The 220520-nt window shown below is 41.9% G+C and overlaps 30 protein-coding genes and 1 long non-coding RNA gene across 59 annotated transcripts; 18 read left to right on the plus strand and 13 right to left on the minus strand.

Moving 5' to 3' along the window:
* The first annotated feature begins 454 nt into the window (after nucleotides 1-454).
* On the plus strand, nucleotides 455-27305 carry LOC128257628 (bicaudal D-related protein homolog). Of its 2 annotated transcripts, none has more exons than XM_052988709.1 (7): nucleotides 455-743; nucleotides 1979-2826; nucleotides 23695-23991; nucleotides 24378-24566; nucleotides 25060-25125; nucleotides 25368-25548; nucleotides 25807-27305. In XM_052988709.1, exons 2-7 carry the CDS (start codon nucleotides 2350-2352, stop codon nucleotides 26484-26486), a joined length of 1890 nt encoding a protein of 629 aa, XP_052844669.1. In that variant the 5' UTR covers nucleotides 455-743; nucleotides 1979-2349; the 3' UTR covers nucleotides 26487-27305. The 2 variants fall into 2 exon arrangements, with proteins under 2 accessions (XP_052844669.1, XP_052844670.1); XM_052988710.1 differs by having other exon boundaries at nucleotides 456-743; nucleotides 2642-2826.
* Nucleotides 27306-27331: 26 nt separating this feature from the next.
* On the minus strand, nucleotides 27332-29351 carry LOC128257165 (zinc finger protein 883; the record flags this gene model as incomplete). The annotated part of the gene is given in 2 exon segments (XM_052988034.1): nucleotides 27332-28783; nucleotides 28841-29351. Coding segments are annotated over 2 exon segments (1764 nt in total), but the record flags the coding sequence as incomplete, so codon positions are not given.
* A 533-nt stretch (nucleotides 29352-29884) lies between these two features.
* Nucleotides 29885-37958, plus strand: LOC128257626 (uncharacterized). Its single transcript, XM_052988706.1, has 6 exons — nucleotides 29885-30085; nucleotides 30172-30284; nucleotides 33367-33422; nucleotides 33485-35851; nucleotides 35913-36071; nucleotides 36251-37958. Exons 1-6 carry the CDS (start codon nucleotides 30039-30041, stop codon nucleotides 36479-36481), a joined length of 2973 nt encoding a protein of 990 aa, XP_052844666.1. The 5' UTR covers nucleotides 29885-30038; the 3' UTR covers nucleotides 36482-37958.
* Nucleotides 30291-33360, plus strand: LOC128257629 (nuclear RNA export factor 1). The gene has a single exon (XM_052988711.1). It carries the CDS (start codon nucleotides 31353-31355, stop codon nucleotides 33234-33236), a length of 1884 nt encoding a protein of 627 aa, XP_052844671.1. The 5' UTR covers nucleotides 30291-31352; the 3' UTR covers nucleotides 33237-33360.
* Nucleotides 37959-38292, minus strand: LOC128257635 (uncharacterized). Its single transcript, XM_052988727.1, has one exon. The coding sequence runs from the start codon at nucleotides 38265-38267 to the stop codon at nucleotides 37986-37988; it is 282 nt and encodes a 93-aa protein (XP_052844687.1). The 5' UTR covers nucleotides 38268-38292; the 3' UTR covers nucleotides 37959-37985.
* Nucleotides 38205-62994, minus strand: LOC128257630 (uncharacterized). Of its 7 annotated transcripts, XM_052988719.1 has the most exons (9): nucleotides 62419-62994; nucleotides 53075-54105; nucleotides 51065-51211; nucleotides 50839-51000; nucleotides 50033-50209; nucleotides 49277-49510; nucleotides 45735-46027; nucleotides 45071-45283; nucleotides 38205-38292 (listed from the first exon to the last, which is right to left on the minus strand). In XM_052988719.1, the coding sequence occupies exons 2-8, from the start codon at nucleotides 53523-53525 to the stop codon at nucleotides 45113-45115; spliced, it is 1635 nt and encodes a 544-aa protein (XP_052844679.1). In that variant the 5' UTR covers nucleotides 53526-54105; nucleotides 62419-62994; the 3' UTR covers nucleotides 38205-38292; nucleotides 45071-45112. The 7 variants fall into 7 exon arrangements, with proteins under 7 accessions (XP_052844679.1, XP_052844678.1, XP_052844675.1 ...); XM_052988718.1 differs by lacking the exon at nucleotides 38205-38292 and having other exon boundaries at nucleotides 43963-45283; XM_052988715.1 differs by lacking the exons at nucleotides 38205-38292; nucleotides 45071-45283 and having other exon boundaries at nucleotides 45870-46027; nucleotides 48618-49510; nucleotides 62439-62994.
* On the plus strand, nucleotides 39623-43611 carry LOC128257627 (heat shock 70 kDa protein cognate 1). 2 transcript variants are annotated; one of them, XM_052988708.1, is made up of 3 exons: nucleotides 39623-39976; nucleotides 40152-40361; nucleotides 41736-43611. In XM_052988708.1, exons 2-3 carry the CDS (start codon nucleotides 40157-40159, stop codon nucleotides 43457-43459), a joined length of 1929 nt encoding a protein of 642 aa, XP_052844668.1. In that variant the 5' UTR covers nucleotides 39623-39976; nucleotides 40152-40156; the 3' UTR covers nucleotides 43460-43611. The 2 variants fall into 2 exon arrangements, with proteins under 2 accessions (XP_052844668.1, XP_052844667.1); XM_052988707.1 differs by having other exon boundaries at nucleotides 39632-39976; nucleotides 40146-40361.
* Nucleotides 54741-55287, plus strand: LOC128257636 (uncharacterized). The gene has a single exon (XM_052988728.1). It carries the CDS (start codon nucleotides 54762-54764, stop codon nucleotides 55218-55220), a length of 459 nt encoding a protein of 152 aa, XP_052844688.1. The 5' UTR covers nucleotides 54741-54761; the 3' UTR covers nucleotides 55221-55287.
* On the plus strand, nucleotides 56122-56706 carry LOC128257166 (bifunctional lysine-specific demethylase and histidyl-hydroxylase NO66). Its single transcript, XM_052988035.1, has one exon. It carries the CDS (start codon nucleotides 56122-56124, stop codon nucleotides 56704-56706), a length of 585 nt encoding a protein of 194 aa, XP_052843995.1.
* A 563-nt stretch (nucleotides 62995-63557) lies between the features above and the next one.
* LOC128257632 (zinc finger protein 181-like) lies at nucleotides 63558-65893 on the plus strand. Of its 3 annotated transcripts, XM_052988723.1 has the most exons (3): nucleotides 63558-63623; nucleotides 63686-65120; nucleotides 65757-65893. In XM_052988723.1, the coding sequence occupies exons 1-2, from the start codon at nucleotides 63610-63612 to the stop codon at nucleotides 65100-65102; spliced, it is 1431 nt and encodes a 476-aa protein (XP_052844683.1). In that variant the 5' UTR covers nucleotides 63558-63609; the 3' UTR covers nucleotides 65103-65120; nucleotides 65757-65893. The 3 variants fall into 3 exon arrangements, with proteins under 3 accessions (XP_052844683.1, XP_052844682.1, XP_052844684.1); XM_052988722.1 differs by lacking the exon at nucleotides 65757-65893 and having other exon boundaries at nucleotides 63686-65542; XM_052988724.1 differs by lacking the exon at nucleotides 65757-65893 and having other exon boundaries at nucleotides 63589-63632; nucleotides 63686-65542.
* Nucleotides 65894-65982: 89 nt separating this feature from the next.
* LOC128257631 (digestive cysteine proteinase 1) lies at nucleotides 65983-68759 on the plus strand. Its single transcript, XM_052988720.1, has 3 exons — nucleotides 65983-66168; nucleotides 66731-67720; nucleotides 68050-68759. The coding sequence occupies exons 1-3, from the start codon at nucleotides 66120-66122 to the stop codon at nucleotides 68658-68660; spliced, it is 1650 nt and encodes a 549-aa protein (XP_052844680.1). The 5' UTR covers nucleotides 65983-66119; the 3' UTR covers nucleotides 68661-68759.
* Nucleotides 68760-69314: 555 nt separating this feature from the next.
* Nucleotides 69315-70560, plus strand: LOC128257634 (uncharacterized). The gene has a single exon (XM_052988726.1). It carries the CDS (start codon nucleotides 69405-69407, stop codon nucleotides 69978-69980), a length of 576 nt encoding a protein of 191 aa, XP_052844686.1. The 5' UTR covers nucleotides 69315-69404; the 3' UTR covers nucleotides 69981-70560.
* Nucleotides 70561-70691: 131 nt separating this feature from the next.
* On the minus strand, nucleotides 70692-72248 carry LOC128257633 (zinc finger protein 205). The gene has a single exon (XM_052988725.1). The coding sequence runs from the start codon at nucleotides 72171-72173 to the stop codon at nucleotides 71169-71171; it is 1005 nt and encodes a 334-aa protein (XP_052844685.1). The 5' UTR covers nucleotides 72174-72248; the 3' UTR covers nucleotides 70692-71168.
* A 427-nt stretch (nucleotides 72249-72675) lies between these two features.
* LOC128257861 (GATOR complex protein NPRL3) lies at nucleotides 72676-75041 on the minus strand. Its single transcript, XM_052989080.1, has 3 exons — nucleotides 74934-75041; nucleotides 74623-74794; nucleotides 72676-74565 (listed from the first exon to the last, which is right to left on the minus strand). Exons 2-3 carry the CDS (start codon nucleotides 74751-74753, stop codon nucleotides 72864-72866), a joined length of 1833 nt encoding a protein of 610 aa, XP_052845040.1. The 5' UTR covers nucleotides 74754-74794; nucleotides 74934-75041; the 3' UTR covers nucleotides 72676-72863.
* A 445-nt stretch (nucleotides 75042-75486) lies between these two features.
* Nucleotides 75487-94069, plus strand: LOC128257860 (uncharacterized). Of its 4 annotated transcripts, none has more exons than XM_052989079.1 (8): nucleotides 75487-75727; nucleotides 76556-76773; nucleotides 80742-83225; nucleotides 83793-84346; nucleotides 84524-84722; nucleotides 84839-91515; nucleotides 91574-91766; nucleotides 91826-94069. In XM_052989079.1, the coding sequence occupies exons 3-7, from the start codon at nucleotides 81346-81348 to the stop codon at nucleotides 91756-91758; spliced, it is 9495 nt and encodes a 3164-aa protein (XP_052845039.1). In that variant the 5' UTR covers nucleotides 75487-75727; nucleotides 76556-76773; nucleotides 80742-81345; the 3' UTR covers nucleotides 91759-91766; nucleotides 91826-94069. The 4 variants fall into 4 exon arrangements, with proteins under 4 accessions (XP_052845039.1, XP_052845035.1, XP_052845036.1 ...); XM_052989075.1 differs by having other exon boundaries at nucleotides 91574-91762; XM_052989076.1 differs by having other exon boundaries at nucleotides 75487-75650; nucleotides 91574-91762.
* A 191-nt stretch (nucleotides 94070-94260) lies between these two features.
* LOC128257125 (PAX-interacting protein 1) lies at nucleotides 94261-103422 on the minus strand. 5 transcript variants are annotated; one of them, XM_052987965.1, is made up of 7 exons: nucleotides 103074-103422; nucleotides 100163-102607; nucleotides 99480-100013; nucleotides 97826-99395; nucleotides 96343-97641; nucleotides 96048-96279; nucleotides 94261-95964 (listed from the first exon to the last, which is right to left on the minus strand). In XM_052987965.1, the coding sequence occupies exons 1-7, from the start codon at nucleotides 103146-103148 to the stop codon at nucleotides 95361-95363; spliced, it is 6759 nt and encodes a 2252-aa protein (XP_052843925.1). In that variant the 5' UTR covers nucleotides 103149-103422; the 3' UTR covers nucleotides 94261-95360. The 5 variants fall into 5 exon arrangements, with proteins under 5 accessions (XP_052843925.1, XP_052843924.1, XP_052843923.1 ...); XM_052987964.1 differs by having other exon boundaries at nucleotides 99480-100076; XM_052987963.1 differs by having other exon boundaries at nucleotides 99480-100088.
* Nucleotides 103423-104229: 807 nt separating this feature from the next.
* Nucleotides 104230-105997, minus strand: LOC128257126 (alpha-endosulfine). The gene is made up of 3 exons (XM_052987966.1): nucleotides 105682-105997; nucleotides 105132-105324; nucleotides 104230-104808 (listed from the first exon to the last, which is right to left on the minus strand). The coding sequence occupies exons 2-3, from the start codon at nucleotides 105312-105314 to the stop codon at nucleotides 104635-104637; spliced, it is 357 nt and encodes a 118-aa protein (XP_052843926.1). The 5' UTR covers nucleotides 105315-105324; nucleotides 105682-105997; the 3' UTR covers nucleotides 104230-104634.
* Nucleotides 105998-106373: 376 nt separating this feature from the next.
* On the plus strand, nucleotides 106374-109193 carry LOC128257430 (ADP-dependent glucokinase). Its single transcript, XM_052988443.1, has 5 exons — nucleotides 106374-106698; nucleotides 106757-106969; nucleotides 107131-107295; nucleotides 107352-108078; nucleotides 108229-109193. Exons 1-5 carry the CDS (start codon nucleotides 106556-106558, stop codon nucleotides 108478-108480), a joined length of 1500 nt encoding a protein of 499 aa, XP_052844403.1. The 5' UTR covers nucleotides 106374-106555; the 3' UTR covers nucleotides 108481-109193.
* Nucleotides 109194-109335: 142 nt separating this feature from the next.
* LOC128257429 (delta-1-pyrroline-5-carboxylate dehydrogenase, mitochondrial) lies at nucleotides 109336-111245 on the plus strand. The gene has a single exon (XM_052988442.1). The coding sequence runs from the start codon at nucleotides 109454-109456 to the stop codon at nucleotides 111197-111199; it is 1746 nt and encodes a 581-aa protein (XP_052844402.1). The 5' UTR covers nucleotides 109336-109453; the 3' UTR covers nucleotides 111200-111245.
* Nucleotides 111246-111745: 500 nt separating this feature from the next.
* LOC128257970 (heat shock 70 kDa protein 4) lies at nucleotides 111746-118190 on the plus strand. 5 transcript variants are annotated; one of them, XM_052989303.1, is made up of 7 exons: nucleotides 111746-111890; nucleotides 112214-112468; nucleotides 113541-114492; nucleotides 114558-115088; nucleotides 116039-116134; nucleotides 116768-116968; nucleotides 117068-118190. In XM_052989303.1, the coding sequence occupies exons 2-7, from the start codon at nucleotides 112362-112364 to the stop codon at nucleotides 117692-117694; spliced, it is 2514 nt and encodes an 837-aa protein (XP_052845263.1). In that variant the 5' UTR covers nucleotides 111746-111890; nucleotides 112214-112361; the 3' UTR covers nucleotides 117695-118190. The 5 variants fall into 5 exon arrangements, with proteins under 5 accessions (XP_052845263.1, XP_052845264.1, XP_052845266.1 ...); XM_052989304.1 differs by having other exon boundaries at nucleotides 111752-111865; XM_052989302.1 differs by having other exon boundaries at nucleotides 111792-111949.
* Nucleotides 118191-118587: 397 nt separating this feature from the next.
* Nucleotides 118588-125449, minus strand: LOC128257969 (neuralized-like protein 4). Its single transcript, XM_052989301.1, has 9 exons — nucleotides 124996-125449; nucleotides 124582-124941; nucleotides 123590-124524; nucleotides 123228-123404; nucleotides 122084-123168; nucleotides 120926-121750; nucleotides 120557-120866; nucleotides 120385-120495; nucleotides 118588-120146 (listed from the first exon to the last, which is right to left on the minus strand). Exons 1-9 carry the CDS (start codon nucleotides 125170-125172, stop codon nucleotides 118766-118768), a joined length of 5361 nt encoding a protein of 1786 aa, XP_052845261.1. The 5' UTR covers nucleotides 125173-125449; the 3' UTR covers nucleotides 118588-118765.
* Nucleotides 125450-125853: 404 nt separating this feature from the next.
* On the minus strand, nucleotides 125854-126814 carry LOC128257304 (uncharacterized). Its single transcript, XR_008267851.1, has 2 exons — nucleotides 126679-126814; nucleotides 125854-126624 (listed from the first exon to the last, which is right to left on the minus strand). It is a non-coding gene; the product is annotated as an uncharacterized LOC128257304 (long non-coding RNA).
* A 264-nt stretch (nucleotides 126815-127078) lies between these two features.
* LOC128258006 (RNA exonuclease 4) lies at nucleotides 127079-128200 on the plus strand. The gene has a single exon (XM_052989392.1). It carries the CDS (start codon nucleotides 127194-127196, stop codon nucleotides 128070-128072), a length of 879 nt encoding a protein of 292 aa, XP_052845352.1. The 5' UTR covers nucleotides 127079-127193; the 3' UTR covers nucleotides 128073-128200.
* Nucleotides 128201-128263: 63 nt separating this feature from the next.
* LOC128258007 (uncharacterized) lies at nucleotides 128264-129015 on the minus strand. The gene has a single exon (XM_052989393.1). The coding sequence runs from the start codon at nucleotides 128914-128916 to the stop codon at nucleotides 128446-128448; it is 471 nt and encodes a 156-aa protein (XP_052845353.1). The 5' UTR covers nucleotides 128917-129015; the 3' UTR covers nucleotides 128264-128445.
* A 613-nt stretch (nucleotides 129016-129628) lies between these two features.
* LOC128258004 (formin-like protein) lies at nucleotides 129629-147811 on the plus strand. Of its 7 annotated transcripts, none has more exons than XR_008267927.1 (10): nucleotides 129772-130178; nucleotides 137398-137481; nucleotides 141625-141711; nucleotides 142184-143887; nucleotides 143952-144165; nucleotides 144230-144522; nucleotides 145008-145562; nucleotides 145632-145751; nucleotides 145925-146250; nucleotides 146843-146972. XR_008267927.1 is itself a non-coding variant. In XM_052989390.1 (9 exons), the coding sequence occupies exons 1-9, from the start codon at nucleotides 129909-129911 to the stop codon at nucleotides 147053-147055; spliced, it is 3570 nt and encodes a 1189-aa protein (XP_052845350.1). In that variant the 5' UTR covers nucleotides 129629-129908; the 3' UTR covers nucleotides 147056-147811. The 7 variants fall into 7 exon arrangements, 4 of the variants coding, with proteins under 4 accessions (XP_052845350.1, XP_052845351.1, XP_052845348.1 ...); XR_008267926.1 differs by having other exon boundaries at nucleotides 146813-146951; XR_008267928.1 differs by having other exon boundaries at nucleotides 142211-143887; nucleotides 146813-146951.
* A 1163-nt stretch (nucleotides 147812-148974) lies between these two features.
* On the plus strand, nucleotides 148975-153814 carry LOC128257474 (uncharacterized). Its single transcript, XM_052988492.1, has 9 exons — nucleotides 148975-149165; nucleotides 149248-149374; nucleotides 149512-149615; nucleotides 150243-150357; nucleotides 150416-152002; nucleotides 152210-152406; nucleotides 152472-153095; nucleotides 153392-153495; nucleotides 153556-153814. The coding sequence occupies exons 1-9, from the start codon at nucleotides 149073-149075 to the stop codon at nucleotides 153623-153625; spliced, it is 3021 nt and encodes a 1006-aa protein (XP_052844452.1). The 5' UTR covers nucleotides 148975-149072; the 3' UTR covers nucleotides 153626-153814.
* Nucleotides 153815-154742: 928 nt separating this feature from the next.
* On the plus strand, nucleotides 154743-162207 carry LOC128257308 (fibroblast growth factor receptor homolog 2). Its single transcript, XM_052988267.1, has 4 exons — nucleotides 154743-155027; nucleotides 157842-160572; nucleotides 161203-161950; nucleotides 162011-162207. Exons 2-3 carry the CDS (start codon nucleotides 157996-157998, stop codon nucleotides 161782-161784), a joined length of 3159 nt encoding a protein of 1052 aa, XP_052844227.1. The 5' UTR covers nucleotides 154743-155027; nucleotides 157842-157995; the 3' UTR covers nucleotides 161785-161950; nucleotides 162011-162207.
* Nucleotides 162208-162580: 373 nt separating this feature from the next.
* LOC128257310 (fat-body protein 1) lies at nucleotides 162581-165318 on the plus strand. The gene is made up of 2 exons (XM_052988268.1): nucleotides 162581-162835; nucleotides 163245-165318. The coding sequence occupies exons 1-2, from the start codon at nucleotides 162581-162583 to the stop codon at nucleotides 164955-164957; spliced, it is 1968 nt and encodes a 655-aa protein (XP_052844228.1). The 3' UTR covers nucleotides 164958-165318.
* A 9973-nt stretch (nucleotides 165319-175291) lies between these two features.
* Nucleotides 175292-178800, minus strand: LOC128257386 (fat-body protein 1). The gene is made up of 2 exons (XM_052988383.1): nucleotides 178614-178800; nucleotides 175292-178558 (listed from the first exon to the last, which is right to left on the minus strand). The coding sequence occupies exons 1-2, from the start codon at nucleotides 178702-178704 to the stop codon at nucleotides 175503-175505; spliced, it is 3147 nt and encodes a 1048-aa protein (XP_052844343.1). The 5' UTR covers nucleotides 178705-178800; the 3' UTR covers nucleotides 175292-175502.
* Nucleotides 178801-186093: 7293 nt separating this feature from the next.
* Nucleotides 186094-190949, minus strand: LOC128257677 (transcription factor SOX-2). Its single transcript, XM_052988794.1, has 3 exons — nucleotides 190633-190949; nucleotides 189132-189760; nucleotides 186094-187312 (listed from the first exon to the last, which is right to left on the minus strand). The coding sequence occupies exons 2-3, from the start codon at nucleotides 189674-189676 to the stop codon at nucleotides 186685-186687; spliced, it is 1173 nt and encodes a 390-aa protein (XP_052844754.1). The 5' UTR covers nucleotides 189677-189760; nucleotides 190633-190949; the 3' UTR covers nucleotides 186094-186684.
* A 4648-nt stretch (nucleotides 190950-195597) lies between these two features.
* LOC128257426 (sex-determining region Y protein) lies at nucleotides 195598-218083 on the minus strand. Of its 2 annotated transcripts, XM_052988440.1 has the most exons (8): nucleotides 217716-218083; nucleotides 217297-217525; nucleotides 211461-212284; nucleotides 210588-210751; nucleotides 203143-203209; nucleotides 202957-203084; nucleotides 200094-200188; nucleotides 195598-196899 (listed from the first exon to the last, which is right to left on the minus strand). In XM_052988440.1, exons 3-8 carry the CDS (start codon nucleotides 212156-212158, stop codon nucleotides 196291-196293), a joined length of 1761 nt encoding a protein of 586 aa, XP_052844400.1. In that variant the 5' UTR covers nucleotides 212159-212284; nucleotides 217297-217525; nucleotides 217716-218083; the 3' UTR covers nucleotides 195598-196290. The 2 variants fall into 2 exon arrangements, with proteins under 2 accessions (XP_052844400.1, XP_052844399.1); XM_052988439.1 differs by having other exon boundaries at nucleotides 217297-218083.
* Nucleotides 218084-220520: the final 2437 nt, after the last annotated feature.

Here is a 220520-nt window from a genome sequence, read left to right on the forward strand (position 1 = left end):
TTTAAATAACTCAAATTTAATTTTAGATAAACAAAACATTATTAAAAGATTTTAAAGTAAAGTTAATGAATATAGTTGACGACAAAGCTTTACTAAAACACGACATTTTATTCGTTCAGACTTTGATTTCGTGAATAGAAAACTGGCACCTACAATGCGTGTTGACTTACGGAAGATAACTTAGGCCAAAATTAGTTATCGGTTGTCTGTACCCCCGCAGATTGCACTTTAATATCGCTATCACTGCTGCCTTGTAACCAATAATATTTCTCTACTGCAATAATCTTATCTACCAATACTGCGATTACTCGACTACTCTGCCGGGGTACTCAAGGTAACTCTCTTTTGGCCCGAAGTTTAAGAGAGCCACCGACGTTGTTGGTTGTTGTTGCCAAGATACGAGGCTTAGCCTCGTCGGCCGTCGCTTGGTTACTCATTTGTTTTGCCAATTTTCGTAGCACGGCACGGAACAGCGCAGCACAGCGCAGCACAGCGCTTCAGTTATTCAGTTAGTAACGAACGTTCGCGTAAGTCAGACGTATCCGCCACGCCCCCGCGCCGCACATCCCCCAGAAAAGCTGGGGAAAGCCAGAAAATCGTAACCGAAGCGAAGCGAGCGCGCGTTTAAACGGCATCGGCATTAGAGAATCGGAGAATCCGAGAAGCGGAGAATCGGAGAATCGGACATCGGACATCGGAAGTTCTGCTTTTGAGTGGAGTGGAGCAGCGTCGTCGTGACCGAGGTTTCTGCCCTCATACATATACGGATAACTATATATATTTAACACAAAAATATAGGGCCCAAACTTAAGCTCTACCGCGTTTTGCGAAAGTGGAAAGTATCTGATGGATACTTGGATACTTTCCGTTTGGGGAAATTAATTAGACCAATATCCCATGCAAGGCGCGCGTTTAGTTTTGTTGTTTTGTCAATAATAATGCCAAACTCTGCCCAAAAACCGACATATATAAAGCGGAAATGCAAAACAATAATACCAACAACTCGAACAAAAACGGCTTTCTGTGTGTTTGTGAACTGTGTCTGTGTTGCTTCCAAAAAAAAATCGAATAATATAAAAATAAATAAATAAATGTTGGCTAAAAGCTAAGCCCGAAGCGTATTATATATTATAACAACAGTCGCTGTTGCTACCAAATGCAGCTATGCGTGAAGAGCTTGCCAAATGAATTTTCTATATAAGAAGTGCGAAACTACTAAAAATGATATATAAAAATCAGTTAGAAATCAGCTAAAAAATTAAAACAAAATTTGTAGGCTTTCAGGGCTTAAAAACCCCATGGTTACGATTTATTGATGTTTGAAGTTGGCCAATAAAGCTTCAAGGAGCATTTCATTTATTATATATATATACTTGGGTAATACGAACCAAAAACGAAGCATAAACTAACCAAATTGGTCCATCCACATTTACTAAAACAACCGCTGTAAATTACCACTCAACCCATTGTAAATTGATTCGTTTACAATCTTTTGGTCTTAATCTTGGCTTATTTTAAAAATTCATTTAATCACATCAAAAATCATTACATTCTGATAATACACTACCCCTGAGCAGTGAAAATTCCCCAACTGTTTGTATATATTCACACATGTAAATACACCCCAAATCCCCGAGAAACTTAAGCCCTCTTTGATACTCAAACCGCATGGAGCTTAACTAAATACGAACTAAAGACGGGCTAAAGACAAATTCCGTTTATATTAACCCTCTTGCTTAACACTGTAGTTATATGTCATCCCCCCCTGCCCAAAAAGCACCCCCAACCCTACCAAAAAAAAAAAAAAAAACTAAAACGAAAAAACCCAAGAAACAAGTAACTGAAAACGTGCTGGCGAATGCTCAACGTGACCGTCGCTCCTTTTGGTTGAATGATTAGACCCGTCTTGTTGGGCCACATTATACCCCACATTTAATGCTAATTCTCATTACGGCTGTGTACTTACTATATTATATAGCTCAAAACATCAGTACCTTTAACCCCCTCGATTCGGGCTGCTCTTTTGAGGGCAGTAATACTGGTGCCCATGGAACTATGCTTTGGATATATCATCGTATCGCCGCGCCAGCTAAAGCTAATACTTCGACCTGAGCAGAGTCATCTGAACACCTAACCTCCGAAAATAACATAAACTGAAATCGAAATCGAAATCGAAATCGATACAAATTGCATCTAACTAACTAAATGTGTGTGTTATGTCTGTAAATTTGGTTCGTTGTTGTTGCCCATAATACCACACACCACCACATCCCGCCTGAAAAGCAAACAAAGCTAAAACCAAAACCAAAACCAAATCCAAACCAAATCCAAGCCTGCCCGCTAACGATCATGCATAAACCAAAGCTAGCGAATGCTATAACCGCTGCCGCCATTGCCTCATCCATATCCACCAACAATAAAAGTGGCAGCAGCAGCAGCAGCAGCAACAGCAGCAGCAGCAGCGGCAGCTCCATTGGCAACAAGTCGAAGCGAGCCCGTCAATTTGGCCAACACAACAGCTCTTTGGGAGCTGGGGGGCTAGGTCTGGGGCTGGGGCTGGGGCTCCTCCGGCCGGACGACTCCGGCTTCGACCACCTCGACCACGACCACTCGTCACTAATTGGGGATTCGATTGATTTAGAGCACTACATCAGCGCCATGGAGGCCCGTCGCCACGACCAGGAGCCGGATGTGTGGGCCCAGTTGCAGCAGAAGGAGTCGGACATCCTGCTCGCCGCCGAACTGGGCAAGGCACTGCTCGAGAAGAACGAGGAGCTGGTCAAGCAGCAGGAGAAGCTCATCGAGGACTATTCCACCAAAATTGAGGTGAGTCACCAGCACAAATCGTGCAATACCCAAAGTGCTAAAAAAGTTAACAGGTGGGATTCCCATTAAAAATGGTAGTCGATGAAAATTGTACCTATTTATGAAATGCAGCAGAAATATAGCTTAAGCTATATATAATTTATAAGTGGAAATTCACTTAATTGCCTGTAACATTAGTTAAGACCTAAAAAACCGGGCAATTTGGTAGGATTGCCATTAAAAATGGCAGTCCAAGAAAATTTGTGGAATTATCCAGGTATATAACTGAAGCTATAATATATAAGTGAAAATTCACTTATTGCATGTAAAATTAGTCAGTCATTCAAATACATCGATTTTTGACAATTCGAGCTTTAGTTATTTTAAATATTATTGTATAAGGCTGAATAGGGTCTAATAAAAGTACCCAATTCAAATAAAATGTTTTCTTTAAAGCTTTAATTATTTCTTTGGATCAGCTTAATAATATTAATATTGTATAGTTAGTTGTGGGCTCCATTAGTTTTAATTATTTATAAAAGGTGTTTATGGTCCAAGCAATCTATCCCATTAATTTTATCTTGTTAGCTAATGGAATATTTTCATGTTCCTTTACAATTCTTTACTATCTGATTTGGCAAAGTGTGCGCAATAAATAAAATAATTACTTTCCTGCTATCTATACAGCAGTTAATTTTTTTCCATTTTCAAAAAAAGATTTACAGTGCTTCTTTTATTCTTCGCTTATTTAAAAAGCTTAGGTAATTTGAGAAAGTTTTGTTACCATTTGAATTTATACTCGGAGTTTCTTAATATATATAATATTCCTCGACAAATTTATAGTTATCGTAAAGTGCTTTCGTACTTATCAAATGGACAACGCCAGTATCAGAATTTTGATTGACTCACCTGGCGATTTGCATTGATTATTGCGGACATGTGTCCGTACATATAGGAATATGTATCTAGTTTAATACGACCTCTCATTGACGCATTGCTCGCATTCCCAGGTCGGGAATTAAATAATACATATGGATATTGATTTTTTAGCTGAAACACGGCACCTGTCCGCATGTCCAATGCAGCTCTGTAAACTCAACTTCCACCCAACTGTCAACTGCAATTTAAGGGCAGAAGAGGGGAAAAAAAGGTGAGCGGGCACGTTAACTATTTAGACAAACGAAAATGGCTGGGACAACTATACCGGTCATGTCATTTTATGGACGGTGACAAAGTGTGCGCAGTAAACTACTGAACTATATAGTATAACACGTAAGGGTATCGATTTTTTTTTTGTCGGTGTCTACCACCATGACCCACGTTCTACAGTAAAAATTATGTATCTAAATGCTGCAGTCTCTCCAAAAATTATCTTTATCAGACACTTTCATGATAGCAAGGGGCAGCAAAGGTAAATTCTGTTCATAACACCTCCTAATGTTTCCAAAACTTCTGTCTGCCGCTCGACCTTGAACCGCTCGAAATGGGTGGCTTATGTGGGTGGGGTGCGGTTTGTTGGCCTGTCACCTGTTCATACACACAATAGTTTCAAGCAACTGACAATAGAAAGAATTTCCGATAGGCAAACACCCGTTCCAGTTATTCTCCCCGAAGTGAAGTTCAAGCCGCAGCTCAAGTTCGTGGCCGTTCATTAGCATTATTGCTAGCGACGACGACGACATTCCCTCAAACTTCCCTCGATTTCCTCGCTTTTCCAGCCCACAGAACCGATAGTTAGACTAATGTACCTTTGTTGACCGAACCACCGACACACAATGTATTCTTATCAATTACGCTCCCGCCGACCGATTAATGGCAATCCAATGCACGGAAATACCAGGAAGTGCTGGGATGGTTGGGTTTTGGGACCACCTGACGGTGTCAGTAACCCAAACAGAGGACACAGCAATGCGTTGAACTTGAATAATTTCGTTGGTACATTTTTTCCGTGGGCTTGGGCCATATTTACATAGTACGCTTACTCACTTTAACTGAATTTTTGTTTCTGCTCGTTTTGCTTTTATTTTTAAGCGTGTTGCTGTGTGACTTCATCTTCATTTGGAAATGAAAGTACGAAGGCCGCGTAATATCCTGGTATTACAGGTGATGTCATTGTGGGGAATCGATGTGATCATTTTGACTAGTTTTAAAATGAAAATATTCAAAGTTTTATTTGAAGAAGCACTGACAGTCTCTTAAAGCGCATGTTTATAAAACCATCATTACTTTAAACTTTAAATTTCATGCTTAAATATAGACACGATTTAAGAATTTTTAATAACCGCACTATTATTATTATGTCTTATAATGTTGTATTAACATAAGAAGTTTTATACTATTTTGTAAAAAAAATAAATTGTAAGAAACAATAATCAAATAAATTGATGGTGAAACATAACTGCATAAATTCTGCCCGAATTCAGCCATTTTCCAATAAAGAAAATAGTTGTCTTACTTCGTATATTTCAAACCAATTAACAATTAAAATGAAAATCATTTGCCACCTCAGAAGCCATTAACTTTATTACGGAGCGCGCTTCAATTAAAACCCCAAAAGCAACGAATTCCCATGTTCCATTTTCCATTAGCCATTAAATGGAAATCGCTTTGGCTTTATGAAATTGGAACCGACCAAAAAGGTCAACTCCTGCCAGTTGGCCAACGTCAATTGTCATTTTAATTATTTGTTTAGTTTTTTAGTCATGGTCATCGCTTAGGGAATTCTGCCATGGGGCTGCCACATAAATCTCTTGGATTTAGTCACCTTGACTCTACCTTTTTTGGTCTTTGTTTAGCAAGTGACGTGAGGCGTCTGCCAAAAGCCTTACATTTTCGTTAGATTCACTTTTATTCGCGTGCTTTTGGCAATATGCAAAATTGTTGTTCGCGTATCTAATTAATTTCTTCAACGTTTTGGAGCGCACAATGTCACTTCGTTGGCTGGATGAGCGGTCAGCTAGCTAAACCAGGCCCATCCCAACCGAATACTATATATGTAGTATATACAATATGTATACTTTGAGTCCCACTGACGTAATTAGACTGCTCTGTTGTAGGTGTTTGGTTTGGTTCTGGCCAAAATGGTTGTAGTTTTGGCCGACTTAGTTGTTAGCTCGCCCATTTTATTTTTTTTATTTCGCGGTCTGTTGAAGCGTGTGTGCCAATTTACGAGCATTGGCTTTTATTTTTAGCTCCGTTTTGTTTTTGCATTAACTTTTATATACGCCCTCATATAATATTGTTCTGTGCCCTATTCTGAAATGCTAATGAGTTTACAGGCCTTGGTCATTTTTGGGGCTTTTTTAGGATAGGGAAAAGGTGGGAAATAGTTCCTGGCTTACTAAATTCATGTATTTATTTCGTTGATATAACTGTTACCACCTTATAAACGGGGTCCCACACATTTCAACCTCTTCAATCTTAACTGAAACAGCTTTAAATATAAATAGCCGGCTGTGAATCCGGCTTTTATTCTCGAAATGTTCTCAGCCATATTTCATATCGCTAAACGCTTTTTTCCAAGCCCACTCCATATTATCTAGTTCACAGACAATCGACCAAATAGTTGACCATTGTCTGACTACCAAAACGTGTTTGCTTCGCCCAGGTTCGACTACAAGCCCAGTTTCCACTCTCGAGCCGAGGAGAACAATTGAGTGGAAATCAATTGGAATCTGACATCGCATTGTAGTTCGCTTTAAGTCGCTCGTTTATCACGATCTGCAGACAATTGTTGCTATTACTGGTTAGGAAATTTAAACCCAACTTGGAACGATGAAGTGTTGCAAATGGCAGCCGAAAGTAAAATATATAATTTGGAACGTAGGCGTCCGTTACGGTTAACCATTTAAATAATTCAAACTGCTTTCGGCTTAGCCCCTTTGGCCTTTTCGAAAGTCTACACCCCTGAATTTACGATCGAGTTTTATTGCTTTAATAACTTTTGTTGTTTGTTTTTTTTCTATTATTTATTTCTGACATTGGCCAACTGGTTTCAGTGATTTATTTAAGAGCTCTTAGTAGAACGGCAAGAGTCACAATCGATGGCAATTCGTTTCTCTGATCAATTACGATATTAAATTGAAACTTTCAGCCGTTTCCCCGATAAAAGAATGCTAATGAAAAGGTAATTCCATTTAAACGCTTTTTGATTAGCCTTGATGGTTCTAAGCTGAAGTCTTTCTGTAAACAGGATATGAATTATCATAGAAAATGGAAGTGAAGAACTATGGTTTGTGGTTAATGAAAGGAAATTCTGCGGTATCTAATAGATTGGGAATAACTAAAAATAATTTACATACCGTACGGTAGTTTCACTTAAAGAGGAAATTGTAAAAGAGCTTAGCCATTTAATAATCGAAACATTTCCTAAGGTTTCCTAAGGAAAGAAAACTATGCAAATGGAAAGCCAGTGAGGTGACTGAACAAATCAGTGAATCAAAAAGCCTTAAACGCCACTGTGTTATATAAAACTTGAAGAATTCAATTCAAGATATTGTTTTATGGTTTTCCTATAAAAATATCTTACTCATTTGCAGTCCGTGTAACGTTAATGTATATATAATTAAATCAAATGAATTCAAATAATAAAACAAAACGAATTTCCTAAAAATGAATTACCCTTTGTGTTATTTTAATAACCGACATCAATTAAAGTTATATTTATATTTATTTGTCTATCAATCCGCATGAATCATGCAAATGAGCGTATCTTCCGCCTTTCGATCGTGTCACACGCCCACAATGGCCACCGTCTCACTCAACTGACCATGCCAGGTGGGCGGACTTCTCGAGGTGCCCAAGAACACATCATACTCATAATGGTTAGCTCTCAATCGAAGCCGCCTTCTGGACGCCTACTTCATCTATGGTTAGATAACCAAACGCGTTCTACATGCGATTGCGAATAAAAATGCTCGACCAGGGGGCCCCCAAAAATTAAAAAAACTTAAGTGATAAAATATCAAAATAAAACTCTCCTCACGTTCGGGGAGCAACTTTTTTATTTTCGTTTGAGGTGAAGTCATCAACACATTGTCGACTGGCAAAAAAAATTTCAAAATCAACCAATTTGCATGCGAATAATACGGGTTTATATATATATATATATATATATATATATATATATATATATATATATATATATATATATATATATGGTACCGTGTCCATCTCATTTGCTGAAAACCAGTTTGATCGATCTTCAAAACAACAGCGAAATGTGTTTATTTTTTGTAATCTTCTTTGATGAGTCACAAAGCGAATTGGAGACTGAGTGGAGCTCATTTACCTGCTAAGCATTTCTTCGAGTACCTCCAAGCTAACACCCCGTCCAAAAGTTTCTGGCCCCATTCGCCGGACGAGTATGCAAATTCGTTCATTCATTTGCCTACGATTAATGTGGCAATGTGGTACCTTAATTTTTGGCCTGGCTTTCGGTTTTCAGAATCAAAGTGAACAAAATGCTGGGCCTTCCTTACAAATGGGGGGGGTGTATGATCTGGGGTTAGCCCCCATTTAGGTGGGAAATTGAGGTCGTTCGACATAGTGTGCCATGATTATTATTGGACATTAGTCGTCAACGTCACCCTATTCGCATTCGCATTGGCTCTTGGCCAGTAATAGCATTTCTTTGGCCATGTTGTGTGGATGGGTTCGCAAAATGTCATTGAGAGTGAGTGCTTTGTTTTCTTCCCCGACTTTTTGCCCAGGGAAATTACTTTCCTTATTGGTCAGCCTTTCGTTTGGTTTTTGTGTGTCATCAGGGAAACATGAGTTTTTAATGCGGATTTTCCGGGGGCATGCGCGGCTGTGTTTAGCCACTCCAGCTGGTAATGAGCTTTATGGAAAGTCTAAAGAACGAAACTGTAACAAGCAGGGTTTGAACTGTTCCGAAACAGAGTTTGCAAGAGTATTTTATTCGCTTTGAAAATTATTGTGCAAGCGATGTGTTGTTTCTTTTTTTTTTTTAATTTGATCAATTTTTAGCAAGTCTCAGTAAAGATCCAGTTGTTTAAAATTCCCTGTAAGTACTTTACAGTATTTTCTTATTTTGCCAACCAATTCAACTTAGTGTTGGTAAACGTGTTTAAGCAGTGATGAACTTACAAAACAATTTTATAAAATTTACACCGGCTCGAAACCAAGTCAGAATTATTTTATAGTTTTTTTTCTTCTTTTTTTTAAATGTGGGTGTGCAATAAGTTTTTTGTTGATTTTTAATATAGAAAGCAAGTTAAACTACTTTTTGATCCTACCTCATATTAGCATTTGGCGCTCACATTTTTCGGCGGCCCGTGGCGTAATCGTCTGGGCGGCCAGAAAAGTCCCTTCGCTTGCACATTTCGTGCAGGGGAGTGGTTCGATTACAGTCCCGGGCCCGCGGAACTTAATGAGAATTTTCTGGATTGGTTAGAGGAAAAATACTAGACTCGACTTAATCCATATGATTTTCAGTGCAAATAGAAATAAATGTTCAATCAATTTTCCTCATTTGTCAAGTAATTTGAGAAAAATTTAAAGATTTGGGAAAACTGTAACCAAACCAAAAACAGTAGCGTTAACAAAGATTTCTGGGAAAAATTAATGCGCATTGAATTTTGAATTAGTGTGCGAACCGTTTTTGCATATTTTTTGTGAACTTTACTTTAAAATATTTTATTTAAAAATGTAATTAATTAAAACTTAAAATGTCTTCGCCCAAAGAGGAGATGCTACAATTTCCAATTAGATTTTTTCTACCGCCAAGTATTAGGTCTGAGTAGTGTTGACTAATGGCCAAGGTAAATTGGATTTCCGTTTGCGTTCAGAGCCTAACCGGTGTTGGTTAACGTGCTTAAGCTTTCGCTTGCTTAAATTACGGGTCACTTTTGTGCAAAATATTTAGGTTCGATTCCTGGTCACGTAAATATTAACAATGTTTTTTTCTTTTTTTTTTCACTGATTAATTAATTTAGGCTTAGTTTAAATAGCTTGTGATATTCCTTAACTTAATTTTTAATACAAACAGCATCCAAACTTTGTTTGATTATTGTAACCTTATATTAGCATTTGACGCTGCCGTTTTTCGGCGGCCCGTGGCGTTAACGTCTGGGCGGCCAGAAATTTCCTTTCCTCTTGGTTGTGGTTGTTCGTCCAGTGCATGAGTAGGTTCGATCTCAGCCGCGAGCTTTCTTAACTTGCCACGAATTTTGGAGAGGACTAATGAGAATGCCTAGCAGCTAGCAGCTTATAAGCGGTAATTCCTACGGCAAGATGGACATATAAACGTAATTCCCAACACTGCTTCCTATTAACATATAAAAAAATACGAGCCAGTAAAATAAAAATATTGAAAAAAAAAACAGAAAAACTATGTAAAATAATAAAAAAAAAACAGAACAATATTTTTTTTTTAACCTGAATTAAACTTAGACTTTATTTTAGGTACCGTATTTTTTTTGAAAGGCAGAAAATATAATTTAATATCTAGGCTTAACGGGATGGTTCTTCTAAACAGTGAGTGGGATTGTAAACTTCAATCTAATTGTTACTTTTGGGCCTATAATAATTCTTCTTGGGAAGCGGGAGTTGAGGGGCGGTGGCCTTCAGGCTCTCATGATCAACTTAACTGTGGCAATCACAGTTTCATTTCCATGTTAGTTAATCGACCCGAAGAGCAGTTGGCAGGAAGCGAATCTAGCGCAAATTATGGTTGCTATTGATTCAGGCTTTACATAATAGCTTGATGGTTAAATGCGGCAAAGTCCGTGAGCAAACGGTACCGCCTCACTGTCAAAGTCTATTGATGTGCAAATTACGGCTAACAACTGAAAATTAATAACTGCAAGGAAATTAATTCGACTCGTAACGAGACTGACAGCTAAATTGCGGCGTTCCCCGACTTTGACTTTGAGCTCTTAAAGAGAGTCTGAGTTTTGAGTTTGAGTCTGAGTTTGAGACTACCGCAACAATGCGGCTATTTCCAGTAACCCATTGTTGCTGTCATACCTAAACCTTTGTACACACAAATGTACATACATTTGTTGCATGTGTATAATTTAATAAAATTTATTTCTTCCATCTTCTTGCCTACACACACTCACAGATGATTTTTAATGAATTGCAGAAGGTGAAAGCATTTTCACTTTCCAAAAGCAATTTTCGGTGTCAAAGCGATGCGATGCTTGGGAACAATAGAAGTCGACTCTTGGCAGTGTCGCCGGAATCTCAGTCTGAGCTGAATCGTAAACAAAATTAAATCAAAACTTCAGTCAACAGCGTTTGCTCATCGGACTGTGTTATTGAACTGCGAAAAACGTAGCAAAATTTACATATGCACTCCTATAACTGAAGATATTTTAATATATAAAAATTTCGTTAGAATCACATAAATAATTTAATATTAAGAAAATATAAAAATTTTATTATTAAAATTAAATATATATAATTTTTTATTAAACAAAGTATCTTCTACCTTGAAATTTCAAAAAATGTATATGTTATGCCAAATATTAAAGCATATATTTGTTTATTGAGAAATTATTCACCCACATGTACCACACAATTTAAACTTCGAAAATCAATTTTTTGATAAATATTTGATAGGTGAGGAAAACTACCACAGCTGGTGGGCTGAAACGGCACCCACCAAACTTGACCTTTTACTTGCCAGCTGACTCATTGACAATTAATTAACAATATCCCCAGGGCCTACTTGTGTACTCTCTCCCTGGCCCCTCATATCTCTGTCATATATAAATGTGTATATATATATATACTGTACATACGTACATTGATAATTGGGAAGCTTTCATTGCAATAATAAAAATATATACATATTCACTTTTTGTGTGACTAAGAGCCAGCCATCGAATCGGCCAATTGGCAAGTTTCAAAGGCCAATACAAATGCAAATAATATATAGAAAATATTCATATCTATATATATGGCCATCGAACGTTAGCATGATGACAATAATAGACGATTTCACAAAATACGACATGGCTCCGCACCACACCCCGCGAATAGGCCAAAAGTCGAGCCGCACAGGGCGAAAACTTTTTCAGAGGCTCACGCAAATCAGATAACAAATTCGAGTGTCGGGCCAAGTGGCATAAACAATGTGCCCATCGCAAATGGAGAAGCACTATGAAGTTGAGTGCTGGGTGCTGGAGGATGTGGTTTTCGGAGGAGCAGACTCCTGCCAATGACAGTAATTTATGCACCCAACTTTCGATTCAAATGACTAAAACATAACTGTGGCAGGGGGGTATCTGTTAATTGCAAAACTGTCCGATCGAATGTGCTATCGCCAATAGAAATTCGAGGCTTAATGGAACTGGAAAGGGAGTTGTGAAGAGAAATGCCAGTAAACCTACCAAATATGTAGGCCAATCTAAAATTGTTTCAGCAGAAAATTTAAAAGTGTGTTATTTGTTGCCGTAGCGAAAAAGAAATTTAAACTACTTAAATGATAACTAAATGACAAAGATTTGCAGTTAAGATCTCATCCTCAAATGTCTTAAAGTAGTTTTTCAATTAAAAGCGTGTTTTATTCAGCTTAACTACAATTTCTCACTTTAGCTAATGGCACAATTAAACTGCATATCTACCAACATCAATGACTGCAACAACAATTTCGGTTTAAGCTGATTGTAAACTCTTGTTTACAAGGTCAGCATTGACAGACACAATTAAAAGCCAATTTAATGGCCAATTATCATGTCATCAGTCAGAAAACCCAACCAAAAGATAGTTTAAGGTGAATCCTAAAATTTTTTTACACATTTTTGTGAGCATTTGCCTTGCACAATCGTGTTAAAATTTGTTGAGCATCCGCACAAAATCGAATTCGACTTATTTGGTGAGTGACTCAGTTGAGATTTAGACAGAGAGAGAAATACTGGAACGATCGCTCTACTGCGCATGCGCAACGACAATCAGATGGAGTGGGAAAGAGAGGGACTTAGAGCAATAGAAGTAGAAATGCTTTAAGCAGCAATCGAAACAGTTTTTGTATCTGATTGTCTAGAGGATTGTTTGTGTGTGTATTTGTGCCCAGGTGTTATGTAACGGCTCTTTCGGCTAAGCGGCATTATTTTGTGCGAATTTGTATCTTTTTTGGACTATCTTGCTATTTTGGTGTACATTGTGGGTACTCTGCTAAGCATTTAATCAAAAATAATTGGCAAACTTTATTACACTTACATATATCCGAATGTGCTAAGCCCAAGTAATGATTTTTTTAAACTCTTTCAATAAATTAGCTTAATTTAAATAGGTAAGCTTACTTACAAATTTTTGTAACATTCAAACCCAATCAAAAGTTTTTATTCATATGGGCAAATTTTTACAAGTTTAATGATAAATATATGATATGCAGAAATAGATTTTTCTATACATATATTAAATAAATTAATAAAACTTTGCTTTGAAGTCAAGGATTTTTTTTTTAAACGTTAGTTTTCTGTATCTATTTAACTTTTAACAATTTTTTTTGAGCACCAGTAAAATAAATACTGTGCCCAATTCGGATTTGGAATTTAGAGTCTGGAATTCCCTTAATATTTTAGTGCATCGCCTTCTCCCCTTTTTCCTTGCACCTTAGCCAGCTTTTGCAATTAGCGCTCGCTTCTTTTCGCCATTGTTTGCGTAAATGCTTCACCCACAAGCCTTTTGCCCAGGTGAATTTCTGCAGGTGTGCGGATGGTCCCAGGAAACCATTTAGCATTGCAGCCTGAGAACTAAGTCGACTGTCACTTTGTCTTGCTGCACTCCAATTTGGCTTCAACTGGACTGGGACTGGGTAAAAGGTGGCAGCTCTTGCTGTTATTGTCGCTTTTTCCGCTGCTGCTTCTGCAGTATTACGGGTATCATGTAAGCTCAACAGTTTGAATTATGGACAGATTGCCACATATGTTTCTTTAACTGTAAGTGGAGTCTTTCACTGTGATTTTTTGCAGGTGATGTCTTAAGGTGTTGGACGGGTCGAAAAAAAATTACACTATGTTGGCGTTTTAATGGGTATGCATAAACTCGGCGTTTATATTGTCTGAGAAAACTGTTACAAGCAACTAGTAAACCAGATGTATCATAACTATTTTGGTTTTAAGTAATTTTTATGTGAATGGAAAGGAAACAAACCACTGCTGTGTTATCCCTCGAAATTCCTTTACTTTCTATAAATTAATCAATATCGACTTCAAGTTCAACCCTCATAAACAAACTTAGCCTTAGCTACCACAAGAAATGTTTATTTATTTGTATTTATGACGAGCAAAACATAAACAAAGCCAAATACACAAAAAGAGCCATAAAACATGTCTTCCCCGTACATAATTGGGCCATAAATTTAAAGATTTTCCTTCAACTACAACCAAGGAATTATATGGAAATAATCTTTTGGCAAATTGTGGGGCCATTGTTCTTGGGCTGAGCTCATCATCAGCAGTGGCCGCCGAGGGGAGTCGTAATCTTAAATCTCCGACTAGTTACCCTCGCATCGGCGCTCATCATCAGCCATACATATACTATGTGTAGATAGTTTGAGACTGATGATTCTGTTTTTGAAGACTTTAAGTCACTTTGACTGGCCCTGGGATGACCGCTTCGCTGGCTAGCTGCTGCTTGGCTTAATGGCCCGAGTACATTTTCAGCATTTTCTGTGTCATAGTTTTATTTTCGTATGCTTCTGGCTTCTTAACCACTGCAAGATTAATGACATTTTCAAGAAGAAACATCTGTCGTACAACTAGGAAGTTGGCAGTGGCAGAAATATACTTTATTTTTAAACGTTTCATTTTTGGAATTTATCAACTCTCCCATTTATTGAGGTGGGAAAGTGAAATTTAGCTGAGGTGCTAATTTTGCCATCGGATTGGGGAGCGTCCATAAATGAGTGGTTAATTTACATCTCAATCGGAAGTTGTAAATATGTATACATATGAGCCCACATAAAATCAAAGAAAAAAGTGTGGAGAAAGACTAACTTTAGTAGTAGGAAGCACACGACAAGTAATAATTGTAATTTTAAAAAACGAATTATATTAATTAAATTCAAATAAATCAATTGATCGGCAGATTATGTTGAACTCGAACTGCTTTATGAGATTTTTCAACTTCACAGCATTTAAACTTTTTCTGCCCATTGAATAATCAACAATTTTTGCTTTATTTCTACAACTGTTTACACAAACTTCTCCTTTGTCTGGCCTGGAGTTCATTTACTCAAGTAAACTTGTGCCACAATGATAATTGTTTTTATATAGCCAAGTTTATTTTTTATATATTTTCTGTTAATAATACTTTTTTCGCAACCTCTTTTGGACGTTCGCGTCATTAGCGGAGGCAGCATAATTAAAAAACTCTTAGCCAGCAAGTCGATGATATTTTTGCGGGGGGATTTTTGGGGGGTGGAGACAAAAGAATTGTGGTCGAAAATAAAAACAAGAGACCTCAAATTGTGTAAACAACCTAGAGAACAACAAGTGAAAAACACAAGTTGTATTTGGAAATATTTAATGAGTTGGTGATGAATTAGAATGGCTGAAGCAATATAAATATTTTTATGGATTCTTTTTTGTGAGTAATGGGCTAGATATTAGGCTTAATTTGATTTGAAATTAAATTTATAAGCTTAAAGGGTGAAGTTTTTTTAAGAATAAGATTCTACTTTAAAAGGGCTAATGATTTTTATTTTATACAATTAAACACTAAGTTTTGTATAACCAAATGGCTTAAGTATTAGCGGTTAATTTGAAGGGGATGGAATTTTTTTGTAGTTTTGTATTCTTTTTCCCATACTTCTTTTAAAGATCTTGATTTTCCTGGCTTTGTAAGCTTTTTATGCGCAACGGTGACTAATTGTTAAGACCTCCTCTGAAAGTGCCTTTGCCTACAATTCCAGTTTCACCTTTTTATCAAAATTTGATGACTCTTCTTGGCAGCTTTTCGTTTTATTTTGTTAGTGTTTTGTTGACTTTACAAGAGTTTGGCCGAAAGTCATGAGAAGACCCACGCGCTGTCGCTCCCAAAAAAAAAAGAAAGAAATGGTGGTTCCAACGTAACCCAGGTCTTTCCCTTTTCCTGCCCCATTTCATCGTCTCAGGTGTGTGCGCATGCGCAGTGGGCGTAACATTTTGCCGTACGTATTTATGGCCTAATAATTTTTGGCCTGCGTTTGTGGCAGTAGCACAATCAGATCTAGAAGTGAGTTAATTTCGGTGCAGTTCTCTAACTGCTTACCTCATTTCGCCTGCACAACTGTTGTCATCATTCTGCCTGCCTACTATCAAAATAACTCTTATCGTTGAAAGTGCGATAAGTTTTCCACTTCATTTTGGCCATGTTTTGCGTGTGCCGGCGATAAGATAAAAACAAAAACCGAAAACGAAACAAGTGCAGCGATTTCATTTCTCCCATGAATCATCCAGTCTCTGGCTGGAAATCTTTATTAAATATTTCGTATGTAAACAAAAACACTCCCTCTTTATGTCTCACGAAGAGTCGCTAATTAATCATAATTATCGTTTCCGACATTTTTGTCACATTGGAGGAGACGCTGAAAATTGCGACACTTAAAGTTTTCGTCTCGCCGTCTTGCCAATCAAAACAGGCCCACAAAAATGGCAATCACCTGAGGCCAGCCCCCTCATCCCAAATACGGTTTAATTAACTGTCTCGCGGCTTTTGCGCTCTCGAAATCGTTTTCGTCTTGGTCAGAGATAAAAATAAAAATTTGCTTGCCCAATTCTTCGACGTTTTCACAATTTCCTTAACAATGGTTTTGGGGGAGGAGTGTCTGGAAATCGGCACACAAAATTGTCAATGCCAAACACTTGAAATTAAAGACGGTGAATGCCGATTTTACTGCATTTTTCTTTGTATTTCGAGGGCTTTTTTTCGGCATGAAATTGCAAAATTATAAAAAAAAATGGAGCAGAAAATAGGTAGCAAAATAATGCCGGCTTATCGGTACTTAATGTGGTTTTAAAAACGTTTTGGGACAAAAGTACACACTCCTCAATTTAATTGCACTTCATAGACAAGCTTCTGAAAATCAATGCAATCTTTAATTGTGTGACTTTGTAAAATAGCCAATATATTACCCAAAATATTTTAAGAAATCAAGACGATGATTCCCATTGATATTTAATTTAAGACCACATTTAATGGGAAGTTTGTTTTTGACCCACATGAATGTAAGCCTTATTGATATTATAACCAAAATAATTTATTTGCTCTGAATGAATATGTCGACTGCTTTTTCATCAGGGCAATGGCAATTGTGTGAAGTAATAATCTCCAAATAAATCGCCCAATTGTTGTCATCCCTCTGCAACTCACCATGACCAAGTTGGCAAAAGGTCTTGCATGGCTTACACTTCCACTCCCCCAAACCAAGGGCAACCGAAATTGCATTGCCCGCCGAGTAAAGGCAAACGCAAACGCAAACGCAAACCGAACCGAACCGAACCGAACAATGGCAAAGATCTGCCTTTTGCCTTATTGTGGCATTATTTTTATTATTATACTTATTAGCTGCCTCTTCTTTTTTTTTGTGGGGAGAGCTCTGAAAGTCGGACGGACAGACGGATGGCCAGTCAGTCAAGTGTGGCGAAGGCTCAAGGGGTGCCACGCCCACCGCTGACTGCGACATGACCTTAGGCGCATAAACAAACTTTTGGCACAAGCGCACAGCTCGCTTGTTTTTGGACTTGGTCTATAAGTTTTTTATGGCCTCAAAGCCCACAAACACATGGGTGAGGTGTTTTTTGGCCATAAAACGGGGTGAGGTGGGGTCAATGCTGCACTCTGGTGCATTGTCAATGGCTTCGGAGAATATAGTAGATACTTGTGTATTCCAGCAAGTTCCGGGTGACAATATTGGCTGTCAGCTAGATTTCATTAGCAGAATCTGTTGCACTGGAAACAAATATTTTTCTTAATGTAAAGTGTGTTTTATTCTTTAATATAATCAAACATGCAATATTATTTCTTAAAATAAGCCACTATCACAGCAATATACAATCAATTCTTGTCAAGATTTCGCTCTTATCTGAAATGCCACTTCGAACTTTTAAATTATCTTTAAAACATTTGGGCTGACTTAAATCAGTAACCATCTAGTTAACACTTATCATTGATAAGGTCATACATTAATAAATAAATTTGTTTATATTGTATGTATATATTTGAATACTTTAATACAGCGCTAGTAATATATTATCAAGCAATTTGGATTTGGGATTAGAATAGACAATTTTAAGAGTTCCCCTAAATATAAATTATATACTTTAATAGCAAAACTTACTAAGTTTAATAACTATGTGTATATCTACATTGTAATTAAAACAATATATTTAATATATTTGCATTAATTAAAGCTTATAAAATTATTGGCTTTTTTAAAGTATAATAAACTAAAGACCAAGCCATCGTAAATTAAACAATTCAATTTGTTTTAATTGCAGTTACTACCAGCATAATCAAATAATTGAAATTTTTTGTCGAAATTTCCTTTTTTGTTAGCGAAACTATTGGCTGCTTTCCAAGTTTTGGGTGTTGGCGACAATTCAATTGCTGTTTGGTCAACAGTGCTTGGCTTGGAGCCCGAATTGATTTATGTTCGATGTGCAATTTAACTGCAGTGTGGGCCAATCCTCGCTAATGGCTGTATTTTACACTACTCTCCAAATGGCTGCTCTCGCTTCTTGGCCAACTTGCAACCAAGCCAAGCTGCCACAATTAGCCGGGTGGAGAGACTTTTTCACAAGACTTCCCTCTTTGTTATCAGCGATCATTAATCGGTTTCCATTTAAATGCGCTGAAATGAAATTAGCCAAAATGCTTGCGGCTAAACGTGCAATTTGCATAATTTGTGCGCTACATTTCGTTTTGCATGCCAATAAAATGCATTATGGCATTTGCAATAATGTGCGAGTGCCGCTAATTAAAATTGTAATTGTGGAAAAGTCTTGTGAAAACGGAAAGTTACTAGTTTTCCTGGCGGCCGGCCCGCTTTCCACCCGCAACTGCGGTTGCCATCGCTTAATTTACTTTTGTGCAGCGAAGTGCAGATGATTTATCTATGAACTCAGGTTTTATTTTCAACGGTCAGACTAAATACGCACAATGATGAAAATTGCTTAAAAAAATGCTGTCTAGGCATGTGGAAAATGCATTTTGAAATGTTGCCGCTGCCCCGGGCCATTGACTCACCGCCGAAAAGATCCGGACTCAGCTGAGCTCACCCGCCTGAGTCATTGCTATTTGCAGTGTTTAGCAATTCAAATGCTAAGCCAGTCGAAGGTTTATTAATACACAGAGCACTTAATTTTAAAGTATATACCCACTCGATACTTTGCTTATCTGAAGAAATCTTTTTTTAAATAAAAATGTATTTATTCTTAAATACATTTTTAAGCGTATACAAAACAATCTTTAAAAAGCTATGGGATCGCACAAAAATCAAAATTAATATTCTTGAAGATGTACTCATAGTTATTAGCATATTTGTGCTCATTTTTATTAAAATATTTAGCAGTGTAACATTATTTTGGTAAAAAAAAGTATTACATATATATATAATTTTAAATAAATTAAAATTACTGATATGATCAAAGTTTGTAAGTAATGTTGCCGATTTCCATTTTCTTCAATGAATTAATTTATTGTAATATAGAAGGCTGTCTTTCCTTATATAAAAACTAAATTGGCTCATTTTAGTTATTTTTTACTGATTACAAATCTGTTTAGATTCCTAAAAACAATTTAATGGTAAACATATTATGCACCAAAATCTACTTAACTTTAGCTATATCTTTTTTCTCTGTGTAACCTATTGCTTCTGAGGTAATTCCCTTTCATTTGACATTCGAAACTGCAGTTTACCTGTTGCATCCGTCCTCAAGAAGTGAGCCTTGTCAACTCATCGCTCTGGCAAAGCGCATTCAAGCGAGTCATGAACAGCCCCGCCCACCTTGCTGCCGCCCCCTGATGGCACGATTCTAGCCCGGCCAACATGACTTGGCCTGGCAATTTAGTTAATTATTTTAAAGCAATTATCGAATGCATTTTGCAGCCATGGCGGCACGCCGCTTTCAACACCCAACTCATCAGTGGAGACATTCAAGCCGATGACTTCCACACTTCAGTCACTCGAAGGGAAGACAAAACATGTTTCTGCAATCCAAAAATTAATACCAACAAAATGTTTTTGTCATCTCAAGATTGATAAGCAAAAAAAGTAAAATACGGTACATTTTAAAGTAAAAATATTTTAGTTTTGAGTGAGACTTAACAAAAAAAATTATCTGAAAGCTTAGGCTGGAAAAATAAATGAGCAAATTATGAAAAACATTAAATAAACTTACAAATATATAGTTTAATATTTATGTGGATTTTTCTATTTGGTTAAATTGCTGAAATATTTTTAACTATTCCCAATGCAAATCACTAATTTATTCACCAAAGTGGTTTGGAGCTCCCCAAGCTTCTTCAGCGGTGAAGTGACAAAACAATCAAACCACCACATATTCCTTTATTTACCTGGCTCACTTAAGCCAGCATTAGAAAGGTATTTGCATAAGTGCACCTGAAAGCACTTGGCCCATTGATGAGTCATTTTGCGCACCTGTCGCCAACCTAGTCTCTAATATGCCGCTAAAAGCATGTCAACTACTTCGGCATTTCCTGCACAAAATTCGAAATTTCGCTGCACAAATATTTATAATTTTCATACCTCAAAAATGGCAACGAATAAATAACAATTGCCGCGGAGCGTTTAGTTGGAAAGTGGGTCGAGTTACGTCGCATTTGAATAAGACACAATAACAATCCCAATCCGAACACTGCAACATGTTGCCGGTTGAAATGGGCGGTTTGTTTACGGAGTTTGCTGCGATGTATCGTAAATACAAAGATACATACATATATCCCATTTCAGGTGATCATGCAATGCAATTAGCCGTGGATGAAAAAGAGATCCGAAATACAAATACGTAATAAAATTAACGCAAAAACAAAACAGGCTGTCCATCATGAAATTTGAGGCTGATTTTGTTTTGCTGTTGTTGCGTCTTCAGTTTTCCTACAATTAAAGTCTGCCACATGGTTTTGCTTTTGAATATGTGAACTTAATTTTTGTGGCGCAGTGGCTGCTGTGGTGGCGGCTAGTTGTTGCACAGAGGGAGAAAAAAAGAAAAAAAATTGTAAAACTTACAGTATTTTAATGTTTTGTGAGACTTAATATATTGGTTTTAAATTTTAATTTATTGAAATCAATTAGAGCACCAATATTACATAGTATCAATATTATTATTTTTTTTATGTTATTTGTGATATTTTAATAGTTTTGAAACTTGATAACGTATTACAGGTTCTTAATATTGTAAACTAAAAAGTATGTAGAAATTTGTTGTAAAGCTTGAACAACATTTGGACGTTTTTTTTTAACGATTTATGAATTTTTTTTCTGTAAGACTCCACAATGAATACTTTTTTATAAACAAGACGTTGTATTTCTAAATTTTAAAATTTTGGAACAATTTTTATTAACTGTTCTAACGTACATAATATTATCTCTAACTAGATATTGTACGGAGTATGTTTTCGAAATACTACTAAATCGCTTCCCCATGGTTTTAAATGTTTATGAAATAAAATATTGCTATACCCTTTATATTTAAACTATTTTTAAGATAGGAATTTAGTTAATTTTTCTAAGCCACCCTAAATGCAAGCAAAGGGCAATACCTACTATTTTATGATTTTTTCTCCGTGTGCTTGCTGATGGCAACTTCCGCTGTTGCTGTTGCTGTTGCTGTTGCTGTTGCTGCTGTTGCTGCTTTTGCTGTTGCTGCTGGCAGTTGTAGTGGTGCTGCTGCCATCATCAACACATTTCATTAAGCGTGAAATAGAAACAGAGAAAGTACAATATGTACAATAATTTTATTTTTGATTCGCTTTAGCTTTATCTCTAGCTGCGCAGTCTTCTCTGACTTTAAAAGTCCAACTCGGCGACTGCAATTGTGTTTTGTTATTAAAGTTTTCCATTGTTGCTGCAGTTTTCCTTTTGCTTTTGCTTTTGGGCCTGTGCAGCGACAACTACTTTGTGGTTTTTTCGGCATCGTTGGCGTCTTTTGCATTTTATGCAAATTGCCTGCAATTTTATTAAAGCTTTTCATTTACAGTTTTGTCGCTCCAATTTATTAGGTTGCTGTTTATTTTCTTGTGTTGTTTCTTTTTGATTTTCGAGTTGTTTCGCTGATAGGCCAAAACAATCGCGTTGACTTCTCAGATTTATTGCCAACTCGTGATTTTCCCCAGCTCAATACGTGGTTGCATTGGCTTTTCCGCCTTCCGATTGTTTTTTTTTTTTTTGTTCGCGGTTTGTGAATTAAAGAAGCTGCATTGGTTGCAAGGCTTAACGGGTTCTATCAGCGGCTTTATTTGCTTTTGTTTCTTTTTTTTTTTGTGCTCGCCTTTTGCCAGTGCTAGCCAGTGTTTGCCAATTGAAGGTCCAATTATCGATTAAACTTTGCATGCAATTTTCAATGTCTCCGCAAGCCTTGATCCAAAAAGGTCGGGTTATAAAAACACAAATAGCCCCCAGCAAACGCCGCTTACTCATAAGTATACCTTTTTTTTCTGGCGAAGACTGACACACGCCTGTCAATTATGCAAATTAGTTGCTGCCATGCTGGCATTCGAAAAGCTGACTTAGATCACTTTTGAATTATAATAAAAAAAAAAACTTTTAAAAAACTTCGAGAAACATTATTTACAGTATTTAATCTGTTTTAATTTTTCGGATATTATTACCACATTGTTTTTTAAACATTTAATTTTTATAGAAAGAACACCTTAAGTATTTCAACAAGGCAGCTATAATATCTTTAGAAATTTCCAAAGAGATTAGTATACTTTTTTGTCACGTTCTGGCTTTTTGCAGTGCTTTATGAATTGAAAGTTCTACTAAAATTATACATTTTTTCTTTTTAGTGCAATAAAATATTTGTCACTGACTTGTTCGATACAAACTTATAGATATAAATTAAATGACAATTGAACTTACTTAAAATCTACTAAATTCGAGTAAGCTAATACACTTCATTTCTTCACTGCTTTATGTGTAATAAATAATGAGCTAATTAAATATTTTTACTACCACAAATTCTGCAAGCCATTTTAATATTTTATGTTTCAGTCAATTTATAAATATAACTACAGTAAATACTTAATTTGCTAACTACTTTAAAAATGTATTAAAATAATGTCATCAAACATTTTTATTACCACAAATTCTGCAAGCCATTAAAATATTCAATATTTTACTGCCGGATTACGATCATCTTTAAAATCAAATGCTTCCCAAGTTGGCTTTCAAACGTTCGCTTGACTGATGCGCTTTTAATTTTTCACCAGCCATTTGTCTGCAAACCGCATCTCAGCAAAGCGGAGAAGTGAAAATTCAATTGCATTTTAATTTGAATAATGGGAATTTGTTTCTTTTGACGGCTGGCTTTTGCAGCCGTTGGTGTCAAAAGTCGTTGGCATTGTTTTGGGGCTTGGGAGTTTTTTGGCCGCCGGCACAGTGGAGCAAATCGGTGCAAAAGTCAAACTAAGTGAGAGGTGGTACTGGCAACTCATTTGTATTTCTTGCCTTTTTGCATCTTGGCCGGCCTGCAGCCAATTGAAAATGCAAATAACGAAACAATTAGTAGTCGAGTGCTGAGAGCTGAGTTAACCTTGCGGTTTTGCCTGGCGACGCGAACTGTGGCGGTACGTGCCCATTGTTTGGCTTTACTTTCATTGTCTTGGGTGCCATATAATTGACAACACGTCATAGAACCAACAATATACCGCCGCATGCACACACAATTAACTTTCATTTTTGCCTCTTTGCAGAAACTCGAGCAGGAGAAGCATGTGCTGCGCCAGAAACTGGCGATCGCCGAGGACGAGAGCGATCAGCGCGTCCTCGAGCTGCAGTCCGATCTCACCGAGCTGAAGGACAAGCTGCAGACCCAGGACACGGCCATCCGGCAGGCCGAGAAGGAGAAGACCATCCTGATCGACGAGCTGCAGCACCAGAACACACGCCTCACCGAACAGATCCAGGAGGCCCATGCCACCGAGCTCAAGCTCAGCGCACAGATCCAGGAGCTGAAGGACCAGTACCACTACAGGAACAGCAGCCTCCAGGTGGGTTCTATTTTTAAAGTTGCTTGGTAAAAAGAACACCTAAAATATAAAACTACTAAATTTATGGAATAATAAACTATAAGAGGAGCCATTTTTTCTTTTGAACCCTATATCTTTGTGATCATTATTTAAGGCGAATAAAAAATGCACAATAAATTAGAAAAAATTGTGTGCATCCGTAAAAGGGCATATTTCAATGGGCATATAATAATCAAGTTTAACTATATTCAAATGTAACCTAAATGACTTTCAAGTATGAGGATTTAAAAAAGATTGGAGAAAAGACAAGAAAGTGTTTTTGATCAGATTATATACAATAGAGTTTATAGTAATAGTAGAGTAAGTTTAATAAAATATTTTTAAATTAAAACCCAATCTCCCTGCAGGAACATGTCAACAGTCTGGAATCCATTAAGACAGAACTCAACCTCACCACGGGAAAACGGCAGGAGCTGGAGCGCCGCCTGCAGCACGCCCAGGAGGAGAAGGAGAACCTCACCTCGTCGCTGGAGGAGTCCTCCGACAGAATCCACATGCTGGAGCGCCATGCCCGCGAGCAGGAAACAAAACTAGAGGTAAGTCAGCTACAGTTTTTAAAGAGAAAAGCTGGCGGTGGAGGTAAATTAGAATTGGCTTTATCACGTCGCGTCAACGAAATCGTGATTTACCCACCAACTGGAGATTATTTATGGGCCAGTGGAGCCAACTGCGCAGTTTCTTGAGTACCTATTCCAGGTTTATCTCCCCGGCAACAACTTTCTTTTTTCTCTGTCATGGACAAAGATTGAACACCATTCTATAAATATTTTCTAACATGCTTTCATTAATAATGAAGACTTAAGCCAAGATATCTAATCAATTTTTGGCGACAAACAACATTTTGCCATGATTAAAAGATATTTGGAAATCAAAACAAATCATACTTTAGCTAACAGCAAGGGGGAGTACTTATAATTTAAAAATTCATAAAAAGAGTATTTAAAGTTGCCCACAATATTTGATATATTTATTTATTTTTTATATTTTACTAATATTTAAATGCATTCAATATCTTTTTTTTAATTACAGACCACCTTACAAGCATTGGAACGCTCCCAGCGCGAAAACAATGTACTCAGTGAACGTTTGGGTGCCGTAAGTTATACCTTTCTTGAATTCAAATAATCCTCATTTACTAACCAATCATTATGCGCTCCTCAAGGATTAAATAACTAACCCCCATCTAAATTATACAAGTTAGAAGGAAAATCACAATTCGAAAATTATCAACAAGCATTCTACCTTTACATCAATCGGTTTTGACCGAGAAACCCATTCCAAGTTCCAAACTCGACATTGACTTATCAACGAATTCTCTTTTAAATCCTCGCCTGCAGGATACCAACTCGAGCACGCCGGGCAGGAAGAGTCTGCAATTTGAGATGGAGTGCGACGAGGATGATGGCAGCTACACGGAAACGGGGAAGCCCAACCATATGTGGGTGGAGGCCCGATCTGTCTACATACAACTTAAGTCCCTTGTGGATTCCCTGAAAGTGAGCCATGACGATGACTCAGGTGCGTACTTAGATGTAAATTGTGGCAATTGATTTAATTGCATACAAAAAAGTTAAAGAATATAATTATCCTTAAAAAAAAAACAACAAAAAAATAAATTAAATAAAAAACTGAAAAATATGGCATGTTTATCTATAAAATATTTCAGATACATATTTTGTATCTGAAGGATATTTATTTTTAGTTTCGAAAACCCTTGTACTTATTGCCTACAAAGGTATAAGAAACCGCAAACTAAAATCTCATTCCTCTTTCCAGGTCTCAACTCGGACATATCGCTGGAGCTGGAGTCGTTGGACAACACCATCTCGAGCTCGGAGCGTCACGAGGATGGCCACCTGGCCATCGAGTTCCGCCAGGGAATGCTTTCGTCGATGTCCGACGAACTGACGCGGCTGCTGCTCAACCTGGACGCTGGCAACTTCAAGAAGATGCTGGACCAGACGCGCAACCTAGTGCTCGAGCAGGAGGACGAGATCAAGCGAAGCCACCAGCTCATCCAGCAGTTGGAGGCCAAGGTCACGGTGACGGATGTGGAGCTGCAGAATGTCAAGGAGGAGCGCGATCAGGCACGGGGAGATCTCGAGGACAACACGGATCGGGATGAGCTGCTGTCCAAGGCGCAGACGGAGCGGGATGCGGCCAACGACAGGCGGACCAAAGCGGAGGTGGAGCTGGCCAAGACGCGGGTGGAGCTGATGCAGGCCAACAGCCAGCTGCTGGAGTCGATTCAGCAGAAGGTTGAGCTGTCGCAGCAGCTGGAGCAGTGGCAGATGGACATGCACGAGCTGATCGACGAGCAGATGCGCTCCAAGCTGATCAACAATCGGCGGGCCATGGCCGCCGAATCATCCGCCCCATCGCCGCCCAGCAGTGCCGCCGCCAATTTGGCCAAGCGGGTGACCAGCTACAAACTGTGGAGCTTATTTCAGCGGTAATTGGACGAACCTCACGACCCGCTGGAAGGTCTACGCCACCCTCCTGTTCTTGATGTAGAACGGATCTATATATATTTTTAGTATTTATATTTAAACACAACCAACAACCACACACAAAGCGGAGAGCCTAGGCATAGGTATATTGTACTTAATTGTTATTTGTATACTGGAAGCATCGCCCTTCTTCTGTTCGTAGTGAAATCTATCTAATTACGCTTTATTAATTTTAAACACTTACCGCATATTCGATATGATTATTGTACCTATTGTAATTACTGTAATTGTAACCGTACTCGTACCTATGTTTAAACACAAATCGTCTAAGCAAACGTTTTGGCCCTCTATCTCTTTATTTTAGTTTGTCCAGAATTGTTCGTAAACACCTATATGGACCCCACAAGTAACCCTTAAACTGTTGAGAAACCCTACGCTTTTATAATAGACCCTTGGAGTTACTTGTTGGGTCCGTTTAGGTCTAAACTGTTAACTGATAATCAAAAAAAAAAAAAAATGGAAACATATCGCGCCTTTATGTTGGGGGCTTAAAAAGCCTCCTCTTCTCGGGAGAAACTGTTGCGATTCATCAAAATCAAAGTGAAATGAAAATCAAAATCAAAATCTGTACGTAAGCAAATATAATGTGTAAGCAAGGCATTTATGTTATAGCAAATAGAAATATTCATCATGCTGGCAATCGGAAGGGGCGCAGGAAATGTTGAAAACTGTGCAACAGACAAAACTTGCCTTAATGAACGGACAATGAAATTTTAGATTGTTTAAATAACATAACTTACCAATAAACTTACGATTATACCACAATCCGTGATTTTTAATAACAACAGTGATACTAAAATTATTAATATTTAATAATCAATTCAAACAGATTCTTAGGCGTATTTATAACAAATACTTTCTAAAACTTATAGTAAGTTAATGGTACAATTGCAATTTTTTCTATGAATTTAAGTTGCTTTGAACATGATAGGGTAGCATGATGATATTTTGAAGTTCGATTGCATGTGTGTGTGTTCCCAAAACACAAATTTAACTTTTATTTTTTTGGTTGTGCACTCTCGCGTGTCTTTTGTAGCTTTTTTGGGAGAAAAATCCTTCTGGACAATGCGGGCATTGGTGGGGCCGAATCTTGTGGCTACTAATATGCTTGTCCAGAGTCTTCTTTAGCGCAAAATTGACTTCGCAGTGCGGGCATTTGAGCAGCTCTGGCGGCTCTTTCGGCAACCTGTGCGCTTTGCCGTGGCCCCGTAAACTTTGCAGAGTGTCAAAAGCTTTGGGACACTGAGGGCATTTGAACGGGCGATCTTTGACTTCCACATGCCAAAGGATGTGCTTCGCCAGAGACTGATTCGCACAGAAACCCTTGCCGCACTGGTCGCACTTGTAGGGCTTCTCTCCGGTGTGGATGCGTAGGTGGCTCTTTAGGTGATGGTTGTGCGAGAAGGCGGCGCCGCACTCCTCGCATTTGAAAGGCTTCTCGCCCGAGTGCGTTCGGTGATGCTTCTTCATGTTGGATTTCTCGAAGAACGACTTGTCGCACTCGGGACACTTGAATTGGCGATCCTCGTTGTGGACCCGCAGGTGGGTGACCAGGTGCTGGCTCTGGACAAATCCCTTGCCGCAGAGCTCGCACTTGAAGGGCCGGTCCTCCTTGTGCAGCCGACTGTGCAACTTAAGGCCGGAGTTCTTGGTGAAGGACCGTGAACAAATTGTACACTTATATGGTCGCTCGCCCGTGTGCCACTGCTGATGGGCCCTCAGGTTTGAGCTCGTATAAAAGGTCTTATCGCACTGCGGGCACTTGAAAGCCTTGTTCTCGTCGTGGGTCAGCATGTGCGTCTTGAGAGTCGGCCCGTGGGTATAGGCCTTCGGGCAGAGGGGGCACTGAAAAGGACGATCTCCGGTGTGCCTGCGCCTGTGGACTGTCAACTGGGCGTTAGTTCGGAATCCCCTGCCGCAGAAGTCGCACAGGTGCAGCTTTTTTGGATCCTCCTGCTCCTTGTGCCGGGCAATGTGGCTCGCCAGTGACTTGTGCGTCTTGCAGGTCAGGCCACACTCGGTGCAAAGCAGGGATTGATTCCCTTTGGCAACCTTTTTGGAGTCCAAATCACCGGGTACCCAGGGTTCTTCTTGGTCGTCCGTCCAGCCACCTGACCATTCATCTGAATCGTCTTCACTTTCATTTATAACATCATCATCATCATCGTCTTGTTGAAAGGCATCCTCGAATGTCTCGCCGTTGGAGATCTCTTCCTCCGTTTTTATGTTTTCACTTAGTGTTACTGAAAGATGAGAGTATAAAATTACTTTTAAACTCAACACATTTCTAATAAGCATACTTTCAAAAACTTCTTGCAACGGTGGACTATCCGGTCCTTTATTTGGCAATCCCTCTGTCAACTCGGAATCGTAATCCGTTTTTACTTCAAGTCGATCCTGCTCCTTCCCTGAATCTGCCATTTCATTTGTGTCCAGTGGATCCTCACAGCCTACCATCTCGAAGGCTAGTGATCGACCCTTCTCCCCTCTCCTGCCACGAGTTTTTGAGCCGTATTTTTCCAGGAGGAGCAGGTGGGAAAAGTACTGGAAACTCTGCTCGCACTTGTGCTTGAAGTGGTAGGCGTTTTGGGCGGCCACAAGGCAGGAGGGGCAGATCTTCTGAGGCAGTGCATCCCGATTGACGCGGCAGTTCTCGGTCAGAATGGAGTTTAGCATATCCCAAATTGGGGGATCAGAGATCTCCGTTGAGAAGAGGTCCACCAGTATCGTCGAGTGTCCGGCGCAGGCGCGGCAGTTCTTTTCCATGTTGGCGTCCGCTGATCCATCCATATTTTATGGGGATATTCCAACCAATCAGGGCCGGAATTTCAAAAAGTCCCAGAAATGGTGGGTACTTTCCTGCCAAAAAGTAAATGTGAACGTATTCAAACAGGGTTGTCAAATGCTTGCACTTATTGGCCGATAGTTGACATCGCTATACATCGCATCTCTAGTCACAGCGTGAGAAAAACTGTGACTGTGAACAGTTCAGCGGCATCTAAAAACGTGATCCATTTTAATCTGAGGAGGTAATACTTTTTAAATAAATAAGAAGTTTAAGCAGTTTTAAACATATATGTATGCATGTATAATGGTGTACATGGTCTTATGTCGTTATTTCTCAGCCTACGGTTTTTTGAAAACGAAATATTAAAAAAAATACTTACAAAATTTCTTACCTAGCTAAATCCTACAAAACGAAAATTTAGTTAAATTCATTTTGCTTCGCACTATTCACCATCTGCAATTGCTTACTTTATTTTTTTTTTTTTGCTTTCATGGTCACGACAGTGACTCATAGCGTAAAAATAATCGTGACTCGTCACGAACTCGCGAAATCGCTCATCTCTATCAGCTTTGAGCAAAATTAGTATCTTGTACTGGTGGTCAAACAGACAAGCGAGCGAAGACCTTTTTGTTGTCGATTCTCGCAATGATTTAGGTCTTCATAAAGAGTATTAAGCTAAGCGTAAAGTTTCGCATCACCCATCGCTGGACATGGATATCCTGGACATCGATGAGGCACTTAAGGATGATTCATATATGTGAGTGATGCACTCCTGTTGTTCCTCTTGTTGTTGCTGTAACAGCGATGCTATAAATAATCATATTGCCTGGTATTCCCTGACAGATTTCTGGCGGATAAGACCCACGACGATGTGTCCAACATTTTGCAGCAGTGGAAGACGAACAATCAGCCGCCGTTGCCGCTGCAACAATTGCACTTGCAGTACAACAACGAGGGTAAGCCTTTCCACGCATACCGATGCACCCACCCCCACACTATCATACACACAAACACACTCATGCAGCAATGTGCATTCGCGCTTTCTAAAACAAATTTGGGTTAAACTGGCGGCTACGTTGACAAAGTTCGGGTCGCATGTGGGCAGTATTACTTGCCCAGTAAAATATACCGTTGACTTTCAAGTGGCCGTTTGCCATAATTGGCAGCAGCGCCAATGTTATTGTTACGGTAATTAATCAAGCCTTAAAGGCACACACACGCACACACTCACGCTCTCGTTTCAAACAGCTGTGCGTGGTATGAAAAAAACAGGCTATGCTAATATGGCAAGAATCTCGCATAATATGCCGACATTATATAAATTCAGTTTACTTCCTGCCCAGCCAGCGAAAGTCAATCAAGCGATACGCAAAACACTTTAAATACAACAATTATCGAATCGCCGACGAGGATCAAAAATCAATTCCGTGATTCAATGCGTGCGAAATGCTGTCATGCTGAGCTCTTTTTAATGATTTTTCGAAAAGGAATTGTTGTTACAACAGTAACCGAAATAAATACAAATCAATTGATGATGAATTTATATATCACCATGTTCATTTTATAAAAGTTGTCGTTTTTGTGTTTTTGAAAGGGAAAACAAACTCAGTTGTATCTAAAAGTTTAAAGCCAGCAAAATCTGGCACTTTTTGTGTTTTTAAAAGGGAAGACAAACTGATCGATAAAACTTAAATGCCCGCTTAATATTTTTGTTATTGCTAAATAGCTAATAGGTTAGTGCAACAATAAATGGCCAATAAATAAATTACCGTTGTCTATGAAATATCAGTATTTGAAATAATAACTTATGACTATAACTGGAAAATCACCGATGCTAAACGCACCCAGAGCTTTTAATTTAGCGGTGTCAGTGCTGAAAAACTCCACCTGCCAAAGCATCCTGCTGCCGCTTACCAACACCGGAAAAACGGTAAATTCCTTGACAATTCGTTGCAATTTTTCTACTGCGAAGTTTATTTTTGCAAAATAATTTCTGTTTCTGATAATTGAGTGAATCCACCGCTATGCGTATCCTGGGCAGCTCCAAATCCTGTGCAACGGGCAACCGACTAAGCGTGACCTTCAAGGCGCACCCCAATTCCCAACCGCAACTGAACGATCTGCGAAAGAACCTTAATGACAAAATCCGATTTCGCGAGTATGTGAAAAATATTATCGGAAACGAGGAACAAATGGGCTCCGTGCTGGACACGATCTCGTCCACACAAGAGGAGGAACGCCTGGCCACCGTCACCGGCTGGTCCACGGTGAACATCGCCAACTGCGCAGGCGTGTCCAACTCTTCAATTTATCTGGCGCTCAAGTGGGTGCTGATGCCCATAAAGGTGGAGATATTCAATTTCAAGCGCAGCGGACCGGAGGATAAGATGGCACGTGGTCAGTTCCTGGTGGACAACCTGTTGTGCGCCAATCGCCTAAAACGCCTGCAACAGGAAGTGGCCATTCTCTACACTTGCCAAAAGATCGAGGTGTCTGTCACACCTGGTCTGCCCAAATCCGTCATGAACGCGCAGATACTCGAGGGATTTTCGACTGCCGTGAAGACGGCTATCAAAGTGCGCTATGATCTGGCCACCCGTACTCTAGATCTCTCTCGATTCCACGCCTGTCCGGAACTGGGCAAGCTCTTCTGCCCACTGCATGTGGTCAATCTGTTGCAGAGCGTGCTTGCTCTTTCGAGCCAGTTATTTCCCCAAATGGCAGGGATCGTGCTGAGCAACAACTATTTGTGCTCGCTGAAGGCCTTTGCCGGAGTTTCGAATAGTCTTGCCAGCCTGGAGCGCTTGGATATAAGCGCGAATCGAATCAAGGATTTGGGCGAACTGAACTACCTGGGAAATTTGAAATTGAAGACCCTGTTCGTGGCTGGAAACGGTCTGGCCAAGCTAAAGCTGGGAGACATTCAAGAAGTGCTGCCACAGCTGCAGAATGTCCATGGCTGTGTGTACTCCGAGGAGAAGGAAGAGGTTATTGCTAATCTTCCTGTGTACCAACGACTTCAGGACAGTGGAACTAAGGGCATGCAGCTCTGCATTAACTTTATTAGTTCCTTCTACAATAGCTTTGACGAACCTGAAAAGCGCTCGCAACTTAAGGATTACTATCATGAACAGGCCATGTTTTCACTTAGCCTTCCCGTACAATTGGATCATGTATACGCCTACAAACTGTACAATAGAAACCAAAGGCGCCAGCAATCCTCCTTTGCGCACAATGCCAAACTACAGGTTGGCAGCGCTTCACTGCTCCTTGCCCTGAGTCGCTTGCCCCTGATGCAAACAGACCACCAGAACGCCGGTCTGGACATACACGTGTTCAACGCGAATTTGCGCATCTTCACCTTGTCTGGATACTTTAAGGAGATCACCTCCGACGGCTGGGAACGCAGACACTTTCAGCGCACCTTTGTCCTACGTCTGATTAATAGTCCAGGCTGGCTGATAACCAACGACATGCTGTGCATAACTTCTATTAAGTCCGAGCAAAGAGAACCCGTCAAATTTCAACCGAATACTGATACGTCGGTAAAGAAACCCGTATGCCGTCAACTAATTACCGATGCGTCGGTAACAAAAACCGTAAACCCAGTTAAGGGATTGGTCATCAAAACAAAGCCTCAAAAAAAAGACCCACCAGTTTTGCGCCATTCAGTAGAGGTGGATCCTCTAAACCAGGCTATTCAGAATATTAGCTTGATGGACGCCAAGATGGACCTTCTTCCCGATGAAAGTTTGGATGAAATGCCACCCCTAGTTGCCATCGGTCCATTAAATACCAATCAAGCCGATTTATTGGACCAGGTGATCGAGGATACTCTGATGTCTGATGAGGATGCCTTTGATCTGGTCATTGATGAGGATGTCCTTATCGGAGACGATGATCTATAAATAATTAAACCCAATAACCAAATAGCACTAAGAAATGATGCACAAATAGGTTAAGACATTATAAATTAATAAGTTGCTTGAGTACGAAACTCCAAATTCTAATTTCCATTCAACTTTTTCTTTACGAAAGCCTTCAAACACAATTCGAAGACCTTCACCCGCCCCAAGCGTCGGAATCTCGATTTCGTAAGTACAATTAAACAATTTAAAATAGTTAACCATTATAATCGACATCCAAACATTTACAGAGCCAAAATGGAGCAGCAAACGACAGTGCAGTCGGCACCGGAGCAGTATCGGGTACCCCGGCGATGCTCCAGCTGGAAATTGGCGGTCTGGTCACCACGAAAATGCACAACTCCTTCCTCCAGGACACCTCGCCGCCGTCTTCCATATGCTCCTCCATGAACACGGAACGGATGAACAACTCGTTGATAACCTCGGCGGACTTCACGAACTTAAACTTTCTTCAATCCACAATTGGCTTAGAGCAGGATCCGAGTCTAACCACCACGCTGACCAACCAAACGACGGACAACATGGGAATTGGCGGAGGATTGGGTGGCTATACGCTCAGCGATATGATCCGGGATCGCAAGGCGCTGGAGTCGCTGACCCTGTGCGAGGATGATGGCACTTTGATCAAAGACTCGCACATCGGTCAGATCGACGAGATATCGCTGACGCTCAGCAAAACCGCCTCCGGCTGCAGCACTATGGACAACAGCACAGACAGCATGTCCATACCTTTGGCCGCGGAGCGAACAGTGCCCGCAGTGATGCCCGTAGTTTGCCCTGCCCTGCAGCGAACCATGATTCTGGGCGAGGAGATGATTGGCGACACTACCTTTAACCTGGTGGATAGCCTAACAACCTCCGTCCTGCAATCAGAGTCCGAGTCCCTGCCGGTGGATGGAAACGCGACCTTTAAGAGGCCCAATGCGGGTATAGCTGCAGCGGATGAGACCCAGTTGGTGGCAGGTCGCCAGATGAACACCACCTTTACCGACACCGGCTGCAACACTCCAGAGGGCCGCTGCGAAACCCCCGAGAATATCGACCGAAAGCTGGCCTTGCTCACCATGGAATCTTCCACGCCACTGACCACAAACATTCGCTCACACTGCTATCACAACAATAACAATAATAATAATAACAAACAGGGATACACGCCCACACTGAAGGGACGTGGAGACATGAACCTGTCCCCGATTGTGGGCGCAACGCCGCAGAAACCAACTGGAGCAGCACCAGGACGACTGAACAACACCTTCGAGCCCGCGACCAAAACAGCTCCATTCAATGGGGAGAAGTTCGTGCTGGACACCATGGAGCTGTTGGAGCAGATCGAACAGCCGCTGGATGGCACCTACAGCCTTCAAATGTCCGAACAGCACAAGCAGATGCAGTGCGTCATGGACCTGGCCGAGGCGGAGGTGGAGATGTTGGCTCAGCAGGGCGACGAGGAGCAATTCGAGCATATGCTTGCCGAGCTGGGAAAGGTCAACACGCTGAACAAGGAGCAACTGAAGATGCAAAAGTCGCTGGAAACCATCAAGCGGCGTTTCCACAGGGATGAGCCGGAGCCCGAGGAGCGGGAAGAGGTGCAGCAAGCACAACAGCCTGCAACCGAAAAGGTGGATACTCCGGTGCTCAACCAGAGCCACTCCAGCAGCAACAGCAGCGGTGGTGGTGGCAGTGGCAGTGGCGAACGGCTGCTCAGTCGTCGGAGTCGTCTCTACGATGATGTCAACCTGAGCGCCATGCACGCCAGCAATGCCAGTTCGGCCAGCGCCAACTCGGCCTCGTTCATTGTCCAGCGAAGAGATGGGCACCAGGTGGAACAGTCGTTACCCGAACCGGATCCCGAACCAGCGGAGGAGCCTCCCAAGTCCCAGATGGCCGCAGAGACTGACCCGTCCAGCTACAAGCTGCCGGAGAGAAGGGAGCGGGATCGAGATCGTTTCAAGACCATTAAGATTTCGAAGGAGATGCGCCTGCAGCAGGAGATAATTGTGCCTTGTATAGACGATGAGCCGCAGCAGTTGGAGGAGGTGGTTCAGTTGGAGCAGGAGGAGGAGGAGCAGTCGCAGAGGCAGGGTTCCCCACCAGGTCGCCTATCTCGTCGAGATCAAAATACCGTATTTAACAACAACAAGGCAGAGAGTAGTGCAAGTAACTATTTGACCTACAAGAAGCCCAAGGAGAAGAGCCTCCTCCAACGGCGACCGCTGCAGCAGGAAGCTCCTCCGCCAGCAGAGCCCGCGCCCGCATCCACTCTTCCCCAGCCACGCTCCCTCTCCCGTCCTCGCTACATCAGTGGTCTGCAGAAGTTTACGACGGTGAGCAAGGCCACATCCGCCGGAGCCGGTCTGAATGCCACTCCAGCCGCCTCGGTGCCAGCCACTGTCACAATGCCAGCAACCGCAGGCGGCGAGCTGAAGAGTCCCATGGGCATCAAGTCCAAATCGTTCCACAATTTGTCCTCCACGATGAGTGGCATTGGTGCTGGAACCCTTCCAAGACCCAGCTTGGGGGGTGGTGGACTGCGTCGACCAGGCGCGCAACCAAGCAAGCTGATGGGCGGATTGCGGGAACCAACGCAAGCCCAGGAGGTGAGTTCTTATTAGATTACATATAACCCTCTCTAATTCTTAAATTTTTGTCCCTTTTTAGGATGACTCTGCTGTATTTAAAGTGCCCAAATTGGTCAGCGGACTGCGAGCACCTGGATTAGCTGGTGGGAAACGAGTTGGAACCAATGGACTTGCTCGTCCTTCATCTGGGTATTACAGCCTGAGTGTTAAAACTGCTACAGAGGCGGAAACTCCAGAGGTTGGTCACGAAAACTTCAATTATTTTATTAATTTATGTAAATCTAACTTAAAAACCAAAAACCATTTTGTTTAATCATTTTGATTTTGTAAATCTCAAATAATATAAGGTGTTATGAACTATGTTATCAGTAACCACTAAGCTTGAAATCCAGCTCATCACATCGTTATCTATTTTAGAGCCTCTCCTCAGCCTCCTCGCGTGGTAGCCTCTATGGCCACAAGGACTCCGGTAGGCCGGTAAATGGCGGCAATGTTCCTCAGCAGAGCTTCGACATGCAGGCGCTGACCTCGAAGCTGACCCAGGTGACCACGGGATCCACTGGCATTCCCAAGCCCTCGGGTTTGCGACCACCTTCGCAAATGAAGCGCAGCGGCCTTCCACGGCCGTCCAGCATTGTTAGGCGCTGATAGCCGATCACTTTCTCCGCCGCCGATTGCATATGTCACAGCCCCGCCTTGAACAGGATTTCCATGTTATCCCTAAAATAGTCTGTCCCATTTTTGTACTTTGTGTTTAGCTCTCTTTTGTGTTTACCATACCCGCAATCAAGCTCCACTTGCTTAGTGACTTGGCTACACTAGCAATTACGTTTATGAATTAATCTTACGAAAAATTATGCATTTAGTTGAACAATACGAAAACAAAGAACTTGGCGACTTGTAAAACAATTAGACACTCTTAGAAACCCCCTCTTGCAGTTATACATACATATATATATATATAGAACAAATACATAAACACGAACTTTGCCTTACGAATCATAATAGACCGAACGATTGAGGGTTGAGAAGAAAAGATATAAGCGAGAAATGATAATAGCTGTATATTTTTGTAAAAGCAATGCGAAAATTCTACGAACGTTATTTTTTGTGGATGCATAGAGTGCTGCGGCAAATCAAGCAAGCAATTCGAATAAATAATAATAATTAACAAAAACATACAATAAGATCTGCTCAGTGGCCACGAAACCACAAAAAAATAATAAAGAACGAAAGAAACCAAACTAAAATTGATAGTAACTAATAAGAGTATTGAGAAAAGTGTTAAAAATCGAACTTACAATATTATCTAATATTATCGCATATATATACAAATACAAAAACAAAACAAAAATAAACGATAGCAATATACATTGTCTCGTCAGAAACTTCTGACCGGTTTATTTTGTGCTATTACTAGCTCCGAATCGAAAACTATTATACTCGTAATTTTATAAGGTGCAGAGTATATTACTATTCCCTTTGTATCCTAAAAAAATATACCTACTTTTTCCCTACTTATGTGCTATATACATAATATATAAATTCTTCTAAAGCATCCGAAAACATTCTGTTTTTAGTTACTTTTGTGTTGCCAAATTGAAAAGTGAAACTAATCTTTTGTTAGTTACCAACGAACAATTTCTTAATAAAACTATGCCGCATTGTGCGAAAAGTGTATGAACCTAAAAATCTTCAATCAATTGAAGCTTCACATATGCATATCCTAAGTTAAGTTTAGTCCGCATTGTTTAACCCTAGCGTAGTATTAGTTTAATCTGTAAAGGCCCTCTTGCAGGGTCAAGTATTGTTCCATCCTCATCAACCGACTAATATTCATACAAGTAACCCAAACCAAGCCTCTACTTTGTATCCTAGCGCTAACCCATTAAGCTTTAACCCAATTAGGTGATGATTTGCATGAATCGAATTTAGTTAGCCACTAAGATTAGTATGGACTATTATTTTTGCTAACGCTTTCGTACGAGCCTTATAACGCAGCGGGTGAGATCCGTGTGGTTTTCCCCCCAAGTATCATGTTAAGAATGAAACCGTTCCAGCAAGTCTCTTTTTTTGACCAAGCCAGAGACATTCAAATAAAAGCCACGAGATTTGTGCTAAAAAATGCAAACTTTCTTTTTATTTGACTTTCCTATCCGTTGAACTTGCACAGGCCCCACTTGCAATTCCTCACGCTATTCGCATTGGAGCGACACCAGTTGTTCTTCCAGGAGCAGTAGACCACCTGGACGACGACAGGAGGTGCTGCTGTGGTGGTGGTTGATGACGAAACCGTGGTGGTGGTTGATGGCGAAACCGTGGTGGTAGATGCAGTGGTTGCTGGCACCACATAGATAACTCGCTTCACCTTAAATGCTGATGAAGCCTGGATGAGGACGAGAGCAGCTAGAGCACAGATCGCAAAGTATTTCATTGCTGCTTTGGTCTTGGTGGATCAACTGCAAAAGATTTAATGATTAAAACGGATTCGGTTGGGATATTTATATCATTCATGTAAGTTTTGACTTGCAGGCCAACAAACAGGGCTACAAAACATCTGCTTGCAAGGTCGAAACGCTTCTGGTGTATGGTTACTGATAAAGAATAATGATTACCATAAATTACAATTTCAGATTAGTTCTTAGATCAATGTAAAGCCGGTTTGGTTTACCTTACCTTGACATTGACTGGCATATATGCTATTTAAAGTTGATATTTAAGCAGATGTTTTGAAACCATATAAATTGGTTTCAAACAAGTTGGTTACATTTTTAAACCATTGCAGAGCGTATTATGATTTCAGTCAAAAGGCACCAGGCACCCTTTTGCCAGCCATGAAAACCCTCAGGTACATTTTTTATTCAATTTGCTATTACAGTCGAACTTGATAGCTTGATATCCTAAATCTCAAAAAAAGGTCTTTATTTGAAAAACAATTTTTGTTTATTTAGAATTTTTTTAATTTGGTGTAATTAGTGTAATTGGCTAGATTGTTAAAGTACTACAATTAGTTTAAGGAACAGCGTGATTTAAGGGAATAAACATTTTTAAAATTTCATTTCATGGCTTTAAGCCAAGTTGCTGACCGTTATGCTACGTTCAGTTGGTGGAGTCTTCTTGGGCAATCGTTGTTAAGAAGATTATTGACAAGGTGGTTGAATGGCTTAAGATTTTGCTGGTGTGTCTTTCACTTTATAGTTGTATTTTTAAACACTAATAGATGCAAATTATAAATAATACAATAGCGGGATTGTGATGAAAAATCCAGATCACTTTTATCCGACAAAAACAGCTTACTTGCGTTCACTTTAAGGAAAGCATATGTATGGTCACTACACAGAAAAAAAAGTTGCAGGTATCAATTTAATATTCAGAGGTCCCCAAACACGCATAATTTTTAGCAAATTATTTAAGTAATTTGCTTCACCTCTCTATTGAACATATCCCTATGGAATTTGTTCAAACGATTATCACTTTTCAACAATTTGTTTTTCTGTGTACGTGTACTACCATCGTCTTTGATTTTTATTTTTTGTTTTTCTGCTTAGCTATTTTCTTTGGTCTTGAGTACCATGGCTTAGGAGATTAATTTTGTATAATAAATCACTTTATTTTCGTTTGTGGGCTGTGACGTAGTTCATGACAACTACTCTCGCTATCAAAGATCAGGTTCTGTAATTGTTACTAGATGTAGTACAACAAACTGCCAGGTGAGTGATCTTAATCGATCCCCGAACCGTATAGTACATTCAATGAGCACCGATGTTATGTTGCCAGAGCATCGTCAATGATCGAACGATTTTGGCAAGGGATCGGTTGTCGCAACATTCGGCCTGCCAGTTGTCTGCTGGCAGTCGTGGCGCGTGCATCATCCTGCAATCTTCTGAAGCGATCGATATAGTTGGGTAACCATATAAGCCCAAGAAATCAGGGTCGAGGTCATAGTCGCAAATCGAGGACATATTGGTTTTCATCGTGGCAACGTGAGGACAAACGGAAGACGCTGTGGAGCTGCAAAAAGAGAAGGCGCTCGAATTCTTCCGAGTCCTGACCTTCGTGCTTCTGTTCCTGATCATCTCCCTCTATCTATATCGTTTCGCGTTCTAGAGGACCAGAGCTGACTGCCTGGGCACAGCGATTTGGGTGAGGATCCATTCCGTTGTGTAATCAACACAAAAAATGGGGAGACTATGATTTTAATTTCATTTTCGATTCCCATTCGTCTCGTCTCGCCTCGTTCTCGTTCTCGATCTCGATCTTTCTGTGTCTCATCTGTGGGACCTTGACGTGGTGGTGGGGTGTCTAATTAAAGCCGCAGCCAAGATGCCCAAATTACCAGCGGTTGGCATTGATCTTGGTACCACGTACTCGTGTGTCGGCGTCTTTCAGCATGGCAAGGTGGAGATCATAGCCAACGATCAGGGCAACCGGACCACGCCCAGCTATGTGGCGTTCACGGAGTCGGAGCGTCTGATCGGCGATGCGGCCAAGAACCAGGTGGCCATGAATCCCAACAACACGATCTTCGGTGAGTCTCTCTACTATCTACTTGTCTACTGTCCTTGCCACCCATAATCACAAGCGAAATCTTTGCCTGGGGGTTCGTGAAAAATCTAGTTTAATTACTGGCAACATTTTCATGAATGAACTATGGCGCACATTTTTTGTTTATTATCTCGCTTACGATTTATTTTAAGAAAATTCTCACTTTGCTGGCGCCAAAATGCAGTCACACATTTTCCTCCCAATGCGAGAGATTCTTCCCGCCCACTGCAGCCTCCATCCACATCCACGTCCACTCCTTCTGCATATTTTTCCCCACCCATTTGGTCTAGTGACACCTCCACTTGTTGTGTCAGTTCTTTCGGCCCGCTTTTCCGTGCCAACAAAAACTTTTCGCATGTTTATTGGCAACATTTGTGTTGGCCAAATAAATTGAAAATAAGTCTCAGTGCAAGTTGTTATGAATTGTCCGAAGCGTTTTCTTTCGCATAAATATTTATATATTGGCTGTGGAATGTCCCAAATATTTGTCGAGTTTGTTTTCTAAAAATCGAAGCTTCGAATGGAATAATACAACAATTTAGGGGAAAACCAAATAAGCAGTACTAATTTGCAAATATCTTTAGCATTTTGAATAAATCGTAGCTTTCCATTCGTGTATTTAAAGGAGTACAATGTAAAAGGAATGGTTTTTTAGAGAAAAGTTAAACAAATTTTTGGTTCGGAGTCACATGTTTTAGGGAGCTTTAAGTAATTAAATTAAACTATTTTGACTAATTCAGGTGTTTCACTTGATTTCCATTATATACACCGAAAAGTTAATCTTGGTTTTGCAAAAAATTTTTTCAGATGTAATTTAGATCCTTAAAACTCCTGAATACTTTAGAAAATTGGTGATACCTTTAAAAGTAATTTAGAAAACTTTGAGTTAACAAATTTCGAGTGATAAGAGTTTTTTGCTTTAAATTACTTTCATTGATTTTTGCTTAATGGGTTTTTTTTAATATCTACATATCATAAACAAATAAAAGTAAAAAACAGCAAAAAGTTAGGATCTCTGTAAATAGTCAATCAGCATCAGTCTTCAGTCCCTTCGTTTGAAATACATTTCCATGCCGCCATCCTAGAGATTTGCTGAGCAGATCTAATGCGAGTTCTCTTTCTTGTACTTTCATTTCAGTGTCAGGGTGCGCATAGAAATCCGCGTAGAAAGCCTAGTCCTGCCCAGACACATTGCAATTAAAGTCCAATAAACACCAGACTCGACACCACCACATGCCCTCTATACCACCACCACCCCCCTGAATGTTAGCTAATAAAGCGAATCTGTTGTCCAAGTGCGCTGATGTTGTTGTTTCATTGCATTCTGACCGAGTGTGATTCCGACTCTGACTTGCAGATGCCAAGCGGCTGATTGGCCGCCGTTTCGACGATGCCACCGTCCAGTCAGACATGAAGCACTGGCCCTTCGAGGTGGTCGCCGAGAACGGGAAGCCCCGCATCCGGGTGGAGTACAAGGGTGAACGGAAGAGCTTCTATCCGGAGGAGGTGTCCTCGATGGTGCTGACCAAAATGCGTGAGACGGCGGAGGCCTATTTGGGTGGCACTGTCACGGATGCGGTGGTCACGGTGCCGGCCTATTTCAATGACTCCCAGCGCCAGGCCACCAAGGATGCGGGCGCCATTGCGGGCTTGAATGTCCTGCGGATCATCAATGAGCCCACGGCGGCGGCCATTGCCTATGGATTGGACAAGCAGGGCACCAGCGAAAGGAATGTCCTGATCTTCGATCTCGGCGGTGGCACCTTTGACGTATCCGTGCTCACCATAGAGGATGGCATCTTTGAGGTAAAAGCCACCGCTGGAGATACCCATCTTGGTGGCGAGGACTTTGACAACCGACTGGTGAACCACTTTGTGCAGGAGTTCCAGCGCAAGCACAAGCGGGATCTGGGCCAAAATAAGCGGGCCTTGAGGCGTCTGCGTACCGCCTGTGAGCGGGCCAAGCGTACCCTCTCCTCCTCCACACAGGCCAGCATCGAGATCGATTCGCTGTTCGAGGGCGTGGACTTCTATACGGCAGTGACACGGGCCCGTTTCGAAGAGTTGAACGGGGATCTGTTTCGGGGCACCATGGAACCGGTGGCCAAGGCACTGCGCGATGCCAAGATGGACAAGGGCCAGATCCACGACATCGTGCTGGTGGGTGGCTCGACCAGGATACCCAAGGTGCAGCGTCTGCTGCAGGACTTCTTCAATGGCAAAGAGCTAAACAAGTCCATCAATCCCGATGAGGCGGTGGCCTACGGTGCCGCTGTGCAGGCGGCTATCCTTCATGGCGACAAGTCGGAGGCAGTGCAGGATCTCCTCCTGTTGGATGTGACTCCGCTCTCCCTGGGAATCGAGACGGCCGGTGGGGTGATGACCACGCTGATCAAGAGGAACACCACCATACCGACCAAGCAAACGCAGATCTTCACCACGTATGCCGATAACCAGCCGGGAGTGCTCATCCAAGTGTACGAGGGTGAACGGGCGATGACGCGGGATAACAACAGTCTGGGCAAATTCGAACTGTCGGCCATTCCGCCGGCTCCGCGTGGAGTGCCCCAGGTGGAGGTGACCTTCGACATCGACGCCAATGGCATACTCAATGTGACGGCGCTGGAGAAGTCGACGGGCAAGGAGAACCGCATCACCATCACCAACGACAAGGGACGTCTCTCCAAGGAGGACATCGAGCGGATGGTCAACGATGCGGAGGCGTACCGCCAGGCCGACGAGCAGCAGCGCGACCGCATCAATGCCAAGAACCAGCTGGAGTCCTACTGCTTCCACCTGCGATCCACCCTGGACGATGAGCAGCTCAGCAGCCGCTTCAGTCCCGCGGATCGGGAGACCATCCAGCAGCGATCCAGCGAGACCATCGCCTGGCTGGATGCCAATCAGCTGGCCGAGCGGCAGGAGTTCGAGCACAAGCAGCAGGAGCTGGAGAGGATCTGCAGCCCCATCATCACGAGGTTGTATCAGGGCGCAGGAATGGCACCCCCACCGCATCCTACCGGAAACTCCAGTTCGGGAGCTTCTGGTGGCTCTGGACCCACCATCGAGGAGGTGGACTAATGGCTTGGGAACGGAGTGGATCACTTTTTGTTCGGTTCCACTTCAAGTGATTTGAAAATTAATTGTTTATACTAGAAATTCAAAAACTATCCAATTTTTTAGAAATTTATTTTGAATCTTTTTTAGCTAAAATAAAATTTTCTTGTGAGATTCTCTTATGAGTCATTCACTTACAGCTGCGGTCATGAAAATAGTAGTTTTCAAAAAGAGCTTTGTAGCTATTTTTATTTTTTTTTTTATTTTCATGAAGAACATAAAGAACATAAAAACTTTACAAAATATCGAAAAAAAATTTCCATTTTCTTTATCAAAGCCAAAATTCCCCTGAATAATAAAAAATAAATATAATTTTCTATTAATATTATAAATTTACACTTTCGATTTTATTTCGTATGTTTCTATAAGCCAATGTTTGAAGTAAGTTTTATCTGAAATATGCATTAAGATCTGAAAGAATTAAAACTCCATGACTAGTTGAAAACACAAAATTGCATTTATTTCTATATACTCCCAACATCAACCAACACTGAACTCCAGATATGTGTCTACTCATCGTATGTATAGCATAGTTAAGTACAAATATGCATACACTTATGTATATGCTTGTATAGGTGTATATGTAACGATCTTTATAGCTGCTGTATTTCGTACTATTGAGAACGGATCTATAGATAGGATACAATAAATCATGGAACCAAACGATGTAGAGAACATCAACTACAGTCAACAACCTTGGTATCAAATATTAAATAATATAACCATCGATTAAGTAATGTACATTTGTTCTACACATTTTCGATTATTGTATTCACTTGAAACGCCTCTGTAGAAAAATTCGTAAGTCGTAAACTAAAATTGACTATGCACTTCCGACATTCGGAATATGCATTAGAGACTTCTATTCCTACAAAGAACAAAAATATCCCTAGTCTGCTCACTTACATTGTCTTACATTGATCTATTAACACTTTTGATTTATTTCGTGGCGATGGCTTAACATAATTATTGATTTAGCTAGAACAATCTGGCATATTCCGATACAGATATCATCGTGAGTACAATGTACAAGAAACTACTGTTGTATAAACCGATTTTGTATAAATTCATCTTGCGTATATTTTATCAGTACTATCTCACACTAACGATAAACACTAGACTAATTTATGCTAGTCAATTCATGTTGATCTAAATAAATGAAAGCCAAGTGGTACATATATCAATTCTTCAGCAGCAATTCTAACCGGGCTTTCTTCTCAATTCTCCCCCATCCACTTGGCCTGGCCTGCCTTTTCTCATTAGCTGGATTCTCGCTTGTATAACTTCTACAAAAATTGTATGACAATATACACACAAGTATAAAATGTTTCGATTATCTCCTACGTATTATGATACACACAAAGGCTGCCTAATTTGGGAACTCACTTATGGCCTATTATTATTATTATTAGTTCTAGGCTTAACCTAGCTGGTTTACTTACTATGTTACACATAATCTAAGCTGACTACAACACGTTTGACGTTCAATTTGAATTCAATTTAATTAGCAACGAGCTTTTAACGCAACTCCTTTGCCTACTACGCAAATTAGATGAGAAAACTTCGATTACTTACGAGCTAATTTACTAGTCGGGCCTACTTAAGCTGGAACTAATTTTAGAGCGCCTCAGTCGAGGAGCTGCACGGTCCATGGTATCCGTTCGAACTTTCCGGGGACGACTGGGAGGCAGCTGCTCTCAATGCGGCCCCAATTCCGGGGGAACCGCCTGCTCCTTTAACCTGAGGCTGTATAAGATGCTTGAACGTCGTTTCCAGCCTGGGAGGATACTGTGGATGGGTTAGATAATGTGGAATGAGACTCTATATTACTTTATAGTTAAAATGGGAATTAAATCTACTAGTAGTGCCCCTATTTATACCTTTCTTATAATAAACAAGGGAGTTAGTAGTCTAACTCCCTTGTAATCTGTGAAGCCATTTTAATACGGACATTTACATGCTTAAAAACAATTAATTTAAAACGCGAATTCTTCAGGACAACAGGAATATGCTTCAAGCATGGTCTCCACTTGCAAGCTTCTTCTTCTTATTTAAAGTCCGTGGAAGTCTGTTCCCTTAAGAATCACTATCATTTTTTTAATCGTCCATATACTTAAGACGCAAATTCTTCAGCAAATTGTTTTTAAGTGTATGTAAGCTACAAAGTCTTTTTTCCCAACATTTTGCAAGGTATGTATCATCATCATTAAATAGATCTTTGATCTAGATCGTAACTCACCTCCTGATTTTCATCCAGGGACGGCAGCAGTTCGTCCAGCGAATTGGGCGTAAGGGGACTGGGCGTGGCCATGGTGACGCGACTGAGGGCGCCATGCTGCATCAGGGCCTCGCCGATGACGATCTGTGGCTTGTTCTGCGTGAGGTGCTGCTGCTGTTGCAGACGGGCCAGTCGCAGCTTCATCTCCTGCCGGATCTCCTTCTGCTGCGTCTCCTTCTCGAAGCGCATCATGCTGTAGCTGCGCACCGAGGAACTGGTGCTGTGCACCGACGCTAGACTTGGTCTTCGAGAACCTACAAGCGAAGAGACCAAAATATACAGGTGTCAGCCAGGTGAATCGATGGGGGATTGTCGGATGGGGTTGCTGTATCAAAGCTGAGTGAGTATCGAAGCGTTTTGGTTAGAAGAGACGGCGTTTAAGAAAGAGATAGTAAGTTACATATGAGAAAGACAGGAGACAGAGATGCATAGCCACAGCGAAAGGTCATTCCGAAGCGATTGGAAAGCAAATTAAGCGAGTGCGATCAGCGGAAGACTCCTTGACAGCCAAATATTAGGTTCTTTGGGACTCTATCTCAGCCTCATAAAAACTCATTTAAAGGGGTATATACATGTAACCTAATTGTAGCCTTTACCTTAAGTAGTGTTCCAGTTTTGTAACTTTAATAATCAAAGAAGTCTTTAAAGGATTTATATAACCCACAAACTGCATTTAATATCGACAAAAATATAGTAGTAATTTTATAAAGATTATTTTAAACTGAAATGTAGAAGTATTTCCAAATAAGTAAATAAAAGTATTTTTAAGAAGCAAATTGTATTACAATTAAATATTTACATTAATAAACACTCAAGCACGGCCTACATGAGGTATACTTCACATTTGAAATGCTATAAATTTAAAAAAACCTAACTCAAAGAGTGTTACGTATACGCCATGTAGTACAAACTCTTGACCTTTTTCTTGTACTCACAATTCACTAAACTTTTCAAACATCCTGTAAGGATAAGAATAAAGATAAGGAGGAATTTCAAAGGGGCAAAGTTTGTTTGTTTCAAAACTGCAGTCATCTTTAGTTCAGAATGCATGGCGCAGAAGAAGAAAGTAGCTGATTTAGAAGAAGAGGAAGAAGCGGAGGACATTCACATATAAAGTTGCAGGATTAACATATATAGAAGAAAATTTTCATATCGTTTATCGATTTGTGTGTGTGTGTGTGGAAACTTTAGGAACTCAGCCGGCAAAAGGTCAGCCGGAGGTTGAGTGACGTGGCGAATCCTGGCGGCAGACAAGTGTTCTTCGCTGCCGACAGGATACATGCAATTGTGTGATGTGCGTGTATTGTGTATGCGAGTGTGTGACATAATTTTCTTAATTTGCAATAGTTGAATATATTAGCTATAGAAAATCGTGTACGGTTATGCAATATTGCTTTGTTTTTTTTTTGTGGAAGTTAGGGAAGATTGTCTATGAACATAGTCACCGCCATATTGCTTCAATATCATCTTGTCGAAATGTATATTTGATCATCCTCAGAATCTGTGGCTCTCATAAAATTATTCCTTATCAAATGGTGTCATTAAACCTGAGGCGAGTTTCTGTTGCATTCTCTTTCTTGTTGAGTTGGTTTAATTACATTATTCTCGATATTTATTTAGTGGCTTAGTGCGCGTGTGTGTATCGCAGTGTATGTGTATGTGTTTGTGTAATTTTTTTTTTTAGTAACGATAGAAAAATTATAACAATGTAACAACTTTGTATTTGGAAAAAGAGGGGCTCGGAAGCACATAAAACATCGATCATCAAGAGAACACAAAATTTGTTTGTAGTTTTTCGTTTTTAACTAGACAGTGTTGTCAATTTAAACACTAATTAGACAAGCAAGGGGAAAGGGGATAACCAACGCCAATGTACACAAATTAAATTTCCAACTGTAAATAAACTGAGCTGAATTAACGATACGTGATTGCATGAATAACCCAATTTGTGACTTTTAATTATGGCATGAGACATGATTTTAATACAATGTCTGTTAATTAAGCGAGAAAGGAATTCGATAGTACCTAAGTGAATGACGGAATTCGGAAACCAATCTGCGTTATAATAGAACTCTCTTAAACAATGTTATTTGATTCAGTTTTAATTTGATAAATAATTTCTTATTTTACGATTTGACTTTATTGGTTTTTCTTGCATTTGAACTGCAAGAACATCATTATGTTTTTCATTTGCATTAACTTTTCGCTTACCTACTACACCCAAAAAAAAACTGAAAGCTTAGTTTCAATAAGTGTGTCTTAAACAAAAAAATAAATAAATAAGACAGTATTAAAGAATTAGTATTAATTCAATACTAAATAGAGTTTAAAGCATTATTTGTATTTCGTGGAATAAATTTAAATCTCGTCATTAATATTAAGCAACTTTAGTTTAGTTTCTAGGACAACTTTTGTTGGGTGTAGCAGAAAAAGTTTAAAAATTTTCAAATGAGTTTAGATATTTATGGAAAGTTTGAACACAGAAAAACAGATGGTTAAAAAAAAGAGATGAATTATAATTTAGCCTTCTAGCTAATGAGCAAGTAAATGAATTCCTTTAAAATAAAATTAAAGTTAAATGACTGCGATGACAAGATCTTGAGAAGTACAATATAAACTAGGGGCTAGCACAGACTTTGAAGTATCTCTAAACGGAATGGGATGCAAAACGATGGAACAGATACGAATAGCACATAGATGACATTGTTTCTGTTTTGATGTGGCACTGTTTTGGTGGGACATGGACATGGACATGGCGATACGGAATGCGGATGGAGATGGAGATGAGCAGACCACACGATCGAACAATGAATGCTGGGATGACTGATGTTTGAGTTGATTTACCGCAAATCGGGGCGTTTCACTCGCCGGCGTGGGCAGTGCGCCAATTTGCAGGTGATGCAGCTCGGCGCCAGTGGCGAATCCGCCGCTGGAGTCGCCGCCATTGGTGTCGGCATCGCCGTAACCACCAATCACACCGTAACCGTAGCCGTAGCCGAAGCCACCACCACCACCACCACCACCACCACCACCAGGATCAAGATTAACCGGATCGCTGTCGTAGGCATGGTCATGGGCATGGGCATGTGCATGAGGGACTGTTGTGCTGGGATCTATGCTATGCGGACCGCACTCATCGTAATCCTCCTCCTGCTCATGCTCCTCCTTGCCCCCAAAATTGTCAATGCCATTCATGCCCAACAAAGTCCTAAATCTATCCTGATTCCGCGACCTCGCCGGCGACAGCTCGAAGCTGAGCAGATGCCGCTGGTGGTTCAGTTGCTTCTGCAGTTGGCGGTTCATCGAAATGGTGCTCTCGCAGCTGCGGCAACCACTCCCACTACCACCACCTCCACCGCCTCCACCGCCTTCATCAAGGTCATCTCGCGAATGCTGGCTGCAGCCCGCTCCGGATGTGTGCCGCGACGAGGCCCGCGAATTCTGTTTGGACACCGCCGCTATGTGACACGATATGAGCAATATGGCGGCCGATCTAGCCGCACCTGTTCGAGACGTCGACACCAGGATGCCCTTCGAGCCGCCGCTTCCCGACGCCGCGCCTCCTCCTCCTCCTCCTCCTCCTCCTCCTCCGCCTCCGCCACCGCCGCCAGCCACGCCTCCGCCGGCAGCAGTTCCGCCGGCCGAGGCGCGTCGGTTGCCAAAGGAGCCAATCGATCCCGTCGACCGGATACTGGAACGCGACGACGGACGCGCCGAGTGAACAGTGAGCGGTATCCCTGAAATCAAGTCAGTCGATCAATTTGTTAAATAAATAAAGCCGGAAAAATATTAGACTTAAAATAGTATGGTAAATAAAATGATTTACATTTGAATTAAATTATCAGGTTTTAAAATAGTCACGTGAACAATTTTTTTAAATTTAAATATTTTCATATTTAAAAAACTAAAACACGGCAATAGTTGAAAATCAAAGCGAAATTTTTGGATTTACTACCAGTGTACGAAACCTAAAGCTATTTGTTTAGAAAACAGTAAAAGTGGTATTAAAATGTTAAAATGTTGATACTAAGTGGAATAGTTTGTAGTAGTTCTTGGCTTTAAACTGTGACTGAAATAAGGGTTATTACAATAGGAAACAAAGTTTATGAAACTAATAATTTAAATGAAATTTAAAATAAACATACTAGGAAATATATATATGTTATATTTCTAATGTGTTAGTCACTAATAAATATTACGTATACTACATTCCCATCTAAACAATTTTCAAACAAAAACGGAGTTGTCCAACCACTCACCTGTGTCGCTGGAGTATAGAATGGGCGGCGGAATGCTGGCGTCTCCGTAGTTTCGATGCCGCGGATACTTCGTCTTGCTGAACAGATGCAGCACCATGCAGATGAGACCGGCCAGGACTGCGATGCCCGTGGAGACGCCCAGCAAAGTGGGCAAATCCGAACTCAGTTCGCTGAGATCTACAAAAAGATTGTCATATTAGGTCCTAGATTGTTCACTTTTTTATCTGACTTTCATGTAGGATAGAGGTCTTTGCTCAAAATATATATAACATTCTGAAGAAATACCACAATATTAACTAAATAAGAAGAAACTGTTTGGAAGCAATTGGGATTTCCAAAGAAATGTTGTATGTCTTTTTGCTTAAAATGTTTTCAGCATTTACCCTTTTCGGTCAACTATTACTTAGTTCCAATAGATATTAAATTTAACTTACAGACATCTCTCTACCAAGAACATAACTTTTTTTTAGAATTATCAAGGGCGCTTAAAAATATGCAATTAATTTTTAGGGCCATCAGAATCCTTTCGGTTTACTTAGAAAACAAAATTCCTTGATTTTAGAAAAAAAATCCTAAACATTGCATTAAACATATGGCCTTTTACATGGCCTTAAGTCATTTCTTAGGTCATGTTTCCCTAAATCTATACAGCTATCTCCATTTTGTATACCTTAAATTAAGGATTTTTAAATAAAATCAAGGATTTTGTTTTCCTGAGTGTGTGCCATAGAAATCTTTTTCATGCGAATTAATATTTAATGGCTCTCGTTTGAAAGAGATTCACGTTTAGCTTTCTGGATTAGTACCTGGAGTGCAAAAGATGCGACGCGTTGGCTTCACATAGCTCACGGAATGAAATCCGCTGGCACACTGGCACATCGCATTGTGCCGCACCTGAACACAAAGGGAGTTCTCGTCGTTGTAGATGCAAGTCTCGTCGTAGAAACACTGGTCGCCCAGTTTTTTAGCTACGAACGGAAGGATTGTGTAAATGTTGAGGGCAAAAAGTATTGTGGCATTGCAACTACTTACGCTTGGCGCAGCCCTTAATCAGTCCCAGCTGCACAGGATAATTGCGCTCGCAGCTGCAGGTCTGTGACTCCTTGTCGCAGGACACGTGCAGCAGCTTGACGTCACACTTCAGCTCGTTGCAAGGCGCTCCTATGTATTTCCCCTTAGCTGCAATGCGCAAAGCCAATTTGCATCAACAATTAGGCCTCTCAAAATGCAAATTAAATCAATGTAAGGCAATAAAAGTGTACAAAATGTAATATTTTTTGAGCCCGGCAAACAGATAATTCAATTAACAATGACAGAGATAGAGTACCCATCCTATTAAGTGTTTTTAAATATAATGGTAAATATGTATATTTTTTGTGGATTTATATAACAGCGTATTTGCTACTATAAACTTACTTATGTTTAAATAGTAGATAAACTTTCCAAATTCCTTTTAGGAATGACTTAATTAATCTGGTATATGTGTGTTTTACATTATTATTGCCCAAACTATATTAGCTATTATATCAAATATTTCTTAGCAAAATTGCAACATAACTTCCATAAAAAAAAATATTTTAAATTCAAAACTATCTACCATAATGTGGTGTTTAAAAACTGCTAGAGAAATGCGAATTTCCAAGAATATCACAAAAAGCTTTATGTCCTTGCATCATCATTAGGAAATTTCTTTTTAATTTTAAACAGAATATTCAATTCAATTCCATTAAAATCCCATAGTGATCTGTTCGCACAACCAAGGGCGTAACATCCAATGCCACCATCTCTTGCTGTGGTATTTTGTAATTCCCGCATCATGGCCAAAATAAAATGGATGAGTCGGTGAATCATGTTGCATGGACCTCCAGTCAAGAGGCGAATCCTGCAGCTGTTGCGGCAGATGCAGTGCCAGGTGGATGGAGACAGGGCGTGCCAAAAATAAAAGTTAAACAACAACGAAGGTGCAGCGTGGCGAGGGGATGTGTTGTGCAATTTATGGTCTCATGGTCTCTGGGGCATGGGCTCATGGGTTTGGGACTCCGCACTGACCAAAGGTCAATGCAAACTAGCGAAACGCAGCCACCGGCCAAGTGCATTATCAACACTATTTTCATTTATTTGTGTTTGCCACTGCAGCCACAAATATTCATTTACAAAATGGGATTATACAAAAGGAGTGCAGAGATAAGTTTTATTCAACAAATACTCGAATTTATGAAGTAAATGGAATAAATGGTATTTACTTTGACTGAAACTTTTGCTTAAATGCAACTAAATGGCAATAAATATGAGCAAATTCTTTTTGTTTACCGAGTGATGTTTACAGATTGTCCGGATTTAATTTAAATCATTGAAGTTCATTTTATTAAAATAAATAACAGTACATTTATAGTAATATTTGAAAATGTTTGTAATTAAATTTTTAAGAAGAGAGTATTTTTAGAACATATGTAAAAATTTTTTTTGATGAAGAATTAAAATATATTTTAAGTATTTTCCACAAACAATTAAAACACAGTTTAAAATTATCAAATTATTGTCATCTATCTATAGGTATATATATATAAATATATATAATATAAATAATATATGAATATGTTTTAAGATGCTTTTAGTTCGAATATTACAAACAACAATGCAATTGATGGTTAAAATTAAAGGTTTTATTTTTAATTTTAAGGTAGTCTTTTATTACAATGTGAACTTAATGCTTTTCAAAAAGATAGCCCTGTGAAATAATTAATTTGGTTTTTTTGAAACCTCATTAATGAAGCTGATTAATAATGGTGCGTTAATAATGAATGCAGTGAAATAATTAATTCGGCTTTTCTGAAACCTTAGTAAAGAAGCTTATTTAAATTAACCTATTGCTTTGGCTATAAAGGGATTCACTTAAACCAAATCATTTTTCTATATGCCAAATGACATACCAATTTATATTCCTGTTTTGGCTCAGCTGAATGGGCATTCAATTTAATGTAAAACTATTTGTTTTACTATAATCATTATTAAATATACCCTGCCATCGAGCTCAGCACTTACCTGACTTATTATTAAGCAAGGCCTCCAAATCGTCGACGTCGTCCGGATAACTGCCATATTCGTCATCTTCAGGCACATTGGCAGCATCGCGTTTCCGCGTGCGCTTCTCGAGTTGCTCATGCCGCGGCAGAGGTTCCGATCCCTCCGAGGCGTGCACGGCGGAGGAGAGATTCAGATTCACCAGGACCGGGATGGCGGTCGAGTCGGAGGACGAGGCCAGGACAGAGGCGGACACGGAGGCGTGGAGCAGCAGGAGGCAGCCGTAGAGGAGCATGGCCTGGCCCAGCTGCATGGCCATTAAGTGGCAGCCGTGTGGATGTTGTTGCTGCTGCTGTTGCTGTTGCTGATGATGTTGCTCCGGTTCCTGTTGTTGTGGCTGCAGTGGCAGTTGCAGTTGCAGCGCCACCAGCTGCAGTCGCCGCAGAAGACAAGGCAACGTTAACTTCGCCATTTTGTCATTTTCGGAACGGCGCACACGGTCTTCTTGTCTTCTCAACACATTCGCAATTGTTTAACAACTTTCGCCATTTGGCCGAGAAGTTTCGTTGATGTCGTTAACAGTTTTGTGTGTGTTTAGTTTGGATCGAGTTTCTGTTTTCGCTTTTGTTTTTATTTTCGTTTTTGTTTCCGTTTGGCTTAGTGGTTTTGTGTTTCCATGGACAAATTGACCAAAACCCTGGTGCACATTACGTATACGTCATGGCGCACATTACGTATACGTCGCCGGTCGCTGATGATGTTTAGCCAAGGCCCGCCTGCCGCTTTCGAGTGGCCAACTAGCAAACTGCCTGCGCTGCATGATAATTTTATATAATTTAACCCCAACACGAGTGGCTCCTGCTCCGGTTCTTGTTGTTCCGCCTTCGGTCAGCAGCGTCATCATCTTCGAGTGACCCAGTAATGTGTGTTGCATATACCGCCCCTCCCTTTAAGTTGGGCATTAATTCCATGCAAACTGCAGATTTATGGCACGAACTTTGCGAATCTGGGTTGGTCGTCTTCTTCTGCCTGCCCTGGCTCGTTATCCCAAGCTGAAATTGCACGGAAAAAGGTCAAACATATAAATTTGTGCGGCTTTTACAAAATAACCATAAATAATTTGAACAGTGCGTGCCTTCGCATCAAATAATCACCTATATTAACCGTTTAAAAATGTTTGCGTTTCACAAACCGTAGAAATGAACAAGGACCAACGCGCGAGTTTATTTATGCGATTTGTTTGAAAGTGTTCTCAAGCTTAAGTTGTTTGAGTATTATAAGTGAATAAGAACTGAGCGCATTATGTTATACAAGCAATAAAAAATACCCAAGGACCAATGCTCGAGTTTTTTATGCGGTTTCAATAAAATTGTACTTGAGTTATTTTAGTATTAAATGCGACTCAGAATAAGCAAAAAAAATATTTAAAAATCTGTTAGCCAAAGATATAAAAATTTAAATTGTATTAATTGGTAAACAAGTGGTTGGTTAATAATGTCATCCGTAAGCTCTAAAACAAAATGATAATCAAGAAAAGTCACACACAGCTGGCTCAAAAGCAAACTAACGAAATCATTGTCTTTTTATTCCTTTTATTTCGAACAAGCTATATTTACTCTTTGTTTAGGCGAAATACGATTTCTAGGGGTATAAAAAGGAATGGCTTTAGCTTTAATCGCTTAGATCATAAAATCTTCCGATTGCGAAAATGAAACTTCTACTGGTGTTGACATTGGCCGTATTCATCGCCCATGTGGCAGTGGCCCAAAGTCCCGATGCAGAGGATGATGACTATTACGGTTTCGTCGGAGATGAAGATGACAATGGAGATGATAACTCTGTGGACAATTTAGATGATAACTATGAAGACGATACTGTCGTCAATGGTGATAACGATCTTGGAAGCGATGGCGAAGGAAACTCAGATGGCGGTGATGACTCCTCCGATGATCAAGAAATTGCTCCTGCTCCGAAAGTAAAAAAAAATAATGCCAAAAAAAACGGAGCCCGTAAAAATAAGAGGAGCAACAAGAAGAATACAACTCCTAAACGTCGTAATGCCGCCGCTGCCAAGAAAACCCAAAGACAGACGGCTAAGAAGCAAGCACCTGTTGCCGCTAAAAAACGAACAAATGCTGTGGCCAACAAACGCAGGCGCTCTGGATAATTCCAGCTTAATCAAACATATTGCAAAATTATAACAAATTTATTGGTTTATTTAAAAGACCTTAAGAAATAAAATAAAAAACAATAAATTTCAGTCATTCGAAGTTCATACATTTTAATTCACAATTGATTAGGTTTAGTTTTATAAATTCATAATGGCAACCACTAAGTTATTAATGGAAATGAAATGTATGTTTATAAATAAGATAAAAAAGACTTATCAGGGGATTCTCAGAAAACTTTTTAAACAGACTGAAACACAAAATACATTCTAGAAATCATAGATAATAATCCAAAAGTGTTGCCAAGATAGAATAGATTTAAATGTTGTTTTTTTAATTTTTTGGTGTTTTAAAATTTAAATATACATTTGTTTGTCAAATGTTTTTTATTCTGATTTTTTTGTTTCACACACTCTTTTGTTGAATAGCAAAAAAGAGTTTAACTAAATCCAATATCTAAAATGGAAACACAATGGGAACTACCTTTCTTGTATAGCCTGCGAATTACTAGTCATTTGAAAGTTGCAACATTTTGCTGTTTTATTAATCAATTGGAGTCAATGAATTATATAAAATGTGCGCCTTCACCTTCACTTCTTTTGGATATTTTACTGTTTAACCCTTTTTTAATGCGTTATTTAATTTTTTTAAATCCAACTATTGGCAAGACGAATATTGTGTACAAAAAGATAGCATACACAGGTGTTCTAAGCCAACAAAATTGAAAAACATGTCTTGAAAAGCAAATATGTACATTGTACACAAATACCAAATGTAAAAACGCTTTATATATTTTCTTAATAGTTTTTCTGACAAGTGAAATTAATAAATACCCAGCTTTGAAGACTTTTAAGTTTAGAAGTGTAACGTTTACCTATCTGTTCGCTGGCTCAAATTAAAATGAGGCTGTTGCTGGTTTTAGGGCTGGCCATATTGGTTGCCTACGTAGCGGGTACTGAAGATGATTCTGTGGAAGATTATGACTATGACTATGACTATGACGATGACGATGATGACTCCCTGGCTGAGGAAGGAGAAGAAAGCGCTGATTTAGAAGATAAAAGCGATGAGTTAAAGGTAGAAAGCGATGAGGATTTAACAGACAGCTCAGGAAGTGGCATTTCAGCTACTTCGGGCAGTGATGGGGACGGTGCCGGAAGTAGTTCCGGAAGTAATGCCGAAGACAGTTCCGGGACTAGTGCCGAAGTCAGTTCCTCTGCTAACACCTCCAGTAAAGCGAAAACAACAAAAAAACCAAATGTCTCCAACGGAAATAGTGCAAAGAAACCCGCTGCTCGCAGGAACAGACGACGCAGGCAAACCACCGTAGCCCCACGACGACAAACCACTGCTGCCCCAAAACGCCAAGTAGCCGCTGCCACGCCCGCCAAAAGGCGAACACCAGTGGCCAATAAGAAGCAGACACCTGTGGCCGCCAGGAAGAAGACCAACGCTGTTGCCAACAAAAGCAAGCGCACAGGCTAAGACCTTTATAAACATTTAGAAAAATTAAAAAATATATGTTTAAAACAGCAAGTAAAGTGTAATAAAAACTAAAAAGTTCCCACCAACTAAATGTAATGGATTATACGATTTAAAACAACTTTCACAATTGTTTGTGAGCCAGGTAACCCAAAACAAACCTATAACTTTTTGATTATAAATCGATGCACTACAAAAAGAATAACATAAAAATATTAACTCAAGTCAAAGCAAACTTCATTTTTGACTTTATTAGTTTTATTTCACACTAATCAATGTACTATACATTTGAAACTACCTTCTGATAAATAAACATAAGCATTTATTTGTCAAAAATAACAAAAATTGTTGTGGAAAAGTTTGGAACTTTAGAGTACTCAACCTACAAAAATACCAATACCAAGCCCAAATTGTAAGCTCAAAGGTAATATTTTCAAACTATACTTTAGTTTATAAGCCAAAAACAAATGTTTTAGAAGCCACATGAAGAGGGTCGGCAACAATTCAAATATTTCTAAATTAAAAAGCCTGCCTTCTTTCAGAATATTTTTGTTGGTTCACATTTACATTTTAATGGGCTTGGCCCAATGTGTTTCTACATAAACGAAAGCCAATAGCATCTATAAATAGTAATTATGACCCAATACATGTACAAAGAAATGCACAGGGACACTTAATTACTGATGCGCACAGGCGACAATTGTTTAATGGTGAAAGGATAACAAAAAGGGAGGAGCAGACAGCATCATCGGCCGCTACAATAGGTCCTTTGTTTTCGATTTCAAAGCCCCGACATTCTGGCAGTGGCATTGCCAGCAGAAATCCCGTGTATCCAGTGCACTGCGACGCACATAAAAGCCACTCCGCATCCAAGTGTTTGTATACCCGGGAGAGAGATAGTATCCTGCAGCTCTATACCCCCATACGCCCACTCACGTATCCTTGTACGGCACCCGCTGCGGCAGCTTAGTGAGCCAAGTGTGGCAACAATCTGAACCATCGTTTTAGTTTCCCCCTAGCAAACCCATCCCAGATCAAGTGGGTATGCCGGGCTACTGGGTTCGTAGGGAATCGTAGTTCATCCATAGAGAAATTGGAATCTAACCAGGATGTGGGAGAAAGTTATGTCGATAAGTTCAAAGGTATGCTTAAACATATATTCTTACTAGATACCCTAAATAAAACCTTTTACCTATTTTGAACAATACGATAGACTCTTTAAAATTCAACAGAATTTTTTGTTTTCGTTCTGAATACGACATATTGTTAATTTTATTTTTTGTAGTACCACAATAACAACTTAGTATGATATATTAACAAATATTGAAAAACTATAACTATTTTTCATTACGGCTTATATGGAATAAATCGTTTTTATGTTTTTTTCGCAACACATTTCGGTTATTGTCATAATCCCTAATATTTTAAGAGGGATTTAAAGCGTATATTCCCGCGGTGGCCATGATATACCCTGCTAACACCATTTACAATTGCAGACGATGGACTGACAGGGAATCTGAGAGGGGAGGCGACGGAGGATATGGCTGCTGTAATATCTGTGGCTGATGCCTTAAGAGGAAAATGCGATAATGTGCGCTAAACAATGAACAATGCAGAAATGGCATAAAAATAGCCAGAAGTGGGATATGAAGTGGGACGCAACGGCGGGAATAATAATGGAATATGTGTTTGGCTCTGGCTAAGATAGCGGCCAGGATGATGGCGGTCGGTGTCGGTGTCGGCGTCGGTGGGTTGTGTTGGTCTTGTTAGCACTTACGATGATGATGATGGCAAGTGCCAGATGTATGCAGATTGAAGGTGTGGCTGCTGACGTTGATGGGCACGTTTTGAGTAGCAGAAGCAGAAGCAGAAGCAGAAGCGGATCGTCAGATTCGAGCTTCTGCTTTTGACATTTACATGTTTTGCAATGGAAGTTTCAAGGGGCAAGTCCTTGTGTTAAATGATTTAGACATCTGTGTTGGATTTCAAACGAGAGCCATTAAAAACGTTTTTATAATACGTTTTAATTAATAAACATTCTCCTGTTTGTTTTGCCCTTAACGAATAAATAATAACCAGCATAGATGCATATTTGAAATTTGACTTAGCAAACATGACGTATGAGCAATTTTTTCTTCGTTGGGCAACTGCTTTGATTTAAACTAAATTTCTATGATATTACATTTATCATTTTATGATTATTTCTGCATTAAACTATTTATTGTTTTTGTTTTGGGCTTTAGCTAAGCTCATAATAAATGTAAGCCAATATAAATAAAAACAAACTTATTTTTGTTATCTTATCTTCGTCAAATTTTCAATTAACAAAGTAACTTAATTGAAGTCTACAGCAATTTTTAGAACATCCATCAAACTATTTTAAAATTTGCCGTTGCTCACTTTTTGATAACAATCTTAAACGCCCAACAAAGACATAAACTTCCTGCTTGTGGATGTATAATTTGAAAAACAATTTGCATTTCCTTGAGGGCAATTTATTTTCCATTCCTACGGAGCGGCAGAAGGCAGGGAAACTAAAAGTTTCCGCACTTCCAAGAAATTTTCTCTAACAAGGCATTTAGTTGGCAAACAAAAATACGTGCATATTTCTAACCTGACGGTAGGCAAAATGTTTATGTAATTATGGACACGTTTAAAAGCCCTGTGTTTTTGTGGTAGAATGGGAATGGACTTGGAAATAAGTGAGCGAGTAACTGGCAAAGAGCGATATATTTTTATGTCTCGGCGAACCATTAAAATGTGCATAATGCCATTCCGCCCAGCACTTTGCATATAAATTTACACCGGCTGAGGGAAAAACCAGAATAGCGGAAATGCAAGTCCAATAAGAAGCGACGAGGATTACGAGGCGAGGACGAAAAAAATAGACAGGTGCTTAGTGGACATACCATACACTTAAAAAAAAAGTTCAGTTTAGAATTTTGATTGCACTCTGTAAATTTACTTGGCTAAGTATCCTTTCGCCACAAGTTTATTTTAATAAAATTATAATGCCTTTTTTTTGTTTTTAAATTAGGCATCAATACTTTACTTTATCTTAAAACTAGTTGTAGAAATGTAAGGACCTTCGAAGCAATACATACAGTGCTTTTTACTAAGTAAATATATTGTTGGTATCATTAAAAACAAGAAAGAAAGCAAACTTCGGCAAGCCGAAGTTCATATACCCTTGCAGCTATTGCAAGAATTAAACATTTTTGAAAACATTAAAATTATGATTTACTTTCGTATATGTTTAAAAACATTGAAGCTATGATGATTTGCAGCTCAATTATTTGATAGTTATTTTATATATTTTTATTATTTCTAAGGGAGCTATATGATATAGACGTCCGATTTTGATAAAATTTAAACCATAATTCTGAAATATTTAACCATTGCTATATGTCGAAGAACTAAACAAAAAATTAAAAAACAGAAAAGTTATAATTTTTTTCATTTATTTTTCCGATTGTTCCTATGAGAGCTATATGATATAGACGTCCGATTTTGATAAAATTTAAACCATAATTCTGAAATATTTAACCATTGCTATATGTCGAAGAACTAAACAAAAAAATAAAAAACAGAAAAGTTATAATTTTTTTTCATTTATTTTTCCGATTGTTCCTATGGGAGCTATATGCTATAGTCGTCCGATCCGGCTCGTTCCGACTTATATACTACCTGCAATAGAAAGACAACTTTTGGGAAAGTTTCATGCAGATAGCTTTAAAACTGAGAGACTAGTTTGCATATAAACGGACGGACAGACGGACAGACGGACATGGCTAGATCGACTCTACTAGTGATGCTGATCAAGAATATATATACTTTATAGGGTCGGAAACGTCTCCTTCACTGCGTTGCAAACTTCTGACTGAAATTATAATACCCTCTGCAAGGGTATAAAAATGTATTATTTTAATTATCTTCTTGATGTGAGCATTAAATTTTGATTACTTTTTTACATTACACAAAACTATATTCCCTTTTTAGATTAAGAATTCGGTGACCACTAAAGTTTTTTTAAACAGAAATATCCTTTTGAAGAGTGCACACTTGCACAGCGATGTGAATGAACGCACGTCCTGCCGCGCTTGTATGGGTGCAGGGATTTGCGGGGATGTAAGAGGGAGACGGGCAGTGTTACAGTAACGGTAACGGAAGCGACGAACGCAAACATCATCCTGCATTCTGCATCGTCGTAACTCGACGCTCTCAGAGAGAGTCTTTCTCAATAGAGAGAGAGCTAGAGCGAAAGAGAAAGAGCGCCTGCCCCCAGAGAATAGCGGTACATAAGGACTTTGAGAAAACTGCACTTGTGTGCGTGTGTGTGGGCTCCTACTTTTAGGCACTGATAAAAGCAAAATTTACATATGCCGAAATTCGTCCCTCCACCCCTTATTGCCCGCCCACTTGCTTTCGGCCACGGCTTTTGGCTTCTTATGTGTCGCCGTTGCCGTTTAAAATGTAGGTTACACACAGCTAAAAAAGGACCCGTAGACGCATACAAATAACACTCGCAGACACACACACAAACACAGAGAGAGCGGCTCGGGCTCACATGCACGTGCATTTGTGCAATATATTTCAGCACTTTTCGTTTTCCCCTTGGAGTGTGTCCTGCTCTAAGGTAATAAAAGTTTTACAATTTTTCGGTTACATATACACACATCCGTGTGTGTGTTTGTGTTTGGCTTTTGTCTTTTACTAGGGGCTCAAGTCAGCTGGGCCATACAGATTTTGATTCGCACAAAATCAAAGTTACGGCCTTTGTGACCCGTAAAAGTATGCTACCAAAAGTGAACTTTTCGAAATTTTCATAAAAGATGTAAAAAAAAAACATAACAATTTTTAAAAGCGAATTTTAAGAATAATAAATTAATTTTAAATTAAAAGATTTAGTGGTCAAACTTATTTAATATTATGTTTATTAATGATTTATGTAAAGTATACCTCTTCAATCGCAAAGGTAAAAAACCATTGCTATAAAAAATTTAAAGGGTCATACATTTTAGTGATTAAAAAAATGGTAAATTTGTATCCATAAAAGTATTTACCATTTTTACTATTAAATGAAAATATAATTTTGCCGATGGAGGGTCATTAAGTTTAGAGAAAATATTAGCTACTTACAAAAGTTAATTTAAAAATGTAGACAATCAAAAAATAGATAGTGTACCTATCATGTGTCGCACAGAAAAGAGATTCCTATTTCCGGAAAACTTAAGTTGTGCTCTGCAAGCATTCTCTTTCTAAAGGTAAGTTAGGTTTTCTCAGTTTAAAATTATCAAAGCCAAAGCCAAACAAATGCTTTAACCAAATAAGTTTACTTTAGATTTAAATTAATCATTTAGCATGTTTATTCAACAAAAAATTAATATTTTCATATAAATTACTGGCTTCTTTAAAATAATTATCCAATCAATAATTTCCTTACAATAAAAATTTAGCATCTTGGGCTTGTCTAAAATCAAATTGTCGTTCTATATTAATTTAAAATTTCACCCCATGTGGCATTCAAGGCCTCCTTGTATCCTGCTCCTTGAGCTTTTTCATAATTTAAATTGTTTTTGTTGACTTTTTGATGAGTGTCTGTGTGTGTTGGAGAGCAGAAGCATAGAGAAAACGTAACAACTGCGACAAGGGCAGGAAATGCTCCACTAGACCCATAATACTATACAGATTCGTATATAATACATATATACCTACAGCTATGTATTGTAGTGTACCTATGTGGAACACATACACACAAGTTCGTCTGGGACTTCTTGTTTTTGTGTGCGGAATCAAATGGCCTGCCAAACAGCCAAGCAGGAACCAATCAGCGATAAATCAAAGCTTGATTTGATTTTCAGCTCGTTTTCCGCCAATGGCAATTTCACCGGAACATTGTGTTCGCTACGAATTAAAACTTTCACATAATTCGCCAAACTTGGCGCTTTAATCATTTAACTTTTTCCAATTTGGCGCTGCCGCAACTTTCCGCATCACACAGACACACACACGCAATTCGTTTAAATTTTAATGCAATTTTAATGCAATTTTAATTGCGAACTTTGCAGCGAGCACTTGTATGGGTTTCGTTTTCGGGCTAGAATTAATCCACGTCTATAACACTAGCAGATATACATCATTGCATTGTCTAGTTCGCGTTGGTATGAAAAAAACCAAGCGGTTTGGTATTGGTTCTTATGCGAATGGCGAACTAATCGGAACTGAACCGAGCCCACAGCAGTAACGGTAAAGGACGATGCGTGGGCGGCCACGACGATGCTGCTCCTTCGGTAGTTGCTTGACATCTGTTCGAGGTCCTCGGTTCTGGTCGTTCGGTCCTGGGAGAAGAGTGGTCGCAATGCGGGAGAACTTGACGTAGGTTCGAATTCCGAAAAGGGGGATGAGAATCCGTATAGCTAACCAGAATTCAGAGCGAAAAGAGAGAACCGAGCGACTGGGGCACCACTTTAAAGTCAGCTGTTCGCCAAAAAATCCTTAGATTTTAAAAGAAAATCTAAAATTTAACAACATTACTAAAACCAGTTTTTAATCCAGCGTTTTATTTTAATCAAGATTTTTTGAATCCGAAATCTATTTTTGTGTTGTGAGGAGTTTTGTTAAACAAGATAATTGCTAAATAATGCTCTTTAAATAATAAGGCTTTGAGTAAACGGGATTCCGTTTAGACCCAGTTTTTGTATATTAAATATATTAATATTTTCAAGGTGTGTTGGTGTTCTACAATGCATAAATTCTGTTTAAAATATACTTTGTTTTTAAAAGTTTGGGACTGTGACAAATAAATAACGATTATATCTATGCCTTAAAGTGGTATTTTTTAACCCACTTGCTGCGGTCACACTAATCGTAGCGAGTTTCTGTAAAATAAAATAGGAAATGTGAGAAATGACAACAAAACAGTAAGAAATGTAATTAATAAATCCTTAAATATACTTATTATATATTCATAATCTATTTTCAGAGAAATGGAGAAAATATGCCGAGCTTGCCTGAAAAGAAATGGACAATTGTTGAATATATTCGATGTTTCCCAGACATCAGGAATTTCCATAGCGGATATGATATCTGAATGTACTGGGTTTCCAGTTCAGAGAGGGGATTCACTTCCCGAAGTGATTTGCCCTCCTTGTCTTCAGGATGCACAGAATTCCTTTGAGATTAAACAAACGTATGAAAGGAGCTACCAGCTTTTCTGCAAAGTGAAGAATGCATCTACCACAGAACAAATTTTGGAAGAAAATATTACCATAGACCGCGGCGAGATAGTGAAACAAGAAGACACTGAGGAGGAGTTTTTGGACGAAGACAATGGATTGCCCAGAAGTTCACATTTTAAGGGATTGGACTTCTGGGAAAAACCTGATTATCACCATGAACCATTGAGGGGTGAGGACTTTCACAATCTCCAGAAGAAAGACTTAGTCGAAACTTCCCATTGTAAGAGGCAGAGGTCGAATTATGTAGAGGAACACAATCATTTGGATGACCAAGTGCGGAAGCAAGCAATTGAGAAGGAGTTTGTGAACAAAATATTGTGTCAAGTGAAGGGAGAAACCATTGAGGAGGAGTTCCTGGACATAGACGAAGAATTGAGCCAAAGTTTTGATTCTGAAAGCCAGCGATTGACTGGTTACGATAATCAAGACCTCGAGAAACCACATTTGAGTAGGGGGAAAGCTGAAAAACATTTAGAAAGAATTAAGGAATCCATTAACGATAATATTCATGTAAGGACCGATCCCATTTATAATGGTTACTTGGAAGAAGATATTACAGATGATCAATTCACTTATCAAGCCAATACTAAAAGATCCAGAAGACGAGCCCCCTCTTACCCCTTCAAATGTTCGTACTGCCCCAAGACCTGCACCTACCTATCAAAATTTAGGATACACCTTCAAACTCATACAAAGGAACGGCCGAACCATTGTCCATATTGTCCAAAAACATTTGCTTCTCTATATAATCTTAACCAACACCTAAGAACTCATAATGGCGGTCTTTTCGAATGCCCGCATTGTTTTAAGCGCTATCCCCATAAGTCTACTCTGAAGATCCACATCCTAACTCACAACAAGGGAACACGAAAATACAAGTGCTTGTATTGCTCAAAAAGTTTCTCAATTTTAGAAAATTATGAATTGCACAATTTAATGCATACTGGCGAGCAACCGAAAAAGTGTCCCCATTGTCCAAAGGCTTTTAGTCGAAATTCTGTTCTTACAAAACATTTTCTTACTCACAGGCAAGAAAGCCCACACCAATGTTCCTTTTGCCAGTTGTACTTCAAAAATGGGAAATACCTTAGCAATCATATTAGAACCCATACCGGTAAACGGCCTTTTCAACTGTTTCTGTCTAAAGATCGTCAAAGTTAACCCAAATGCTTAAAAAATGTATAAAATTAAGTGAATCTGTATAGTTGTACGTTGAGGTGTTATACCTTTGCAGAGGGTATTAAAATTTTTGTCAGAAGTTTGCACCGCAGTGAATGAGACATTTCCGACCCTATAAAGTATACATTTTTTTTGATGCTGAGCATCCGCCATGTCCGTCAGTTTCTACGCAAACTAGTTTCTCCAACTTTCCAAAAGTTGTGCTTCTGTTTTTTTAATTTATTTTGTAGATCTTTGAGATATAGTCATGGTTTATTATTTCAGAATTACAGTTTAAATTTGGACCAAATCCGAATATTAAAAAAAACATTTCTTTTCTTAAATGTTGAGTTCTTTTTTTAAAATTTCTTTGGATACAGTAATGACTTAATTTAGCTGAAAATCATCATAGCTTCAATGTTTTTTTAACATATACGCATATAAAACGAAATTTAGATGTTTTAAAGACTAATTTATTTCGCTTTTTTTTGTTTATAATAGTATTAAATAAAATGATTTAATTTTGATTTATTTATTAAACATGTTTTTTTAGCACATTATATTAAGTTAAATAATAAAATAAAATTAAGATAACTTAAATTTTTGGTGTTTGGCTTCATTATCAGCTGTTATGGGTTTGTTTTTATTAACGGCAAGCACGAGTGGCCAATTGCTATCGATAGTTAAAAACAAGCTTAAATTTAAATGCAAAATATATATTCAATAATTCAAAAGTATAAATTACAACTTACCAGTATGAAAAACAAATAAAACATTTTAATAAATAAATATAAAACTGATAAACTGTGTTTACAATGAAAAAGCTTTTCAGACGATGAATACCGATGTTACTCACGACCTCGTTATCTCCTCACTCATAGAAAGTTGTTGTTATAGCAGTCGGCCCCTTGAGCCGGCAGAACAGTTTTATTCTTCGAAAAGATTGGAAGTAGATCTAGTAAAGTATAGCTGGATCGGATTGATTGGTATTCCAGGCAGTTTTCTAGTGTATTCCTAAGAATGCAAGTGTTTTTAGCTTTAGCCCTGCTCGCAGGCTTGGCTTTGTCGGGTGAGTTGTTAAAATTAGGTTGCAAAAAGTGTTTAGCCAAACAAAGAATAATCTATTTGCATGTGTGTGTTTAAACTAGTGCATAAAAACAACAAAGGAGGTTAATATATTAACATTGTTAAGTGTTTGAAAATTAATTGATTATTATAGCTAGGCAATTGATTGCTTAATTACTGCTTTAAAGTTATAAAGATTTTCACTTCGGATAAAAATTAGTTAAACACGTACACATATGCATACATATGTACATGTATTTCGTTTTTAAAAATTTCAATTTAATGACAGTATGCCAAAAACATTTTATTAACAAATGAAACATTTTGTATCGAGAATAACGAAACAAAGTTTATCCACATGCATAAATCAATTGTTTAAAAAAAATATATTTTTAAATACTTTTAACTTAACCACATCTGTACATATGTACATATGTATGTATATATGCATTTCAAATGTGGCGTGAGATTAAACCGCGATGGCTGCCCTTTACCGTTTGTTTTTTCTAAGCTCCCGCTTATTTTCACCTATTTTTATTTCTCCCCACTTTCGCCGAAAAATATAGTGCATGCCACGAATCCACCGCGATGGGATGCAAATTATATAGTCAAGGGCACGCTGTACATCCCGTATGCCGAGATTGCCGAGCCTTTCTACGCCTGGTATGACAAGAATACAAAGCGATCGCGCATCGACTACTACGGCGGAATGGTCAAGACCTACCAGCTGGCCGGCGAAGGGCAGTACGGAACCCTGCTGAAACTGGCACCGATCACCACCCAGACGGAGACCAACAAGTTGACCTGCCTGCAGGTTAATGGCACCGCCGATCAGGCCGTCGAGATCCAGAGTATCCTGCCCGATGCGAAACCCTTCAGCCTGGTAGCCACCGAAACCTTTCTGGGCTACACCTGCGACAAGTTCCGGCTGGAGACGAGCATTGGCCAGAAGAAGAACGTCTATACGTTGTGGGTGCGGTACAAGAAGTCACCGCACTATCCGGCCAGTCGGATGCCCATTCCCGTGCGCTACGAGATGAGGGGCTACAACACCCTGCTGGGCTCCCACTACGACCATTACTACCTGGACTACGACAGCTACGAGCACGATGATATACCCAACGAGGTGTTCGAGATCGACGACAGCCTGCAGTGCGTGGGATTCCCCGGACCCGGCACCGGTCACTATGCCACCTTCAATCCCATGCAGGAGTTTATAACTGGAACCGATGAGCATGTGGACAAGGCCTTCCACCACTTCAAGCACAAGCATGGCGTCTCCTATCGCACCGACTCGGAGCACGAGCATCGCAAGAACATCTTCCGTCAGAATCTGCGCTACATCCACTCGAAGAACCGGGCCAAGCTTACCTACACGCTGGCCGTGAATCACCTGGCCGATAAGACCGAGGAGGAGCTGAAGGCGCGTCGCGGTTACAAGTCGTCGGGCGGATACAACACCGGCAAGCCGTTCCCCTACGATGTGTCCAAGTACCAGGACGAGATTCCCGACCAGTACGATTGGAGGCTATACGGCGCCGTTACGCCCGTTAAAGGTGGGTAAAAACCTTACATTTCTTTACTTTTTCAAGATTCTATATTTTCTATATTTCGTTTATTTATTTAATAACACTCCTTGTCAATTTTTTTTGTAAATGTACTTCATTCTCTGTTTTTGTTTTATACAGCTTCATTTGTCATAAGATGTTTAAACTGAAAATCTATAGTTTTGTTGTATTAATCATTATTTATTATCAGCTATTTTTGAAAAACAGGCATAATTAGGTTTTAGAATTTCTCTGCATAGTGTTTGTGTCTATTATAAATTATATTTTATAATATAAAATACTAAAATCCTTATTTTATCACAATACTTGATACTCAGATCAATCGGTGTGCGGATCCTGCTGGTCGTTCGGCACCATTGGTCACCTGGAGGGCGCCTTCTTCCTGAAGAACGGCAACAATCTTGTCCGGCTATCGCAACAGGCTCTGATCGACTGCTCCTGGGCCTTTGGCAACAATGGCTGCGACGGTGGCGAGGACTTCCGCGTATACCAGTGGATGATGGAGTCCGGCGGAGTGCCCACGGAGGAGGAGTACGGCCCTTATTTGGGACAGGATGGCTACTGTCACCTTAACAACGTAACGCTGGTGGCACCAATCAAGGGATTCGTGAACGTGACCACCAATGACCCGAATGCCTTCAAGCTGGCGCTGCTCAAGCACGGTCCTTTATCGGTGGCAATTGACGCCTCGCCAAGGACATTCAGCTTCTACTCGCACGGCGTTTACTATGAACCCTCGTGCAAGAACGATGTGGATGGACTAGATCACGCTGTGCTGGCCGTGGGCTATGGCAGCATTAACGGAGAGGACTACTGGCTGGTGAAGAACTCGTGGTCCACGTACTGGGGCAACGATGGCTATATCCTGATGTCAGCACGAAAGAACAATTGCGGTGTGATGACCATGCCCACCTATGTAGAGATGTAGATGAACCCTGCACTCTAATCTTTTTATTTTGTGTAATCTTTTTATTTTGCCGCCCCGAGGGCGCTAAATATGCAATACATTTTATGAACTCTTTTGTAATCTACGTCTTTCGAGTCTTATCATTACTTTGGTTGGTCAAGGAAGGAGCTGAGTATGGCTTGAAGACCACTATCTTGGTATTCCATGATGTTGCTTAAGAGTATCTATAGGGCGATAAGCTTAGAAGACAATGACCACTGTCCAGTTGAACTTTGTGCGAGTTGATCAAGTTTTAATTGGCTGGGGTCTTTGCCATTTCTTGTGGGTTCTAAAAAAAATATAATTAAATTATTTCAAAATAAATAAAAATTTTAAAAACTTAAAAAAAAAAAATTCCATAAAGTATATTTTTGATGGTTCCTATCAAAACGAGATGTTCTGAGCTATTCAGCTTAAAGTTACCGGTATCAATTTAAAAAAATTAATATAAAATAAATATGAAAATATTTTTTTTTTACTCTATTAAAACTCGCTTTGTATTTTAGAAAGAGGATTTTATAATTACTCTACATTTGGGTTTCTTTTTTTTACAGTGTCGGTATGAGTACCAAATTCAAAAACAGTAACATGTATCTCTTTGTTGTTTCAAGATACTGCATCCCCTGGAATGGCGCCAATTAGTATTTTTCTGTTGTCGCATGACGGTCACACCGATCGGGGCATTAAATTTCATTTAAAACAGAAATTACTTGAGTTCAAATAAACATGGCTATGGAGGATCTGATGAAGATGTGCCGCGTGTGCATGGGCGAGGCGGAGGATCTGGTGGACATCAACGACAACAAGAGTATGGGGGACGGCTTGTCCGCCGATCTAAAGCTGGCCAAGGAGCCAGAACCCACGCCTGCAGATCTGCTGAAGAAGTGCTGCCCGTTTCCGATTTCCTCGGACGACGGCTTCCCCATGAAGGTCTGCGAACCGTGCCTAAAGAAAATGCGGGTGGCTCATCAATTTAGGAGGCGCTACGCGAAGAACATCGCCTACCTGGAACGCGTAAAGGAGGAGCAAAAGGACCAGGAGACATTGGATATGCTGGAGACCGAGGACTGGGGTCTGGTGGATCGCATCAAGAGCGAAGCCGAGGAGGAGGAGGACGAGTACGAGAACCTGGAGCCAAAGAAGAAGAAGCCCAAGCTGCAGGCCGAGAAACCACGACCCTTCAAGTGCCCCGACTGCCCCAAAAGTTTCACCGGCAAGGCCCAGTTGACCATGCACAGTCGCACCCACACCAAAGGATCCCGGAAGACGTCCACTCGCCCCAAACGACGGTCCATCAAATAGGATCCCCCGCCTGCGAATCGCGAGGCTTTAGGCTAGAAGCTTGGCAAGCCAAAAATGTATAATTTACAGACAAATAGTTGCTATACGCTCAACTGCATTTTTCGCCCAGTTAGGTTCAATCATCTTGTTAATAATACTTTTATGGAACAAAATCAGTTTTCCTTTAAACTATACTTAAAGTAGATAAAGAAGAACTTGTTTTAAAAAGAACTTCAAATATAGTTGCTACTGGTTTTTGTATCCCTTTTATAAAGAATTTACATCTCATGACATGCTTTTTAAATAAATAAGTTTCATTAAACCAACTCATTTTGTATCACTGAAGCTCATTAATTGAAAGTGAGTTAAGCTTTTTTAATACAGAAATTTAATGGTTTTTTAAGCCTTGCAGAGCATATTATTATTTCATTCAAAAGTTTATATTTTTGATCAGCATCACTAGAACCGTATCTAGGCAAACTAGTCTCTCAGTTTTAAAGCTATATGCATGAAACTTTCCAAAAGTTGTTATTAGTCGGAAAGAGCCTGATCGGAAGACTATATCATATAGCTCCTATAGGAACAATCAGTAAAGAAAAAATAAAAAATTATATTAACATTATACAGCTACATATTTTCAAAAACATTGTAATGGATAAAGGAGCCTTTTTCGAACTTGGATTGTCTCTACTGTTAATTCACATACACATAAATTATTTTTAGCTGAACAAGTTAGTGTTAATTCGATTCTATACTTTTCATTCAAACATTTTATTATTTCTTAAAATACTAGCCTTAAATAGTATCTGAGTTCTAATTGCTGCTAGAGCAACAGTTTCACACTAGTTTCAAAATTGTTGGTTTCAAGTCAGGTGAAATTTGCAATAACTTAAATTTTAACAAACGCCGTTAAACTAATTTTTGGAAATACATTTCGTAAAATATGATAATTATAGAGGAACACCACAAATAAAATTGCATTTGTCATCATACTTTCTAAAATTAAAGGATTCTTATTTAATGAAGTATTTTGTTATTCGATGATGATTAAAAAGAATTGGTTAAAATGCATCGTTTAAATGCTACATAACGAAGACTTTTTAAGAAAAGTTAGAGTGACAGTTGCACAGAACAGAAATCTTTATGTAGAATAATGTCAAAAAAGTGGTTGATATACAAATGATCGAGGATGATCTTAACTTGATGATCTTAAACTAAATTTTGTTTAATTTTTTGGTTGCTGGGCTCGTACTTTACTCCGGTATGCACGATCATATGCTTCTGCAGGTTAACCTTTTGTATGAAACAACTCCGGCAAATGTTGCACTTGTAAGGTTTTTCGCCGGTGTGAACCCGGGAATGGACGTTCAGCTGGCCAATTTGCCGGAAACGGGATCTGCAGCCTGGAAAAGGACACATGAAGGGTCGTTCGCCGGTGTGGCAGCGCGTGTGGGCCCCCAGGTTACCCTTTTGGGCGAAGGATCGTGGACATAGGGGGCACTTGAAGGGCCGTTCACCGGTGTGAGTGCGCATGTGGATGCTCAGGTGCGTGTTATGGGCAAAGGATTGATCGCATTGTCGGCACTGGAAGGCTCTCCGAACCTTCTTTCCCTTCCTCTTTCTCGAGGCTCTCCAGGGTTCATCCTCGTCATGGTTTTGGTCACTGCCTGGACTCCAGGATTCGGTACCCGAGCAGGATCTTGCCCTCTTGTTGACTGGCTGCATCAGTGAAGAGCTGTCCGGAGGAGTCGATGGTGGTGGAGCGCCCTTGGCACTGGGTTTCTCCCGGAATGTCCCCAACTTGTACTTCAGCTCAACGAGTTCCACGAAGAGTGGTTCCAGTGGTTGGGGCTCGGGTGCCTCTGCCATACTCGACTTCTGCTTGGCATTCTCCTCCTCCACTTTTAGGCCCGCTTCGATGCTGTCCAGCTCCTGGATCATAACACGCAGCTGATCAAAGTAGTTACGACTCTTTTGGCACTGGCGTCTCAGCCGGAAGGCGTTCCTCGTGGCCTCCGCGCACTCCACACAGACGAACTGCGGCATTCCGTCCGTCCTGGCCACGCTGCATCCGCTGCACTCGGCCAACATGGTGGCCAAATGCGGCTGCTGCTCTTGGTCCCAGCTGGAGGAGGCACAGGACGCGGCGAACAGGTCCACCAGGCAGTCGGACTCGTCCCTGCAAACACGGCACATTTGCGAGATGTCCAGCATGACCGAAATCCAGTTGTTGTCAGGAAGGATCGGAAGTAAACAATCTCAACAAAAAGCCAGCTGGGAAATAAAATACCAAACGCCACAGTATACCAAATATACCAAAACGGCACTATATGGCGGTGTTTTTAAAAAATCTGATTTGTTTCAGTTTTTTTTTTTATTCAGACTTAAAATCTGGGATGATTGTTATTTTATTTTAGAGAAAGCAATATGGATTTAAGTTTTTCATATTTACCACACGGTATAATGAAAAATAAAACAAAAAAAAAACAAACAAAACAAACACTTTGTTATAAATAAATCGAAAAAAAGTCCAAAAAATAAGCTAGATAATGTTGAAAAAAAGACAAAAATAAAAAAACTATAATTTTTTTTTAATATTGTTTTTTTTTTTTGGTCAAGTTTTTTAGGCACTTTATAGTTGAAGCTGCATTTTCCCTGTCCTCGCAAGCCATTTCTTTTAGTGTCCGGTATAAAACTGGAAACAAATTTAAAAAGGTCCTTTAGAAATAAACAACGATATATTTTTGACAAAAATAACAACCAAAAAATAATTTGGTTTGGTTACCAAGACTTTAGAAACTAGATACATATCTATTTGATAGATTATATATTCATTAGCTAAAAAAAAACTTTCAACATATATGTACATATTACTAGGAATGACAAAATTCGACCCAATCCACTCTACTTGGTATTGTACATGGAGGCGATCGCCGGATCCTCGGTCTCGTAGATGATGAGGACATCCCTGAACTTGTCCAGCAATTGCAGTAGCTGCGAGCGGCGCAGGTTCTCGAAATACATGATCTCCTCCAGGTGGTGCTCGCTCTTGAAGTAGCCCATCTGGTAGAGCTTCACCAGCAGCGATAGATCGTCGACATTGGCGGAGGCGGGAATGCGCCGGATGGCTGCACGATCCGCGTCGCTGAACACCTGAAGCAGCTCCTTCAACTTCTGTTCGTCCTCCATGGAATCGAGGCTGTCGCAGTTGTCAGTGCTCATCGAGGCGGTGATGCTGAAGTTGGACTTGTGGCTGGAGGACGGCTGCACGGCGATGTTGTCGGAGGCCAGTGACGAGTGATCCTCGGAGTTGTCGCGTCGATGGCCACCGACAGAGACCGCTGGCACGGGCAACGGTTGACTGGACATGCTCAGCATGGAGCCCCCATGCATTTCATCCGCATCCTGCTCCTGATCTCCCTCCTCGTCGCTGACAGCATCCCTCAGGTGATTACTGCAGGACGCAGAGTCCCCGAACTCATCCTCGCTGGGCATGAACTGCACATATGTGTGGAGTTGCATTAGCAGATGGTGTTGCAGCATCCAGATGACCATCTGTGCGAGGATACCCTGACGTGCCGGCTGCTGCAGGGGTGTGGTCAAGTGGCCAATAGACGTGGGCAGCGAGAAATCCGAGATCACCTCGAACAGCGACATACCCGCAAAGCGAGCGGAGAACTTCTCCACCAGGTGGGACTTCGTGTGCAGTGGTGCATCTGGCGCGATCACATAGACGTTCGTTTCACACAGCGGATATATAATGGTGGCCTTGGCCCAGTAGACCAAATGCGAGACCAGCTTGTACACATGCTCGATGCTCAAGTCCGCCTTGGAGGCCATGCTTTGGAGACTGATCAGCGGGTCGTAGGCGTCCACGAGTTGCCACAGCATGCGAGCCCCGGTCGGCGGGACGCAGTCCAGCAACTCGGCAAAGTCCACGAGCAGCAGCATGCCGTGATAGGGCTTCAGGGCACGGAGACACCGATCTATGGTCTCCGGATCCACCATGCTGCCCTTCTTGTGCAACTGGTGCGCCTTGGCCGGCAGACAAAAGCAGAGCGTTAGGTTGTGATTCAGCGAGGTGCTCAGCAGGCCGGTGGTGCACAGGTCGTGGAAGATGGAGCGCAGGGCTTGCGCCAAGCTACAGCGTTCGGCAATCAGCTCCAGCGTGCGTTCCAGCGGCTGTTGCTGCTGCTCGTCGTGGGTGCGGGCCATGTGGGCCGTCTGCTCGGTGAGATAGCCACTGCGCTGCTCCTCGAACTTCAGGGCCAGCCCCAGACGCTTGCTCAGTTCGTGGTAGCACTTCACAATCGAGTAGCTGGCCTGGGCGTGAAGCGCAAACACAATGTTGATCAGCATCTGCTGCTTGGCCATCGCCCCGCTCCTTTGCTCCTTGTGGGGAATCAATGTGGGATGGCTCACAAAGCGCACATCGTTCAGTTTGAGCTCAAACTTCTGATTGCAGAGCTGTGGTTTCACGGCAAACAGGGCGGATAGCACTTCGTCGGCGAATCCCTGCAACTGGCCTTGTCCCTTGGAAGCCCCCAAGTGCGTGGGCGTCTGCAGCAGGTCGTCCACATGGGCCACTGCATATGGATTGCGCTTCCTGTGGCCGAATATATAAGTTTAATTTTGTAACAAGCTTCTTAATTCAAACACCAACCTTGACTTTCGCTGCTCGTCGCTGGCCTCCGTTTGGCCAAGTGTTTGGTATGGATACCTGTACAATAGACGATCTCCCTTGCTGTCGAAGTAAACGAGGATTACGGCCAAGGGGTTCACATTCGTCTCCATGGCGGAAAGTCCTGACTTAAGGATGCCCTTTCTTTTTGAACCTTAAGGTGAACAATAAAAAGATTATTAGCCGAGGTTTAGGGTCAACAAAATATATACTTGTAGCCGTCTAGATGGACTTTCTAGATCGTCTTTTCCACCAAAAAAATTATGTGAAAATGATAAACAATCCCGCATATACCTTAAACTTGCAGCATAGACATTATCGTGCTAACAAATTAAATAAAATATTTTATTATTAATTAAGATTTTGCACCAGTGTGGCCTCTTCTACTTTCGCAAAAAATCTCACATTTGACGGTCAAATATAAAAAATAGTAAACTTTACGAAAAATAAATTTTACACTTGCATGGCATTAGCTGTTTCCGAAAAATTGCTACTCAAACAAAATAATAAATAAAATTTTAAAAACAAACGATGGACAGTCTTTTTGTATTATTCGACATGAGCGATACTACATATACATACTACATTCAAGTAAATAAAATAATATTTTAACTTTAGAAATTTCATAATTTTTTAGTTTTTATATTTAGGCATTTAGATTAGCTTCTAGCAGTGTTATAATCAAAATACGGGGTTAAAAGTGCGCGAGAACTGCAGTGGTGGTTTTTGGGGTGACCTTTTTTCAAAGATTAATTTTCAATTATCGTTACAGATCGAAACCCAACGATAGCGACCTGCCAAACATCGGTATCACCGATATTTTTAAAACATCGATGACAACGACGAAGCATCGATGTTTCGCCACCTCTATAATTTTTTAGAAGCGGAAAGTTGTGAGCAAAACGCGTGGAATTGTGCTCAAAACGTCAACAAAAAATTTGTGAAAATAAATGGGAGCATAGTATGCGAACGCGGCAATCGCAGAACTATGAAATTCCACCGTGAAACGTGTTAGTTTTGGCTGCAAAAGCACTTTTAACTTACGTTTTCTTATTAGCGTGTTGGAAAAGAGGAAAACACACACAATGTGAGAGGCAAAATACGTGCGGTGCGTAGGTGGGAGCGAGACGACGCTAAACGTGTACTAGCCGCGGTCTATATATACATATATATAATATTTGTGTGAGAGTAGGAGAAGTATAAAGAATTGTACAAAAAGTATAGTTTACTTGACTGTGCGCTCCGTTTCGGAAATAATTTCCTACTCTTCGGCCGAAAGGCTCCCAATAAGTTCATTTCGACTTATTGTCATTACTCTACAGCTTCATTTATTGGCCTTTGCCTACGTTTGTGTATCTGGCGTTTGCAATTTTATTTGCAAAAATTCATTTTGTTGTCTGTTTGGAAGTGTAAATACCTCGTAGCCGAATAGTTAATCACATTTAACTATTTTGCTTTTTGTGTATATGTGCGCCAATATCCGTGTGTATAGATTTTACACATACCTACGTAGAAAGGCATGCACAGATATACGTTTGTGTGAGTATCAACGAATAGGCGGAAAGGCGAAATCGAAATATGTACGTACAGCATTTCGGAATGGCCAGGCGCAGTAGTAATAGGCTAAAGCAGGGACATAGCGCAACACAAAAATGAAGAAGAAGAAACAGGGCAGCTCGGTGAACAAAATAAAATAGCCGATAATAGACAGTTGGCATGCCTGGGCCACAGGCTAGAACGGTCACACTAGATGTTCGCCTGGCCCAACAGACTACTCATCTCACTCCCACACACGCCTTTTGCCCCATTCGAATATGTGTTTTTCTTGCGCGTTTCATATTCTCTTTCTTGTGCCATACGGTATTAATAATAATAAAATTGATTAATCAAAGTAGAAACATTTTGATTTCTGCAGGTAGTAAACGTTCGAAACAAAGTCGCGTCGTTACTTGAATGCTACGAATCGACAATGTGCAACAGAACAAAAAAACAAGTGTCCAAGTGTATACGAATCCAATTGTATTGTAAAAATTGAATTAAAAAGTTCTGAAAAATAAAAACAACGTAGCTCGCCGTCAAATTAAACTGAGTTGTGCAAAATGAAGTGAAAATGCAAAATTAACATAGTAAACGGTGAGTATAACGAGTTTGTGTGTGAGTGCGCGCCCAAATCGTTAAGTTGTTCTTGAATCGTTTAACAATTCCACAAATAAGTTATGTAAATAAATCGGCTCCCAAGTGATTGTTTCTGAGTCAATGTTGTATCGAGCAAGTTAAATATTCCATTTGTTGATGCCTTCATTGTCTTGCTTTCCTTTTTTTTTTTTTTTTTTGTATATTGTGTACTGTGTGTCGCCATATTTGATTGCATATTTTTCTCCACACTGGCCGTCTATATAGCGTACTCGCTTGCACACATTCGCGGGTTCATTTGTTTTGCTTTCGATTCCGTTTTGTGCAACGTGAAGTTAGGTATGTGCGTAGTAATGAACCAGCACAGCGTTGCCAGCCCAAAGCAAATGTTTTGTTCAATTTAATTTTAGTTTGTTTTGCTCTAGCGGCTAAAGTTGTGAAATAATTGAGTTAGATATCAAATCGGCACACCCTTTCCGCATTTTCTTTCCATTGTGTATGCCGAGAATATTTGTTGTCTTCTCCAATGCTTTGACATGCGCATCAGCAGGTCAAGAAAATAGACAACAAATTAGCACTTAAATATTCGAAGTTCAGTATTCAGCGCCGACAAAGCCATATTGTTCCAATATGCAGAAATTATAAACAGAGCCATTTAAATTTCATTTTCTATTCTACCGTCTTGTTTTCGTCAAAATTTTTATTGAGTGTTCTCGTTGTTTCTACGCCTATACGCCATGAAGTTGGCCGCAGTTAACGGTGCGCGAGTGTGCGTTTGTAAGCGTTCAATATGTTTGTCCCGCTCTTGCCCACGGGCATTGCTCCAATGTTCCTGTTCTGCTCTTCGCGCATACGTGATTTTTGCAATTGTTATTTATGCCCTGCGCTCTCTACGCGCGAATTTTCGCCACAAAATGAAAGCAAAAGTTGATAGACAACTTTTTGCACTGCGTTCGTTTTAAGTTATTTTCTGCGCAGCGCAGACCATCGAACAAATGGAAATTCGCGAAAGCAAGAGGCATTGGATAATTACAAGGGTTGTCGCGGTTTCAAAACCAAACCCCCCCCCCTCAGGTTCTCGTGTAGGTGTAATTAAATGATGTCCATAGTCTTTGGATTAAATTTGGATTTATCCCCCATTGAAAACTCTGATCGATTTAAGCGCTGTAGCCGTGCAGAGACAGCAAATAAATAAAAATGAGACGCAATTAGTTGACACTGCAAACTATAACAAATAGGTAGTATGCAAAAGCTAAAGCCCATTTTCTGGCTGTAGTTTGTGTCAATGAAAGTACAGCCAAAGCATTGCCAATATTATTGTGCAGTCACGTAGTCCATTGGTCAACAAACTAATATGAGCAGCATTACTATTTTTAATTGTAGGTACAATTTTATTCGAAAGATCACAATAGAAGGCTTTCTCTTTTCCTCACATTCGGTTGTGTGTGTGTCGATAAGCTTTGTATTTGTTCTACTTCATCTAGCGATGCAACAAAAGCCATAGCAATAAAAACAACAACACGAAGGCAGGGGCGGATGTGTAGAGTTTACTATGAGGGGAGATTTTTAAATTATTTATTTTTATATATAGTATAGTGTTTTGTGTTGTTGTTAAAACTGGGGGTAACTATTGCTAAGGAGCCCTCTTAAATCCGCCTCTGTATAAAAGTTTTCATATGTGTTTGTGCGATAAGTTTTCAACGTGCATTTGCAGCACGATTTACGGAGATCTGCTGCTGTCTTGCTCACACCCACGACTCAATAATGGGCCCGAATGGGGCTTACTTTGTGAGCTTGTGTGAAATTTGTTTATGGCGCGCATTTTACTTGCTGCTTTTGTTGTTGTTTTTGTTGGGGTTGGGGTAGGATTGACTCTCGCACACGTGTGCATGTGTGTGTATTTACCTTTTTTCCGAGGATGAGAGAATCAAATTCTCCTCCGTCCCTCTTTCGCATGTGTATTTTTAACTAGAAGCGTTGTAAGATTCGTTGTAAATGTTCAGATAAAGCACCAATGCTAATGTGTGTGTGTAACCCAAATCAAATCTTACTGCAGCCCATTTGTACCGTTATCTGGTCGGCTTCTCTTTATTTCTCATTGAGAAATATGAAGTGAAACATTAAACGGATATGAGAAACGCTTACTACTACTATCGATAACGTTCTAAGCTTACCTTCCATGGTTATATAACACCCTTTGAATCTGCAAAATCCGTTTATCGATTAGTTTTGGCGGACTTTACATAATTGCATATAGTATGTACAGAAAATAAACAAAAGGTTACATAAACTTTTCCCAGATTCACTATTCAATTGGGGAATCAATTGGGTGCTCCCTATTCTCTGTTTCAATTAGAAATTGTATCTACAATAGGCGCAAATTGGCAACCAGCACAACCGCTATTACACACACACACAAACGCAGGTGGAATATATCCAAGTGCAAGTTGCCTGCCTGTGCAATGTGTAATAGATACAAGAAACCGAAAAGCCAGCGACAAAAGCAACGACAAAAAAAACCCAACAACAACTAGCGATGAATGCCGCGCCGGATGCCAAGGCGAAATTAGTGCATTCACTTTTCGCTCCGCTTTGCTTTGGCTCTCTGCTTTGCAATGCGAACGACTAGGCACGCAAAAAGGTGCAATAAATTAGAGAATTAGAGAAACTGTTGGCAAAACATGACAAAATATTGACGTCTTGAAGAAGACTTAACTATGAGGTTTTAGATTAGAAATGAATTGCATTAAACTTATAGATTAAAGTTTAGATGCAAAACCCAAAATAATTAAAAGGTAAATCAGTTTAAAAAAAATATAAAAACAATGCATCTCATTACATTTGACTCGAATTAATTCACTATTAGGTATCGTTTTTTAAACACTAAATTAATAGTTTTTCTAATCCTTATAAAAACATTTAAGATGCCAGGAACATGTAGATTTCTTAAACCTTTAATATTTTGAAAAGAACAATGTGAAAATGTCCACTATCTCAAGATGTTAAATGCTTTGAGGAATATTCAAACACTACATCTATAATTTGATATATTTGAGGGAGATGTTTGGATGGCTTGTATATTGAAAAAAAAGTGACGAATTATAGATAAATATAGAACCTTAAAGTTATTATAATTGAATGAAATAAATTAGATCTAATTAGTCATATTAGAACTCAATAATATGGGATGCATTTTACGGTAGAAAATTTCATTAGCAATGCGCATAGATAATGAAAAATAGAGAAAAACTGGTTTCCATAAAAGCCAAATGCACAAGTGCTAAACGTTGCTGCTGTTTTTTATTGGTCAAGGGGGGGTAACACTACGCACACACATAGAGAGTCGTACAGGCACACGCACACAAGTGTAATCAATGCACAATCCCTTGCTTGCTTTTCTTTGCCTATGGGCGCACCTTTCGCACTGCTTTGAGCTTTGCTGTTTCGTTGCTTTTCCGCTCCCTGATGCTGCGTTCAAGTTTACAGCAAGTGCAGCAGCCCCCACGAAGCAAATTCCGAAAGCGTAGACGAAAATACATACGAAGAATAAACGCGGATATTGATGTTTGAAGTGCGCATGCGCATTTTTGGCGCCCGTTGGCAGCGCTGTGCTTTTTATTTTATTACATAACGCCAATTCAAATTGCAGTTGGCAATACCACTCATGGACGATAGAGATGAGTGCCTGCCTCCCTTGAGTTTATCGATAATAACAGGTTGAGAATTTAGGATTAAGGGTATTTCCTTAATCTTGTAAATTCCGTTTCTTAAAAAACAAAACACATTTATTAATCAATTTTTTTAATATCAAAAATAATTAAAAGGGTTTCGTTATAGTTTTTTGTGCTTACTAAATTAAGTATGGCTAGAATTATATTTTTAATTTATTGTTAGTAACATAACTTTTATACAACTTTTGTTTGTCCAACTAGTTATTTAATTCCTCTCTTTGTTTTGGCTCATTTCAGAAACAACGAAAGATCGTTTATATGAGTACCGTATCCCCAAAATACAAGTTGCAACGTACAACGACGGACAACAACGCAAAATATATAGGGCGGGATTATCATCTATACAAGACAGGATCAGGTTCACGATAAGGGTCCAGGTTGCTAAGTAGAGGAAGCAGCAGCGAAGGATCTAGGAAGCAAGCAGAGGAAGTCGTCTAACCTTTCGCAGCGTTATGATTGTGATGGCTGACAATGTGATGTGGCACAGAGTTGGAAATCGTCTATGTAAATCGAGCGCGCACCACCGCCTACGCCTACAGTTGTTACCACAGGGAGTCTCAGCCTCCGTCCTCCGTGCCAGAGCCAGAGGTTATGCTTTGAGCCCCCAATGTTTTGGGGGCACGTCAACGAAGGACCAACATCGTCAGCAGGAACAGAAACTGCAGCAGCAGAACCGGCAGCAACATGACGGCTTTGCCTGTGAAGTAGTGTTGTGAAATAGAAACTAAAAACGAAACCGAACTCTACCAAGCGAGTGAACTCTCAAGCCGATTAAGGCCCCCTCCCACTAAACACACGTTTAATTTTAGTTCGCAGACCGATCTGCAGCACCAGCACCACCATGCCCATGTCCAGCCACGACACGGTCTTCGTGGAGCCCGCCGTCAGCAGCAGTGGCGGCGGAAGCACGAGCAGCATCAATCGCGTTGGAGTAGCCGGTGGCCCCCAGCCGCAGCCTCCACACATCGTCATCGATGGCAGCAGTCTGTCTACGCAGGCACAACTGCAGCGCATCATGCAGCGTCGCATGTCGATCAGTACGCGCCAGATCCTCACCGCCAGCCAGTCCCAGTCGATGAATCCAACGCAAAAGTATGCAGTGCGTACAGCAGCCGGAACCGGAGCACTGGCCGCAACGTCAGCAACCTCGACTAGTTCCGGCCAGGAGCTGATCAATCCCCAGATCTACAAGATTGTGACCACTGACGGTAGCACCAGCAACGTCATAATCGACGCCTCGGCTGCGGCGCCGCCGCACAACTCTAAACTCCTGCTCAGCAATCTCACGGTGCTCTCCAAGCAGGGGCCAGTCCAAGGAGGAGCCGCCCAGCAGCAGCAGCAGATCAACTATTTGGGTGCCAAGAGTCTGCCGTATGTGACGGCATCGACGGCAAAGCCGCAACAACAGACCCAGAAATTCGGGAGCATCAGCGCTTTTAAGGCGCAACAGCAGCAGCCACATCATCCGCATGCCACATTGCAGAAGGTGACTTTGGGCTCCCGCGTGGCCACCCGCCTGCAGTCTTATGTCCCGGCCACTCCGTCGCAGATAATGGTGCAGCCGGCACAGCCAAAGTTTGTAAACGCCACCGCTACAGCGTTGGGTGGGAATGCAGCTCTTCTAAAGAAGGCCAATCAAAAGATCACGGTGAAGAGCGTGAGCAACATGTCGCAGCAGCAGCAACAACAACAACAACAGCAGCAACAGCAACTACAAGCCCAGCAACTGAAAACCTTTATCACGCAGCAGCAGCAACAGCAGCAAACATACAAGGCGGGGGCCAAGGCAAAGTTTGTAAAACAGACGACTGCCCTGTCCATTGCTGCCTTGCCCCAACAGCAGCAGCAGACGGGTACCTTTACCAAACAGCCAATGGTGTCAACGCCCACTCCCGCCAAGGTCACCAAACTTAACAGCAAGTACGTGCAACAGCAGATCAGCCTGCCGCAGGGAACGCAACTGCAGCACAAGACGACGCCGAATGTTGCCGGAGGAGGATACCTGCTGCAGCAGACTCAGGCTGCTGGCGGAGGAACCATTAAGTTTGTCAACTCGCATGGCACCGTCATCCAGCAGCATCCCCAGGCGACGAAGCGCACCCACTACAACAGCAGTAGTAGCAGCGAAAACGAGCAGCATTCGGCGGCCAACTCCTCACTGATCACCGACGACGTGATGATCGTCAACGGCACTCAGATGACCGACGAGTTGTCTGCGCGGATCTTGCAGAGCATGGCCCAGAAGTCGTTTGGTCAACAGCAGCAGCGATTTCAGCCGGTGCCAGCCACGGGCAGCAGCAACATGCCGCCTCCCACCCAGATCATTTACAGCAACAGTAGCAGTAGCAATGGGGCAGCCGCCAGCAGTCCCGGCGGAAATCCTCCAGGAAATCTTCTGCTTGCCCACTACCAGGCAGCCGGTTCAAAGCCGGTCTCATCGGCTTCGTTCCTCACTGTTACGGGAACGCCTCCGGTTACGGTGGCCACCACGCCGTCAGTTAGCATCTCCTCGCATGGCTTTGCCAGCGGTAGCGCGGCCATCTCCTCCTACATGTCGTCAGCGACGGCGGCGCGTCGTCAATCGGTTAGCGCGCCCAGCAGTAGAGCAGTGTCCCTGGAACGGAAGCAGCACCAGCAACACCAAAACCAGCAGATGCAGCACGAGGTGATGAGTGGCGGACGCAAGGCCCCAACGGTCATCGAGTATTACAACAAGCTCGGGTATGTGTTCGCATGTCCATGCATTTAGGGATCTAATTAGTAACTCGTTTACTATACCATTTTGTAAAACCCAAATTAGTAAAGTGTTGCAGTAAGAGAACAATCATTTGGTTAGGTTATATTAGAGGTAATTGCGTATATTTTAAGGTAATAGTTTATTTAAAAATCAATTTATTAAATCAAATAGACATAGACAGACATTAACCTATCACTGAAAATCATATTAACTTTCGATTGTGTACAATCGAATAAACACAGGACAAAACCTGACATTTTCTTTATTTATGGCATTTATGGCATTAATGAGATTAGAGTTTAAAAATTTGCATTTTGCCTTTTGAGCTTTCAAATGTAAAAAATTTAGAATCGATTTGTCTGTCAAATGTGTCGATACTTAGGTAGATCGATTGCCAATTTTTTTACAAAGCATCGATAGTTGGCTTTCACTAGTGTCAAAATTCGTATTTACGCCTATCGGCTAACTGCTCAGTTGTCTTGTAGTAGGAGAGTAAGTCTCGTCAAGAAAGTCAGAATCGCAGTCACTAATAACCAATCTGTGAATTGCAGCGTCAACAGCATCGTCGGCAGCAGCAGTAGCCTCACCCAAAGTAACAGCATGAGTAATCTCGGAGCGCTGCGGAGCAATAGTGGCAGCGGATTCGCCACGACCACTCCAACGCCAGCAGCGCCTCTTCACCTGACGCAGGTAAACGTTCCAGTCCACGTGGATGCCGCACCGCCGTCGTCGCCAGCACTGGTCAAGATTGCGTCTCAGGCTTCGGCGCAGCCGCAACAGCAGTCCCATCCCTTGGGACACAACCAACCGAATACCAACGATGAGGAGCTGTACATCGAAGAGGTGCGTCCAGTGCCGGTGCTCACGCAGGATCTACGCCTGCAGCAGCTGCACGCCATCATGCAGGACCACACGTACGCCTCCCAACAACAACAACAGCAGCAACAGTCTCAGCAGACAGCGGGGGAAACCACGATCCTGGGAGCAGCACAGCAAGCTCAGCAGCCTCAGCAGTGGTCGCTGGGCGGAATCGGTGTCACGGTGGCCGGGGGTCAGACCACGCCCACAGCTGCAGGCGGATATGCCAGCTACTATGGCCAGCAAAGTAAGTATAGGTGGCAAACTGCACACTAAATTCAGAGCTAAAACGTGTCATTTTGATATGCTGAAGTTAAAAGACAACAACCAAATATATTAATCGAATTCTTTTTTATTAATATTTTTTTAATCCTCACTGATTTAACTATTGATACTAATCTTATTATGATTTTGTTTTATATAGTTCCTCGACATGTGGCAGATGATGATGCCCACTCTGCTATCAGCAGCAGCTCCCGCTTAGGACTGGCCAGTACAGACATTGATCCTGGCGAGGAGACTGAAACGGCACCCGAAGCGGAGGCCGAAGACGACTCCGTGACGCGTTGCATTTGCGAACTTACCCACGACGATGGGTATATGATTTGCTGCGACAAGTGCTCGTAAGTATCTTGGGAGTTCAAATTTTTTTATTTCACAAGATATTGGGAACATCCTTCCTTTTATTTAAAAAAAAATATATATTGAAAAACTAACCACATATGCATCTTTCCACTAGGGCCTGGCAACACGTCGACTGCATGGGCATCGACCGCCAAAACATCCCGGAGGAGTACATGTGCGAACTGTGTCAGCCGCGTGCGGTGGACAAAGCGAGAGCTCGAGCACTGCAGCGTCAAAAGCGAAAGGAGCACATGCTGCTGGTGGCCACGCAAGCGGCAAATGGAGCTGCCGCCGTGGCGGCAGGAACAACGCTCAGCGTTGGACTTGGTGGTGGATTGGCAATGTCTGAGGAACTGCAGCACAGGCTGGCATCGGGCCTGAATGGTGGATTCGCCACGGGCACCGGCATGTCCAAGAAGTCGAAGAAAACCAAAGAGAATGCGGTTAGCAATTCCGCCTTAAAGAAAACCAAGAAGAGCGGTGTGGGAATGGGCGAGAAGAGTGGCAGTGGAGGTGGTGCCACCTCCGGCAGTGGCGGCAAATCGAATAAGAAGAGCAGCAAACGCAAGAGCAAGTCCAGCGGGGATGGATCATGTGGCGGAGGCAGTAGTCCCGCTTTGACGGCCGCCGAAAAGCACGCCGCCAACCTACGCCAGTGGATCGAGCACTACGAATATGCAGTGACCAATCACTATTCGCCGGAACTTCGGGCGCGCCTCCATGCCATTCAAAAGCAACCCAGCTTGCTCCAAAGCATACAGAACACGGAGAACAAGGCGTTGCGGCAAATTCAGCAGCAACTGTCGACTGCCGGCAGTAGTGAGCAGCTGGAGCAACGCGCTCAGCTCATTCCGTATGCGGGCGCCAAAGTTCTCATCAGCAGCATGGAGTTGGCTCCACATGCCCCCATCCACGAGTTACGCGGCAAGTACATGCTGACCACCCAGTTTCGCACCCAGAATCCCACCGTCAACATGAACACGCCGCCGCCCAGCAACTACCTGAATAGCTTCAAGGCGCACAAGACGCCGGGTCAGTTTGTGTTCTTCTACCAACTGCCCGGCGTGGAGGCGCCCATGCAAACGTTGCGGCCGGATGGAAGTGTGCCGCAAGTGACGCAGCAACCACCCTCTTATCTCAAAGGTCCGGAAGTGTGTGTGGATACGCGGACGTATGGCAATGATGCCCGGTTCGTGCGTCGCTCCTGCCGGCCGAATGCCGAGTTGCAGCACTACTTCGAGAAGGGAACGCTGCACTTGTTTATAGTGGCACTGACGCACATACGTGCCCAGACGGAGATAACGGTGCGCCACGAACCGCACGACCTGGCCGCGGTGGAGCAGAAGAAGTCGCACGCTGCCGTCATTCAGCCCACGAGTACGCGATGCGCTTGCGACATGGGCAGCGACTGCCTCTTCGCCCTTCCGCTGGCCGTGCAGCAGCAGCTTCAGGCTCCGCCGACACAGCCCAGGAGCAGTCATCGGAACAAGGCGGCTGCAGTGGCGGCGGCCAACAGCGCGGCAGCCATACAGCTAACCATGGGATTGGGCGTGGGAGCGGCGGTGGCGGCTGGAGCGGGTGTTTTGCCCAATTCCAGGAATCGTTCCACCTCCTCCAGCGGCGAGAGCAGTCAGATGGGACTCAACAGTCCGCAACTTGGGCAGTTGAATCTGGGCTTCAAGCCCTCGCCGACGGCAGCATCGCTGACGGCTCCTGTTCCCGGGGTTCACTGCAACAACAGCGGCGGGAGCAGCAGCAGTAGCAGCAACAATTCCTGCTCGGTGTCCATGTCCAGTGTGCTGCATGACTCTGGCATCTGCACGTCCTCCTCGTCGCCCTCGGTGTCCATTCCCTCGCCCACGCCCACACAACTGCAGTCGCCGACATTGCAGCATCATTCGCACCAGGTGCCGCAGCAGCAATTATCGCTTTTGCAGCGGAGTCCCACTCAACAGCATCAGCAGCAGATCCTTGCTGCGTTGCCCACGCCTATGCTCACGCCAATGCTTTCACCGCAGTTGCCCAAACCGGCGCAGCAACAGCAGCCGCCGCATCAGCAGTCACATGTTGTGTTGCCGTTGCCGCAGCAATCTTCTTTGCTGCAGCAGCAGCAGCAACAACAACCCCAGCAAAATCAGGAGCCGTTGGCCGTAATTGCAGCCGCTGCCGCTGCCCAACAACCCATGGCCACATATTTCGTGCGACAACCCCAGCAACAACAATCGCCACAGCCGCAAGCAGTGGTGACCCAACAGCAACATGTTGTAGCCGCACAACAACAACAGCAACAGCAGCAACACTTTCTGCAACAGAAACAACAACAACAACAGCAGCAGCAGCAAATGGCAGATGAGGCTAGAATGGCAGTGAGTGCTTTGCAAACTCTGCATGCTGCCCCCACTTCGCATATAGTGACGCCCATCAAAGTGGCCGCAGTGCAGCAACAACAACCGCAGCCTCAACATCAGCAGCAAACTCACCAGCAGCAAGTACATCAACAGCAAATAGTTCAACAACAACAGCAACCACAACAGCTTCAACAACAATCGCCGCACCTGAACTACCCACAATCGCCGCAACGGCAGCAAAAACCTCAGTCCGTGCAACATCAGCCGCAGATAATCTTTTCAAGCGGAGCTCAGGCAATACCGGTGACCACGCCCACGAAATTAAGTTCACCCACAAAGAGTGTGGGGCCTGTGATGAACAACAACAACAACAACAGCAGCATAAGTATCGGTGCCCAAGCATCGGTGGTTGGTGGAAAGAAAACACCTGCCAAGCAGCAGCCACAGCAACCATTGACTCCGGTTTCTGGCGCTTCAATTCCAGCAGCAACTCCTTCGCCAGCCGAGTCCAAAGACGATGATGTGTCGTCCAGTGCCACTACGACACCAACCACTCGCACGCCGGCCAAGGATAAGCCGAAACAGTCGCGTGAGGATCGCAAGTTGGAAGCCATCCTGCGAGCGATTGAGAAAATGGAGAAGCAGGAAGCACGCGGCAAGAAGGAGACACGTCAGAGCAGCGGTGGCAAGCGGCAGGCAAGCAACTCGCCCGCCTCGCCCAACAAACGGGGCAGCTCCAATTCCATCAGTGAGGATGTGGACACGCCAACTAGTTCCGCCTCCTCGGCGGCTGCTGCCCAGCGAAGGAATAAGAAGAAGCGGAAAGTGAGTCGCAGCTACAACAACAATACGAACGGCATAGGCTCCGGCGGAGGCAGCAATAACAAGCGGAGGAAGAGCATCCTGGTGGAATCCGATGGTGAATCACATGCATTGACTAACTCGGAATCGGAGGATCAAGTGCAGCCACATCCACATCCGCAGCACAGCAGATCAGAGGATCAGGCGGCAGGTCTTCTCCTTGCATTGGCCCACAACAACAATGCCTCCCCCAATGAGTCATTCAAATCGCCCTCATCACAATCGCATTCCCTACCCGCAACTCCGGCCTCCGTGAGCAGCGCATGCCTGTTGATCGAAGCGGCCATGGGCCCGTTGGAACAGCAACCGGCGACAGCATCACCCTCCCTGGGCGAATTTAAGTTCCCGCCTGGCGGGGCCAAGACCAAGAAGACGCTTATGTCCAACTGGTTCCAGCAGGCGGAACAATGCGAGCAGCAACACGCCTCCGGATTGGACAGCCTGGTGCAGGCGGCCATGAGTGAGATCAACGGCGAACGCGAGCAGCTGCATCACCAGGCCCAAGGCCAGTCCAATCTACTCAAGGTGGAACAGTTCATCCATCAGGCGGAGTCGACCACTGCGGTCACTGCTCGCGAGCAACTGCATCTGCCACTGCAAAACAACTCGTCAGTGAAGAAGCGCTGGCTACGGCAGGCCATTAGCGAAGAGACCACTCCGGTTGACGAACTGCAGCAGCAGCAGCAAAATCAGTCTGCAGCTGCCATGCCCTCTCCTCAGCCGGTGCCCACGGTGTCGCCTCTGGCGAACGGATTCGGTACGCCTCTGAAGAAGCGGCGTCTGGTGGTGATCAGCAATGGATCGAATGTGGAAGCCGATGAGCCGCACATCGATGTTATCGGAGACCCCAAGGAGGAGGCAGAAGACAATGTCGTGATGCCTGCACTGAAGGTGGAAACAGAACACCAACACAACCAGGAGCAGGACGACGACGTGGACATCCTACGTTCGCCGAGCCCGGGAACTCATCAAATAGTGGCCGAGGATAATCTGGTTAAGATCGAACCTGAGGACACGAGTGCGGCCGCCGATGACGTAAAGATCGATATGGAACGCGAGGAGAGCCAGGCATGCGACAAATTCGAGGAGATGGTCAAGGTGAAGCGCGAAGAGGAAGAGCAACGTGAGCAGCAAAACCAGCAGCTGCAAGATCGCCAGGAGCCACAGCTTCAACAGCAACCCAAAGTTGAAATCTCTGCAGTGGAACCGAAAGTGGAAAACACCGTGGTCAAAGCGGCTCTCAAAGTGGAGGCAACACCACCAGAGCTAATGGCACCCAAAGTGGAAGCGGCGAAGGTGGAGCCCAAGCCGGGCGAATCCCTGTTGCGCCCAACAGCTATTTCAGCTGCAGCGGCCGCAGCAACAACCGCGGCAGCAACTCTGCTCGATGTAGGCAAAGTGGTTGTCAAGACTAAGCCACCACCACCGCCTCTTAAGCTGGAGGATGAGCCGCAGAAGAAGAAACCCAAATTGGAGGCAGCACTACCATCAACTACATCAACTACAATTGCAGCCCCTCCACTTTCTGGACTATCCATGCCAGCAGCAGCCACAGCGACGACGACAACAACCATGACTGCATCGGCAACTGGCGCTCCGAGTACCAAAAATCTCACCGAGCTCGATATACAAGAACGATTGCTCTCCTTCCATGCAGCCAACATTTCCTTCCTTCAGTCGAGAAACAAGAAGGCTACCACCGCAGTCTCGGCATCCGCTTCCTCGAGTCAGAAGAGCAATAGTAGTAGTGGCGGCAGTGGTGCAGAGTCAAAGAAATCTTCCAAGGATAAGGACGAGAAGCGCGACAAGGAGAAGCAGTTGAAAAAGTCCAAGAAGGACAAAAAGAAGTCCAAAGATAAGGAGAAGCAAAAGGCGGCTGCTAATGCAGCACCACAAATCGTTGAGACGAAGAAGAAGCCATTGTTGCCGGCAAAGCCCGAGAGCAAATCCTCTCCAGCGCCGAACTTAGTGCCACCTAGTGTACCAGCTGCTACGGCAAACGGAAAGACCAAGCACATGACGCACAACAATGTGGATCAGCAACAACAGCTGCAGCAGCAGCAAATGAGGCGTCGCACCATGTCCATGTGCATCACCCCAGTCACGCCCACTCCGATGCCCATGGCCGCAACACCGCTGGGCACGCCGCCAACAACTAAGAAGCGTCAGACCAACTTTGAGCAGGAGCTGACTAAGCCAAATAGCCAGATTCTGAGCAGCAGCATCCTTCTGAACAGCAGCAAAGGTTTGGGCCTGCCGCTGGCCACGCCCACAGTTGTGGGCATGCCCACGCCTATTCAACAGCAGCAGCACCGCAAGGAGAACAACCACCAGGAGGCGACACCCGCGATTGGCGGAGCCATGAGTCTGGCTGCTGCCATTGCTAGCGGCAAACTGACTGCCATCAGCCGGCGGCGGGAGTCCATGTGTGGCAGCCGGCAGCAGGCGCTCATTGCGGCCGCCTTGAAGAAGGAAAAGAAGGAGAAAAAGAAGAGCAAGAAAAAGGATCGCGAGAAGCAGAAGCACGAGAAGCAAAAGGGCAAGGACAAGGAAAGGGAAAAGGATGGCAAGCAGAAGACGAACCACATACAGAAGGCGGCTCTTTCGGCTTCAGTCACTCCCAGCCCGACACCAATTCCAACTCTGACACCAGTCACTCCAGTTGCAATTCCCACGCCCCTAGTGACGCCCAAGGCTGCCCCTATCCCCGTGTTGATAACCCAGCCCACGCCGACAGCAATCCATCCCGCTCAACCAATTGTCAACAATTGCTCCACTAAGGTGGCGCCGCTGCCCTTCTACAACACCATCTACGGCAAGTTGCAGGATCCGCCGGCACCAAGCAGCACCCCCAGTGCCGCCACCACCAACACTATGCCCAGTCTGGCCGAATATCTGGAGTCTACAAAAGCCTCCAAGGCTATACCGCCAGCATCGCCGGTAGCCAAAGCGGCCAGTGTGGCAGCAGCAGTTACGCCTGTTGCTGGCACCCCAGTTGCAGCCACACTTGCAGCTGCATCCGTTGAAATGCCCCCACCGGCAACCACACCACTTAAGTTGTATACACGGACCGCCAGCCATGATCCGCGCCTGAATCCCATGCTCACGGTTCCGGATCCCATGCCCATGCCGAAACGAAAGCTCTCCATCAGCGAGTACCGGATGCGCCATCGTCCCTCGGTAGACACGGCTCCGACCACGCCCACAACACCCACCACGCCGACAACACCCACCACGCCAACGGGAACTGGCAAGGATCGTTGCTTCGCCAAGCCGCAGACCATTAACAAGTGCTCACTGCAGTCGCCGGAGCGCTACCAGGCTGCGATTCGGGAGCGGCGTAACTCGATTAGCGCGCACCACCATCCACAGCAAAACGTTAGCCTAAATCTGAACAACAACAAGAGTAGTTGCATCAACAGCAAGGGCGGAACCAGCAGCGGTAATCATCTGCAGCAGGCGTTGGGCGTTAGGATGCCCATCAAGAATGCGATTATTGATCCGGCGGCCACCACCTTGAGCACGGTGAACAGCATCCTGAGCACGGCTCAGAAGCTGCACATGTTTGATGACAAACCAAAGGGTGAGTAAACTCTTGCTCCTGTTATGGACTAATTCTAAACATTCCCGCTCTTCTGCAGGTGGCCACTTCAATGCCGCACCCACACTACTCGAGCAGCAGCAGGAGAAGATGAGCGAGCGATCGCGGTGCTTGCAGCGGACCATTTCTTGTGACTCGCGGGTTATCGAGCGATTGGGCTCAGGCGCAGCTGCTAGTGCCTTGGAGAAAGTGACCACGGCAGCAACCAGGCGGGATGGCTTGTAAAATGGTACGTGAGCATGCAGAAATCTCCAAACGCTAAAGGCATTTCTAAACTAGTTTCTATTTGCAGTAAACCAAACAACAAACGGATGATAACCAAAAAAACTGTTAACCAGTTTTAAAACAACAATGCAATACTACATCAACGAAGGCCACTAAACAGCAGATAGATTCCAATTTTCTATATTAGATCATCGCGCTTTCCTTAACCAAACATCAAAAACTACCCGTTCTTTTACTTTAAACGCTAAATTATAAAGAAAAAATTACAACGCGCATATAGTATGGGCTGCATATCTGTATGTTTTGTCGATTGAGGTGAGAGCACGACAAGAAAAGACGACGCAATCAATGTACATTACAAAAAGGAAAAAAAAATTTGCATAGCAAAAAAAATGGGATTTCTTGAAGTGGATGATAAAAGTTCTACTAAACTACTTAGTTATTTAATAGTATCATTTTTGTCACACCAAACAAGCCGCTTAAATTACTTACAAGCTACAAAAATACCATATATATGCACATGTATATGCTAAACACCTATAAATAGAGCCTATTTAGCGCGATATAAGAATAAACTTACATAGCACATAGAGTACAGAATAGGCAGCCAAAATTGAAGTTATAAAGATGTTAGAAACTACTTTTGGACGGTTAAGTAATTGAATATGTATTTTTAGTTCTTAAGTTCATTCAATCCTAGAGAACAGTTTCGTTATAACAATTACAGAGGAGCCTAAAGTAGTTGCAGGGACTATCCATCTCTACATAATTTAATTTGTGTAACTTTCGTTTAAATTTGGAATTACTTGTAATCGTAGTAATAAAAGAAAAAAAACTATATTAAAACCAGTAAACTACAATATTAACCCAGAAAAAAATACAAATCAAAATACAAATACAAAAGTGCAAGCAATATTAAAAATCCAATAACTAGAGAAGGATCTTGGCAAATAATATAAAATAAAAACGCTATCAAGACCAAGAAGACAGAATCCGGGACTAAAATCAATGTAAATAATAGTTTTAAATATCCAAAAGCAACCAAAAGGAGAAAACAAAAAATACTTGTTATCGTGTTAGGCAAGTAATGTAAGTTAAAAAGAGTACAAAGCGAGGGTTAATTGAATGAAATTAAGCTAATCGAACGTTAAAATAGTGTAAATAGAGGCAAAAACAGCAAGTTTCCGAAGCCATTTTCGTAATTAGGCGTACTTTTTTTTGTATCTTTCCCGAATTTTCCGTAAAATATAATAATCACAAATTCAATATAATTTGTATAGCTTGTCACTAGGTTTAGAAGAATTTTATTCTGATTAATGCTCACCGAGGGATGTGTCCAAATACTTAATTTGTTCAGTAATAAATTTATATAATTTCATTTTCTTGACCGTTTTTGATGCATTCCTTGTTGCAGCATTTTTCTGTTGTACATTAAAAAAAAAAACCTAATTTGATTTCTTCCAAGACATGAACACAAAATTTAATTTGGATTGTTTTGAAATCCAATAAACTAAAAAAAACTCATTTTGACCCTGTGAAAAAATTATTTGACGTAATCAATTCAGATAGAATTTGTTACTGATAATGAGCTGACACACAATTATTTATAAGTTGTAAAGGTGTTCACAAATCTGTTTTAGGGAAAATATGGGAAATTAGTATACAGTTAACTTTGTACATATGCAATTTTATTTCTTACATTAACCATTTAACCAAATTATGCAGGCGGTCTTTGGCAAAGCGCTCTTTGAGTTTAATTTAGTTTTTATTTCTGTAAATATGCATATGCCACATTAGTTATGTAATCGAATAAGTGTAAAATATTTAACTGAATTCTACTAAGCCGATTTTATGAAACGTATGTTGTTACTTTTTTTTAGCGCTGTACAATACAAACAAGACCTATATTAAACCTATTTAAAGTAACTTAAAAAATAGAAATATGGATGAAGAGTTCGTAGTTTTCGTAATACAGTTTTTGATAGTTCTAGCATAAAACGCAAACGAAATTATTTATACCTTATTTGAAAGAAAAATACCTACTCGTAATAATTTTTACTCTACACCTAGATTCTTTGTAAGTGCGAATTTGAATTGTAAGTCTAAGAATAGTGGTTTTAGCCATAAGGTACCTTGGTTTAACTGATGTAAATTAAATACGTTAATTGTTTACTAAACACAAACACAAGCATGCCTAAAGAAGAAGGCAAACAAGCTTCGTCTGTAAAATACATTACAAATGAATTCATAAGATTCTTTAACAATAAACAAAAAACCGAAAAACAAAAATAAAACGAAAATAAAATGAAAATATAGAAATTGATTTTTAATTACGACCCTTAACTTTTAGGTATTCGCTTAACAATTGGTACCTGGTAAGTTGAATCCAAATGTAAATATAAGCTGACGCCGTAATAAGCATTTTTAATTTCTGCAAATTCTTTAAAAAAATTAAACACAAAAAAAAAAAGGGGTGACATAAAAATTTAAAAAAACCCGAATTTACAAATTAACATTTAAACCCAGATTCTTGGAAAATTAGACCCAAAACTTTTAGAGTTATGCCTTTTCAAAATCAAATACCTGTCATAAAAGTTATGGCCTTTAGAAGTAGTACACTTTTATGAAAACCAAATCGTTGAATCTGCTTTTAGCTAAAAAAAAATACAGCGCAAAAGAATAATTCCTGAAAAATAAAGAAGCCATTTGCACAGATAACTGTAAGTAATCGTCGGATGTAATAAACACAAACACTAATGTTTATATTGATTTTTGTGTTATATTTTATTTCATACACTTCGTACAATGCCTAACTAAAATTAATATTAATTCGGAAAATATTGGCTTTACCTATGTATATGAAAAGTTCTTAAAATTCTAATAGCCGACAATATAAATTTCTTTGAAACATTTCGTATACTCTAAGAAATATATGTATGTGTATATTTTTTTTTTGTGACTGCCTAAGGGTAATGGTTCCTGAACCTACAAAAATATATATAAAATGATTGTATTAATTTTGTATCCTATCACTAATTAAGGTAGTTCTTTTATTACAAGCTACATCATAATTTCTATAGACATCGGTCCGGTCAAACATTGCTTTATGTATAGAAAAATTTAATATGGTCCACAACAATAATCATTATGCTATGTTTGATATATGGATCGCCTCTATTTAATTATAGAATCTATTTTTGTGTTATTAGCAGATTGAAAACAGTAAGATTATTCTCTATTATTAGAAATATGTACAATTGAAAGTGAGTTAGTGCAAAGGCTAAGAAACTGATAAAAATTTTATATTTTAAAATAGAGCGCTTCATTAAATATTACTCAGACCGATATGACGATGTGCCCAAGACCCTACATGCATGCCCATATGAATTGACGAATTCTGTGGACTAGTTTCGTGTTGATGTGTATCATAAGAAAACGGGGCAGGCTACAAATAATTGCTTAAGTCGGCCAATTACACTTTAAAGTGGCTCTCTGTCATGCTCTTCTTACATACTTATATAACAGCTCGCATAAATTCTTTTGTGAATATATAATGATTTAAATATCTTATCTCAGCTTTACAGTAACCAGAGCACACGGCGCTAGGACTTGTTACTGTTGCAGCTATTGACATTGTTGTTGTTATACAAGTAGGGTATCAGGTTGGGCTCAATCTCTAGCTGCTGCCTAAGTATCGAGCTCATGACGAACTCCGTGGACACAATGTGGCATTTTGGGTTCCCGTGCCGCGTGAGATCAGCGCAAAGATGCATGTCCGTGGGACAGGTCACTATAATATAGGAGTCGGGCGCCTGAATGTGTGTTTCCGCCACAGCGCTACCGGTCCTGCGTTTTGCTTCCACTTTACCACCAGACGATTCAATCATTCGGATAATTTCCTCGCGGGCTGGGAACACGTCGGGCGTAACGTGAAAGTATTTCCCCGAAAACAGAGTGGAACGAGTGGGCGCGCACAGAACAGTGTTCAGGTTGAACTGTAAGTTCTCGTCCACCGGTATGTGCTGGATGCGATACGGGTCGGTCGGCACAAATTTACCAGCCTTTGCACTATCCGCAATCCAACTTGACTTGAGCACAAAGTCCACGTGGCAGCAGGCCTGAATCAGTTTGCAGGTACGACTCTCGCGTGTCATTACCAGGTGAGTGGCATCTGCGGGGCTGTCCACCACAATTCCACCCAAAATCCTAAAAAAAAAAAAAAAAACAATTGCAAGGATAAGTAAAACTAAAAGTCTTAGCTAACTTTTTGATGTTTCAGCTCTACTTACAACACTGCCTTTTTAAGTGCCTCCGCATCGGCAACCTGGGAGAAAATAACCTTCGGCGGCTTAGTGGTTGTGGGATATTCAAGGCAGACAATTTGTTCTGGAAGCTGCTCCTGCTGGAATGAGTTCATCTTCTGGCGCTTCAGTTTGTGCTCGTTGCCGTACGGATCGGAGAGATGACGCTTGACTCGCTCGTGTGCCTCCTGGGTGAGATTAATGGGCGCTTTCCATGCAGCTAATAGGGAAAAATGCATATAAGTATTTAATAGAACAAGGCATTAGTTGAGCTTCTTCTTACTTAGCAGATGCGCCACCAAGTTGCATTCGATGCGGAAGGGGGCGACTAGATTGTACTGCTGGTACTTAGGATTGTCGTACTGGGAGAGGCCACTCAGGTTGCCGATGCAGACGTCGCTCAGCCAAAGGGCATTGACCATCGGGATGTTCCACTCCTTGGCCGCGTTGAACTTGTTGCCCTCGAGCTGCTTGCACACGACCACAGTGTTCACCTTGGACAGATACGAGGTGTAGATGGCTCCGCATTCCTCGGCCATCTGCTGTAGCCTCACGACCTCCTCGCCCTCGAATCCCTCAGAGGTAACAATGTAGCGTTCCAATGGCTTGCGGTAGCCAAACTGGCTGGGGAATGGCAGATGAAGCGGCTGCCAGGGCGGCATCAGCTGCCGCTTGAGGCAAATATCACTTAGCCAATAGGCGGTCACGCATCGCTTGGCATCCCGTAAAGCCTGCATGACCACGCCGTGGCGCTGGGTACGGCAGATGACGTGCGTCACCCGGGGACAGTAGACGCGTTCGATGTCACCGCCAAACTGTCTGATCGTATCAAGCCAGATGGGGAGCTCATCGCCGTCTGTTTCATCGTATTCCACTATATAAAACGTGCAGCCCACCAGAAACAGATCCGCTGGCAGTTTGAGGTTCGGATTGTGACCATAAAATTGTGGCATCGGTATCGGTGGCTGACCGGGACGGGCCTGAATGTAGCCGTGAGGTGTCCGCTGCACTGGCACTCCCACCCCCACACCCACAGCCATCTGTTGCTGCTGCTGCGGCGACTGCGGCGGAGCGACCACGATCTGCTGTTGGACCAGATGCTGCTGCGGTGCCTGCTGTTGTTGTGGTACGGCGACCACTCTGCGCATTTGCTGCTGTTGCAGCATTTGTTGCTGCTGCTGTTGCTGCAATATCAACAACTCCTGCTGTGTTCGCGGAGGTCCTGGCACGCCGGCGGATGCGTTATGTTGCTGGCCCATCATTCTGAGTGCGCCAGCTGCCGACGGCGGCTCCACATGTTGCTGCGGTGGCAGTTGCTGTTGGACAACCATCTGTTGTTGTTGCTGTTGCTGCAGTAACAATTGTTGTTGCTGCTGCTGAATGGCTCCGGTCACAACCACTTGTTGGACAATCTGTTGTTGTTGTGGCTGCTGCTGTTGCTGACCATCGGGTAATTGAATCAGTTGCTGCTGCGGCGTCTGAGCTCCATTATTTCCCAAGCGGTTGCTCAACATGTTGGCCAGGGCCGTCTTGGTTTTCAGGTTCATCTGTTGCGGTGTTTGCTGCGGCTGTCCGTCGGGAGCTGAGTACAAAGAATCGGATATTATTCGTATAATCATTTAATTGGTTTAAAGAGCCTGTTTTTTTCGAAAGGAAGCTAATCAATAGCTAAGTTTATAATTAACTTTTCCTCATTGCATTTTTAAAACCAATTTCTAAAAAATACCCATTGCTCTGAGCAATAGATTGCAGTAAATTTAACTTACTTGTTGAAGTCATGACCAAAGTTTGCGTCATTATGTTGGCATTTCCAGGCAAAACGCCCCCAGCGCCTGGAGTGGTGGGCGTGCCCGGAGTGGACTGCTGTTGCGGCTGTTGGACGATCGTTTGTTGTTCTATCAGCTGTCCGTTGGGTCCAGTGATGAGCTGCACCGTTTGCTTGCCCATTTGCTGAGGTCCCTGTTGCTGGATGGGAATCTGCTGGACGCGCAACTGTTGGCGCTGCATCAGCATTTGCTGGTTAGGATCATTTGGATTGAAAGGTTGTTGTTGCGGCGACTGTTGCTGCTGTGGCGGTCCCACTCCCGGTTGCTGCTGAATCGGACTCAGGCCAGGAGTTCCGGCGCGCACAACAACCTGACGTTTCCCTTGCTGCTGCTGCAGCCAGAGTACCTGTTGCTGTTGCGTCAATCCCGGTGGCATTTGGTGTTGAACAATAATGTGGCCGGGCGGAACGGGACCGGCCGGTCGCGTGGTGACTATGTTGCCCGGGGCCCCGGGTCGGGGCTGGTAGGCCACTTGCTGGCGCAACATTACTCGAGGTTTGTTCTGCTGATTCAACTTGGTTATGTACTCGGCACGCTTGTGAGCATCGAGGGACATAATATGCGCGTGCGTTTTTTCGTCTACCACTATTTTCTGTTGCTGTGGCTGCTGCAGTACCAGCTGTTGTTGTTGCGCCACCTGTGCCTGTTGCTGATGTTGTTGTTGCTGTTGTTGGGGTGGCGGTAGCACGATCTGCTGTTGTTGCTGAGGGGGTTGCGGTTGCTGCTGTTGTGGTTGCCCGGGCCATGAGGTTTGTGGGCGCAGTCCACGCGGAACAAATTGTGGCTGTGTTTGTGGCTGCTGCTGCGGAGTTGTTGGTCCGACTGGCAACGGTGATTGCATTCCCACACTACTAGTGGGCGTTCCCGGAGTGCTGGGCGCCATCTGACCGCCAGCAGGGCTCTGAGGTGACCAGTGCTGCTGCTGCATTTGATGGTGTTGCGGCGATTGCTGCTGTTGCTGCAGTAGGAGCTGTTGTTGTTGTGGGGGAGGCGTGCGTTGTGGCAGTTGTTGCTGCGTGATGAGCTGCATTATTTGCTGCTGTTGCTGCTGGGGATCGTTGGGAAGCTTTTGCTGCAATATCTGCTGCTGTTGGGAGGGTTGCTGTTGTTGAATAAGTATTTGCTGCTGTTGTTGCGGTGGTCCCACAAGCTGTTGCTGCTGTTGTTGCTGTTGTTGCTTTTGCATCAACTGCTGTTGTTGTAGGTACTGCAAGCGCTGCGGATCGCTAAGTATCTGCTGGTTAACAACAATCTGTTGCGGCTGCTGTTGCATTTGCATACGTTGCTGTTGTTGCTGCTGCGGTATAATCTGCTGCTGCTGCAACATTTGTTGTTGTTGCACAAGTTGCTGTTGCGTCTGATTGACTACGTAAACGTTTTGGCTTTGCGGATTTTGCGCGAGAATTTGTTGTTGCTGATGCGCGCTAAGCTGATTAAAGTGCTGCTGACTAATAATAAACGTTTTTTGTTGTGGATGCTGCTGTGACTGCTGAACTCCAAGAATTTGCTGCTGGAAAACGAAAGACAGTGTTATAAATGGTTTTATCCTAAAAACAAAAAACGCATCTTACGATCTTATGATGAGTTAGCGTACCTGCTGAGGCTGTTGTTGTTGCAGTTGCTGTTGCTGTGAAAATTGACCAATAATCTGTTGCTGTTGTGAAACCTGTTGCTGTTGCTGCACATTGGTTGGTGGTCTCTGAATCGTTTGTTGAATTATTCGCACTTGACCGCCACCGCCAAGCGCGATTTGTTGTTGTTGTGTAAATTGAACTTGTTGTTGTTGTTGTGGGTGCTGCTGTGGCAGCTGTTGTTGTTGCTGCGATGCCTGGGAAAGCTGTTGCTGTACCTGAGGAAGCTGTTGTTGCTGTTGCGGCTGCTGCTGCGTTTGTTGTTGGACGTGCAACATTTGCTGCTGTTTTTGCAAGGCCAAAGACATATGACTCTGAATAATTTGTTGACCTTGGGCTGTGGATGTGTTTATGACGTGTCGTTGGGTTATGACTTGTTGTCCAGGTTGAGGTTGTTGCTGAGCCAAGACTTGCTGTTGTTGTTGTTGCTGCTGCTGCTGTTGTTGTTGCTGTTGCTGCTGTTGTTGCTGCTGTTGTTGTTGCTGCTGTTGTTGCTGCTGCTGCTGTTGTTGCTGCTGCTGTTGTTGCTGCTGCTGTTGTTGTTGCTGTTGTTGTTGTTGCTGTTGTTGTTGCTGCTGTTGTTGAATTTGCTATAACCGAATGGTAATTAGTTTCCGGAGCTAAATCATACATTTCTTGAACTTACTTGAGGATTTTGTGGTTGTGTCTGCTGTTGTAGGGTAGGCGTGGTGGGTTGTTGCTGCAGCGGAGATTGTCGCGGTGACGGGGTGTGTTGCTGTTGTGGTTGTTGCTGCTGGGGTTGCTGTGGTATTTGTTGCTGCTGTGGTTGTGGTGCCATTTGTTGCTGCTGTTGTTGCAACTGCTGCTGCTTCAGTTGTTGTTGCCTCATTATCAACGAGTCTTGATTGCTACTCAATGCTGAGCGACTCAAAACCTGAGCCACCTGAACAGGATCCGTGGGATCAATGGGCTTTTGTTGAGAGAATGATTGTTGCGGCTGGGCGGTATGTCCTGGAACAGCCTGGTGCTGATGGAGTTTGGCTTGCATTGGTGGGGTTTGTGAAATCTGGGGTGACTGGGGAGAAATATGCTGGGGACTCTGCTGCTGCTGCTGTTGTTGCTGGGCCAATTGTTGCTGCTGCTGCATTTGCATGCGCTGTTGCTGATGTACGGGCTGTTGGAAGGGTTGCATTTGTTGCTGTTGCTGCGGAGACATTAAAGAAGGCGGTTGTGGCTGCTGCGGAGAGCCCATCATGTGCTGTTGGCGACTCTGCTGCATTTGTTGTTGTTGCTGCTGGCGCATATGCTGCTGCTGGGCGCTTTGCGGCGAGGGCGGGGGTGGTGGTGTCATCTGTGGAGCCGGCGATTGTAGTTGTCGTGGTGACTGTGGTGGCAACATGTTGCTGGTGGCATGGTGTTGTTGCTGTTGCAAAGATGGTGACGGCGTACTTGGCGGCATCACCGGCGAACGGTTTTGCACCATCCGCGGCGACTGTTGTTGCAGATTTTGCTGCTGTTGTTGCTGCTGCTGCATTTGCATCTGCAATTGTTGTTGCTGCTGCAAAACTTGTTGTAATTGCTGCTGAATTTGTCTCTGTTGTTGCTGCTGTTGTGGGGTTAAAGCTTGTCCGCTCTGAACGATTTGCTGCAATTGCATTTGATTCTGGTTCAAAATTTGTTGTTGCCGCATAAGGTGTTGGTGTATGACTTGCGGAGAAACGGGAACAGATTGTTGTTGTGGTTGTTGCTGCTGAACTTGTTGCTGCTGAACTTGTTGTTGCACTATTTGCTGAACTATTTGCGGCTGTTGCACAATAGTTTGTTGTTGACTCACTTGTTGCTGCACCACTTGTTGTTGCTGGACTATTTGTTGGTGATGCTGAGGGGATTGGACGGGCTGCGGTGTTGTCGATGGTGTTCGTGGTGTCTGGCGACCTGTTGGAGTTGTTGGCAGCCTAGGCGACTGTTGTTGTGGGTGCTGCTGTGGAAGTGGTTGGGGATGCGGTTGAGGTTGCGGCTGCGTCTGTGGAAGCTGCTGTGGGTGTACCTGGGGATCCTGTTGCATCAATTGTTGTTGCTGCTGAATCATTTGAATTTGTTGCTGTTGCTGTGTGTTTTTTATCTGCCTCTGCTGCTGTAGTATTGTTTTGATCTGTTGCTGATTCGGTTGTTGCTGCTGTAGATTTCCGGGAATAATCTTCTGCTGCTGAATAATTAATTGCTGTTGATGCTGCGGGTGTGGAGGTGGAGCCGGTACCTGAGGCCCGCCTTGCTGCAACTGGTGCGGCGCTTGTTGCGGTGGCTGCTGGGCTTGCGGCTGAGGTCGCACAAAGACCACCTGTTGCTGAGCGGGCACGGGCAATTGTTGCTGCTGGATTTGTTCCGCGGAAGCTTGCAGCTGGGACTTAATGCTAGCTATGCTTTTGGCCGCCGCACTGTCCTCACCAAAGCCCAGGATGTCCGACAGTGTGGATGTAGTAGATGTCTGCTGCTGCATAATCTGCTGTTGCTGCTGTTGTTGTTGCTGTTGAAGCTGTTGTTGTTGCAGCTGCTGCTGATGTTGCAATTGTTGCTGCTGGATTTGTTGTTGCTGAGTGGCCGTCTGCTTCTGCGTTCGCTGCTTTTCAGTGGGCTTCAGTAGCCTGGGATGATACGTCTCTACAGGCATGCAGTTTTTGTACTTAAGGCTGTCCGTCACCCAGTCGGGAGTCACAATGATAATGGCATTTTTGGGCAGCGCCAGCGCCTTGTTGTAGATGCCACCATTGGCCGCTCCGCATACCAGATGCGTGTTAGTGGCCCCAAAACTATGCGTAACGACGGCACCATGGTAAGTCAGCATGGCGTAGAGGCGCCTCCGATCTCCGGCCACCACATTGGTAATGGCCGCCCTAATGCCGCGCATGAGTCGCATCTGATTGGGACTTGGGTCGAAGGCCCGTGTGGAGGCCATTCGGCCCAGTTTTGCGCTGTGCACGATCCATTGTTCGGTCACGGGAATTGCACTGTAAAGGTCCAGGTTCAGGGACAGCTCCTCCTCATTGTAGTTGGTGGCGCATATCATATGCGTGATCTGGTCCGACAGAAAGATCTTAGATTGGGCGCCACCGCTCTTGAGAAAACGTTCGATCTGCAAGGGGAAATGAGTTTTAATATCAAACAAGAAAATTTATAAAGTAAATATTAATTTTTCTACCGCGTATTTGAAATATATTCGTATGCCCAGGTACATAAATAAAGTAAACAAACTGAATTGTCCAGTCTTAAAACATTTTATTTTATTTTAAAATTGAGAACTCAAATATTTACAGCAGCTTAAAGGGTATTAAAGCTAATTTTCTTTCACAGCAAAAAAACAAAACAAACATAGTCGATTTGAGCACCAATACCAATACGAACTCAAATAATCGCACAGACACGGGGAGGCGGCAAATTGCCGGCAACATTTATGGCGCGCATTTGCAGAGGTGCCCGGGTCACCCCGTCCACCCGCGCTCGAACCACCCTGTGCGGACGAACACAGACGCACGCACTCTCCACACACACATACTCAATGCAAGTACAGCAACAGCGAAGGATTATTTTCGCAGATTTACCTCTTCGTCCAGGTTTCCCATTACAAAGTAGATCACATCCTCGAACAGTTTGTCGCTTATCTTGAGGTTCTCCATGGCGCCGCCTCACTTTTGAGCACTTGCACTTCTTTGGCGGCGCTAATTTCACTTTTGCTTTTGTTATTGCTGCTGCGGCGGCTGCTTGTGGGCATCTACATTTCAGCGTGTTTTCCTTTCTCGGTGCGACTTCAAGACGTTCGCGAACTTCTGATATCGGTGGGCAATACAGTGCACAACCTGAAGTGCATTTCTATTGCAATTTAATACGAAAAAATGGCATTTAAATTTGGCTTTTTCTCGTTTATTACCGCTGCGCCTTCCACCAGTGTGATCGCGGCTTGACTGTAAAAAAATACTGAGAGTTCTCTCAAAAATGTACTAAAATATACCATATAAATAAAGGTTGGAAACTCTGATAACTTTAACGGTGATCCAAACCCAGCCAATGCCCGCTTTACTGTGGGCCAAAAAGTACATTTCTTCGCCATAAAGCATAGTTTATGGAATATATTAACAAATTATACGTAAACTTCTTATTGTACAATTACATCTCTAAATCAATTAAATGCTAATTTTATGTTTTCCTGTCGAGGCAAAAAAGAACATCCTCTTTTCAAACTGCTTTGTATTTTTATCTAGATAAGCAATTCTTAAAAACCAAAGAATCTACAAAGCTGTACTTTTATTTTTCTGATTTGAGTTGTTCGCCAGCCGATTTGAATAACAAATTACCAGATTCGCTCATCCGAATTTTTGTAAGCTAATTAGGCGCATTGCCACTCAGGCACTTATCATTTAGGTAAACATTTGTATGGCACATCTTCCGATTCATTTGTTAGGTTAGCGCCCCAGGAAATAATCACACTTATTAGTAGTCGTACATACGTTTATTTTATCTCTGCTTGATTTACAAATTTATTTTAATTCGACCATTTTGACTTTAGCATCAAACATTATATTCTGCAAGCAGCAGCGACCTATCAAATGTTGAAAGAAGTTCCGTTTACTGCTTATGATTGGGAACTCTTTAAAAATTTTAAAATATTCCATGCAAAACGAAATTATTTTTAAAACTTTAAGACAAAAGTAAATTATAATTAGTTGAGGGAATCCCAGCAATGTACGAGAACGGTATGTGTGTGTGGCTGGATCCAACTTAAATTTATTATGCTCGTAATACTTACAGCTACGTACGATCAGGGTAAGTTAAGTTAATGTTACAGAAATATAGATATATATAACTGTTGCAATGAATTTCGCGCTGCTCGGTTCGCCATCTACGCTTCCCCGGCCTGAGAGATGGACTGATGACGGGATCTTGAGATTGGCTGGTGCGGTTGGCGCTTAGATTTTACGGGGTAACGGATCGAGGAGCTTCAAATTCAGGTTAAACGTTCGCGAAATGCCTGCACAATCCGGCAGCAGCCATCTTAGCATTAGGGGTTTCTTTAAAATTAGGTATAGAGCATTTGAAGTGGGAACGGGAAACTGGCTGCAGTTGAGGTTGTGGATATAGTAGGTGTAAGTAAATTAGGTGAGTAAATTAGCTCGTCGCTGGGAATTTGTTGCAGGGTTGGATGATCGAGGTCTTGCGTGCCGGCACGGTTTCGGGCGTGGGAATGGCCTCCCCGGTGGGCACCTTGTTGGCAAAGACCTGCTTAACGCTGCCACCCTTCTGCTTGGCCATCTGGTAGTCGCCCGAGTCGAAGAACTTTTGCTGCGGGGGAAAAATTAAGTTATATTTTTGAGCACGGTTGGTGAAATGTCCAAGGGATTTTCAACATTTTCCTTTATTTAATCAATCTAAAAACTTTGGCAAATCAATTTTAAAATTTAAACCTATAAATCCCATTTTTTACCAAAGACAATGTAAGTTTTTGACAATAGTTAATATAATGTGGGAATTATAGAATCAAATTGAAAGCAACGCTTTTAAGATGTTTAAAAAAAAGATATCGATTAACACGGACAACTAATCAACTATCCTATAGTTATTGATTAAGGGGGTATATAAGAATGTGGGGGGCCATAAGCACTCACCCTCTGCAGCCTTTTCTGGAGAAATGCCGAGTGACCGCCTGGCACTCGCATTCCACTGGGATACTTGGACTTGAGCTTCTCCTCCTCGATCTTCTCGAGATCCGTGAGGTTGACATTCTCAGCGGCCTCGTTGTCCTGGGGCGTGGTGGCCTGGCTGTTGCTGTTTTCCTCCGCGGAACTCATTGTGGACTGTCTTTTTGGGGGCAAAGGCAATTGAGAGATTGAGGTTAGCCGGGATACGAAAATGGTGACATGGGAAATGGGGGGGGCAATGGGAAAACAGAATCAACGGGGCAACGGATTTTGGAGGCGCGCAAAATGCCAAGATAAAATTGCATTTCATCACACACACACACACACACGCACACTGGCAAGCAAATCCAGGGCAGGCGCACGCACACTTGCTAATATATGGACGCGAAATATTATAGTAATAATCGGATGTGCAAATATTGCTTTAATTTTTTATATATACTTATACGCAGACGATAAGGTGTATGTGTGTGTGGATGTTTGTACATAGATTTGTGTGCAAGGCGTAGTTGCTCACCTTTTGCCTGTAAAATTTGACGATTAACTGTTGTTTTCCTTCTTTTGTTCTTCACCCTTCTTCTGCTTATGCGTCTTCTTCCCTGGAATCGAATCGGTTTTGCTTTGCCAATTAGCGTGCCGAATTAGCAAAGCGCACTGCTATTCGCAACCAATTGGGGGAAATGCTCTCGAAAACGACTAAATCAGGCTGTTACACGATATTTATATATGGAGTGACGGAAATTCTCAAGGCGACTCAAAAGTAAAATTATTTTAACACTTTACAGACGCGCTGGGAGATGATGCAAGCAGTGTGACCGCAGTTCGACCGTTAAACATGATGTTAGAGATGTACTAAAAGATACCACAAAAGAAATTGGCTATTCGGTGGAGAACTTGGGTAAGGGGCTAGCAGTGACTTAAACCAATAGGGCATAAACGATATATTGTTTCATAAGTTTAATTTTATGTAAGACTTTACGCTTTATACAAGTCATTTATTGTAAACTATAACAAAATATTTTATTTATGTATTATTTTTGGTTAAATTAATGCAAATAAAAACTTCTAATTACATTATAGTACTCGTTTCCTGTAAAATATTATATATAGTCCCAAAACTTTACAAGCCACTCAAAAATGTAAACAAACTACAAATATTTACCGGAAAACATGCAAGCACGATACTATCGCGATAGTTTAAGGACCATTGATAGTGTCATCGCTGACTTAAAAGCACAACCAAAAAATAACAAGCGAAAAAAGACGATAAATCCGACTGATAAGAAAAGAACTAGTAGCCGGGCAGCGGAAAGTCAGTGATAAAATTCCTTGGGGTTACAGACTGGCGGGAAGGATACAAAGGACGAGTGATCACACAAACCACGCCCACAATGACTGCGTTGCGTTATATGGGTTGGTTGACCGGCTGCTCCGTCTTCACAGCATTCGTGTCCATCATTTGGCAGGCGTTCATATCGCTGCAGTCTCTCAACAGAACGACGGTCCTGCTCACCGGCCTGCTGGCCATCGAGGGGTAACATTATACTGGTTTTTATTCTGACATTACTTATCTATCTGTCTAAATGTTTAAGATCCCTTAAGCGCCCCGCCTTTCAACCGGCGCCCAAAGTGGCCATCGGATACGGAGCCTGCACTGACTTACAGATCAACGCCACCGAGTTTCTGGAGCGCTACTACAGCTTGCGCATCCCGGCAGTCACTACAGGATCCCGGGAGATCGTCAACAATGAAGACGAGCTACTGCAGTCCTTTGCCTATTACTTCCAGAACGGTGCTGCAGCGGAGTAAGTGGAGATAATCAATGGTAGACCAGGGTATTACGAGTAGTATCCTATTATCATATTTATTTATTAGTACACGAAAGAGATCAACCATTTATAAATTACTTAGAATTAAACCTAAACTAGAAATGGTTTTTTTTTATATCTTATGTTTATCCTTTCAGGCGTGTGATGGCAAACAGTACTCTCTTCAAACAATTGGTTGGATACGCCAAGGTGATGGATAAGGAGCGGATCCAGTGGTACATGGGAGGCAACGCCCCACTGATGGCTGTGCGCTTCTTTATGGAGGGAGCTGAAGTGCTACTGGGCGCCCACATGTCTAAAAAGTATCTCCATCTATAAACTCAATGTGTTTTGAAACTCATTGCAAAATCTTCACCAGATTGCGTCCGCTGTTGCCCAAGGAGATCCGTCTGGCGGGCGACGAGATTCCAAGCGATGACATACACCTTATTCTGGAGTACAAGGCCGGCGACACATGGGGCTCGTATGTGGCGCCCCGCGCCAATCGCTATATCCTGCACAACGACCGAAATAATCCGCATCTGAGGGCCGTGGAGCAGTTGACGGATGCGTTGAAGGTGTATCACCCGCAGCTGCTGGTTGTTAGCGGACTCCAAATGATGGACATGTTCTCCTTTAATCCTGGCGAGCGAGAAGCGCGCCTGCAGCAAGTACAGAGGCAGTTGACTAGCCAGCCGGCGGACACTCTTAACCACTTCGAGATGGCCTCGTACGTGGAGTTGAAGCTACTGCAGCAGCTGCGGAGTTTTGTCTTGCCCTTTGTCGACTCATTGGGTATGAACGAACAGGAGCTTTCCAATCTGCAGCAGGTGCTGGCCTACGGACGGACTACTCTGGCAACGGATTGGAATCCCCGCATTGCCCACACCCTCGACCAGATGCGGCAGGTGTTCATTAGCATGCTTGAGGATAACAGCGACCGAAGCTCTGGCGATCCAAGGCGGCGTCGTATCTCGCGGATCCACGTGCACACTTTGGCCTACCAGGCCATCCTCACAACATCCGGATCCAAGTGGAAGAATACTCGGGCTGCAGCTGCCAAGGCGGCTCTCACTGCTCACCGATACGTCTGCAAGTCTCAGTTTGTGAGTCTTTTAAATCTGTATTATTTACATATTCCTAGCAAAAATATTTTTCATGAAGATAAAATAATTTTTTATTGTTATTCGTTACTTCTACCGAAGTTGTTCCTTCTAATCTCTCACTGGTAATAATTGAATCCCTTTTTTTTGCAGATTAATCCAGAAGCAGTCCTACAGGTACTAGACGACAGTTTCGCCACTTCGGCGCAGACTGATGCGCCTCGCATGCGGATTGGGGCTGCCAGTCCGGTGCCCTGCTGGCGGGAGTATATCGAGTACGGTCGCCAGCGGCAACGGCTTGAGGTGGAGATTTGTGTGGCCCCAGTGCTGGTCTGTCGGGAGGCCAGGAAAACAGCCGGAGCGGGCGACAACATTTCCGCCTCCGGATTGGCGGCACAGTTGTAGAAGCGACGATCACAATGGGACCGGATGAGACTGTATAGCATTATACTAGAAACCTGCAATCCAAGACTCGAATAGAAGGCCAGGACGTAACCCCAAAGCATTCCCCCGCTGAATGGACATGGACTCGGCATGTTTAGCACCTTAGTGACCTTAGAAACGCGTTACCTTCACACAAATCTGACGAAAATGCTCAAGCGATAGCACCAAGAAAACAACGAGTCCCATAAGACTACATATCCAGATGAGTTTTTAACAAAAGTGCTAATTTCTGCACTTGTCCTCTCATCATCAACTTATATTCCATGTGTTCAAAATTATTCCTAATGCAACAGCATCGAAGTTCGGAAACGAATGCCACCTAGTCCTAAGTTTTGTTAGTCACTAAATCTATGTTTTGACATTTTTGAGCCATTCCTACTTACAATTTGTTTCGCGCACTTGGTTTCAAACTCAAAAAAAAAAAATGCGGCAAATAATTAAACAGGCTTTTCGGCACTGTAAAATTGTTGTTAACGCCCCAGCCTAAAAGGTTGAATCTCTCTTAATATTTTAATATTCGTCATTTTACCACAAAAAATATTGTGATGCACCTAAATTGGGCCTTTAAATTTATGTTGTCCCCGTAACACTAATCCTGTGTTACACTACCTCGTTTTTACATATATTTTTGTAATCTCCTAAAAATGCTATTAAATTAAATTAATGCTACTCAAGATTCATTTTGCACACTTTGTTTAAAAAAAAAACCAATGTGCAGTGCGTTTCCAGACCAAAATACTTTTGCGATCTCCTATGTTTTGATACCCTTGAAATACGGCACACAAACTGCCTTTTCCACAACTGTCTTACAACTGCGAAACGCACTGTTTAAACACACATTTACACATATATTTTTCTACACTTAAGTATACGCATATAAAACTGGCAAATGTAGAATAAATTCCTGTTAAAAGCTTCAAATTATAAACTGTACATGCTTATCGCGATGCTTAAGCTCGGACTTGCGGTTCCCACACGAAGGTCCTTAAGGTGCGGTCGCCTGGGAATGGCCAGACTCTCTGTGGACAAGGAAAAGACTGCACTGCATCAGCAGGAGCAGAGGCAGAAGGAGGAGGAGGAGGAGGATTCCGATTATCACTCGGCGGAAGATGCTCCAAGGGTAAACCGGAATGAGACGGTGCTTGTCAATCATGCCATTCAGGAGTTCCTGCGCAAGCCGCTGGAGGTGCCTACAATAGTCGGAGACGAGCCGGTGTATACTATGGATAAGCAGCGGGTTTCTTGTCCACATCACCTCAAGACGAACCTGGCCCAAGTGTACTACGCCAATCGTAAGCAAATCGAGACGGCCATCAAGTCGGCTCTGTTAATGCAGGGAACATGGAGTCTGGTACCCATTGCCGAACGCCTGGCCATTTGGCGACGGGCGGCGAGCATCATCGAGGAGGATGAGTTGCGTTTGCGAGTCTTCCTGATGTTAACCCTCAGCAAAACCGCAGACGATGCGACGCGGGATATCAGGAGACTGCTCAGCTCGCTGAGGGCCAACGCCGACTATCTGGAGCACCTGTCCGAGCTGCGCTTCGAGATCCAGGGCGACATGAACGTCTTTCCCAGCTTCCACTTACGGCCCATGGATGGCTTTGTGGCTGCCTTGGCCCCATTTGAGTCGGTGGCCTTGTCCGCCAGTTTGGCCCTCTGTCCGGCACTGATGGGCAACACCGTGCTGTGGAATCCATCGTTGGAGGTGGCACCAGTCAGCTTTCTCATTCACCGGGCCTTCCAGGAGGCAGGTCTGCCCAGCGGAGTGGTCAACTTTGTGCCGGCCAACGAGCGTCTGTTTCTGGACACCATCACGGAAGCCGTGCACTTTGCCGGACTGAATTCCCAAGGTAGTGCGGCTGGCTACAGGCATGTCCACAAGCTGGTGAGCGATCGGATGGAGCGGTACATCTGCTTTCCCCGCCTGGTGGCCGAGTGTCCGGGTCAGAACTTCCACTTTGTCCATGCCAGCGCCAAGGTGGAGTCCGTGGTCTCGGCCACCGTAAAGGCGGCCTTCGGATTTGCCGGGCAGCATGCCAACTCGCTTTCCCGCATGTACGTGCCCTCATCTCTGTGGCCGCGAATCCAGGCGGATTTGCTGGAGGCCACGGAGCAGCTGATCGTAGGAGATCCCGTCCAGCCGGAAACGGATATGGGGGCAATGGTGAATTTGGAGGGATTCCACAGGATGCAGAAGCTCCTGGAGCGCACTATGGACATGGAGCAGTTGTGCGGTGGCAGCTGCGACGACAGCATTGGTAGATTTGTTCAACCCACGATTGTCCGGGTGACGGATCCACTGGATCCGCTGCTGTGTGAGCCCTGCAGCGGACCCTTCTTGCCGGTGTTTGTCTACGCCGACGACGCCTTCGGGGAGGCACTTAAGCTGGCCGCCAACCAGTCCAGGTACGCGCTCTCCGGCTCCATATTCGCCAGTCGGGACGAGGTGATCCTCCACTGCCTTAACCAATTGCGCATGTGCGCCAGCAATCTCTACGTGAACGAACGATGCACGGGCAGCAATTACGGATTGACTCCGTTTGGCGGCAATCGCCTGTCCGGGACGAACGATAAGACCGGATCCGCTTACTTTCTCATGCGTTGGAGCTCGCCGCTGCTCATCGAGGAGACGGTAGAGGGTCCAGTCCCGTCACAAGGGTCCAGAAAGTTTCCCTAAGCTGGTCAGAGAAATTTAAAACAAAAGTAATAAATATACATACATATTTAGCGGGCATTTGGTGTGACTTTTTCAACAAAGAAAATTATGAATATGGGGGGTGTTTTGGAACAAAGTTGGAAAACATTTCAAAAATAACGGCAAACATTTTAAATTTTGTACACGTATATCGTTATTTGTTTGACTTATCTAATCCATCACTGATTGGATATCAGTTCGTTCTGATATAACCCTTGTCAATAACAATAGTTTTCGAATCTTTCAATACCCTTTAAATTTTTGCAGTATAAAAAGTTTTCATTTTAATAAAGTATTGTATTCTTGGCAACTCAATGTCTAAATAGTAAAAATGTTTTAACTTAAATTTGTTTCAGACTTTATTTTCAAAAGATATTGCTTTCATTTGTGTTGATAAACTACTCCAAAATCGCTTAGAACTAATTTACTGAAAATATTGAAAAGCTTAAAAAATGTTGTGGGGACTTTTAATTTGCTCCTCTCTATTTGATAATTGGAAAAGATATAGTCGATAGGTGTAGCAGGAATATCGATAGTCAATTTTCTGGAAACATCGACTGTATCGAGTGAACATTGAATTTTGTTCCAGCTCTAGTAAAAAACGTGCGGTGCCGAGTTGAAATTGCTAGAATTTAATTGATCCCGAAGGTGTTTACCTATTATCAGCCAAAACGTGCGTAACTTATCTGCTCCACCACCGATAACTCATTAACTCAAGAAAAACCAAACAAAGTGAGCGTTTTTCTACTTTATTTCTCCTACTGTGCTTTCGCGTGCGAGCGAGAGAGAAGAGCGACGAAGGCCGGACGCTAGAAATTTCCATTCGCAGGCGAAAAGCGAAATCCATAATTAATGTGAATGTGAAAAGCATATATCGAATCGAATGTTCTGGGCTTGTTTGTCAAACAAAAAGAACAGATAGCAAGCCGACACGTGTGTGCCAGTATATATTTTATCTAATTCCTGTCTCTATCTTTGAATATGTATATTTTGCAGTAGCTGGAAAACAAAGAAAATTCAGCGATCGCGTTGTTCCGCCCCCAAAAACAAACAAAAAACAACTAAAACAGCAGAGACCCAAAAGCGTGTCGGCACTGAATCAATTTAATCGGAAAAGCGGCCAAACGAAAAGGAGGAGAAGAAAATGTCCGTGATTGGCATCGATTTTGGCAACGAGGGCTGCTATGTGGCGGCGGCCAGATCCGGCGGCATAGAGACTCTGGCCAATGACTACAGTCTCCGGGCCACGCCGTAAGTACTCCGATGATATTCTCCGGATTATGGCCTAGTTTGTAGTGATAAGCTTGCTGTCCGCATAATCGTTCGACTTTTTCGCCTATTTGGGGTTATGTCGAATTTGTAAGTCATGCCCCGCATGTGTGTGTGTTTGTAAGAGAGCGCGCCTAGAAAATTCCATGGTTGTTATGGGTAACGCTCCGAAAAACATACGTGTATCCAGATATGAGCATTACATTATGTATTAGGTTGACTGGGGAGGCCTAAATTTGGCCGACTGCACTTCCATAAAAAGTGTTGCAAATTGCAATTTTTATGAACACACATCTCTTTCCCCTTTCAACTTATCCCTCTCTTTTCCAATTTATTGGTCTGCCTAAGTATGGGTGCCTTTGATTTAAATGCGTGGGTCCCATGTTTCCACTCTTCCACTTTCCCGTACTTGTCCGAATTTACTTTTTTGGCACACCACACTCACACAAATTCATGCCAATGCATGCGTCATGCGGTCAATAAGGCAGCATCAAAGGTGAGAAGAGCGGAAAGTAGCAGCTGTTGTTAAGAGAGAGAGAGAGTACCAAAAGATACGGCAAAAAGAAAAAACGTGTGCAAAGCTGTCAAAAATAAATTCAAAGCCGGCAAACACAGACAGCACACAAGCGCACACTGCCGTATGCAGATACAGTGGAGCCCGCACTTGTTAAACTATTTTTAGTGAAACTTAATTTAGATAAGTGTCAGTTTTCATTGATATAATTTATTTAATTTTTTTTTTCCTAACAGATATTCAAGTTATTGAAAGGTGTCTTTGGCTTAAGTTTTTTATGTTACATTTTGTAATCCCAATATGTTAAATGGTCCTAAATTAGTTGGTTTTTAGCCCACTTCTGTCAAATGTAAAACCTGTCCGTTTTAATTACTGATATGTTACTTAATTCAAACATCCGTTATTTGCGATCTCCACTGTACTCACAAAAACTCGATTGGATGACAATCCCAATAACGGCATTGAGTTACGATATTCTAGCCTTATATGACCTTCAGAGCCAACCACTAACTGATCATTTTCACCCCTGCCTTCTTGCAGCTCCTTTGTGGCCTTTGATGGCAAGAAGCGGATCATCGGCGTGGCCGCCAAGAACCAGCAGGTGACAAACATGAAAAACACAGTTGGCGGATTCAAGCGCCTGCTCGGGCGCAAATTCAACGATCCCCATGTACAACACGAACTCACGAGCATTCCAGCGCGTGTGGAGGCGCGCGGCGACGGCAGCATCGGCATCAAGGTGAACTACCTGGGCGAGGACCAGCATTTCGGGCCGGAGCAGCTGACAGCGATGCTCTTCACCAAGCTTAAGGAGACCTCGGCGTCCGCCATGCAGACCCAGGTGAACGACTGCGTCATTGCCTGTCCCGTCTTCTTCACCAACGCAGAGCGTCGGGCTCTTCTGGATGCCGCCCAGATCGCCGGTCTGAATGTGCTCCGTCTGATGAACGAGACGACGGCCACGGCGTTGGCCTATGGCTTCTACAAGAACGACCTGTTCGAGGACAAGCCGCGCAACGTGATCTTCGTGGACTTTGGGCACTCGTCACTGCAGGCCAGTGCCTGTGCCTTCACCAAGGGCAAGCTGAAGATGTTAGCCAGCACATGGGACCAGATCGGTGGACGGGACATTGACCTAGCCCTAGGCGATTACTTTGCCAAGGAGTTCCAGGAGCGCTACAAGATCAACGCCAAGACCAATGCCCGTGCCAATCTGCGCCTGCTCACCGAGATCGAGAAGCTGAAGAAGCAGATGTCCGCCAACAGCACCAAGCTGCCGCTGAACATCGAGTGTTTCCTGGATGACATCGACGTCTCGTCGTCCATGCAGCGCTCCCAGATGGAGGAACTGTGCGCCCCCGTCTTGCAGCGCGTCGAACAGACTTTCAAGCGTCTGCTGGCCGAGTCCAAGTTGCAGCTGGACGACATTCATTCGGTGGAGATCGTTGGCGGCAGCTCGCGCATTCCAGCCGTGAAGCAGCTCATTGAGCAGGTTAGTTTAAATTCAGTTTTTTACCGTTCCAAGTTATTTAATGACCGATTTATTGTCGTATATAGGTCTTCAACAAGCCGGCGAGCACAACTCTGAACCAGGATGAGGCTGTGTCCCGCGGTGCGGCCCTTCAGTGCGCTATTATGTCGCCGGCTGTGCGCGTCCGTGAATTCGGCGTCACCGATCTTCAGAACTACGCCGTAAAGGTGCTGTGGGACAGCGAGGGCTCCGCCGCTCCGGGAGAGATCGAGATCTTCCCCCAGTTCCATGCGTCTCCGTTCAGCCGCCTGCTGACAATCAACCGCAAGGGACCATTCAATGTTTCGATTGTTTATGGCCAGCAGGTGCCATATCCGGATCAAACGATTGGCGTGTGGAAGATCAAGGATGTGAAGCCGACGGAGCGCGGTGAGGGCCAGGATGTGAAGCTGAAGGTGCGCATCAACAACAACGGAATCGTGCTGATCTCCTCGGCCACCCTGGTGGAGAAGAAGGAGGCGGAAGAGGCTGCCGCAGCTGCCGAGCAGGCTGCCAGCGAGGAAAAGCCGGGCGAGCAGGCAAACAACGCTGGCGAACCCACAGATGGCCAACAGGAGGTAAGTCCGCAATCTCCCATCCAAGTCACTCAATCACTGTTTCATCATCTTCTGTTGTCGATAGGGGTTGCTCTGCTGTTGTCGTTTTTGTTTTAGTTTTATTTTACTAACCGCCCTTTCGACTTACTCATATTAGGTTTTATCTTTTAAGGTTTTTTGTTTGTTTGAATAAGGCCACTTACATTTGCAATTTGTTAAATCCTCCGTTTAGTTTCAACGTAAGCCCTAACACAGTTTGACCCTTAGAGTATGTGTAAAAAAATATTAATTTTGTTTTTTTTTGTTTAACACCAGAACACACCTCATCTTAGCAGAAAAGTTTTTGCTTTTAATTAAAGAATATAAATTTATCTGTATTCACTTCTTATTATATTTATGAAAGCTCTAGTTTCTTTGTTCTACAGTTTTGTTGTAGCTTTGCAAACCTTCATTATTGTTCATCCCTCCGAAATAATTTCTGATTGGTGAACTGAATTGCTAAGGTCCGTTTTCTCTTCTCAATAGCTTAGCATTTCTTAGTTTACAAACTATTTAAAGACCACAAATAAAATGACAAAGCGGGCCTTAATCGTATTACCTATTCGCCCTTCTTGACGAATTCCTACGTAGCCTCGGTTTTCAATGACTGGTTAGAAAGCCTTTTCCAGCGACAGTTTAATTTGTCATGTTACGAATTTATTTTAAACTGTTTATTTCAACAATCAGTGAACGATTTATTTCACTGTTTCGGATCAATAAATTGCTCATTAAGATTTTTCGATCGTTACCATAATCGGAAATGTGAAAACCGGGGCTGGTATCGCTCTTGTTTGAATATGTATAGACATATGTACATACATGAACGTGTATTTGATATAAATCATTCATATATATAAAAATATACCACTCCAATATTTGTTTTTGTTTGTTTTGGATATGTTTGCGAACGCGCGCGTTTTGATCTCTCGTAGGCATATTGTGAGAATGAGGATGATAATAATACATCAACAGCCTCATCACCTGGCGGACAAGGGTGGGCACAGCGGGTCAAGGGCTGGTTTAGTTCGGTACGTTTTCCTCAAATTTCTCAAATTTCAATTCAAAAACAAAACCAACATAAAAAGAAAAACACCAAATAATCTAAATTCTTTGTTCCCATATTTGTGTGTAAAGAAATTGGTAATTTTTAATTATGAAAGAGAAAACAAAAAATGAAAGCACGAAATTAACAATTTTGTGGTTTTTTGAAATTTCTGTGTTTTATCCTTTCCACCAAAAATGAAACGAATGAAGAAGACCGCTCATAAGCCGCCTACCCTATGTGTGCTCCCAACATAAAAACAAATGTATTTCAAAAGCTTACACAATTTGCCAATTTATTTTATGATTTCCACATGCTTTTCTCTTATTATTTTCAAATACACCAGAGAAAAACGCGCGCCCCCCTCTTGATCAAAATTCAAAATCAAACCAATTCCTGCAGTGTTATATGAACTGTTATACAACCAACACCCATGAAAAATCTTTGTGCTCATATTGTAGGCTGCCGCTTGGAGCTGTTTTCCCCTCTTCGATTTATTGTTGATGTGTTGTTGCTGCTCCAATTTTCTCTTTCTATTGGAAATCTTGAATTGAACTTAATTTAAACCATTAAAATCAAAAATTTCTATTAAACGAATTGCCTTTCTTTCGCTGATCAGGGTGCTGATAAAAAGAAGAAGCCCTCCAAGGCCACCGAGCTGCCGCTGGAATGCTCCACCCACGGCTTTAGCCCCAGCGACCTGGGCAACTACACACAGCAGGAGGTCAAAATGATTGGCAACGATCAGAAGGAGACGGAACGCATTGACGCCAAGAATGCCCTGGAGGAGTTTGTCTACGATATGCGCAACAAACTGCAGGTACTTAAACACAAGTGATTTTATTTTTAACAAAAACCAAAGAGAAGAAGTAGCCAGTTAGAATGATCTTAGCTAACAATTTCTTAACCTTGTTTGTAGGGTGGAGCCTTGGAGCGATTCATAGTCGAGGCGGAGCGCGAGGCTATTGTGGCTCAGTTGAATGATCTCGAGAACTGGCTTTACGAGGATGGGGAGGATTGCGAGCGCGAGACTTACACCAGCCGCCTGCAGGGTCTGCATCAGAAGACGGATCCCATCAAGCAGCGCGCCAGTGACTACGAGCAGGGTCCGGCTGCCTTTGATGAGCTGAAGAACAGCATTGCCATTGCCCGCCTGGCAGTGGCCGAGTTCCGCAAGGGGGTGCCCAAGTACGATCATCTCACGGAAACCGAGTTCATCAACATCGCGGAGACGGCGGACAAGGCGCAAAAGTGGCTGGATGCCAATCTGTCCAAGTTCACACAGTCGCCGCGCACCGCCGACAGTCCCGTCCAGGTATCCGCCGTGCGCCAGGAGGTGCACACCCTGAATGCCTGCGTCAGCTCTGTAATCAACCGGGCGAAACCGAAGCCGACTCCGGCCAAGACGGCGACACCGCCCAAGGATGGGGAGGCGAATGCGGAACAGAACGGCGGTGAGCCAACTGCCAGCTCTGGCGACAAAATGGACGTGGACAACAACGCCCAGAGCGCGGCAGGAAATGATCCCTCCATGGATGTGGAGTGAGCGCCAGCAGCTTGAGCTGTCCGGTTGCTCCCGGCTATCAACGGTATTGGCTAACGATTAATGATAATAATAATAATAATAACGATAACTTAAACGGTAAACATATATGAAACAACATTTGTATATGCACTTGCTTCAGGACTAGCAGAGGAAATCCAACAACATCAACACAACAAATAAAATGCAACCAACCAACCAATCTACATGTGTAAGACTAAGTTGATTAAATGAAGCTGCAGCCGCTGGTAGATCCAGAAACGGATGAAAAAGGGATGCGGGCGAACAATAGTAGAAAAAAATGATCGGGAGAGGAGGACCCTTTATGCCTGCTGCTGCTGTTCGGGTGGATAATGCAAAATGATACAGAAACAACCCTAAAACAATTTCTAATCGACCATTTTTCATATATTTGAATAACAAAATCAACCAAGCGACACTAAATGAATGGAATTCAAATAATCAAATAAAAACAATGATGATTCCAACTAAGCATTTATTTATTTCGTGTTTAAATGTAAGGGGTGGTTAGGAGGGAATATTCAGAAAAAAGATATAAATACCTAATTCAATTTTTATAAAAAAAATTATGGAAATTATGCGTTTTCAGCTGCGAAATTGAAAAGGAAAACTTTATTATTATGGCATTGAAGTTATGTGGAACAAGCGATATTTTTATATCTGATTTTCTGGCGAAAGAACGTATATAAATGTTTGCACTACTGCACAAATTTTAAAAGCATTTTTCAAAACGATTTAAAACGCGCCAAAGCCATAAAGTCAGCATTTATCTTATATAAGAAACTAAAAGCTAAAATGATTCAATACATTACAAATTACAAATTCAACCTAGCCCAAATGATAGTTAATTACCAACCAGTTGCTTGAAGTCCTGATTAACTTTGCGATTAGTTTATTGGCGCTTAGAATAAAATACAAACTCGTTTACAAAGAGGAATGCGAATGCGATTTGGTGTGGGTAGCTGCTGAGCGTGATTAAAATGTGGGGAATATGGGACAGGAGTAATGTGTATAAACCTTCCGTGACTAGTGCGTATAGGTGGTGTTGTGCGCTCAGTGAGATTCATCCTCCTCGATCCTGTCCAATTTAATTATCAATGCGTTGATGATGCAGGCGCCAGCCTCCTTGGTGAACCAGCAGAGATCGTTCAGCAGATGCACAGAGGACTCGTTGAGAGTGGCCGAGGGAGTGCCACCCACGCCCTCGGCGCCCTGTCCCGGTCCACCGTGGTCGTGATCGCCGGATCCCAGGCTGCGCCTCTTGGCCTCCGCTGCTGCCTTCCCGGTGGTCACTCCCGAGATGGACTGCCGCCGAACGTAGACCTCGAAGGAGGTGGAGATGCGGTGCAGCCCCTGCTCAGAGGCAAAGTGATGCTGTGGCAGCACGGGCTCAATGACGGTGGCATTGGGCGAGTAGTACAGCTCCAGCCGGGTGCCCGGCTCATCCTTCAGCGCCGCAGCGGACGGCTCTTCGTCCGGGTCTGTTTCCAGCGGCAGCGGCTGTCCACGATCCAAAATGGCCCGGATCTTGTCCACCCTGGTCATGTAGTAGAACGGCAACCAGTCGCCGTTGAGATCGAAGTGCACTTGGGGAACGGTCGACGAGGAGACGCCACCACCACCACCCGTCGTTGCAGTCGACGTCGAGGTGCTCAGCACATTGACCGTCTGCTGGTTGAGCTTGAAATATACCCATCCCTCCAGTTTGTCGCCATTGCCGCCGTTGCTGGGTCCGCTGCACTTCAGGCAGAAGCACACCGGCTCCAGTCGGCTGTCGAAGAAGGCCTGCGGCAGGACGAGAGAGGCGCAGAACCGTCTCACCTGGCGCAGATACTCGCAGTCGTTCTGCTCGACACTGGCCCCGGTGGCTGTCGATCTCAGCGAGTCGGTGCCACCTCCCGGACGCGAATGCCCGGCAGAATTCGAATCGGATTCCATGGAATTGAGCGAGGGCAGGTCGAGATTGAGGAGCGAAGCCTGATCGGGCATGAGGTGGTGGCGCGTGTACTCGTTCTGTTGCAGTTGCTGCAGCAGCAACAGGTGGTTCATGTAGTCTATCTCATCGTCCTCCAGGACATTGTCGTTGGCCGCTGGCTCGCCGGACACTTCACGTTCGTTGCTGGTGCTCATCTCCAACGCATCCGCATTGTTTTCGCTGTGATCGATCGATGGCGCTGCTACGAGGGCTGCGACCCCCGGAGCATCGTCTGCGGCATTAGCCATTGGAGGATTGGGCAGGTCATCGTACTCCTTGTTCGTGTCATAGACAGCCGAGTTGCTCAGGTGTTGGACATTGGCTATGGAGCCACTGGGTCCACTGCTACCCGCTGCCGTTGCCGAGGTATTCAGCGAGTTCTGGAACCTCTGGGTGCTCTGGCTGCGTTGAATATTCAGGTTGGTGTTGTGCTGCAGCTGGAGAGACTCGCGAAGACAACTAAAATAGCAGGGAAAATAGGGTTCAAATATTTTGGTTAGTTAGTTATAATTTAACTTTGCTAGTAAGATACTTGCTTAACAATGATTAAATATATGACACAATTATTTCTAGTAATTTGTTTTCAGCTATATAAATTTGTTTATAAAAATTTTAAAATAATTTCTGATTTTTTATGTGAATTTACATTGTTTGCACTACTACCAATATTTAGTCCTTATTGGCTAAAATAACCCACCAAGTCGACGAGGATCCGCCTAGTTCGTTTCGCTGCTGCTCCAGAGTTCGATTCTTAATAGAAATATTAAGCAGCAAGTTCTCCGAAACGCTCTCCATAACCGAACGAGTCCTGCAAAATAAATGCCTATTAAATACGAAAACAAACAAATGAATGGATTGAGCTAACTGACATGGCATTCGACGGAGCACCGGAGGTGGACGGGCCATCCCTGCCCGAGTCGCACCCCTGTTCCGTGTCCTTCTCCTTCTCGTGCATCTCCAGGTGCGCCTTCTCACACTGCTGCGGCATTCCATTGTCCAGCTCCAGGGCCTCGGGCGCCTCGAGGATTGGAGTGCCATTGGCGTTCCCAGTGCGGCCGGCGTCATTGCCCGTAATCAAGGTTATCTTCTCGCACTTGCCGTACACATCGAACACTGGATACACATGGTTGGGCAGACCGCTGGCTAAATCCTCCAGATTGGTTGACCCAACCATGATGACTAGAAAATGGGCATAAGTTAGTTCTTTGTACAGATAAGACACTCCCTTTTTCACATACTCAGCATTCCGGCATGGGTTAAGGTTAGCGTAATGACCGTCCCCACTTGGATCTGCTCGAGGGCGTCGCCGTATTTGGAGGCCATCACCTGGCCGTTGATGTTCACGTAGTCGTGGGTGGCTAGCCAGCAGCTCCGCTTGAAGTCCAGCAGGGAAATGGGTGCGGTCTGTGGACTTGCAGACAGAACGCCCAGACCGAGAGTGCCCTTCCACTTGTTGTTGAGGGCGTCCACCTTGATGCTGATGCTCTCGCCCTTGCACAGTGGCTTGTTCAGGCACACTATGGCCTGGTTGTACGACTTAATCCTGGTCACACTCCGCCGATCCTCACTGAGCCGTGCGTTCTTCTGCGAAACATCCAAAAACTCGTAGTTCTGCGCCTCGGAATCAATGGATTCCAGCATGGAACTGTCCTGCTTGTTCAGTGGATCCACGCCAAAGTCCATCGAGTCCTGCAGCCGCAAACTGCATGGGCGTAGGGGCGAGGCTGGGCCCTGGGCGGATATCACCTGAATACCCATTGTGGAACCTCTTAGTTCCGCCACCACGTACACATCGTTGGGCACGTTCTGGAACTGGATGTTAACGTTCTCCGAGTTCAGCAGTATGTTGAGCGAGTTCTCCACCCGCTCCAGCGTGATCCTATCGTCCACCCTCAGCCACTCCAGTGAGGCCAGCGAGCACTGAATGCAGCCGGAGTTGAAGCACACCTCGTTCCCGCTCACGTACCACACGTTGGCCGGAATCCGCCGCAGACTGGTGGGCAGCTTCTTGCGCACGCTCTCGTCGCTCAGATTCAGATCCGTGACCCCAATACTTAAGCAGCCTAAGGAAGATTTTAATTAAAAACGTTTTAAGTAGTTTACCAGCTTTGTCTTTAAAAATGTATCATTTTATAAATACTTCAAATAAGAATTATTCATAAGTGTTATTTAATTTTTTTGTTTTAAATGATCTAGTTCAGCTTATAATCAAAATAAGAGAATGGATATTTAATAAACACACCTTATAAAAATAATTATTTAAAAAATAAATACTTATACAAATACAAATTATATAAATGTTTATAATATATGTACTTTTAGGTAATATTTTCTTTATAAATTACAGAATATTATTTTCTAAACTTAAGATCATCATCCGGAGTAGAGTAACTTACCCGAAAACATGGGATTAATTGATGTCAGCTTGATCTCGAAGGGTGAGCCCACGCTGAGGGGATGCTCGGAAAATACCAGACAATGGGAAAGTGGTGCCGCAGCTCCCGTAAAGCGGGAGGCCTCGGTCCAATCTTTGGTGAGGCTTACGTTGCCCGAGACGCAAGTCCAGCGGTGTTTCGTCTCCATGGCCGGGTGCTGGATCACCGATGTGGCCTGGCAGCTCTGCGAATTCTCGCTGGTGGCGTACGGAGCACGGATGTCCAGCTGTGTCTGCGTAAGACTCACCTGGGCGCACTGTCCGTACAGGTCAATGATGGCCCAAATGTTGGGCGCATGGCACTCGCAAGCGGGCCCCTGATCCATTCCATCCACAAAGAAATGGATAAAGTCACCGTTGCGCATGACACCCACCCGGGTACTTGGTCCCAGGGTATCGAGATCCAGTAGAATATTGGTGCGTATGGTTTTGCGGTTGTGGAAAATCATGGGTCCGCACAGGATGATGGTGTCGCTGGCCTCCAGATCGGTGGCATTTGGCGCCAGTTGGATGTCCTCTGGTCGCGTGCCCGTCACCCCGATCTCGATGTTGCCCGACCAGTGTCGCACCATCGTCTCCAGCTCCACTTCGAACAGTTCCCGCTGCCTCAGTGGCCGATTGCTGAAGACGATGGCGTCATTAAACTCTGCCAGGGAGTTGGGACGCGACGCAGTCAAGCCACTGTTCGAGATGCCCGCATTGGCGCCGTGGATGCTGTGGAAGCGCAGCGGCACCTCACTGTACAGTGTGGTATTCGAGATGGTGGAATTTCCGGTGTCCGGACTTCCGCACTCCGACGTGTCCACGATGCTAGCCTGCGCCGCCTGGCCGTACAAATCGATTACGCCGTAGACGCGCTCCGGCACATTGCTGGCAGCCGGACCCTGGTCCACTCCATTCACCCAGAAGTGCACCGTGCCATCATCCTTGCGCACCACGCCCACTCTATCGCCCACCTGCAGTCGATCCAGATTTTGGCCGTATTGCTCGATTACGGTTACTCCGTTCTGCATCACCCCATTTCCGGTCATCATCCAAGTGCCGGAACTGGTGGATTGCAATCACTGTTTAATATAATTTCAATTGGGAAGAGAGCCAAGACTCACCGAACATTGGTCATGGTGAAGGGAAAGTCCAGCTCGTCGGCGCTGTGCGTGGTCACACCCATTTCAACGGAGCCCGCCCATTTGGTCACCACGCGTTCAAGTCGCACCTGGAAGAGTTCGTTGGGACGGAGGGGCCGTCTTGTAAGCACCACGCCGTTGTTGAAATCATCTGCAGCACTGCAAAAGGTTTGAAAAATTGTTAAATATAATACAACATCACAAAAACTAGAAACGAGAGTTGAAGTTGAAGTTTTAAAAACTTTGCGTTCAAAAGGATGGATCCGAAACGATATTTTATGCAATTAATGTTTCTATGTTTTGTATAGATCATTAAAAAATTAATAGTATATTCTCCGACTCACTTGGGACGCAGAGCTGTCCGCCCACTCTGGGTGACGGTGGCGTGGGTGCCGCAGATGTGGTGGAAGGTCAAGCGATCATCGTTCCTGGCGATGGCTCGCGTACTGGATATGGTCTCGCTCAGACCGCCCGCAGCCCCGGCCACATTCATCTCACTCTCCGGACTAAGAAGGCTGAGGGTGGGCGTGCCAGAGTGGTGCTGGTGCTGAGGATGCGGAACACCGGCTCCACTGGAGCAGGCATTCATACCAGCCACAATATTGTTCCGCCGGGTGACGAGATTCTGCTGCTCACGCTCGTCGCGGTCAACGATTGTAACCTTAATAGTCATTCCGTAGAGATCAATGACGCCCCACAAAGTAGAGGCCACTCGGGTGGCGGCCACTCCCTGGTCCTGCCCGTTAATGTAGTTGTGAAGGTTGCCGTTGGCCTTGCGCATCATGCCAACGCGATCTCCTTCGCGAAGCTCGTCCAGATTGAACTCCCCGTACTGGCGGCGCGTGCCCTTGCCGTTGGTCAGGATGCCACAGCCCGACATCATGATGGTGCCCGAGCGCATGTTGGTCATGGTGGCCGGAAAGTGCAGCACCGTGGGGTTGTGCGTGGTGACGCCCACTTCAATGGACCCCGACCACTTGTCCACCAGCTTGTCGATGCGGATCTCGAACAGTTCGTTGTCCCGCAGTGGCCGGTGGGTCATCACCACGCCGTTGTTGAACTCGTCCAGCGGCCGTCGGCGTTCGGCCGACCGAAAGTTGGGCGAAAGCTTGACCAGCGAGCCACAGCGGGTGTGGAAGCACAATCGGTCATCAGCAGCGGAGCTGGTGCCAGTGCCTTGCATCCATGCGTCGGAATCCACTACTATGTTCACGTTCATGGCGACGTCCAGGTTCTGGACAACCTGTTGCAGAGGCTGTTGCAGTGGTGAATCCAAAAGCTACAATATATATATGTTTAAGTATGAATTTTTCCATGGGACCACAATTTGGCTAACCTCTCCGGAACCGCTTCCATCGCGGGGACACAGTGAGACCTGTACACAACGCCCGTAAAGATCGACGAGGGCCCACAGCGGCTTGGGCATATTCTTGGCCGCCACGCCCTGCGACTCCCCATTCACATAGAAGACCAGGTCGTTGCCGGAGGTGCGCATAACGCCCACCCGATCGTTCTCGTTGAGCGTTTCTAGATCGGTGCCGTAGAACTCGAACAGGCGTCGCCCATCCTTGCGCACATCGATGCCGGACATTACCCAGGTGCCATTACGCATGGCAGTGGCACAGGCCACCAGTTCCAGGTCATCCGGCGACTCAGCAGTGACTCCGATCTCGATGCTGCCGCCCCAGGAGGTGTTCTGCAAGGGAGGTGGTTTTATTAACTACTCTCTGTAGGGCACTTTGCCACCCACCTTCTTTTCGATGACCACCTCGAAGAGAACGTCGTCCTCGAGGGGTTCTGCACTGAACACCAGTGCATGACTGAAGTCCCGCATGGAGCGCTGGGCCATCCGGTTGTTGTTGTACAGCCGGATGGAGCGACCACATCGTGTGTGGAAGGACTGCATCTGGGTTTCTCTGCCGCTCATGGTTGTTGCTCCTCCAGTTCTGCTTAATGGACTCTTTTCTCCGCTGCCGCTTGTCACCGAACAAATCAATGGTCAGTCGGAATGGGCACACGGCCGGATTGCGGATCATCGGCTATGAGCGATGCACTTGCTCGGTTCTGGGGGCTAATGGACAGCCGCTGACGGAATGGTCTGAATTTTCCAATACCTTTACTATGCATTATGCATGCATTTTGAAAATTCCAACAGTAAAATAAACAAATAGCGAATGTGGTTTGAGTGTGACCGTTCGCTGATGTTTGGCAAATACAAAAAAACAACACAATCGTCCTTTAACTTTGAATCATTCACTACACTGAGAAAAAAGGTTGTAACTCTTGTTTTATATTTTAAGTAAAAGCAGTTATTGGTAGGGGGTACTTAAAATATTTTATGTTCAACTGTCATAAAAATAAAGAACAAAGATACATAAGGGATTTTTTTTCAATATTTATTAAGAATACAAATTGTACAAACAATATGACAAAGTTATTTTAAACCGCCATTTGGGTTTTCAAGATTACCGTATCGGTACATGTATTTTTGTAAATCAATTAAGTCAAATTAATCCTTGTTTTACAAAGGTGGCACTGAAATCACTTAGTTTTATAGCATTTGGTTCCTCGTATCTTACTTCTCGTCATCCTCAATGTTTTTATCATCATTGGTTTTGGTCTCAGAGGTCGGGGGAATAGTCATGGAACCTGGGGCGTCCGTATCTCTCCTGCATTCGGGTGTGGATTTGCCCTTCACATAATCGGCGGTGATGTGAACCCCTCGAATGCCTGAGCCGGGCACTAAGAACATGGGATCCAACAGCTATTGCTCCATAATGGAGCGCAATCCCCAAGCTCCCGTGTTCGTCTCCATCGCCAGTTGGGCTATAGCCTCTATGGCCTCCTCGGTAAATGTCAGGGCCACATTATCCAAATCCAGCAGTGTCTTGTACTGCGTTACCAATGCGCTGCGCGGTTCGGTCAGGATGCGCACTAGCGTGCGCCAAAAACAAAGCGAACTGGGGTGTAAGTCGACTTGTTGTTGTTTTGGCCAGTGGCTCCACTAGAAGTGATTCCAGCTGCCTGTCTCTGTTGAAAACGTACAAAGGGACTGAAATCAGAAGCCGGAAAGGGATCAATGGGCTGGAATTCTATTGGCTTTTGGAGGATTGTGATCATAGTGGAAAGTGTAATTCTGTCCATTTGCAGCATGTTGTGCATCTTGTTTTTGGCCGCCTAAACATCGCTATTGAACTGCCTGTGAAATTCATGTTCTTGATACAGTGCCTTAGCCTCATAGCACCGCTTCCGGACTTCCTCGAATGACTCATCCTCAAGAAAGTTTGGCATATTGCCCTTCAACTGAAAGGGGCCATAAGCTGAAAGGGGCCACATATTTCCGTTTATACTCGATTTCATGTCGTCTCTCAGCAAACTCCTAATGAATATTCAAGGAGTTACGATTTCTTTTGTTGGATCTTAGTTCGCTTACTTGATATGTAAGTGCTGATAGAAGCAACTATCTCTATGTGGACAATAGCCGTCTACGAATTTATAACAAATTGACATGATTCCCCTCTTAGAACTCACAGCGAAATGAGCAGTAGGAGTGGAATCCCCCCCCTAGCTCTTCCAGTATTTTAGTATTTAGTGAAATGAAAATATACCACAAGTATTTCCAATTTAATTTAAATGTAATATAATTTTTTGCCACTTCAGAAAACGAAAGTATTACCTTAATATTAAGTTAGTGTTATAAATTTTAATTTTTGGAAATTTTCTTATTATATTTGGTTGCATTCAGCCCACAACTTAAGCCGTGATAATGATCAATTACTGATCAAGTTGTTCCGCTGAACGCGGCCACAAATACTTAAAACACCCGGTAATATTTTGAAAACACAAATTGGTCACACTGGCAGGTGTGTTCGAACAAAATAACACATTTCTGGCTCGACATTAACAAAAACAGGATATTTAACTGAAATATATTGACTCCCTGGCGCCATGTCCGCTAGCCAACGCCAGAAGCAGTTTGACATGAATCGCAGCCGTGCGAATAACCTGGCCAGCAGCAGCAGCAGCTCCTCCGGAAACAGCAACAACAACAGCACTGGTAGTACGAAAAATGTGGCTTCCCCGCATCAGCGCAAGCTGCAAACTTCAATGGAGCGGTTACAGGTGCAACAGCCGAACACAAGTCGTCGGTCGGCCGGCTCCAATTGGATGGCCGCTGCCGGTGGAACGCCATCAGGACCTGCTCCTGGAAGCGAAAACCAGGAGGCGAAGGATCCGAAGGAACCACAACCACTCACAAAATCGGCACGCATGCGCTTAAAGAAAAAGGCTCAACGCAATCGATACTTGGCCATGGACTGCGAGATGGTGGGCGTGGGACACAACGGACAGGACGACATGCTGGCTCGCGTGTCCATCGTGAACCGCGTGGGTCAGGTGCTGCTAGACAAGCATGTGAAACCGCGTCAGGAGGTCACCGACTACAGGACCAGCGTCTCGGGCATTCGGCCACAGGACATTGCCAACGGCGAGGACTTTGCCACCGTACAGGATGAGGTGGTGAAGCTGCTGCACGGCCGCATTCTGGTCGGACACGCCCTCGGCAACGACCTCGCCGTCCTGAGCATCCGCCATCCGTTCGAGAACATCCGCGACACGTCGCGCTACAAGCCGCTCTGCAAACTTGTCTCCAATGGTCACACGCCCAGCCTGAAGCGTCTAACCATGGCCGTGCTGGGCCAGGAGATCCAGACGGGCGAGCACAACTCCGTAGAGGATGCCCGCGCTGCCATGGGCATATACAATCGTATTGCCGGCGACTGGGAGAAGTACCTGGAGAAGAAGCGGCACCAGCAGCAGCACTACTAGCTGCGAAATTGGGGAACCCCACTGCACTCAGGGGAAGGAGTACGGTAGCCCTAAGTTTATAATGTATGTTTACACGAGTTTCATTTATCGGAAACTGTTGCTTAATTATATAAAACGTTACAGCCTAAGCGGTAGTGTTTTTTTGGATGGTATGTTAATGGCCAGACTCAATTAAAGTGGTTCGCGCTGAATTCCATTTTATTCAGTCGAAGCTCTGCAGACTTAATTAAATCATAGCTTAACGGCTAAAAACTGATCTTTTTGTGTACACGTTGTTTGAATGGTAATGCAAACTAAGTGAATAAGGGATTTGTACATTCATCTCCTATAAGGAGCTAGCCATTTGTCTAGTATTATACATTTTTGTCACAATCTAAGAAGCCTCCACCTCTTTCGGTGTGGATTGGCCAGTGCTGGCTCCGTGGATGGCCTCGTGGCGCTCCATCAGATCCCGCCAGGGATCCTCCAGCATAGAGGGATGAAAGTACTGCCCAAAGGAGCCTCCACCTTGGCTGCGCTCTCTGTTTGGTTGGTTCCTCTGATTTTGGTCCCAGTTCGGTTGATTCCTTCGATTGAAGTTGCCCCCGCGTCCGAAATTCCCACGCTGTCCATAGGGCCGATGTCTTTGTGTCTCCTGCGGTGACTTGTTCTGGTAGAAATGTGGAATATTCTGCTGGGACTTTTGATGGCCCTGCTTGTCCTCGTAGAAGCCGAAGTTTGAGTTTTGAGGCGTCTGTTGGCCTCCGAATTGTTGGGATCTGTAGTCAGCCGACTGCGAAGGATACTGACCAGCACGCGGAGAGAAAGGCGGCAGGTTGTTAAAGTTCTTGCGGGGAGTGCTCATTTTAAGGTGTTTCAGGCGCCTTTTAAGGCTCCCTTTGCATTTTCTTAGTATAAATACGAAAACAGAATTAAGTTGTAAAATAAATACTTCACAGTGTGCCCGTTTATGGATACCAAAAATATAACACATAAATGGAAGGGAAACCATGGGTGGTTTGAGTCTGGGCTATGTTATTTTTCTGGCATATTCAGGAATATTTTTCAGAGCCATTGTCTTCTTTTCACCGACCAACCACGGTCACACTTTCCGGAATATTTGTGAAGCGCGGTCGTCGTGCGGTCGGTCGTAAAAATAAAGTGCATTTAACTGCAGTTGCTCTCGGTTCTCACACTCCTCGGTCCCAGTCCGATTTTAATAAGTCAGCGAGGCGATATGTAAAAACTACACGCCCCTCGGTCGGAAAAACCTGCAAACAAAGCTAAAAGAGGCGTCGCCTGCCGCAGGAGCCTTTCATCGAAATCTTTGCCTTTGTCTGTGTTCGTGCCTGCATCCGTGTGTGACTGTGTTCGTGTGCATGCAAGAGTGTGAGTGCCGCCGTTGCACCACCAGCAACAACAACAACTACAACAAATTGTGTTTTTGCTTACATTGTCAGAAAGAAGTAAATTAAATTATCAAAATTTGAACACAGCAGTTTTACCCTCTTTTCAAACCTAAAAAAAACCAAAAACAAAAGCACCCAAAAGTAATTTTCTGTTGGCCAATTGTGAGAGTTCGAGAGCAGCGAACAGGCAGCAGCCGCTTTGGATATCTTCAACGGAATCAAAGAGCAACTTTCAAGTTGCCCGGAACGCACCCGTGCCCTCTGCCGGACTGTATGGGGTACACTCTCGCTGTCCCTTAGCACAGCGCTCCAAGCGGCGAGCATCGAGGACGCCGGCGGCGGAGGATCCGGATTCAGGGGATTACAGGATCCAGGGGGAGGCGGCGGAGGTGGAGGAGGAGGAGGCGGCTCCGTCTCCGGTTCCAGCTCAGGTCGCTTTGCCACCATAATGGGCGCCGTCAAGTCGAGAACCATCACCAGCGCCGATGTGGACGCCGACGAGCAGCTGCAGCATCCCCATCCGCACCACCCATCGATGCGCAATGGCCACCAGCACAACGGTTCCATCTCCAGCGGCACGCTGCAGAAGCAGGACTTGCGCTACGACATCGGCTGCAGTTCCCAGTATCAGCACGTCCGACAGCCGAGCTTGCGGAGCCGGAGCCAGCAGCCGATGCCCACCACGGACGAGCTGGACCGGCGATTCGCCAAGGTTCTGGTGAGTGCAGCTCTAGTTCTTCTAAAAATTTAAGTATGTAATCCTTAAGGTCGATTAAATCCAGTTCAGTTTTGTAACTTTATTTATAGACCAAACTCGGTTTATTTGTACAAAATAATCATTGTTTTAACTGAAAAATACTTGAATTTTATCAGTATCGCTAAAATAAAAACGTCTTTGTCAAACTTTTAATTGGACAACTGTAAATGTAAAATAAGAAAATGTTTGATTCGAAAAAAAATTATTATTTATTATTATCGGCGATAAATGTTTTTTTTTAATCTCAAATGCATATAAAAAAGTAAATAACTTACATTTAATTTTTAATATAACAATAGCACGATGAACAATAGAAGAGTTAAATTCATCTTGTAAGCAAAATCCTTGAAATCGATTTCAAGAGTATCCTATCAATAGCAGACAGCTGCTATCAGAAAGGAATTAGGTTCATTTCATCCCCGATTTATTAATAAATACAGTGGGATTTGTAAGGAGTAACAAAATGAATTTTAAATATTTTAAGATCGGTACTGTGTAGGCTATTATTTTTGGCCAATAAATAAAAATAAATAAAGCTAAACCAATGCTATTTGGATTGGCCGGTTCCTAAGTTATACACTCGCATCTGGTGTTGAATGTTTAGAAACAACACTCACCCCTTTCCTTTCAATCTGTGAATTGTTCCAAATTCGCTAGAAGAAATGTTTGCTTATATCCAAAAACAATCTGAGATATTCAGTTTATTAAGCGAACGTAGTAGCTGGTATATAGAGGCTTAAGGATTGGCTTCCTGCCCCTGCCGCTTTTTGTGCCGCCCTCGCATTTGTTGCATGTGATTGATGACCTCATCGGGTGTGCGGCGACTTGTTCGCTTGAATTTTTGTCAGCCACTCACACATGTGCGACCGCGAGTGTTCGGTGGTGTGCGTGTGTATCTCTGAGTTTGTATCTGCGGCTCTCCCCCTTTTTGCTCGGTTCTGTTCTCTGCTCCGGCTTGCACAACTCCCCAATCAGGGTACAGTGGAATGGGTGTGTGGGATCTCGGAGAAAACCAATTTAGCCAAAAGGAGTTTGTCTTCCAAAGACCTCATTTAATCCATGTTTTATATTTCATTTATAATATCATATTGTGTTCAAATTTACAAAGGGGTACTCTCAAACGGTTAAAGCCATAAAGTTACAGGGATCAAGTTTTCATTCCCTATATACTAAAACCCCCCTGAGGAAATATTTTATTTGGGTCCAAAAAAAGGTAGATTTTAAATATTAATTTTTTAAAACCAATTTGTAGACAATTTGTAGTTTTACGATTTCAATAATAAATAAAAATAGGTTTATATTTTATCAATTCTTCTGAATAAAACAGGATTTCTAATTGTCTGTCCGCAGGTGTATAAGAACCACTGTGCCAAAGGCGTGTGCCCTGCCATCTGAATTCGTTTGTCATCCCACTAGACGGTTTTTTCTCCGAACAAGACTGCGTAATTAAGATTTTACGAGTAAACATATTGCCAAAAAATAAAATAAAACTAAGAATAGAGCGAAAAAAGCTCTCAGCTTTGACGGTCATAAAACCGTAACAAAAAATTGTGACCCACAGCCGCCATTTGATTCGTTTCGCTCCCCCTCGCACCACCCCTTTTAAGCCACTCCAATTCGGCATGCTAATGGCAATTAAAGCGAATTGATCGATTGTCGCCCTCTCTGTCGCACTACTGTGCTGACTCACTGGTGTACCGCCGCGCCGGACCGGGTCTGCTCGCCCTCTCCCTTCCTCGCACTCTGCGACTGCGGCTGCGACTGTGGCTGCTGAAACTGCTGGATGGCTTTGAGATCGCGGCTTATCTCTCGCACGAACTGAACAAAAGGGAAGACGAGAGCAGAAATCTTTATTTATATAGCGCTGCTTGAGTTCTCAGTTATCGGCAGTCAGTCAGTAATATGAGAAATGCTCCTACATCGGGTTTTCAACTTCTCTGCTCATTTTTGGCACTACAACCCATTCTCATGATCTTTTGTTTTGATCTTGGGATTGTAGGTACTGTAAACAGCATCTCTATAGTGCATATAATATGATTTTGGGGTAGAATTTTAAATTATTTGTTTTTTCGACATTGCGATTGTAAGTTTAGTTTTGATCTTATTTATGTAGTACATAAATTTAGTGATATCCTTACGGGAATATAAATTTTATATTTATGACAAGTATATCTTTTCGCTCTTCTTATTAATCTTCCCATAACTCTGCTTCTTTTTGGCATCATATCCTTTGTGCGATTTTAAGTTTATAAATTTTGTGCTAATCGACAAGGAACATTTTTATTATACCCACTCCAATTTTGGTGACACGAAATATTGATTCGTTTATCAGGGCTGAAAATATTTATATGGTCATAAAGGATAAAATAAAAAATGAAGTGTCCTTTGTTGGGGAGGGATATTGAAAAATGTATATCTTTAACTGACGTATCTATAAAAAAGACAATTCCTTTGTAATAAGATCAGTAACAGTAGGATTATCTGTTTAAACATCTTATCGACATATGTACTTTGTTAAAAATGTCGTTTTGAAAGGGAATCAATATTCGATAATTCAAGGGTATTTAAGATATTGACAGGCCTTAGATAACATTTTTTCCCCTCACCTATTTATTATTCTTTGCCTATTGTTTGTTCAAAATTCATTGCCTTCTTTTCGCACTCAAAGTGTGTGTTTTCGTATGTTTACCTTTGGCTGTTATTTTTTTCTTATTTTTTTTTTTTTTGCCCCTCGATGTTGTGTTTGTTTGCCATTTCGGTAGCATTGTGGAGGTGCTGTGCCGAGCCCTGGTGGCCTCGCCCTTGCCTTGTGTCTCCGGCTTGGCTAATTCGTGTTTACCTTAATTTAGTCAAAAGTGCTGCTCGCTGGCCCATTGCCATTGAAGTGGACTTGACTTGACAGACCGGAGACTGCCAGATCCAATGCGCCAATGTCCGTGCACTCGCCTTTCGATTGGAGGCAATTGTTTGTCTGATTCATGGTTTAAAAATAACAACAGACCGACAATTTTGCCGCTAATAATTTGCATTTGGATGGATCTAATCAGACGCAGTCGGTGCATATGTTTCCGGTTAAGCTACGATTCTGCGCGCGTGGGTTGATTGAACTTTGAATACGAGGGAGGGAAGATCTTGAAACATAAGGGGTGCAACTATATGGAGCACCATTCAAGCTGATCAAACAATCGACTGACAGAATTGTGAAAATTCTTAGTTAGGATGAACTATTAAAAATGGAAGTGTTCAAAACGGTGCGAATATTTTCCTGTGACTTATTTACAATTATATATTACATTTTTAATTGAAAATAAGGCAGAAAGATACATTCTATTGCAAAAATGTTTTTTTATTATTATTTCTTAGTTATTTTCCTTAAAAATTATAAAAATTATTGATTTACATAATTTATTTACTTATGTAAAGTATAGTTTGCCCTTTGCAGTTGTGTTTATCTTGAAACAGTTTAAATGTTTCGATCTCAAGTTCAAGGGGTGAAGGTTTTTGTTCACATCCAGAAAAGCCTTATGCAATTTGCCTCTTGCCTCATACTTTACCAGATTCCAGCTGTGAAGTTTATTGAATGAATTTCTGTGCACAGCTGATAAATACCACAGAGGCGTCCGTTTAACTGTTTTTGTTTACTAATTCATTTTAATTTCTGTAAAATTGGCATCAAGCCAATAAAATGCCCATAGTTTATTCAATTGAAAGTAAAAGTGTATTTATTGCAACGCTAAAGAGGCAGCTTAAAATATAAATGAATAAAAATGTTAATTTTATTGCATTATTGAAGGCATTAACTTTCAAGAGACTTATCTGCGGTTTTTGTTGTGGGTGTCATTACTCACATACATAGGCATAAATATAGAGAAAGACGCAAAGACTAAACCACATAAAATCCTCATTCCCGAGCGCTTACCAGCTTTCTCAGGCGAACCAACTTTCACTCGCTTAATCATCGTTGCCCAATAGTCTTGGGTCTAGAATCTATATCTATAAACAATTGCCTGCAGGGGCGTAGTTAAGATGCGGTGATTCAGGGTTAGCCGTCTCTCTTAATGACATTTTCAAAGGCTTATAAACCACAAAGCACTGAACCGCAACACTTACTGTTGTTTATATTGTTAAGCACTTTTCGCCGATGCGAGGGCAGGTTCAATTGTTTCCCAATTATCTGGCCTGCTCTGAATAAAACTTACTTTCTTGGATAAGTTTTAATTTAATTGCATTAACAAATTAGTTGACATTGTGAATTAAAGCATAAATTTTTTTTATATTTAAACTTGTTGGTTTATTGGACTTTAACTCCTGGTAGAGCCCTTGATGCTTGAAACACCATTCGTTGGCAATAAATTGATGTCTTTGTTCAACGCATTGTCAATTTGGATCGGCTTTATCTAACGGCAGCTTTGACTCTGCAAAAAATGAGGCTTCCACATTATGTGAACTCCTCTCTATCTGCCTTGTAGGGCAAACATAAGTTTATCATTGCTTTTCACTTCCTTTGCGGTCTGCAAAAAGACCATAGCGCAAAAAAAAACATACTAATGATAAAAACATAAGACCATCCGTTTTTTATGCGTATAAATGGTAATCGTCTTAAGACTTCATGGGAACCTCATGTAAGATAATCAAACTAACACAAAGAAAATTGTTCGAACTTAAATACAGATTTTGGATGATTGAAAGAGATAACAAACCATGTCGGTATTCATAGAGAACTATAATTCTGATTACTTTCCTATGCCTTTCAATGGCAAAAATTAGTCATTGTCTTTCGCACGTGCATTAAGAAGCTAATCGGTGTTTTTTTTATCTTTGAAATATCAAACATATGCGAGGTTCTCAGAAGAAAGGAAGTATTTCCTTTTGTAATCCAAGAACATGTGCCCATTCACTTTTCTCTGGATGTTTTTTAGAAAATCATTTTTGTGAGTCACGAATGCACGACTACTGTTTGTTTTACCTTCATGAAAATGTTGTATAGTTTTTAGAAACTATTACACATCTTCAATATTTTCGAGTAGAAATAAATATTTGAATTACAATATTTCTATGGAAAAGGCTTTTTCTTGCTGCGAATTAAAATGACGAGCTTGATGGACTCACTAAACGCATGTGTTTAAATTGTTTTTTGTTCATGTTCATGATTCGCATGAAAATCACTTTATAATTGCGCCATGTGGTTTTTCCTAATATGGAACGAAATTTCGTTGGATTAATAATATTAAGAATAACTAATATTTTGAATCATTCTTTGCATTTATATGTTTATATATATTACAAAATCTTTTCTTAGTCACTTATCAAGTAATGTTTACATCATAGTTTTTCTGTAATAAATACCTTCGAAACTTACTCATTTGGCATGAGCGTAGACAGATTGAAGCTGAAATGAGGGGGCAAGTGAGGCTCACAATCCGTAGCGCCCCATTATGCATATACACACATATTCAAAAAGAGGGAAAAAAAAATTAAAATAAAACAAATTTAAAATGCGTATCCGGTATGACGGTCAAGTAACAATATGTACACCGTATGTACATACATAATGTCCAATTTATATAGTAAATTTTTACTTTCTGGTCTTTTGAGCCTGTCTGCCCTGGCATAAATATTGAAGAGAGCTCTCGTCTTTGTCACCTTGTTTATTATTCTCTCTTTTTAAGCACTCTTTTATTTACTTATTTATTGTTTTGTTATTATGAAAAGCGCGTCGAGGCAAATCACTCAGCCTGATGGGTTCAGACCGTAACGGACAATGGACTGGGTGTGGGACCGAAGGGGATGATGGGAGTTTGAGGCCAAATGGCTCACCCATAACATTACAATTAATTAATCAATAAATTTTGCAATCATTCTCGCATTTGCTTACAATCCCTCTGAGCATGGGGAATACATTGCAAATATATTTAGCTCTGAGCACGTAGGAAAACAAATTCAACAAAGGCAGAAGTAAAGATAATTGTAATAATTGTTTAGCTTAATTAACACTCCGATAAACTGCGAAGCTTCATGAAAATTAAAAGTAATTGAATGTGAAAAAACATTGAACAAAAAGCATTTTATTATCGAGTTGTGAATAAAAATACATTTTGGACAAATAAATAAACGAGGATGTTGTGTAGACGTCTCAAGAAACAGATTAATTTGTTTTATATAATTATATATTTTATTAGGTGTTTATATTGATATAATCAGCAGAGTTGAATATCGGATTAAAATTGTTAGTTGTACAATATTCATTAGAGACAATATTTTTACTTAAGATGCATACAATTTTGAAATAAGAAGAGGGATTTCTCTTTAAATATTCTGTTCGAAATATTCAAATTTATTCTATTGATGGTGTATGTAAAGAGATGAGAGCTCTGTTGCGTCCCTATGCATTCCAATGCACCAAATACATTTCTATTATTCATTTTATTCCAATTATGCATCCAATGTAGCTAGGTAATACATTCTATACATTTTGCTGTAGTCCCCTCCACCTTACCACACCCTTTTCCTGCTCTCATCCCAGTTTGAAGTGTGTGTGTGTCTAATTAGAACTTCCAACTGCAGCTGCACCCATAAAAAAGTAGGAAAAAGTGGAAAAATTAAATTGAAGTCACGTAAGCATATTTGCCGATTTCATTATGGTGCATTCCCTCCCGTTAAATGGTATATTTATCCATTTTACACAATCGCCAGTAGTTGTTCAGGTAAATTGGTTCTGACTATTTGATTTTGCGATGTGGTTCAGTGAGCTGCAGCTAAAATCTCGAATCTCTGGCTTCAATTTAAATTGTTAATTTTTAATTTATGATCCTTGATATAGATCAAATGTTAAAATTAAGTTTCTCTTGTAAGTTTAATCTAAGAAATAGAGCGAAACCTTGTCGCCTTCTGTGTTGGCTTTTCTTTATGGTGTCTGACTCTTCCTCAGTAATCTTCTGATCCACCATCAGCAGCTGAAGTAATTCAATATTTGCATGGGCAGGCAAACAGTTCTCCGGTGAAATAACTCTAGAGATCCAAGACTGGAGACCTTAATGGGCCATAATACGCAGTGAATTTCTGGCTTTTATGGGTTTTCCAATTGGCTGAGTGGCATTTCCAGCTTTTTACTATTTTATAGAAATATCTGTTTATCTGAGCATCAAAATTTGCCAATTATTTTCGTATCTTCTTGTTACAGGCTTCGATGGACTTGCCACCGGATAAGGCAAAGCTACTTCGAAACTATGATGACGAAAAGAAATGGGACATGGTATGCGATCAAGTAAGTAATAGAAAACATTTGACTTTTATACCAACAGCAAATTCATCGATTAAGTTAGAGATTCTATGCTATTATAAGTTTTAGTCCCTAAAAAAGTCCCTTTAAAAATTAAAAAAACAAATGACGCAACAGAAACATTTTTAGAATGACTTATATTTCGCATAAAAAAGATTGTTACTTCCATAAATGGTTTTGCTGTGCCTAACCCTTTATTTAAAAATAATAAATTTGATAAAACAAATGTCGCAACAGAAACATTTTTAGAATGACTTGATTTTTACTTCCATAAATGGTTTTGCTGTGCCTAACCCATTGTTTAAAAATTAAGAAAACAAATGACACAACAGAAAAAATTTTAGAATGATTTATATTTCGCATAAAAACGATTGTTACTTCCATAAATTGTTTTGCTGTGCCTAACCAGTTATTCATAAATATAAAGATTAAAAGCAAACATTTTTAAAAAGTTAAACATGGTATTCAGAAAACACATTAAAATACATTTTTGCTAACAACACTTTGTTATCAAAGTCTGTACTTCCTTTTGGCGTTTTGCAGATTGTAAGCTATTTAATTCTCGTTCGTGCACTTTGGACTTTTTTCTCGAGCGCAATTCAAAAGGGGTTACGATAGAAACATGGGCATGGATTGAGAGGGGCTCAAGTCGGTTTCGACACCTTGAACACTGACCTTTAGGCCGCACAACTGTGGGGAGGGTCGAGTGGAGCGGGCGCCGCTCTAATTAAGCTCTACCAAATGGCTTTGCGCAATGAAATTGTGTGTGCGTAGGCCAGTTGGAATGTTAAAGGCGTTTATGCCTTTAGCAACTTTACGAAATTCTCTTTCAATTAGCAACTGCCAACTGGGTTAACGCATGGGAAATCTCGATAAGAAAGGTACATATAAGCACATGCATTTGCAATATTGGAAAGGTATCAGTACTTTGTTCTTAAACAGTTGATTTCTTCGAAATGTAAGTGATAACAATGTAGGCTTTAGTATTTGTAAACATCATTTTATCAGGTATTTCTGTTATTACTACGAAACAGTAGCTTAAACATATAAAATATTTTTGAGCTGACGCACATTTATTGTGATCACCTCATAATAAAAAAAACTGATGCTTTAAATGTTTTACAACCTAGTACTGTTGTTAAAATATTTTCAATGCCCAAATTATTTAAGAACGAAAGGTTTAAATTTGCTAATAATTGCCTTCCATTTGGAATAAAAATGAAAGCATATGCATTTTTATCTCAACCTTTGAAGAGTTTACGGTAAGCTAAACTTGGGGAATATTTCGCATTGTTTTTAAACGACGACAATTCGTTCAGCACCGATTGCTGAAATGGCATAAATAAATTGTAGGACATGTGTTTAAATATATGTCTCTGTCTGTCTAGATAGGTAATTATATATATATGCATTGTGTATCAGCTTTGTCAATCATTATGCAGTGCGTGCTGTTTGGTCGTTCGCGCTTTTTGATGTATTTTTTTTTGCCGCTTCACACACCACAGTGTTTAATGATTTAAATTCGCTCGTTGAATCCAAAACACCGAAACATTTGGGCAAAAAGAGCGGCTCTAAATTGCTTTAGAATAAGGCAGTAAATTGCGAGTTTTATATGCTATATGGACAAATCCAGATTGCGTGTTTTTTCTACTGCTGCTGCTGTTTTTGGAATATGACGAAACTATTAACGTGTGCCCTAGAGCGAGCCTCTTTTTGGTGGATTCTATCTATCCATCCATCCCACCAGCTATCTATCCATCTCCCTTGGAACTGGGTCACTGAATTTTCAAGAGCTGCACCTAGGAAAATAACAACGGAAAACAACGGCGACGCCGAGCATAATATATTCGCCATCGGCATTTTGGTGGAGTAGCTCTCGAAAGAAATAAAAGCAAAGAGGAAGGAATGCTCAACACTCTTCGAAAAAACCTGGGACTCGCGTCAAACAATTTCTGCCATACGATAAAATATCATAAACACCCAACACGGTACGTCGTTGTTGCTGCAGTTATTCCTACGACTATTGTTGTTGTCCACGACGTCGTCGCCGGTTCCTTAACCGCCTGCATATGCCTGCAACCCAGACCTGTTTTCCATAACTTAGACCCACTGCACTGTGGGTGATGCATTGCGAATAGGTGAATAAAATTAATTATTTAATTTTAAGGTTCGGTATTAAATACCTAACGAAAGCAATGCTCCTGGCACATCTATAAAGTTTTTTCTCAGCCTTTTTGTTTCACTCTGTTTGATAACATTCTTTTAGATCGACTTTGGACAATCCAATTTTATAAAATAACAAACCAATTACAAAACTTCATTTAAATTGGACGAATAAGTTTATTTCGACTTTTCTTACTTTACAAAATTGAGTAAATTCCCGGCCTTCTCAACAATTAGTTCCACATCAAGAACGTGATAATTTGAAAATAATTATTATTACGATGACTTGAAGTGAAAGGAAACTACAGTGTGACTCATAATATAAGTATTGATCAAAAAATAATTAAATATAAAAAATAATTTGGTAATCTAAAAAAAGTATAGTAATACATAAAAAAAAATTCTTTTATTTGTAAAGAATTTTTTTGTTCCCCAAAGCAATTTGTAAACTTCCTTCATAAGAGTTTATTAGCCACATTAACATGCCCTTGTTCCACAGTTCCACTCCAACTAAGTCTAGTCATGAAAATGAATGAAAACGCAGCCCACTGACAGACGGACGGGCAGACAGTAAGACGGACAGGTCCGGTGATAATAGTGGGATGGTGCGATGGTGGAGACGAAGCTAGCCACTCGAGGACGTGGAGTGAAGTGAGGCCAATCCCATGGACTCGGTCCTCGCCATCTTCCTGTCTCTCTGCTCCTCGGTTGCTCTTCGTGCTCACAGTGACAAAATGCAAATTATTATGACGGCGATAAATTGCAGTTTTTAATCGTTGGAGCCGCTTGCTTGCAGCGGTTTACATATCCGTATTCGTATTCCTGTGCTTGTATGAATGCTGATATTTTTCTCCAGCTCTCTTCGACTAGGAAAAAGAATCGAAACTGGTTTTTCTCTAGCTGCAGTTCGAACCCAAACCCAAACCCAAAACCAAAACTTAAACCCACACATAGTTTAGGTTGTAGTCATGCGTTGGCTGTTGTTTGCTGTTTTTGTGGCTTTTGGTTGCTGCCTTAGTTGTTGGCATAGTTAAACCCAAAAAGAAAACAACAACATATAGACGCAAGCCAAAACAAGTATACCACGCTTCATGCTTAAAAATGTTTAAAGTTAGGCAAGCCATCGATGCTTATGTGATGGGTGGTATCTTGGATCCCCCGAGGGGTATAGAGTCATAAAGGGTGGAGGTGTGCGGCACCATAAACATGTACAAAAATATGCAGTTAAGGCATAGAAAGAAAAACAAAAGTAAAAGCCGCTAAGTCTCGCTCTCTTGTAGTGTTAATGCATGTGGAATCGCTGAAAAATCCCCCATCTTCCCCAACCAGTTGCCCGATCACTAGCAGTTCATTGAACAGCGACTTGGTTAACTCCGCTGAAGATGATTTCAGCGGCAATTAATGTGGTAGAGGCTGCAATTAGTAATTAGGAAGCGAGTAGAGTATTTCTGGAGTTGGCGTATCTGTAAATAATAGTTTTTGAGCAGCGTCTATTACACACAACGATTGAGCAAAAGCAGCTGACAGTTAAATTCAATTATATGGGAAAACCAGCTGAAATCGTTTATAAAACTGTTCAAGGGTTGGGCGCCTTCCCCGCAAGATGTACCATGATGAATGGAAAACTAGTATAAGGACAAAGGAACTTAATTATATACAAATCTGAATGCAAAAATGATTTATCGCTTGTAAAAATATATAATTGGTTTGGCCTTTCGCACCTGTCAGTCAGCCTGTGTAACATAAAATAAATTTGTTATAAAGTTCAGTCGTTCAACAAGTTTTTCTGCTGAAAGTGTGAATGCCATTTTAGACAAACGTATTCTTATAGATAGCAGTGTTAATTATTTTTATATAAATGCGTAAATAGAGTTGGGTAAACTTTTGGTATACTAACTTATATTTTTTAGTGAAAACTTGAAAAATCAATTAACTTTTATATTATTATTATTACATTAATTACAGGAAAGGGTGCAGGCAAAGGATCCGCCCTCACATTACTTGAGTAAACTGCGAACATATTTGGACCCAAAGGCCTCACGAAGTCATCGGGTATGTACAATTCATAATTCTCTTTCATCTATAGCTTCCTGTAGTTGATTCTGTAGTGTGGTTTCTGGTTGTCTTCTAAAGTTAAAATTAAGTGATTAATAAAAAAAAAAACATGAAACTCTTTAACCAACTATTGGGCCCAAGCTAACATGAAAAATCAAAGTTAATTAATCCCACTTGAAATCGAAATCTGTTGTTCCAATATTAATGTGTAAATTTCATTTCTCTACTCACAACACTGACAACACACCACGATCGATCCACGATTCCCACACTCTTCTTTTTCCGTTTTCCCCGATCTTTTTCTCTCTTTATTTGTTTACCTCCTGGCACCTGCACTGTCCCAAAAAACGATCCTCATCCTGGTCCTCCCGCTGCTGACTCGGCATCCGCATCCTGTCGCCTTTTTCCGGCCTCCCGTCTTCCTATCCTCCACCTTCTCCACCCACTCTCTCTCTTTGTACACTTACAGCTTTACCTCTTATACTTTCTTTGTCAGAAACGGAAAATGGTCGGCGAGTCAACGTCCACCCAGGTGCTCCGGGATCTGGAGATCTCGCTGCGCACAAACCACATCGAGTGGGTGAAGGAGTTCCTGGACGACACGAACCAGGGTCTGGATGCCCTGGTCGACTATCTCAGCTTCCGGCTGCAGATGATGCGGCACGAGCAGCGCCTCCAAGGTGTCCTCTGTGCCTCCGAGGAGCGCTTGAATCTCACCAGCGGCGGCGATGGCGGCGAGATGGTGCTGGGCACCAGCAGTTCCATTAGTCCCGGCGGAGCAGGTGTTGCGCTGTCCCATGGGGGCAGTGCAGGCCATGGCCTCGCCAACGGCTCCCTACTGCTGGATGCCAGGCAGCAGCACGGCCAGCACCCATTGTCCTATGGATTCCTGCGACCCACCATTGCCGATGCCCTCGATAGTCCCAGTTTGAAGCGGAGGTCACGGCACATCGCCAAGCTGAACATGGGCGCCGCCACGGACGACATCCATGTGTCCATTATGTGCCTGCGTGCCATCATGAACAACAAGTACGGCTTCAACATGGTCATCCAGCATCGCGAGGCCATCAATTGCATTGCCCTGAGTCTCATCCACAAGTCGCTGAGGACGAAGGCCCTGGTCCTGGAACTGCTGGCGGCCATCTGTCTGGTCAAGGGCGGGCACGAGATCATTTTGGGGTCGTTCGACAACTTCAAGGACGTGTGCCAGGAGAAGCGGCGCTTCCAGACCCTCATGGAGTACTTCATGAACTTCGAGGCCTTCAACATCGATTTCATGGTTGCGTGTATGCAATTCATGAACATTGTGGTTCACTCGGTCGAGGATATGAACTACAGGGTGCATCTGCAGTACGAGTTCACTGCGCTGGGCCTGGACAAGTATCTGGAGCGGATTCGACTGACAGAGTCGGAGGAGCTGAAGGTACAGATCTCCGCCTATCTGGACAACGTTTTCGACGTGGCCGCCTTGATGGAGGACTCCGAAACGAAGACCTCAGCCCTGGAGCGAGTCCAGGAGCTAGAGGATCAGCTGGAGCGAGAGATCGATCGAAACTCGGAGTTCCTCTATAAGTATGCGGAACTGGAGACCGAGAACCTCACGCTGAAGACGGAGCGAGAGCAGTTGGCCATGATTCGCCAGAAGCTGGAGGAGGAGCTCACTGTCCTGCAGCGCATGTTGCAGCACAACGAGCAGGAGCTGAAGAAGCGGGACACACTGCTGCACACGAAGAACATGGAGCTGCAGACGCTTAGCCGCTCTTTGCCACGATCCGTGTCCAGTGGCGATGGTTCTTTGGCAAACGGCGGTCTCCTGGCTGGAGCATGTTCTGGAGCAGCCTCGCTAGCGCTGCCGCCGCCCCCGCCCCCAATGCCCGCCTCACCGACTGCAATGTCAGCTGCTCCCCCACCGCCTCCGCCGCCAGCACCACCGGCCCCACCGCCACCGCCCATGATGCCGGGCTTCAGTCCACTGGGTAGTCCGAATGACAGCCTCACCTCGACGGTGGCGTCGCCACCACATGACCCACCCGTGCTCAGCTCCTTCCAGCCACCGCCGCCTCCGGTGGCCGGCTTTATGCCCGCTCCCGATGGCGCCATGACCATCAAGCGCAAGGTGCCCACCAAATACAAGTTGCCCACCTTGAACTGGATAGCATTGAAGCCCAACCAGGTAAGATCCAAGTGGAGTTTAATGTCTTATTGGTTATCAGCTAATCAATTCTTCTTTCATTCAGGTGCGTGGCACAATTTTCAACGAGCTGGATGACGAAAAAATCTTCAAGCAAATCGACTTCAACGAGTTTGAGGAGCGGTTTAAGATCGGCATCGGCGGCGCCTTGCGCAACGGCAGCAATGGAACCGAGGTCGATGGCTCGCTGCAGTCCAGCAAACGCTTCAAGAGGCCCGACAATGTTTCGCTGCTGGAGCACACGAGGTTGAGAAACATTGGTAAGTGCTCCGTAGTCTCCTGTTTATTTGTGGATTAATTGACTTTTTTTTGCCCCCCTTGCAGCAATCTCTCGTCGCAAGCTGGGTATGCCCATTGACGATGTCATCGCTGCCATCCACAGTCTCGACCTGAAGAAACTCTCGCTGGAGAACGTCGAGCTGCTGCAGAAGATGGTGCCCACGGATGCCGAGGTCAAGTCCTACAAGGAGTACATTATCGAGCGCAAGGACCAGCAGCTGCTCACCGAAGAGGACAAGTTCATGCTGCAGCTGTCGCGAGTGGAGCGCATCTCGTCCAAGCTGGCCATCATGAACTACATGGGCAATTTTGTCGACAGCGTTCATCTCATTAGTCCGGTAAGGAAATGGAAATCTAAACTGTTTTTCCTTTTGAGTGGGGAACTTACTGAGTTTCTGATTTTATTGAATCATTAGTTGGCTAATCTTGTTATTTAACTTACTGGAAAATGTTTGAGTTCACTGAGCAATTTCTTGGTCAGCTGCCAGCTGGTTCTCTATTTTGTTTGTTTGTTTTGTTTTATCAAAACCAGATAACATTTAATATGCATTTGCTTATGACAAAGCTAAATTAATGCGGAAAATAATGTTTCATTTTAATAGGCGATATAAAGAACTGAATGTCAGAAAAAATGTTTTAACTTTTTGATATGAAACAATTCTATACATATGTATATATATTTAAACGTTATCATTAGCTAATCAAGTATATTAACCGTTTAAAAAAACTAAATTATGAAAAATGCACTTTACTTAAGAGAAGAGTGTTATTATTATTATTTCAACCAACGAATAGTCTATAATATTTACTCTTCCCATCTTAGCAAGTGCAATCTATAGCAGGAGCTTCCACTTCGCTAAAACAATCGCTGAAATTCAAGGCTGTTTTGGAAATAGTTCTGGCCTTTGGCAATTATCTCAACAGCAATAAGCGGGGACCGGCCTACGGCTTTAAGCTGCAATCGCTGGATACGCTGATTGATACGAAATCCACGGACAAGCGGTCATCGCTGCTGCACTACATTGTGGCCACGATTCGGGCCAAGTTCCCGGAGCTGCTGAACTTCGAAAGCGAGCTGTACGGGACGGATAAGGCGGCATCGGTGGCCCTGGAGAATGTGGTTGCCGACGTTCAGGAGCTGGAGAAGGGCATGGATCTGGTGCGCAAGGAGGCCGATCTGCGGGTGAAGGGTGTCCAGACGCACATCCTGCGCGACTTCCTCAACAACAGCGAGGACAAGCTGAAGAAGATCAAGAGCGACCTGCGGCACGCGCAAGAGGCCTTCAAGGAGTGCGTGGAGTACTTTGGCGACTCCTCGCGAAATGCCGATGCGGCTGCCTTCTTTGCTCTGATCGTGCGCTTCACAAGAGCGTTTAAGGTTGGTCTACTTAATATGAATAATGTAAAATGGATTTATGTTATCTTTATACTACCTTGCTAATTTCAGCAACACGATCAAGAGAACGAGCAGCGGCTGCGACTGGAGAAGGCGGCTGCGTTGGCCGCCTCCAAGAAGGAGAGCGACCAGGTGCTGATGCGCAACAAGGTCAACCAGAAGAAGCAACAGGTGAGTGGCGAACATCGACCACGAAGCGCAAGCCATCAGTCCTTTCATCTCAGGGTGGCCAAGTCCCTCGAATCGGTTTCATACATCTAATCTCTAATTGCACTTATCGTATCAAACCTGATAACCTGCTATGATTTGTTTGTTTTTAATCTCGTTTGATTTGATTTATGCAGCCAATACATTGCCTGCTCGACTTTGCCAATCAGCAACAGAAGCAGCTTGTCCCATCGTAGCATCCACCCACCGGCCACTTCCTCAATCTTTAGCACGTTAACTTGGTTATTTGGTTGACTCACACAAATCGCACCACACACTCTGTCTAATACTCAACTGGGGATGGGAATTCGAGGGGGACTTGGTCTCTGCCCGCCCGTGCCCCAAATCCCCGCCAAAACCGTCACAAACAAAATCGAACCACCACCCCATACTACCGCCTAGTTGTTGCTCTCTGTGGGCGACATGTGACGGGATTTGTTTTGTGTAAAGTTCCCACATTAGTGTAAGTCGCCTGGCTTGTCTCTACTTGTCTCCTAACACCGTATTTGCTCAGACTAATCCTGCACTATTGTGTTGTCAAATCCCCCCGCTAATTCCCTTGCTAATTCCAATCCACTTTGACTGTGATCTCACATACATATATGTGCCGTTCCACATTTTGGACTCGTGCCAGGACTTGCACGCAGCTAAATTTTTGTATTTTTTTAACAAACAATACTTTAAAAGACGCTTTAAATACATTCGAAAATAAAGGTAAAACGTTACGACATTTAATTCTTAAAAAAAAAATATATATATAAATATTTCTATCTCCAAGTTTAATAAATATTTATACCAATTAAAAAATTAATAAATAACAAAAATTTAAAAGTTATGAATAATTGTAAAATTAAGGACGTCAGCGATCCCAAATATGTTCATGTGCACCCACAGTAGTAACCATTTAGTAATAAGCTGCTGTTCCTTGGTGATGGTTATCCGTGTTTAATGCTAACCTGTTTCTTTTTCTCTAATCCCGTTACGGTATGGCATCGATCCGCTCCCCTAAACCCAAATGCAAACAGTTGCCCTCAAACGGCGCGTTATCCTTGCAGGACGCGGTCATAAACGAGCTGAAGAGCAAGGCGCACTCGGTGCGCGAGAAGAAGCTGCTGCAGCAGGATGAGGTGTACAACGGAGCCCTGGAGGACATCCTGCTTGGGCTGAAGAGTGAGCCGTACCGGCGGGCGGATGCAGTGCGGCGGTCGCAGCGCCGGAGGATCGACAATAATCGCCTGTCGCGAACGCTGGAGGAGATGGATAGCTAGACAGGAAATCGAGATCGACGGAACGATGGAACGACGACGACGGGGCAAAGGCAACGAATCGAAAATCAAAATTCACACTGAAACAAAAACAGAAACGGAAACGGAAACGGAAAAGAGAACATTACAGATACTGCAATATGTGATTGGGCGATTAAATTGTTTTCGAAACACTCGTACACATACACACCTCACATTCCCTTCCATACAAATCCCTTTATTTTCGAATATTTTCCAATTTAATTGAAGTTAATTAAGTTGAGTCGGATACGGCTTACCGTATCCCAGAATCCCAATCCTCAACGGAACATTTAGCACCGACAACCACAAGCACAACATAACATCCCTACTGTGAATCTCGCCTTAAATTTTGAGAGACCTTTTTTTTTCGCCAAAATTTTGTTTGTAAAAACGCATTTTAATTTGGTTGCTTAGAGCTTAAGTTGAACTTGAAAATTCGAATGGTGTATTTATCAAATTTATAATTGTTAAATAATGATTTAAATTTTAATCTGTGTACATATATATACATACATATATATCGACTATATATGTGCTATTTAATTTTATTTTTTATACTTAAGTTTTAACCAAATTTGAATTACTTGCTGCATCCATCCGAGATGCCAAATCCGCATGAGTATGGAGAATCAAACTCCGCTACTTTAATTATTGTATTTTTTAGTAAGTCAAATAAGCAATGAATTTTATGAGAAGAGAGTATAATGCATTAAACTTTTGTATATTTTCCTATTTAAATTATCGGCTTCTATGTTATTATTGTGTTTTTCACTCCGCACACAGCCAGCTACGAAAACCCAAACAAAGCGCCAAAATATTGCATGCCAGAAAATAAAATCATTTTTAGAATGTTTTACACTTTAAAGAACTACACATTTTATAAAATTTTATTAGAATTTTTATACAAAGGATATATAAAACTATACAAATAGATATTCCATTTATAAGCCAATATATATTCTCACGAGCCACAACAAATTGACGAAGACTGATATGGAGCAGTTCACTATAAAGCAGCAGTTAAAACACGCAAAATATAATTATTGAAAAGCTTTTGTAATCTCTTTTGGATAGTGTCTTCTCTTGATATATACTTAGATATATATTTAAAATGCAATAACGAATTTAGTTGAACTATAAGCACAGTTTTATTGTATTAACATATTTACAAGTGCCATCGGCATCCTTATGCATATCCTTTTAATATCTTCTTCTCTTTAATTTGCCAAAAGAAAGAAATAGCGCAAAATAAGACCAGGTCACAGCGTTTTAAAGCAAACATACACGATTAGCACGCTCTGCATTGTTAGTTCTTAAATATTGTGTTATTTAATTTGATAAGACGCCAGCATGGTATACGACGAACGAAAGAGAAGGAAATCTATATATAAATATAAAATGCCGGATTTTTTGTACACACATTTACACGACTATAATGAACACGAACTATTTTAAATAAATTATTATTAACCCAATAAACTAGCCAAAACAAGACAGTGGTTTTCTTTTTTTGAAAGGGTTCGTTTTTAAAACATTTATATAAATATATTATGGTAATTGAAAGCATTGGTGGAATATTGATTGTCGACTCTACGTTAAAGCCGAAATCTTGTTTAAAGTATTAAGCGTTATGTTAAAGTAGAAGTAAACGAAAGTAAGCGTCCCATGACCTAGCTTAAAAAATTTAATAGAAGATCATTAGAACTCTTTTCTAAAAAGTATATTTACAAATTTAAATTATCTAAGATATTTTTTATTAAAATAAGATATTTTTCAAACTTTCGCGTTTTAAAGAGGTGCAGTAATTACAGCGACCAGTGAGAACAGTTGTAAATTGGCCATCACTAAACAGCTGGTTCACCTGTTGCAACTATCGGCACAGCTGACGAGGAAAACTTCCATCTCTAATAGAGAAGGAGCAAATTCCGCAGTGAGCGGAAAATTCAGTGTGAAAATGATTTAAACCGGGAACCGCACCAAGCACACGTCCACGTCGAGAATGTTCAAACGCACTTTTAAGGTTGTTTATCGGCCCATCAGGAGCAATTTTGTGGTGCTGCCGGACCAGTACTACGGCGTCGTTTCGACCTATGTAAGTGTCCAAAAGTCCACCGCCTTCCCTTCCATGCAGATTAGATAAGCCAAAGATTAATCCGGCTGGCCGTTCTGATTAGGATACGGGCTGCCTGAGTCTGCAGTATAATGGCCGGGTGCACTACGCCTCCTGGGCGCCGGAGAAGGGCGGCGGCGGCATCAAGGACACCGAGATTGGGATCAATGCCAGGGCGGCCAAGGAGATCGGTAAGCCATTACTTAACGACCGGATGTGCATCGCTTGCCAATGTGCCGTAATATTGGACTCCGGCCATCTGCCCCCGTACCTCTCGCGCATCTCAGCCATTTCAACCATCTCATCCATTTACCCATTCTTGCCGTAGGTCTGCACGAGAATGATCTGGTCAAGTGTGCGCTCATCGCTGACGTTCTCAACCTGCGCAGCGTCCACGTCACCCCCGTCTCGTCTAAGGACTGGGAGATCATTGTGAGTGACAGTTGCGGCGGTCAGCTTATAAATAGACGAGTCCGTTTATATCGGATTAGCATTTGGCGCGGGCGTGCGCCTGGTCTTTATTTATAATGCCATTGCTTGCTTGGCCGGCATTGCCATTGACCTGCTGATTGGATTGGTTTGGATTGGATTAGATTAATCAGGAGCTAATAGAGTCCGTTTCTTATTAAGCTTTAATCTTTTGCATTTAATTTATATGAAATTGAATTTAAAATGCTCCTAGAAAGGGGGTTCGTCCATGAATTACCTTAATGTAGTTTAGACTGACTGACCCCGAACCGCTTTAGATAATTATCATAAAGAATGTAGAGTTAACAACATTTAAATCAGCTCTTGTTATAAAGTCTCTTAAATTTTTGACAGATACAAATGTTATAAAATACTGGAAAAAAAACAAAATATATTCTGTTACCACGACAGTACAACGCAATAAGATTATATGATATATAGAAGTTTATCTTAGCTGCCTTAGTAATAAACAGACGAACGATTAGTCACATAAAAACATACTTTAGTTTTTCGTCGGAATAAAAATCCAATTTCTTAGGCCAAGAAAATGATTTTAATAGAACATTTTAACAATATCCTTTTTTTCTGCAGGAGCTGAGCACCGAAAAGATCTCGGGCAGCGTGCTGGAGCAAACCCGCATTGTGAACTCCACCCAGATCTTAATTGTTTGGATTAACAAGTCCATGCAAGTGGCGCTGACAGTGGGTAAATAATTGCCATACAATAGACTACTTTTGTGTTAATCTCGATACCTATTTATCAGATCGCCTGAAGCCGCACATGAACTACGGCAGAATTGATCACAATACGGAGCTAGTAGTGGCGCCCAACCTGTACAAGGGACTGACCAATGGAACCTCTAATGGTGACGTCGAGGAAAACTCAAAACTGTCTAGAAGTAAAACTACTGCTCAGGTGAAGGATGAAATGGCTGATAAGCCCGCGCCATTGGCCCACTCCTCCACGGTGTCCAATGTAAAGAACAAGCTGCAGCGCAACAAGCGCCAGGATCACATGGAACGCCTCAAGAAGGATCTGCGCAGGGAGAGCTCACGTAGCTTCGAGTTCCGTGTGATTCGTGGTCTTTGGCGGGAGCAGGCGCAGGAGTCGGATGTCTATGTGAACCGAAAGCATCTGCCAGAGTTCTTCGACCTGGATCTGTTCTACTGCATGCACACTGCCGGTGACAAGGACTATTATGTGCGGGTGCGCACAGTGGATGAGGATCTGGAGGACGATCTGCCCGGCACCATTCATCCATCTATCGAACTGAATGCTAATCTGATGAAGTTGCTGGGTATCAATGAACTCGAACGAGTTGTCCTAAGGCCCAAAACGACCGTGGTAAACTTTGTAGAGAAAATAGAGCTGTTTGCCAACAAGAAGACGCACTACAAGATCATCGAGAATGCATTTAAGCGGTTTGTAATTGAGAGAACTCAGAAGAAGCCGATGCTCTTTAACCAGGAAGAGGTGGTACGGCTTGAGGACGATGTGCTGGTTACTGTTGGCATCCTGCCAGAACACTTTCGCTACTGCGTCGTGGACGCTCAGTTCCTGAAGGAGTCGAAGATCTATGCGGCAGATCTGGTGCGTCCGGTAAGCGAGATCATCAAGGAGCAGACGCCACCGACGTCGCCATTAAGCGTCCAGGATCTAATCCGGCTACCAGAGTACGACAAAATTGTGGATCAGGTGGTCCAAGAACTGCGAATGAATCTTTGCCTGAATGCGGATAACTCCGTGATGCGGCAGTGCAATGTTTTATTGACTGGTGCAGCCGGAACTGGCAAAACCGTGCTCGTGGAGCGCATCCTTGACCAGCTGTCGCGCAAACCTGACTATTGCCACTTCGAGTTCTTCTACGGCTCACGAAGCAAAGGCCGCAAGACGGAGTCTATCCAGAAGGATCTTCGCAACATCTTCACCAGCTGTCTTCAGCATGCCCCTGCCATTGTGGTGCTGGAGAACCTGGATGTGCTGGCTCATTCCGCTGGGGAGCAGTCCAGTCAGGATGGCGAGTACTACAATCGCATGGCGGACACAGTGCACCAGTTGATCGTCCAGTACACCAGCAATAATGCCATTGCGGTAATCGCCACCGTAAACGAACTACAGACACTTAACAAGCGGCTAAGTTCACCCAGGGGCAGACACATCTTCCAAACGGTTGCTCGTCTGCCCAGCTTGGAACGGGTGGATCGGGAGGTTATTCTGCGAGAGCTGTGCAGCCACATCAACGTGTCCAAGGAGCTGGATCTCGTCAAGTTCTCCAACCTCACGGAGGGCTATCGAAAGTGCGATCTTGTGCAGTTCGTGGAGCGTGCAATCTTTTACGCCTATCGCATAAGTAAGCACATATTTGTATACAATGTTTCAAGCCATCTCTAGTTTCAACTTTGTAGATAAATTCTATTCTGAACTATATGATATTTGCACGCATTCGTAAAATGGCATTGTGCATACTTATTGTTTAATTTGAATTATTGAACCAATTAATTAGCAAAAGTTCCAAGAATTGTTGTTATTGAATTGTTTTTTTTTCTGTTGCTTTTAGGCAAGGCCCAGCCACTTTTGACTAACGATCAGCTTATTGAGTCTTTGGAGCACACAAACTCATACTGCCTGCAGGGCATTCAGAGCAATCAAAAGGCTGGCAGCGATGCAGATGCTAATGAAATGCGCGTCGAGGAGGTGCCTGGACTGGAATCAGTTGTGGGGGTGCTAGAAGAGGTCCTTATGTGGCCATCACGGGTGAGATTTTAACAAAAAGTAACTCTATGTTATATGTTTATTATAATTGCTATATTCTTTTGCAGTATCCGAGCATTTTCAATGCCTCACCGCTGCGCAATCAGGCCGGCGTACTCTTGTACGGACCACCGGGTACCGGCAAGACCTACCTGGTCTCCCAAATGGCCACATCGTGGAACCTGCGCATCATTTCGGTCAAGGGCCCCGAGCTGCTGGCCAAATACATTGGACAGAGCGAGGAGAACGTTCGCAACCTATTTAACAGGGCCCGCAGTGCCCGACCATGTGTGCTCTTCTTCGACGAATTCGACAGTTTGGCTCCGAAACGTGGGCACGATTCCACGGGGGTCACAGATCGCGTGGTCAACCAACTGCTCACCGAACTGGATGGCGTTGAGGGTCTGCAGGGTGTCACCGTGATAGCAGCCACCTCCAGGCCGGAGCTCCTAGATCCGGCACTCCTGCGATCCGGACGCATTGATCGCCTGGTGGAGTGTCCGCTACCGGATCCGCTGGCCCGGGTACGCATCTTCGAGGCCCTCAGCTCGACCCTCAGCCTTGACGAGTGCGTTGACTTCGAGTGGTTTGCGGGAAGAACTTCGAACTACACTGGCGCCGATATCCAGAGCATTTTGACCTCGGCGAACATGGCGGCGGTTAAGGAGGCGATAGCTCAATTCGGACACGAGGTGAGTTGAAAATGTGTTGCACTGAAAACGGTTTTGAAGATTAGTTATAAAAATTTCTTGGACGATAGATTTTGATAAGATTTTTTCTTGTGTTTTGGAATTGTTTAAATCGCAGCAACAAGTGCTGCCGAAATGTGTTAACGTGCCTTGCATCTATATAAGAACTCGGATCTTAGTGAGAGCTAGCTCATACCACTTCCGGCCACAAATTTCCTTATTGATAATAGTTCTTGGTCTCACGCGACCAATTACTTTGGAAATCGTTAACCTCTATTGTTACTCTTTTGCCTTCCCAGAAACTGCCAAAGAAAATCTCGCTGAAGCAAAAACACCTGATCGAGTCCTTCCAAACCACACGACCCTCCCTCAGTGCCTCCGATGTGGCAAAATATCACAAAACGTAAGTATATTTGTCTTATTTGGTTTGATTATTTTACTTATATTCAATATTTTATGACAGATATGTTCGCTTTACCAACAAGGAGAAGAACTCCAGGGAGTTTGTAGCAAAGCGCGCGACCTTGGCTTAAATAAAAAGACTTAATTAGCTTAACTTTATCATTATCTTTAACTGTATTTCGTAACTGTGTAAATCAGACAAATTATTTTTTTGGAGGCGCTAGTCCTTGGGTTTTGTATATTTCTTAATTTTTCTTGATAAAACATTAAAATCGAATTTGTTTTTATAATGTTGTAACATAAATACGAATCCGGAATGATTTGCTTGCTATTTTTTATTGCATTTTTGACTAGAAGGGATCACTTAAGACAGATCATGGAAGGATAAATGAAGAACTACACTACAGTTTTGTGGATGTGATGTTATTGCTATTATCCTGACACCCAGAATTCATAATAAGGCAAAAGTAAGAGTCGTAAAAAAAAAACACATGTAGCCAAGTTTCTTATACTGTGTGTTAAGCCCTTAAATCCGTCTCTAGAAATGACGCAATTTAATTTATTTAATACTGAAAGGATCTGAAATTTATACAAGGCTAGAAAACAAGTGATTTTTATGTTACAATGCTTACACAATTTTATTTCACTCCCGCGGCGCCGAAATCCATCGCATTCCGACCTCGGCGAACATGGTGGTGGTTGAGGAGGCTCTGGCTAAATTAAGACATCAAGTGAGTTGGCTCCTATATTCACCGGAAATGGTCTTTAGGTATGCCATCTACTTGGTAGCCAGGTTGGACAGTTAGTCTATCCCACCCGTTTTTCCTACTGTTTCATGTTGGGTTCCCATCGCCCTCAACAAGTGCAACGAAAATGCATTCAACTATTTTTGGGTAGTTTACGTGCCTGGCATCTGGATCAGGATTTGGATCTATGCGGGAGCCAGCGACTGGGATTTTTGGATATCAGTCACGTAACGGATATTTCCTTATTGATATGCGATTACCGCGCATGCGCACGTACTGCTGCACACCACTAAGACAATGGACACATTTTCTTTTGCATAAATTAAGCCGCCAAGCAAACAAACAGCACAGGCAGGGTTCCCTACCCGAAGGCCAGATAATAAAGAATTTCAACGAGTCGAAGCCACCGCAAACATGCTTAGAATAAAACCAACAAGAAGAACCGAGCAGCAGTAGAAAGAAAGGAAACCGCTGAGGAAAAGTACAATTACCAGCGAAAAACAAAAAAACAATTGCAATATGCGGGAGGGAGACGAGACCACCTCGATCAGGTAGCTATGGTCTCAGGATCCTGGCAAACACCATTACCGAGAATCGTTCGGTTCGGCTCGGATCGTATCGGATCGGATGGGATCGGTTCGATCGGTTAGATCGGTTCGGCACGTTCGGGTTATGCCTCGTAAAAAAAAAAGTTTCTTCCGTTCGATCGTTACTTTCAGTTGTTTGCGCACATTCAAGCCAATCGGTTGGCTTCGCTCGATTCCTCCCACAAACTTTACGGATTACGGTTAGTGCAACGGAAGTGGATCCCCCACTCCCTATACTTCTCCCCGTTTTTTTTTTTTGCCTGTTAAAGGCAAATAAAAGTTGGCAACGAAGCGGAAATGCAAGGCGCCTTGCCCCTTACCCTTGCCGAGTTTCAAGATTTAAGATTCAAGATTTTTATCCAAGACCCATAAGCGATTGACAGGCGAATAAACATGGTGACAATGCTTTTTGTGGTCTCATTTGACTGCCCCAGCTCCTCGCAAATAAAAGACAAAGAACGTGATATTTTGGTCAAAGATTTGGGGTTGTGGCAAGGCAGACAAGAATTATATTCCCACTGGGACTGACAAGCGCACCAGTAAAACAAAAACAGAGCCGACAAAAAAAATAATTTAAGAGCGAAATGTTCCAGCAGTAAAATAAATACAAATCATGTCAAGTGTAGCCAAAAGTTCAAAATCAACTGAAAAAGAAGAAACAAAAATGTTTACCAAAAAGCTGTTGTGAATATGTTCCGAAGTAAAGATAAAGAAATAAGATAAATAAAGGAAATCAATAATAATTTAATTAAAAAAAAAAAAAAAGATTTGAAAAATGATAAATAAGGCAATTTTGAAGTGATACATTTAAACAGTATATTTTAAGCCAAAAACACCCTATGACAAAAAGGCAAACAATAATTTAAAAGTGATTTTAACTTTTAATTCGTTATCTTTGACGTTAAAACCACACTTCCGCCAGCTTTTGCCATATAAAATGTTTGCAACTGAAAAATAAATTTAATATATAAATGCAAAATTCCATTTGAAAGACCAAGTTAAATTGTCAAATCGAATAATAATAATTCACAAGATAAAAAGGTGTTAGCTAAACGATTTTGGCCATGTGCGCGCTGGCTTCAAACCGAATGTATTGAACGATTGACAAAATGGGAAAAAAAATTAAATAAGAATGGCAATAATACATACTTCAAATACAGCGATCGACTCGTATTTGGCAACAAATGAGAAAAAAGGAATTGAATAAATTAAAACCTGCGACGCGTGTGCATACATAAATCGGGCCTGAAGTCAAACGGCTAGCGGCAATATCGGCTATAACAAAAACAACAATTACTGGTAGCACTAGCACAATATTAACAACAACAATGACAATCACAATCACAACGGTTGTCGCAAGCCTTACAAACAATAAAATAAATTCATTAAACGGCACAGTGGTTTAAAATCATTTTGGTTGTAAAGAGAATACAATATCTAACACTTCATAGAAACAATGTAGATTTTTTTTTAGAACGGTATAAACCAATAGTTTTGTTTTAGAAAAGCTTTGAAATTGGTGTAAGCTAATTAAATTAGTATAGGGAATTTCCTTTAAACCAGAGTTTTAAATTTCTGTGTTTTTTTGCCCGGCTTTTAGATTGTGCTAACAACTTTGAAGTAGCTGTTCCACCAAACTTGCATTCACAGCGTCAACAAATCTGGGGATTCACGCTAGACTTGCATATCATCGTTAACCATTAATCTTGTTTATGTTTATTTGGTAAATATTTAGCGACTTGGAGTAACCGAAAAAGCTGTTGTGTTTTACACTTCCTTTGTCCCTCACTTCGTATTTAATAAAATTGAAATGCAATTTAATTTTATAATTTCACATGCTGATTAAGATTATTTGTATATTTGTTTTCAAATTTTATTAGAATTATTAGAGAGAAAAACTTAAAGACCCTATTTGGTAGAGCATTTAAAATTTGCTTAAGGTGATATTTATATTTTTGAATGCATCATTTCGGTATTTCTCGTTAAGACGTTCCAATTCTTTAGCACCTTGACTGTTTGCATTCAAAGTGCAACGCAAGTACTTAAATACAACTGAAGTGTGTTTAACCACTGTACCGACTGATTTCAACAAATTGCTAAGTGAGTTTCTAACTGTTTGGCTTTTTGTTGAATGGAAATCGAGAAGCGCATGCCGCACCAGCAACAGCAACAGCATTTGGCGACTGTCGAATATAGACAAGTTATAATGGAGAGCCCCTATGGGATTGGGATTGGGAATGGGATTGGGATCGGGAGTGGGTGGCAACGAGTGTGTCCGGCAATCCAGTGGCTTCGACCACGTCGTCGAGCTCATTACGGAGGCAAGGCACACAGTCTTCGTTTTTTTTTCTGCTGCTTCTCCTTTGGATTTTTGCATATTGGTGCGGACAGACTCGACTTGGCTGTGTGCCGTGTTGGCAATAAAATATTAAACAATAATAATAAATAAATAAAATGACACAGAGAGGCAATTGAAGGGGCGATCAAAAGAGAGGGAAAGGGAGAACCGGAGATTTGGCAATATTTAGCGATCCACTTACAGCTGCGGTTAAGACAATAGCACAGAAAAGCAAAGTAATCAAAAAGTGAAATTCCTTAAACACTTCTTGCAATTTAATGTCTTACCTATTTATCGTTCTCGATTGAAAAGATTTCAGTAATATTCTTACTTAACGTTACAAGATTTAAATTTTTATACAATGAGCAAGCATTATTTAACTTATAGATGACTACAAATTTTGGTACCCTAAATAAAATATCAGGTTTTCTTAAGCCTTTCCAATTTAACAATAACAATAAATTTTTATTTGTTTCTAGTTTACTGATTTTTCAATTTGACTTATAAATAATAAGGAAGCTTTATTTGTTTCTTATTTACTGATTAAATTTAACTTAGTTTTAATAAATTACTTTCCAATTTGACTTATAAGTAATAAGAAAACATTATTTGTTTATAATTTTCAGATCAAACATAACTAAGATTTAATAAATTATTTTAAATTTATTTTCAATAGCTGGAGGACACTTAAATTAAAAGAGTGGAATTAAAAATAAGTAAAGGCCTGGAAGATCTGTTATTCTGAGCGCAACTGTATACCCATACATGTTTGTGCCCATCTAAATACGATCTCTTGGTGGCTGTTGAACTCAAGAGAATCCACGTAAACCATGGCAAAAGTGCCGATCACGCTGATGATCATTGCGCTCGTCTCGGCGACTCCGGACCTGGGATGCGATTTTGACCATCACCGCTGCTACATTGATGTCACTGCGGAGAGCAGTCCCCGCCAGCGGCACCTCCTCTCCGACATGGACATCACGCTGCAGTGCATCCGACCCACTGCCAAATGGTTCTATCAGGATAAATTCCAACTGAAAGGTTTCCTTTTGCGCCTGGAACGAGCCCAGTCCGGGAATTCGGGCAACTATGGCTGCCTGGATGGCCAGAACAGATGGTACAATATCTCCCTGATTGTGGGCCACCAGGAGTCAGTGGGCAATGACATAGCCAGCTTTGCCAAGGTGGAAGCTGCACAGGCTATCCCGGAGTCCGATCTCTTCTTTCAGCCGCTGAATGCAAACCGGTCCCTGAAGCTGTTGCAACCACTGCCCAAAACCGTCCAACGGACGGCCGGTGGTCTCTTCCAGCTGAGCTGTAGTCCCACGGATCCGGAGGCCACCGGAGTGAACATATCCTGGCTGCACAATGACACTCAAATCCTGGGCGGTCGTGGCCGGATCAAGCTTAAGCGCTGGTCACTCACGGTCGGTCAACTGCAGCCAGACGATGCGGGAAGCTATCACTGTGAGCTGTGTGTGCAGCAGGACTGCCAGAGGAGCAATCCCACCGAGCTGGAGGTGGTCAGCCGGAGTCACTCGGTGCCCATGTTGAAGCCGGGATATCCCCGGAATGCCAGCATTGCCCTTGGGGACAATGTGAACATTGAGTGCCTCCTGGAGGACTCTGCCCTGGAGCCGAAGATCACTTGGTTGCACAACGAACACGTTGACAACATCGATGAGGTTCTGCAGCGGTTGAGGGATCACTCCCAGCTCCCAGTGGACTTTATCCGCATGACCACCCGGATGGACGAGCCGCAGTTGCTTCCTCTGGGAAATGTCATCGAGGAGGATGGCGGTTGGTACATTTGCATTGCCGAGAACCAGGTCGGACGCACTGTGGCCGCCGCCCATCTGGATCTGTACAGTCCTCTGGATACCACCACACCTCGAGGAACCACTAGCACTACTCAGGCCACTCCCACACCCACTTCCTCCAATGCCGAAGATGCCGATGAGGAGGCGGATAATACGGCAGCGGATGCCACTGATGGCGAGGGTCCGCCTGTCTTCAAAAAAGATCTGAAGCCCCTCCAGCACTCGTTATCCGGAAATACAGTGACCTTGGCCTGTCCCGTCTTTGGCAAGAAAGCGAACATCACCTGGACAAAGGACAAGAAACCACTGAACCGCGAACTGGGTGTCTACATCCAGAAGAACTGGACACTGCGCTTTGTGGAGGCCACCAGCGAGGATTCGGGAAAATACACCTGCGAAGTGTGCAATGCCTGGGGCTGCATCCACTTTGACTTCAGTGTCAAGGTCAACGATCGCACCCGATCCGCTCCCATTATCGTTGTACCGCAGAACCAGACCGTCAAGGTGAACAGCAGCCTGGTGATGAAGTGCACCGTGTACTCCGATCTGCATCCCACGGTCAGCTGGAAGAGGGTGGTGCTCCGGAACGCCTCGCTGGACGGCCTTGAGTCGCTGAAGTTCCAAAGCCTCAACTTCACTGTGACCAACGACTCCGTTGTGCTGGCCCTGCGCAATGTGACCTACGACCAGGAGGGCTGGTACACCTGCCTGGCCTCGAATGGCCTGGGCGGGAGCAACTCCAGTGTCTACCTGCGGGTGGTGAGTCCTCTGCCGCCGCTGGAGATCTACGCCCTGCTCCATGCCCATCCGCTTGGGTTTACACTGGCGGCCATTACAGTGGTGGCACTGTTCCTGTTTGGCAGCGCCTTTATAACCTTCATGCTGCGGCGATTGCGGCGGGAGAAGCTTCTCAAGCTGCGCATCGAAACGGTGCACCAGTGGACCAAGAAGGTGATCATCTACCGTCCAGGCGGAGACGAGGGCAGTGGCTGCAGCTCCGGGGATCTGCAGATGCCGGTGATCAGGATCGAGAAGCAGAGAACGACCGTTTCTACGACGGGCACTGGCGGCGCTGATCCTGCCCAGGGATTCAACGAGTACGAGTTCCCGCTGGACTCGAATTGGGAGATTCCCAGGCAGCAGCTTGCCCTGGGCTCCATCCTGGGCGAGGGCGCCTTTGGACGCGTGGTCATGGCCGAGGCGGAGGGTCTGCCCCGGAGTCCGCAGCTGGCCGAGACCATTGTGGCCGTCAAGATGGTCAAGGAGGAGCACACGGACACGGACATGGCCAGCCTGGTGCGCGAGATGGAGGTGATGAAGATGATTGGCAAGCACATCAACATCATCAACCTGCTGGGCTGCTGCAGCCAGGGCGGTCCACTCTGGGTCATCGTGGAGTATGCTCCGCATGGCAACCTCAAGGACTTCCTCAAGCAGAACCGCCCGGGTGCTCCTCAGCGGCGAAGCGACAGCGACGGCTACCTGGACGACAGACCCCTGATTCCCTCCCAGCAACTAGGCGAAAAGGAGCTCACCAAGTTCGCCTTTCAAATCGCTCGCGGTATGGAGTACCTCGCCTCTCGACGGGTAAGTTCATGGGCTTTTAAGTATTATTAAGCTCTTTGGAGCACTAAAAACAAATTAAGAAATATGTTTTCTTCAAAAATCCTTTTTCATTTTTTAATGACTTATTATATGTAGAACTCAACAACTAATTAATTTGTTGTACAATTTCATTTTTTAATGACTTATAATATGTAGAACTCAACAACTAATTAATTTGTTGTACAATTTCATAAATACCTACATTAACTTTGTATGCATAGCAATTAGATTACTTTTCAAAATAATTGAACGTATTTTGATTTTGTTGTTTTGTGGCACTTCATTAATCTTGTAATCTGATATAGGGCTAGAAAATAATTCTTATTGGTGCTCAAAACTCAGGCTTGTTATGAATTAAATAGTATTTTTCTGTTCCGCAATTAATTTAAAAATAAGTAACATATTTATGGATTTGAAGTTGAGTTGAGTGTAGTTAAAAACTTATTAAAGATATGAGCTTGGCATCATTAGGCATAATTTCTAGTTTCGGTAAACACTTTCAGCAACAATTTTGCACTGTCTTATTTGCGCTTTTAAATCTTCAAGTTTTTCAAATATTTTATTGAGGAAATTAAAAATTTAAATAAGTATTTATATATGATCTGGTTTTAGTGCATCCATCGGGATTTAGCCGCCCGCAATGTCCTCGTTAGCGATGGCTACGTGATGAAGATAGCTGACTTCGGCCTGGCGCGGGATATCCAGGATACGGAGTACTACCGCAAGAACACCAACGGACGGCTGCCCATCAAGTGGATGGCCCCTGAGTCGCTGCAGGAGAAGAAGTACGACTCGCAGAGCGACGTGTGGAGCTACGGAGTGCTGCTGTGGGAGATCATGACGTACGGGGATCAGCCGTACCCGCAGATCCTGTCCGCCGAGGAGCTCTACAGCTACCTGATCACGGGCCAGCGCATGGAGAAGCCGGCCAAGTGCTCGCTGAACATCTACGTGGTGATGCGGCAGTGCTGGCACTTCGAGTCCTGTGCCAGGCCCACCTTCGCCGAGCTGGTGGAGAGCTTCGACGGGATCCTGCAGCAGGCCAGCAGCAACCCGAACGACGCCTACCTGGACCTGTCCATGCCCATGCTGGAGACGCCGCCCTCATCGGGGGATGAGGACGATGGCTCCGACACCGAAACATTCCGGGAGACCTCTCCGCTTAGATACCAGTACACCTATAAGTTTAACTAGTTTAACGCCTAGTCTTGGGAAACCAAGGAAATCCGACGACTCAATCAGTTCCCATCGATGCATCGCTAACCAGTACTCCATTGCCTATCATCTCAGAAATTGCCAAAGAAAAGCTGAAGCAGAATCTTCTGATCGAGTTAACCCGATAACCCATAACTCTTAAAACGTAAGTAAGCATCTTGTTTGTATTCTGAAATGTACTTTATTAAACAAGAATTTATTTCAGATATGCACCATGAAGATTTCATCCAAGCTCGCGACATTGGCTTAAAAACAAAGACTTAATTAGCTTAGCATTTCCATTAACTTTAATTGTTCATCGAATCTTTGTATGCCGGCAATGTTTTATTGGAGGTCTTTGGGTTTTGTATATTTAATAATTCTTCTTGTTGAGGCAATAAAAACGAATTTGTTTTATATATATTCTGATGCGTAATTGTAATTATTATTATCATACTATTCGGCTTCTAAAGCAAAAAGGGTTATATGACATCCACGATTTACCTACAAGCCAAAAGTTATTTCATGCTCTGAAACCGTATTAATACTACTAATCAAATCCACTATGTCTTATCTAAAAAAAAATGACAAACTTAAAATGATATATTAAAATACAAAGTGTATGACAGATTACTTATTGGCAAAATGTTAAGACTTTAATTGCTTTCCCTAGGAGATTTGACACCAGAGATAACCAATACCATTAGGTGTTATCTGCAAGCAACAAGACGAGCTTTTGCTCAGAATAGCATATAAGAATATATGTCTATATATTCAGTGATCAGTCTGCGCAAAAATGTTAAGATTAATGTACGCTTGCCTTTGTTTTCTCGCTTTCGAAAATGGAATAATAAGTTTCGACAATTCTTGGAGGTTGTCTCCACTGAGATGGAACCCAGGGTCATCCAGTGTCCGCACGGAGCTGAATCAGTGGCAAGGTCGTCAACGTTTCCTATTGGACTTGCTGTTGCAAGTGCACAAACCTTTGCTACATGAGGAACTCATAGCAATGGGCAGCCAACTTAACGAAGATCCAAGGCAATATAAAGAAGTAAGCGCGCAGAGAAAATAAATAACACCGATATGGATGGATTATTATTATACTGCATTCTTATAAAAATATCAAATGCAAAAGTTTACATTTAAATTAAAAACAAAATAAATAACATGGATTTACGTCTATAATAATTAAACTGCTCGACAAAAAAACCACTATAAGCTATAATGAATTTAAACGGATTTTATCTACCCGAAATGAAAAACATTCCATCAAGCTCTAGTTTTGAGGAAATCTTGTTCAGAGTATCAAAAATTTGAGTTTAAATACCTTTTTTAAGCTTTATAACAAGGAAATATTATGTGGCTAAAATGAAACGAAACAGCTGTTAAGTTTTCTTTTTGTCGAATAGTCGCTATTTTATAAATTAATAGAAATAATTAAATATTGTTTTCGCTTACAGGGCTCCTGGAGATATTTAAAAGACTTTCTGGAGCGTGTACATCAGAATCGAGTGCCGCGGCCTTTTGGCATCTTTAGTCAACTGGACGAGGAAATGCCTGAGAACCTGCTTGGAGTCTATCGTTTTTTAGTCTTGGCCAAGGATTGGACTTCCTTCCAGCAAAATGCCTGCTATGCCAGGATGCACTTTCATCCCCTGCTCTTCGTGAACGCCCTCCAGTTGACAGTGGCCGAAAGGAAGGATACCAAAGATCTTCGAATGCCAGCCATGTACGAGGTGCTGCCACAGGTCTATTTCGAGAAGGAGGTGATCCTGGCGGCTCAGGAAGTTGCCTGGCATCAGTTGACTCCCATCAGAATGGTGACACCCAAACGCAGATGGAAGGATCTTCTTCTGGGGTTTCTTAAGCCCAGGGCATCTTTGCCGGAAGAGGAAACCATGTCTGCAGATCCCCTCATTATTGATAACAAAAGAGAGTTGGCTTATCTAAGTCTGGATTTGGAACTTAATTCACACTGGAACTATCTGATAAACCGCCTGATTATATCCCGTGAAGAAGGAAAGGAGCGTCTAAATGATCACATTATTATAGATGGCGATCGTTTGGTCTCCTTTCGAGGACCTCTCGACGAAGTCATATATAGAAATCAGTTAGCTTTGGGTCCCCATTTGCAGAACGTTAAATTATATATTTACAACCTAAAGCAATTTGTGGCTGCCTTAACCATGGAAGACTGGGCAACGGGTCAAATATCGATGGATCTGATTGATCCGCCCCTGATGACAACCGGTGGAGTTCCTTATCAAGGCACCTTCTTAAACAGTGAAGCTGTAAGACACATCATAGACCTCACAATAGAAGACCTCAAAAGTCAAATTAACGAAGTGCTGAATGACAATGTTAAAAATTATTTGAATAGCTTAGCAATAGCTGGACAAATGATAGCAAATAATTATATTCACATCTGTCGTCAACTAAACCTGGCTGTAAATGGAAATGCGATTAATAAACCAAGTATGCTGGGCTTGGCCACGGCTAACCTTAGAGATCCTATCTACCGATCGCTACTCTTTCGCTTGAATGAAATTTTAAAGAGTTATGAAAATGAGAATCTTTCTAAAAATGGAGAAGAAAGGCTTTCCCCTAAAATAATTAATGTCACAGTAAGTCGCTTAATGACTTATGAGGAAAGCGTGAAAACGGATCTCATCAATCTGATTGACCAGCAGCTGCTTCAATCACAGCGAAATAATTTACAATTCCTGCGTCGCCATCTTGTGGCTAAACAGCATCGTCTCAATCATGAGCCTTTTACTATTAGCCTGGATATAACAGCTCCAAACGACATGACTGTTCAGTTAAGAATGTATCTAATTCTACCAAATCAATCAGAAATTCGTTTACACCTGGATAGTTTTAAATGTTCTCTAAAAAAGGGAATAAATCAATTCGAACGTCTATTTCCAACAGCTGTTTTTCAACCCACTCTAAGCGAACTCTACGAAGCCGATTACCCATCAACAGAAAGAATTAATTCCAACCGTTTTCCCCCACATCTTTTATTGCCAAGGGGGACTAGAGAAGGCCTCAAACTCAAATTGCTTGTGGAGCTCACTACTTGGACTGGCTTGGAGCAGGAGTTTGATGGGGTGTCTGTCCCTGTCCTGACCGAAACCCTGAAGGATGTGATAATCTTTCATCACCAGGCCTGAAACTATTATGCGATTATATATGCTAAGTGCCTAAACTTCTTAATTGCAACGCATATGTTTGTCTGAATAAGAAGGGGATTACGATGGAGTGGGTTTCATATCAATATAGTTTTCCAAGCACGCACACAATCCAAATTTTAAGGGAAAACGAATAAAGTTGTAATAAATTTCCTTGAATTTTTAGTTATTATATGTTAGCTCTAAAACTCTAATATGAACCATAAAACTTAAGAACCTGTCTCAGAAAATCAAGTTTATGAACTAACATAATTAACATATAATATATAATTTAAAATTGAATTAAATTCTGTTGATATACGCATACCCCATTTGAATGAAATATATATATTTAACCTTCCCACTTGATCAATTCTAATTTCTTTAGCCAACACAAACACACAAGCACTTCTAGTATCCTTTCTGAGGAAAATCAAATAAATGACTGACAAAATGGGACACCAAATAGAATGGGGATTGCGACGCCCCACCACAGAAACTTGAAAACGAACGAAAACGGTTTATTATACGAATGCGATGACAACAAAAAGGCATAATAGTAAAATTAAATGTGTCTATTATGCCAGGCCAATACAATGCACACATAAAACCACACTCAAACTCTGAACAACCATGAGCCATACAATCATAAATACACTGAAAATAGATGTATTTACATATATAGTATGTAAGATTAATTAATCCAAAAATGGAATATTATTATTAAACTTTCTAAATGCATGACATAAACTTAATACAATACTTAACCATCTTAAGCTTAACAAATCGTGGGTTGTAAAGCTTCATATCATATCACGAATTCTTTTAATAAGCTTTATAAGTTAAAAAAATGTATTTCTTTATTTAATTATTAAAAACAAGTACGGCCCTAGTTATTTCTCCGAGTGCCGGCGTTGAAAACATTTGGCAGGCAAGAAACGTTTAAGGAAGGATGTCTTGCTTAGGCGGGTGCCAAGCGTTTGAAGTTGTGGAGGATGTGGCTGTGGATGTGGATGTGGCTGGTTTGTCACTGGCACATTCGCATAAAAACAAATGCACACAATACGACCACCAACAATCCCATTCAATTCCCTTAACAAAAAGCGAGGAGAAAAGAGAAAGGAGAAAGGAGAGACAGAAATCGTCATCAAGGAGAAGGCCTCATCTGTGGGTCCAGGCCGGGAAATGGAGTCCTGGTCCTGGGCGTGTTTGTTCCTAGATAAGCGCAATAATATGCACGTATTTTACGGCAACTTACACACACCCCCGCCCACTAAATCACACCACCCATCACACCCCGATTTCGCGGCGAAATTTTCTAAGAATGCGCAAATTTAAATGCGAATTGTTTTCACTTTGTTGGCAGCGGCGCTTTGCCTAATTGACTTTGTGGGTGTGAGTGCTCAACTGCGTTTTTAACCATAGCCCCAAAAATGTAATAAATGAAAAAATAATCTGAATAGACGACAATCAGCATTCACTTTTCTTGGCCTTTCTTTTCATTTTATTTGCTTCTAATTTGCGTGCGGTTTATCAACAAAAAAAAGTGGAAGCCTCTTTCCCCACCAAAATCCCCACAATTAAAAAAGCAATAAAAAAACGAAAAGTTGTTTCACACTTTGGGCTTATTAATTTCGCAATTGTTAGAGCCAGATTGAGTTTGGGTTTTTTGGGATGAGGCTTAAGCAAATGCTTTTGGAATTTTGCTGACCCAACAAATTGCGGCATAAAGAATGGTACTTAAAGTCATGAATTCTGTGAAATTCTTTTAACACTTTTAACCTTTTTTTGACTTAGAGAGTCCTGGAATTTTTATGCTTGAAGTATTTTTGGTTACTGCTAATTTCCTTTTTGTTCATGTGCATTTAACTTGAGTTTTTGAGTGCTTATTATGTTTTCTTATTATTTGAAAAGTTATGTTACCCATTGATTTATTAAAATAGTTTTAGTTAATGGAAAAGTACTTAAGAATTTTTAAACAGGTAAGAAGTCCTTTATTTTGTTACTCCAAAGAGCCTTGCAGTTTTTGATGTAGTACATCTTATTTTCTTTTCCAGCTTTCCTTGTCATAAAATCTCGAAGGCTGATAAGTGAAAGACCTTGCCATGAAAACATCGTTGGCATCTCCATGTTGACCATTTCCATTCTTGCGGCATTCCTCGGGTATTGTATTTCATTTCCGTTTTCATTATTATTTGTGGCCGTCCGACTTTGACTCCAATTCCGATTCCCAGTGGCTGTTCACGCCCCCATTCTGTTGTTGTCTGCCGCTGCCCCTTTTTTTTATTATCGCTGCCTTCTTGGCCTTCTTTCCTTGGCTTTTTGTGTAGCGACCGAGAAGGAGCTCAAGAACAAGAACAAGAACAAGAACGGGAACAACGTCAACGGCGATGGCAACTTCCTGCTATCGTGCTAATTTCCGTTCCTTTATCTTGACACAATGGTGCGCATTAAAAGCACGAAGGGAGGTGGGGGTTCTGGCCGGGGCAGGACAAACTTCACAGTCAAGGGCGGTTTGTATGGCCAGAAAAGGGCGGGACATCCCCCAAATCAGATGCAGCTATGACCGTTGCGCTTTTATTTCCGCCCCATTCTAAGTAGGGATGTAACTCTGTCATGAAAAAGGCTGTATCATGTATCGAGCTGCTTAAAATATAATATTGAAAATATAGAAAAAATATCGAAAAAATATAATGTACCGACATTAAACAAAATGTCAAAAACATGACATTTGTAGTTCAAGGTTCTTAGGCATGGAAAGCATTTTGTTCACTACCCTAAAGTATTTATTTTTGGCAATAAAAATAATTTTTGACAATTATTGTAAGCTAAAGTGTCATAAGATTCTTCAGCAAGTAGGATTTAAAGTTCGTTAACTCAATGTTTCAAAGTCTTTTATTAAATAAAATATAACTTAACATTCCTGCCATTAAATGCCAATATTTTGACAGAATTATAGGGATTGAAGTATATAGATATGTGTAATTCTACTTCTAGCAAAAAAACCGAACTTAATGTTTTTTCTAAAACCTTTTTCTCTTTATGATTAACATTCATTTGAAATTAAGTACCAGAGTCCACCAAAGTATCACCTAAAAGAAATTATTTCTATTTATCCACACATTTATTTGTAGCCATTTTAGCCGCCATTTTTGTTTCGGCTTTGTCAACACAACAGTGAAACCCCAAGTGAAGGAGCCATTTGAATTGGAGTGATAGTCCCCATTTTTGGGGTGGCTTTAGGAGGCCTTTCCCCGTATTGCCATTTCATTCTTCAGCCCCGCTGGAGGACAAAAATTTGCATTCAGCAACATGAAGAAAATATTGATAAATGCCCGCCATTAAACGCGATTAACAATTTGAATTATGTGGCAAAGCCAAATTTTATTGCCAACACAAACAGCCACAACAATAATTCTATGGCCAAACAAATGGCATCATTATTAAAATATATATGTATATGTGTATGTGCGTACACACCGACCATAATTTCCATAGATTATTTAAGCGCGGAGTAGACGCGTATTTAAAACAACATTTAGGTTGATTTTTTGTATTTTGGTGGGCACGTTCAAAATTCGTGAATGCAATTGCGCGAAAGCGAAAATGATTGGCAATTGTTTGGGTAACCATTCAGTTCCACTTTCTGCCAACAAAAGCCTTTGGAGACTTAATGCAATTTTAGTCTAAACAGTTGCCATCAAAATTTTCAATGAATTGCATCAATTGCCGGTCCATTGTTGGCGGTCCCTCAATACGAATATTCTTCTTTTTTTTTTTTTTTTGGTTTTGGCACCCGCCTCCCTTGTTGTTGTTCTGTTTGCAATCGAGTGGGCGTGGCACAGTGCACACGACCCAATAGAGTGGACGGTTGGGTGGCGATGGGCGGTTTGGGTAATAAAATAATTGCAGCGCACGTGTCAAAAATATTCAAAAAGGCTTAAGAGGGATTGTGCACTGGGTTGCGCGATTTTAGTGGATGGGATTTCCTGGCCCTGCATTGCACCAGAAAACGGTTTTCCTTTTCATGCCCCCGTCATATTTGTATTATTTCTTTTCCTTTTCTGTGTTGTGTCCAACTGATTGCATAAATTGTTGTGGAATTTCATCAAGTTGATGGACAAAGTCCTTTTTTGAAGGGTGAGTGGGTGGACGCGGTTAGACAGTGGGACTTTTGTTGTCAGTGGGACTGACTGGACTTCTTGCGAAAAGAGTGTTATTTTCTATGACGGTCATAGGTCACTTTGCTGCAAAGCCATTTTTGGAAAAAATGAAAGGGGTTACATAACTTAAAATTTTAGGACAATTTATCCAAAATTTCAAACAAACATTTAATCAAAGATTTTTAGAAATTTAAACATTTTTAAAACCAGGTATTTGAAAGAAAGGGTATGCATTTAAAATGGCTGGCTTTAAATCACTTTTCTGCAAATCCTTTTTGGCTTTAATTAAATACGTTAGCTTCCATTTATTTTTTAATTTAAAAAATAGTAACAACTAAAACCCATATTTGTTTGGTATTTAGAACTGTTCAGTTACGGGGTAAGGGTATACAGTCTGCGTGTGAGTTAAACAACAAAATAGTGGCTTTTTTGTGTGCGCGACGGCTTGGAATTTGTTTTGATTTGCAACAAATTTGCTCCAGCATTGTGAGTACTTCTCTGTCTCTGGGCAGAGCGTTTTATTGCTTTTCACTGTCGCCTGTGGGTGTAAGTAGATCATCATGGGTGGTGAGATATAGGGGATAAGGGAGTGTGGATTGGCTGGGGGGTGGTAGAGGGTGTGCGGCGTGCGGAGTGCGGAGTGCGGTGTCCTCGGGCCGGGCATTGTTTACATTGTTGTGGTGTGAATAGCAAATAAGCCGCAACCAATTCCAGGCAAATCCCATTTTTATAGCATACTTTGCGCATCTCTTTACCCTTAACACCAACCACACACCCAGGGCCAAGTCCGCCCGCCCATAAATTCATTCTAATTGCAGCGCACATAGCCAGCGCAGCAAAAATTGTATTCCCACATTTTCACACCTCATTAGTTGGGAATTTCCGAAGGGGGACATCGTAAATTGTAAAAAATAAACATTAAATAGAAATGCTGGGTAAAATGCATTTACCGCTGCAATCTGTGGCCACAAAATCAATTTGCGTTTAAAATATATCCCCACCGATAAGGAAAATGGAAAAGTGCGGGAATAGAAATTAAATGGCTTTCGTGTCTGTGGCTGCAAATTGATTGATTTTGCTGTGACAGCAACAGTAATTGAAAATATTTGTTGTTAACTATTAGTTTGCCAATGAAATCTGTGAAGTCGAAATGGGAACAGCTCGCCCCAAATCATCCTTTTGCACCTGTAACGATATCCCTTCCGGTTCTCGTAATCTTCTCGCCATCTCACAGGATCCGGATCTTCCTGTTGTGCTAAGATTTGTATTTTTCTAAAATGCGAATAATAAATACCTTAAGGTTAATTTGAATTAGTTAGTTTTTTAGTTCCTGAAAATTATTAAATGGTGCATTTATGGCAAAGTAATAGAGATTAAATTAAAATCAAAACACAAAGATCAGCATTTAAAATAGAAGTTTACTATTTCTTATAAACTTTAAATTTCAATCGAACCAAATGTTTCTTGTTTTTATTTTCAAAGTGTAAAAACCACATTTCCAGCTTTATATTTTAATGTAATTATTGCATCATCAAACTATCACGCATTCTTCTATACCCTTGCTACCCTAAATTCTTGTGGGTATTAAAATGTCCTGCGCGTCTCTATGTAAACATTTTTTTAATCCCACTCGAAGGAAAGCCTCCAGTAAGAACTCCTTTCCCTCCTGCGCTTATCAAGCGATGCGCCAAAGCGTGTCAGTTAAGATGGAATATAGTGGGTGAGCAGGGGGCCTTTCCCATGTTGAGGTGGGTGTCTTTCAATCACACAAAAGCCGGAGAAGAGAAAAAATCCTTTTGACAATGCAACGCATGAATGTATTTTCTTACCGCCGGTCCCTCGTTTTTTTTCTTCCTTCATTTTAATTCACAAACAAATTGAATAGACTAGAGAGAGCGAGAAGAATACGAGACCGATTGCCACGTAGCTATAGATCTCACCTATACCGAATGGATGTTTATATTCAGAATACATTTTTCAGAAGCAATTGGCATGGCTATCCCACTCAGTGGCGTAGGCAGGATGTTAAAAAAGGGGTCACACCAATTGAGTCGTATCATCTTACAGGCTGTAAATATGTTTAATATTTTCTAAAAATTTATTTAAAATTTTGTGTTAATAAAACTATTAATAATAAATATAGTTTTATTCAGAATAAGGAAAGATGATATTTGAAATGATAAAAAATCGGTAGTATTAAGTTATTTATATGTAAATAAAATAAAGAAAGTATTTTTCTACGCAAAGTTTTTTTTAAATAAGGAAATCTCTGAGCCAAGAGACCCCTTCTACGCCCTTGATCCCACCACGCCCCTTTTCAATCCCTGCTCCATTAGCCTTTGTGTGTGTTTCGGTTGTGGCGCGTATATCACATTTCCGTTTGTTAGCAATTTTTTGTCGTGTACATCTGCATGAATGGCGCAAAAGTTTTCTGCTCAACTTGATAGCCTCCCAACCAGAGGCAGCGTGTAAAAATGTTTATTGTACACTTTTGAATGCCTTGCTGTGGAGTGGGAAGGAAGGGTTTTGGCCCAAGTTGATTTTGGAGGCAGCTCACGCCTCCCTTCTGTCCAATATTTTCCACACGTCTACCCAGAAAAGGTGGCCAAAGCCCAAATGAACTCGAACTGATTTGCCCCACATCCAGTTGGGTAGTTTTCTAAATATTTTGTAAATGCTGCAAAGGATTGGACCCTCTACATTGATGTTTTTTTAATTTGCAATCTATGATTTATTTCAACTAAGATAAAACCCACTTACAAATTTAAAAATCATTTTACCATCAAATTTGATCTGTTTATTCAGCTTAATATATGTTAACACAATGTAAACTATTAATGGCTAAGCTAAAGGAGGTTTTTTTAATTTAAATATAAGCTAGTGATGGATTCAAAGTGTTTATTTTGTTATATCATTAGAAAAAAGGCATATCCCAAAAAACTTTTCACATAAATATTTTGACACTCCTTTTCTTGTAAAATAGAATCACTTACCTTCGTCTTGTAAATGAAATTATCAGTAAACGGTAAGAAACCCTTCACTTTTTCATTCTTCAAAACTACCAAGAAAAGTATTTCAGTTAATTCCACTCACCATTCAAGCGAATTTTCGCAGATTGTGCCAGCTCTTTGCACTGCTCCACTGGAGAGCTCAACTGACTGCGAAATTGTTTGCCAACCACAAAAAGAACTGACAGAGAAAGGACCATCAGAGAACACGGCACAGATAAGACCGCCAACTTGTTTGCTTAATAAATAAACTTTATATTCATAACTGAAAAAGTTTCGCAACATGCCTCCTGCCACTTCCTTCGGCGAAACAAACGTGGCCGCTAATTTGCGTGCCAAAAAGTTTTGCCGCTGAATAGTATGCTATGAAATTTGGCAAACATCAGGAGGAGTTTGTAGGCGCGGCAAAACTACGCGACGGCATTTCCGTTGCCAGAGCGCCAAGGCAGAACATAAATTATACGAGCGTTTCCGCCTCAAGAGCACTCAGAGAAAATAGTCATAAATAACCACAAATTATTTGAAATATGTTATGGACCTGAAAAAGATCATTAAAAAATTAAATAAAATCCCTTACAAACTAAGCCATTTAAAAAGTAAATTGAAATAACAAATAACAAAGCCATTACCCTTTTTTTCATTTTCGTTGGGACAACACAAATGAAATTTAAAAAAAAGGCTAACCTATGTATAATTTTTTTTATTTAAAAAAAAAGTTTAAAAACTTAAGTTTTATCAGATTTTGTTAACGTCAAACCTAAAACATATTTTTAATCAAGGTTTAGGTCATCAAGTTTATGTAATTTTTGTAAAATGAATTATTGAGTTTTTAAAACCACTTAAAGCTAAAATAGGTTTGTGTTTTGTGTTTTTTTTGTTAAATACAAGATGGGAGTCTTTCTAAATGTAAACATTTTTGTGAAATGTTTTGCTTAGTGTCCCCTAGCTCCGGCTTTTCTCAAGACGCTATCTGCATTGCAGCAAGGGGCTCTCGCTAATCACAAAAGTTTTCGGTTTTTAGCTACCTTCAATTCGGACTCGAGGACGAGAGCAAAAAGGGGTTGGCCCGATAAACTTACGGGTTAAATACGCTTTGGCCCCGCACATCCTCAGTCTGATTAACAAGACATAATTACTTTCGCATTAAGCGGCTGCCTAATAGCTCGTGTAATTCCCCAACTCCAGAAACCAAACGCTAATCAGCTCATCAGACACAACAAACTATGGAAAACAACATTTTAAATTCCAAATTACAAAATACAAAAAAGCCACATCAACAACAACGGTGGCAGCAAAATGAAATGAAATGTACGGCAAACCACTCGAAGATAATGAAAGTGCATTGAGGCGGTAAAAGTCGGGGAAACAGTATCAGGTCGAGAGCGAACATTTTTCCATTATGCAACGTGCCACATTCTTTGCTGCTCGAAAAGGAAGGCAGGCAGGCAGCAGAAACTTACGAATGATCGACTATTAATATGCCATTTTTTATTTATATGTTTGTGCAAATAGAATTAGGGAGGGCTGAAAATTGTTAAGTAGATTAAACATTTAATCTTAATTTTTAGTATATAAAAAAATGTATTTTAAATTAATTTATCATATTAGTAGGCAATAAAGATTTTTGCTTATAAGTAACAACATACATTGTTTAAATAAATTTTAAATCAAATTTATTGCTTCAATTAAAACGGACTTAAACTGAAAATACTTGGAGAAAAAGTTAACTTGATAGAAATAAATATTTACATGAATAACATATTCTAAAATTAAATTTACAAGTCAATACATTTATGAAATTAGTGGCAAATTGTTAGCTATTTTGTGAATTTTTTTAAAACTTCCAAAGGAAATTCAAAAAGTCTTTATTTATTTATTTTCTTTTAAATATTTTACTAGTTGTAACGGTGTTACATTTATTCAAATCATATCCCACAGGGTACTAATTGAGGTGTGAGTGCAGGGCAACCTGGAAAAATGCAACGTTTAAGCGCCTGCGGTGAAATGTCTGCCGTTCGTTGGTTGGTGGTCCACCCAAACCCCTTCCTCCATTCCCCAGGAGCCAAGAGCCAAGAACCGCTTCTATGTCCTGGGCCTGATGAGAAAACGCTTCTATAGAGGGTTAAAAGCCGGATCCGTTTGGACCTGAGCCAACCAGAGTGACAACGTGAGCCCGACAACGGAAAGTGTGATTATATTTTCATTTTCCATTTTTTACGGCCAATTAATTTGGCAATTGACGCTTCGCTGGGCGTCTGCGCCATGGCAAATATATATATATATATATATGCAGTAGGTGGATACGTATATATCCCTGGCGTTGTTGCAAATTGAGTTGTGTGGCAAGAATAAGAAAAGTCTATTATAGTGCCAGGATGCCAGGATGCCAGGATGCCTGCCAGCTATTTGCACGTTGCATTGTCTGGCCATCCTGCCATCCTGCCATCCGCTTGTTCTGTGGGCGGCCATTGTTTGGGGGCGTGGCAGCTGCCTGTAATCCCTACCAGCCCCTGGTCCACATTGCCACACCCCTTCGCCCTCAGATGGTCATGCAATTTGCATTGAAATTGTTTTTCGAAATTAGAAAAGCCAGTCAGGTGGACGTTTATCAGGGGGTTTGAGTTGCGATAAAACGATGATTTTACCACTTTTGGGGGCTCTTCGAGAAAAGTGACAATTTCAATAAGGACTAAATTGGAGTTTTGAAGGGCCACTAATAGCCGAGAAGATAGATACTTCTTTTATGCCTAAGATATATACCCAAAGAGGAGAGCTTTTTAATGGAGCAAACTGAGGCGTTTTCCAAGCCAAGTGAAATCTCTTTTAAGAACTATTTTCTGTGATACCAACAAAAGATAATTTGGTGCCATACATTTGAGAAATAAGTAACATGGTGTTCTATTTGAAAAAATTCAAAGCCTTGAAATATTAAAATTTGTTTATATATGTAGAGTGTGAATTCAACCAGAGAAAAAACATGACAATTCCAATACTTTGCTTAAATCAAAGTCTATTACACTTTAATTTTTAGTTATAAGTATGGAAAAATTTAGATTTAAAATGAAAAAAATTAAAATCTACAACTATTCTTTGCAAAAACAAATAAATTATTTGTAAGCTATTACTGTCGCCTTATTAAGTATACCTAAGTAATTATAAAACACACTTATTTAATGCTTGTTTGCATCGCTTGCGAAGATTTTAATTACAAATATAGATAAATCGGTTACAAGAATATTCAACATTTTGCTATTGTAAATTGATTAAGATTCGATAGACTTAAGCTAGGATTCGTTTGGGTCTTTTCAGATGGGTCCATAGGCGATGGCGTGGCCTGTCGATCGGTTGCGGTTGTTGGACACACCCTAATGGGGGAATTAGTTCTCCTGGATGATGACCACATCCTGGAGGTGGATGTTGGAAAGCTGCAGCAGCTGCTGCTCGTTGCGAATGGGACGATCCAGGGGATAGCCCAAGGGACGCATATCGCGCAGGGAGGCGGATCCGATGCCAATGCTGATGTCGGGAACGATTTGGCGCTCCTGTTGCTCCACCAGCGGAGAGACCACCACCAGGAGCTGCATGGGCAGGCCCTCGGGTCGTCCGCGCGGCAGCAGCAAGTGCTGCGGGAAGCGTCCGTTCTCGCCGACCAACTCCTGGATGCCCACACCACCCACAACCGATTGCTCCTGCTGGCCCCTCAGCTGCAGCATCACCCGGCGATAGATCTCGCCCAGGGGAGTCACATCGCGACTGGTCCAGGGGATGTCGATGGACCGCTGCTGGATGCGATTGCGTCCCGACTGCAGCTGCACATCGATGGCCTCCAGGAGGACAAAGTCACGGCGACGCTCGTCCAGGGACACTCCCTGTCTGCCCTGCTGATCCTCGCCGGGTCCCAGGAACAGGCGAATGATGGCATCCTGGTCCTGATCCGCCGTGATGTCCATGTCAATGGTAAAGGCCCGGTTGTTGAGGCGTCGCTGGCGACCCACAATCTCCTGTTGCCGCCCCTCGACCAGATTGCTGAGGTCCAGGTCGTGCTCCTCGATGCGGGTGCGCAGCTTGTCCACGCGCACATCGTTGATGGCAACACCGCGCATCTGCAGCTGCTCCTGGCGGTAATCGCCCAGGATCTGCTCCCGCTGCTGGTCCACGATCCTCACGATCCGGCGGAGAGTGTGCTGCACCACGGGATCGCTGAGCCGGATGCCCAAGCCATTGCGATCGATTTGCTGGCCACGGTTGCTAGCGTTGTCCTGGACCAATTGGCGAATGATGTTCAGAATGCCCAACTGGCCGAGGCGACCCAGCAGGACATCGGCGATCAGGGACTCCACCTGGCGTTGATCCTCCATCTGGCCACGCAGCGAGTTCACGTTCACCTGGTTCAGCACCTGACCAATGACCTCCTGCAGACGCTGCTCAATCTGGCCAATCTGCCCGAGAACTTCACGGCTGCGCTGCGAATCGATGCGGATTTGGTTCATCCGGAGGGCGTATCTCTCGTTTTGCGACAGGCGGGGATTGTTGATCCACTGCTGCTGCTGCTGCTGCTGCTCGATCATCTGTCCCTGGGAGATGCTCTCCTGGTTGAGGCGGGCCACCAGCTGGCGGAGATTGTGCAGGAGAATCTCGCTGCGTCGGCTGTTCTGCTGGCGAAGATTGGGCAGACTACGACGGCTTCGCACTCCCTGACGGCGCTCCTCATCATCATCGTTGTCATCGTTGTCATCATCATTATCATTGTCGTTTTGCTGCTTCTCCAGACGTTGCTGGCGGTTCCGCTTGAGCATCTCCAGGATTTCATCGTCGTTCATCATTTGCAGGCGGTTGTCGCTGCGGATGAGCTTGAGGATGTCCTCATCCTGGATGAGGCGATCTCCCAGGACGCGACGACCCTCGCCAATGGAGTGGATTCTGCGAGGCATAGTCCTCTGCTGCTGCTGCTGCTGCTGCTGCTGCTCCTGCTGCTGTTGGGTGATGTCCTGGTTGAGGCGACGTCGGTTGATGTGCACCAAACGCTCATCATCGCGGCTCACGCTCTCCAATTGATCTTGGACCCCCAAGCGACGTCCTTGCCTCTGGATCTGGTCCTGCTGCTCGTCATCCTGGTCCTGGTTCTGGCGCAGACGCTTCGTTTGCCAGTCGCTCTGACGCACCTCATCCAGCTGTCCAACGCGACGACCCTCACTCACTCGGTTTCCCCTCATCAGGCCCATCAAACGCTGGCGTCCCGAAAGCTGATCCTCCTGCTGATCCTCCTGATTGATGGCATTCAGGCGACGACGGTTCACATGGAGCAGGCGATTGCTGTCCACACTCACGGTGGGCAGGTCACGAACTCCTCCTCCGATGCGGAGACCTCCTTGGCTGATTCCACGCTGCAGTTGCACGCGACCCATGCGAATATCATCATCATCATCATCATCATCATCGTTGTTGTTGTCGTTGTCATCATTGCGGTTGAGCAGACGCTGGAAACGCTCCCTTTGGTTGCCATAGATGTTCTGACCCTGATCCTGATTCTGCTCCAGCAGACGTCGACGGTTCACGCGCAGCAGACGACCAGTGTCCACATCCTGACCCATTTCCCGCTCCCTGTGTATCCATTGCGACTGATCACCAATCCCTTGGTGCTCCTGCTCCTGTTGCTCACGCTCCTCCTCAGTGACATCCTCCTGCATGGCCAATTCCTGGATGAGATTCTGCACAAAGTTACGCAGCGCAATGTCATCGGTGAGCAGAGAGGTGCCCTCGATCTGTCCCTGGTTCTCGGCCCGAATCACCACTCGCTGCTGGCCCACAACATTCTGGCGGTTCTTCTGCTGCTGCTGCTGCCGCAGCAGAGCCATCTGCAGGTGAATCTCCCGCCAGGGCATCAGGATGTTCATCATGGGATTCATGGTGCGCTGGCGCAGACCCACAATGTCCATGAGCGAGGGTCGCTCCGATTGCTCCCGCTGCACGCCGCGCACCTGCTCGATCACCTCCTCGTCCAGATACAATTCGGGCAGCAGCTCCTGGACGGCGGGCACGATCAGGGAGCGGGTGTCATCGCGATCGCGAATGGCCAGGGCCAGGGCGTTGACCAGCAGCACGGGATTGATGTTGCGGCGCAGATAGACCACGTTCCGCCGCAGGGTGTCCCAGTCCAGGGAGCGGACCAGCAGGCGGTAAATGCCACGCAGCTGTTGCACATCCTCCAGGCGAACCACCGAGTACACCTGGTGCTCGTCCAGCAGCCGGCGCTGGCGATCCAAGTCGATGACGCGCTGCATCTCCACATCGATGCCGCCGCGATAGCGCTGGCTGTCCACAATCAGACCCTGATCCAACTGGATCAGCTCGTTCTGCTGCAAGGGCTGGCGTATGTTCTGCACGATGTCCAGGATCAGCTTCTGGCGCTGCAGATCCTCCAGTGACATGCGATCTAGAGAAAGGGAGATTAATTTTTGTGCCCCAATCAAGGGGGAATACCTAGTTACCAATACCCTGAATCCGCTCCGGATTCATAGTTATCCTTCCAGCAGCCACAAGACTGGCCGCCAAGGCCACCAACAGCAGAATCCTGTTCATCTTGCTGAATACTCTTGATGATGCACTTGTATAGCTATAAGGACCTGGCAGGAATTAGCTTGCTAAGACACAGACCAGAAGGCAACTGTATTTTCCACTCATTCCGCTGCAGCTTTTATACCCAAAAATTCGCAGCATTTCGAAGTGCATCCCGTATAGGCCTATCGCTTGACTCCCGATTGGGTTGAATGCCTTTCGTGGGGCGAAAATATGTTTATCAGTCCAGTCGCAGAGAGTGCTAGAAAACCGCCAGCTCATTATGCAATTAAAAAGTTGTTTTGAGGTTGAGTTCTTGCCGTCACAGATTGCAACCGAAATCGGACCAAATCGGGCACGTAACTCCGGTTGGTTGCTGTTTTGTGGGTCACAACAGCCCATCGATCTATCTTAATTGGTTCATTGATCTGCCATCCAGCCACTGTTTGACCTGCTGACTTTGTGTTTGCTGTACGTGTTTGCTGGTAATTTAGATTTGCCCACCAAACAATCTGCAAACTGCAGTTGCACATTGCAATATGTAGCGAAATTATAAACTAAATATTTATGAAATTCATGCATTTCATCATGCTAATTCCATTGCTGATAAGAACGAGGAAGACAACATCTCAGCATGGAAAAATTCACCTCAGAGCTGATAAGAAATAGAATTTATGAACCTGTTTATGTGCGAGAAGTCAGCATAATCCGAGTACTGATGACCTGTTTGACAAATTAATATAATACATTAACATTGCTGATGTCCCTGCTAATTAATTGGCACGACGTGTTTGCTAATTGTATGCTTAATGATCTTTGCTTAGATTTTTTTTAGCAAATGAGTGTTCTATTAAAATATACGATTATGTTTGGCTAATCTCTTCTGTTTTTTTTTTTAAATGGGTGCTGGCAAAAAATTAGCAAAATCAGTAATTTGCCTTATATCCTAAGAAATAAAGATCAAAATATGGAATGTCATTTGCAATCTCGTTGAACTCAAAAAAACATTCTTAATTCATTAATGAACTTTTTTTTGTTACCCAATTATGTGGTAAAAAATAAACTATAGACAGTATTAAGTATAAATATCAATTCAATGCCAAACACTATAACCCTTATACTTTTTAGTTTCATTTCTATACCGAAGAGTCTAAAACTGTAGGCTAAAGCCAAAATTTTAAACCACATACGTTTTATTTTGTCACTTTCGTTGTATTAATTTGATACTCTTCTTATTGAGAAATTGTTCAAAAGCAATATTGTAAAAAGTATGTAACAATAGTTTGCATTACAAATTAACTGCTCACATTTCTACTTAGTTGCTTGGTTTTGATAAGGCATTTCTACATTTTCGAGTGTTTAGACTCTTACTAAGACCTAGTAAAATGTCTAATCCAAAGGCTTAGAGTGCCAATGTAAATAGACCTCCGAGTGCAGCTCAAAAGTGAACCGATGCGGAGTTGGAGCCGCAAATGAAGGCCACGTAGCATTTGGCAGCGTCATTGTTCGCGTGAGTGAGTGATTGGCGATTGTGAAAGGATAAAGGATTGCAGTGGGTGGGTGAGCGATGCGGACGAGTCGATGCAATTTTTCTATTCACATTTAAATTGGCAATTCGTTTGTCCGTGGCTTTTGTGTTCGCCAAACGATTTTTGTTGCCATTTTTTTTGGTTGTCTGCGCTGCGACAATTTTGCAACGTGCCTGGCATGCAACGGAAGTAAAAAACGCTACGTGGGTGGCCCAAGCTAAGATTTGCCTAGGGATGTGCTATATTTTGAAGACAGCATTTTATACAAATTTAAAAGAACTAAACACAAGAAGGAAAAACACCAATGAATTTGTAACAATATGGATAACTCTTTTATTTCGTTTAACTACAGCTTAAATTGTATTTAAAAACACAGCTTTAACAACTGCATTCACACCTCACAATAACAATTTGTTGTTGGCTTTATGATTTTGCAAAGCTTATATAATAGTACAATATCATTTTTTTAACATCACGGAATATAAGCTTATGTACATATAAGCAAGATACTGTCTAGTGCATTTAACTAATAAAATGTGCATTATTAAAGTTAAAATTTGCTTTAAAGACATAAATATATATATATAATATAAAAATTCAAAGGAAATTAAATTAACAAATTATTATTAATCATTTTTTTGTTTTTTGAATAATTAAAAAATTATGATAGGTTAAATTCGGATAGGCGTAAAGGTATTTTGCCCATCACTATTCTGGCTTGACTGTAATCATTGTTGCTGCTGTCCTGATGCCTTTTCTAATGTAATTGCAATTGTTTGGCATCTCCGGCGTGGCATTCAGCCTTTGGACTTCAGCTCTGGCCAGAAAATGGACAGTAAAAGCGATTTTTACTTGCCACTGCTGCACTTTTCACGCTTTTTTTGCGACTTGCCATTTTTATGCATGCCAAGCGCATTTGTGCGACAATAATTGCTTCTTTATGCCGCCGCTCGCCATTCGCCGCTTCCCTTGCTGCATGTTCAGCAATTATGCAGCTACAATTTCGCATTAATTGCTCCTTTGTGCCACGGGGGTGTCCTTTTGGCACCCACTGTGAGCGGCCTGAAAAAAACATTCCATTCCGGCATTGTGAGCCGGTGCATTTACGGCGGAGGCGACTGCTGCTCGCTTTAATTGCTCCCGGCCTCGGACATCGGATGGAATGCGCTTTATGTGCATAGTAATGCCATCGCCGATTGTGCCACAATTTGCATTATTCCAGCACTGGACTTTGCCAGCCATGGAGCACTGGTTTTTATCCGATGGGTAGCTCTTTTCTCGGACCTGGGGACTTCCGTTTAACAGGGTTCACAAATAACCAGTACAGCATGAAGTAGTCAATATAATATGGAAATGCAATTCTTCGTTCGTTGCTCCCAGTAGCGCTGTTTCCAAGCTGCGAGGTAATCTCTCTCAGGTTTTTTGGGCTATCAAAACAAGGCCAGGCAATTGTGCCTGGACTTCTTATCTCGGTTCGCATTTAACCTTTCGCTAAACAGTGGGTACTAACTTTGCAGATTTATTTGATTTTATATTTATTTTAAGTGTATTTTAAGAATGTTTACTACACATATTTGAAAACTACTATTATATTGTACAAAAGAAGGCTTAACTTTCTTTACAACGTGAAAATTTATTTTTTTTAGTTCTACATAGTGTTATAAATACATATATACTTTAAATTATTTCAATAACAGTAACAATAAAAATACTGTTACTCTAACAAGAGGTGAAGTTCAGATAAAACTATATAATTCTATCATAGTCATTATAATAAGTGCAGATGTGAAATTATCATAAATAGGAAAATTATTGCCGACTTCGAATTATGTATACACTAACAGTTTGCTAAAAACCAATACAAAATTGTATACAACTAATAGCAATTATCAATATCAATAAAATAATTCAAATTAGAAATATTTTTTAACAAAGACTTATGCCAATTAAGTAACATACTTAAAATTACAATTCAGTTAAGAGTTCTAACACCATATGAATCTACCTTCACCTCCACATTAATATTCCAATTATTTGGGAATCGAAATCCCTTTCCAAGAAACACCACCGATGCTCCGCACGACAACACATCCTTGTCTCGAGTGCCAGTTGTCCTTGTTCTCCTGGCCAAAAGAATGAGCCAAGTTGAGTCGAGTCAAGTCAAGTCGAGGCGAAGTGGTGGATGTTTTTGGCTTCGTTCTTGGGTGTTTGGGATTCGGTTTCGCTTTTGGCTTTGTCGCCGCCCGCTTTGACTTAAATGCGATTTAATGCCTTTTTTGTTTGTCTTCCATGCGTCGGATATCCGTTCGACGAGCTGTGGGCGTGATAAACCGCATCCTCCCACCTCCGCCCACTTTCTAGGCTGCTAATTTGCTCGGCGTTGTTTTTTTTTTATGTCTCAACTTCGCCTTGCCGTCTTAATCTTATATCCTTTTCGCGTTTTCCTTTTTTTTTGGCTGGCTTGGCATTAAAAAAAACTGTGCGCCCTTTGTTGGGCTGATAAAACTGCTTACAAATGCTTAAAAAATTAAAATTTATTACAAGCGATTAAGTGGGTTGGTCTGGCCTTCGACGACCTTTTGGCGTGAAATAGCCTAAAAAATTCAAATGGAATGTCATCAGTTTGGCGGTTCAACATATTTCCGGGCATAACTTTTTTTTTTTTTTTTTTTTTGTGGACATTGGCCAATTGATTCATGGCCACACAATATCCTTTGCGTAATGGTCTTTCGGGGCCACCTTAAACAGTCAGCAGTCAGTAGTCAGCAAAATGAAATGGAATGTGAATGGTGGCCCGGAATGAAAGAAAAAGTACAGCAAATAAATATAAATATAGTAATAATGAAGCATTGGGCCAAGAGCGGAGAAGAAAAGCCAAAGTCTGCTGCCAAAAGAAAATATTTCTTTTTATCACAACGGATGTGAGTGTGCCAGGACTGAAATAGCAAAGGATGGAGGAAGGGCTCGAGGAGGTGGAGTCGGCTTCTGGCACTGGAAGTGGAAGTGGTGATAGAGCCAGTGGGTTGGGGTTACCTCCGCCAGCATCCTGTCAAATAAAACAAAAAATTCCCTGCCTCAAGTAGTGTGATACCAGTACTTGGTTTGGTTGGTTGATGAAAGAAAGGGAACAGCATTCGCTGGTTTTTTTTGTTACACAGGCAAAATTGAAAAGAATCTGAAAATTATAAAGCTATCCTTGTTGATATCCTTATCAAAGTTAATTTAATAAAGTACGAAAAACTATCATGTTTTTTAAAGTCTAAAAGTCTAGGATCGGAATTATGTATATTAAGTAGAACAAAAATGTTTTAGATAAAAATGATGCAATGATGAAATTTTTTTATAAGATGTACATTAATAATAGTTAGAATTACATTTACAATTTGTTTTGTAATGTAGGAACTAGCACAATTTTTATCCGTGTACTTTTGTCACCGCAATTCGTGGTGCTCTCAAACCCCCCCTTTCACTACCAACTTCCTCCGCACAAAGCAAATCAAACAAACTTTTATTTCACACGTTTTTGGCTCTGCTATTTTTCTCCCTCGCTGACTCGCTTTCAATGTTTTTATTTGTCTTGAAACAAGTGAGTATAGTATAGCGAGATGATGCTGATGATCGGGGGTCGGAGGTCGGAGGTCAGGGGCAAAGGGGCAAAGGGTCGCACGTGCAGCGCGTGTCTGTTAGTTTTGATAGCCAGTTGACTTGGCTTTTGGATCCCGATTCCACCCAACCAGTTGACCCGTTAAATTTTTTGATAATTGCTGCATTAGAGTGTTGAGTACTTGGGGTAACTTATAAACATTTTTATGAGAAGTTACATTTTGGCTAAGCAATAATGTTTTACCAAAGGACTGCAATGTTCCCTTAATCTTAAAAAAAATATCTTTTTTGGCGTGCTACTTCAATTTAAACTTTTTATTTTAAATATAGATACAGGCTTGACAGAAATTAAAACACCAATTTCATATATCTTACTTACAATAAAGTTAAAACTAAGTTTTTCTATGAGAACGATTTTCCTTCAAAAGCTATGAAAACCGCTTTAAAAACTCAATTTAATTCAATCATTACTTCATGATCTGCAAAGCATTTCGGCAATTTGTAAGTTCCCACAGTCGAACTACTTCATGGATTGCTCTCTTGGGGGTTGCTTGTCTTCCCCTCACAATTTCATTGGGCAAATATTGTTGTAGCATTTCATAGAGTTTCGCACAAGTGATTTGGCCAGAATGGAAGCGACTGTCAGCTCCTTTTGTCTGCGTTTAGGTGAGGTCAAAATGCAAACATTAAATGCTTATTCAAGTTCGAGTCTGTGACTGTTTCTGTGGCACTATAAAAACGACCTTGCAGGCAACAAAAGGCACAGACCACCCCACATTGTCTGTGTGATTGTAAAAATGGGCAGGCAATCAACACTCAACAAAAAAACTCAAAAAACTTAAACTATAATGATAATTTATTTAAGCATCAAAGATGCTTATTAAATTTTTTTAATATGCTATATGAGCAATATTTTACATGGATATTGTTTGATAAATTAAAATTTTCAACAAAAATGTAAGTGCCTCGGAAAACTAATTTCTGAGTGTTAGCTTTCAGCAAATTTTTATTATTTTTTATTGTTTTAATTATTAAAGCTTTCCAGCCAGAATAAATAAAATATTCCTTACAAAAGTAAATTATTAAAATTCAATTATCACCAAATTTTAGTTATCTCACAGTTTAAAGTCTTTTAGTGTACAAAGCCTAAAAAATGTGTTTGATTTTTTCTAAACTTAAAAATTATTTATGTTTGGAAAGCATTTTTATTTCAAGTGAAGTTCTGAGGAGCAGATTGGCAAGTGGAGTAAGGGGATGAGTTGGGTGCGGTATCCTTGGTGTTTGGCATTTCTTATCAGCAGTTTCGTTGCGTTGCAGCGTGGCATTTGTGTGACTTTTATGGGCGGCTTTTCAGCTGGTTACGATGCTGTCGCGATTGCTCTGTACCGCCACCCAGTCAGGCAGTCACCCAGTCACCCAGCCACCCAACCACCCAGCCACCCAACCTCCCCCGAGTTCAATCATAGTGGTGGTTGCTGCTTTGTTTTGCTGTGCCTCAGACAAAAAAGTGTCAATTGTTTTTGGCCCGAGCATTATTGACACGCCTCAGCGGTGAGCGATTCACAGTCGGTCGCCTAAACAAGTGGGCGTGAAGGAATCCCATTAAGGACTATCGCCACCCCTCGGAAACGGCAGACAATCCTGGCCATCATCCACATCCATTCATCCCCGCGGCGTGTCGGCAATTTAAACTAATAATCAACGCATCAGCAAACATTGTCGTTATTATTCAGAAGCCTGTGGCGTTAAACAGTGACGCCTGACAGATTGCGAGCAGTGATTTTCACTCACGTTTTCATCAGGTCTTCAGGTAGCTTTGGTGAAATATTGGAGTCAGGGGTACAGATGTGGCCAACAATTCCCATAGCACTATATATATTTTCATGAATTGCCGTGCAATGCGTCTGGTGCGCTAGTTAAAAATCGTTTATTTTCTCACAGTTTTTAATTAATTTTCTGCTCTTTTTCGTTTATCACATTAAAGTATAGTTTTATAATCATATATTACATAAAATTCGACATGTTCTCGATGCCTTAACAAATCTAATGCACTAAAGACTTAAAAAGCAACTTTGGGTTCCGGAATTTGATAACAAAGGTTGTAAAATCATTTAAAATGCAATATTTCAAAGATTTTCGAAAATGAAATCGGCCTAAAATAATTCTTAGCAAAATAATATCTAAGCTTTTTAAAATATTTTAATTAATCAACAATATATTAGACTTAGAGGCTTTTCAAAAATGTTCTTTTAAATTTTCTTTGGATATAAAACAATTTAATGAACCTAACTTACAGATAAACAGAGAAATTAAAGTTTAGGAAAATAAATAAAAATAAAAACATATTTTGAAATGGATTAATTTGGTATCTTTAATGTCAACAAATTTCTTTTAAATATTTAAGAAATTAAATGTTGAATGATAATTAATGTTCTTAAAATAAAAAGCGCTAACTGCAAGAAGGTTATTATTTAAATACATTTTGTTGAGGTTGTAATCAATTTTCAATAAAGTCTAGAAAGTCCACTCATTCGAGATTTTTCAAAATCTTTAAAAACTGTTTTTAATTACGTTTTTGTAAGAGCTTTTTAAACCAGAGCCTAACTCATTTAGGAAATTTAACTGAACAAAACATAAATGCGAACCCGAAACACAACACTCGCTGCAACTGAAGACACGCACAAATATTCGACTAACACTAGGTTCTAACATTAGGACTTTTAACTTGCGGGGCGGGGTGACCAAGTGGCCGATTCCGTGATGGATCCTCTGGGAATAGTATGGACTCCCTTGGTGGTGAGCAATCCTAAACCACATGCTCAGCGGAGGAGGTGGAGGTGGTGGTGCCGGCGCCGAAGCGCAATGGAGTCGGTCAAATGATGTTGGGCGGACTGGCCGTGGTGGCCACCACTCCGTTTGGGGACGACTTCTCCGACTTGACGCAGCCGTAGGAGGAGATGCCGGTGCCACTGCTGCTGGGCGGGGAGGGCGGTGTTTCCGGACTGATCAGCGGCAGGTACCGCCACGGATGGTAGATGGAGCCGGCGTACATGGCCTGCAGGCGGGCCTGCAGATCGAGGGCCAGCGTGGGGTCCAGCGGATAGTGGGCGAGGCCGGGAAAGGCGTTCGGCAGGCGGGGCAGGGACAGCTCCAGCGGCGACCCGAATCCGTACTTGGCGCTCAGCGTGGCGGCGGCCAGCTGGACGTGATGTGGATGGGGATGCGGGTGGTGCGGATGGTGCGTCGGGTAGGAAGGCTGGTGGGGATGTCCGTGGAGGTGGGGCAGTGACTGACCCAAAGGCGACAGCTGCGGCTGCATGTCCTTGGGGGAGCCACCCGATCCTGGGCCTCCCGCACCGGGATTGCCATTGGCTCCACCATTAACACCAGCAACAGCTCCAGGTCCACTATTGCCACCTGGCACCGGTGACTTGTTCAGCGTCTTGGGCTTGCGACGTGGTCGATACTTGTAGTCGGGATGTTCTTTCATGTGCAGGGCCCTGTAAATTGAGCAAATGTTGGAACACTGATCAAAAGATCGAACGATTTAAACTTTGATGATATCATAAAGCCAGCCATCTCTGGTCGTAAACCCCAAGAGGAGCGGAACCCTTCCATAAACCCACACACATAGAGCCACAAAATGCACAAGTTTATGTTGTGTATTTAGCAAAGAAGAACCCACTCCGATTTTAACTTCGATTTCCCAGCTGCAACAATGCGCAATTGTTGACATTTGTTTGACAAAACGATAAAACCTGATAAAAGGTGAGTTTGGGTCTTCTCATCTTGTTTTACTTTCGCTTTCGCTTTTCTTTTCTTTATTTTGTTTTCTTTTACTTTGGTCAGTTATGTCTGCGTTATCGCGGGTCCCGAAAAAAAAATATTGTTTTCCTTATCATCGCGCATTGGCAAATATTTAAACAGAATTTTTGGTTCTTTTCATTCGATATGCTCGCTCGAAAACCCCGAATGGCCATTAGTTTAAGCCCCTTCAGACGAGCCCTGCTCATTTATAAATGTCATAAAAAGTACATAAAATTTCACATTTCCATTTTGGCAGGCCAATCCAATCAATAAAAGGATTATGACAGTGCAAACACAGAGGTTCGTCATCGTCACTATCTTGGGAGGTGTAGAATAATAAGAAGGTTGCACACTTTTTTGTAAGATAGGGAATGGTTTTTTTCTATTGTTAAGGCCAGTAAAATATATTTCGTAGAAAATTTTTTGCCCTTCTAAGCTAGTTGCATAATAAACATTTTTAGATATAAACTTACTCGATCAAAATTAAAAATCGATAAAAGCTATTTTCTTTACCACTTTAAACCTCGATCTAATTTTAATTGTATTGAAAACAGTTTTATTAATATTATTATAACTATATACTTTTAAAGGAAAACACTGAGGATATTTCCGAACCCTCTGTACGCGTAGTTAATCCCCTCTGATATATGATTTAAGCCAATCCAAAGCTCAAGGTGTTAACACCCCTACGGTAGAGTATGCTCAAAGGGGTTAAACAAAAAAGAAGCAAAATGCGACGTGTCGTCTCGCTTTTGTGTGACAACTTCAATTGAAATGTTTACCCAAGATATGCCAGTGCCAATGAAATTCTGACTAAGCAGAGCGGACACAATCCCCGGCTGCAGAGCTCCACAATGCAGCAGCAGCTCCTCACAATAGTGAGCCTTTGTCTTAGCTAATCGATCAAATTTTGTGGCCAGGCGGCACCGAGAGAGAATGAGCTGCCGACTGGGAAAATCGTAACTGAAACCAAGCTACTGGTTCCCATCCACCCTCAACCCTTTGCTTCTGCCTAGCACGACACAGAAAAAAAAAACAAAAACAAACTATTCTGTTTATTAATGGTTGATTTTTAGAACTCCAAAACAAATAAGGAACCTAGCAAACTATAGTTTCAAATTAGTGGAGAAGCCAGGATTTGATTGTTGTGTAAAAACCATATTTTGATTAGGGATATTTACCCAAAAGTGAGTTTTGCTTCAGATTTTTTTAGTTAACTTACTCGTTGCCTTAGACTGTTCGAGTAATGGGATTATATATGGAATATTAAAATTAGATAACAAACGGTGTCTAATCTTTTAAAATTATTTCAAAAGCTTCCGTTTGAGGATTTTCTACTACCTGCTTTTAATTAAATGTCTAACCTGATTGTGTTTTTCATAACAATTGTCTTAAAATTAATCCTTCTTCATAAGACATTTTATCCTTACACCTTATAAATAAGTGGAAAACCAAGTTTTTGCGCCTATTCCCTCAGTGTATTTTAACCAGACCTCAGTGAACAGTACTTACCGCAATCGTTTTGCCTCGTCGATGAATGGACGCTTCTGTCCTTCGGTGAGCAATTTCCACTCGGCGCCCAGGCGCTTCGATATTTCGGAATTGTGCATTTTGGGATTGTCCTGGGCCATTTTGCGGCGCTGCCCCCGCGACCAGACCATGAAAGCGTTCATTGGTCGCTTAATGTGGTCGTGGCTGTGATGGGATCCAGAATTTGAATTGGAGTGCGAGTGGGAGTGTGAGTGGGGGTTGGCATTCGAATTGGCATGGTTGGCATGATGGTGGTGATGCATTTTGGGAGCCACGGGCGGAGGAGCCGCTGCTGGAATGGCGATGTCAGCTGGCGGCGGTGGTGGGGTGCTGTTTCCCGTTCCCACTCCCGCACCCAGTCCCGCACCCAGTCCCAGTCCCAAACCACTGGCCATTCCCAAACCCAAACTGATGCCGGGCAACTGCGGTGAAAGACTGCTGCTGTGGCTGTGATTGCTACTCCCGCTGCTCGTGTACCCGTTGCTGTGGCTGTGGCTCCGGTGGAGCAGCGCCGAGATGCTCGTCATGATTCGGGGGGCACTCCGACTCCAATGGGACGCCAATAGGGTTGCAGGTGGTAATTATCAGGTGGTACTGCTGCTCCTCGAGCTCTGAAATGGCAACGGAAATGGTTTTCAATAGATATGCCTTGTTAGATTGAGGACTCTGTCTGCTGTTCCCTGTATGAGTCATTTAATTGAACCTCTCGTGGGGGTAAAGACTGCAAATAGTTCACAAAAAAAATTCACAATGGAGTCTCTTTTACCCCATTGAATGTGTGCTTAAAGGGGGCACAAGTCTGTATTTCGGTTTTATGACAAATCAAAGCAAACATTTGATATATTTTCAAAACCGGATTTCGGAACCAATTGGTTTCCAATTTTGGGGTTTCCCTTAAAAGATCTTTAATAAATTTACATGCTAACAATTAACCTAAGCATCCGCTAAAGAAAACATTTAAAACTTGACTATAAAATATTTAACATTAAATAAAGATAACAAAAAAAGTTTTACATTGCTAAAATTCAAATTCATAAACACTTTTTACTAAAAGCTGCGTTTTTTTAGCCTTTTTCTTGAAAATTCTTCTTAGCTGCAATTAACAGCAGCTTTTTCAAAAATCAAGGATAAGTCGATAAACTTAAACAACAAGTTTATAGATACAATTTTTATAGGCTGTCTGATTGTTAGACACAACCGTGGATTTTAGAAAATGTTGGTATATGAAACTGCCTATAGAGGTATGTATTTTTAATTTAATTATAATTTATTAAATTTTTATTTAAGTTAAGGTTGCAACAATCCTTTAGTTTTTTTTTTTATTTTTTGTTTATGTAAAAATTATGATTGTTGATGATCGACAGTCAGTTGTATTTACCTATGTTTACCCAAAGCCCCAGCTTAAAATGGGTATTACAGGCTTCAGAGTTTTAGATTAAGGTAACATTCAAGTTATGGCATAATGTTCATAGGTCAAACTCACCTTGATTTAAGCAGTTGCTTCTTTTCTTTTAATTATGTCTTAAAAAACCTTATTTTTGTATTCCATTAGAAACATGTCACTCAACTAACATTCAAATTGCACAAGAATTTTAAATACGATCAACAGTTTTTTAGTAAAGTTTATTCAGATCTTAATTGTTGATCGGAGTGCGAGCTCTTTTAAATACACAAATGCACAGAAACGATTTTTTAAATATTTTTTTTTTAACAGTTTAAGATTTACGAGCGTGGGTAGTATCTTAACCGTTATTCTGCCATTCACATTCACCGTTAGCCGAGCGCAACGCGTCCGTTTCGAGTGCGCGACAATTTAGATTTGAAAACACATTCGAAAACTTGCGACAAAAACGGCAAACAAACCAAAGGCAACAAAAAGGGGCAAGAAGAAGTGTGTCTCTGTAGTGGTTGGTCGCTGCTACGTCGCTGCCGCCAAAAAAGGACCGAGTGGGAGGGAGAGAGCGAAAGAGAGACAGAGGAGATAGCAAGTGCAAGCGAGAAAGGGAGGCAGTGCGAGCGATAGATAGAAAGAGAGAGCTCTTTTTGTAGAGTTTTTTACACCTTCGGAGGACGCGTCAACGTGGCGGCTAAGTGATAAAAACTTACTGCTGCTGCTTTTGTATCTTGTATCTGCGTTTTGTATCTTGTTGACGATTGTCTCGCGTTTGTTTTCGGTTTTGTGTCCATGTTTGCATTCTTCTTTACCGAACTCTGCTCCTTTAGCATTTCATCACTGCAATATCTCAAACCAAAAATATTTTTGGGTTCTTTTCGATCGCTTACGTGTGATACTCGGAAGAATAAATACATTTTATTCGGCTTATTAGTTTTGTTAAGACACACATTAAAATCACTTAATATATGGCTCAGCACAGTTTTATATAACTATGGGATTTTCTTTTTAATTTTTGTATAAATAATAATACGTTAACAAAAAATATAACATTATCAAAGGGAAAATTAAGTAATCTTGTTAATATTTTAAATTGCCAAGAGGATCCGATTTATGTGTCTATATACATTTTATATTATAACCAAACTGTGACCTTAAGATTCAGATGTTGTTATAATATTTTGAAAACTTTTAATATTATTCTTAAAACTTAATTGCTTGTTTTTGCAATGTTACCGAATGTAAGATACTACTATGTAGATCTAACCAAGTTTATCTCTGTGTATTGACTGCTCCCAAAATAGATCGATGGCTCATTTGGTATGTTTGGGACAAACTTTCCTGCCGGTAAATTGTCCCTTTTTTGTTGGCGTTGTCGCTCAATTGTCCCCTTGCTTGCCACTCAAATCGTACACACAGGAAATTCCCAATTCTCGTTGTTGTTGTTCTTATATCGGTTTCTGTATAATTGCAACCATAAAATAAGTTCCTGATCCCTTAATAGAACAGAATTAAAGAAGTTTGCTAAAATTTCTTATAAATGACAACCTTATAATAGCTGGGTTCATCGTTCAGCTAAGGGAGCAGCTCTATTGCCGAATACTTGGAAATGAGAAGGCTTTTCTAGTGTTTACAGTGTAATGTAAACAGGAAAATATGTAACACGACGGGTGTCACACAAATAAGTGACTTTATTAATATTAATGTTACTATCATTTTTCGGTAGAAATTAATTGGATTTAATTGAAGCTAAAAAAGTTAATTACAAATAAGTGACAAGACCTATGCAGGACTTATGTTATTTTTTTTAGTGGAAACTAGAACTCTTAGGCTTTAAAAAAACTAAACTTACTTAACATAATTTTAATTGTATTATTAAGTTATCGATTGACTTTTCCGTAAATGAAAACAGAGCAAGACACTTTTACACTTATTTTATATCGCTTTGACTGTTTGTTTATATTCTTGATGCTTACAATTGTTAGTACTGAAACATATTTAAGTCTTCTGCTCTGCATTCCTCTATCATTTTTAAAAAACAACTGTTGGCGCCATAAAAAGATATCTTTCCAAAGGGGTTGTTTTGCGCAGGCGTCGCTCTCCAAGTGGTCGTAACTTTTGGAGACTTTCGAGCCCCCGCACCCCCAATTTACCCTTCCAACCAACCCTCCTTTTAACCCCCCTCAGTACCTCTGCCCCTCACTTGTTCAGCAAAACAAATGCTAAGTAGGAAACGCATTTGTTGGGCTCTCCCCTTTACCATCGAACTGCCATAAAAATGGCAGCGCTCTAGGAATGTGTGTGTGTGCCCCAGACCCCCAATACCCCCCCACAACACACCCTCGACCATCCCCTCACACCCTTGAAAGTGCGCGCATGTCGATTTCAGGCGCTTTGGACCAATGGCGTAGACAATGCTCCGGGAATTGAAGACCGGGGAGTGGGGCCGCTGCTTAGAAGCGTTCTCAATGGTGACGCGTTTTTTATCGCTTTTTGTTTTGCATGCGAATTGAATGCATTTTATTGGCCAAAAGCCAGAACAGACGGCTACAAAACAAAGGCGCCAGCAACTGGTGGTCCTTGGCGAGGACATGCCTGAATAGGAAGAAAGAGCCCCTTATCGTCGGCTGGCAGAGCAGCTCACTCCGTTGGAACGGCAGGATATTTGGCTCGGAGACCCCGACATTTCTTCATTTGTTCCCACTTAATGGACATTATGGCAGTCCCTATTATGCGGTCATCTCCCAGCACAATAAAGAGCAGAATGTGCCGGGAGTAGAAATCATAGTTGGTTGAGGGTCCCTCCCACTGAGGGATTTTAAATCTGTGGAAGAACTAGCTAATAAAATAGCGTACTTCAATAAAGTTGGGGTCATTTGGTAAGCTTCGTGTTAACTTTATAAAGCCTTAAAAATTAAATATTCCAACAAAATATTAAAGCTTAATTTTGTAAGCTAAATTTAAAGTATAATAAATTTAAGCTCATCTACATAATTGGTAAAACAAATTTTTTTTATTTAATCTAGCGGCTTAATATAAGGGCTTGAAAATGCTTTGGCTAGAACATCAGCACTGACCCACCGACGCATTTCCCACTTTCCCTCCCCCCTAGCGTCATAATTTTGGGTGTTTTTGGAGTGAATCCTCCATAGACCAGCATTGTTTGGTTGCGTTTAGTTGCAATAATTTATGGAGGGGATTTTAACGGCACAACGTGGCACAAAATTTTTGCATATTCGGGTATACCCTCTGTCTCTCTGTCTCTCTATTTCGTTTGTTCGCCTTCTTTCTCTTTTGGTTTGAGGGACCAAAAATAGGAAATGTGGTTGCGCTAATCGTGATTTGTGTTTAAAATGAGGCCAAATGCAAAGCAGTCGAATGAGGAGGCTGATAAGAAAAAAGGGTGGCGCTAGAGAAAGGTGAAAATAGTTAGTCACATGGAAACCTTTCAAACTTTTTGGACATCTTTTCTCCGGAATTCCAATTCAAACAATTATAAAAAAATTAAATTTTTAAATCTAGTAAAGCGGTAATCTCTTTACTTGGTCTGGCTACATTACAATTTTTTTTCGACAGTTAGATATTAATAAGGGCAGCAAATGCAAGACGGGAAGGGCAAGAAGGGAAATCTAAAAACTATTCTAAGTTTCAACTAAGGGCTGAAGATAGTGAATTCGCACAGTTTATTAAAATTGCTCAGCTAGAATGTGATGCCAACGACAAGGATGTTCTAATATGATATCCTTTGACTTAATCGATTTTCAGTCATTTAAATTTCGAAAGTAGCGCTTTCTGGGGTGAATTAGGAAGACTATTCGAGGTTTTCTATTATATATCTATGATACCGTAAAATGCTTTATTACTTGTTTTATGTTTTTTGTGTTCTCTTGTGTTAAAAAATTAAAAAAATAATCTATTGTATTTAGTTATTAAAATGGCCAGCTTGTTTTTAAATAATCTTTTAAATAAACTCCCTCCAACTCAATAGAATACGGTAACGAATGAACACTGTATTGGATTTTTTTAACAAAAAAGTGCGACATCTTGCGGAGGTATTTGTGACCTACGAATTTGACATGAAACTTACGAACGATTCTTACAGCGGTCATGGGGCGACATCTAGTGCTAGAATCAGCAACAGAGTATTGGTAGATGGCGCTGTTAATACATTCAGCAGTCTCAAAAATAGTCCGCTAGGTGCGCTATTAAAAATTTAAATGTAAATTCTGAAGTAGAATCAGAAAGTGTGAAATTTTACTGATTTAGTCGGGAAATTTACAGAATGCCAGATTTTCAAAACGACGGCTTACTTTCCAAATAAAAAAAACTGGTTAGGGCGACGAGGAACACCAGCAAGTGGCCCACGAAGCTAAACAATTATATTAAATCGGTAGGGATCTCCCTAAATTAACTAGAAATAGCCTCAGCCACAACTCTCTTTGGTCTAAGCATACCCCCAAAAGCAGAGACTCCCACAATTACCGCTAATTGCCGGCGCTTAAGAGAGCGTAAAATTAATTAAATTTACTTGGATTTTTGCACCTCAACTTGCGCGCGCCCATTAATTAGTGGCCAACGGTAATTTCGCCCGAGGTTCAAACTTGAACGTTAAGTTGCTGCGGCTCCTTGAGCAATTCAGTTTGCTCTGCTGCATTTTGTCAACCTGATTGGCCGGAAGTTGCCGTCATTAGGAAGCGTTTAGCACTCTTGACTTTTGCCAGCCGCCCACTTCCACCCACACACCCCCAACAACAACAATCAAGCTGTAATTAAGCTTTCTGTGTTCAGTCTCCGTCTGTAATTAATTAATCAAAAATAATTCGAAATGAGCGCACAACGTTTCATTGTCCCTTTTTTTATTAATTGGACGGACTTATTTTTTTTTTAATTTTGCCTTTTATTTAATATAATAATTTGACTTTTTTTATTTTTTTAATGCTAGACTGTGAGACTTTATTTTCATGTAAGGGGTTTTTCAAAGACTTTGCTTGCCACTTTATATAAACGTCTTTCCTTAGCATTTCCACTCTCCTTAAAATTAAAAAAACGAAACAGTTTGCTGCTTATGACAATGCGTCTTTTATTTTTGTTGTTTTTATTTTTTTCTGGTTTCTGATGTATATATTTTGTGTGTATTTTGCTTGTTTTGTTTTGTGTGTGTTTAGTGTAGAATTTAAATACATTTAAATTTAATTTTAAATTTATGCTATGCACTTCGATCTGCGTTTAAAACATAAAAAAATTGCACCGCTCGTTGTTGTTTCAATTTGTTGAAATTTTGTTGTTGTTTTTGCTAAAGTGATTTTGCCTCTCTGAATCCATCTGTCCTTTTCTATCTCTCGGTCTTCCCTCCATTTGTTTGTCCGCTCTATTTTAACAAAGCTTAAGTTTAGTTTACAACTGGAGACTTACATGTAAATGTTGGCTACGTTCAACTTTAATCTCGCATTTTCGGTTGTATTTGATATACCCATTTCGTTATATTCATTACGGGGGTAATTCACCTCGTTTCTTGTCGGCAATTCCACTTAAATTTGGTTAAATTTGAATCTTCCAAAAACTCTAGGCTAATTTATTTGTATTATATTTTACTTAGCTTGGAAAGGAATAAGATTGAAATCTTGCCGGAAAATGAACTGGCTTCTGTGGCCCATCAGAATTGCAAACGAATTGAGGATTTGGGCCTTGCTTTTGTTTCTCCTAGGTCATAGACAAGTTCAACTCCTCGCTGCCATTGGAAGATGGTGGTCAGAAGATCACCGTCAGCGGTCGCCGGAAGTCCGCTGCGGTGGCACCACCTCCCCCACCGCCCGCTGATCCACCGCCAGCGGCGGCACCACCCACTGCACCACCCGCTGCCGCTGCGGAGGCCAATTGACCGCCATATTGTTGGGCATATTGGGCATAATCCAGACCCACATCGCTGGGTGAATGCAGATGCGGCTTAGCCTCCACCGCCTCCAATTGGGGCGTGGCATCGCGGTCATCCAGTCCGCTGCTGCTGTTGTTGTTGTGCGAACTGGCACTACCGCCCCCACCGCTGCCCCCGCCGCCACCGCTGAGCAGCAACTGTTGCTGCTGTTGCTGTTGCTGCTGTTGCTGCTGCTGCTGTTGCTGCTGCTGCTGCTGTTGCTGTTGCTGCTGGTGGTGGGCCGCCGCATGCTGCTGGGCCCCATAGATCTTGGATATGTCGAAGGCATAGTTGGCCGCCCGATCCTGGTACATCTTGGAGTCGAAATAGGCCTTGGTCAGCACACTGGGGTCCAGATAGGCGCTGTAGGCACTCGCCTGCGACGAGTTGCTCAAATACGAGCTGCGCTCCAAGGCGAACTTGTCCATCTGACCGGATAAGGTGGCCTATCAAGAAGGGAGAAATTCAATCAACTTTAGTTGTATATTAAATTACAATTTTAAATAATCCTTTTATTTGGAGTATTCGTTTTTAGAGAAATTCTTTCAACCACATTTAAATTTTAATTAAAATCTAGATAAACACAATTGCTGAACAACATTGATGGGATATGTTAAAATCATTTGAGAAATAGTCTTTGGAAACTAAATAAACCGAGAGCCAATTATTATCAGTTTCATTTTGCTCCCTAGTAAATTTTACTTATGGTAAATTTATTGGCAATGTTATTTTGATAGTTTAATCGATCAATAGCTACGTTCCCCCAAATATTAACACACTCAAGCCATATATGACTTAGTTTAATTGAATTCAGTTCAATTTGACACTGTTTATTAAGTGCATATAAAATCAATCAATTAGTAATAATTCCTATTCCATTCCTAACAAGTTACTTTTAATGGACACCTTACAAGTGGTTCATTTCCATTTCATTAAATAGATAGAAATCTTTTAGGGATACCAACTAAGCCCTATTTAATGATCTCTGCCAGGGCAAATCGAAACCACATTGTTAAATTTTCAATTTGACCTATCAATTTGAAAAATCAATCGAAGATTACTGATAAAAGAGGGATGTATCGCATCAGATATTTATGAACAAAGTGTTCTAGCTTCCATAGGAACGATAACCAAGGCCCCTGAGCCCCTTAAACAATCCCACTTAATTTCAACAAACTCAACCGCACAGATCTACAGTGCTTAACCTTCTGATTAGTGCAAATTGCTTAACACTTTTGCGGCTTTATTTGACCAACTAATTGTGGCTAAGGTTGGAAACCACCCCCTGCTGCATCTCCCCCGTAATGCAAACCGAAACGGTCTCAATTTAATTTTATTTGATTTGCAATACGTTTTTCATTGCTACACCAGTTGCCAGCTCGTACGTGTTTTCTTGATGGGGAGATTTGGAATGGGGAAATGAATGAAAACGTGAATGTGAATGTGAGTGCGAGTGCTAACGGGTACTAAGCACATCAGAGGGTTGTTTTGCTTCATTTCCGTTTTGTTTTGAGTGGTTGCTTTTGGCCGAGGGGTTGTGCTGTGCTGAGCTGTGCTGTGCACTGCGCTCCCCTTTTGCCGATCGAAACACTTGGCTCTGGGCTATAATTATGTTGTTAACACATCATCATCGCCATCCTCCTCGTCATCCTGGCCTCCCCATCTTCGGGTTTTTTTTTTTTGTCTCTGGTGCCGAGAGCGTTTTGGATTACAATTTGATTTGATTTGCACCCAATTGGGAATTAGTGTGGATTCGTAAATATTTTGATCCATCGCATTAGCGAGTGGATATTTTGTTTGTCTTGTTTCGTTTGGTTTGGTCTGGTTTGGTTTCGTACATTCGGTTCCGGTTACTTATCCGTGTGGCAGTTAATTGATTCAAAACCCCTTGTTGGCTGAGTGGGTTATGCAACCAGGTTTTTTTTTACGAGCAGGTGGAGGAGGATGACAGTACAGTGTTTAGTCAAGGATTCTACGGCAGCTGTGTCAACAAATTGTTTTTAAGAAGAGTCGTGGAAGTGCTCAATTAATTGGAAAACCCATAGAGCCTCATGTGAAAAATGTTTAAATATTGTCCAAATAATCCTCATTATAAGAATATTCTTTTGATGAACAATTCTCGTGTTCCGTGGGAATCAAAGAAATCAAACTAAAATATTTTGGTTTTTCTAGAGTTATTCAGTTGTTTTGTAGTACAAAGCCTTCTCTTCCGTTTGTATATTTATAATTTGTATAAATAATAATAGAGAATTACCAGAGTTCAATCTAAGTAGTCAGTTGTGAAAGCTAGAACATCAAAACCTCATGGAAAAAGTCTCTAACAAATATGCCCAGGAATGCTGTCAGCAATTTGCCGTGTCAGAGATTTTGGATGCCGCCCACTATGCAATTTTCTTGGAGGCCCCAACACTCCCTCATTCCATCATTCCATCACTCAATCGAGATGTTGTTTGGCTTAAACTTAGTCTATTATTACGGCCGAGGAGCGAGGTGTGTTATTATCAGGCGAATGTTAATGCCAGGCCTTCAACACCCGCATCGCATCTGCAACGCCACATCAATCACGGAGTGGACTAGGCATCGTCCAGAGAATTACGTGCCCCTGAACAGAATGGACAATGGTCGGGAAACGAGAGTCACGGCTTTTAATGGGCTTTGTTAATCAATTGAAGTTGGGCATGGGTAGCTGACCACCTGATGGAGGCACAAAGGCTCGGAACTTTGGCTATTTCTTGGCCATTATCGGCAATCCTTGCAGCTTTCCCCGGGGCAGCTGTTCCACTTTGAGGACATTTCGTTTGCCGATCAGCCATCCCACCTGTCCGTCCCGGTTTGTTTATTTGTTTTTGTGTGTCCGCCTGCCCTTGTTTATCAACTCGATCTGGCCGAAAAAAAAGGGGAACCGCTAAACATGTAATGACAACTTGCCGGCCAAATCCTTTGGCATGACATGTCAGAAAACTCAATTGGGCCAGGATCTGCCGCTTTATCGCCTGCTTAGTCACGGGGACACGGAAAAAAATCCTTTAGAAAATTTTAAATATGTTCGTCTCTTAAATTTGTTCAAATAAAAACCGTAATGTGGAAATCGATATAATTAATATAATAATAAATCTAATCTCTTATCAGAGTAAAAAGCTGCTATTCGTAGATTTCACCGTTAAAAGATTTATATTTTTATTTTTGAAACATTAATCACTCTAATTAAAAAAACAAATTAAAAAAAAAAAACAACTGAAACTTCAAATTTTTTACTTCCTGGGTATATACGGAAATCTTTTACAATTAATACGGTTTTCATATAGACCTAAGCATATTCGGGATCCTAAAATATCTTAGTTTTTCTCTGTGCAGTGGACGGCATGTTTTCCGCCTTTTAAAGTGGGCGTCTTCCGTAGGAGTTTGTAATTATGTTATTAAGGCTGCCCCGCAGAAACCTCCGCCCAAGTGCACACCATATATACTATATATGTCTGTAATTGGTCTCCGCTACCGTTCAGCCCTTTTGATGGACATGGTGGCACTTGAGCCTCGTGGGGCAGGGAGCATGGTGGAAGGTGCAAGATGGTAAGGGCAAGGTGGAATGGTGGAATGGTGGAAAGGTGTAAAGGTGTAAAGGGCACTGGATAGCGAGACTCACCTGCGTCGTGGTCGGCGTCGATGTCTGGCCGAGATGGCTGCCCAGGTGATAGGCAGCCGCTGTGGGACCGGGCGCAAAGTAACCGGGCGTAATGCCTGCAAGTGAAGCGAACAAAAAACGGGAGATGAGTTCAATTTTCCGTTTTCAGTGGGGTTAAGGCAGAAGAGTTTACAACAATTATCACCGGGATGCAGGTACAGTGGTGTACTCACTTATGAAACATGATAAAAAAGTTTAATTAATATAACGACTTAAAATAGATTTTATTTTAGAAAATCATTGTTAAATGACAGCTTTTGAATACATAAACAATTTAATTTATTCATTATTATTAAGTTTAGTCCTTAATTTTCAATAAACTAAGCATATAAAACTTACTTGTCTTGTAATTTAAAATATATATAAGTTTAAACTTGTAGTTTTCATCGATTTATATCAATCGTTCTCTAATTCTATATTTTTGCTGTTTAAACTTGGTTTCAAATAAAAAAAAAAACATTTTCAATTTATTTAACAAAATCTTATGTTTCCTATACACAAAAAAAAAATCCTTTCCATAAAAAGAAACATGTTTTTGGTAGCCGTTTGTTGAAATATTTTTTGCTCAAATTTTTTTGTGTATTTTAAATTGCCTTAATATTTTTTAAAAATAAGATTAACTTACTTCTACTAGGTGGTGAAAAGTTTACCCAACTGCTAAATATATATATCACATTTGACTACAGCTCCGAGAGCAATCTTCAACCACTATCCATCTTATGACTCCAAACGCAGCTTCGTTTCGGCTCATTTTAAAGTTGCCTTGGTGTGTGTTTAAAATAATTGCCACTCGAAATATTTGCGTTCTTTGTTCGGCCAACTCTTTCATTTCGTTTAAATAACAATTTTTCTTTCGGGGTCGCCATCGCCATCGCCATTTAATTGGGCGCTGAATCAGCTATTTTACTTGGAAACGAGTGCGTCAGACGTATGTATCTTGTAGATGCCTGCAAGCCATTATCAATTGCCCTAAACGGTAGTCGTCCATCTGCTCTTCTGGCCTTTTATGGCCACGTTGATAATTACAGGCGCCGCTTATTGAAAGACTTCGGCATTTATTTCATTGATGGCGCTATGGATTTGATTGAGAGTCCAACCGAATTGGGATCTGCCACCGAGCAATTAAATTCGCTTAGACAACAAAGTTTCCATCAACCAGCTAAATACAATGTATTTATCTGAAAGATTTCTTTCCCTTCAACTCTTTGGCGATTTCAAGTAGCGACGGTTTCGGATGCCATCATCATTGTTATTATGATAATAGCGGATTAGGTAGTTGATCCATTGTTGGGGAACTTTTTGTAATGACCGGTTGCAGTAAACAAACGGAAGCCCAGTTTGGAAATTTTTGAGCAATACTTCAAGTGGAGTGAGTCCCATTTTATGAGAATATTTATGTTTATTTTAAATTTTACAATTTAAAACCATTTAAATATATTTAAAGAACAGCTTTCATTAATCCTTTAGCGAAATTCTCTATTAAATCTTTGCCATGTACCCATGCTTAAGTAATTCCACAGTTGGCTGCACTTTCTGCCAAAATCCAAAATCCCTTTCTTTTCACAGAGTGCACTGATGGGGAAGCCACGAGCCACTAAATAGACTAATTCGGTTTATTTATTACGCATTTCCTAGCATTTTTATTATCATTTCCGCTGGGCATAAATCATGCAGGTCCGTGAAGGGAATGGGAATTCCACATGAAGAACAAGGACATGGGGACTAACTTAAGCCGAGAAAACTTGCGTTAAATTGAGGGCCCAGGCTCACGACCGGGATAACAACCGTTCGGGGTGAAAGACAAAAAACGTGACAAATGCTAATTTAAAACCTCCAACCAGCGGCAAAAACTACATACAACCACCCACTTCCACTCCCCGTTTCATGACCATAGAAAATCATGAATGGAAACTTATGCTCCTGCCTGTGGCTCATGTCTGATGGCTCTTCCACGTCTGTATGTCTGTCTGTCTGGCTGGCTTTCGTCCCCCCGATCCTCTCCTGTCACTCGAATGAGTTGCTAAGCCAGGATGATGACTTCACAGTTTGTCAGCCAGATGGGTGGTGCCATATTGCGGCTATAAAAGATTGCAGGACTCGAGTGGGGGATAGTTTTGGCATAGGCTGTTGGTAACCGTCAACCGTCAACCTCATACCCCCAAATCCTCGTTATTCGTGTCAAATTTGCATTTGTCTTGAGCTTCTGCCGCCAGTTTCCATAAAACTCAATTACTATTTTTCCTAGTGCTTTGCTTTAGTGGTTTCACTGGGGAATTTTACTTTTGGCTTAATTTCGTGGATTTATTCAACTATGAAATAGGGTTTTTTTTTAAAGGTTTTCGTGTGCTTGTAAAAGCGGTGTTTAGTTTTTGGATATGACTTAGTAAGATAGTTATATTTTTACCAAATAATGTTTAACTAGCTTAATTTAAATATTTTTTATTAATGTCAAACTAATCAGAAAAATTATAATTATCATAGAAGTACAAAAAAATCTTAAAATACTTTTTAAATATAAAAAAAAGATTAATTTTAGAGTTCTAACGTCTTTAATCTAAAGTTGTTAAATTTATTTTAAACAGGTTCTATAAACCACAATTAATACAGATTTATTTTGATGTTGTCTTAGATCTACAAAAAACTTAAAATAATTATCAAATATGAATGAAAGCAACAGCATAATACAAAAGCAGTATTAATTTAAATTCGTAAAGCTTATAAAGTGTAAAAGTTTTTAAAATATAAATTTAAGTAATTGATCAAATTTTAAGTTAATCTTACATTTTTGCATGAAGAACTCTATAGCATTGAATTAAAGACTCACCCGCTCTTAACGCCTCGACGGGCACAGATGGATATGGCATTGGATAGGGATAGCCATCGCGTCTCAGGGCCTTTGGCTTTCGTCGCGGTCGGTATTTATAGTCCGGATGCTCCTTCATGTGCATGGCCCTAGGGAAATATAATCCGTAAGTTCGTAATCCGGGAAGATAGCAAAGTCTGAACTCACCTCAAACGTTTGGCCTCATCGATGAACGGACGTTTCTCCTCCTCCGTGAGCAACTTCCACTCGGCACCTGGAATTCGGAGCAATTGTCGTTAATCCATTAGATACATTTGAACACTCAGAGCTCTTGTCAAAATCTGGCTACAACAACTGGAGAGCACTCACGAAAAGCTGTCGCACATAAGCATAAAGCCGGGTCGGGGTCACCTCATTCGATCCCCCAAAAACTTGTCGCCTTGTCTGTGCAAGAAGGATAACAGCAAACAATGTCGTTGTCAGTGGTTGTCTCCTGTCTCTTGTCTCACTCTCTTCACCCACTATCCGTCTCTTTCTGCCCCGACATTGTTTGGGGTTCCCCTTTTCTGTGCTAACCCTAACCCCAGCAGGTGGTTTTGGGCTTACAATTCGGGTAGGGGTCCCAGGAACATCCTTCTTGAGGGCGTTGGCCAGGATGTGTTGTGTACAAGGCACTCCCACACAGATACACGTGCCACACAGATACCGAATGGTACACATCCTATAAGTGGCACATGGGGTTGCTTTCGGGGAGCAAGGACTTCCATGCTGACTCTGGTTCGTCCATTGTGTGTTTGGAAATTGCAAATGTTTTTAAGTTAATGTAAAACGTTATAATGACATGTGTCAAATGACGTCTGCAGAGGGGAAGTGGCGTCAAGGAGAGAATTCGACGATGGGCTATGCGGTGGTGGAGTTGTGACAATAACAAGGACCTTTCATCCAGTTGGGGAGTTGGCTTAAAGGTGAAACCGAATTCGGTTGGCTGCGCAGCTTAACCGTTTCGGTAGAATGCATTATGTCAACTTCTTAACAAAGCTTTGGTGCCATTAATTAAAGAACATTTTGTACCCGTTTGACTTTCTGGATTTTAATGAGCATTTAACTTTAATAGCTTTAAGGTTTTGAAGAGCTGTGCTCAGTATCTTGTTTGATAACGTTCCTTAAATTACTTTTCTTGGGTGAAATAAATTTAATTTTTGTTGACTACATTTTCACTCATTACAATCCAATTAGTTAAAATGTTAAAATTATGATCTCAGTTACCATTGATAATAAAAGATATATGGATTATATTAAGAACTTCCAGTTATTATTGTATTATTTTTCTGTGGGAATAAACTAATGTTCTTTGGGTTATAACTATAACCATCTTCTGAGTTGTTTTGCAAGAAATTCCCAAAATGTTTTCATTTAAAGAAACTTTGAACTGGTTCGAGATAGGAAAAATTGGGTTTATTCTTAACTTTATGATATTTGTTCTAATCAAAAATCCTTGAAATGTAGATTAAGGAAACAGAAATATGTTAAATGAAATACTAATATTTTTTTTCCATATTCACAGCGAACAATTCTAATTCCCCAATCACCAAAGAAAGCCCAAGAAAATGTTGACATATTGTAAGTGAATTAGTTGATGAATTGCTTGTAGTTTGTGTGTGTGTGTGTGGGGGGCAAGTCGCTAATTAGTTATAACGTGTAATTTTAGTGGCTTGTCATGCGGACACAAAGCCAGAATAATGTCACATACACACTGGTCCACAAAGGCAGCTCCACACACCGGCGCCATTGTTGTGACAGACAACGATGACAGGGCCAACTGAAAGTCTCTTCTTGGCCGAGGAGGAAACGAATCGAGTGTCAGAGCCAGACTCGCACTGAGGGCCACACAGGCACACAGGCAAAACTATAACAATAAGGCCAATACAAAAGCTCAAAAGCCTCCTCCTCCTCCTCCTCCTCCCATTTCCATTTCCACTCCCACTTGCACCCACTCATAATGGTAAAATACTAATTTATAGATACATTGACAGAGCCAAGGGCGGAGGGCCCAGGTCCAGGCCCAACTGGCCATCAAATGAGCAACTCTCCTTCTGGGGACGACACCTTCGAGAGAATGGCTGGCATGGGGATGTGGCAAGAAAGGTGGAGGTGGTGGGGAAAGGCGCCCTGGACATAATAATAAACAAGACAGCAGCCCATCGGCTGGGAAAGGAAAGGGGGCAAACTTGCAGTTACAAGTTGAGCAGTTGAATAAACTAGACGCACAATAGGATGACAATGACAATGTCTATGTTTGCCCCATGTCTATGTCGTTGGCGCCCCTTGGCCAAACAGCAGGCACTCCGAGAATTTTCTCCTCTTCTCTCCGGCTGGTTGACCGGCTTAATAATTGATACGAAAAACAAGTCAGGCACTTGGCAGTTGCGAGATATTTCCGAGACTCTTTCTGGTACAATTAACAAGTTTTTCCGGCCTGAAAACGTTGCACGTTCGGCTAACCCACAGATCAAATATTTGGCCAGCACCAGGAGCAGCACCAGTTGCTGCTAACAGTTTTTGTTGGAACTCGTTTTTTTGGTTGTTTTTTTTTTTTTAGGAGTCTGCAGTTACACTTTCCACTCATTCGGACAATCGGGCTACTTGTGGGATTACTTCGCTTCTGTTCTGTTCTGTTCTGTTCTGGTGGGCACTCATTTTGGGGCCCACTCATAACGCGGCCAGCGATTAGCTTGTTTGCCCAGCAATTTAATGGCTTTATGTGGAGCGCTGGGAGTTTTCTTCAACCTCTCCTTGACCAGTCGAAATCTGGCTTATTTGCTCTGCCTTTGTTAGGTGGAATCGTGAGAAGAAGTCTTAAGTTAAGCTTTATGAAAACACAATCACACACAGGATCATAGGATATGAAGTAGCTGTTTTTTTGCTTAAGAACTGGTTTCTTAACGTTCAATACGTATTAACTACTGATTTAAGAGTAAGGTCGAGCCATAAATTTAGTTATGGAACATTATCAAAAATAAAGATTAAAGTAATTTAATACTTTTTTCAGACAACGGTTTGTTGGATTTTCGGACTGATAGATACTTAACCATTTAAAAAGTTTAACGGGCTGGCCGTTTAAAGGCAAGAACACTTGTAACATGTTTTAGGGTGACTCTTAAATGTGCTTAAAATATATTTTGTATGAAAATAAATCTTCAAATTTTAAAGACAATAGAATTTAATGATATAGAGTTTAATGTAAAGAGTAAATATTAATAAACGCACCTTTAGTTTTGCCCCAATTATGAGTTACTTAAAATATGTAGCATACTTTAAAGGAGTTTTGTTTGGCTTACAAATTTTTGCTTAGGACAATTTAGGATACTCTTCTTTAACATCATGATCACATTTTCACTGATTCAGGGTACCCTTTCACTTTCGAGTGTCGGGTATTAAAATGTTTTTTATTTAAAATTTCCCCAGAATTTTTGGGTTCCGCCCCTGAAAGCCTCATACATACACCATCGCCCACCTGTCACTTGCAAATCCAAGTTGCCCCGTAACCTTCACGCCCACTCACCACTCACCACCCACTCCCAACTCATAACATACCACCTCCCAGCCGAGTAAACTCCTTTCGAAAGCTTTTTCCAATTGCAAACTAATCAATTGTTTGCATTTTATTGAGCAACAAAAGGTGATCGAGGGGGTGGAAAAAGGCTTGAGTTCGACCTTTTGTGATTGTTTTGCTTTTTTTTTATCCTGATTCTGCTCCTTGGGCCTATTGTTCCGCCGGGTCTACCGGCCCATTCAGCCTGCTCTCTCCAGCTTTGTCTGGCATTATTAAATATTCCCGCAGGAGCAGCAGCAGCAGCAGCTTTGATTAAAAATAAAGAACATTGCCGATTCGACAGGTTTTTCAATTATTTGCAAAATACAAAACACGGCAGAAAAGACTTTTCGAAAAGCATGAGCATTATTGTTGTTGTCGCCTTTTGTTTGTTGCTGCCGCTTCCACAGCCGCTGCTGCTGCTGTTGGTAATTCAAATTTCCAGACAGTAATTAATGACAGTTACAATTTCAATTAAGCCCGCGCCCAGCACTGAATTGTTTTCTATAACATTCACTTTTATTTTATTTTATTTTACCCACTCATATATACAACAATTTTTATGCAGCCTTTGTGGGCCTTTGTTTTTTGTTTGGCGAATAAAATAAAATAAATGGCAACGCCACTGGCGACGGCGTCTGAAGCTGAAGAGCCTCTCCACTGTAGCCAGTCTATGCGGCCCTCTCGCTCGCACCCGTGCCCCCTTCTCTCTCTCTCTCTGTCTCTGCCGCACTCAGGCCATCTCTATCGCACTGTGGTGAAAAAGTAGCTTTCGCGCCGCCATTTTTTGTGGCGCCTTTGTTTATGCCACAGTTATTTTTCCTCCACTTCCTCTTCCACAGCACAGCACAGCCATCATCTTGTGGCTTTTTGTGCTTTTTCTGTTTGGCAATTCCTCATAATGAGCGTGGCCTTTGTCGTTGTTGAATTATTCATTTAATTGAATGTTGGCCTAACTTTTTCAAGTGCAAAAAACTTTGACATTTTGTGTAAATGTGGCAAATGTTTGCCTTTCCTATTTTATGCACCCTGTTCTTTTTTTTTTTCATTTCCACTTTGTTTGCATTGTTTATTTAAATAAATTGGTTTTGTTTGCTATTGTGGTGTAATGAAAGTTTTGAAAATTGTCCTCAAGATTATTAATGGCATAGAGGAAGTGATAAGTAAAGTGAAAGCTATTGCGGATTTAAGTAAGAAAAAAATAAGCCTTAAGGAGATTTTGATCTGTGATTTTATATGTCTTTTCAAAGGGGACCTCAGAAAATAATTGTAATTTTAAAAGCTGTATGTATAATACTTATTAAAGGAATGATAAAAAATAATGCACTTAAAGATATGTATTTACTTATGCTTTGATAAATGCACACACATTTTGTGGTAAGTGCCATTAAGCCTTTTAAATAATAAATAACTTTTCTTAATTCTTGAAAGCGAAAACCAAAAAAGTTAAATACATTGCTTGTAAAGGACAATCTTTGCACTGCCGGTCATACCATTTTTCAACCTGGTGGCTGCCAATTCAGTCTTTTCCCACTCTGTCCTAGTTCCACCTTTGCACAAAAGAATTTTCCGAGCTCCACCTCCCCACGGTTTTCCACCCGCTCTAAACAAACTTAACAATGACTGCAACTGACAGCAAATATTACTGAATGAGAGAAGACGAGCGAGCGGAGCTGTCAATTCGCATAATGGATTTGCCAAAAAGCGGACTAAAAAGGAAAATGTGAAAGGCGAACAAAAGCTTTCAGCTCAACAATATCAGCAACAACAACAACAACAACAACAAGAACGGACGAGAAAAAAATCGAAAGAAAATAATTCGAAATTCAAGTTTGCTTCTAAATTGTATTTAAGTTTGCTGGCTCCCATCGATATGTTTACTTGAACTCTTGGCATTGGAAAAAAAAAACGCCAAATGGAAGTACAATACGGGACGGCTTTTTAAGGAGAAAGGGGTTCTCAAGGTGGATGGGGGAAAAACTCCCCCCAAAAGCAAACCCCTTTTTGTTCGCATCCTTCAGATGCAGCGAGTTTCCCTGTTGTTGCTCTTTGGTTCGCTCAACTGGATGGCAAGTGAGTCGCATTTAATTTGCCTTTGTTTCGGCCCAAACAATGGCTAAATAAAAATGCAAGAAAAAGTCATTTAACGAGTGCTTGACTGGGGGAGTTCTGTGTGTGGAATGTGGAATGCTGCTCACCCTGGGGAAACCCCGTAGAGTTTTATTAAAAATTGCACAAAATGCTTGCAAAATTCTTAAAAAGTTTAGATCGATAATGGCCAAGATGAGTCTGTCTTTTGGTTTTGATTTAGATTTTTTGTTATCACTGTTATGACAGCAGCCACTGATTAGTCCTCCCCAATCTATATAGGACTCTCATCCAATATGCATGAGCTGATCGAAAAAAGGTAGTCCTAAGAACTGGCATTGTTATGCTAAAGAACTTGCCTGTCAGCTGACACGTGTCGAGTGTCTGCAAGTTGGATGGAAATTGAATTTATCGCGCCGAATGCAGTGAGAGAAAATATTTTATGTTAAGGAGTAACTTGATCAATAAAAATATTGGAGCTCAGTAATAATATTCTTCATTTGGTAAGCTTTTAATTTGAAATAACAAATTTAATTATTTTAACAATTTATGAGTATGAATAAGCTTTAATAAATATATTTTGCGCACTCAGAAAACAACAATACACTTGCTTTGGTAAATTTAAGTAATTTTGAGTCATTTTAATTAAAAAGTTATAAAAAATTTTAATAGTTCTTTATATATTGATTAAGTTTTTCAAGAATTTAATAATTCCTAAACATTCCCTTTTCAATGTACTGCGGATAATAGCACTTTTACAAATTTGTTTGTAATTAATCATTATTACAAATATTTTTAATAGTTCTTATGATATATGTGGATCATTTTATTTGTCCCATTTAGTGTATTGTATTGGCCTTACGAAAAGTTATTGGGAAGTTGCTTGTAAACTATATTGGATTTTTTTTTTGGTTTTTTCTTATAAGCTTATATAGCTTTTCTTTCAGTGTGCTGGCTCGAATACAGCAAGCCCAAAAGATCCGAGACATAAAGACTCGATAAGACTTGCGTGGGATTATCCGACGACGCTCTGAGCCCTCCGAAAAATAAACTACTTAACTTTGCAACTAGTTAAGCGGGTGAGAGACAAAGCCGGCCAACTGCCGGTCGTGATTTGGCGAATCAAACTTAATCGGGTGGGTGGTCTGGTAGGGGGGTGCAAGGTCGATCCCAAGACCGAACCCCTTCTTCTTCTTCTTCTTCGGGCGTAATCAACAGCTTCCTGCACCGCTTTTCCTGCTCTTCCGCTCATTGTTTGACAGCCGCTTGTCACTTTTGACAGTCGCGTTGAGTGGCGGGTGTTTTTGGTTTGTCATTGCCATTGTACAGTAGGGTATTACGTTGATTAGTTTAACTTGCATAAGCGAGCGATGGATAGAGACAGCGATAGAGATAGAGATAGAGATGGAGATAGAGATAGAGGAGGAGTGAGTGGGTGCGAGAGATTGGCAGGTCGTGTGCCGCATTTTAATTTCGTTTTGTATGTGCCCCATCCTTTGTGCGCAGATTATACACATTTTGAAAGAAACGTTGCCACCAGATAACCGAAACTTCGTGGCTTGTGTTACACAAAACGCACAAAAAGAGAAACTGAAGTGAGCTTAACTGGGGACTTAAATAGTTTGTTTGTTCTGGAAATAACAGCTTTGAAGGAGGCAATTGAGTCACTCATGGATGCCTGGGTTCTCTTCAACAATGTTGGTAGCACTCTACTTCCAGACAGCAATCTGGGAAATCAAAACTAAATAGATATGGCAATGCAATATGTAACAATAGTTTTATTGTTTTCAGAAAACCATTTATAAAGCCAAGATATTGCTTGTAAAACTACGTTGAAAAGTTCCCTAATAAACAAAATATTTTCTTTATATTTTTATTAACGACTTGAGTGACGGATTTAATTTTAATTAATAGAGATTTTAGACAGAGCTTCTTTAATTACCACAATTTTGTTAAATCTTTAAAAACTCACCAAGCCTCTTAGAAATCTCCGAATTGTGCATTTTCGGATTATCCTGAGCTATTTTTCGTCGCTGCAGACGCGACCAGACCATGAACGCATTCATTGGACGTTTTATGTGCTCTTCGTTCTGGCGCTTCGTTGTGTTCTGGATCATCAGACTGAAGAAGACATCGCTGCAGCATAAAAATAAAAACGGTTTGGTTATTTATCAAAAATTAAATGAATTAAAATGGACATAGTAAAAAACTTAATTCATTTAAGCTGATTTAAAGTGAACAGCAAACTGTTAACTGTTAAACTGTGTATCAAAAATTTACTTAAAGTTCCGGTTACACTCTATTATTTAGTGCGGAAAATTAATATAAAATGCAATGTTTTGTTTAAACTTAAATTTGGTTAACTGTCTATAATTAGGATTCGCTAAAGTAATGATTTACAAACAAATTTTAAATTCATTAATTAAAGTTTTTAGTACTCAATTTTTTCGTACATCACAAGTTGTTTATTGGATATCCATCAAGTTATTATTTGGTCATATGATTTCATTGCTGTCATTAATTTAGTACAAATATCTTGAACGTTTACTTGTAGTAAAGTAAAGTTTTTTTTGACATAACTATTTTACTATTATTAATAGCCAAATAAATGTATTTTTTTTTTGTAAGTTTTCAGTTTTTAAACAACAACAAAAAGACTTATTTTTTGCCTCAAAATCTAGAACAATAAAAATTACAATTTTCGAGTTTGATCAAGAAAAGAATAGTTTTACTTGATAATTCATATTAAGAAAGGATTTACCTATTTTAATACTCAATTTTTTTATTTTTTACTTAAAGTCTGGCAAAACCAAAGGCAATTATATAAATATTTGAATGTGTTTACCTGGCGCTGCTGCCACTGTTCATGAGGCTGCCCATGTTCTGGTGCAGATTGCTGATGGGCGACGCCTGCGAATTGTGGTGCAGGTGGGCGGCTGCTGCGGCGGCCATCACGCTGCTGGAGGCTGGAGCACTGTGGTGGCTGTTGGCCGCACCGCCTGCCACTGACCCACTGGCCGAAGCACCACCGGACCCGGATCCCAGTTGCGAACTGCCGTTGCTGTGGGGCTGGTGGCTCAGCGACTGCGACTGGCTGTGATGGGAGCCCGAGGACGAGGACACCGCCGGCTGGCTCTGCTGCTGCTGCTGACCCGCCGAGTGGTGCTGGTGAAGCTGCGAGTGGTGGTGCGCCAGGTGGAGCGCTGAGTGTGGATGCAGGCCCAGTCCCGAGGAGCCGTTCGGGGATCCGTTGCTGCTATTGCTGCTGCACGGGTGGTGCTGATGCTGCTGCTGATGCTGCGGCGACTGGTGGGGGTGGTGGTGCTGGTGGCTCAGCGACAACTGCTGGCCGTGCAGGTGGTGCGAGTGGCCCAGACCCTGGTCGGACTGCTGCTGCTGCTGCTGCTGTTGCTGCTGATGGTGCACTGCCGCCGCCAATTGGCCCAGGTGGTGCGATCCGCCGCCGGTGCCCAGGTGAGTCTGCAGGGGATGAGCGAGCGAGAGGCCGGTGAGCGACAGGTGCGTGGACAGACGTTCCATCATATCGCAGACGGAGCCGGGCTTCCTCGGTGCCTCAATCTGTGGCCCTCGAGCCGGCGGGCGGACTGTGTGGTGCTGGAAGTAGTGGTGCTGGAACTGGTGGTGGTGAGATGTTTAAGATGCGTCGAGCTATGGGAGAAATTTCACATTATTGAGATATTTAGTTAATGATATTAATTATATAGCTTGAGTTAAAGGCCGAACGAATTAAATAAATATTTATATTTATATAATATTGCTTGAGGACGGACCAAAAATACTAAAAAATATTTAACATTTTTCAATTTACATAACAATTTGTACCAAAAAAATGGGACATGGGAGGGACCATAGACAGAAGTATGTAAAACAAGGTTCTGTGAGCATTTTTTCCTTCAGAGCATTTAAATCGACAGCCGGACTGCCGCAAGCGAAAAATAATCAAATAAAGTACCACAGAACAAAGATGCATGTCTTTTAACAAAATTCCTAAAGAAAGCGCGCTTTTCGGCTGTTAAAAACACCTCTTAAAAATACTTTTGTTAACTTTGACTTTTTTTCTAAATAAAAAGATATGTTTTATTACATTTTTATAAATCTAAGTCTCTTTAAGATATTTGTGTATAATCATACTGCCATAACAGTCTTTTAAAGACTGACCTAACTACACTTTTTTACAAGGAGATGAAGTAACAGATGAGTAATAATAGTTCGACTGTAGTTTTGGAAAATAAAGTAAAGTAAAAAATGATAATCAAATATAACTATCAATAACATACAAACTTGTGCTAAGTCTTTTACCATTTAAATTGACATGTCTCACACCTTCCGCGACATTTTTAAAAATTTTTCTGAGCATGTGACTAACCTAATGGCTTGGAAGCTAAGCTGGCCAAAAATGGGCAGCTAAGCTCCTCTAGTTCAGACCGCAGTCCAATCCATGCAAATATCCACTGCAGATGACACATTTGTGGAGGATAATGCCATACATATATGTGCATGTAGGGCGAGGAATCGCACTCATTTCGGGCATATGTCCCCGGCACGCCCGCACTCGATTGTCCTCGAGATTCTGGTCAGAAGGGCGAGGAAAAATCGCAATCCCAATCCCAATCCGAAAGGGACCATTAAACAAATTGAAAGCGTTTAGCCGGACGGTGGCTTCTTGACCCTTTTCCCTGCCCCTGCCTGCCTCGCCGTATTTAACACGTTGCGAAAGGATCCGGTGCTGGGGCATCAAGTGGACCACGTAAATCCCGCTTATAATGCACGCACATGTGGTATTGAAAGACCCAGAACTGAAGCCTATCAACCGCCACATGACCAACCCATCCCAGTCGTGTCCAAAACAAGCGGCTTGGGTGCAAAATAAAGTACACAAAAATGTAAAATGGGAAAGAAATGGGTTTCAAGTGCTCCGTCGCATAATGGAAAGGATGGACGACGTCGTCGTAGTCGTCTCATTTTAAGGGTTGACATTTGGCCCACACAATGGGCCCAATGAAGGCGGGGAGTGGGAAGGTTATTCGAGTCCAATTCCGGTCGAGTTGAGGTGGCAACCGCCAGCGCGGCCCGCAAGTGGCTTTTGGGCCAGGACCAGAAGTCCACGACTCCACTCGGCATTGTTTTTTTTTTTGTCCCCGAAGAATGGGCCTCAGACGACATACTTTTAAGAGCTCGAATCAATTAGTTAATTGATTAACAATGCCCCATTGGGCAAGGGGTCACAGGGGGGAGGCAAGGGAAGGGGAAACGTCTGCGAGTTGTCGGCGAACGAAAACAAGAATAATTAATATTATAATTATTTTGTGTGGGTAGTCAGCTAATTAGAGTCGAGTGGGTGTGGTGTAAATCCTTTGCTTTTGGTTCTTTTTATATTCATGGCTAATCAGTTAAATGAATTTCCAAATGGAAATTAAAAATTTTATTTATTGTATTTATTATAAAAATTTAACTAACACAAACGACGAATTTAAGCTTAGGGAAATAAAAAACTCAAATAAACAATTTTGTAGCATTTAGTTGCTGTGCAAGATCTTAATTGCTGCGTTTAACAATGTAAATAAAACCATTGACATATTTCTTGTGATTATAATAAATTCATCTGTTTTACAAATGGCTTTGTCCTTTTATTGATGCAAAATAAATTCACCAAATAATGTTTGCCAAATAAAATTTGGTTATGTTAAATATATATTTTTAAAAGGCTGTTTTTGACCTTAATATATTGTGTTGTTTAACACAGATGTAACCAAAAATAGGTTTTGGCTTTTGCAATAAGAAATAAATTAATTTGAAATGAAATAAGTAAACTAGTACATAGCTATTATTTATCATATTATAATTTATAAGTAAATTTAGAAATTATATTGTAGTAAGCTTTCGTGCATTGCCTTTATAGCCAAAAATTTTCTGGCTACCGCTATCTTTATTGACTGACCAAACCTGAGTTAAGCCATTCATCTTTATCTGTCCCATTCGACTGTTTTTTCCCTGCTGCCATACTCCGCCGTTTCTCCATTTTTTGGCCCTGTTCACTGGCATTCCTGGCCAAGCAGCACATCGTGGTCAATAACTTGTTGGCGTTGGGCTATGCGAGGCGACATCTGCACTGCTTCCGGGCATTACCACTTGGTGTTAAAGTAAAAATTGCCGAGGCATGCGTATTAAGCATGAAATTTATTTTAAAAGAAAAAGAGGAGTCGAGTGCGGGGAGTCCAGGGACACGCATATTTGTAATCCTTATGGAGTGCAAACAAATTTCTGTGTTGTCAAGTTGCCTTACTTATTTTTGCTCCTCTTTTTCACTTTGAGTTTGCAGTTGGTGCACAGGGAAAAATTATTGGTTCAATATTATACAAAATTATAATTTAGCCCTAAAGGCTTGGCATTAAATACTTTTCCAGAGTTTTCAAAGTCTTCGAGTGGTTTTAAAATCTTATTTTTAAGTTGGTATTAGATGGTTTTATTGCCTTTTAGCAAATAAAAGACATTAATGGGGCACCAGTGTTTACTGCCGAAAGCCAACTAATAATATGGTTAGCTAAAATTCTGTTGTGTTTTGAAGAAGTTAATGGTTAATTACACGACATTGTTATTTTTGATTATTTATTGTTTTGTGCTTACTTGACAACATCGAGACCATTGAAGTAGTAAAAATTTCAATAAAAACGCAAATGACAATGTAAAGCTGGCATTTTTTCTCAATGCGGTGCAGTGTGGCAGTTGCAGTTTCTGTTGCACCGCAGGGCCACCTTCCGATTCGACGGTTGCACCACCAGCTGTGCACAAATTGCACTCCAGATATTTTTATTTGCTGTGAATATGGCAGCTCCTCCTTTTGATTTGCTCCTCCATATACATACCGATTAAATGTTTCCCCCGATATTTATTTGTAACGGAAATGTAACCGTTAAGCCAGAAAGCGTGGGTATTCTCAGGGTGTTAATCTAGTAGCCCTAATAGATAACCCACCAGATACTTTATGTCCGCATCTTTCTCATGCAAATCGGCTGCTGAGCTCTTCTTCTGTTTCGTATCTCAGTAGGAGTAAAATTAACCCGCTGGCCACTTGAGTTTCGGGGGCCAACCGGACCCCCACTCTCTTAACCCCCTGTTAAGGCTTTGGTCTTGTTGTTGCTGCTTCTCGTTCATTTGTTCATCCGTTTGTTGGTGTGTCAAACAAGAATTATGATCGGCTTAGCCACATGCTGAGCTCGATATCTCCCCCCAGTCAGATTCTTCTCGCAGTGGAGAGGAGTCTGACGGTCTGGCGGTCTGCAGTCTACAGTCTACAGTCTTCAGTCCACAGTCCACAGTATTCCTGCCGGGGTCTCAATACAGGTAGAGCTTTAAGTGTCTCCACTTTGTGTTGAAATGTATCGCAGATACACAGCACAGGGTACTCAGAGGAGAGCCTCCAGAGCCTCCATAGCCTCCATTCAAAAGTGTCGTATTGGCCGCCCGCTGGGCTCGGATCTTCTCAGGGCCCTAAGCCGCTGGGCCCCCTAATGTTTGTAATTAAGAACTTTCACACTCGCAACAATCGCCTCGTAAACGTACGAGAGTATCTCGATTTCCCCCGAATCCCCACACCAAGGTTTAGTGTCAAGTTCGTGCCAAGGGCAATGGAAAAGAAATGATACAAAGTTAGCCACAGATACCGATGCTGCCTGACACAACCGAATATTAATTAGAATTCTTGCCAAATTCTTGTTTGCTTTTTTTTTTTTTTTTTAGTAAATTTATTAAAAACAATGGAGTAAACATATTCGATTGACATCTGGCTCGCAATATAATTTCACAAAACTCTATTTGCACAATTGTGTTTATGTGTGTGCTGTTCTAATGTCGATTTCTATGTGAAGGGGGCACGTCGCATTCAATTCCAATTGTTGTCACAAATTTTGTGCAAATATTTATAAACATACTTTGTTTTCATCTATTTCTGCTACTTTTATTTACTCTAATTGCGTCATTTGCAATTCTCTGGGGTTTCTGACTTCTTTTTTCTTATAGCAGCTTTTCACGTTCTTTGGTTTGGTTTTCATTTATAGTTCGAAATTAAGTTAACCAAACAACTTTGAATGCCTCACGGAGAAAGAAAAAGAGCTCGCTTTAATTCAAGTGGAAGATCGAAAGCAAAAGTAAACACACCTCGAGTGGGGGCATAAAGATTCCGACAATGATTTGGCAGAAATTGAAAAGAGGAAAATCCTGAAATTATCCAAACAATAAAATCTGTTGATTCTTCTTGTATTTTGGGCACTCAGACTCATTTTGTGGAGCTCTCTCCATGTTTACCTAATTGATGGTCAAGAAAAGTTGTTTTAAAATGCGTTCTGAGCGGCAATAAATTGGATTCAAAGCTTGAAGGTTTTAAATTGATTTTCTACATTATTTTAAAATACTATTTACACTCCAATAAATTTAAGTTTTAAGACACAAATTAATTTTGAATCCGAAACAAAAAATATCTTAAAGTAAAATACACTTTTCTTTGGTTGAAACTAATATGCTTATTTCAATCCTAAAGACTTTGAAATAAATTTGATTCTATTTAATTTACTTTAATATTCATGTGGCGTTGATACGATTATTTAATTGTAAGCTATTTATCTAAGTAAAGTTATGTGATTCGTCCCGAATTATTTAAAACATACCTCGAAGAGTTCTGCATTTCCTTTGAATTTTCCGTTTCCCGGCGATTGGAATCAAATATTTGACGGCAGCATATATGCGGAATATACTACCAAATCATTGGGATAATATATGTTTATAGTTTGTTGCTGTCGCTTATGAATTCCACTTTTCGAAATGCCATAAAATGTTGAATTTGTTGACTTTTATGATCTTGAGCTGATTTTCGTAACCGAATCTGTTTGACGAACACTTTACATATGGGATATCACTGTTTGGTTTCCATTCATTGATAAGATACTTATACTACCTTTCGATTCTTCGATTCAACAAAGAATGAACCTTGTTTGATTTGAAGTTTAACGATAGAAATAAGTAGCTTAGGATTTCACAACTTTATGGGGGAATGTTGGCTATATTTGTTTGTTTTTTAAACGCTTACGCTTTGTTTTGATTTGTATTTATGTTTGTTTTGGGTGAGCACTTGAAGGGCGATCAAATTTGATAACAAATGAGCACTGTTTTTGGGTTAGCTTTTTATTTTTATTTTGCAAAAAGTTTTTATTTGTTTCACTTTTACTCTGTATCAGTATTGCCCGAGAAAAGTTTGTTTACGTTTTTTGTGCAATACCTTTTTGAGTTTTTTGTTGTTGTAATTTTTGCGGTTATCTGTTATTTTTGCCGTTTCTTGTGAGGGGGATAAAACCGTCGCTAGCTGTTGGCTGATCGGCTCTTCTTGGCCAAGTTGGCTGTTGCTGCATCTAAGCGCGCTTTGGCGGCTATTCAACGGATCCGTTCCGACGCGTAACTAAAAACTTGGCGCGCGCTCTCTTCAAAAACATACACGAGCCAAAAAACGAGTCTTATCCCCCCACCCCTTTCTTCCACCATACCGAAAGAAGGCGGGGGGCGTGGCAGGTGGGGCGGTGAGACAGCTGCTATGTAACAATTTCGCTCCACACACAAACACACCAAATCCTCTCTGCAAAAGCTTGTGTTCTCTCGCTTGCTCTGCCTGAAACTTTTTTTTCCGGGAGCTTTCTTTCTTATTGGTTTGTTAAATGTTTTTTATAAAGCATGTTTATAAAGAAACTACATCCATAACAAGTCCAAAAGTGAGAGCCAAAAGGGCTTAGTATTAGTGAGAGAGAGGCATAACAGCCAGGTGACATTTCGTTAGGGAAATGGTAAAAAAGGCAAAAAACCGAGCCACTATGAGCAACAGAGACAAAGAATGTCAGTCAGAAAGAGATGGACAGTCCAGAGGGAGGGCAGTAAACACGAGCAGGTTATGCGTGGGCGTGCAAGCGAGACAACCCGAATAGCTTCTGGCCACTATTGCCATTTCGCTCTAAACAACGAGTCCCATGATGGGCGTTTCCAATTGGAATGCTTCTGGTTGGGGAAGGTTTCATGTTACATGAAATGCCAAGTGGAACATGGGGGGCACCAGAGGGGGAGTTTATTGGGAGGAGATCCCACCATTGGGAGTGAGCTTTTCGGGTGTTTGTCGTTTATTTACCGTATTTGCTTAGAGACCAGCTGAGAGCATTGCACCAAAAAAAGAGTAAAAAAAAATATATCGAAAGCAAAATCAACTAATCTTAATGGACATTTATTTTTGAGTCGATCTGAACGGTGGAGATCTGAGACTGACATCTTGCCCGCAACTGCCTTTCGCCTTTGGCTAATTTCTAGGCTCAAAATGGTGGATATGTTGGCCAAGGTTGGCATTAAAAAAAATGGGATCCAACATATATAACTTTGGCCACATTATTATTAGCTTACGTAAAGAGTTAAGCTAAAATAACCAAAACCATTTTCGGATCTGATGTTTTAAAAAGAAGTCGTAGGCTTTATGGATCTTTTGCTATCATGACTACTTAAAAAGCTACAGAAAACATTTTAAAACTAAATGAAAGGATATGAACAATTTTTATCGTAAAAGTAAAGTAAAGTAAAGTAAAAATTTCTGAAGCTTCCAAATAATTGATTGTAAATAAGTCAATTAGAAAATGTTTTCCTTAATTAATCATGAATATGTAAACAATTGGTTTTTATAGACTGAACTTTTTTAGTTAGCGCACATCCATAATTCCAATTAGGAATTGCAATCGATGGTAACAAAAGAGGAATTGGTATATTTTATGACCCCATTGAATACGCGTTCCCATAAGTGTTATTTTTCTTAACTGGCCAAATAAATCTATTCAGGATTCCATCCGCCTTATGTCACTGTTAGCAGTATATAGTCCTGCAAAGTACCTGCCATTGCATTTTTCATGTCTACATTATTGTTTTGTTAATTTGCTTTAGTGTTGGTGGTGTTGCCAGGACAACGTTTCGAAACTCCGGAGTCCGGAGTCCGCACTCCAAACACCGTAGCCGTATACCCACTCGCATTTGGTCGGGCTTTGTTTCAGGGCTTTTTGAATGAAGGGTTTTGGGTGGGCGAGAGGCATTACGCAGGTGTTGGCATTGTTTCAGGGCGGTTTTTAGCGCATTTTGATTTCCATTCAGACTCGCGAGTCGAGTTCAGTCGTCTGGCACTTGGGCTTCATTTTAATTAACAACGAACTAATGACAAATGCAAACGTAACGCGTACATAGTACATGACAAAGCTACCTTCTAACACTCTAATTTAATTTGACTCTAATGACCTAAGCTTTTCCTACATGGGAGAACAGATGGAGAAAAAGTCTGAGAAACAGTGAGGAAAGTCGGGGGTACTTGCTGTCTTTTTGCCAATTGTCAGTTAACAATTGCAAGTTGCTAACAATGGCGCTCATTTTTCCAGCCCCAACTTGACGAACTGAGCGAGTGACGAAGGGGGAGAAGGATGGATGGATGGCTGAATGGATGGACCTGCAACTGTTCCATTTATTTGGACCTGGTTCTTGCCTCTCGTTCTAGTCCTCTCCCTCTCGCACTCTATGTACTTGCCTGTGTCCATTGTCTTTGGCAATGTCTCCTTCTCTTTCGCTGTGTCTGTCTCCCTTCCTCTGTTAGTCAGCCATTGTAACTATACACTGCACTCACCTGAATGCCTAAAATGGCTTTAGTCGCTATGCCAAGGGGTTTGTCGGAAATTTAAGTTAAAGATAATTAGATACGGTAGTGGGATTCCTTAAAGTATTTTATAATAAATATATGTTTAAAGAGGTTAAATTATCAATCAGAACTTTAAAAACCTTACCCCTCTTGTTGGAGGAACATAAATCTGTAAAGATTGACTATCACTTAAGA

Source organism: Drosophila gunungcola, assembly GCF_025200985.1.
Source record: "Drosophila gunungcola strain Sukarami chromosome 3L unlocalized genomic scaffold, Dgunungcola_SK_2 000002F, whole genome shotgun sequence".
In the NCBI taxonomy this organism is placed as follows: domain Eukaryota; kingdom Metazoa; phylum Arthropoda; class Insecta; order Diptera; family Drosophilidae; genus Drosophila; species Drosophila gunungcola.

Coding starts and splice junctions, on each gene's coding strand:
- LOC128257628 (XM_052988709.1), top strand. CDS start 2,350: ATGCATAAACCAAAGCTAGCGAATGCTATAACCGCTGCCGCCATTGCC. Junction 2,827..23,694: donor ACTATTCCACCAAAATTGAG/GTGAGTCACCAG, acceptor GCCTCTTTGCAG/AAACTCGAGCAGGAGAAGCA. Junction 25,549..25,806: donor GAGCCATGACGATGACTCAG/GTGCGTACTTAG, acceptor TCCTCTTTCCAG/GTCTCAACTCGGACATATCG.
- LOC128257626 (XM_052988706.1), top strand. CDS start 30,039: ATGGATATCCTGGACATCGATGAGGCACTTAAGGATGATTCATATAT. Junction 35,852..35,912: donor AACCAACGCAAGCCCAGGAG/GTGAGTTCTTAT, acceptor GTCCCTTTTTAG/GATGACTCTGCTGTATTTAA. Junction 36,072..36,250: donor CAGAGGCGGAAACTCCAGAG/GTTGGTCACGAA, acceptor TATCTATTTTAG/AGCCTCTCCTCAGCCTCCTC.
- LOC128257629 (XM_052988711.1), top strand. CDS start 31,353: ATGCGTATCCTGGGCAGCTCCAAATCCTGTGCAACGGGCAACCGACTA.
- LOC128257635 (XM_052988727.1), bottom strand. CDS start 38,267: ATGAAATACTTTGCGATCTGTGCTCTAGCTGCTCTCGTCCTCATCCAG.
- LOC128257627 (XM_052988708.1), top strand. CDS start 40,157: ATGCCCAAATTACCAGCGGTTGGCATTGATCTTGGTACCACGTACTCG. Junction 40,362..41,735: donor TCCCAACAACACGATCTTCG/GTGAGTCTCTCT, acceptor TCTGACTTGCAG/ATGCCAAGCGGCTGATTGGC.
- LOC128257630 (XM_052988715.1), bottom strand. CDS start 53,525: ATGGCGAAGTTAACGTTGCCTTGTCTTCTGCGGCGACTGCAGCTGGTG. Junction 51,212..53,074: donor CTTGCTTAATAATAAGTCAG/GTAAGTGCTGAG, acceptor TGCGCATTGCAG/CTAAGGGGAAATACATAGGA. Junction 51,001..51,064: donor GATTAAGGGCTGCGCCAAGC/GTAAGTAGTTGC, acceptor TTCCGTTCGTAG/CTAAAAAACTGGGCGACCAG.
- LOC128257636 (XM_052988728.1), top strand. CDS start 54,762: ATGAAACTTCTACTGGTGTTGACATTGGCCGTATTCATCGCCCATGTG.
- LOC128257166 (XM_052988035.1), top strand. CDS start 56,122: ATGAGGCTGTTGCTGGTTTTAGGGCTGGCCATATTGGTTGCCTACGTA.
- LOC128257631 (XM_052988720.1), top strand. CDS start 66,120: ATGCAAGTGTTTTTAGCTTTAGCCCTGCTCGCAGGCTTGGCTTTGTCG. Junction 66,169..66,730: donor CGCAGGCTTGGCTTTGTCGG/GTGAGTTGTTAA, acceptor CGAAAAATATAG/TGCATGCCACGAATCCACCG. Junction 67,721..68,049: donor CGCCGTTACGCCCGTTAAAG/GTGGGTAAAAAC, acceptor CTTGATACTCAG/ATCAATCGGTGTGCGGATCC.
- LOC128257634 (XM_052988726.1), top strand. CDS start 69,405: ATGGCTATGGAGGATCTGATGAAGATGTGCCGCGTGTGCATGGGCGAG.
- LOC128257633 (XM_052988725.1), bottom strand. CDS start 72,173: ATGCTGGACATCTCGCAAATGTGCCGTGTTTGCAGGGACGAGTCCGAC.
- LOC128257861 (XM_052989080.1), bottom strand. CDS start 74,753: ATGGAGACGAATGTGAACCCCTTGGCCGTAATCCTCGTTTACTTCGAC. Junction 74,566..74,622: donor GACGAGCAGCGAAAGTCAAG/GTTGGTGTTTGA, acceptor ATTCGGCCACAG/GAAGCGCAATCCATATGCAG.
- LOC128257860 (XM_052989079.1), top strand. CDS start 81,346: ATGCCCATGTCCAGCCACGACACGGTCTTCGTGGAGCCCGCCGTCAGC. Junction 84,723..84,838: donor ATTTGCTGCGACAAGTGCTC/GTAAGTATCTTG, acceptor TCTTTCCACTAG/GGCCTGGCAACACGTCGACT. Junction 91,516..91,573: donor GTTTGATGACAAACCAAAGG/GTGAGTAAACTC, acceptor GCTCTTCTGCAG/GTGGCCACTTCAATGCCGCA.
- LOC128257125 (XM_052987961.1), bottom strand. CDS start 103,148: ATGGAGAACCTCAAGATAAGCGACAAACTGTTCGAGGATGTGATCTAC. Junction 102,608..103,073: donor TGGGAAACCTGGACGAAGAG/GTAAATCTGCGA, acceptor TTCCCCTTGCAG/ATCGAACGTTTTCTCAAGAG. Junction 99,396..99,479: donor AACAACAACAGCCTCAGCAG/GTACGCTAACTC, acceptor TTCGTTTTCCAG/CAGCAAATTCTTGGAGTTCA.
- LOC128257126 (XM_052987966.1), bottom strand. CDS start 105,314: ATGAGTTCCGCGGAGGAAAACAGCAACAGCCAGGCCACCACGCCCCAG. Junction 104,809..105,131: donor TCCAGAAAAGGCTGCAGAGG/GTGAGTGCTTAT, acceptor TTTCCCCCGCAG/CAAAAGTTCTTCGACTCGGG.
- LOC128257430 (XM_052988443.1), top strand. CDS start 106,556: ATGACTGCGTTGCGTTATATGGGTTGGTTGACCGGCTGCTCCGTCTTC. Junction 106,699..106,756: donor GGCCTGCTGGCCATCGAGGG/GTAACATTATAC, acceptor TAAATGTTTAAG/ATCCCTTAAGCGCCCCGCCT. Junction 107,296..107,351: donor GGCGCCCACATGTCTAAAAA/GTATCTCCATCT, acceptor AATCTTCACCAG/ATTGCGTCCGCTGTTGCCCA.
- LOC128257429 (XM_052988442.1), top strand. CDS start 109,454: ATGCTTATCGCGATGCTTAAGCTCGGACTTGCGGTTCCCACACGAAGG.
- LOC128257970 (XM_052989303.1), top strand. CDS start 112,362: ATGTCCGTGATTGGCATCGATTTTGGCAACGAGGGCTGCTATGTGGCG. Junction 112,469..113,540: donor TACAGTCTCCGGGCCACGCC/GTAAGTACTCCG, acceptor GCCTTCTTGCAG/CTCCTTTGTGGCCTTTGATG. Junction 116,135..116,767: donor TCAAGGGCTGGTTTAGTTCG/GTACGTTTTCCT, acceptor TTCGCTGATCAG/GGTGCTGATAAAAAGAAGAA.
- LOC128257969 (XM_052989301.1), bottom strand. CDS start 125,172: ATGAGCGGCAGAGAAACCCAGATGCAGTCCTTCCACACACGATGTGGT. Junction 124,942..124,995: donor AGGTGGTCATCGAAAAGAAG/GTGGGTGGCAAA, acceptor CCTCCCTTGCAG/AACACCTCCTGGGGCGGCAG. Junction 120,867..120,925: donor AACCCATGCCGGAATGCTGA/GTATGTGAAAAA, acceptor CCCATTTTCTAG/TCATCATGGTTGGGTCAACC.
- LOC128258006 (XM_052989392.1), top strand. CDS start 127,194: ATGTCCGCTAGCCAACGCCAGAAGCAGTTTGACATGAATCGCAGCCGT.
- LOC128258007 (XM_052989393.1), bottom strand. CDS start 128,916: ATGAGCACTCCCCGCAAGAACTTTAACAACCTGCCGCCTTTCTCTCCG.
- LOC128258004 (XM_052989390.1), top strand. CDS start 129,909: ATGGGCGCCGTCAAGTCGAGAACCATCACCAGCGCCGATGTGGACGCC. Junction 143,888..143,951: donor TAGCATTGAAGCCCAACCAG/GTAAGATCCAAG, acceptor TCTTTCATTCAG/GTGCGTGGCACAATTTTCAA. Junction 144,166..144,229: donor CACGAGGTTGAGAAACATTG/GTAAGTGCTCCG, acceptor CCCCCCTTGCAG/CAATCTCTCGTCGCAAGCTG.
- LOC128257474 (XM_052988492.1), top strand. CDS start 149,073: ATGTTCAAACGCACTTTTAAGGTTGTTTATCGGCCCATCAGGAGCAAT. Junction 150,358..150,415: donor GCAAGTGGCGCTGACAGTGG/GTAAATAATTGC, acceptor CCTATTTATCAG/ATCGCCTGAAGCCGCACATG. Junction 153,096..153,391: donor TAGCTCAATTCGGACACGAG/GTGAGTTGAAAA, acceptor TTGCCTTCCCAG/AAACTGCCAAAGAAAATCTC.
- LOC128257308 (XM_052988267.1), top strand. CDS start 157,996: ATGGCAAAAGTGCCGATCACGCTGATGATCATTGCGCTCGTCTCGGCG. Junction 160,573..161,202: donor AGTACCTCGCCTCTCGACGG/GTAAGTTCATGG, acceptor ATCTGGTTTTAG/TGCATCCATCGGGATTTAGC.
- LOC128257310 (XM_052988268.1), top strand. CDS start 162,581: ATGTTAAGATTAATGTACGCTTGCCTTTGTTTTCTCGCTTTCGAAAAT. Junction 162,836..163,244: donor ATCCAAGGCAATATAAAGAA/GTAAGCGCGCAG, acceptor TTTCGCTTACAG/GGCTCCTGGAGATATTTAAA.
- LOC128257386 (XM_052988383.1), bottom strand. CDS start 178,704: ATGAACAGGATTCTGCTGTTGGTGGCCTTGGCGGCCAGTCTTGTGGCT. Junction 178,559..178,613: donor GGAGCGGATTCAGGGTATTG/GTAACTAGGTAT, acceptor CCCTTTCTCTAG/ATCGCATGTCACTGGAGGAT.
- LOC128257677 (XM_052988794.1), bottom strand. CDS start 189,676: ATGACGAGCATCTCGGCGCTGCTCCACCGGAGCCACAGCCACAGCAAC. Junction 187,313..189,131: donor GACGAGGCAAAACGATTGCG/GTAAGTACTGTT, acceptor CTCAATTTACAG/GGCCCTGCACATGAAAGAAC.
- LOC128257426 (XM_052988440.1), bottom strand. CDS start 212,158: ATGATGGAACGTCTGTCCACGCACCTGTCGCTCACCGGCCTCTCGCTC. Junction 203,085..203,142: donor GATGAGGCCAAACGTTTGAG/GTGAGTTCAGAC, acceptor ATATTTCCCTAG/GGCCATGCACATGAAGGAGC. Junction 196,900..200,093: donor CGACGCCGACCACGACGCAG/GTGAGTCTCGCT, acceptor CCTTCTTGATAG/GCCACCTTATCCGGTCAGAT.